Consider the following 224,025-nt stretch of genomic DNA (forward strand, 5'->3'; position numbering starts at 1 on the left):
TCAATTTTGGCTTTGCCGTGCTTTGTACGGGGTATGGCCGTCGGCGGCTGTTTCACTGCTGCAGCACTGCCTAAGCACAGCTAACCAAGTCCAGCCACGCACCCAGATGTTCCGTACCACCCTCCTCCTCCTCCTCCTTCTTCTTCTTCTCTCAGCAAGGATATGTTGAGCCTGTATCAGTTGGTTCTGTTGGTGCTGGAGCATTAAGATGAGGACATCACAGCGTTGAGGGTTCATGTTCACCCCTTGACATCTAGACTGCAAGTGCCGAGGTCTCAGAAAATTACGGTATTTATACATGCCGCAAATCAGAAGTGATGCAGAAGTGATTAGACAGTGATCAATCGAATTTAGAACTTGTTTGAGACGTCGTTTAACGGGCTTAGACAGTGCTATGTACGCGGAAAAATCCATTTCTCAGTGATAAGCCGCTAAACACACGCTATATCCCGTGATACCAACGCGTAACACCCGTCCGATGACCGTGCTCTGCCCGTGATAGACCGCCAACCTTTCGCGTCTTACCACGTCTCCCCAAGTTTTAATAACGGCCGGGACACTGATTATCACGTGTTTTTCACGTGTGTTGCACGTCTTTACCACGTGTGCCGGCCGTGGTTGTCCGCGGTCTAAAGTTTTGAGCAGTCCAAAACTTTTTGCCGCGTCCGACGCCGTTCCGATTTTCCCCTGCGTCCTGTCACGTCTGTATATTGACTGTAACACGTCTTAACTTCGACATCAACACGAACAACATCGTCTGCTTCACGGGAGAGCACTTTTTGACGGGTTTTGGCCGTGATAAAGCCGTAAAGCGCTGTGTGACCGGGCCTTAACTGCTAATCCTAGAGGTTCACACACTTTTGCCACTCACAGATATGTAATATTGGATCATTTTCCTCAATAAATAAATGACCAAGTATAATATTTTTGTCTCATTTGTTTAACTGGGTTCTCTTTTATCTACTTTTAGGACTTGTGTGAAAATCTGATGATGTTTTAGGTTATATTTATACAGAAATATAGAAAATTCTAAAGGGTTCACAAACTTTCAAGCACCACTGTATATCACCTAAAGTATGTGGACATCTGATTAATGAAAATCCCATTCCATTCCCATGGGCATTAATATTCAGCTGTTTCCTCTTTGCTGATATAATAACTCCACTGTTCTGGGAAGGCTTTCCACTAGATTTTGGAGTGTGGTTGTGGGGAATTGTGTTTATTCATCTACAAGAGCATTAGTGAGATCAGGCACTGATGTTGGGCAAGGAGGCGTGGGGTACAGCTATCATCCCAGTTCATCCCAAAAGTGTTCAGTGCTGTTGAGTTCAGGGCTCTGTGCAGGACACTCGAGTTCCACTGCACCCTTGGCAAACTAGGTTTTCGGAGCACTCGCTTTGTGCGCAGGGGCATTGTCATGCTGGAACAGGTTTGGACCTCTTAGTTCCAGGGAAATAAAATCTTAAACCTACAGCATAAAAAGACTTTCTAGACATTTATAGACATTTGTAACTTTGTGGCAAAAGTTCGAGGAAAACTCACATGGCTGCGAGGGTCAGGTGTGTACATATAGTGTAGTTCGATACTTTAGCACAAGATGGCAGCACCTTCTCCATCATCCTTACCTCTTTAAAAAGAGAAAGGGTCATTCGTAGTATCATTTAAATTCAGTTTGTTTATTTTACAGTCTTTCTTCATTTGGTTTGTATTCTGACATGTGGAATTGGGTGTAAGATATTTGTCTTATGTTATATTACATTTAGATCAATTATGACAAACCTGAGTGGTCTATGGCAGGGTCTCAGTTCCAGTCCTATGTGACCAAGAAGCATAATTTTGTCATTTCACTGGTTAAATGCCACTTGTTAAACCAAGTATAATAATAATCTGGGTATAATATTCTGGCATAATATTCGAGGTTTAATATTTCAGGAATAATATGTTGGGTGTAATATTCTGGGTACAATATCTCATCTCATCTCATTATCTCTAGCTGCTTTATCCTCTTCTACAGGGTTGCAGGCAAGCTGGAGCCTATCCCAGCTGACTACGGGCGAAAGGCGGGGTACACCCTGGACAAGTCGCCAGGTCATCACAGGGCTGACACATAGACACAGACAACCATTCACACTCACATTCACACCTACGGTCAATTTAGAGTCACCAGTTAACCTAACCTGCATGTCTTTGGACTGTGGGAGAAACCAGAGCACCCGGAGGAAACCCACGCGGACACAGGGAGAACATGCAAACTCCACACAGAAAGGCCCCTCATCAGCCGTGAGGTTCAAACCTGGCACCTTCTTGCTGTGAGACGACAGTGCTGACCACTGCACCACCGTGCTGCCCAGCTTTAATATTCTGGGTTTAATGTTCTAGGTATAATGTTCCGGGTTTAATATTCTGGGTATATTATTCCAGGTTTAATGTTTTGGGTTTAATGTTCCGGGTTTAAGGTTCCAGGTATAATGTTCCGGGTATAATGTTCCAGGTTTAGTGTTCCGGATATAATATTCCAGGCTTAATGTTCCGGGTATAATGTCCCAGGTATTATGTTCTGGGTATAATGTTCTAGGTATTATATTCTGGGTTTAATGTTCCAGGTATAATGTTCCAGGTTTAATATTATGGGTTAAATGTTATGGGTTTAATATTATGGATATAATATTATGGATTTAATATTATGGGTATTATGTTCTGGGTAGGCGGCACGGTGGTGTAGTGGTTAGCGGTGTCGCCTCACAGCAAGAAGGTCCTGGGTTCGAGCCCCGGGGCCGGCGAGGGCCCTTCTGTGTGGAGTTTGCATGTTCTCCCCGTGTCCGCGTGGGTTTCCTCCGGGTGCTCCGGTTTCCCCCACAGTCCAAAGACATGCAGGTTAGGTTAACTGGTGACTCTAAATTGACCGTAGGTGTGAATGTGAGTGTGAATGGTTGTCTGTGTCTATGTGTCAACCCTGTGATGACCTGGTGACTTGTCCAGGGTGTACCCTGCCTTTCGCCCGTAGTCAGCTGGGATAGGCTCCAGCTTGCCTGCGACCCTGTAGAAGGATAAAGCGGCTAGAGATAATGAGATGAGATGTTCTGGGTATTATGTTCCGGGTTTAATATTCTGGGTATAATGTTCCAGGTATTATGTTCTGGGTTTAATGTTCTGGGTTTAATGTTCCAGATTTAATGTTCTGGATTTAATATTCCGGGTTTAATGATCTGGGTTTAATGTTCCGGGTATAATGTTCCAGGTTTAATATTCTGGGTATAATGTTCTGGGTATTATATTTGGGTTTAATGTTCCGGGTTTAATGTTCTGGGTATTATGTTCCGGGTTTAATATTCTGGGTATAATGTTCTAGGTATTATGTTCTGGGTTTAATGTTCTAGGTTTAATGTTCCAGATTTAATATTCTGGGTTTAATGATATGGGTTTAATGTTCGGGGTTTAATGTTCCAGATTTAATATTCCGGGTTTAGTGATCTGGGTTTAATGTTCCGGGTATAATGTTCCAGGTTTAATATTCTGGGTATAATGTTCTGGGTATTATATTCGGGTTTAATGTTTCGGGTTTAATGTTCTGGGTTTAATGTTCCAGGTTTAATGTTCCGGATTTAATATTCCGGGTTTAATGATATGGGTTTAATGTTCCGGATTTAATATTCCGGGTTTAATGGTCCGGGTATAACGTTCCAGGTTTAAGATTCTGGGTATAATGTTCTGGGTATTATATTCGGGTTTAATGTTTCAGGTTTAATGTTCTGGGTATTATGTTCCGGGTTTAATATTATGGGTGTAATGTTCAAGGTTTAATATTATGGGTTTAATGTTCCGGGTTAAATATTCTGGGTTTAATATTCTGGGTTTAATGTTCCGGGTATTATGTTCCAGGTTTAATATTCTGGGTATAATGTTCTAGGTATTATGTTCTGGGTTTAATATTCCTGGCATAATGTTCCGGATATAATGTTCTGGGTATGATGTTCTGAGTATATAATCACCCTGTTTGCTCCCAGTGCTTTAAATTTGTTCAGCTCTCGTTTTATCTGCGTGTTAAAGGATGTTCCAGTAAACAAGCTTTTCTGTTGTTATCGATTTTCGGTCATCGTTGGTCAAGTGTCGGTTTCGCAGCCAAGGTCGATTGAGGTTCATTCGTCCCCAAAGCGTGCCAGATGTGTGTGTGTTCTCCAGGACGCCTCCATGGTCATGGACCAATCAGAAGCGCCGTGGGGCGGGGCCTGCAGAATGTTGCGCGGATAACGGCAATGGACAATAATAACCCCATGTGCTGAGACAGACCCGAGAGCTGCTGGACACGATCTGTTTATTCTTATTGTTCTCATTCTTACTGAATGGAGGGTCAGGCGGAAGCCGTGTGCTGCGAGTGCTGGCGACTCTGGACGCTTTTCCGGCGGGGTGCCGGCGCTCAGTGATGGAGCGCAGGCTGAGGGGGAGCGCCGGTACCTGGTGTGGGTGTAAATCGCATTCTGCGCTGTAGTGTAGTGTAGCGGGGACCGGGTTTCCTCCACAGCGCCATCACCGCGTGCAGAAGATCGCAGACACGTCGTCATGACGATCAGCCTGAACGCTGAGGGCAGAGCGACCGTTCCCCCCTGACCGCGCGTGCAGTGCGCGCGCCGTGAAACCGTAAAGCATCGCTGCGCGCGCGCCGTTCGCGATTACATCCATCCGTGCCGCTCACCTGTACCTGTACCGGGCCTACAGCTAGCAACATTAATCACAGAGCCGCCGCTGTTTCCCAGTGAGATACGAGAGGGATAGAGGTGGAGAGAGAGGGAGGGATGAGGGAGGAGAGCGCGTGTGTGTGCGCCTTAACGCTCGCGTAACTCAGTCCTGTTGAAACGCCGGTAAAACGCTCCGGTGCGAGGCAGTTTACACGCTCAATAACAGCCGCAATCAAACTGTCCACAGGTGCAAACGACCAATCATGGGTTTCAGGAGTAGGCTTTTGGGTCACTTCTGAAATGTCACTTTATCGCATCCCAAGCTGAAGGAAGTGTCCAGGAGGAAGGAGAGAGAGAGGGGAGGAGGAGGAGGGGGGGGATTCGTGACGGGATGCGAGGGTCCGGCGGCCACTCCAGAGGAACAGCGCTCCAACAGCAGGTATGACACTCTTCACTGATGTGCTACACTCACACGAGAAGGAGCTGAGATCTAATCAGCAAGAACGGATGAGTGATGACTGTCCTTTCACACCAAACCCTTATTATCTAGAATCATGCTTCAAGTGGGTTATTCATGTAGGTGTCAGAGTTACAAGTCAGACGAGTGGCTTGATGGTGTATTTCTTCTCTAGATGGCTGTGTATGAGACACTTTACCCACTTGGTGTCCATGCCCGTGCTGATTTCATGGCCCGGTCCGTCAGGGCCTGTTCTTCTTAATGAGATCCCAAGAGGAGACATCACTAAACTGTGGTCATGACTCAACCTGAGCTATGACATATTATTCATTAGCTTACCTGTCATTATTATTTTAAAATAGTGTTTCGGTTTTACAACACACTGTCCAGAGAGCACGAGGGCAAATGGGACAAACGGCTGTGCCCTTTTGACAGCGTCATGCAAGCAAATGTATATGACTTCATGTGGGCCAGGGGAAGGTGAAAAGAAGGAGGGGTAGCAGGCATGAATAGCTCTGCATTATGGCATAGAGGAGGTTCTGTGTATTCACAGCATCTTAAAAACATGGAGCGCACGCCCCGAAATATGTGCTTAACATATTCTTCCAGCCAAGACTACTAATGCTGGGAGAGACGAGGAAGCTGTAATTGTCCTCGCTGATCCTCTTCGTTAATTAGCCCTCGAGGCATGTGTGCAGGCAGCATATTGTTGAGACGTAATTAATCAAGCCAACTCGTAATTATTGTGAATTGGAAATTAAAACATGCGGAGTAACAGGGGGCTTTCAGTAAAAGGTAAATATCTTATTAACTCGGTCACTCCGTTTCAAGCCCCTCTGAGTTCAATTCTCTGCAATTTCCTCTTGTATGTCTGTGAAATTACTTGGAGACAGAAATACAACACTGGTTCTCAGAACAGCGTGCACTAGACTTATATATGTAGCCTTGACAAATGGAGTCATTTGGAGGCTGTGTTTGCTCAAAAACACATTTTGAGGTGAGGCCAGGCCAGATGATGCAGCATCACACCGAACCACAGCCTCAGGCCCGGTCAGTCTCACTGCCACAAACATGCAGCACAGCCATGGCTGCCCCGCTGTTGCTTTCCCTCTAGCCCATAATGATAGAGTCCCACATTTAATTTTAGCGAAATCTTGCCTTGCTCACCTCACCATCCCATTTGTTTCTCTCCAAAAACAGCCACTGTGTACACAACCTACACGTTCCGTCTGAAGCCAGCTGCAGTTAAGCAGGGGCCAAAATCACAGAGCAACCCAAAACACATGGCCAGCAACAACAGACACTCTGTGCACAGACAGGGTGGTTATTTTGCAATTATAGCTGTAAAAGGCCAACAAGACAATCTAAAAGAGCTGGTGCGTGTGTGTAGCCTGTGTGTCAGACTATGTCTGTGTTCACTAAATATTAAAAACTCGTCTTTCGCATCATAATGAAGTGCATTACATTGCAGGCAGTGGGAGTTCATTCAGCTCAATAAATCAGCGAAATGAGATTTTCTGTCTTTTTTTTAATAATCTTGTTTATCAAACTTGGAGTCGTGCAAACACATTTTTTTCCGTCACAAAATAACAGGTCTTCAATGATGAAAAAAACATTGATGTTTTGTGTGACCACAGTGATTGCCTTCGAAACAGAATCAGCCATGTCTCCAGGCTGGGAGGGATCTCGTCACAGTGACAATGATACTCTGAGAGTTCTATCTACATGGTTGTAGGTCATTTGAATAAGAGCAGTATTTCTACAGCGTATAGTCATGCCACTGTGGGTCATGAACTGAGAAAGAATGTCAAGATGGATGTCAAACCAGGCATGCCGTATTCATTAAAATTGATTCTTGTTGACGTGAAGGTTCATTCTTTCCTGTAACTGCACCCTGCCAGATGCCAGGCTCCTCGAACCCAATTGCAAACCACCTGGAGCTCATCTGTAAGAATCCTAGTTGAGGCTGATAGAAAAACAATTTGACCTTGGAAGGAATAATAGCAGTTGTGTCACCCAACATGATGGAGCACAGACACATTTATTTGACAAAGGCACGATCTTAGGTTGCTTCTTGAGGAATTATAGGCCTAGGAGAAGGAGAAGGGATGAGCTGTGAGTCCAGCTGTCACAAGCTCCTCCATGTGAGAAAACAAACCAGGCTGCCGCCGTCTGGCCTGGCCAGTATGGCATAGCGAACAAACGGCTGCACCTGCTTCTTCTACGCATTCGATTCACCACAAATCATTCTCTCTTGTGCTGCTCAAAACGAGAGACCTTTTTAGTCCAAGGAAAAAGAAAAGTCATAGGAGCTAACTGGTAGTCTAATGAATGCATTTTGTACTTGATTGGACAAGGCGATTAGGATGATGGAACGCTGTCATTAGCTGTTATGAATATATTCCAAACTCATTCTAGACCAACCTTGATTCTGGAGGTTCATCTGTACCCAGTGTTTACCAGAAAAGATCAAACACATTCGGAAAAGATAAGGCGAAGATGACAGCGAGACAGCGATTAAAAAGAGGTGTCACTGACAGACTGTGATGAAGGCTGAGCGTGTCTCAGAGAGTCACTTCAACCAGTCTTTCCCTGTCAGCTCCAGCCTCACTCCTGTGGCCCACTGCTGAGTTCCCCAAGCCCAAGTCCAAGCCCACACATGTCCTTGATTTGCATTGCCCTATATTTATTAGCTGGGTTATCTCCCTCCTCCTGCTCCTATCATCTATTGCAAGAGATTGCAGAGGCTTTCCCTGCTACTGGGACATCTGTATTAACGGCAGTCGATTCACAGGGAAAATTGAGATTAACTTCACCTGAGAGGTAAGAAAAAGGCGAACGAAATAAAAGAAGGGAAATCAATGTCTTAACTAAAGGAAAGCATGAATTATTAATGAGCAGCACGTAACATAATCTCAGGCATCTGTTTTCGGACTAATATCAGCACTCGGCACATAGCACACGGTAAGAGCAGTGTCACCGAGCAAGCAGTGGCTTATTGATTTTATGCTTGCATATCCGCACAGATAGAGCACTGAAACATTACCATGGTTAAATATATAATATATGTGACATATTGCACATAATTTAAATTAAAGCGCAGAGTTGAGAAGCAACAGAAATTTTGTTTGTTTTGGATACCATGCTGCAGCACATTAGATTTGAAATGAAGCCGGAGCCTTGTTTCTATCTAAATATTGAATTAAATCGCAAATTGGCAACACACAAAAACATTATGCAAATTCGAGTGTGTTTCCATCAGCTCTGGTCAGACAAAGAAAAACATCCCAGATTGGATTTAATCTTCATTTTTAAATAAATAAATAAATAAATAAATAAACCCTACAGATATAGATACCAACATATTAAAAGGTATTAATAACACAGCAATAACAATAATATTATATATTATATCACATGCCTTAAATACAATGCAGTTAGGTTACTTATGGATTTTTTAAATTCTTCAGCAATGTTCTTTTGGAGCAGTGTAAATTCATCTGCAATTTTGTGACATACCTTTTTTTTCTTCAAAAAAAAAAGGTATTACAGCTAATCATTTTAATGGTCAGCTTTAATCAAAGGCCCTGTTTTGGCTATTTAGGACGAGTGATGTTCCTCAAGTGAAGAAAACAGAACTTTGGGTCTTTTTTATACGTAGACCTCACAACACTAAAGGACTGTTGGTTGCTGTTTCCTAGCCAGCTGTGGGTCATTTCTTATTCACAGCTGCCAAGACTGAAACACATGGGAAAATGATGGCCTCCGGAAGAGCAATTAGATATGTGATTATTTTTATGGCTATGGATTTCCTAAACATTTCATAGTCGTATATATTGCACCTACTGACAGTTGTGAACAACAGTTAAGTGAGAATTCCTCTGGAATCAGGCAAATAAACCAGTGATCCAAGTTCAACTTGATCAGAATTCCATTAACATATTATAGACATGAAATAAAATACATATTTCGATACTGTCACATCCTAATCTAAATGCGATTAAAAAACAAAACTATATACTCTGTATTGGAGAAGAACTGCATAGTCATTTTGTTGAGTACCTTAGAAGCAACATGATCAACATCTCTATATATTATAACAACAATGTACATAACATGGGGCGGCACGGTGGTGTAGTGGTTAGCACTGTCGCCTCACAGCAAGAAGGTCCTGGGTTCGAGCCCAGCGGCTGACGAGGGCCTTTCTGTGTGGAGTTTGCATGTTCTCCCCGTGTCTGCGCGGGTTTCCTCCGGGTGCTCGGGTTTCCCCCACAGTCCAAAGACATGCAGGTTAGGTTAACTGGTGACTCTAAATTGACCGTAGGTGTGAATGTGAGTGTGGATGGTTGTCTGTGTCTATGTGTCAGCCCTGCGATGACCTGGCGACTTGTCCAGGGTGTACCCCGCCTTTCGCCTGTAGTCAGCTGGGATAGGCTCCAGCTTGCCTGCGACCCTGTAGAACAGGATAAGCGGCTACAGATAATGGATGGATGGATGTACATAACATCAATGACATCACCATTACGATTTCTAGTTGTGGTATCTTACAGAGAAAGAGAAACATACACCAAACCCTTTGGAATGAATGCCTTATTTATTTAGCACTTAAACATATAGTACAGCATGTATCAATAAATATGTGTGAATATATGAATATGAATATGAACTACTTCACTTCCAACAACTTCATACATATGCATTTCATACACTTAGTATATATAAATAATATACGCAGCTAAAGTACCTAAACAGCACATACGGGGATGAAAAAAAAAAAAAAAGATTGCTTCTGAAGTATAATTGTTAGGGTTTTGCTGGGATTCGAACCTGGTTCGTTGGTGTGATGATCCAGCAAACCCCCACTAGGCCACCAGGGGGATGACTCAAATGCAGAGGCGTGAGGCGGAAGTAGAAAAAGAATCAAAAAGGTTTATTTAAACTATATACACTATATACAGGGCAAAAAAAAAAAAAAACCAAAGAGTATAATCCAAAAGAAAAGCAAAGTGCAAAAATACAAAAGCTAAGAAGATCAAAAAACACAGTACAAAGGAAACTGGAGATAAACATAACAGCACAAAGACTCCGTGACAAGAGGACTGAACTCAGGGGTATAAATAGACAAACTAATTAAGGACACAGGTGAAGATAATTAGGCAATTAACACAAACACAAAACACAGGAACAGTGGCGGCCTCTAGAGGCCAAAATAAATACGACATGAAAAGGAAATAACAGCGGCCTCTAGAGGCCAAAACAGTCCTAGTCCTAACAGGACCCCCCCCTCTAGGAGCGTCTCCTGACGTTCCCAGGGCGATCCGGATGGGCCGAATGGAAGTCCCGACATAGTTCTTTATCAAGGACATCCCGAGCAGGAACCCAGCAGCGCTCCTCAGGACCATAGCCCTCCCAGTCCACCAGATATTGCAACCCGCCGCGGACCCGGCGGGAGTCAAGCAGGCGATTCACAGTGAACACAGTCTGCCCCTGGAAGATGCGGGGGGGTGGGGGGTTCCTAGGGGCAGGGGCATACGTAGACGTCAGTACGGGCCGTAACAGGGAAACATGGAAAGTGGGGTTGATCCTCAGAGTCCGGGGCAACTGGAGCCGGTAGGAGACAGGGTTCACCCTGCGCACCACCTTGAAGGGGCCAATGTAGCGAGGAGCAAGCTTGCGGTTCTCCACCCGCAGTGGAAGGTCCTTAGTGGACAGCCAAACACGCTGCCCAGGGCGGAAAGCGTGTGCAGGTCTTCTATGGCGGTTGGCCTGAGTCTGGTTGGTTCTGGAGGTCTGTATGAGGGTCTTCCTGACCTTGCTCCAGGTCTTGCGACACCGTCTCATATATTGGTTGACCGAGGGCACCCCCGCGTCCTCCTCCTGGTCCGGGAACAGAGGTGGCTGGAACCCGAATTGGCACTGGAATGGCGACAGCTTGGTGGCCGATGACTGCAGGGTGTTGTGGGCGTACTCCGCCCATGGCAGCCAGGTGCTCCACGATGTCGGGTTATCCATAGCCAGGCCTCGCAGGGTGGTTTCCAGGTCCTGGTTGAGCCTCTCCGTCTGACCATTGGACTGTGGGTGAAACCCAGAGGAGAGGCTGGCAGTGGCTCCGATGACCTTGCAGAACCCGTGCCACACTCGGGAGGAGAACTGGGGCCCTCGGTCTGAGACGATGTCCTGTGGAAGACCAAAGACTCGGAAGACATGATTGAACATAAGTTTAGCTGTTTCAAGAGCAGAGGGGAGTTTGCACAGTGGTATGAAGCGGCAGGCCTTGGAGAATCTGTCAACTAAGACCAAAATGACCGTGTTACCTTGTGATTCAGGGAGACCCGTGATAAAGTCGACTGCCACGTGGGACCAGGGACGCCGGGGAATGGTCAGAGGATGCAGGAGACCCTGGGGACGCTGTCGTGGGTTCTTGGTTCTGGTGCAAACCTCACAGGACAGGACAAATGACCTTACTTCCTTCTCCATGTTAGGCCACCAGAAGCGTCTTTTCAGGAAGTCCAGGGTCCTCCGAGCTCCCGGGTGGGCGGTGAGAGGGGAAGAGTGACCCCACTGGAGAACCTTGGCCCGGGCTTGATGTGGGACGTACAAGAGGCCTGGTGGCCCCGTCCCAGGACCGGGGTCCTGGCGTTGGGCTCGTCGGACAGCCTCCTCAATACCCCAGCGGACAGGGGCCACAATCCGGGACACAGGGATAATAGGCCCGACTTCATTCTCCCTGTTAGTGGCAGAGAACAGTCTGGACAGTGCGTCAGGTTTGGTGTTCTTGGAGCCGGGGCGGTATGAGAGGGTGAAGTCAAACCGACTGAAAAACAGGGCCCACCTAGCCTGTCGAGGGTTCAGTCTCTTGGCTTGCTGGAGGTACTCCAGGTTCTTGTGGTCAGTCCAAACCAGGAATGGATGTTGTGCTCCCTCCAGCCAGTGCCTCCACTCCTCAAGGGCCAGTTTGACCGCTAGCAGTTCTCGATCCCCCACATCGTACCGGGACTCAGCAGGACTCAGGCGGTGGGAGAAGTAAGCGCAGGGGTGCAGCTTTCCTTCCGAACGTTGAGAGAGCACCGCGCCGACACCACTGTCCGAGGCGTCCACCTCCACGATGAATGGTTGGGAGGTGTCTGGGAGAACCAGAATGGGTGCCGTGCAGAAGCGGTCCTTGAGGTCTTTGAACGCCTTTTCTGCCTGAGGAGACCAGCCATAAGATCCACCTGTCCCTTTGGTGAGGTCTGACATGGGTGCTGCCACAGAACTGAAGTTCCTGATGAACTTGCGGTAGAAGTTAGCGAATCCTAAGAACCGCTGAACCTCCTTAACGGACTTGGGAGTAGGCCAATCCCGGACGGCCAGGGTCTTGGCAGGGTCCATTTGGAGTTGGCCTGTCCGTACAATAAATCCCAGAAAGGAGACCTCGGGAACATGAAATTCGCATTTCTGGGCCTTGGCGAACAGATTGTTCTGTAGCAGCCTCTGGAGAACCTGGCGGACATGGTGGCGGTGCTCCTGCACGGTCTTGGAAAAGATAAGGATGTCGTCGAGGTAGACAAAAACGTATAGGTTAATCATGTCCCTTAAGACGTCGTTGATTAGGGCCTGAAAAACAGCTGGTGCGTTGGTGAGTCCGAAGGGCATCACCTGGTATTCGTAGTGCCCAGACGGGGTGTTAAAGGCAGTCTTCCACTCGTCTCCCTGTCGGATACGGATGAGGTGGTATGCGTTCCGTAGGTCCAACTTGGTGAAGACGGTGGCGCCTTGGAGCAGGTCGAAAGCTGTGGACATCAGCGGAAGGGGATATCGGTTGCGCACAGTGATCTTATTCAGGCCCCTGTAATCAATACATGGTCGGAGCCCCCCATCCTTCTTGCCGACAAAGAAGAAGCCGGCTCCAGCAGGTGAAGTGGAGGGTCGAATAAACCCAGAGACCAGGGCATCTTTGAGGTATTCCTCCATGGCCTTGCGTTCTGGCTGAGAGAGTGAAAACAGTCTGCCACGAGGAGGGGTAGTCCCAGGGAGCAAGTCGATGGCACAGTCGTAGGCCCGGTGCGGAGGAAGAACGGCGGCCCTGCTCTTGCTGAATACCTCCTTGAGATCCCAGTACTCTGTGGGAACTTGAGATAACTCGGTGAGATCAGGGGGCTCGGCAGGAGACACAGGAGAGCTAGAGAGCAGACAAGAGGCATGGCATGCAGGGCCCCATTCCACAACCTGGCTTGTTACCCAGTCTATGCGAGGGTTGTGGCGAGTAAGCCAAGGAAGGCCTAGAATAACTGGGAACTCAGGTGAAGGAATCAGGTGCAGGGATATTTCTTCCTTGTGACCTTGAGACTGGAGGAAAACTGGAGAAGTAACTTGGGTGACTCTTCCATCACCTAACGCTTGGCCATCGAGGGCAGACACAGACAGTGGGACTTCAAGAGGTGCAGTCGGAATATTGATGCTTTGGGCGAAGTGAATATCCATAAAGTTCCCAGCCGCCCCTGAGTCTATCAAAGCTTGACAAGAGTGGACAGACTCACCCCAGGAGATGGAGACCGGGATGTAGATTCCTTGGCCAGGGAGTCCGGGAGAGAGGGTAGGCCCCGTCACAACCCTCCCTCGGCTGGACGGGGCGGTCCTTTTCCCAGGAGTTCGGGACATGATGCTCGGAAGTGACCAGGCTTGCCACAGTAGATGCAGCACTTGTCCCTCCTTCTGCGCTCCCTCTCAGATGCGGAGAGGCGAGTACGACCCACTTGCATGGGTTCTGGACAGTCACTGAAGGAGGTAGACGGTCTCCAGGTAGAGGTAGGGAGGCTGGGGGGGCTCAAGGCTTGGTGGCGTTCTCTCATCCTGTTGTCCAGACGAATAGCATGTGAGATGAGGGTTTCGAGGTCACTTGGGCATCCAATAGAGGCCAGACCGTCCTTGATGGGGTCAGACAGACCATGGTGGAAGGCTGACACCAGGGCAGTCTCGTTCCATCCACTTACTGCTGCGAGTGTTCGGAACGAGATGGCGTAATCTGCGACGCTTCCTCCTTGCCGGATGGACATGAGCTTTCGGGCTGCGTCGGTACTGATGTCTGCCTGATCGAAGACCCGAAGCATCTCTTCAGAAAACAGCTGGAAATCAAAGCACTCAGGTCCCTGTCTTTGCCAGATAGCAGTAGCCCAGGCTCGCGCCTTACCAGCTAATAAGGTGATCACAAAGGCAATCTTGCGGCGATCCGTAGTGTAGGTGGTAGGCTGAAGCTCAAAGGTGAGTTGACACTGGGTAAGGAACTCTCGGCACTCACTGTGCTTGCCGTCATACCTCTGTGGTGCAGGAAGGCTGGGTTCACGAGGTGAAGAAGGCAGCATTGCAGGAGGCACTGGAGCAGGAGTGGGAGCTGGATCAGGAGCAGGAACTGGATCAGGAGCAGGAACTGGATCAGGAGCAGGAGATGCAGGCAGAGATGTCAGCTGTGCCAGGGTTTTCCCAATTTGCTGAAGCAGTTCCTCGTGGCGAGCGAGGGCCTCACGTTGGCTGGTGAGCGTACGTCCATGAGCGTCCATGGTCGCTCCGAAGCATGTCAAAGCTGCCATAATTCCCTGAAGGTTGGCCGGGTAGACAGTTGAAGCAGCCTCTGCTGAGTCGGTCATGACGGAGTCTTTCTGTTAGGGTTTTGCTGGGATTCGAACCTGGTTCGTTGGTGTGATGATCCAGCAAACCCCCACTAGGCCACCAGGGGGATGACTCAAATGCAGAGGCGTGAGGCGGAAGTAGAAAAAGAATCAAAAAGGTTTATTTAAACTATATACACTATATACAGGGCAAAAAAAAAAAAAAAAAAAACCAAAGAGTATAATCCAAAAGAAAAGCAAAGTGCAAAAATACAAAAGCTAAGAAGATCAAAAAACACAGTACAAAGGAAACTGGAGATAAACATAACAGCACAAAGACTCCGTGACAAGAGGACTGAACTCAGGGGTATAAATAGACAAACTAATTAAGGACACAGGTGAAGATAATTAGGCAATTAACACAAACACAAAACACAGGAACAGTGGCGGCCTCTAGAGGCCAAAATAAATACGACATGAAAAGGAAATAACAGCGGCCTCTAGAGGCCAAAACAGTCCTAGTCCTAACAATAATAGCATTTTCAAGGACTATGTACAGCATACTCTCGGTTTCTGTGCATATCCACTTATTTGGATGTTGAATTGTGCATACACATATGCACCGATCAGCCATAACATTATGAGCACTGACAGTTTAAGTGAATAATTAAATAATATTGACTGGTGTTGAGTGGTATATCAGATATATTCCATTCAGCTAGCATGATATTGAACGAATTGAAGACGAGTTCAATATCATGCTAGCTGAATGGAATATATCTGATATTCCACGAAAGAAGCCATCCATTATTATAATACATTCCTTTTGGGTGTTCAATACATCTTTCTCATCTCATCATCTCTAGCCGCTTTATCCTTCTACAGGGTCGCAGGCAAGCTGGAGCCTATCCCAGCTGACTACGGGCAAAAGGCGGGGTACACCCTGGACAAGTCGCCAGGTCATCGCAGGGCTGACACAAAGACAAACAACTATTCACACTCACATTCACACCTACGGTCAATTTAGAGTCACCAGTTAACCTAACCTGCATGTCTTTGGACTGTGGGGGAAACCGGAGCACCCGGAGGAAACCCACGCGGACACGGGGAGAACATGCAAACTCCGCACAGAAAGGCCTTCGCCGGCCACGGGGCTCAAACCCGGACCTTCTTGCTGTGAGGTGACAGTGCTAACCACTACACCATCGTGCCGCCCTCAGTGCATCTTTCTCTTTCAAAATTCTCTCAAAATCTTTCGTATTTAATGGCACAAACCTGGCAGCCATGTTCGTTTACAAATTGTCACAGTCACTCGCTAGCATGGAAGTTTTACGTGTAATATGCATCTTATGGTATTTTCAATTCACTGAGACAGTTTACTGCGGGCGCCGACAGTGAACAAAGAAATGCTTCTGCACATACGCAGCAGAAAACTCTCTCATTCAATATTCACGTCGGCTCCGACGTGTGATATCATGTTGTCTTGACAACCATGCAATATCATAAACCATATTCAATGCTCATTCTCCACTGGGTAGAGTGATGTAATACACGTAGGATAAGCGATATGATAACAATATTGCATGCTGTTGAATCAAATGAATGGAACCTGCTAGAAGGGAATAGAACACATGTTTTTATTCCATTGAAAAAGTGTCCTGTATGTATAATAATACTGATTATCTCATTACAATGGTACCTGTCAAGGGGTGGGAGCAAGAAAACAGTTGGTTCTTGAAGTTGATGTGTTGGAAGCAAGAAAAATGGGAAAGCATAAGGATCTGAGCAACTTTGACAAGAGCCAAATTGTGACGGCTAGATGACTGGGTCTGAGCATATCCAAAATAGCACAGCTTGTGGGGTGTTCCCGGTATGCAGTGGTTAGTGCCTACCAAAAGTGGTCCAAAGAAGGACAACCACAGAAGAGCTACTGTAGCACAAACTGCTGAAAAAGTCAATGCTGGCTAAAACAGAAAGGTGTCAGCATTAACTTTTTTTCAGTAGTTTTTTGCTGCAGTAGCTCTTTTATGGAATTGGACCATATGGGCTAGCCTTCGTGCCCCATGCGACTCAGTGAGCCTTCGACACCCATGACCCTGTCACCAGCTCATCGGTTGTCCTTCCTTGGACCACTTTTGATATGTACTAACCACTGCATACCGGGAACTGCATATTTCCTATTATTAGTGGTGACTCATCTATAGGGACAGGTGAGGCAGAACACCACCATATAATATCAGCCGTTCTATAAATATTCATCATCAACATTCACGTCCTCATTCAACTCTACACATAATCCAATATTTCATTGTTTTGCTTGCCTTTTTAGGTGTTGTGCATCTAGAAAGGTGTTGAATAATTATTAAAAAAATAGGAACAAATACATACACCAGCACTAATAGAGGTCACTGGGGCAAGACTCATGCTGCCCCATGCTCGCTCTGTAAACATGTTCATTGAAGGAGGAGGAGCAGGCGCAGACAGCAGAGTTAATGACAGGTTTGCCAGGGCCGGGGATTTTATACCAAATTGGGCTAGTTAAAACCACTCTGTAGCAACCAAAGATTTTGTTTTATAGCAAATACGAAGAATTTAATTCCAATTCCACAAAAAAAGGCAAAGTGAAAGTGTAGGCCATGTGTTTATGATGTATAGAACAGGGCTTTCCACTAAGGCTCATACTAGCCAGCCATGACAAATAAGTAGCCGGGGGGGGGAGTAAACACAAAATAAAGTCCTGTGCCCACAGTTCCCAGGATTAAATGTATTTTCCACAGACCATTTATTTATTCACTTTACTCAAATACAAAGTAAAATGGCAGTAAATCTTCTTTCTTTTCTTGAGTATTGCATCATGAGGCGTTCCTGGCTTGTAAATCTCTTATTTTCGGTGCATGACACATTCACGCAACTGAGCATGCTATGAATTAACAACGACAACGGTCTGCAGTGGGGCTACACAATTAAACACTCAGCGAACATTTCTCCATTTGTGTATGAAAATACACTCCAACCGCTCAGTTTGGCTTCATTTACAACCAACGGTGTCTTTTGATGCCAGCACGTAATTGAACGAGAGAAGACTGGTTTACCGGAGACAAAATAAGTGTTATCTCTGCTTCTGTTCCCTCCGACACACTACTGCCTCCGCCGAGTGCGCGCACACACACACCGCGTGTCGGGGCCGCGGATGAGTTACTCTCCCTTGATCAACGAGTCAGCGGCGAATTTGTGGTTATTATCAGTACAAACAGCGCAAATCACAACTTAAATGAGTGCAGTTCAGTTTGACATTATTGTCAGTCCGTTAGATAAACATTTAATTTTATTAAAATCGAAAATTAATATTTAGAGCCTATAGGCTACAAAAATAATAGTCATTAAAGTAGCCGGCTGGACTTAATTGTGTAGTCGGCTGTATGGCCGGCAGCCGGCGCTTGTGGAAAGCCCTGATAGAACCATTCCTGTTGTTGGAGAGCTACTGCAAAGATTGGGAGAGGAAAATAGGGAATTTTCAGAGTGGATAGTGTCCATACATCAGCAATGTGTTTCACATGCAAATGCAGAGGAAAAGAAGAAAAATGTGCGTTGGGTTTTTTGTTTTGTTTTGTTTTGTTTTGTTTTTTTCAGTGCCTGAATTTTAAAGATAGTTTCAGGTCTTTTGTGTGGTTTGAGTTGGAAATTTTGCTGAAACTTGGCAATCCTGGTTAATAATATAAGCTTTTCATTGCACAGACTGTGACAATCGGAAAACCTGCTTGTATTGAACCCAGTTAAACAAACCTATGTTTAAAATGTACATGGTTACTCAAAAATTCAGTAACTGGTAGCTTATTTGCAAATCTTGTTATATTAGTCTCTCATCTTAATATTTTTGCTTTGGTTATATCTTTAGTAATGTCATCCTGCCACAGCAAAATCTACGGTCAAGAGCTGCTGATTAATTTTTTTCTCTCGGCCTGATTAAGTCTAATTTGCTATATGCTATATTTAAAAAGAAATTGAATATCATTGCTGCAAATGGAGGTTGATAATAAATCAGAGTAAAACACAGGCTGTTTCTTTCAAAGAAAAAAAAAATCAAGAATCAAGTACAAGTTAAATGGAATTTTTAAGCCATATTGTACTACACAGCTGGACTCCAACGCAAACCAAAATAGAATAATTTGTTGCTCTCTGGGAGTTCTTAAATTTGTGTCTGAGCTTGTTATTCAAGCAGATATGGGTTGAATAGCCTAGCGAGGAAAAAGCAAAATAAGGAGATGGAATTATTGCCTGTTCAGTATTGCCGAGGAAAGGATTGTGGGAGCGATTTCTAACTAGCACATGATATTTGCTTATTGGTAATTAGAGGAACTTGGCACTGGATTTCCCCAAATCGGATCTAAAATCTGTATGTCAGGGTACGTTCAACTGCAAACTAAACACTTGCGGTTATGAAGAAATCTGGGACAGATGATAATATAAACATATATACTGTATGCTGTATATGTTAAGAAATGCATTATATTTTACCGCTACTGTAAAAAAAAGGCAGTTTTTATTTACTGGTGCATTATCTTGTAATCTCACATGCCATCAGTGAAGCAGTAGGGATGATGGACCATGCTATAACAGTGAAAGGAGAGAAAAGAAGAATTTATGAGAGATAAAGAATAAGTAAGGGAGCAAAAGAAGGGTAAAAAGTACAACTCATTGGAAGCCAGGTGAGACCTGAAAGCTGCCTTTGTGCATCGCCTGGCAGAAGAAACACTGACCTAGTCTGTGACGTGCTACACGCATACACACCCCCAAATACATACACACACGAAGGGGGTTATGAAGATGAGGGGAGAGGGTTACTTGGCAAACAGCGCAACCTCAAAACTGCAGCATGTTTTCATACCAAACACAAAGTCCAGTCTTTCCCAAGAGTAACGGACACTGCGCTTATAAAGACGATTTATTTTCCCTGTTCGCTCTGTCTTAATTTTACTTCTTAAAAGTTTAGTTATTCTCCCCCACCCTCCCTCACCGTTGGCTGTACTGGACTCTGTTTCACTGGAGCTTGGAGAGAGCTTGATGCTATCTCTGTGCAGCTCATGTTTAGCATGCTCAGGCCAAACACTAAGCCAGTGTGTGTGTCAACAGCAGAACAGTCTCAGACCACCAGTGTAAATGCACCATTTCAAATCAAGCATGGCTGTATGCTGGCACACACACGTTCTTTTGTGCCGACTGGTGGTGGCTCACTGAGTGCATGCTGGATGTAGATATGGATGTTGTAGTGAAGAACAAAGAACCTGCTGAAAAATGGATCGTTTCCTACATTTCCTGATGGAACTGCTTACTGTACTTATTGTACACATTAAATATTTGATTATGTACTCCGCTTCCTTGTGTTGCATAAGAGTGTAAAGGTTTGCTGTGTCTGATATTTTTAATTAAAATTTTCCATTCTGTTTTCTTTTCATTACATACACAATTTCCAGCATATTTAGTGTTATTTAATAAAGTATTCATAATAGCTGCAATATTACAGAAAGGGAATAATGTATTCATTTCTATGAAGCATTTGATTAGTGACAGAATGCATAAGTGTATCAGTGAGACTACATGTCCAGAAGGTTATTTAGTGATGCGTGCTGTTGATTTCTCTGCTAGGATAGCGCAGAAGGACCAAGTGAGCCATGAGGAAACTGGAGAGAGAGGAGAACATGCCCCTCATCGCTTTCATTGGACGGCAAAACGAGGACCACACACTGCTGTTACAGCGGGTTCCAGCTCGGCTGTGAGAAAAAGAAAGGGAGTGTAAAAGCCAGACAGGAGGCCAGTGAGTGCTGTAGCTCCTACTTCTTCTAATGGACCAGTGGCCGGGGGAGCTATGCCAGAGCTTGGGCCTTTTCCCCCCATGGCGTCTGCTCCTTGCTGAAGCTCCCAGCTGAGTCCTGGAGAGCTGAAGGCAAGCGAGGAAGCCCCATGCAGGCGCGCAAGAAGTATGTGCTGCTGGGTCTGTGTACGTGCTGCTGGCTGTTGCTGTTCTACTGGGGTGGCCTACACGAGCGGCTCCTGGGCCTGGTGACACGCCGGAGGGCCGAAGTGCTGCGCCCATGGCCTGACTGGCTGGACCGAACCCTTTTACCAGTGTATGCCAGCCATGCAGAGCTGCAAAATGGAGCAGGGCCTGGTGAGTCACCCACGCTGCGACGCCAGGCCTGGACCAGCATCTATAAGGATAGCCGGTGTCGAATGGAAACATGCTTTGACTTCAGTCGCTGTCGTGGACATGATGGCTTTCGTGTGTATGTATACCCACCTGAAAAGGGCGACCGTGTGTCAGAGAGCTATCGTAAAATCCTGGCCTCGGTGGCCGAGTCGAGGTATTATACATCAGACCCACATGAAGCCTGCCTGTTTGTGCTGGGCATCGACACACTGGACCGCGACCAGCTGTCAACGCAGTTTGTCCCCAATGTTGACGAACGAATCCGTGGCTTCCCACTCTGGAATGACGGACGCAACCATGTGGTATTCAATCTCTACTCAGGCACATGGCCGAACTACACAGAGGACCTGGGTTTTAACATAGGCCAGGCCATCTTGGCCAAAGCTAGCCTGAATACAGAGCACTTCCGGCCTGGCTTTGATATCTCCATTCCGTTATTCTCGAAAGAGCATCCTCAGAAGGGCGGTGAGCGTGGGTGGTTACTGCGCAACACTGTGCCGCCGAAGCGGAAATATTTACTCATGTTCAAAGGGAAACGCTACCTAACGGGTATTGGCTCTGACACGCGGAATGCACTGCATCATATCCATAATGGCAAAGACATCATATCCTTAACAACCTGCCGCCACGGCAAGGACTGGGAAAAGCACAAGGATGCTCGCTGTGACCACGACAACCAGGAATACGAGAGGTAAGTCAAGTTTGTGAGCCAGATAGCTGCTGAACGTGGAATCTGTCAGTGATTCTTTTGGCTTTGACCCAGAGCTACTGCCTGCCGAGTATAAAGTGACAAAGCATACTATCGCTTACTGTTCAAGAGGGTAGTTTACTTATGTAGGACATGTGTTGTTAGTGTGTAGGAGGTGAGTGAAATTGAACACTTTATGAAGAGCAGGTGAAAATGGGTGTATAGTGTGTTAATAAGTAGACAAATGCAGCTATTCAGGATAATAGCTTTAAATCAAAAGGTATTTAGGCAAACATCCAAAAGGTCCTACCATTTGTTCCTAAGGAAAGCCTTAGCAATCACTGTAACTACTGTAAGTGCAAATAAGGAAAAGAAACTTGAATCTATGCTGGAACTTTATAAATAGGATTGGTGACCGCTAATATTCATAAATTCTAGTGTAGATGTTCTTCTTTAGCATTACTGTTGTAGCATAAATACTGTGTCCTGTATACCGTAAGCTGCAGGCTTGAGGTAACTCTTGGAGAAATAACAACAAGAGCTGAAGTTGATGCACCTGTATGAGGCATCCATACAGACACATGTTCATTGTGTAGGTATCTTTTAACAGGGCAGTTTATTATTGAGTTACGGATGGAAGAAGCTTAAAGAGGCCAGCTCACTCTTCACAGAATCCTCAGCACCATGAAGCCATGGCCTAATGGTTAGAGAAGCAGTTTTGGGACCAAAAGGTTGCCGGTTTGATTCCCTGGACTAGCAGGAATGGCTGAAGTGTCCTTAAGCAAGGCACCTAACCCCTACTGTTCCCCAGGCTGCTCTGGGTATGTTGTATGTCTCTCTGGATAAGAGCATCTGCTAAATGCCTGTAATGTAGTGAGTCGCCATTTTTGATGCCAGCGGTACTCCAAAAACAATCCGCAACAATTCAGCGATATCCTAGGCCATAGATCTTAAACTGTAATGTGAAATTGAAGATACAGTATTTTGTCAAAATATTGATTTAAATTCTTCCAACTGATCCATTCCGTTTTTTATTCTTATTCTGTCTAATACCCAAACCGGCCTTAGCTGTCTCATGGGAGACTGCAAAAGAAAGAAAAGAAAAGTCGTATTTTGTTCAAAGCTTCCAAAGTTTGACAGGTAGATGAAGAAAATGTTCGAGGTGGGTTTTAAAGAGATCTCCAATAGTGAATTTTGCAGCAGTTTTGCTGCACAGAAAGCTAACAGAGTAACAGTCATATCCTTTCCAAACACTTTGGCCTGTATCAGGTCAAGGTTTTTTTTATAGCGCTTTTAACAATAGACACTGTCACAAAGCAGCTTTACAGAATTTTAATGACTTTAAACATGAGCTAATTTTATCACTAATCTATCCCCAATGAGCAAGCCTGTGTTTATACAGGGTCCAGTGACTATTTCTCTTCAACATGAACTCTGTCAAATGAGACACAAATACGGGAAAATAGAAGAAGAAGTGACTATTTCTGTCGGCACGGTGGTGTAGTGGTTAGCACTATTACCTCGCAGTAAGAAGGTCCTGGGTTCGAGCCCAGCGGCCGACGGGGGCCTTTCTGTGTGGAGTTTGCATGTTCTCCCCGTGTCTGCGTGGGTTTCCCCCAAAGGCATGCAGGTTAGGCTAATTGGTGACTCTAAGTTGACCGTAGGTGTGATCGGTTGTTTGTCTCGATGCGTCAGCCCTGCGATGACCTGGCGACTTGTCTAGGGTGTACCCTGCCTCTCGCCCATAGTCAGCTGGGATAGGCTCCAGCTTGCCTGCAACCCTGTAGAGGATAAGCAGTTACAGATAATGGATGGTGACTATTTCTCTTCAAAATAAAAGAAGAATATAAACAAACACAATGAATTGGATTGTGGGAAGGGTGAACCACCCCTTTAACTGATTCATGTTTCAATAGGAATCAGACATTAATAAATAGTGCTGCAAAGTGTGGTCAAAAGAGCACCACATTAATGACTGTAATGCACGTGCGTTAGTGTGATATGTAGGGAAAACTTAACAGCAACTGTTCTTTAGGTGACTAAGGATATCAGTGCAGGATGTGATTAGACTGTCAGCATGAATAATCCATCCACAGCTACACAAAGAGGGATTTTATAGCAGGGTTGCAGTGCAGAAACCCCGGAACGACAAATGCACATTTAATAGTTCTATGCTGTAAAAATTGTACATGCTGGTCTCCAGAGATGTGATATGGTCAGATGAGTCATTCTTCACTATATTTTCAACAAGTTGCCAAGTACATTTGTGACACATACAAGAAGAACAGTACAGATCTGAATGGCTGAATCCTACAGTGAGGGGGTGAGGTCGCTCTGTTATGCTGTGAAAGGCATTTTGTTCTCTCGCTTTGGGTCCACTTGTTCCCTTGAAGAGAAAAGTCACTGCAAGCCAATACAAAGTTATTCTGACTGCTCACCTTTGTACTCTGATGCAACATTTCTATCCTGATAGGCGTGGTCGCATCCAAGCCAACGTACAATGTTACTGCTAATGTTACTGCTTATATAGGGTATGAGGCCTTACCGAATGGTTTGATGAGCATGCAAAGCATGTGCCGAGGCCTCATCAGATCTCAAACCAGTTATGAGAGATGAAAGTACGGCGTGTTAGAGAGAGCTCTCGGCCATCGTCAAAACAACAACGGAGGGAATATCTTTTGGAAGAAAGGTGCTCGAGTTCAAACTCCAGTACAGTTTCAAAGATTTGTAGAATCTATGCTGAGCTCCGTTTAAGCTGTTCTGAACACCTGTAATGTTATACACTTACCAGCCACTTTACTAGGAACACCCATAGACCTGAAGTTTTATGCAGTTCTCTAATCAGCCGATCCCTTGACAGCAGCACAATGCATCAAATCATGCAGATACAAATCAAGACCTTCAGTTAATGTTCACTTCAAACATCAGAACAGGAAAAATTGTGATCTCTGACTTTCACTGTGGCATGGGTGTAGGTTTGAGCCAGATGGACTGGTTTGAGTATTTCAGAAGCTGCTGATCTCCTGGGGTTTTCACACAACAGTCTCTAGAGTTTACACAGAATGGTGCGAAAAACAAAAAAGCATCAAGTGAGTGACAGTTCTGTGGGTGGAAACGTCTTGTTAATAAGAAAGGTCAGAGGAAAATGGCCAGATTGGTTCAAGCTGCCAGGAAGGATATAGTAACTTGTAGCAACTCTTTACAACCGTGGTGAGCAGAAAAGCATCTCAGCATGCAACAGCAGAAGACCACACTGGATTCCACTCTTGCAGCCAAGAACAGGAATGTTAGAATCAAGAACAAGTTCCTATTAAAGTGGCCAGTGAGTGTACATTATCGACTTGTAACTAATTCTAAATTTAAGTATAATTATTACATTTATTTTATAATAATTATTCTAAATGATGCTAATAAGTTTATACATAATTATTCAGTTATTAGAGGTTGAGACTGAGTAACAGGAAGAGGTAAGCTGCTATTCAGGCTGTTTCTTTAACTGCTGAGAATATGTGGCAAAGTGTAACGTCTTAATAGTTCCTTCACTGTGCAGTGCCTCATGCCTGTTTGCTTTGGGTTTGTGGTGTGGACACATTTCCACAGCACAGAGTGAATGAATGAGTTCATTTATTCCACACGATGTGTTCTTAGGGTCTCTCGCCCTCGCTCTCTCTCTCTCTCTCTCTCACACACACACACACACACACACACACACACACACACACACACAGAAAATGAAGAAGTCTTATAACCGTGCTAGCTAGAAAAAGGTAAAGTGCTGTTTGGTGGTCCATGATGTGAGGACCGTTTCTGTTTCTTTTCCTTAAAAGTAATGAGAGTGGAGACATAAGCTGCTGAGCTCTAGGCAGGGAAGAGGATTTCATTTCGTGTTCACACTCAGCAGGCATAGAGAAGTGTAGCCGTGGCGTCTGAAGGAGAGGAACCAGAGAAACAAAAAACAAAAACTGTGAAGATCAGCATTGCATGAAATGAAGTCTATTAACTCATCTGCCTCCTTCTCCTGCTCTCTGTCTCTCGGTCGGGTGTTCTTATTTGATGGGGGATAGAGAAGTGGCAAAGGAAGTGTTCTTAGGAGGTACTCGCAGGTTAATGATGACCAGCATCTGCCATTGCTACAGATTAACCTGCTATCACCTCAGACCATTTACGAAAAAGGAAAGGAGCCGAGAGAGAGAGAGAGAGAGAGAGAGAGAGAGAGAGAAAAGCAGGCAGAGGCTTATCACAACCTAATGGCCTACTTCACATGCTTCTTTTTTAAGGAAAGAAAAACCTGCATTGTACTGAGAATGCAAATGAGGAAGAATGTGAGTGCAAGTTGGAGGGAAAATAGGACAAGCTGTTGGGGGACATTTCTGGGACATAGTCAGACCATCACACATGCAATGCCTTCCCAGAAGTCTCAACTATTATTCAAGATATTGTGCAGAAACACCAACGTGTGATGTCTGTGATCAAGCAGACAGTAAAAGCAGAACGTGCAATGATAAAACGATCGTCTACTTTTCAGAATACCTTCTATGGTCTCCATGACTGCTCTCGCCATGTGGAAGACTTCCTTACAGATCATTATCCCTGAACATAAAAGCTCACCAGACCGAAAGAAAAGGACTAATAAAAGCAATACACTCACATTTCATACTCTACTGTCCAAATAAAACACAACAGCAGAAAAACAGACTCATGAACTGATGTATAATGCATTGGATTGTTGAAACAAATACAGAGAAAAATACATTTAAAAATTGTATTTGGATTTAATATGGTGCAATTAACACAGTGTTTCATCAGCTTATTACTTACACCATCTTCAGAGAGAGAGAGAGAGAGAGAGTGTGTGTGGCTGGCATTCCCCAATAAAAAACATTACACCCAACTGTAATTAAGAGGGTGAGAATTTGTACCCCTAGAGAGTGCACAGTCTTGTGTGTATCAAATTCAACCAAAAAAAAAAACTAATAACAAAATGAATGCTTCAATTTAAGGTTCCCCAGAAGGATTTTTAAATTTACTTTTATTTTTTTCAGTTCTCAAAGTGGGATCCTGGGAATCTGTGAAGGGATCTGTGAAGTGTAACTAGGAGGTCTCCAATTATTACAATTTACAGTTTTGGAAATCACAACCCACCATGAACACATTTCATTCATTCCTACGTTCCTTAAATATCTACGTTGCGGGTCGCGGGTGAGCTGGAGTCAATCGCAGCTGACACTGGGTGAGAAGCGGGGTCCACCCTGGGCAGGCCACCAGTCTATCGCAGGGCTAACATCGAGAAACAGACAGCCATTCACATTCACATTCACATCTGTGGGCAGTTTAGAGCAGCCAGTTAACCTCACCAACATGTCTTTGGACCGTCAGAGGAAACCGGAGCACCCGGAGAAACCCACACAGGCACAAGGAGAACATACCGTACAAACTCCATACAGAAAGGCCTCAGTTGACTGCCAGGTTTGAACCAAGAGCCTCCTTGCTGTGAGGCGACAGAGCTAAGAACAAAGTATATATTTATTTATTATTGAGCTCTTATTGTTTTTAGCTCATTTTACTGGGTGAATAGGTTTAAACCTCAATAATTGAAAAACATATATGTCTATGAATAATAGAGTCAACCAGACTCGAATGACAAGTTTAATAAGAAGTGGAAAGTTCAAGAATAAATTGTGAAAATAAATAAACAAATAAACAAACAAAATATCTTTGTACACTTTCAAAGAATGAGCCGAAGACTTACCCGGTTTAGTGTTCATCAAATTATTTGAGTCATAAACGTCTTTTGGTGCAAAAGGTCCTGGGCTGAAAGCCTTGACTTGAGATGCATTTTCTCTTTTTAAATTACATTTAAATCTATTGTCTCTTTTTAAATTACATCCTATATTTAAGACTTACACGATAAGGATTAGGGCATGCATGTACATAAATACTGAGGAGGCAGTTATATCGAAATAGAAACGTCATTAGCAGTGCAGATTATTGCCAAATGGTTTCAACCTTGAGAAATGGCAAAGTGAAGACTGCAACCAGAGATCTTAAAGGGAAAAAAAACTGATGATAACTGGGATTATCCAGCAAAAGATGATAGGAGTTAATGAAAACGTGCATTGAGTTAATAATATAATGGTGATTTTTCTTAGTATTTAATTATACTAAACACTAATTAATTACATACATAATATAAATTAGAAACCTGAGATAGATGGACAGTTGACTACAGTATAACTGGTTTGTCTGGAGTAAGATTAACTTTCTTTTCCGTGTGAAATTAGTTTTAGGCTTTCTCAAAGCAATGTAATGAGATTTATGGAAAACATAACATTACTGTAGGAATGTAAAAGATTACTTGCTTTAACTGCTTTTTATCTGTTTGGGTTTTTGTTTTTAATAAATGAATAATTTTAGGATTTTTTTTTTTTTTGGAAAGTATATTTGGCAATGATCTCCTAGACTGATTTCTGGATGACTGGGCAGACTGTGATATCAGGTATTAAAAAGCATGAAAATGAATAATTAGTTTATATACAGAACAGCAGAAACTAGATTGCTCAAAGCCAGCTTATGCTGGTTTATTCTGGTTTATGCTGATCTGCTACTGTTTTAACTGGACAGCCAACATCATCATGCAAATGTAAGGAATGTTCTGTAATAAAAAAAAGCCACTGACAGGAGAAATATTCACCCCCTGTTTGCATTCACAGGACTCTATTCAAAATTATTACGTCCTAATAAAAATAGTACCTCATAATAATATAAAATAGCAGAATATTAAAGAGATTTCTGATGCTTCCTTGTAGGTAAATGTTCCTGTGCAGTGCATCTACTGATGATTCACAGTCTGCTTACAACATCACATTTTCAAGATGATTGCATTACTTGCAGTAAAATTGCAGCAGCAGTATACAGTAAATATTACATTTGGAACTGCTCTGCTTTACCAGATAATACAGTCTATATATTACCATATATTGTGTATTAAAATATATTGGCCATAATTTATGGATAACAAACTTTTGTAGTACTATTTAATGAGTGATTATAATGGAAATAGAAAAGCACAACAAAATATTTTTGAAAGTAATATGCTTTATATAACATAATAAATGAATATTTTAATGATGGTTTATGCAGGTAAATATATTCACCATGAATTTAAACTACAGCACTGTAATATACAGTAAGTATTAGATTTAATGCACTTTTTTAAAATAAAAATTTTATTGTCCTTCGTAATGCATTTGTGCTAATATGTTTCTATAGTAACAACTCTTGTATGGTGGGTGCACCACATAATATAAAACTAATAATAAACAGATTAAAAGAAAGAAAGAAAGAAAGAAAGAAAGAAAGAAAGAAAGAAAGAAAGAAAGAAAGAAAGAAAGGTTTTTATTTCACAAAGACAAATGTACGTACAGTATGATCATTGATATGGTTTGGTTTTCAGTTAGATGTTTATCTGACATTTATTGACTGTGTTTCAGATGTCAGCACTTTCCAGTTGCTGGGTAGCATGACAACCTGCTTTTTTTTTTTTGTCATATTAATTGAGAGACAGAAAAAAAAAAAAACAGATGCTGGTCAAGGAAAGAATGTAATGACAGGAATTTTCTTGGACGTTCCACAACATTAAATTTAACTATAAACGGTTGAATAGTGTGACGCATGGTTCATTAATAAATCACTGGCAAATCACTGCATTATAAAAGGAATATTTAACGGTCATTCTGTATTATTTTTTAAATTATTCACCTCATGTGTGTTGCACTTCAGGGTGCTCTGCCTTGCCTTGGTCTGTATCACACCACCCGGAGTTGATTATTTTCCTGTAATAGCACAACCTGTCATGCCTTACACACAACACACATGTAGATAATATTATAGGCAGGCTGGATAATGCAATAAAATGAGGTGCATGATGTAAATTTACCAATGCAAACAACAGAATGATCCAGTATAACATAGCAGTTAAACAGAGAGATCTAAATCTTTATTGAACTTATTAACTTGTTGCTGTCAGATCCTCATGGCATCTTAATGGGACTTTAAATGAGTGCCGTATTAAAGGAAGGCACACGTGAAGGGTAAAAACCATTAAGCCAACAGATAAAAGACTTACAGACAGTGCTAGCATTAACTGTAGGGGAAAAAGCAACAACAAAAACGTGGTGTGCCTGAAAGGGCCGAATTAGATATTTTCACCCTTTCTGATGAGATTGCATCTAGATTATTCTCATAAAATAAAGTCATTAATGATTAATGTTTCTCAATTTACTAAACATTTAATGATAAATATTTCTGAATTTCGAGTATATTTTCAGATTTAAGAGTATATTTTGGTTTCAATTTAAAGTAATTAAAAAATTTATGATCAAATGTACTGTACAGCCGACTTCACTATATTTTTGTTGCATATTTTTTCACACAGCCTGTGTTAAGATCACACTTCTGCAGTCCTATATAGATTATTAAACTCATGTAGAAATATAGCCTTCTCAGAGAGAAAAAAATATAGGCCACCATTATCATAAAAATCCTGCACCTTATGTAGTTGATGTGTGCATTCATCCATACTGAAGTAAAAAAAAATAACAGGATACCATTATTTTGCATTTCTTACAACCGTCACATCCATATACTCATAACCTTAGATATCTTCTAAGCAGATCGGCACAGAGTTTGCTTCATAACAAAGGGAAAGCTTTTCATATATTTTCTTTGGTCCCTTTTATGCAGCTAAATATCTCTGCTGGTACTTGGATGGGAGAGTAGCTTCGGTGAGTGCATCAGAACAAGCCTTGCTACAATTTTTTGATCACTCATAGTCATAGGCTGCATGGGGAAAAAGGTAGCATTGAAAAGCCATTTGTGTAAAAGAAATATCCTGCTGTCAATATTAGTATATACAGTACCAATCAAATGTTTGGACACACCTACTCTACTCCTTCATAGGAGTTTCTGTATTGTGACTATTTTCTACATTGTAGAACAATACTGAAGACATCAAAGCTATGAAATAACATCTGGAACATTATGGAATTATGTGGTAAACAAAAAAAAGTGTTCAAAAAAGAAAATCTGTTTCATATTTCAGATTCTTCCAAGTAGCCAGCGTTTACCGTACCTTGATGATGCTTTGCACGCTATTGGCATTATCTTAACCAGCTTCATGAGGTAGTCACCTGGAATGCTTTTCAATTAACAGGTGCCTCGTCAAAAATTAATTAGTGCAATTTCTTGCCTTCTTAATGCATTTGAGATCAACAGCAAATAATAAAAATGCAGTAAAAATTCCACAACTGTAGTAATCCATATTATGTCAAGAAGCGCTCAACTAAGTAAAGAGAAACAACATCCATCATTACTTTAAGACATGAAGTGACTTTTAATTCATAAAAATAAAGAAAACTAGATAGAACTCGACGCCAACGGCATTGATGGGGATGCCTCCACCCGGTAGACTACACACCTTATTAAGTTGTGATTTGGGGATGGACATTTGACCTCACAGTAATCTTGACCTGGTGAAATTACTTGTATTAGACCTGGAGATACTGTGTTCACAAGGTTTTCAGACAGACATTTGACCTCACAGTGACCTTGACCTTAGACCTTTTGATCTCCAAATCTAATCAGTTTATCTTTGTCCCCAAATGCACAAATGGTGAAAGTTTGGTGAAATTCCTTTGATTTGCCTTGGAGATATTGTGTTCACAAGGTTTTCGGACAGACATTTGACCTCACAGTGACCTTAGACCTCTTGATCTCAAAATCTAATCAGTTCATGTTTGTCCCAAAGCGCACAAATGGTGAAAGTTTGGTGAAATTCCTTTCATTTGCCTTGGAGATATTGTGTTCACAAGGTTCTTGGACAGACATTTGACCTCACAGTGACCTTAGATCTTTTGCCCTCAAAATCTAATCAGTTTATCTTTGTCCCCAAATCCACAAATGGTGAAAGTTTGGTGAAATTCCTTTCATTTGCCTTGGAGATATTATGTTCACAAGGTTTCGGGACGGACGCACGCACGGACGGACAACCCAAAAACATAATGCCTCATGCACCTTACGGTGGCAGAGGCATGAAAATGAATCAGAAGATGTGTCCAAACTTTTGACTGGCACTGTATATAATTCCCTACTTGCCCCTACTTTGGGTGGTCTTTTTTCCCCTCAAGCACCCCTCCCCCCCCCCTCCACCCCAGCCTGGCATCCTGACTCCTCCTTGCCATTGTCAATCTCTAGTTGTGATAGCACTACTGGAACATTGAGTTACTATAGATGTTGGGTATCAAAGCAGAGATGTATGTATAGATGTTACTGTAGATGTTGGGTATCGAAGCATCCATTGGTCCCACATCCTCCTCTCACTGGGTATCAATGCTAGTAGCATTCCAACAGTCCAGTATTCTCAACTCTTGTCCATGAGTCCAGTAGCCCATTTCTCATCAGGTTGCCCTGATTCCTTGTTAGACTGGGCGATGTCCGAGCCAGTATGACTCTTGTCTTTCAGTGATGAGGTAGGCAGGCGGTATTAAGGGCCTTGCCTATAGGCCCTCACTGGAGCACGATCGATCGATAGATCGATAGATAGTCTTTTAGCCTGAATAAAAGCATCTCATCTCATCTCATCTCATTATCTCTAGCCGCTTTATCCTGTTCTACAGGGTCGCAGGCAAGCTGGAGCCTATCCCAGCTGACTACAGGCGAAAGGCAGGGTACACCCTGGACAAGTCGCCAGGTCATCACAGGGCTGACACATAGACACAGACAACCATTCACACTCACATTCACACCTATGGTCAATTTAGAGTCACCAGTTAACCTAACCTGCATGTCTTTGGACTGTGGGGGAAACCGGAGCACCTGGAGGAAATCCACGCGGACACGGAGAGAACATGCAAACTCCGCACAGAAAGGCCCTCGCCGGCCACGGGGCTCGAACCCGGACCTTCTTGCTGTGAGGCGACAGCGCTAACCACTACACCACCGTGCCGCCCTGAATAAAAGCATTTTACAAATAAATAAATGTACATTTCTCGAAAACTAAACACAAAGATATTGTGGCGTACACTCACCAGCCACTTTAATAGTAACTTGTTGTTGATTCTAAGATTCCTATTCTTGGCTGCAGGAGTGGAACCCAATGTGGTCTTCTGCTGTTGCATGCTGAGATGCTTTTCTGCTCACCATGGTTGTAAAGAGTTGTTATGATTTGCTGTATCCTTCCTGGCAGCTCAAACCAATCTGGCCATTTTCCTCTGACCTCTCTTATCAACAAGGCGTTTCCACCCACAGAACTGTCGCTCACTCAATGTTTTTTGTTTTTCGCACCATCCTGTGTAAACTCTAGAGACTGTTGTGTGTGAAAACTCCAGGAGATCAGCAGTTTCTGAAATACTCAAACCAATCCATCTGGCACCCTCACCCATGCTACAGTGAAAGTCACAGAGATCACAATTTTCCCGTTCTGATGTTTGAAGCGAACATAAACTGAAGCTCTTGATTTGTATCTGCATGATTTGATGCATTGTGCTGCTTTCAAGAGATCGGCTGATTAGAGAACCGCATCAAACAGCAGGTGGATGGATGTTCCTAATAAAGTGGCTGGTGTGTGTGTATACACACACACACCTTTTGTACAAATGAGCTACAAATGTCACAATGTCACAGTGACCAACAAATCATGTACAATCTTGAGTAATGAATATTTAAAATATTTAACATTTCCTTTCCATAGTTTTATTTTATTTTTCTTTCAAGCTTTCAGTTTACTTCCAGTTATAAATGGAAAAAAAGCAATAGAATATAGAAACTGAATATTCTAGGTCAGATGGGAATGGTTATGAGCCTCCTTATTATTTGAGTTTCTGGAGATTTAAACTTGAACCTATGAAAAGATCAGTGAATTCCGTGCTACTTTATTGACAACAGCATTTGTGCTTTAACCGTAGTGTGCTCAACTAGTGCACTTGAGAGGTCAACAAAACACAGCATTCTGCTTACAGGACTGTATCCTTCACCACACCCCAAACCCATAATATCACAAGAGCACCACAGTCGCCCTCAGACCAGTTTGAAGTGTGTCTATTGTTGTTACCGTGTCCTAAAATGGCCTGCCAGTTGCTGTGGTCCTTGCCTGGCATGTGCTGGGTAAGGTCATATTTGAGGCACATATTCGTTGATCTTCCTGATACGGCCAAAGGAGAGCATTGGATTTCCTCACGCTTTAATGCATTCCCAGCTTTAGGACATATTTTCTTTTTTTTTTCATTTATTTGAGAAAACTACTTTCATTTCAGTCTGAAAATCATTAAATTGTGTTTTGTTTGAATCTAGATACATGGCCACTGCCCCCGACAACAACAGCATCTGAGAGCTTTTAAGGCTGACCAAAATTGCACTTAATTATTATTTATTTCAGTAGAATTGTTTATAATGTTGGCTTTTGTTGGGAGGTCCCCCCCCCCATGCACAAAATGTACCGCAATGCAGGAATCACAGTGACTGAAACTCTACTGACGTCCCCAGCAGGTCTGGAAAATTTGATTATTTCTGAAGCCTGAAGGTTGGTGAGTGTGTCTCAGCTTTGTGGGCTTACTGTTCTGTATCTCTGCGTAATAGGAGGGTATTTAGGAGTTCCAATCTTCTCTTTGTGCACTGCTAAAGGTGGGAGTGAGAGAAGCCAGAAGTGTCATGGCTGTTATTGTCAGACTCCAACAAACCAGAAAGAGTTCAAGAGCATATGAGTTCAGCACTTTGGACAAACGCCCTTTCACCCTGTTCCTGAGCTTCCTGTTATTGTGCTAGTCCCAGAGCACCAGCGCCATGCATCATTTCATCTCTTCCTTTCAGTGATATTCAGTGGCACAGAATTTGATAATTAGCTTATGAGCGGAATTGGAGTTGTATTAGATCAGGAAAAGCACTACAGCGTGCAGTTAGAGAACCGGACAGGGATAATAGTGAGAAGTCAAGACTAAACTCAAGTGTTCAGATTCTCAGAAAAAGCACTCAGTGATTAAATGTAGAAAGCATCAGATTAGATAGTATTATAGATGCTGCATAGCCACTGGATCATCCAGGATTAATCGTGAAGACATTTGTCTGTCTAACTGTTATTAGTATAAATACACAGGTGATTATAGGAAATCGCACGCACTGACTGATCGAGAAATCCAGACTATTTTTTTGATAATCACCTCGAGCGGCCCAGCAAAATGGCGGCCAACCATTTCGTCATCGTAAGTGAGGAAGAATTACAAATTATGAAAAAAAATGCTGTTCCTAAAAGTACTAAAGAGGCTACAAAGTTTAATCTAAAACCATTCAAAGGTAAGGTGGAATTGTGATTTATTTTATCCATTTCAAAACAAAATATTTTATGTCACTCGGCATAGATAAGTGACAAGTTTGCGCCGCACCGTTATTACATTTGCATGCCGCTTTTGAAGATTGAAAAAAAAAATTGTAATAATCACCTGTGTATTTATACTAAAACAATTATTCACCTCAGGCTCAGTGAATATCGGTGAATAATATCATTGACTTTGTCTTGGTTATTATTCACCAATATTAACTTCACCTTCGGTTAATAATTGTTAATTACAGGATCATAAAAAGAGAGAACATAATACTACATCCGCACTATTATTCAAAGCAGTATGTTGCATGTCCAGGCAAAAACATGTTTTTTTGTTTTGTTTGGATTTTTTTTTTTTTTTTTTCTGTTATATCTCATTCCATAATCTGCTGTGATGTTGGATAGTTTACAGTGGTGCTTGAAAGTTTGTGAACCCTTTACAATTTTCTATATTTCTGCATAAATATGACCTAAAACATAATCAGATTTTCACACAAGTCCTAAAAGTAGATAAAGAGAACCCAGTTAAACAAATGAGACAAAAATATTATACTTGGTCATTTATTTATTGAGGAAAATGATCCAATATTGCATATCTGTGAGTGGCAAAAGTATGTGAACCTTTGCTTTCAGTATCTGGTGTGACCCCCTTGTGCAGCAATAACTGCAACTAAACGTTTCCGGTAACTGTTGATCAGTCCTGCACACCGGCTTGGAGGAATTTTAGCCCATTCCTCCATACAGAACAGCTTCAACTCTGGGATGTTGGTGAGTTTCCTCACATGAACTGCTCGCTTCAGGTCCTTCCACAACATTTCGATTGGATTAAGGTCAGGACTTTGACTTGGCCATTCCAAAACATTAACTTTATTCTTCTTTAACCATTCTTTGGTAGAACGACTTGTGTGCTTAGGGTCATTGTCTTGCTGCATGACCCACCTTCTCTTGAGATTCAGTTCATGGACAGATGTCCTGACATTTTCCTTTAGAATTCACTGGTATAATTCAGAATTCATTGTTCCATCAATGTCCACAGTTCTCTCAAAGCCCTCCTGGCCCAGATGCAGCAAAACAGGCCCAAACCATGATACTACCACCACCATGTTTCACAGATGAGATAAGGTTCTTGTGCTGGAATGCAGTGCTTTCCTTTCTCCAAACATAATGCTTCTCATTTAAACCAAAAGTTCTATTTTGGTCTCATCTGTCCACAAAACATTTTTCCAATAGCCTTCTGGCTTGTCCACGTGATCTTTAGCAAACTGCAGATGAGCAGCAGTGTTCTTTTTGGAGAGCAGTGGCTTTCTCCTTGCAACCCTGCCATGCACACCTTGTTCAGTGTTCTCCTGATGGTGGACTTATGAACATTAGCCAATGTGAGAGAGGCCTTCAGTTGCTTAGAAGTTACTCTGGGGTCCTTTGTGACCTCGCCAACTATTACATGCCTTGCTCTTGGAGTGATCTTTGTTGGTCGACCACTCCTGGGGAGGGCAACAACGGTCTTGAATTTCCTCCATTTGTACACAATCTGTCTGATTGTGGATTGGTGGAGTCCAAACTCTTTAGAGATGGTTTTGTAGCCTTTTCCAGCCTGATGAGCATCAACAACGCTTTTTCTGAGGTCCTCAGAAATCTCCTTTGTTCGTTCCATGATACACTTCCACAAACGTGTTGTTTCACCTTCAAATGAACTGCTAATCCTAGAGGTTCACATACTTTTGCCACAAACAGATATATAATATTGGATCATTTTCCTCAATAAATAAATGACCAAGTATAATATTTTTGTCTCATTTGTTGAACTGGGTTCTCCTTATCTACTTTTAGGACTTGTGTGAAAATCTGATGATGTTTTAGGTTATATTCATGCAGAAATATAGAAAATTCTAAAGGGTTCACAAACTTTCAAGCACCACTGTAGCTAAAGCAAGCTAACATGATCTGTGGTGTTGTTTGAATCAATCTGTCTTTGCATGTAGTGAATATGATGTCGTTTTTTGCAGTGTATCAAGTGAAAATATCGTACATACAGAGAGGTTTATCTACTATTTCCGAGTATAAAATTACAATCAACCAAATACGATTATTAAACCTATTTTGAAAAATGATTTACGAATTTCAAGCTTGAAATAGTCTTCTTTTGGCAGATCATTTTTGCTCATTTATTTCCAGAAAGAATAAAAAATTATCTTCTAACAGAATAAGAAAATATAAATCCTGTAACTGGTAGAAATGTCTAGAAATACATTTCATAATCTTATACTTGGTTGAGGGTAATCATATAAGAAATAGTAGATTCATCTGACTATATTCAAGATATTTTCACTGGAATAAATTGCCACTTTTTTCACTAAGCCAAACCAAGTTATTTTTCCACACGAAGGTTACAGTGTCAGCTGAAAAGGTTCACCCATTTCTGTCATGGAGGCTGTAAAGCTGGTTCAGTTGGCTAGCACCGATTATATGTTGTAGCACAGATGCAACATTTATTGTACGTTTATTACCACAGACTGTAGCCTACATGAGCTGTGCTAAGCAACTGAGGAATAGCTCAACCTACTGAGCTGTTAAAGTAGGTTTCTGAATGAAATATACAGTACTGTGTAAAAAAAGTCTTAGACACTTGCAAAGAAATGCTGTAGAGCAAAGATGCCTTCAAAAATAATTAAATGTTTCTACATTTTTAAAACTATAAAGAGCAGTGAACGGTAATAAATTGAAACAAAGTCAGTATTTGGTGTGAGACGACCCTTTGCTTTAAAAAAAAATAGTAGTCTCAGGTCCAATGAGTGCAGTTTGATAAGGAAATGAGCTGTAGGTTTTCCTGAGCATCTTCCAGAACCAGCCACAGTTCTTCTGGACACTTTGACTGTCACACTCGCTTCTTCATTTTGCACCAAAACCCAGCAACCTTCATTATGTTTGTTTGGTTTTTTGTCTGAAAAGTGTCTCTTATGTACAGTAAATTGCTGTTTTCTTTACTGACATGCAAACATTTTTCTATAAAATTTAATTTTGCGCTGGAAAACTACTGTTTGGAATCTAAATTGTTTTGTACTGACTCAGTGATATAGAAATTATAAAATAAAGCTTGTACTAAAAAGAAATAGGGTGCTAAAGACTTTTGCACAATAACTGGATTTGAAATGTGAGGGGTAAATTAATTTGTGCCTAAGAAATGCGTGATAAACTTCTTAGGTTCACTTTTCAACATTGTTTGATTTGAGTCGGACTGATCTAGTCTATAAAACAGGCTCATTTTAAAGAAACACATTTTAATTTCCTGTTTTCCTGCATCATGGTTATTTCAGATGCTTGTGGTAATATTAAATATTAATATGTAAGCTAATGTTTGGTCTATACAGCCCCACAATAACCAGTTTATTAAAATGGAATAAAATGGATCACCTTAATGAATTCGCTCTGAGCAGAAACTAATATACTGAGCAACAGGAAAGAAAGAAAAAAAACATGGTACATACATATATATTTATTATATAGACATGAGTGTTTTACTGGGAAAAACACCATTCGTATTTTTCATACAAACTACATCCAGGACATTGAGTAACATATTTTCCAATAAAATGATGAATTGTTTTGATAAATTTGGGGACTTTTTGTTTGTGAATGTGTTAATATAATAAAAACAAAATCACACGTTGGCGTGAAGATATGAAGTTTATCTTCTCGTGTTGAAAAACTCGCATTTTTCATATGAAATATATCACGGATCTGAGTGACATATTTCCCGACATTTCACTCCGATGACGTCACTCCCAGTGTTTTCCCGCTGATTAGACGTGCATTGTCAAAATGGTAAACCGGTTCAAAATTAAAATAATTTTGTCAAAAATTATTTTGTTTCAAAATTAAAATTATAAAACTTTTTTTTTGTGGATGTGTCCATATAATATAAAGAACATCATTATACGGTGGAGATATACACACACACATACAGTGGTATGCAAAAGTTTGAGCACCCCTGGTCAAAATTGCTGTTACTGTGAACAGTTAAGCAAGTTGAAGATGAAATGATCTCCAAAAGGCATAAAGTTAAAGATGACTCATTCCCTTTATATTTAAAGCAAAAACACTTTTTTATTTTCATCTTTTACATTTTCAAAATGACAAAAAAAGAAAAGGGCCCAATGCAAATGTTTGGGCACCCTGCATGGTTAGTACCTAGTAACACCCCCTTTGGCAAGTATCACAGCTTGTAAACATTTTTTGTAGCCAGCTAATAATCTTTCAGTTCTTACCTGGGGGATTTTCACACATTCGTCCTTGGAAAAGTCTTCCAGTTCTACAAGTTTCTTGGGCTGTCTGGCATGCGCTGCTCTTTTGAGATCTATCCACAGATTTTCAATGATGTTTAGGTCAGGGGACTGTGAGGGCCACGGCAAAACCTTCAGCTTGTGCCTCTTGAGGTATTCCATTGTAGATTGAGGTGTGTTTTGGATCATCGTCTTATTGTAGGACCCACCCTCTTTTTAACTTCAACTTTTTTTACAGATGGTGTGATGTTTGCTTCCAGAATTTGCTGGTATTTATTCGAATCCATGCTTCCCTCGACCAATGAAATGTGCCCTGTGCCACTGACTGCAACACAACCCCAAAGCATGATCGATCCACACCCATGCTTCAGAGTTGGAGAGGGGGTTTTTTCCTGGAATTTGGCACACTGTAAAAAAAAATCCGTTGTTTTTATGGAAAAACACTGGCAGCTGTGGTTGCCAGAATAATCCTGTTAAAAATACAGTGAAATGTAAACAACATTACAGAGTAACTTGTACATTTCACTGGGATTCCATGTACAAGTAATGATAACTAAATGTAAATTTTACAGGTATTCAATGTACAATAATCAATACATAACTGTTAATTTTACAGATATTCATTGTACAATAAACAATGATTCAAAATGGTTACAAGCAATGATCTACTAGACAGATATTTTTTTTGGGGGGGGGGCTTTTTTCACCTTTATTGGATAGGACAGTGTCAAGACAGGAAACAAGCTGGAGAGAGATCGGGAAATGACCTTGGGTCGGAATCGAACCCGGGTCCCCAGATTCATGGTATGGCGCCTTAGTCGACTGAGCCACAACAGTGGCCTTTTTTTTTTTTTAACAGGGCAATGATGTAATTTTAACTATCACATTCTGTTTTAGTATTACAGTTTGTCTGTGTTTAAACTACAAAAATTTGTAAATTCAACAAAAAATATGATCAATTCAACATATTCTTACTGTTAAATTAACAGTGGTATTTGATTAGGAGTTTTACAGTATATTGATGTAAATTACACACTGCTTCATTGTTTTTGTATTTACAGTTTTTTTATGTCATGATTTTACATAAATTCACTGTTAATTCTACGGACATTTTTTACAGTGCACCCTTTTTTCTCCAAACATACCTTTGCACATTGTGGCCAAAAAGTTCTATTTTGATTTCATCAGTCCACAGGACTTGTTTCCAAAATGCATCAGGCTTATTTAGATGTTCATTTGCAAACTTCAGACGCTGAATTTTGTGGCTAGGACACAGGAAAGGTTTTCTTCTGATGACTCTTCCATGAAGGTCATATTTGTTCAGGTGTCGCTGCATAGTAGAACAGTGCACCACCACTCCAGGGTCTGCTAAATCTTTCTGAAGGTCTTTTGCAGTCAAACAGGGGTTTTTATTTGCCTTTCTAGTAATCCAGTGAGCAGTTCTTTCAGAAAGTTTTCTTCATCTTCCAGACCTCACCTTGATCTCCACTGTTTCTGTTAACTGCCATTTCTTAATAACATTACGATCTGAGGAAACAGCTACCTGAAAACACTTTGCTACGTTCTTGTAGCCTTCTCCTGCTTTGTGAGCATCAATTATTTTATTATTCAGAATGTGAGGGAGTTGCTTAGAGGAGCCCATGGCTGTTGATTTTACGGACAAGTTTGAGGAGTCAGAGAATTTATACAGCTTTGAAATCTGCATCATCTGACCTTTCCTAACGAAGAATTTGAACAAGCCACAGCTCAATAAGCTAATTAAGGTCTGGAACCTTGGTAAAAGTTACCTGAGAACACAAATGTATTGGGGTGCCCAAACTTTCATATGGTGTTCCTTTTCTTTTTTCACTCTCCAATTGTACAAAACAAAAATAATACACAAATCTTGCAGAAAACACTGAAAAGAAATGTGTCATCTTTACCTTTATGCCTTTTGGTGATCAGTTCATCTTCTGCTCACTTAACTAGTCACAGTAACAGACCTTTTCAGTAAGGGTGCCCAAACTTTAGCATGCCACTGTGTGTATATATATATATAAAATCTCATTATCTCTAGCCACTATCCTTCTACAGGGTCGCAGGCAAGCTGGAGCCTATCCCAGCTGACTACGGGCGAAAGGCGGGGTACACCCTGGACAAGTCGCCAGGTCATCACAGGGCTGACACATAGACACAGACAACCATTCACACTCACACCTACGGTCAATTTAGAGTCACCAGTTAACCTAACCTGCATGTCTTTGAACTGTGGGGGAAACCAGAGCACCCGGAGGAAACCTACGCGGACATGGGGAGAACATGCAAACTCCACACAGAAAGGCCCTCGCCGGCCACAGGGCTCGAACCCGGACCTTCTTGCTGTGAGGCGACAGCGCTAACCACTACACCACCGTGCCCCCTCTCTCTCTCTCTCTCTCTCTCTCTCTCTATATATATATATATATATATTATATATATATATATATATATATATATATATAAAACAACTTTGCAGGTTTATTTTCCTGGAAAGCTGTAGATATTTAAAGGACTACAGGCTTACAATGCAAAATGTGAAATGAACAACTGTTTGGTGATTTCTTTTTTTTTTTTAATTCAATTTAAAAAGAAAAAAAAACCACACTGCTATCATGATTTCTATATTGAGCTAAATGATCATTTTAGTCCTAATGCATGTGATCCCCGTGGACCGGGATGATGATAACGTCAGCTTTATACAGTATTAAGATTGATCACGTTTGGCTCTGTGAGTCACTGATTGGGCATTCACAGTATATGCCTCTTAATTGATTTACTGTTCCTGTGCTGAATGTAATTTAACCCTTTTTGAAGTAACAGAGTACATTTAGCTCTGGGACGTAATTGAATTCACTGATGTTTGGTTTCTGGGTTTTTTGTCCTTTAATTAGACTTACATTATACAGTACATTGCTATTGTACATTGTAACCTCTCCCTTTCACAATTTAAGCAGCCTAGAAAACCAATCCATGATTACAGTATATGGTGATTCTTCAAGCTCTGTAAGCATCCAGATCTTAACAGAGTATAGAGAATCACCACCTCACTGGTTTCCTGGTAACAGTGTCAGAGCTCTTGGTCATGTGAACTGTCCCAGTGCAGACAGGTGCTGGGCATTAAACACCAGCACAGTGACGTGCCCTAGATAAGACTGTCAACCGAACAAGTGAGAAACATATTGAACTTTATGAATTAATCATGAGAGAAGCCGTCAAACTTTTTATTTAACGATGGCCTTTACTGCACTGTTCTCACTGTGTACAAGTACAGTGCCACCTCCCCACTCATCTGCTGAGCAACACAGATTAGAATTAAAATATATCCTGTAGACCTTGACTTAATATCCTCTGTACTGCATCACTGAATAGACTTAATTATTCTCTACTCTACTCTACTCTTACCGACTTAATTTATGACCGTACAGTGTCTTGCATAAGTATTCATCCCTCTTGGTGTTTGTCCTGTTTTGTCGCATTACAAGCTGGAATTAAAATGGATTTTTGGAGGGTTAGCACCATTTGATTCACGCAACATGCCTACAGCTTTAAAGGTGAAAATTGTTGTTTTATTGTGACACAAACAATAATTAAGATGAAAAAAACAGAAATCTGGAGTGTGCATAGGTATTCATAAACCCCCACATCCCCGAGTCAATGCTTTTTAGAGCCACCTTTTGCTGCAATTCCAGCTGCAAGTCTCTTGGAGTATGTCTCTATTAGCTTAGCACATCTAGCTACTGGGATTTTTGCCCATTCCTCAAGGCAAAATTACTCCAACTCCTTCAGGTTGCGTTGGTGTACAGCAATCTTTAAGTTATGCCACAGATTCTCAATTGGATTGAGGTCTGGGCTTTGATTAGGCCATTCTGAGACATTTAAATGTTTCCCTTTAAACCACTCCAGTGGAGCTTTAGCAGTATGTTTAGGGTCATTGTCCTGATGGAGCGTGAACCTTCGTCCCAGTCTTAAACCTCTGGCTGACTCAAACAGGTTTTCCTCCAGAATTGTCCTGTATTTAGTGCCATCCATCTTTCCTTCAGTCCTGACCAGCTTTCCTGTCCCTGCAGATGAAAAATACCCCCACAGCATGATGCTGCCACCACCATGGTTCACTGTAGGAATGGTGTTCTCAGGGTTTGCGCCACACATGGCTTTTCCTGTGATGGCCAAATAGATCAGTTTTAGTCTCATTTGACCAGAGAATCTTCTTTTGTGTGTTTGGGGAGTCTGCCACATGCTGTTGGGCAAACTCCAAACGTTTTCTTAAACAATGACTTTTTTTCTGCCCACTCTTCCATAAAGCCCCACTCTGTGGAGTGTATGGCTTAAAGTGGTCCTACGGACAGATACTCCCATCTCTGCTGTGGATCTTTGCAACTCCTTCAGTGTTATCTTTGGTGTCTTTGTTGTGTCTAAGGTAAGGTAAGGTAACTTTATTTATACCCGAGGGTAGATTTGATTGCAGGTAAAAGCATACACACACAGCACAATACTAAAAGCATACACACAACACAATACTAAGGACAGAAGACAATAACAGGAGAAGGACAACAAACTAACATACAGACAGACAAATGCTCCGGACAGAATAAATCTCATCTCATCTCATTATCTGTAGCCGCTTTATCCTTCTACAGGGTCGCAGGCAAGCTGGAGCCTATCCCAGCCGACTACGGGCGAAAGGCGGGGTACACCCTGGACAAGTCGCCAGGTCATCACAGGGCTGACACATAGACACAGACAACCATTCACACTCACATTCACACCTACGGTCAATTTAGAGTCACCAGTTAACCTAACCTGCATGTCTTTGGACTGTGGGGGAAACCGGAGCACCCGGAGGAAACCCACGCGGACACGGGGAGAACATGCAAACTCCACACAGAAAGGCCCTCGCCGGCCCCGGGGCTCGAACCCAGGACCTTCTTGCTGTGAGGCGACAGCGCTAACCACTACACCACCGTGCCGCCCCAGAATGAATGAATGAATGAATAAATAAATAAATAAATAAAAAAGAGGAGAAGAAAAAAGAGGGCTGTACCTAGGTGTGGTTCAGGGCCTTAATAGCTGCTGGGACAAAACTGTTTCTATATCGCTTTGTTTTACATACAGGCATCTTAAATCTACGACCTGAGGGGAGAGGCTGGAACTCACTGTACAGTGGGTGGGATGGGTCATTTAGGATGGACCCCGCTAGTCTCAGCAGCTGCCCATTGTAGAGGGGCTCCAGGTTCAGCTGAGGCTGTCCAATTAACTTACTGTCCCACCTCACAATCTGATTGAGTTTTTATTTTTTAGGGATAGGTTACTGAACCAGGACACTAAGCTAAAAGAGATCACAGGTCAGATCAGATCACAGATCAGAGACAGAGGTCTCTGATTAATGCCCTCCTTGCCCGGTCTGTGAGTTTTGGTGGGCGGCCTTCTCTTGTCAGGTTTGTAGTGGTGCCATATTCTTTCTATTTTGCTCTAATGGATTTAATGGTGCTCCCTGGGATATATTTTATAACCCAACCCTGATCTATACTTCTCCACAACTTTGTCTCCAACATGTTTGGAGGCTCCTTGGTTTTCATGTTGCTTGCTTAGTAGTGTTGTAGAGTCAGGGTCCTTCCAGAACAGGTTGATTTTATACAGACATCATGTGACAGATCATGTGACGCTTTGATTGCACACAGGTGGATCTTAATCAACTAATTATGTGACTTATGAAGTGAATTGGTTGGAGCAGCTCTTATTTAGGGGTTTCATACGGAAGGGGGTGAATACCTATGCACACTCCAGATTTCTGTTTTTTCATCTTAATTATCGTTTGTGTCACGATAAAACAATTTTCACCTTTAAAACTGTAGGCATGTCGTGTAAATCAAATGGTGCTAACCCTCCCAAAATCCATTTTAATTCCAGCTTGTAATGCGACAAAACAGGACAAACACCAAGGGGGATGAATACTTTTACAAGACACTGTAAGAATAAAATTACACAAACCAGCCACTTCAGAAGAAACACCTTTACACCTCTTCTTTCAGCTATTTCATGCATTATCCAATCAGCCAATCACGTCACAGATGTGCAGTGTATAAACTTATGTCATTGTAGTCAAAAGATTCAGTACATGTTCATATAGAATGTTCCAAACAGGTGTGTTTTGAGTATTCCACAACTTTCACAGTTTTTTGTTGTCCCTTTCCCAGCTTTTTTGTAATGTGATGCAGGCATCAAAATCAGAATAAGTACATATTTATAAAAAGAAATAATAATAAAGTTTATCAGTTTGAACATTAAATATCTTGCCTTTCTCTTGTATTCAATTGAATATCTGTCGAAAAGGATTTTCAAATCATTGCACTGTGCTTTTATTTCCGTTTTACCCAGCATCCCAACTTTTTTGGAATCGGGGTTGTAAACAGGGTATTTTTAGACCACTACTACACACCCCAGAGTCTATTCTTCTCATGTAGCTCAGACAGGAAGTGGTCTCCCTCCTGCTGTCTAGGACTCTTCACCTCCGCTCATCATGTAGGCTGTTTGCTCCTCTCCTCTTCTCTTCACCTGAATAAGTGATGCAGAGTGTAGAACTTCCTTCTGTCCTCTCTCTCTCTCTCTCTCTCTCTCTCTCTCTCTCTCAGGGTATCAATATCTTTCTACTGATCGATCTAACACCCTGTCCATCATTCAAAACTCATGTTCATGTCCTCACTCAGATTTCTTCTTTCTTTTCTTTACCTCACTTGGTCTTTTCAGTACGTCCTTGGCCACCCTTTATACTTGTGACCATTTTCTGATTCCCCCCTTTTTCACTCACTATCTCTCTATATATATTCATTTCTCTCTCTTTCTCGCTGCAGTAATGTGATCAGGTGCACTGAGTGAGTTGTCTCTGCTCCAGTAACTGCATTAAGGCCATCTCCTCTGCTGCGCTTGCCTCTGTTGCCCATATCATACTATCAAGGCCAGGGTCACAAAGGCCAAGTCCTCTCCTGGAATGAGAGACACTCAGGCACTCAATCATTGCTTGTAATGGAGCTCTGGCCAGGGTTTCCCATCAGCACTTCCGACCTGTGCTCATTTAGCTCGAGCAGCAGTCCATAGCTCTGGTAGCCAGTGGATCTGTGTATCAGATGACCTCACCAATCTTCATGCACGCGGCCCTCCCACAGGGAGAATCCAGGCACCAGCTGAAGCCCTAATGCTTCTGCCATTCCTCTGTAGTGTTGTACCCAGATCATTTTGCCTCTGTATTGAGATTTAAGTCTGGGTGTGGTCCTGGCACACTAATCTTGCAGGAAGCTCTTGGCAGAATGCAGCATGGACACCATAAATGCCAGAGAAAACTGGACCCAAATTCCAGCTAGGGATTTCTTGATTTTTTCTTTTCATAAAGCAGTAAGTGCAGGAAAAAACTGCGTATTGATTGTCTGCAGAACACCTTAATATGAATTTGTCCCAAGGCTTTGTTTACAGTTCTTTTTTAAGTGGCTTAAAAAATTGATTAAGGTGCTGAAAAGCACAGCATCTGTGATTAGTGAAGATCAGAAGCAGTTCTCTTCCTTATTTCCTGGTTATGCTACAAATCAGGTTCAGTTTATTGCATGCTCAGACAAACTTGCAAATGAGAGTTTGTCTGATCGTGCAATAAAGCGAGCCGTGTTAAAGCTTTTGTATTTCGCTAAATTGCATTACTGCTTCTCCTCACTGCTGGTCCTCCTTCATGGCAGAAATAAAGACTGAAGGAACGGCAGCAGTGACTTTTCCTCTTCCCTACATCTCCTGCCTCTGATTAATGCAACAAACCAGTGTTGGCATCAGTCGGATTTCAATTAATTGGAGGTTCTACTTAACAAGCCAACTTGGCACGAGGCGCTGAAAACAAGTAGCGTTAGCAGGTCAAGAGAGCATGAAAGATGTGCGTAATGATGCATCTCTCACACACACAAACACAGTCAGGCACTACAGTGGAGTGATTGACAGTGGCAGGCTGTGAAAGCCTGGCCCAAACCCAGTAGCTTTCTCATCAGCAAGCCTGCCTGCCTGCCTTCACCCAAATGAAATTCTCATCCATCAGTAAAGGAAAGGGCTGAACGTCCTAACAGAGTGCACTCTTACACACAGCACTCGAACTTTAATACTTTATCGATTGGGAAATGCATGTATCAAAGCTCTCAGAGTAAAAGAAAGACTGCAGGACTGATTCGCATTACAGTTTGTCGAACAAATCCTGCATGTATTCATAAGGATGAAGAAGGGCTGATCCAGGATCAGCTCTGATAGACTGTTGTGATCAGAGTTTGCTGCACTCAGTGCACTCAATAATTTAATGCTTTGTCAGCTTGTAGCTACTGTTGCATAATGTGCGGTAAACGCTCCAGGCAAAGTGGTGTCAGTGATGTGGGGTTACATTTGACAGGAAAGTTGGACAAATTCTGTCTGTCACTCCCTCAAACATCACCCTCCCATCTCCTGTAGCTGGCCTTCCCTTTTCACAGATTTAGTAGCATTTCTGACACCACTGGCGACACAACTTCTTTGAGTTCACTGGAAAAACCTGCATGCATGCTCCCATAGTCTTTGGATAAATAATTCCATTTTATGTGCCACTGACAGGGAATTAGTCAAAATGTGTCAGTCTCTTATAGATCATCGAAACACCATCTAGTCTGATCTACGTGCCCCGATGGCATCTGTGCCCTGCAGTAGTACAATACCAAAACCTCACAGCCAACTGTTCTTTCGCCTACTCCTTGACATCAGTAGCACAAAGGGTTTCTTTCTCTCCCTCTCTCTCTCCCTCTCTCTCTCCTTTTATTTCACTTTTATGTTATGTTGTGTATTGTTCTGTTTTTTGAATTGTACACTCGCTTATGTATTCTGTTTGATATTCACTGTGTAAAACTCAGACAGAAAAGAAAAAAAGACTTGACAGAAAAGTTTAACTTGACAGATGTCGGATAGTACTGCTCGCAAACCCCCCGACTCTTGACAGCCAGTGTGAAAGGGAAGATTTGATGGCATCCTATAATTGGAAGGCTTGGTGAATTATTTTAAGATACACATGCATGAGCTTCATGACGTCATCTGGCGGAAATGAATCTGAAACAGGAATTTTCCATCTGGATTGAAGCAAAGGAGCCATTCTTTGGCAATAAATGCAGGCCTTGAGAGTGGCTAAAACAAGCGGAGTGTTTACAGCCTGAATGAAGAGTGGCATTTTGAAAATGTTACATGCAAATCGACTGCTCGGTTTTAGACCCCAGTCGTCACACTAATCCATGTCTAACTGTCTCAGAGTCTGGCCATAGCCAGTCAGTCATCACATCGAAGTGTAAAAGTCTGTTGGCCTCTTTGAGCTAGAGATGCGAGCAACGCACCTCGAGACTTGACAGCGGGCGTCGCTGCAGCAGCCAAACAGGAAATTGAATCTGGAGCTCGCAAATGACAGGCGACCCGATGGAATTTCAGAAAACAAAATGGTTCCAGGGCCTCCAGCGGGTGGAGCAGGAGGGAGCGAGAGAAAAGAATTCAGCTTATTTTCCCCTCGGAGGCATTAGCAAAGCTGTAGCGGGATAAAGATATGATGAGTGCTTACACACATTCTCACACACACACTGATGCGCTCAGTCACCTTCAACTGTCCTGAGGGCTGAGATCAGAACAGATGGCTACATTGCATTGATTTATGATCAGAATGTTTAGATACACTCTAATTAATAGGAATGAATATATTGTGAACAGTTGTTATATTGTTTAAAAAAAAAAAGTGTGTGTGTGGGGGGATTTGTTGCACATTTGTTGTGCCATAGTGCTAGAATGCATGTGAAATCGTATTTTGAAGGCTGCAGAATTGACTTGCCTGATAACTTCTGTCTTAATGTCTTCACAACTCTCTATTTTCTCCTTGTCTGTTCTCCTGTGTGTGTTTGTGTGCAAGTGAGATGGAAACGTGTTCATCTGTAACCCTAATTACACGTAAACAGACAGACAGCACGCATTCCTGTGCCAAAACGGGCTCTCAGAGGTTCATCAGTCTACAAAAGTAAACAGCACTGTTCCTCATGTTGTTCTTCAGTCCTCTTCTGATGGGATTATTTTCATTCAGTCTGTTAGTCTGAATAAAAGCATTTTACAAATAAATAAATGTAAATTTCTCGAAAACTAAACATTGTAAGATACGACGGTGTACACTCACCGGCTACTTTAATAGTAACTTGTTGTTGATTCTAAGATTGCTGTTCTTGGCTGGCAGGAGTGGAACCCAATGTGGTCTTCTACTGTTGCATGCTGAGATGCTTTTCTGCTCACCACGATTGGGTTTGTTTGGTTTTTCTTCCCCCCCCCCCGTTTCAGTTGGGCACCACCCGAACTGATGATCACATTATTAGCTTTTCTTTGGCTAATCAGACACAAGGTATGCCACCACTCTTGCCGGAGCAGTTGGGGGTTAGGTGCCTTGCTCAAGGGCACTTCAGCCAGTCCTGCTGGTCCAGGGAATCAAACCAGCGACTTTTTGGTCCCAAAGCTGCTTCTCTAACTTTCCCCCAGTTGTAAAAAGTGATTATATCTCATCTCATTATCTCTAGCCGCTTTATCCTGTTTTACAGGGTCGCAGGCAAGCTGGAGCCTATCCCAGCTGACTACGGGCGAAAGGCAGGGTACACCCTGGACAAGTCGCCAGGTCATCACAGGGCTGACACATAGACACAGACAACCATTCACACTCACATTCACACCTACGGTCAATTTAGAGTCACCAGTTAACCTAACCTGCATGTCTTTGGACTGTGGGGGAAACCGGAGCACACCCACGCGGACACGGGGAGAACATGCAAACTCCGCACAGAAAGGCCCTCGCCGGCCACGGGGCTCGAACCCAGACCTTCTTGCTGTGAGGCAACAGCGCTAACCACTAGACCACCGTGCTGCCCCAGAGTGATTATATGAGTTACTATATCCTTCCTGGCAGCTCAAACCAATCTGGCTATTTTCCTCTGACCTCTCTTATCAACCCACAGAATTGTCACTCACTCGATGTTTTTTTTTGTTGTTGTTGTTTTTCCCACCATTCTGTGTAAACTCTAGAGAACTTTGTGTGTGAAAACTCCAGGAGATCAGCAGTTTCTGAAATACTCAAACCAGTCCATCTGGCACCAACACCCATGCCACAGTGAAAGTCACAGAGATCAGAATTTTACCATTCTGATGTTTGATGTGAGCATTAACTGAAGCTCTTTATTTGTATCTGCATGATTTTATGCATTGTGCTGCTGTCAAGGGATCGGCTGATTGGAGAACCGCATCAAACAGCAGGTGCGTGTGTGTACTTAATAAAGTGGCCAGTGAGTGTATGTGGATATAAAGTGGATTTAAAGTATACCTACAGCTGGCATTATATCAGCATGCATGATATCACACTATCCTGATTTTTGTGATTTGATTTGAGAAGTGTTCAACATGTAGCCAGAAAGATGAGAAGCAGCGGTAAAAAGAACATTCGCAGTGCAAAAGGCAGCATCTGCCGGCAAAATCATAGACGTGTCTATCCAGATGAGACTAAAATTATCAGATGGCCATAGTTGTTCAGAAAAGTAGTAGGCAAAAAAAAGAGGGAAGTACGCTGTCGTTTTCCACAATAGATTTAGCATTCATATTTCCATTGGAAGATAGTCATTGACCCTTAGTTAAATTTAAAGTGAATTTAAAGTGATGAAGTAACATGATTCATTACTGTAAAGCTTAGTTTTTTGGGGGGAAATGTGTAAAACTGAAGTTATGTCTAAAGGCTTTTCTGTGCGTAGTTGATAAGAAGAAGACTATGAAGTGATGTTAATGATGAGGGTGTGTGTTTCCTAGGGGCAGAAAACATTCCTGAAAACAGGCATGTTGTGCTGTTTCTGTGCCTCTGAAACTGTGTGCTGATAGCACGAGGCTAGTTTACAGCAGCATTGATGCCTGCTCTTTGCCAGCAGCAAGCATAGCGATAAGCAGACGGCATTTTAAGTGCTGTGGCGAAGGACTCAAGCTGTTAATGTGTGTATTTGTGTACAGAAGAGGAGGAGGGAGAGAGAGAGAGAGAGAGAGAGAGAGAACAGAGGGGAAGCGAGTGAGATGTTCTGGAAATATGTCAGATGTGCACCAGGAGAGTTCCTCACGCTGAGCACTGATCCTAATTAACTCCTAATTGTGGCCTCAACAGCAACTACTGACTTCATACAGTATACAGTGTGTGTGTGTGTGTGTGTGTGTGTGTGTGTGTGTGTGTGTGTGTGTTTGGTGGTAGAGTGGGGTTTGGAGCATAGCCTCAAAGATAGCACAAAAAGTTCCTCTTCCTATTTTTGGACCCAAAAAATGTGCAGTAGACAGTACACAGTGACAACATGCAGTCTGACAACTTTTGAAAGTGTGTGTGTGTGTGTGTGTGTGTGTGTGTGTGTGTGTGTGTGTGTGTGTGTGTGAGAGAGAATCAGGTACCAGAGAGGGAGACGGATGTGACCGTGGTTGGGCGGGTGAACTCTGTAACTATGGCAATAATATTAATTCTCTCTGTTCTGCCTCTACCTGCAAAAAAGCGAACACACACACACACACGTTGCCATTAATAAAACTCCTCTCTGCATGGCTCAGTCATTATATATGGAGCTCCCTGGAGGGCTGAAATCCACTCATAAACACGGCTCCACATCACCCTGTCAGTCTGAAAAACTGCAGCCGAGCTCACAGCACACTTGCACACACACATCAACATACATATTCATGCGTTTCACAGCCACATGCTTCCGTTAAAGTTTTCCAACATATGCAGCAATACAGTAGGCCATCCTGTACACATTTTTACACACACGCACACACACACCTGTGCATTACTGTACTGGCAGAGCTGAATATGGGCTGTATGTGAGAACAAGTCCAGACTCGCTCCATTGCTCAAGGCAGTGTTGTTGAATTTACGCTGTGTATATCAGAAAAAGCATTTTTCAGGGCACAGTCATGGATTACACACAGTGGTGTTACACACACACACACACACACACACACAGAGAAAGTCCATCACTCATATATATTCTCTTGTGCATTTACAGAGATGGTGTACCAGTACCGGTCAAAAGTTTGGACATACTGACTAATTCAACTTTTTTCTCTTTATTTTTACGAATTAAAAGTCACTTCATGTCCTAAAGTAATGATGGATGTTGTTTCTCTTTACTTAGTTGAGCGCTTCTTGACATAATATGGATTACTACAGTTGTAGAATAGGGCCATTTACTGTATGTTTATTATTTACTATTTACTGTTTGATCTCAAACACATTAAGGCAGCAAGAAATCGCACTAATTAACTTTTGACGAGGCACCTGTTAATTGAAAAGCATTCCAGGTGACCTCATGAAGCTGGTTAAGATAATGCCAATAGTGTACAAAGAGTCATTAAGGGAAACGCTGGCTACTTTGAAGAGTCTAAAATATTAAACATATTTTGTTTTTTTAAGCACTTTTTTGTTTACCACATAATTCCATATATGCTCCATGTGTTATTTCGTAGTTTTGATGTCTTCAGTATTGTTCTACAATGTAGAAAATAGTCACAATACAGAAAAACCTATGAATGAGGAGGGGTGTACAAACTTTTGACTGGTACTATAGAACAACTCACTTAGAAAAAAGTTCCCTACAGCTTCTTTAGTTTGTCCTTCTGAGGAAGCCCTTTAAGGTTAAATGTAGAACCTTACAACGTGGAAGCTAGGGGTGGGCGATCTGACACTCTTATATCATGGAGGATTTCACACAGATTGCATCATTAGATAAATAAATCATTAAATAAATAAATAACAGCACTGCCCAAACGTTCCTACTCCACATGAACTAAGCAAATGCGTGATTGGTTGTAGGACAAATAGGAGGCTGTTCAGTGGATGCTCTAGGCATCTTTGCAGTGCAATTTATTTTGTAAACAGAAGACAGGATGGCGGACCAAGAATAGCGGTGAGCAGACAAACATCCTGAAAGAAGCATCAAAGCAGCAGAGATATGAATCACTTCCGGTCAGAACTTTCAAAATAAAATCAGACTGAAAGCAGGATGAAGAGATTTGGGCCTTTAGCTTCGAGTTAAAGTGACAAGCTTTGTATCCAGGCAACCATATCCACAATTAATCATGTGATCACACGTGTCCAACTAAATCTGTGGGGAGAATCGCGATTCAGATCAAGGATCTTTTTTTTTTTAAACCTCAAAAGATCGTCATACGATTCTTCAGCCAGATCGCCCACCCCTAGTAGAACCCTTTCAGAAAAAGTCCCAAACGGACGCCATTCAGAAAGCTAGAACTGTTTCTGAACTTAAAAAATAAATAAATAAACCTTAACAAATCCTTTTTTGAGTTCCCACCACTCCTCCATCTTCAGAGCACCTCTGAGAATTTGTTAGCGCTATTAGTTGTTTCACAAGATCTTAAGGCCCAGTCACATAGCCGATCACGCATAAATCACGTATAAATCACGTATAAAGTTGGCTTGTGCGTGACTGTCAGTGGAGAAATTGACCATTTTTGGGGGGTGTGCGTGGTCGAAAATCACCGATTAATTGCGCATGAACTACGTACAAATCACTTACAATCACTTACAAATCACGCACATCAGCGCATAGGGTCAAAAGAGGGACAATTTCTGGTTTTTATTGACGAACACTCCACGCATAAACTGCGCATGAACCACGTATAATCACTTTTTTGTCAGTGATTGTCAGTGGATATCAGTGAAATGTACGTGTTACTACAGCGAGACATGCGTGATATGTGCGTTATTCGTCAGTGAAAAGTCATCGACGTGCACGGTAGCGGTAAATTTCTTGCGATCAACCACTAACGGTCCACGCATATGTCGCGCATTGTCCGCGTCAGAACTACGGCAAAGGACGCACGAATTACGTTAAACGGCGCACAATCGCGCATACTTGTGCGTGATCAATATTTTTGAGCAGCTCAAAACCTGGAATCGCGCACAAACCCGATTCGTCGAACATCCACTGACAACTACTGATGCTCCACGTCAAAAAAACTTATGAATTACGCACAGCACTGATGAATCGCGCACAACTCGAAATTTATGCGCGATTCATGCGTAAATCGTAAGTTTTGGCTGTGTGACTGGGCCTTTATAAAGAAGTATAATACAAACTAATACAGACATGAAATCAACCGGAAGAAAACAGAAACAAAGCAGATGTGAAATAAAATGACAAGGAAAAAAAAAAAAAAACCTCAGTTACATTAATACAGATAGAAATACTAATACAAATACAGTAAAAGGGCGGCACAGTGGTGTAGTGGTTAGCGCTGTCGCCTCACAGCAAGAAGGTCCGGGTTCGAGCCCCGTGGCCGGCGACGGCCTTTCTGTGCGGAGTTTGCATGTTTTCCCCGTGTCCGCGTGGGTTTCCTCCGGGTGCTCCGGTTTCCCCCACAGTCCAAAGACATGCAGGTTAGGTTAACTGGTGACTCTAAATTGAGCGTAGGTGTGAATGTGAGTGTGAATGGTTGTCTGTGTCTATGTGTCAGCCCTGTGATGACCTGGCGACTTGTCCAGGGTGTACCCCGCCTTTCGCCCGTAGTCAGCTGGGATAGGCTCCAGCTTGCCTGCGACCCTGTAGAACAGGATAAAGCGGCTACAGATAATGAGATGAGAATACAGTAAAAGTGATATTATTACTATTATATGACTATGACTATTATTACTACTATGACACCATGATTTTGTGTGTGTGTGTGTGGGGGGGTTCAGTTTAACACTGCTGTCTGTAATGCATGGGCTGATAGAAACAGACTCTGAGAGAACTGACCCTTTTAGCCAGACCTTATTGATGGAATCACTGAGCTGTTTTAAGAACCACCACAGCCACATCATTACATCATGAGCTTAAAAATAATGACACATGGAGGAATTTTTCAATTTATTCTTCTTGGTTAAATTAAGGAAGTCTTAAGACAACATTTTTATTCCTTTCAGTAATTTATTCTGACTGTGAAGGTGTTGAAAGGAAGTTTTAGCAGCGTAGCTACTTCTAGTGCTAGCAAAACAAAACAAAAACAGTAAAATGGTTGGAGGAAAATTCCTGTTTTGTCCCCCCAACCTTTACCACCACATCTGTCTGATTACAATGGACAGATCAAAGGGGACGTTGTTGGGGCAGTTGTTGACTTCTTCATTAGACAAGTTTTCCATTCTTTTCTCAGGAAAATGTTGAAATTCTGGTCCTTGCTAAACACCCATATGGTACAGTTGTGGCAGATAGAGATTAGGTTTGAAAATACTGGCTCATTCTTTCAGGTGTTTCCACATATAGTCCTTTTTAGACAAACCAAACTCAGTCCTCGGAGTGTGGACTCAGTGGACCAACAGAAAAGGGACTCAGTTCTTTTTATGTTCACACTGAGTTCATTTCAAACAGGATTCAGTTCTCTTTCTGGTCCACTTCAGCTCTGATGGAGCCTCAGTCCTCTTTCTGTTCGCACGATTGTTCCTCTGGAGCTCGCAGACCTTTAGCTTTGGTTTTGGTTTTTTCAAGCATCCCAGTGCAATAGCGTGAGATCTGTCTCCGGCAAGCCTAGAGGGCTAAAATGCAAATGGTAAAAAAAGGTGAAGTGAACAAGGAGGGCTTTGTGTTCACAATGCAGAGGTGAAGCAAACTGCAATGCAGACTTGAAGTGAATTGAATTGAGACCACCTTCCCAAGTGGTCTCAGTTTAGGAGAGTTCAGTTCATTTGGAGTGTTCAGATATGTGCAGAAAATGCTGACTAATCCCTCTAAGTTTATTTTGAGGGCTGAAAAAGACCAAGTGTGAAAACACGCTTTATTTTGTATTATTATTAAGAAGAAAAAAATGATGTGATGATGATGATTTTTAATGCCTGTCATGAGAATAAATTGGGTTGCTCGAGTTGTCATGGAAGCCCTGCGATAACCTGGCAACTTGTCCAGGGTGTACCCCGCCTCTCGCCCATAGTCAGCTGGGATAGGCTCCAGCTTGCCTGTGACCCTGTAGAACAGGATAAGCGGCTACAGATAACGGATGGATGGAGTTGTCATGGATGTGAAATGGTGTCCCAAAGCCCCTGATGTCACCAGTTCTTGGTTCTAGATCAAATAGGGTTTTTCCAGCCAAGAACCAGCTCTTTCTTCAGTGCACCGATGGGAAACAGAATTAGAGACATAGAAAAAGGCTTTTTGACTCCTGGCATGTCAACATCATGGATTTCAGCACACCATTCCACTTTTTTCTCTATCTATCTCTCTATCCATCTTTCTCTCTCTCTCTCTCTCTCTCTCTCAGGCAGTGGTCATTGGAGCCTCGCTGAGCCTGGAGCTTAGAGTAACTGGCAATACAATGGCCTGCTGCTGCTCTCCATCAGAAGCCTGTCTCTGCCCCTTGAATATAATACCATTCTTCACATTCTTACAAAGGAATGTGTGTGAGAGAGAAAGAGAATGGAACCAATATGCGTGATAGATGGTCAAGGTAGAAAGCTGGCATGCAGTCAGGCTACAGTGCTGGGATCTTTCTCATTACATCAACATACACCCAGTCTATACACCCACAAAGACCTTCCTTTGATATGTGCTCTATTGGAGACATTTATCTGTTTATATGTGTTTATACCGGTGTCACTCACTCGATCTCGACAGCGCCATTCTGCATGCTCAGATGGCACGAGCACAAACACGCACAACACAAATCAATAAAAATGTATCCTGTTGACTCCTGAAACATCCTCAACTGTGGTAATCACATACCTAGGTCTTAACCGACTAAAATTATCTTTTCTCAATACAGCAGGTTATAATTAGAACTTCTGAGGTACATTTCCATAACACAAAGCTAAATCGCACACAACCACAGAGGTGACATGTAAACAATGTAAGCGTGCTGTCGTGCGAGACAGAACTGAAATAGCTCTGAAATAGCCACTGCTGAATCCTAATGGTGCCGTGCTGAGCCAAGAGCTTAATAATTCTCGGACAGAAAAGAATTTAACTGCGTTCCTATGCAGATGAATGAATGACATGAATATATCAAGGGCGTGCCTCATGTGAGAGGCAGAGCAAACTAATACATTTTGAAAGTAGCTTTAAAGCACTTATTCTGTAACACAGAGCTCTCTCTCTCTCACACACACACAGAGTAGGTGTGTCAGGCTAGACTGATTAAAGTGCAGAAACGATGTCAGCAACATAAAGCAGAGGCAGTAATAGGAATTACCTGTCATCCATTTGCTGGTGATCGATTCTTTCACGTGTTTGCTGAAGACGGGCCACTTAATCTCTCGCTTTTTCTCTCTCACTGCAGTAATGGAGGAATTACATATTTACACCCTGCTAGCTTCTTATTTTTTACCTCCTGCTCCTTGACTTTCTTTCATTCTTCACTACTCACTGTTTTTCACTTTGGGATGTCACCACTTAAATTTGCTCAGTGTTCTGTTTGGCTAAAACAAGACAAAGGAAAGACGTGACATTTGGAATAATCCTGCTCAATTTTTTTTTACATGTCTTTGTGAAGATCTTTGGTCCATGTGTCATAGCTCTGTGCTTGCTCGAGTGAAGCTGTACACTAAAATTGTGGCAGCCTTTTAGCTGAAATTATTCTGGTATAGTCGACACACAGACGGTCTGATATGGACGGTGTTTAAGTGGAGACTGGACCATCACGTCCATATGTGGGCCTTCATCAAACTATTACCGGCAAGCTGGAAGTACATAATTATATACAATGTTTTTGTATGTTATAGTATTACAATGCTCTGTGAGGTTCTCTATAAGACTCAAGGAGTCCTCATCTCAACCTCGGACGCTGTAGACTGTTCATGGTCATGTTGAAGAGTAAACACTACCAACAGATAGATACACAGCAAAATCCCCAGTGTTGAATTAACACCCAGAGTGTTGATTTAACACCCTACTGTGTTTATATAGGTCCAATTGGACACAAATTAACTCTGAAAGTGTTAATTCAACACTGAGGAATTTGCTGTATAGATAGATAGATAGATAGATAGATAGATAGATAGATAGATAGATAGATAGATAGATAGATAGATAGATAGATAGATAGATAGAGCAAGCGCTGGGGTAGGGGAGTAATATTCTGAGAAAATCTCAGAATTTCCGAGATTATAGTCAAATAAAAATTTATATATATATATATATATATATATATATATATATATATATATATATATATATATATATATAATTTTTTTTCCATCAAGGAAGCACATTGACTACAAAAACTACATTTCCTATAATGCTCAGCTCAGCTGTTTCAAAATAACTGAGATTTGGGTTAATGAGTAGAATCCACGCACTGAAAGTAATGGGAAACAGTTCTTGCGTAATAATTATACATTTATAAACAGCCAAGTCAAAAAAAGGACACAGGTAAACAAAGCAGTGTAGTTTATACATTCATCTCCCAATGCATCCAGGAAGCACAACAATGACATGCTTCCCAGCTGCAGTGCATTGTGGGAAATGTAGTTAAAAATCTTTTAGTGCTGTATTCTTTTATATTGTATGGACTTGAGTGTTTGACTGGGAAATACACCACTCGTATTTTTCATACGAGCTCCATCTGGGACATGGAGGTCCAAAACCATGCCATAAATCTTTATGTGTCACTCGTGAGGAAATCGATGAATTGTTTTGATAAATTTGGGTACTTTTTGTTTGTGAATATGTCTATACTAGTGCATCTCAAAAAATTAGAATATTGTGAAAAAGTTCAATATTTTCCATCAGTTATTTAAGAAAGTGAAAATGTTATATATTATAGACTCATTACACATAAACTAAAATGTTTCAAGCATTTTTCTATTTTAATTTTAATCAGTATGGCATACAGTACAAAAACATAAAAAACATCTCAAAATATTAGAATATTTCATTTCGAGTTTGAGTAAAACAGTATGAACACAGTGTATCTCTCGGTCTAGTTCAGTACACACAACCACAATCATGGGGAAGACTGCTGACTTGACTGTTGTCCAGAAGATGATCACTGATGCTCTCCACAAGGAGGGTAAGCCACAAAAGGTCATTGCTGAAAAGGGTGGCTGGAAAAGGTGCACAAGCAACAGGGATGGCCACAGTCTTGAGAGGATTGTCAAGAAAAGTTGATTCAAGAACTTGGGAGAGCTTCACAAGGAGTGGACTGAGGCTGGTGTCAGTGTATCAAGACCCATCACGAACAGACATCTTCAAGAAAGGGGATACAACTTTCGCATTCCTAATATCAAGCTACTCCTGAGCCAGAGACAATGTCAGAAGTGTCTTATCTGGGCTAAGGAGAGAAAGAAACGGACTGTTGCTCAGTGGTCCAAAGTCCTCTTTTCAGATGAAAGTACATTTTGCATTTAATTTGGAAATCACGGTTCTAGAGTCTGGAGGAAGAGTGGAGAGGCACAAAATCCAAGGTGTTTGAAGCCCAGTGTGAAGTTTCCACAGTCTGTGATGATTTGGGGTGCCATGTCATCTGCTGGTGTTGGTCCACTGTATTTTATCAAGTCCAAAGTCAACACAGCCATCTACCAGGAGGTTTTAGAGCACTTCATGCTTCCATCTGCTGACGAGCTTTTTGGAGATGCTGATTTCCTTTTCCAGCAGGACTTAGCACCTACCCACAGTGCCAAAACTACTACCAAATGGTTTGCTGACCATGATATTATTGTGTTTGATTGGCCAGCCAACTTGCCTGACCTGAACCCCATAGAGAATCTATAGGGTATTGTCAAGAGGAAGATGAGAAACACCCGACCCAAAAATACAGATACGCTGAAGGCCACTATCAAAGCAACCTGGGCTTCAATAACACCTCAGCAGTGCCACAGACTGATCACCTCCATGCCACACCGCATTGATACAGTAATTCATGGTAAAGGAGCCCCAACCAAGTATTGAGTGTATAAATGAATATACCTTTCAGAAGTTGGACATTTCTGTATTGTAAATCCTTTTTTTGATTGATCTTAGGGAATATTCTAATAATTTGATATACTGGATTTCTGATTTTCATGAGCTATAAGCCATAATCATCAAAATTAAAACAAAAAAGGCTTTAAATATTTCACTTTACATGTAATGAATATAGAATATATGAAAGTTTACCTTTTTGAATTAAATTATGAAAAAAAGGAACTTTTTCATGGTATTCTAATTTTTTGAGATGCACTAGTATAATACGAGAGACCTGTGCAGGTCCGAGCTCAACCTTTTACATTGACGCCAGGATTCAAACTGACATTGCAAAGTCTGTTCCTGTCCTGGACAGCGCTCTAGACCTCTTGACCACGGAGGATTACATCACAAACTGAGGTTATGTAGCGTGGCATTTACATAGTCAGTACACAGTGGCGCCACACTGCGACTGTGGAATTGCTACCTGAGACTGGCACACCAATTACATTCTTAAACACGCTCAAACTCGGTTAAATATACACATACACACAGGTGCCTCTATAGGCTTCAGCCAAAGGCTGAGCCAAGAAAGAAAATCACATGCTGGCTTGAAGACATGAAGTTTATCTTCTCGTGTTGAAAAACTTGCATTTTTCATACGAAATACATCACGGATCTGAGTGACATATTTCCTGATATTTCACTCCAATGATGTCACTCCTCGTGTTTTCCCACTGACTAGACACATGTTGTCAAAATGGCGAACTGGTTCAAAATTTAAATTCTTTTGATTCACTTGCATGTGTGTGTGTGTGTGTGTGTGTGTGTGTGTGTGTGTGTGTGTGTATATATAATATAAAGAACATGACACAGTGGCGATAAGATATGAAGTTCATTTTCTCGTGTTAAAAATATTTTCAGTCATTGGCTTTACTCATTCGTGAATATGTTCACCACTCGAAAATAAACTTCCTATCTTCGTGCAATTGTGTAATATCACCTATATATCATACAACTGAGGAGGAAATACTACATTTCCTATAAATCTCGGCTCAGCTGTAGCATTTGCAGCATGATGACGTTGATCCAACCTTGCAAATTGATATGGTTCCTTGCCAAAAAAACAAACAAAAAAAAAACACTATTTTCCGAGTTTTACTTCTCATAAAATTGTGACGTTACAATCTCAGAGAATATCCGAGTTTTTTTCTTGTAAAGTTATGACTCAAAATATTACCCCCTCTCCCAGCTCCATAATTTTTTTTATTATCTACAACCCCGATTCCAAAAAAGTTGGGACAAAGTACAAATTGTAAATAAAAACAGAATGCAATAATTTACAAATCTCAAAAACTGATATTGTATTCACAATAGAACATAGACAACATATCAAATGTCGAAAGTGAGACATTTTGAAATTTCATGCCAAATATTGGCTCATTTGAAATTTCATGACAGCAACACATCTCAAAAAAGTTGGGACAGGGGCAATAAGAGGCTGGAAAAGTTAAAGGTACACTCTAAAAAATGACACATTGTCTGAACTTAAACAACTGAGGTAACAATTTGCATCGGTCTTTTTAAGTATTCCCAACAAAGCAATTATTCATTTCCGCTGACTCTTTTTTTAAAGTATGCTAAACTTAATTTCAGTTGACTTCTAAAAGCTTAGGTAGGTTGCACGAACTTAATTTTCCAAGTGCCAACTCAATTTGTTAAGTACACTAAACCTAATATCAGGTGGGTTCTAAAAGCTTAAGCATATTGAACAAACTTAATTTCCCGAACAATGTTTTTGTATATTCTGTAGTTAAATTATTGTTTCGAGTAATTCTAACAAACTTGATTTAATATCATTTAATCCAATTTAAAATGTTACCATATATGGTACATTTTAAATTGGATTAAATGATATTAAATCGAGTTTGTTAGAATTACTCGAAACAATAATTTAACTACAGAATATACAAAAACATTGTTCGGGAAATTAAGTTTGTTCAATATGCTTAAGCTTTTAGAACCCACCTGATATTAGGTTTAGTGTACTTAACAAATTGAGTTGGCACTTGGAAAATTAAGTTTGTGCAACCTACCTAAGCTTTTAGAAGTCAACTGAAATTAAGTTTAGCATACTTTAAAAAAAGAGTCAGCGGAAATGAATAATTGCTTTGTTGGGAATACTTAAAAAGACCGATGCAAATTGTTACCTCAATTGTTTAAGTTCAGACAATGTGTCATTTTTTAGAGTGTACAAAAAAGGAACAGCTGGAGGACCAAATTGCAACTCATTAGGTCAATTGGCAATAGGTCATTAACATGGCTGGGTATAAAAAGAACATCTTGGAGTGGCAGCGGCTCTCAGAAGTAAAGATGGGAAGAGGATCACCAATCCCCCTAATTCTGCACCGACAAATAGTGGAGCAATATCAGAAAGGAGTTTGACAGTGTAAAATTAAAAAGAGTTTGAACATATCATCATCTACAGTGCATAATATCATCAAAAGATTCAGAGAATCTGGAAGAATCTCTGTGCGTAAGGGTCAAGGCCGGAAAACCATACTGGGTGCCCGTGATCTTCGGGCCCTCAGATGGCACTGCATCACATACAGGCATGCTTCTGTATTGGAAATCACAAAATGGGCTCAGGAATATTTCCAGAGAACATTATCTGTGAACACAATTCACCGTGCCATCCGCTGTTGCCAGCTAAAACTCTATAGTTCAAAGAAGAAGCCGTATCTAAACGTGATCCAGAAGCGCAGACGTCTTCTCTGGGCCAAGGCTCATTTAAAATGGACTGTGGCAAAGTGGAAAACTGTTCTGTGGTCAGACGAATCAAAATGTGAAGTTCTTTATGGAAATCAGGGATGCCGTGTCATTCGGACTAAAGAGGAGAAGGACGACCCAAGTTGTTATCAGCGCTCAGTTCAGAAGCCTGCATCTCTGATGGTATGGGGCTGCGTTAGTGCGTGTGGCATGGGCAGCTTACACATCTGGAAAGACACCATCAATGCTGAAAGGTATATCCAGGTTCTAGAGCAACATATGCTCCCATCCAGACGACGTCTCTTTCAGGGAAGACCTTGCATTTTTCAACATGACAATGCCAAACCACATACTGCATCAGTTACAGCATCATGGCTGTGTAGAAGAAGGGTCCAGGTACTGAACTGGCCAGCCTGCAGTCCAGATCTTTCACCCATAGAAAACATTTGGCGCATCATAAAACGGAAGATACGACAAAAAAAGACCCAAGACAGTTGAGCAACTAGAATCCTACATTAGACAAGAATGGGTTAACATTCCTATCCCTAAACTTGAGCAACTTGTCTCCTCAGTCCCCAGACGTTTACAGACTGTTGTAAAGAGAAAAGGGGATGTCTCACAGTGGTAAACATGGCCTTGTCCCAACTTTTTTGAGATGTGTTGTTGTCATGAAATTTAAAATCACCTAATTTTTCTCTTTAAACGATACATTTTCTCAGTTTAAACATTTGATATGTCATCTATGTTCTATTCTGAATAAAATATGGAATTTTGAAACTTCCACATCATTGCATTCCGTTTTTATTTACAATTTGTACTTTGTCCCAACTTTTTTGGAATCGGGGTTGTACAATGGCCGTTGTACTGCTGTCTTGCTTTGTAGTATTTTTAAATTGAATAGACTCTCATATTCTCTTGAGTAGTATTTTTGATCACTTAATGTAGCCAAGAACCAAAGTTTTAGGTGAACAAGCCAGTGACGTTGCAACCAGTCAACTAAAGACACTTCCAGTAGGCGATCAGCAACTCTTAATAATTTAAGGGTAGCATACCAGGAACTTCCATGAATACATGAAAAGCTCTTTAAAGGTCATTGTGATCACAGTGTTCCAAGGTTCTTAAGTGTGTGAGTACCTGAAGCTAGGATTAGCAAAAAGTGTATGAAGTTTATGATCACTCCACTGTGCAGTGTCTAAATCGCAAACTTTTGGTCAGCTGAAGTGCTTAAATTAAATTATTTGCCAGTAAGGGAAACTTTTGTAATAGACAGCACTTTTAAACATGTTGCTTTTTTATTATTGCAATATTTCTTTCCAATTTTAGATATGTATCACTGACATTGCCATCATAAACCCCCTACAGTGCCACCCTGAGCCCCCTGTTGCTAAACCCTGGTCTAAATGGAGCAGATCTCTCACAAGGAGCAAGATTGAGCTCCAGCTCTCAGCTCCATCATGTTGTCTCAGTTCACCTCAACCATCTTTGTATTTTTAATCGTTTAATGGCCCCAATGAGCCAAAGCACAATGTGCTGACTCTGAGAACTGAGTAAACCAACATCCAAAAAGCAGCACTGCCAGAAAAAAGAAATAACAAAGGACCGAAAGAGCAAGAAAAAGGCCAGCAACTGGATCAGGAGTGCTTGTGCACAGGGTGCAGACCTGCCACTATTATCACAGCTGTTCCCGTACAAAACACTTCATTGTTCTATTTGTCCATGACTAAGCCGCATTAATGAATTTGTTTGAAAGTGGATAAGCAAACAAAAGCTCGATTATGTGAGGTGTTTCGGGAAATCCGAGCATGGCGCGAGTGAATGGCTGGGTGAGATATTCATTTTGTTCAGCTACATTTTGGAGTACTTTTTTAATCAAACTCACAGCACTCCGTAGATGGTCTGAAGCCCAGGGACAAGAGGTAGGGAAAGGTTTGTTAATACTGGTCCTTCTGATGGAGATGGGACCAGAGGACCAACACATCGACAAATAAACATGAATACTGACATGAGCCACTTAGAAATGATGACAGAAATATCTATACAGTATATGCTAAAATGTTGTTCGCATCGTGCACTCGCACAGTTCCTTAGAGTGCAGATCTTGACACATGGCCTCAATTTATTTGTGCAAAACGAAGAATGAATTGAGGAGATACTCTCCGTGATGTGTAAATTTTTGTATAAATAATTCATCGGCCTTTATTTTACCAGCAAAGCATATTTCCTTTCTCATAGCTCTCCTCCAATCCTTCATTACTCATTCTATTTTACCTTCAGATGAGCCCAGCAGTGATGTATTTCCCTTTACCTGGACCCACCAGCTAAGTTTAGAAACCAGCCTTCAATACTGCAGTAGAATATATGTGGGCTAAAACAGCACTGAAGTTACAGTTTGTTCTCTGCAGTTTCATATTTCAGGTTTTCACATGCATAAATTCCTGCCTGAGCTCACAGCACTCGCACACAGTGTAAAACTTTTTCAGCATTAATACCATCAAGAAGTGGTCTAGTTGTCACTATGGATTTCTTCACTTGCCATATCAGGCTTGCAGTAATCGAGTCTGACTCGTGCCCTAATTTTAAAGGCTCGTGATTCGACTTGGACTTGAGCACTGATGACTCGGACTTGTGCATTAACTGCGTTCGGGCTCGTAAATTGGAGACGAGGACTTTGATTTTTTCTTTATTTTTTGTAACATGCCATAATAATTTGACATAAGATATTTATATCTACATTAATTTTGTACTAATTTCATGCTGTCACACCTGTGCGCCTTGGCGTGTGCATCAGATAGACTCTCGGGAGCGCTCCGGACAGCGCACGCACCAAGCAGACTCTCACGTGCACCGTAAACGACTCGTACCTTCACAGGATTAAGGCGCAATCAGTGCACCTATATAAAACCTGTGAAAACACACTTTGTGAAGTATTGAGTTGTGTTGCTGACACATTACCAAGCCTTATTTCCTGGTTTGGTTTCCTGATCCCTGATTTCCTGTTTCTCATCTTTGATTCTGCCGAGTCTACGATAGCCTGTTTGTGCCTCGCTCGACCTATTGCCTGTTTCACTGTTTTACGATTTTGCCTACTGTTCTGGATCGTTTACCTGTCTTCACTTGTATTAATAAACACACCTACTGCACTTATATTCATCTACCAACCATCTCTGACAGAATACTTCGCACTCCCTGACAAAGAGAATTCGCATTCACCTGTTCATACGTCATGTTCAGGAACAAACTAATGTTGATTGGCACTAAAACAGCCACCGTCAAATGGTGCGGTTGGAGTCTTGTTCTCGGACTCGACTCAAAATTTTTTTCATGACTTGGACTTGAACACTGGGAACTCAAGACTGGACTCGGACTCGAGGTTTAGTGACTCGACTACAACACTGTGTCACATGCTTATAAAACACACCAAGCCCTATTTCAGTGATCATAATGCAAGAACAAAAATAAGGCACAATATTACAATGTTGGTCTGTGTTGGTGTGACAGATAAACACTTGGTAAAATGCAGCATAATTGCTAAGGGTTTGGGTTTAAATGATAAAAAGGATCAAGAGGTGGGTTAGGCATGCTGCCGAGATATCCAGTCAACTCAGCTCGTCCCGTTAGCTTTAAGAACCGAGTGTTCTGGTAGTGCAATGACATTTCCATAATGACATCCAGGTTACACATCAATATTTAAGTGGAGATATAGTTTGCTGTATGACATCACTTTTGTTTGCTTTCATGCAGTGCTTTTATCAGCCGAGTCCTCGTCTGTATGAAGCCAATAGATTTGGTCAGTCTAGTATTGAATAGTTTGTTAGATTAATACTGTCCAAGGTTGAAACTAAGATCAAAATACTGTATGAGTTTTAGTGAGGTCCACATTGCAGAAAGTATACACACAATGCAGAATGTGTACTACATCAAGTGCTATTTTCTAATCTTTGCCAAGTTGTCCTTTCTTTCCTCCATAAACTGCTCTCACTCCAGTTAGACTGTTAATATTCTGGTTGACAAGCCTAAAGTAGCTGCTGATTTCTGAATGGTGTTAAATGGTACTATGCCATCAATACAATATAGTTCCAGTCCACTAATTTGATTGGTCGAGCAGCATTCCAAGCGTGCTGATATTTCAGATACGAAATGGTTACTATGGTAGTAACAGTAACAACATCATCAGTGAACATGGTAAATGATCATTTTCAGGAATATAACTTTTGACTTAAAATATGAAAGCTCGGGCGGCACGGTGGTGTAGTGGTTAGCGCTGTCGCCTCACAGCAAGAAGGTCCGGGTTCGAGCCCCGTGGCCGGCGAGGGCCTTTCTGTGCGGAGTTTGCATGTTCTCCCCGTGTCCGCGTGGGTTTCCTCCGGGTGCTCCGGTTTCCCCCACAGTCCAAAGACATGCAGGTTAGGTTAACTGGTGACTCTAAATTGAGCGTAGGTGTGAATGTGAGTGTGAATGGTTGTCTGTGTCTATGTGTCAGCCCTGTGATGACCTGGCGACTTGTCCAGGGTGTACCCCGCCTTTCGCCCGTAGTCAGCTGGGATAGGCTCCAGCTTGCCTGCGACCCTGTAGAACAGGATAAGCGGCTAGAGATAATGAGATGAGATGAGATATGAAAGCTCATCAGATGAAGATGAAAAAGAAAAAGGAAAGCCAGTTTTAAAAGGAAGCACCTTTAACAAGAATGTATAAATCAATATGAGCTAGCTAGTGTGCTAACCGATGTGTTGTAAAGTGAGTGGAGCTTCTTCAGGATCTAGTTCCGCTAGCCGGGCAAAAATAAAAACAGGACATTTGTCCAAAATTGTGTCCAAAATGTCACTCTCTCAATTTTAATTTCTTATAGAAAAATTGTATAAAAATCACATTCCAGATCATGCTGCTGTACTGAATATCAGCACGGCTGTGATTCAGTCATAGGCACGAAGTCCTCTTGTGTGATGTTGCTTAAATAATACACTATATTATATGGACACGAGTGTTTTACTGGGAAATATGCCACTTGTATTTTTCATACGAGCTCCATCCGGGACATGGAGATCCAAAACCAGGACATAAAGCTCTATATGTCACTCGTGAGGAAATCGATTAATTGTTTTGATAAATTTGGGGACTTTTTGTTTGTGAATGTGTCTACATAATAAAAAGAAAATCACACGCTGGTTTGAAGATATGAAGTTTATCTTCTCGTGTTGAAAAACTCGCATTTTTCATACGAAATACATCACGGATCTGAGTGACATTTTTATTTCTCATTCGCTTCACTCACTCGCGATATATACATTCGCCACTCAAAGATAAACTACATCTTTGCACCACTGTGTAACATCATTATATATGATAGTTATTCCATGAAATCGAGTCGTACATGAGCTGATAGCTGATGAGGCGTGTAGCGCTGAGATGGCTATAAGCCATGTACAATGACATTGAGTTGAATAATTGTTTGATTCTATCCACATTCACTGGAGAAATAGAGCATTTTTATTTTTTTGCAAATTTGACAAACAAAAACTTTATAGAAAACGTCCGACAAAATCGTTTCTGCTTAACAAACCGGCGAAATGACAGTAGCAATTTGTGAAAAATGTGACAGTAATAATTCTTGAAAAATAAAAAAAAGATATGTTCTTACCATTAAATACTTTCATTCCATATTTTGTTGCTTTTTTAAAATTATTTTTGGGGGTTTTGTTTCCAAGTAGTTTTTATTTCATCCTCAGTTCAGCAACACGCTCCACCATTTTGTTTTTGTCTACTCACAGTATATGAGCTGATAACCTAGTAGTAGAGTAGCCAATCAGAGCATGCGATTGTTCATATCCAGTGAATATGCATAGAATAATACCTTTTATCTGTAGGCAATGTATCAAAGAGAGTGAAATGCTTGCTTGTTTAAGTATGCTGAGAAGTCTCCAATTTCCATGGGATGTACTTATTTTTTCACTCGACAGTCAGTGCTGTGCCTGAAATCAGCTTTAAACCTTTTTTCTGCTGACTTGTAAATGACGTAATGAGGGAATAACACACACCTGGCCATGGAACAGCTGAGCAAAAAAGTGGAGTCGCATATGAAAGTCATGTAATTTTCAAACTGTTCACCAGATTTCACAAATAAAATAATATAGGCATATATCATCTCATCTCTAGCCGCTTTATCCTGTTCTACAGGGTCGCAGACAAGCTGGAGCCTATCCCAGCTGACTACGGGTGAAAGGCGGGGTACACCCTGGACAAGTCGCCAGGTCATCACAGGGCTGACACATGACACAGACAACCATTCACACTCACATTCACACCTACGGTCAATTTAGAGTCACCAGTTAACCTAACCTGCATGTCTTTGGACTGTGGGGGAAACCGGAGCACCCGGAGGAAACCCACGCGGACACGGGGAGAACATGCAAACTCCACACAGAAAGGCCCTCGCCGGTCACAGGGCTCGAACCCAGACCTTCTTGCTGTGAGGCGACAGCGCTAACCACTACACCACCGTGCCGCCATATATATAAGTGATGGACACCAAAATAGATATAAGATATAAAAATAGATTTTATTTCAGCCTAAACCAATCAACTAATGTTACTGCCCCTTAGTTGGTTAGCTTGTTGCTAGTTGTCTAAATAATAATAATAATAATAATAATAATAATTGATTAAAAAGTTTAAAGTGCTGTGCAAAAGTCTGTCACCTGAATTTTTAAATACAAATTTTGTTTTATACGTATATTTTGTGATTTCTGCATTATTGTGCCAGTAAAAAAAATAAAATAAAATTTAAAAAAATTAGATTTCCAAACAGAACTTTTTTAGATTGCAAAAAAAAATTTTTTTTAATTGTTAACAATATATTAAACCCAAACAAAAAAAGTAATATCCTGTTGTTATATTATTACTACTACTCTTGTAACTACACAAAACAGAGCCCTTAATATTAAATTTTGTCACATACTGTGACTAGGAATGTTTTGAAGATCAGTCACAGGGTGGTGTGATACCATGATGAACACCTTATACCACAGTAAATTAACAATGCTAAGATTTTTTTTTTATTTATTAAAGAATGACACATCTTCCTTTTCTTTTTATAGTTACATTTCACATTGTGGATTGTCTGTGATACATGGCACCGTGTCAGCTTGCATGAGAAACTCAAAAGCCTGAAGCCTTTCCTGTGTGAGGAAATTTAAATTAACTTGACACATCCATGCTCATTGCTTTCGTCACCTGAAAATCACTCGGTGCTGCTAATAATGGTTTCATATGGATAGCATAAAGATTGCTAAGAACAAATTGCACTCCAGTCTCCAACACTGAACAGTTAAAAACTTCAGAGTTATATGATAGACTTAAAGTTAAAACTATAGCGATGCTCATAGGCTACTCAAGTTACTGTTTACACTGTTAGCATGTTTTGACTCGAGTGTACAGTTACATAAGGGAAATTATTTATAAATCACATTGCCTGGTGTCACCCAGATGAGGTTCCCTTCTGAGTCCGGTTCCTCTCAAGGTTTCTTCCTTCTTCGTCTCAGAGAGTTAAATTTTAGGAATGAATTGATACAATTCAAATTTCGATTTCATATCTGGGTTTCTAGGCCGCTTTTTCACAATTTCCATTGTTAAAATCATTATACAATCAAATTGAATTGAAATGAGTCAATATCTCTTCATCGATGACTTCACAATATCAACAATTATACACATTTCCACACGTTTAATCCACTTACATGAAGCATTTACATGAGTGCATTTATATCTACCTGTGGATTGCAGAGTTAATATAGTTAATGGAAACTAAAACTAGCAGTGAAGAAAGGAATTTAATTAACTGAAATAAAAATATAAATTAAAGTAAAAAAAACCCCAAAAACTAAATAAAAACTACAGTGAATAATGCAACACAAACCAAAATGAAACAGAATTGCAGGTAAAATCAGCTTCGTTTTCATTTCAGCAGTAATGGACTAGTTTCAGAAAGTGCCAGTCATGCCGTCCACCAATTTAAAAAAAAAAAGTGCTTGCCAGGGGCAGATCCAGGAAAATGGGAAGGGAAGGCTGTCAACCCAGTAAGGCAGGGGGTCCGAGGGCCACCAGAGGCCCTCAGAAGCTCTGCAGTATTAAAATGCCTGGAGATGCGTTTTGAGCTGTCAGAGCATGTTGTAAATGAAATCTCTTCAAGAAAATTACCATATCAAAAATATGTTTTAAAAGTAGGAACTTTCAAAACCATTTTATTAGTCACTGAAAATGATATTGTCAGAGTTGCAGGTATTATAATTGTGTATTATAGTGTGTGTGTGTGTGTTTTAGAATGTATATTGTTGTTTTGTATATTTGTAAATCCCCCCTTTTTTTAATATTATAATAATGTCTGTGAAGCTGACTCATAGAAAACACACAATAATTCCAATGTACTTGTACTGCAGTGTATTTGTGCAAATGGCAATAAACTCTATTCTATTCTAAATGCGTAGAACATACTTACAACTGATATGGTAATATTTATGAAAGTTGCATTGTCATATAATGCATTACCACATGACACACTACAGTGTAGTACACTGACCACAAAACATCTTATATCAATAAATTATCACTTATTGGCCCTTTTCCACTACCCTTTTTCAGCTCACTTCAGCTCGCTTCAGCTCACTTCAGCCCGACACGGCTCGCGTTTCGACTACCAAAGAACAGCACGACTCAGCTCGCTTCAGCCCTGCTTAGCCCCTAAAACTCGCACCGTTTTGGAGTGGGGCTGAAGCGAGCCAAACCGAGCTGAGTGAGGCTGGGGGCGTGAGCAGACACTCCCCTGTGCACTGATTGGTGAGGAGGAGTGTCCTCACATGCCCACACACGCCCCTCGAGCACGCTGGGATCTGTAAACACAGTAAACCCGGAAGAAGAAGAATTACGAATTACGAGAATTTCTGGAGCCTTATGCGCCTCGCCTCATCTATACGCTCTTGCCAGTATCTGTTGGCGTTGTCGGTGACAACAAGCCACAGCACCAAGACCAGCAACACTAACGACTCCACGTCCTCCATGTTTATTGTTTACTATCCGGGTTGTGAGACTACCGCTTAGAAGCTCACTGATGTCACTGTTTGCGCTGCTTAACGACATCACGTGACGTCCACCCACTTTCGCTAACTCCACCCAATGTGTCCACCCACTTCCAGCCAGCACGGTTCAGCGCGGTTGTAGTCGAAATGCAACTCCAACAGCCCCGCTCAGCTCGACTCAGCCCAACTCAGCTCGGCACGGCTCAGCCCGACTCAGCCACGTTTGTAGTGGAAAAGCGGCATATTTTAGCAACTGCAATCTGAGCTCCTGCTCAGGACATTCAGTGTACATACCGTAAGACAGTGAATATATCCAGGGAAACCGAGGGAATGTAAGTGACCACTTAAGACAGAGCTTAATACCGAGATAACTATAAACAAAGACTGCAAGAGTTGCATGTCTATAATACAAAGTCAGTAACTGCAATCTGAGCTCCTGAGTCTAATAGACGGAGATAACTATACAATGATTGTGTGAGTTACATGTGAACAAGTCCTATAATAAGTCTTAGTTCCCAAGACTCAGGGGATTTCAAGCAGATTTTCTTCAGAGCCGTAGCAAAAATCAACATCTCTCACAGCCGCTGTTGTAAAAATCAAAGTGAGGCTCACCCCTAAACGGCACGCGTACCATGTACATACACAGGGTATAGTGAGTACAGGGACACCCTATTGAGGTTTTTCACCCATGTGACCAAGTCATGTGATGCATCGTTAGGCTGCCATTTTGGACGTCACGGCTCGAATCAGTTTGAATGCGAGGAAGGCGACAAACGAAAAACATAAAAGAAAAAGGAGCGAGATGCAGAAAACACCTTCACTATCCAGCGACGTAGGGCATTTACAGGGCGAGCAGAGGGAGAGGTATTTGGAAAAATTGAGGTTAGCAGGCTTAGAGAACGACGTTTACCTGCTTCCACCAGGATTGTTCACTGACGTACGGAACTACATGAAGCCCTCGTCTTTACCTGACTTCGACCCACATGATCTGTATACCTATGTCGTTAAAAACCCATCGCCATACACAGGTTGATCTGAAAGCGTATAAGAGTTTGGATACCTACAAATATTTTGTGTCAGGCTGGGTAACATGCCTACATCAGCGGGTCGTCCCTGGAGCCGGTGGTCGCCATCTTATTACAGCTAAGGTTTGTTCACATTTTCATTTACTTTCGGTCCTCAGGATAAAAAAAATGTTATTAAATGTCATTGAAATAACTTCTTAGTCTGTTGAGACATGGCCCGTTATAAATTTGCTGTTACCAGGCAATGACCAAGAACTGTATTATTAGGGTCGGTGTTGTAGCAGTTTACTAGCAACTAGCTGTTAGCACTAGCTAATGTCAACAACATCATAGCTGGTATGTTACTGTAGCAATGTTTACGTTCAGTCATTTGGATAACTGTTAGAACCTTTCAGTCTCAAGTTTTTCCTTTACTGTATTTACTAGTTTACTGTAATTATGATCCGGCAGCTATTTACACCGGATCCAGTGTAAATAGCTGCCGGAGCACGCTCCGGCTTGCTCCCCCTCAAATTAAGCAGCGCGCTCCAGCTTGCTCCCGGAGTGCTCCGGGAGCAAGCCGGAGCGCGCTGCTTAATTTGAGGGGGAGCAAGCCGGAGCGCGCTGCTTAATTTGAGGGGGAGCAAGCCGGAGCGCGCTCCTGAACCTTGGCCGGAGCACTCCGGGAGCAAGCCGGAGCGCGCTGCTTAATTTGAGGGGGAGCAAGCCGGAGCGCGCTCCGGCAGCTATTTACACTGGATCCGGTGTAAATAGCTGCCGGATCATAATTACAGTAAACTAGTAAATGCAGTAAAGGAAAAACTTGAAACTGAAAGGTTTTAACAGTCATCCAAATGACTGAACGTAAACATTGCTACAGTAACATACCAGCTATGATGTTGTTGACATTAGCTAGCTTGACCTTCAAAATGGCGGACACCGGGGCGTCACGTGACCCTGTGACGTCAGGTGAAAAACCTCAATTAATGAATACAAGCAGTAGCCAGACAGCCAACATGTGAGTGCATGCATTAAGCCTGCTGCACCATGTTATCATTTTGGCTTGTGAACATGCATGTTAACAATATCATAAAAATAAAAGGATGGTGCACACCCTTTACATGGAGTCTACAGTGCAGTCCGGGAATACAGTGTGTTATTATGTCAATGCATAAAGTTCCTGCGCCCTGTTAAAATCCAACAGGACTCACCCAGCTTGCTTTTCACTGCATTCGTGTCACGAGTGAAAAAACCTAAGCTCGGACCTACTATTAAATATAAATTATACCATAAACTCTTCAGCTCAATCCCACATAACGATTTATTTTGTTTATTTTTTAAACCTTATCATCTCATCTCATTATCTGTAGCCGCTTTATCCTTCTACAGGGTCGCAGGCAAGCTGGAGCCTATCCCAGCTGACTACAGGTGAAAGGCGGGGTACACCCTGGACAAGTCGCCAGGTCATCACAGGGCCGACACATGACACAGACAACCATTCACACTCACATTCACACCTACGGTCAATTTAGAGTCACCAGTTAACCTAACCTGCATGTCTTTGGACTGTGGGGGAAACCGGAGCACCCGGAGGAAACCCACGCGGACACGGGGAGAACATGCAAACTCCGCACAGAAAGGCCCTCGCCGGCCACGGGGCTCGAACCCGGACCTTCTTGCTGTGAGGCGACAGCGCTAACCACTACACCACCGTGCCGCCCTAAACCTTATCAATTAAACAAAAAAAAAAAAACACGGCAGGCATATCTTGATATCTGCAATGCAATCAAGTCACAATTCCAAGTAGTCATGTACTAAAACTATTACTTAAACTAAAACTTAAATCCACGCCAGCTTGCTGTGCAATACCTGTAAAACAAACTAACACTAAAATGAAATGAAAACTAAACTAAAACGAGATAATTTATCAACTACTTATGAACTTGTAAAACTCACTAAAACTAAACTGAAATTTAAAAAACCCTGAAAGGCAAAATAAAAATTAAAACTAATGAAAATTTCAAAACTATAACAACTCTAGTGCTGGCTTGTCTTGCAGCTGGTACTACTGTTATATAAAATGAATCAACATCTTCTGACCAATCAGGATCAAGGATTTAACTGCACTGTGGTATAAAAGGTGATATTAAACACTGGTCTCTTGGACATTTCCAGTGAAGTCGGATCACATTTCCTGGATTCTGATCAGGGAGGGTGTGAAGGGAGGCAGCAGTTTGCACACTGTTAGTGGCTCCCGAGATCAAAGCTGTGTGATTTGAAAGGCAGTGCGTGTATTTGGATTCCAAAGTGCAATGACTCCATTACAACAGCAGCATTGCCACATAAACCCAGTAACACACACACACAGCTTTTCGCCTGCTGTGATCTGTTGCTAAATTTACCACGTACTGATGTAGGCTTGTGTATTTTGGTGTATACATATTATACCTATAGTGTACACTCAGTCTCTAATTACATCATCCAGCCTTTAATATAGTCATATACAAAGTGTTATATATAGTCACTTGATGCTACGGTTGGTGTAATATGCTCAGTATGATAAACAAGCATCCTTTGGATTGTGTGCTTTTATGACGTACATTGTGTGTGTGTGTGTGTGTGTGTTTTCTTCTTACAGGAGTGTGTGTGGTATAGGAGTACGTAAGTGTGTAAAAGGATCAGTTCAGATCAGAGAGCTCAGGCCTTTTATCCTCATCCTTCTGTAATTAACAGTGAAAGAAAGAGAATAAAATAAAGAGGTTAGAACTAGGAAATACACACATTTCAGTGGAAGGATTTAGGAAGTCTGTCACACACACATGAATGTGTGTGTATGTTTAATAACAGGGAGCAAGCAGGCAGTATATGAGTACATAGTGGGAGGCATCAGTTTAGAAGCCAGGACAAATAGAACTGAACTGAGCTGAAATGTTGAACACCACACACACACACACACACAGGCTGAGGGTATAAATGCATGCAGTGATATGTGTAATAAAGGTTTGTTCTTGTACAGAAAACAAATGGGACTGCCCAGGGTGACACAGCACCATCAAATGACTCATAAACCACACAGGCTGAAGGAGGTGTGTGTGCTTGTGGTGTGTATACACGCGTATGTGCAGGTGTTTAAGACAGGGATGGAAAGACAGGTAGAAGAAAGCAGGAGAAGCTTATTTGCAACAATCCCTGCTGTAACTCACATGTGAGGGAGAGTTTAAAAAAAAGAGAAAGAAACTCAGACATACAATCAGATTAAGACGTGTGTGTGTGTGTGTGTGTGTGTGTACATGCAACACACTTTCAGCACGGCAGCAGCATTCTGACATGGCAGCTGTAGGAGTGAAGATTACACAGAAAGAGAAGAGAAGAAGGACAGAGAGAAAAAGATAGAGCGAGAGATTATATTTGTGTCACTGATGAAATCTATTTCATTTACAGTGGCGCTTGAAAGTTTGTGAACCCTTTAGAATTTTCTATATTTCTGCATAAATATGACCTAAAACATCATCAGATTTTCACACAAGTCCTAAAAGTAGATAAAGAGAACCCAGTTAAACAAATGAGACAAAAATATTATACCTGGTCATTTATTTATTGAGGAAAATGATCCAATATTACATATCTGTGAGTGGCAAAAGTATGTGAACCTCTAGGATTAGCAGTTAATTTGAAGGTGAAATTAGAGTCAGGTGTTTTCAGTCAATGGGATGACAATCAGGTGTGAGTGGGCACCCTGTTTTATTTAAAGAACAGGGATCTATCAAAGTCTGATCTTCACAACACATGTTTGTGGAAGTGTATCATGGCACGAACAAAGGAGATTTCTGAGGACCTCAGAAAAAGCGTTGTTGATGCTCATCAGGCTGGAAAAGGTTACAAAACCATTTCTAAAGAGTTTGGACTCCATCAATCCACAGTCAGGCAGATTGTGTACAAATGGAGGAAATTCAACACCACTGTTACCCTCCCCAGGAGTGGCTAACCAACAAAGATCATTCCAAGAGCAAGGGGTGTAATAGTCGGTGAGGTCACAAAGGACCCCAGGGTAACTTCTAAGCAACTGAAGGCCTCTCTCACACTGGCTAATGTTAATGTTCATGAGTCCACCATCAGGAGAACACTGAACAACAATGGTGTGCATGGCAGGGTTGCAAGGAGAAAGCCACCACTCTCCAAAAAGAACATTGCTGCTTGCCTGCAGTTTGTTAAAGATCACGTGGACAAGCCAGAAGGCTATTGGAAAAATGTTTTGTGGACAGATGAGACCAAAATAAAACTTTTTGGTTTAAATGAGAAGCGTTATGTTTGGAGAAAGGTAAACACTGCATTCCAGCATAAGAACCTTATCCCATCTGTGAAACATGGTGGTGGTAGTATCATGGTTTGGGCCTGCTTTGCTGCATCTGGGCCAGGACGGCTTGCCATCATTGATGGAACAATGAATTCTGAATTATACCAGCGAATTCTAAAGGAAAATGTCAGGACATCTGTCCATGAACTGAATCTCAAGAGAAGGTGGGTCATGCAGCAAGACAACGACCCTCAGCACACAAGTCGTTCTACCAAAGAATGGTTAAAGAAGAATAAAGTTAATGTTTTGGAATGGCCAAGTCAAAGTCCTGACCTTAATCCAATCGAAATGTTGTGGAAGGACCTGAAGCGAGCAGTTCATGTGAGGAAACCCACCAACATCCCAGAGTTGAAGCTGTTCTGTACGGAGGAATGGGCTAAAATTCCTCCAAGCCGGTGTGCAGGACTGATCAACAGTTACCGGAAACGTTTAGTTGCAGTTATTGCTGCACAAGGGGGTCACACCAGATACTGAAAGCAAAGGTTCATATACTTTTGCCACTCACAGATATGTAATATTGGATCATTTTCCTCAATAAATAAATGACCAAGTATAATATTTTTGTCTCATTTGTTTAACTGGGTTCTCTTTATCTACTTTTAGGACTTGTGTGAAAATCCGATGATGTTTTAGGTCATATTTATGCAGAAATATGGAAAATTCTAAAGGGTTCACAAACTTTCGAGCACCACTGTATAATATGAAATTTTTTCCACTATAGTGCCTGTTGTGCTGTGACTTTTCCCCTGCCTTACTTTCTCACATCCTCCGTATCGTTCTCATCTCTCTCTAAGTTCAGAGTGAATTCTACATTGTACAGAATGAAACTGACCCGTGACTTTATCCTCTGTCTCACTCCACGCAGACTGAGAGCCCTGACCTGAACTCAGTTCAGCTATGCTTCATAAACAATAAAGAGACTTTGGAGACACTGAGCCTAGTCTTCCATTTAGGCCTTTAAGAGAATAAATATTAGTGGAATATTTCTGTAAACACTGACGCGCCCTGTACTTTATATAACAAGGGTTTGGAACTAGGGCAGATGCGACACATTGGGAGAAAAACAGTTAAAGAGATGCATTCAGCACAAAAAACACAGACAAATCTCCAGACAGTTGTAGAAATTATCAAAAACAAACAATAATATAGCCAAAATATAGCCAATATGTTCTCAGTGGTTTTTAAGTCAGCACAATATTTTAAATATTTGGCAAGATCTCTTCAAACTTTGCCATGAAATATCAATAAAAGATCTGCACAGAAAATCCAGTATTTGGCTGCCTGTGCTGGAAATTGGAGGAAAACCAAAATGACCAACATCCAGCCCGTGATGAAAAAAAAAAGTCTCCACTTCCCCATCAATTATGTCGCCCGCCACAAAAAAACCCTCCTGCTTTTACAATAATATTATTTGTGCAGCTAACTTCAGATTCAAAAATCACTCATTATACCCTCTGTATTTTATTATTATTATTATTATTATTATTATTATTATTAATAATAATAATAGATAGATAGATAGATAGATAGATAGATAGATAGATAGATAGATAGATAGATAGATAGATAGAACTTCATCGTCATTGCACATTACAGGTACTCAGTAAGTAAGTGCTGTTCAGCATCAACCAGAAGTGCAGATAAGAGCATTGTGCAAAGTTAACAAAGTGCAGGTTGAATAATATGTCAAGAACCGCTCAACAATAAATAATAAAAATAAACAGTAAATTAAACAGTAAATAATAAAAATACAGTAAATAGCCCTATTCCACAACTGCAGTAATCCATATTATGTCAAGAACCGCGCAGTTAAGTAAAGAGAAAGAACATCCATCATTACTTTAAGACATGAAGTGACTTTTAATTAATAAAAATAAAGAAAAAACATTGAATTAGAGGGTGTCCAAACTTTTGACTAGTACTGAAGAGGTGGTGAATATATGCAGTCGCTTATTGAGCAGATAATAATATGAATGGTAATTGTGCTAGGTGATAATAATCTCATCTCATCTCATTATCTCTAGCCGCTTTATCCTTCTACAGGGTCGCAGGCAAGCTGGAGCCTATCCCAGCTGACTACGGGTGAGAGGCGGGGTACACCCTGGACAAGTCGCCAGGTCATCACAGGGCTGACACATAGACACAGACAACCATTCACACTCACATTCACACCTACGCTCAATTTAGAGTCACCAGTTAACCTAACCTGCATGTCTTTGGACTGTGGGGGAAACCGGAGCACCCGGAGGAAACCCACGCGGACACGGGGAGAACATGCAAACTCCGCACAGAAAGGCCCTCGCCGGCCACGGGGCTCGAACCCAGGACCTTCTTGCTGTGAGGCGACAGCGCTAACCACTACACCACCGTGCCGCCCGTGATAATAATAATAATAATAATAATAATAATAATCCATCCATTATTCATAATTATTTATCCTGTGCAGGGTCGCAGGTAAGCTGGAGCTTATCCCAGCTGACTACGGGCGAAAGGCGGGGTACACCCTGGACAAGTCGCCAGGTCATCACAGGGCTGACACATAGACACAGACAACCATTCACACTCACATTCACACCTACGGTCAATTTAGAGCCACCAGTTAACCTAACCTGCATGTCTTTGGACTGTGGGGGAAACCAGAGGAAACCCATGCAGACATGAGGAGAACATGCAAACTCCACACAGAAAGGCCCTCGTCGGCTGCTGGGCTTGAACCCAGAATCTTTTTGCTCTGCAGAAACAATGCTAACCACTACATCATCGTACCGCCCCAATAATAATAATAATAATAAAAAATTCTTTCACCTTCAAAATCCCTTTTAGAGTCACACTACGTAACCGTTACCATACTAAATATTTCTAAAGTCCTTCCTGTGACATGCAATTGAGCGGCACCAATCTCCGTTTCCATAGCCCTCAGCCTCTCACCTAGGGTTACAGTGGGGGGCTAGTCCTCTGGTAGCCACAAGAGTTTGACTCCCCACTCACATCTGTATTGCAGCGTGCCTTGCCAGACGATAATAGGTACCAGTTTCATAATGGTCTTTGGTATGACCCAACCGCCAGTAGAACTCATGATCTCCCGATCGAGAGGCGGGCACGCTAACCACTAGGCAGCTAGTACTAAATATTCATACTACTATAATTCCACACCATCAGTGACTGCAGATACTCGCTCAGAAGTTTTCACACAAATTTTCCACAACAGTGAGTCTCCACAAGAGTCTTACAGTGCAGCTTAATGAAGCGTATGAACACTAGAAAGCAAAAACCTCAACAAAAAAAAAAAGCTGCAAAGCTCTCAGCTGATTCATGTGATTCATACCTTACAGTGCCACTCATATATAATATCTGATTAGCACATGTTTTCAGGGACACCCTCAATGGCAAAATAAATCTTGTTTACCATCATGACCTCTCGCCAACTCATGCATTCCTTGCAGATCAATTTTAATGGCATAAAGACTCTTATAAGGCCACCCAGAGGACATGCTTTGTTAAGCCTGTGCCCTTGGCAGCTTGGAAGTGAGCTTTTTTTTTTTTTTAAGGTTTAAAGCTTTGAACTTGTACTGCATGTATCTTTATTTTCAGCCTTGGACCAAGTTTAAAAAAAAAAAAAAAGATTGGGCGCTGAAATAAATATCAATATGTAAAAATATTAAGTAATATAGGGCGGCACGGTGGTGTAGTGGTTAGCGCTGTCGCCTCACAGCAAGAAGGTCCTGGGTTCGAGCCCCGGGGCCGGCGAGGGCCTTTCTGTGTGGAGTTTGCATGTTCTCCCCGTGTCCGCGTGGGTTTCCTCCGGGTGCTCCGGTTTCCCCCACAGTCCAAAGACATGCAGGTTAGGTTAACTGGTGACTCTAAATTGACCGTAGGTGTGAATGTGAGTGTGAATGGTTGTCTGTATCTATGTGTCAGCCCTGTGATGACCTGGCGACTTGTCCAGGGTGTACCCCGCCTTTCGCCCGTAGTCAGCTGGGATAGGCTCCAGCTTGCCTGCGACCCTGTAGAAGGATAAAGCGGCTAGAGATAATGAGATGAGATTAAGTAATATACAGACAAATATGAAACGTTCCTTTAAATACGGTATTATTACATGATTGACGAGGTTATAGTTGTTCAGGATGTTCAGTATTTTTATTGGGTGACTGCATATCAGAATCACCGAGTCTTTCCACTTGTACTTACAGGCAGGATCAGGGGGTTTTGAAGTGTAGCTTTAAGCACAGAATATTTTTAACTCGAGTGTCTTATGCTGTCGTGTTCCTGAGCTCCACTATGCATCAGTGTACAGGGGGGGAAAAAATCCCTGATCCCTCACAAGCACCAACCAATGTGAGAGAGATTGACTGATGACCTTTGCGCTTCCGATATGGATGAAAGAAGGATCAACGGACAAATGGTGGCTGTCCATCATTAGAGACAGTCCTGGCTCAGCTGCATGTGTGAGATAGCTGCTGGAGTCTGGCTGGCAGGATCATCAATGATAATGAAATCATAGAGAAGCAGAGTGGTTGGCAGGCTGCTGCATTCAGGCGATTCATTACAAAACACTGCTGAGAAAATTCTCTCTATAAGATTTCTTACACACACAGGAGTAGTGCACTATATCAAATGTGTAACCGCTATTATATCATATGTACAGCATTTTTTCACTTCCAGCTTCCATCACCTACTCACTTTGTGCCTGATTAGGATTTAACCCCATTCTCTTATCCGCCCCTGCATTCCCAAACAGGTACTCCTTCACTTGGCTGCAACACACACGCTTTTGCTCTCTCACACTTTGACATGGCAGCTCTCCAGGCACTGACAACAGCTGAGCAGCCAGAAAATGCAGGGCAGTGATGTTACAAAGAGAGACTAGCAGCTGCCTCCAGAGAACGCTCCTCAGACCTCTCGGTGATACAGAGAAAAGCTATAATTTAGTTAGACTTAAATAATGCAGGGTTTTATTGGGAAACAGAAAAGCCGAGCCAGACAGAACAGGAGAGATCGAGAGGGGAAGTCGAGAGGCAACAAACTGGAGCAGTTCATCTGTTACTGGCAATGAAAACTGCTCATTTTGATCCAAAAAGGATTTCCTGCATATTCCTTTTAAAATGTTGACAAGCTATTCCCCAAGGAGACGCAAGCAACTGGAAAGAAGACTGTGAGGCATCTTTGTGCTACGCTGGAGTAAACATGTCCATATATGCCAGGATACACAAACAGGCCATATTACTGCCACCTACAGAACGCAAATACACAGACCTGAAGAATGAAACTGCTTCCTTGTTGATTATGACCACCTTATAGACCATATAGTTTTTTTTTTTTTTAATTCAAAGTGAATACTTAAACAAGGCACTGTAATACTGACTACAGCAGCATGGGTAACGTTGCCTTCACATGCTCCTCAAATCGTCCTATTTTTCGCAATCTATTTTGGTGTCCGTCACTTTGTACTGTATATTATACGCCTATATTATTTTATTTGTGAAATATGGTGAACAGTTTAAAAATTACATGACTTTCATATGCGATTCCACTTTTCTGCTTAGCTGTTCCATGGCCAGGTGTGTGTTATTCCATCATTACGTCATTTACAAGCCAGTAGAGAAAAGGTTTAGAGCTGATTTCAAGCGTGGCACTGACTGTCATGTGAAAAAATAAGTACATCCCATGGAAATTAGAGACTTCTCAACATACAGTATTTAAACAAGCAAGCATTTCACTCTCTTTGATGCATTGCCTACAGATAAAAGGTATTATTACATCCACATTCACTGGATATGAACAATCATACGCTCTGATTGGCTACTCTACTACTAAGTTATCAGCTCATATACCGTGAGCAGACAAAAACAAAATGGCGGCACGTGCTGCTGAACCAACCGAGGACGAAATAAAAACTCTACTTGTTTAAATTCTTCATCCTTAAGCGTTAAAATGTGTTGAATTTTTTTAGACTGTTTCAAAAGCTCAAAGAAGTTTGAAAATTACATAATTGAAATGTCCAAGGAAGAACTGAATAAATGTCGAAAGCTGTTCTATACCTCAGCATGAAAGCAAGACGGCACTTTCTACAAAAAAAAAAAAAACACTAAAGTCAATCTGTGCAGCCATCGATAGATTTTTAAGAAGTCCGCCTTAAGCAGAATGATTTTATTGGGCATTTTGTATAAAAAGTTTTTATTTATCGAATTTGCAAAAAATAAAAATGCTCCGTTTCCTAAATTCCAGTGAATGTGGAGAGAATAAAACAATTATTCCACTCAATCTTGTTGTACATGGCTTATAGCCAACTTGCTATAAGCTATCAGCTCATGTACGACTCAATTTCATGGAATAATTGTTAAATATACTCCAATAAACGACACATAAAATTGACATTTTGTAGTCATGGTCATAATTTAAATTTTTTTTTAATGTACAGAGTACTGTGCAAAAGTCTTAGACATATGTAAAGAAATGCTGTAGACCAAAAATGGCTTAAAAAATAATGAGCAGGGGCTTCAAAGTTTGGGAGAATAGCAGGGTACAAATAATTTACAGCAGGGTGCAAAATGGTAAAATGTCTGCCAGCGGCAGACATAATGCATGCAAAGCGTGCAGGGATATATAAATATATATATATATATATATATATATATATATATATATATATATATATATATATAGAGAGAGAGAGAGAGAGAGAGAGAGAGAGATATGCAAGTACGAATTTTTCATGGGGCGGGATGGTTTGGAACAGGCCATCTAAAATTGGGATAACATTTACCCGGGACGGGTATTTGAGGCGGGTCGTCTAGCTTAAGCTTGATTAGCGTTGTTACGCACGCCAGTGTTTCCCACAGAAATTTTGGAGACAATGGGGGAGGCGCGGGGGTTGTTTAAAATTGAGTGATATGTTAAATATTAAGTTATTACTGAAAAACTATTGATTAAAAAAACAGACACTAAGAAATGATCCTATAAACAACTTTACCAATATAAAAGATTACCAGGACTACAAAAATGCAGAAAAATAGGCTTTACTTATCCAAATGCACCTGTTGGTTCAAAAGTTAAAGTGCAGAGAACCTCACAGCACAACATGAAGTTACCTTAAAATATAATGTAAATGCCTCAGCTTTCATGGAAGAAAAAAAACTATTAATACTAGTGCTGTTTGCAGGCAGTCTCTCCTGAAGACTAAATTAAACAATAATTATAAACTAATAAAATAAATGGCTCAGGCTGCATAGAAGAAAAAAAACAATTTGAACAGAATCTCACAGTATGATGCTGAAACTGCCTAAACAATGGAAAATAAAATACCATTTTGGTAAAAACGTTGGCATCCATTAATTTCTTGTATTAAGTAAAAAAATATGTTGCCAGATACTGCTGACGTTTTACAGCCCAAAATATGTTCAAAACCCCCCAAAATGCACTTAAAACCGCCCAGATTGGGCGGGAAACCTCCCAATCTGGCAACACAGGCGGCAGTAATGGCTGCACTCGTGTCGAGGATGTAAACACAGTTGACGCGGCAACGGACATACATGACATAGTGGATGTAATTTACGTTCACAACTTTTTTTGCTGTCAGAAATATTTAATATTAAATTTTGTGACTCGACTGACAATAGCCGGCGGCATAACAAGCCATAGCCGGCGATTTGCCGCCGGTGACCGGCTACGTTTGAGACCACTGAATGAGATGTTTCAAGATTTAAAAAAAAATAAAATACTATAAACAGCAGTAAGGCAATATTTGGCATGAGACGAACCTTTGCTTTAAAAAAAAATAGTAGTCTCAGGTATAATGAGTACAGATTGATAAGGAAATGAGCTGTAGGTTTTACTGAGCATCTTACAGAACCAGCCACAGTTCTTCTGGACACTTTGTCACATTTTTTTTTTTAAATCTGAAAAGTGGTCTTTTATGTAATATGCTGCTCAGATACAAACTTTTTTTTCTGTAACATTTAATTTTGTGCTGGAAAACAAACGTTTGGACTCTAAAATGTTTTTGTACTGACTCGATAATGTAGAAGTCATAAAATAGAAATCTATAACAAAGTTTGTATTGAGAAAAATAAGGTACCTAAGATTTTTGTACAGTACTGTATATCAAAAAAAAAGTAAGTACATCCTTACATTTATCACACTTTCAAGTCCATGAACTTAGAATCAGGTGTTCCAGAATAGGTGGCATTGATTAGATGCTCCTGCAGGTGGAACCTGTCTTATTTAATCCTGACACCTAGGGTCTGGTGTTCTCTTTGCTAATGAAGTGTGTGGTGTAATTATGCCAAGATCTAAAGCGCTCTCTAAGGACCTCAGGAAAAAAGGTTGTGGATGTCTATGGATCTGGCAAGGAATTTAAACAGATCTCTAAATTATTAGAAATAAATCATTCCACTGTAAGGAAAATCATCTACCAGCAGTGTAGATTTCAAACCACTGCAGATTTGTCTAGGACTGGCCGCCAGCGAATTCAACCCAAGAGCAGACAGTTGGATGCTAAAAGAAGAAGTCTCCAAGAACTCCAAAATTTCATCGCTGGATCTGCAGGTCTCATCTCATTTCATTATCTCTAGCCACTTTATCCTGTTCTACAGGGTCGCAGGCAAGCTGGAGCCTATCCCAGCTGACTATGGGCGAAAGGCGGGGTACACCCTGGACAAGTCGCCAGGTCATCACAGGGCTGGATCTGCAGGTAACTCTTGCAATTGTTGGTGTGAAAGTGTATACATCTACAAATCAGAAAGAGATTGGACAAATTTGACTTGCATGGTAGGCATGCCAGGAAAAAGCCTTTGCCGTCCAAAAGGAATGTTAAAGCAAGACTACAGTTTGTCACTGAACATATAGGCAAAGACCAGAAGAAGAAGCCTTTATTTGGTCACATGTACTCAAGCACAGTGAAATTCCTCCTCTGCATTTACCCCATCTGAAGCAGTGAGCACACGCATGCACACACAAATGAGCAATGAGCTATGCTACAGCGCCTGGGGAGCAGTTGGGGGTTAGGCGCCTTGCTTAAGGGCACTTCAGCCATGAAACAGAGAGTGTGGAAAGTGCTGTTCATTCACTCAACTCTCCTCACGTTTTTTCCTACCGGTCCCAGGAATTGAACCAAGTGCACCTTTGGGCCCAAGGCTGCTTCTTTAATCTTCAGGCCATGGCTGCCCCCAGGCCTTTTGGAATAACATGTTCTGGACAGACAAATCAAAAGTAGAGTTGTTTGGCCACAATAAGAGTACACGTGTGTGACACAGACCAAAGACAGCTTTTCAGGAGAAGAACCTCATACCAACTGTGAAGCAGAGTGGTGGAAACATTATCGTTTGGGGTTGCTTTGCTGCCTCAGGGACTGGAAAGCTTGCATTTATTGATTCAACTATGAATACTGAATCATATCAAAAAGTGTTTGAAGATAATGTGAGGCCATCTGTTCAAAAGTGGAAGTTGAACCGGACGTGGACCTTTCAATAAGATAGTGATCCTAAGCACACAAGCAAATCCATCAAGGAACGGCTCAGAAAGAAGAAATGGAGGGTGATGGAATGGCTCAGTCAAAGCCCAGATTTGAATGCCATTGAAAATGTTGTGGGGAGATTTGAAAAGGGCAGTACATACAAGAAAATCCTCAAACATCTTGCAACTGAAAGAATTTTGCACGGTCAAAAATTTCACCAAGCCAATGGTCAGAGACTGGTGGACAATTACGCAAAATGCCTACAAGAAGATATTTCTGTTAAAGGGCGAAATACTAGCTTCTGAAGCCAAGGGTGCACTTACTTTCTGCACAGAAGAATATTACATCTATTGATATTTTTGTTGAATAAAAGATTGAAAGCGCTAATTTCCCTTGTTGTTTTGTTTCAGGATATCACCTTTATCTGTAGGCACTGTATCATCATCATCATCTTCTCCCTTGTCCAGCACTGTTGCCAGGTCAGGGTCCATGTGGACCCTATTGATCCACGTCATATTAGTTGAAGCATAGGTTTGTTTGGTTTTTTTTAAATAAACGCTGGATGCCCTTCCAGCCGCACCCCTCCCTGTATCAAAAGGGTGAAATGTTTGTTTAAATATGTTGAGAAAAGCCTACAATTTCCATGGAGTGTACTTATTTTTTCACATGACAATATATTTGAAATCTGTTGCTGTTGGTGGCACGGTGGTGTAGTGGTTAGTACTGTTGCCTCACAGCAAGAAGGTCCGGGTTCGAGCCCCGTGGCCGGCGAGGGCCTTTCTGTGTGGAGTTTGCATGTTCTCCCCGTGTCCGCGTGGGTTTCCTCCGGGTGCTCCGGTTTCCCCCACAGTCCAAAGACATGCAGGTTAGGTTAACTGGTGACTCTAAATTGACCGTAGGTGTGAATGTGAGTGTGAATGGTTGTCTGTGTCTATGTGTCAGCCCTGTGATGACCTGGCGACTTGTCCAGGGTGTACCCCGCCTTTCGCCCATAGTCAGCTGGGATAGGCTCCAGCTTGCCTGCGACCCTGTAGAACAGGATAAGCGGCTAGAGATAATGAGATGAGATCTGTTGCCGTTAACTCTCAATGTGAAGCTCAAAGAGCTGTCACTTCTAGTGAAGCAAGCCATTAATGGGTTGAAAAAAAATCAACCAATCAGACACATAGCAAAAACATTAAATATGACCAAAGTCAATGATTTCATGCATTTTTAAAAAGAAAGAATCCACTGGTGAGTTCAGCAACACCAAAAGGCCTGGAAGACCACAGAAGAAATCTTCTCCTGGTGAAGAAAAACCCTTTCAAAACAGTCAGCCAGATCAAGTATGCCTTACAGGAGGGAGGTGTATGTGTGTGTCAAAGTCAACACTCAAGAGAAGAATTCAACAGAGTAAATATAGAAGGTTTACCAAAAGATGTAAACCCCTGGTAAGCATCAAAAATCAGGAAGACCAGATTAGAGTTTGTTTAGGAAAAAAAATAATCCAAGTCTGTACAGTTCTGGAATAACATTCAGTGAACACAAGAGACTCACATCAAATTGTGCCAGAATGATGGGAAAAGAAAAGTATGGAGAAGGAAAGGAAGTGATTATGATCTGAAGCATACCACTTCATCTTATGGCGTGGGCATATATGGCTGCCAATGGAACGAATGTGGAGCTTGCGATTTAATGGTCTACTGATTTCAGTTGTTCTGAAAGTCAAAATATATAGAGGATATTGCACACTTGGATGAAGATATAAAGTTTATCTTCGAGTGGTGAATAGATAGATCACGAGTGGAGTGAAGCAAACAAATGAAAATATTTTCAACACAAGACGATAAATTTCATATCTCCACGCCTCCATGTAATGTTCTTTATATTATATGGACACATCCACAAAAAATACGCAAGTTAATCAAAAGAATTTTAATTTTGAACCGGTTCACCATTTTGACAACATGCATCCAGTCAGCAGGAAAACACTGGAAGTGATGTCATCGGAGTGAAATATTGGGCATTATTATACTTACAGGACACTTTTTTCATGGAATAAAAACATGTATTCTATTCCCTTCTAATGGGTTCCATTCATTAGGTTTGATATCATGCAATATTGTTAGCATATCGCTTATCCTACATGTATTACTGTATGTCGCTCCACCCAATGGAGAATGAGCGTTGAATATGGTTTACGATATTGCATGCTTGTCAAGACAACATGACGTCACACGTTGGAACTCACGCAAATATCCAATGAGAAAGTTTTCTGCTGCACATGCGCAGAAGCATTTTTTTGCTCGCTGGGAAAGAGAAAGACTAGGCTAATCCAGTGCTAGGATTCCTGTGCTGTAATTAAAAACACTCAATAAATAAACTGAAACCTGAAACTAAAGACGCATTGAACACCCAAAAGGCTACCAAAACTTCATATTAGATATTCTTCACACATATTTACAAGCAGTGGCGAACCGTTACTATTAGAGCTGGGACTTGAGCTCAGCCAAACCTTAGCTAGGCACACCAAAAAAGCAACAGGGCAAAGGATTTTGCAAAGGATTAGTGGCAGGCTGCTAGCTCGCTATGTTGTGTGTAGTTGTCAATGTTGATTTTAAAAGTAAATAAGTAAATTACACAGGGAAATGAATATTTAAGTCTGAGTGAAAAATACTGTGGCGAGTGTGTGTGGGAAAAGAGTCTGCAGACAGAAATCTTAGTTTCTCAGTCGCTAGCCTGTGTTACTTGCTCTCGATAGCACTGGCTTGACCGCTTTATTTGCATTCGCTAACACTACTGACGAACGCTACACCGGCTGGAAGGTTACTTCACTGCTGCACTGACGGCGCCGACTCATGGTTAAGCTCATGTGGGCCTTCGAGAAGGCTGTGGGCCATAAATTTTTGGTCCCTCCCACTATAAATCAAAATCTGATTGGTTAATTCATCTGTCACTGCATACATAAACATACACTGCCATGGCCTTCTGGCCCAGGAATGAAGTCCTAACCAATGAGTGAGCCAGCTCTAAACTCTTCTCAGCCTAGAGACAACAAACAAAAAAAAATCTCATTGGATAACTCGATTTTAATGTTTTCAGGACAGTAACCCTTTCATTTCTGAAGCGAATTTGATAGAAAATGAGGCCAAATTAGAATTAGAAGAGAATAATTATCATGAAATTATTAAAGAATTAAAGCAATTAAAGAATGAAAGAAATTAAATGTAATATTTGAAATGCCGATATGTTTGGACCTTCTCTGAAGGCCCAGAAGGCCCTGACGGTTCCCCTCTGTTTACAAGAGAAAAACATACCAATGGACATCAAAAAACTGGAAAAGTGTGTATGTATTATAATAACTAGGTTTTTTTTTCATGGAATATCACTACATTACATTAATGGCATTTAGCAGATGCTTTTATCCAGAGCAACGTACAACATACCCAGAGCAGCCTGGGGGTTAGGTGCCTTGCTCAAAGCACTTAAGCTATTCCTGCTGGTCCAAGGAATTGAACCAGTGACCTTATGGTCCCAAAGCAGCTTCTGTAACCATCAGATATATTCCATTTAACTAGCATGATATTGAACTCGTGTTTGACTCATTCAATATCATGCTAGCTGAATGGACTATATCTGATATACCACTCAATGCCAGCCAATATTATTTAAATATGTCACCCAGATCTGCGATGTAGTTTGTGTGAAAAATGCAAGTTTTTCAACACAAGAAGATAAACTTCACATCTTCAAGCCAACGTGTGATTTTCTTTTTATTATATTGACACATTCACAAACAAAAAGCCCCCAAATTTATCAAAACAATTCATTGGTTTCCTCACGAGTGACATATAGAGATTTACATCGCGGTTTTAGTTCGCCATGTCCTGGATGGAGCTCATATGAAAAACACAAAGTGGTGTATTTCCCAGTAAAACACTTGTGTCCATATAATATAAAGTGATACTTCACTTCCTATCAGTATTTACTCCAATGTCACCCCCCCCCCAAAAAAAAAACACACCTGGAGTGCTGGTGAAACAGGGAGAGCTTTCTAAATTGACATCTGGACCTTTATTTGGTGGACTTTTTTTTCTTCCTATAATTGTAAAGCGACTTTGGGTTTTGAGAAAGGCGCTATATAAATTATTATTATTATTATTAATCTCATCTCATTATGTCTAGCCGCTTTATCCTGTTATTATTATTATTATTATTATTATTATTATTATAATTATAAATTGACAGGTAATGTGACCGACCTTCCTTGTCCTGATTGGTTGGATGTTGATGAGTCACATCATTATTTTATTTTCTCCCATTTACAGCCTGGGCAGCCGCAGAGACCAGAGTTTCTTCTGTGAGCAAAAATTTTATCAACAGCCATCAGAATACGAGAAGTTCACCAAATATTGCAAAAACATTTAGACTTAACAAGGTCACTGATAACACTATTTAATGCAATATCTACAGTTAGCCATTGATCTGAAATTATCTCTGCACGTCAGAATCGCAGCTGATTATATTTAATTTAGAAAGCTAAAAATAACCACAGTGAAAGTGATTCATCATAAAGCCATACTCCTGAGATTTATATATGCAACCACTGAGACACTGACCTAGAAAAATGCCCCCAAATACAAATCATAAACACACCACTGAACTGCTCAGTATGCAGTGCAGCAGTGGGTCGTGCCCCAACATTACAGATTGGAGATATGCTCCATGTCCCCTTGTGTCCCATAACAGTGGTAGCGTGCTCTAGAGACATGTATTTACCCCCTGGAATGAAAAGCTAGCTCACTTCAACACTCAACCTCTGTAAATGGAAGTGCAAAAAGCCTGTTTAATAGCTAATAGAAAACAAAAGGGACAATTAAATCATGTATTTGTTCCATCACTTTTGTGTAAATGACTTCATTAAAATACACAGTGAAAGAACACACAGTGAAAGTAAGAGAGAGGAAGGAGGGAAAAGTGGGTCGGAGCTAATTTACATTCAAACATACACGTTCATTTCAGACCCATGGAACAAGCCAAGTGTAACGCGTAGCACATAATCTAAGAAAAGATCTCAGTAACACCCACATCATTGTGGTGATGGTAAAAACAGGTTTACTCTCTTAACTGGTGCTGAACTGCAGCTCAGATGAATCTTCCTTTCCATCCCGTTAGACTCTAAACCCAACACAGGTTAACCAACAACTGTCCATTAAAGGGCAAGTGTGAGGCTACTAACCCAAAAAAACCTGTGTGACACATGAGATTTTCATATTACACAGTGCACTAATCTAGTGGCACTATTTTGGTTGCATCAGTTCTTCACGGTCACCACGTTACAGTGCTAATAGATCTCTCCATTCCAGCCAGAAGAATGAATGGAAGGGATCAAACATTTAAACCAGAAGTGTCCAGGACGGGATCCTCACAGTAAAGGCTCTAATCTGGCCTACAATTTTTTTTTTTTTTAGAATATCTGTTCTTAATTAAAATGGTATAGAATGAGACTGTAATTTAATGATTTAAAAATATATATATTAGTGCTGTCAAGCGATTAAAATATTTAATCACAATTAATGTCGCGTCTGTCATAGTTAACTCGCGATTAATCGCAATTTAATCGCACATTTTTGTCACATGAAAAACCATTGTAATTCTCTTATCAGCATAAAAAAGTGAATGGGCTTGCTCACCGTTCGAACTACGGGGGTACTCGGGGGATCTGAGATCCCCTGAAACAGACATGAGATCCCTTGAAAACATGATTTGGGAAATGTTGGGGGGTCTCTAAATATTGGCAGAATGATGTTTATTGACATAGCAATCGTGTGTAACGGGAAGCATTTGCATATCCGAAGTGAGCGCCCGATGGAGATCCGCACTCTGAGACAAGCGCAAGCAACCCCCCCCAAGGGAAAAAAGGGACCCCCCGAAAATATCGGCATAGTTCGAACACTGGTTGTACCAATGTTTTTTTTTTTTTATTGCAGCGCATAACACGTCTTGTCACAGCCACTGCAAAGTGGGGCTGGAGCCGCCGATGGGAAAACGAAACCTAAGCCGAGCACCGTGGCTCTTCGGGGGAGGGCAGAGGACTCTGGCTGTGCGGGGCGTGGCATTACAGTCTAGCTGCTATCGTTTTTCTAAGCAAAGTCTCTGTTCCAAGTTCCTGGCAGTTTCAAAAGCTTATGAAAAACCTACATCATGTCACAGAGCGTTAATCTCGCGATAAAAAAAAATTATCGTCGTTAAAATTGAGTCAAGTTAACGCGTTAATAATACGACATTTTTGACAGCATATATATATATATATATATCATCTCATCTCATTATCTCTAGCCGCTTTATCCTTCTACAGGGTCGCAGGCAAGCTGGAGCCTATCCCAGCTGACTACGGGCGAAAGGCGGGGTACACCCTGGACAAGTCGCCAGGTCATCACAGGGCTGACACATAGACACAGACAACCATTCACACTCATATTCACACCTACGGTCAATTTAGAGTCACCAGTTAACCTAACCTGCATGTCTTTGGACTGTGGGGGAAACCGGAGCACCCGGAGGCGCATATATATATATATATATATATATATATATATATATATATATATATACACACACACACACACACACACACACACAGGGGCAAAAAAGTATTTAGTCAGTCACCAATTGTGCAAGTTCTCCCACTTAAAAAGATGAGAGAGGCCTGTAATTTTCATCATAGGTACACTTCAACTATGAGAGACAAAATGAGAAAAAAAATCCAGAAAGTCACATTGTCTGATTTTTAAAGAATTTATTTGCAAATTATGGTGGAAAATAAGTATTTGGTCAATAACAAAAGTTCATCTCAATACTTTGTTATATACCCTTTGTTGGCAATGACAGAGGTCAAACGTTTTCTGTAAGTCTTCACAAGGTTTTCACACACTGTTGCTGGTATTTTGGCCCATTCCTCCATGCAGACCTCCTCTAGAGCAGTGATGTTTTGGGGCTGTCGCTGGGCAACACGGACTTTCAACTCCCTCCAAAGATTTTCTATGGGGTTGAGATCTGGAGACTGGCTAGGCCACTCCAGGACCTTGAAATGCTTCTTACGAAGCCACTCCTTCGTTGCCCGGGCGGTGTGTTTGGGATCATTATCATGCTGAAAGACCCAGCCATGTTTCATCTTCAACGCCCTTGCTGATGGAAGGAGGTTTTCACTCAAAATCTCATGATACATGGCCCCATTCATTCTTTCCTTTACACGGATCAGTCATCCTGGTCCCTTTGCAGAAAAACAGCCTCAAAGCATGATGTTTCCACCCCCATGCTTCACAGTAGGTATGGTGTTCTTTGGATGCAACTCAGCATTCTTTCTCCTCCAAACACGACAAGTTGAGGTTTTACCAAAAAGTTCTATTTTGGTTTCATCCGACCATATGACATTCTCCCAATCCTCTTCTGGATCATCCAAATGCTCTCTAGCAAACTTCAGACGGGCCTGGACATGTACTGGCTTAAGCAGGGGGACACGTCTGGCACTGCAGGATTTGACTCCCTGGTGGCGTAGTGTGTTACTGATGGTAGCCTTTGTTACTTTGGTCCCAGCTCTCTGCAGGTCATTCACTAGGTTCCCCCATGTGGTTCTGGGATTTTTGCTCACCGTTCTTGTGATGATTTTGACCCCACGGGGTGAGATCTTGCGTGGAGCCCCAGATCGAGGGAGATTATCAGTGGTCTTGTACGTCTTCCATTTTCTAATAATTGCTCCCACAGTTGATTTCTTCACACCAAGCTGCTTACCTACTGCAGATTCAGTCTTCCCAGCCTGGTGCAGGTCTACAATTTTGTTTCTGGTGTCCTTTGACAGCTCTTTGGTTTTGGCCATAGTGGAGTTTGGAGTGTGACTGTTTGAGGTTGTGGACAGGTGACTTTTATACTGATAACGAGTTCAAACAGGTGCCATTAATACAGGTAACGAGTGGAGGACAGAGGAGCCTCTTAAAGAAGTTGTTACAGGTCTGTGAGAGCCAGAAATCTTGCTTGTTTGTAGGTGACCAAATACTTATTTTACTGAGGAATTTACCAATTAATTCATTAAAAATCCTACAGTGTGATTTCCTGGATTCTTTCCCCCCATTCTGTCTCTCATAGTTGAAGTGTAGCTATGATGAAAATTACAGGCCTGTCTCATCTTTTTAAGTGGGAGAACTTGCACAATTGGTGGCTGACTAAATACTTTTTTGCCCCACTGTGTGTATATATCTTATTCCACTAGGGGAAATAAACTCAGCCACTGACAAAAGCCACTTTCGGACCAAACAGTTCTTGGTACTCATTGAGAGGAACTACCCACTGGGGAGCTCCCTCAAGAACTGCATCTTCAAAGACTTTTTTTTCTGTTTGCATTCATACCACTAGTAGGAATGCTGATTGGACATAAGCTGGCCAATAATTGCTATAGCGACGTCACTAGTTTGTTTGTATATGAACGTGCATCTTGTTCACCAATGTTCTTGTGTTGCTAGTTTGCTGTTTTTACAGCAACATTCGGATTCAAACTTGTCTATTTTCTTGTGTCGCGTTTTGTTCGCATGTTTCTATAGAAATGGATCAATCCACTGTGCCGTAGAATGGGGGAGATCAGGCAGTGTTACATGCTTTAAAATAAAGTAAATTATTTATTTTACATCATAAAGAGCAAATTCATAGTTGATGATGTAAAATGGGTGGTACAGTGGTGTAGTGGTTAGCACTGTCACCTCACAGCAAGAAGGTTCTGGGTTCGAGTCCAGCGGCTGACGAGGGCCTTTCTGTGTGGAGTTTGCATGTTCTGTCTGTGTCAGGCACTCTGGTTTCAGCCACAGTTCAAAGGTTAGGCTAATTGGTGGCTCTAAATTGACCATCAGTGTGAATGGTTGTTTGTCTCTATAATTGTGCTGACTGGAGCAGCTTTCTATCACAGGTATGGATCACAACCAACATACTATTCTCAGCTCCAAACATGATTTAATCTGTTAAATATGTTTAAAAACAACAAAATAACCTGCTGGGGGAGATTTAAACATCTAAACTGACATCTCCTGCAACAAACAAACAAACCAACCAGACCAAACCAAACCAATATTTATTACCCCTTATTAGCGCCATTTACATTTTTTAATAGATTTTTTCACAAGTTTTAATAAAATAGACTGAGGGCAGGCGGCACGGTGGTGTAGTGGTTAGCACTGTTGCCTCACAGCAAGAAGGTCCGGGTTCGAGCCCCGTGGCTGGTGAGGGCCTTTCTGTGTGGAGTTTGCATGTTCTCCCCGTGTCCGCGTGGGTTTCCTCCGGGTGCTCCGGTTTCCCCCACAGTCCAAAGACATGCAGGTTAGGTTAACTGGTGACTCTAAATTGACCGTAGGTGTGAATGTGAGTGTGAATGGTTGTCTGTGTCTGTGTGTCAGCCCTGCGATGACCTGGCGACTTGTCCAGGGTGTACCCCGCCTTTCGCCCGTAGTCAGCTGGGATAGGCTCCAGCTTGCCTGCGACCCTACACAGGATAAGCGGCTATGGATGATATGTAAAGTATGTTGATCTAACATGTTAATGTGGATTATTATGTTGCATTGGCTCATGTGTTTGACCATTCACTGTACGCTTACATCACTCATGGCTCCTCTTGTGCTGGGAGAATACCTACCCTGAAGTAGGAGCTAAAAAAGTCCCTCAAAACAGCATTCTAAGAGCTATGATTGTCCTCAGTTCCTGCAGTGCAGATACACAAAAAAAGTGTAACCAGGGTTCTAACTAGGCCTTTTCAGCGTATCGGGCCGATACGCAATGTTTCCTTACAGCAACGCCCACAATATTGATGACAGGCCTGTAAAAGTTGCCACTACACAAATAAAAAGACTTCTCAATCTTGAAAATGTGTTTTTTTTTGTTTTTTTTTGTTATCCCCACATGGCAGCAACAGCACACTGCCATGTGAATGTTCTACATTCAGACAGACTCCACTCCCCATCCATATAAGTGCCCAGTGCATAGCTGCCCAAGTAGTCCCATGTAGAGATTGTCACTGATCATGCTAGTCCAGTTTACCTCCTTCCTTATGCTGTGTTCGTGGTAAAGTGCCATCTGTGTTAAGAGGCGCTTATGCACCATGTACGTAATATGTGCTGGTCCCTGGCAATTTTTTTATGTCACAACACGGTGCATTGAAACCATCAGAGTAACAGTCAGTAGGGGAAGGTATGATATAAGTTAGATCTGGATGGTCATGTATTGTAATTGAATGGTTGAAGCTGAAAATAAAGCTGACACTTGGTGAACATCAACTGGTTGTTTTATTTTTATTCAATAAATGTCACCAATGTATTTGAATATTAACTATAATAAGTCTTCAATCAAAAACAGCAACTTTTGGCAAAAAAAAAATCTCAATAATATTACCAAAAAAAGAGTGACTTTCGGGGAGGCCTGCAATTGCCAGGAAATGCACTAGAATGCATCTCCAAGCATGTAGAACCCCCGGCCATTATGACTGATGCCACTACACTCATCTTTTGGTCTAGTTAGAACCTTGGGTACCTTCCTCCAACATGTGTAAGAACTATGAAAAAGTTCCTCCAGTCTTAGGGTGACCAAACGTCCCGGTTTTACCGGGACAGTCCCGATTTGGGGTTGTGTGTCCCGAGTCCCGACAAAAGTCTGTCGGGACACGGATATGTCCCGGTTTTCGCCACTCGCGATGTTTGCGACTGAGCAGCGTGGGAATCATTAGCGGAGAAATGTCTGCATTTACTATTTTGATGAATTGACAGGAATCGCAAACTTTCCTGGTTACTGCCCCCTGGCCCTGTGGCATGGGTGTTTATTTAGCCACATTATTCCAGACAACAGAACGTGTTGCCATGCAACAATAAAATAAACATTAACTGGCGCGAATGTTCTTTGTCTAGCAGCTAGCAGCAGTAATGCCGCAGCAATTATGCCGAAAAGAAAATGTACCTTTTCCAAAGATTTACAGGGCACCTATCCCTTCCTCCGAGAGGTGCAGAACAATGCGCACGAAGCCTACTGCACACACTGTAAGTGCTTTGTTCTTGTACTGAGTTGGGTAGCCTATGTTGCAAATGCTGTGCGCTCCTGTGGGGGCTCTCCTCGGGCTGTCGCCCCTCTCCTCCTTTACTGCTGTTTTGTTTGAGTGTATATTTATGGAAACCGAGAGAGGCCCTTCATATAATCTTTTTTTATTCACCTTGTTATCCCGAGATAACGACATAATTAATTCAGGATCTCGAGAAAACAACACAACTAATTTGAGATCTCGAGAAAACAAAACCGTTATTCCGAGATCTCGAGAAAACAAAACAATTATTTCATGATCTCAGCTGGATCACTGTATCTCCGTCGGTAGAGACGAAGCCGGGCCAGTCTTCTGCGGAGGTGCCACGGACTAATTTTGAAATTATCCCTTATTAAAAGACTTAATGCAATCTCTCCCTGTGTCAACCCCTGATCAAAATATTGCCTTATTAGGTGATCGATTATTCCAGACATTCTAATGACCAAAGTCGCGTCTATACAGAATGAGAAATAGCCCCAAAGTCAGCATATCACAAGTCTCTTGGCGCACCTGAATGAACCATTTCTCAGCTGTTTACTCGAGATCATGAAATAATTGTTTTGTTTTCTCGAGATCTCGAATTAGTTGTGTTGTTTTCTCGAGATCCTGAATTAATTATGTCGTTATCTCGGGATAACAAGGTGAATAAAAAAAAAGGATTATATGAAGGGCCTCTCTCGGCTTCCGTAGTATATATTCTCAAATCACTTGTCTCTTTTTTGTTTCTGTTTAACATACCATTCTGACCATTCTGTTGAACAGCTTGTTGCACCTTCCATTAAAGTGTTCACTTTTGTACACATCTTCTTGCTTTATTCATTCAGTTGTGGGGAATGGTTAGTAAGGTTGATTCTGACCTAGGCTATGTTGAGGTCACATATCTACTTTTTAAGTTCATGCTATATTAGAGATATAGCCTACATGTGCATATGCATTCTTCTTGGTGTTCTCACAAACAGGTGAAATAAATCAGTTTAAATTTGGCCTATGGACATAGCCTGGCCTATTCTCAGCCATTACAAAATCTGTTGTCTGACCATAATTTAACTGATCTGTATACCACTATGCTACTAGATAACAAAATGCCTGTTTGTTTTATTTCATGTGAGATGTTGATAAATGTGAGCTTCAACAAAATGATAAGAGCACCTCTCTGAGTGTCACGTTTACGTAAAAAAAAAGGTGTGTGTGCACGAGCATGGTCGCGCGCGAAAGTGTCCCGGTTTCAGACTAGGGAAATCTGGTCACCCTATCCAGTCTGAAAGCATGTAAAATATGCTACCAATTATCAGCAGCTTGTGACCATAGATTTTGGTGGGACAGGATGACATTAATAACAAAATAACTTCAAATAAATTAAGTCAGGAAGGTAAAACACTTGACTTACTCTCTCAGCTACTATCGGGTTATTTTTTTTTGAGTAATAGGCAGATGAGGATCCACACAAAACTATCCAGCATACAGTCTGCTGACTCATTTTGAGCAATTTTAGACATACATTTGTTCTACAGTCTTTGAGGTAATATCATTAACCAAGGTTGCCAGGTTTTAATAAAATATCCACCACAACTACATAAAAAAAAAAAAAGAGTCACGAAATTAGCCCCATAAATTCAGGCACTTTGAAAGGGAGACACATTTTTCTTCTTCTTTAGCATTTGCTGGAGAAACAAGCTCACCATGCTGCATACCAGTTGCTTTTTGTGGAAATTTATTACATTTAATTACATTTAAATGCTCTCAAAAAAAGAAAAAAGATCTTGGCAGGTACGTAGTATTTTATAGAGTTTTATCTAGCCCACCTTGGCAGTCCTGTCATTATTCTTTCCCCAGTGGACCTCTATTAACACTTGTTGCACTTTACATTTTTGACAATAACTTTATGTAGTTAAATCGCACTGCTCCACAATTGTTCAACATCAAGAAAGGTAAACAAATCAGTGGAACATCAGCTTATCTCTGTCAAATAGTGAAGATTAATGTTTGATATAAATGCTGGGCCTCTGCTACACTGAAATTTGCTTCTGGAAACATGTCTCTTTCCAAAAGAACAATTATAGGGATTTTTAAGCAAGGGAGTGAACACTTATTGAGTCACCATCTACATTTTTAATTTGTTAATGCATTAATTTTGCAAACTATATTGATCCCCCACCCTTCAAGGTAGACTGCCTTTCAGATTTTTCAAGTTTAGGTCATAAAAAGGGGCGGCATGGTGGTGTAGTGGTTAGCGCTGTCGCCTCACAGCAAGAAGGTCCTGGGTTCGAGCCCCGGGGCCGGCGAGGGCCTTTCTGTGTGGAGTTTGCATGTTCTCCCCGTGTCCGCGTGGGTTTCCTCCGGGTGCTCCGGTTTCCCCCACAGTCCAAAGACATGCAGGTTAGGTTAACTGGTGACTCTAAATTGACCGTAGGTGTGAATGTGAGTGTGAATGGTTGTCTGTGTCAGCCCTGTGATGACCTGGCGACTTGTCCAGGGTGTACCCCGCCTTTCACCCGTAGTCAGCTGGGATAGGCTCCAGCTTGCCTGCGACCCTGTAGAAGGATAAAGCGGCTAGAGATAATGAGATGAGGTCATAAAAAGAATTTTCCCCGACACCCAATTATTTTTGTTTAGTGGACCGAAAGCTACTGAATTCGAAAATCACATACTTCCAATTTTATTAGTTTTTTTTAATAGAGCAATTAATGAATTTAGGGCCACGTGGCCCTAAATTCTCCGCTACTTTTTCTTGCTTCACCATGACGCAATACAAGATACTACGTCATGCATCACGTGGTGGGCTTTCCCCGTTTACGCAAGGCAGTATGGGATACAAATTTGAAACAGGAGAGAAAAATGGAGGACGTGAGTGTGCGAATGAAATGTGAAAGACCGACTACAGTAACAGAAAGCGAGAAGAAAAGACGTTATGTTGTGAAGGAAAGAAAACGCAAGATCAAACTAATAAATATCGGCGGTCAGCGAGCACCTCGGTGTGATCGGCTGTTCGTTTAGCGACAGAATGATGAAACTGTCAGTGCAGTCAAAGGTAAACCTGTAGATGGCAGTAATGCAACAATGGATGCTCGCTGCCGTAAAACCCAAAAAATGAAGACGACGACGAAGGTAAACCTGTGCACGCACACACGGACTTCCTCTGTCTGCCTGACTGCGCGAAGCAAGCGATTTCATGCATATTATTTGCTAGGGAATCCTCTCAAATTAAATAACTTCCCAGCCACAGAATACCCTGGTTTTTTTATAGATCTCATCTCATCTCATTATCTCTAGCCGCTTTATCCTTCTACAGGGTCGCTGGCAAGCTGGAGCCTATCCCAGCTGACTACGGGCGAAAGGCGGGGTACACCCTGGACAAGTCGCCAGGTCATCACAGGGCTGACACATAGACACAGACAACCATTCACACTCACATTCACACCTACGGTCAATTTAGAGTCACCAGTTAACCTAACCTGCATGTCTTTGGACTGTGGGGGAAACCGGAGCACCCGGAGGAAACCCACGTGGACACGGGGAGAACATGCAAACTCCACACAGAAAGGCCCTCGCCGGCCACGGGGCTCAAACCCAGGACCTTCTTGCTGTGAGGCGACAGCGCTAACCACTACACCACCGTGCCGCCCTTTTTTATAGATATTACAGAAATAAACATGTAATCACAATGACCAAATTTCAGAGGGAACTAAATTTCACCGATTTTATGAAATCGAAAGGCTGTCTACTTCTAATAAGAAGAAAGAATAATTATTTTTATAATAAATGTTTTATTTTGTCCATCCCACTTGACCACTCAGTGACTATGACATTAAAACAGATTTAGTGTGTAATTCCAGTATTATATCAATATAAACAGCATTTGTAAAGGCTAAATAAATTGTATTATGCACTCAAATTCAGACACATGTTGAGCCAACCTGGTGTTTTGGCTTTGGACACTTGCCGGGCTTTGACAGGAAGCCAGAAGGAGGCCCAAGATGGATGGCAGGGTTGTTTGTTCTTCCACTGCAGCAGTAAATAAACATGTATGAGAGGGAACAGAGATAGAGATGCTTTTATGGCAATGTGTTTGCACTCCCGCTGGAGTGGCGCTGGAGGCGAGCCATGGTCGCTGTGCCCTGTCGGCCTACAGATGAACACTGGGTTCTTTCAAGAGCAGAGCCCGTTGCCCACACAGGGTCAACCTGGTCCGAAAGCAAAATAAGGGCTCTTAGAGTCCAAGCCAGCTATCAGTGAGAATCAGATTTGTGTACGCCCAAATACGGAGCTAGTGCTCCTGGTAAGGTGGTGTTATTTCTATAAGACAGTGAGAAGGTCACTGTTCTCCAGGCAGCTAACTGGGAGTTGAGATTGATGGGCTAATTGTTGCACTTGTAGTCAAGCACACACAATTCTCATAGAAATCACCTGACAATATTAATCACAGCTCTCAGTTGGACAGAATAGATTTTCTGCTTATGTTGCACTCCTGAAAGCAGCCCATCACTCGAATGAAGATATCTTTATTATTCCCCTTTTGGGTCTGGTTGTTTCTTTGCATGTTCAGTTCTAAAGTCAGCCATATTAGTGGACATTTGCTGAAGGAAGCTTCTTGTCTGAGAAGCTCAAAATTCAAACATAATCCATCCCTTCTGTGTTCCAGTTGTCTGAATTATAGGCAGTATGATTGACAGGCAAGTAGAGATGAGTATCCTGATTGCATGGATGTTGATGATCCACATCATTTTTTTCTCCAACTGAGACGACCTTCGATCAGATATTCTGTTGACAGTTGCGAGATATGGGAAGAATTTCATATTTAATCAGAACAGATCTGTTGCTCAACCCTTGTCATCCACGCTCATTAGCTCAATCTGGGTCAGCAGTGACTTTTCTCTCCATTTCTCTTACACTAATCACTTGATGGTGGCAATCGCACAAAGGAACTGGATTCGGTTCCTTTAGCATACTCTTACAAATGCTAAAAGGTTGCCAGGGACAACAGCTTGAAGCAGGGACGATGGCCAGATCAAAACACTCTCAGTGCGGTTGTGGCTTGAGCAGTGCCAGTGCAGCTCTAATGAACTCTCTTTCTGCAGTGTGGAGAATGTTTCTGCTCATGCTTGCTCTGTGTCTGTCTCCATCTCTCTTCCTTAGGTTTGACTATCAGGAGCTGCTCCATAACTCCACCTTCTGCCTGGTTCCTCGTGGACGACGCTTGGGATCCTTTCGTTTTCTTGAGTCTTTGCAGGTATTACAGCATTAGCAAGGTTTATTTAAACTCCTCTGACCTGGTGTCAATGGTTGATGTCTCAGCAGCTGCATAGCACTTGAGGTGAAAGAAGAAGAAAAAAATGGCACAACCACCTTGTGGCAAGAAAACTCAAACATTCAGAACGGTCCAGGGGTTTCCTAGTAAAACAGTGCATTAGGCATTGGGTGGGAAACTGCAGCGCATATATTTTTAGGCTTACTGGCATTGTGTGTGAAAGGGCCGGAAGCTCACGTAGGGCGCCCTCAGCTCTGCTGAGCAGTGCTGAATGAACAAATCCACAAAAACGGTGAGTTTGGCAGCCTTAACCTCACAGTAACTCCTCCTCACAATCCCACTTTTTCTTTTTCTGTTGCTCCAAGTTCACTGTCTGCTTTGCTCCCACTTTTCCATTCACTCCTCTTTGAGCTCTTTTCTTTTGTGCCAGCCAAAGCCACATAAAGAACTAAAGAACTGGCAATTATCAGTGGATTTGCAAGTGGAAAGTTCTAGAACATCCTCTGACCCACAACCCCACCCCCCAAACACACACACACACACACACACACACACACCATCCAAACATGGCTCGTCTGATTCTTTAATATCTCTGACGCAATCACTCTCAGATCCAAACCTAAAAAATGTGCATACATGCCTGAGAATTGGCTACCAGCAGTGAAGAGCAGTGTTATTCTTCTACATCTAATCTAATTTCTTCAAGTATGAACACACAGGAAAGGTCCAGACTTTAAATAGGTTCTATCGAACTAGTTAACTACCTGGAGTTAATTTTTCCTTGTCTAAAAACAGTATTGTCTAAATCTTTCTTAGAATAAAGGCTGGGCTTCGCTGCACCAGAGGGGGCTTGTTTGATCTCTGCCGGTTCTTAAAGCTCTGCTCTCCTGCGATTTCATTAAAACAATTAACAACAGACCAAAATATATGCAAGATAAAAAGCAAACCCGAATACAAATTTCTGAATTTCAACTGAAGTTGAAAGGACTGCAACTTCAGTAAACAAGAAAAAAGAGGAAAACCAGACTGAACTTAATAAACCATGGCTCCACCCTACTACTGATCAAAGGAAGGATACTGTTTACAACCCTGATTCCAAAAAATTTGGGACAAAGTACAAATTGTAAATAAAAACGGAATGCGATGATGTGGAAGTTTCAAAATTCCATATTTTATTCAGAATAGAACATAGATGACATATCAAATGTTTAAACTGAGAAAATGTATCATTTAAAGAGAAAAATTAGGTGATTTTAAATTTCATGACAACACATCTCAAAAAAGTTGGGACAAGGCCATGTTTACCACTGTGAGACATCCCCTTTTCTCTTTACAACAGTCTGTAAACGTCTGGGGACTGAGGAGACAAGTTGCTCAAGTTTAGGGATAGGAATGTTAACCCATTCTTGTCTAATGTAGGATTCTAGTTGCTCAACTGTCTTAGGTCTTTTTTGTCGTATCTTCCGTTTTATGATGCACCAAATGTTTTCTATGGGTGAAAGATCTGGACTGCAGGCTGGCCAGTTCAGTACCCGGACCCTTCTTCTACGCAGCCATGATGCTGTAATCGATGCAGTATGTGGTTTGGCATTGTCATGTTGGAAAATGCAAGGTCTTCCCTGAAAGAGACGTCGTCTGGATGGGAGCATATGTTGCTCTAGAACCTGAATATACCTTTCAGCATTGATGGTGTCTTTCCAGATGTGTAAGCTGCCCATGCCACACGCACTAATGCAACCCCATACCATCAGAGATGCAGGCTTCTGGACTGAGCGCTGATAACAACTTGGGTCGTCCTTCTCCTCTTTAGTCCGAATGACACGGCATCCCTGATTTCCATAAAGAACTTCAAATTTTGATTCGTCTGACCACAGAACAGTTTTCCACTTTGCCACAGTCCATTTTAAATGAGCCTTGGCCCAGAGAAGACGTCTGCGCTTCTGGATTATGTTTAGATACGGCTTCTTCTTTGAACTATCGAGGTTTAGCTGGCAACGGCGGATGGCACGGTGAATTGTGTTCACAGATAATGTTCTCTGGAAATATTGCTGAGCCCATTTTGTGATTTCCAATACAGAAGCATGCCTGTATGTGAGTCAGTGCCGTCTAAGGGCCCGAAGATCACGGGCACCCGGTATGGTTTTCCGGCCTTGACCCTTACGCACAAAGATTTTTCCAGATTCTCTGAATCTTTTGATGATATTATGCACTGTAGATGATGATATGTTCAAACTCTTTTCAATTTTACACTGTCGAACTCCTTTCTGATATTGCTCCACTATTTGTTGGCGCAGAATTAGGGGGATTGGTGATCCTCTTCCCATCTTTACTTCTGAGAGCTGCTGCCACTCCAAGATGCTCTTTTTATACCCAGTCATGTTAATGACCTATTGCCAATTGACCTAATGAGTTGCAATTTGGTCCTCCAGCTGTTCCTTTTTTGTACCTTTAACTTTTCCAGCCTCTTATTGCCCCTGTCCCAACTCTTTTGAGATGTGTTGCTGTCATGAAATTTCAAATGAGCCAGTATTTGGCATGAAATTTCAAAATGTCTCACTTTCGACATTTGATATGCTGTCTATGTTCTATTGTGAATACAATATCAGTTTTTGAGATTTGTAAATTATTGCATTCCGTTTTTATTTACAATTTGTACTTTGTCCCAACTTTTTTGGAATCGGGGTTGTAATTAGCAGCCTAGGGTCCTTGATCTCAAGCATCCTTTGTGCCATTTCTTGGAGAGAACTGATAGTCGGATTGAGGCATACTTTGGTCCCTTGGGATAAGGACCTTCCTGTTCACCTGTTCCAACTCAATACGAGTTCTGTCCCTAATAGGAATTATTTTATTTAAAGTGCCCACTACATTTCTGAATCAATTTTGTTTAGCAACTATGTGAATTTTGGTGGTGCTCAATGAATTCTTCTTTCCTTTCTCCCTGTCCCCAGGCGGCCTGCATCCCAGTGTTGCTCAGCAACGGTTGGGAGTTGCCCTTCTCTGATGTCATCCAGTGGAACCAGGCAGTTATCGAGGGAGACGAGAGGTTGCTGCTTCAGGTAAACAGCATATTAACAAGTGTTGAGAGCTGTCAACTTTTAAGCCTTTTTTATTTACTTAAATTCATGTTACTGAAGGACTAAAAGTGGTCTAGTTATGCAATAAGTTCATAGCATTTCCATGTACAGCCTTTAGCTTAGCGTGTTCCCAAGATAAAATCCGTCTCTGCTCCATAAGGTGCCCTCTACAGTGCGGGCAGTGGGCATTGACCGGGTACTGGCACTGAGACAACGTACCCAGATGCTTTGGGAGGCCTACTTCTCCTCAGTGGACAAGATAGTTCTCACCACTTTAGAGGTGAGCATAAGGTGGTTTGTATGTAGGTTTTAAGCAGAGTCGATCTGGCAAGGACTGTCAGGGGAAATTAAAACAAGGATGATGATGCTCTGCATCATTAGCACCCACTTAGTGCTGTGCCTTCAGGTTAATTGCCAAACACAATGTTGGTTTTTACATAAATTGCATGAGCCAGCATTGCCCTCTGCTGGCTAAATTTAGAAATGTATGACAACATAATTTGGAAAGGCATGGAACAAACAGATATGGCTGGGGATACTGATGGGAAATAACGTACATCTTGGGGAGTTTAACCACAGTAAACTGATTCACTGGTGCTGTCTGTCAGATCATCAAGGACAGAGTGTATGCCCACATCTCAAGGAATAAGTTCATGTGGAATTCTCTGCCTGGAGGTCTTCTGGTGCTGCCTGAATACTCGATCCACCTGGCTCATTACCCTTTCTACTATCTGAACCTTGGTAAGCAGAAAGAAGGGATGTACAAGTTGTGGAACATGTCCCTTTCACAATACACATCACATGCATTTCTTTCACAACAAATGATTTGACAGAACGTTGTAGAATAAAATTTGAATGCAGTAGTGGTGTTCAAGTCTGCACAACTGCCCCAAAGTAATTTAATCAAAATCGGAACATCACCAATTAAACATTCAGAGTTCACACCAGTAACCGTGACCAAAGTCTCAGTTTTCTGTCGCAGTCTCAGTCCTCCCTATCTTCCATTAACGCAGGAGTCATGCCTGGCCAGGAATTTACTGCTGTCATCCATGCCACATCTCAGCTGGTTTCCCAGTCTCAACCAATTATGAAGCTCCTGCAGGTGGTGTCAAAGTCAAAATACTGCTCACAGGTACATCAACTGTTTCCAGGAAACAATGTTTTTTACCCTGTTGAGTGTTTTATGCCGTATACTACTCCACTGTGCTCCTTTACAGATTATCATCGTGTGGAACAGTGAGAAGCCGCCCCCTCACCGGAGTAAGTGGCCGCCCATGCCAGTGCCCCTTGTTGTCACAGATGGCAGAAGGAAAGTGAGTGTCACTACATGAGGGTATAGTCAAACTGTGGCCATATGTAAAGAGCAAACTCCCATTTTCCAAGGCTCGCTCCATGATTTACTCTGCTTTCAACAGACAAGTAGCCGTTTCCTGCCACATGCTGCGATTGAGACTGAAGCAGTGCTCAGCCTTGATGAAGACTCTGTGCTACTGACGAGTGAGGTGAGACCTTCCTTTCTATGATTAACCCAAGACCAAGAGTGTGAAAAATCCTATTCTTAAGTGTCTTGTTTTACATTTGCAAGAACAAGTCTGTGAACTCCTTGGAAATACCCAAATTTCTACATTATTTATAAATGTTTATATAAAATGTGGTATGATCATCCATATGTATATTCTACCTAAAACTAAATGTCTAAACAGATAATTGTATTTTTTGAACAACTGTATTTGTGTTGGGTAAAATATTCACAGCCAAGGTTATGAATATTCAAGCCTGGTCAGACTTGTTTAATCCTACACACACACACACACACACACACACACACACTACTGTGTGTGTTCCAGTCAAACATTTGAACACACCTAACTCAATGTTTTTTCTTCATTTTTATGGATTAAAAGTCACTTCATGTCTTAAAGTAATGATGGACGTCATTTCTCTTTACTTAGTTGAGCGAATTACTACAGTTGTGGAATAGGCCTCATCTCATTCTCTCTAGCCGCTTTATCCTGTTCTACAGGGTCGCAGGCAAGCTGGAGCCTATCCCAGCTGACTACGGGCGAAAGGCGGGGTACACCCTGGACAAGTCGCCAGGTCATCACAGGGCTGACACATAGACACAGACAACCATTCACACTCACATTCACACCTACGGTCAATTTAGAGTCACCAGTTAACCTAACCTGCATGTCTTTGGACTGTGGGGGAAACCCACGCGGACACGGGGAGAACATGCAAACTCCACACAGAAAGGCCCTCGCCGGCCACGGGGCTCAAACCCGGACCTTCTTGCTGTGAGGCGACAGTGCTAACCACTACACCACCGTGCCGCCGGAATAGGCCTATTTACTGTATTTGTGTTATTTACTGTTTGATCTCAAACGCATCAAGGCGGCCAGAAATTGCACTAATTAACTTGACGAGACACACCTTTTAATTGAAAAGCATTCCAGGTGACTACCTCATGAAGCTGGTTAAGATAATGCCTATAGTGTACAAAGCATCAGAGGGAAACGGTGGCTACTTTGAAGAATCTAAAATGTGAAACATGATTTTTTTTTTTAAATACTTTTAAACACATAATTCCATATATGGTACAGTATGTTCCATGTGTTATTTCATAGTTTTGATGTCTTCAGTATTGTTCTACAATGTAGAGAATAGTTAAAATACAGAAAATCTATAAAGTAGAAGGGGTGTACAAACTTTTGACTGGGGAGGGAGGGACGGATGAATGGACACATGAGCTACTTTGATCGTGGCATGGATGTTGGTTTGAGTATTTCAGAAACTGCTGATTTCCTGAGAGTCTCTCTCTCTCGCTCACACCTTTAGAGTTTACACAGCATGTTGCAAAACACTAAAGAACATTGAGTGAGCGACAGTTCTGCAAGTGGAAACGCCTTGTTGAGAGGTCAGAGGAAAATGCCCAGATTGGTTCGAGCTCCCAGGAAGGAGGATATAGCAGCTCGTACAACAACTCTTTCCAACTGTGGTGCGCAGAAAGCCATCACAGATAGCAGGCGTAGAACCTGATGAGGTCTTCTACTGTTATAGCGCCTCCATAGTTGAATTTACACAGATCATAATTTTCCTCCATTCTGATGTTTGATATGAACAGTAACTAAACCTATCTGCATGATTGTTTTTTTTTGCATTGTGCTGATGCCAAATGATTGGCTGATTAAGTAACTGCTTTAACGTGCAGCTGTACAGGTGTTCCTAATAAAGTGGACCGTGAGAATGGATAGATGGAAAAAGAGATAAATAATTGCATTGATTCTTTTAGGTCAACTTTGCTTTCCATGTGTGGCGGAGTTTCCCTGAGAGGATTGTTGGATATCCACCCCGAAGTCACTTCTGGGATCCAGTGAAGAATATCTGGGGTTACACCTCCAAATGGACGAATGAATACTCAATTGTGCTGACTGGAGCAGCTTTCTATCACAGGTATGGATCACAGCCAACATACTATTCTCAGCTCCAAACATGATTTAATCTGTTAAATATGTTTAAAAACAACAAAATAACCTGCTGGGGGGGATTTAAACATCTAAACTGACATCTCCTGCAACAAACAAACCAACCAGACCAAACCAAAACAATATTTCTTACCCCTTATTAGCGCCATTTACATTTTTTAATAGATTTTTTCACAAGTTTTAATAAAATAGACTGAGGGCAGGCGTAGTGGTTAGCACTGTCGCCTCACAGCAAGAAGGTCCGGGTTCGAGCCCCGTGGCCGGCGAGGGCCTTTCTGTGTGGAGTTTGCATGTTCTCCCCGTGTCCGCGTGGGTTTCCTCCGGGTGCTCCGGTTTCCCCCACAGTCCAAAGACATGCAGGTTAGGTTAACTGGTGACTCTAAATTGAGCGTAGGTGTGAATGTGAGTGTGAATGGTTGTCTGTGTCTATGTGTCAGCCCTGTGATGACCTGGCGACTTGTCCAGGGTGTACCCCGCCTTTCGCCCGTAGTCAGCTGGGATAGGCTCCAGCTTGCCTGCGACCCTGTAGAACAGGATAAAGCAGCTACAGATAATGAGATGAGACGAGACGAGACTGAGGGCACTGACAACCTGAAACGAGACCACCAATGACTGCGTAGTTCACTCCGGCCCTGTCTAGTCCAAAAGGAACGATCTAAAAGAGGGCCACCTTGCGCAATAAATGTTGCAAGCTATTTACACTTTATATAAAGCTATATACACCCTAATTGCCAGAAAGAATCCAAATTGGCAAGGAATTGACAGAGAAGCATTTTTTGTTGAACTGCTCATTAAGGCTTAATTAGTCCATTACCTCATTAATAATTGTAATTAAGCAAATCCGGGTAGAAGTTATATGCAGCCTAGATACCCCTACCTTCATGCCAGAAAGAATCAAAATTGGTGAAGTATTGAGGGAGAAGAAGCGATTTGTATAGAAACTGCTCATTAGGGCTTAAATTACTCCATACCTTCATTATTAATTACAATTATGCAAATTTGGGTAGAAGCTATATGCACCCCAGGCAGATCTACCTTCCTGCCTAAAAGAATAAAAATCAGTGAAGAAGCAATTTTCGTAAAACGTGGATGACGCTGGACGGACAACACATGATGGCATAAGCTCATTGCCTATCGGCAGGCTGAGCTAATAATAACCCTAGACGGCTAAAAATGCCACGTTGTCAGCTTTAAGGAAAGTGTTTGCTATCTAAGGTCAGACATCTACACACTTTCCACATAAAACACCACATGATCAGGGGAAAAAAGAAAGAAAACCATCAAATAAGCCTTGCAAAACAAACAGCGATATTATCCGAATGTATATTTCTGCAGTTGTTTTCTAAATTTGACAATCATAGCTCATGATAATCTCTCCTTTCTCTCACAGGTATTATCATTACCTGTTCTCGCATTATCTGCCACCTTCTTTACGGGCATTAGTGGACCGCAGCTCAAACTGTGAAGACATCCTGATGAATTTCTTAGTGTCCTCTGTGACCCACCTGCCACCTATTAAAGTGGCTCAGAGGAAGCAGTACAAAGAGATGCCAAGTCCACAAGTGAGTCATCAGTCACATGCGTCAGAGTAATAACAACACAATACACATTCAAATGTACAGGATTATACTGAACAATGGTAAAGTAGTTTTGTCACATATTCCATTTTTTTCTTCTTTTTTTTTATCCCCCCATCAGAGCACCAACATGGCCCCCTGGGCAAACCCTGAGCACTTTACCCAGAGACAAGACTGTATAAACACCTTTGCAAGCTGGTTTGGCTACATGCCCCTGGTGCACTCGCAGCTCCGTCTGGACCCTGTTCTTTTCAAGGACCACGTGTCTGTCCTGCGCAAGAAGTACAAGGATCTTGAGCGTGCTTGAGCCACATGGAGAGCATAGACATTGTCTTTCAGAGTTGCCTCAGTCCCTTTCAAAACGGATAAACTCTGCAGAGTACAAGAGTTAACCTTGAGCGGTGTTAAACGAAGAAGGACCGTTTCCACCCTACTGAATTATGCCTGGAATTTTTTGACTTGATCTTCAGTTTTGACAAATTTCAGTGGGAATGGCCTCCATGCTACGAGTTTGCACTGGCTGCCGTTTCAGTTGTGGTTTGACGTTAGCACCTAGCGAGATGCTAATAGTACCATGGACTAACACGTTATGTGCTTGTGGAGTCAGTCACAAAGCAACTTGACTCAATACATGAAGTTGTATGTACATGACCAATAAAACATTTCTGAAATGCAACGTGTACTGAACTTACACATTTAAATAAGAAATGAGCGAGAATTTTTTTTACATTTTTATTTTATATCCAAAATGACATGGAGATCTTTAACTGTACAAAAGGTTTACCCTACAAACATTATTACTGTGCCCACATCCTGAAGAAAAATGTATACATACACTTAGGCTCCATCTTCCACCTGATAAAATAGCTGCCAGGATGAAAATAAAGAGACCTCATGTAGTCTCCTGATCAGAGGGTCAGGGATTCCATGTTAGTGCCACACAGGAAACCTGTAGCTCAGGCTGGTCTCCCATCTGTCCCTGTAGCGCTTACCTGGGCTCACTCCTTACTACTTGGCATGGAACTCATAGTCCTAGATCCCTGCTAATCCAAGAGCATCATTTGTTCGGTTCTTTACAGCAAGAAGTACATATTACAAATGAGAGCTTGCTAACGAGTTCGATCTCCACCTGAATCTTCTTTCACTAATCAAGACTAAGCACAGCGGTAACAGTACCAGTGATCCTGAGCCATCCGCTGTCCTTAGAGACTGAAAGGAGTGTGGATCACAAGAACATAAAGGCAGATCTGAAGGGGTGAAAAGGGAAAGGCTTTCCAGTCATTTGCGCATTGTGAGCATGGCATTAATGTCCCATAGGAGGTTCCTCATCTGGTCCATTAGCACCTTCATCTCCTGATTCTTTTGCCTCACTTTCTGTGGAGATTTTTTGAAAAGTAGAGCAAATTAAATAAAGGTTCTGAAATATCAACCCAATGGTTTACATCATGCATGTCAATCTGCTAATGTAAACATCAAGCTACCCATTATTTTAAGGTAACAAAATATAAAGAAAATAAATATGAAATTAATTGCAAATTATATTATATATATATATATATATATATATATATATATATATATATATATATATATATATAGTACTGGATAAAGCCATCGTGGCTCATTTTGAAGACACGTTATTGGTTTGACACGCCATGCTTTTAATTATAGCCATGTAATATCAGTCGGTAAGTAAAGCAGTATTCTAATCAACTTAGTTAAGGGTATATGCAGGAATCCTGAAGTTAAACTGAATACATTTTAAAAGTCCCATGGCATGGTGGTTTGTTGATGCTTTAAACGGGCTCGTGGAGGTTTCCGGATGTTATATCCGCAGCCTTTCTCGAAATGGACCCTCGGCACGTAAATATAGCCTCCTGGGAGAAAGCCCCATTTCAGCGCTTTTCCCAGTGCGTCGTTTTGCTAATGAGAAGCAGGAGGCGGGGAAGGGTAGAGGGTGGGGGCGGGCCATGGGGGGAGGGGGAGGGGCTTGACCAAGCTGCGCGCACACATACTCGCTGCTATCAGCACCTGTAGCCACGCTGCTAAGACAAAACCCTGTTCTCCCTCGGACTCCTTTCGTAAACTCAACGTGACACAGAGAACAGAGTGTGAGAGTGTTCGGAGTGGTAGTTTACGAACGTATAATACCCTAGGCTTGAACACGCACTCCATAACCAAAGAGGATAGAAGCAGCAACTACAGCAACATATCGCTTATCCAACAGAAGACATGCATTGCGGAGCAATAGTCAAACATAAGCTCATAAGTTAGTCAATTTCCAGACTAAACTCAGTTTAACAGAGCATGCTGCATGCTCTTTAGTTTTGTAGCGCAGAGTACCTGGCTAACTGCAGGAAGCGGTTAGCTGCACAGCTAATTGCTAGGCTAACGCACCGATTTTAAAACACGGCAAAACGACCAGTTATACACTTACTTGTTCGGTGTTTGTTGCTGATGCGGCAGGGATGCTTGGTACGGACCCAGGCTTCAGTGACAGTTGATGTGCAAAACCTGCCCTGTACTGTCCCAAGTTGTGGAAACATTCCTCAGGAAAATGCTTCTGACAAACGTACACCGTCTTAGGTAGATTCGACGGCGTATTATTGAAGTAAATAAAATTAAGCCACTGCGTCTTCAGGGGCTCTCCTGTCGGCAGTAAAAACAGACTTTTTTCTGTGTTGTCACATCCATGTACAGCGCAATTTCCATGTTTCGCTCGCTTAGGTGATGCCATGTTGTTGTGTCCTCTATGGTCTCCTCACTACAACTGGGCGGGGCAATCCATACAGTGGGTGGGAATCCAGAGGGGGGGCGTGGGGATCATCTCCCTTGCTGACGTAGTAAAGGGAAGAGCTTATCAACGCGCCGTTTTGACGCGCCATTCTCAAATGTTGGGCATAGTTTGGTTTACACATTATGAAATTTCTAGCCATTGGGGTGACTTAAGAAGGTCAGAGGAACTCATTTTAACGTTAAAAAACCTCAGAAAGTGAAAATTTCATGCCATGGGACCTTTAAGACCTTTTCAAGATATTTTAAAAAGACCCATCAATGCCATATTAAACTGTAACCAGTTACATCAGCGACACACCTTCAACTTATGTTTACCATACACCAAGTCTGAGATTGCAAAACTAAACAAACAGTCTTAGCTTGTGATAACTTTTATGGACCACCGTCATATCAGTACAGCAGAATTCAGAGACGTCAGGAGGGAACAAAGCGCAAGAGAATAAATTGTGGGACGAACCCAAAGGAAGAGTTTATTAAAAGTAAGTTACATTTGTTAATTTATAATTCGTAAAGGGACCTTTGCATGACCGTGTCAAACTGAGATCAGTTAGTCAGTGGGTCCATGGGGCGCCCAATCTGCTCATTTAAGTCACCTTCGCCTGTCTCCAATAGAAAATGAACGGAACACAGAACATGACTTCGCTTGCATGCGTTTTCAGTATAATCTAACTCGCCTACACAGAAGAATCCCATAAGCACTACACACAGCTATGCAATAAAATTAATCTCGGGTAAACTTTTAGCATACAAACGCTTTGGACAAATATTTAATACCTCATAAAATGGTGATTAGGATGTCTTAATACTTTTTAAGGGGCTTAATTTTTACCATATTGACTTACTACCTTTTAATACCCTATGAACACTTTGTAGTTACTTGTATTTAACTAAGGGCCAAGATACATGTGTGTGTGTTCCGGCTGCAAGATATCACAGCTTAATATATTAGTGCACTCCTTCCAATACATTATTACACAGCTCATATGAATACTTGATTCTGATTGGTCGATTACGGCATTCTACAGTCTGTTATTTCTATCTAACAGACCATTGCTATGGACCACCTCATTAGTGAAAGCAAGAAAATCATTTTCAAAATTAAGATTACGTCAAATTATTGATTTCTTTAATAAGTAGTTGTGTAATAAACAGGATAAATGTACAGCAACTGATCATTATTGTGAAATAAACCCCTTTAGGGTGACTCAAGATCCCTCAGGGTCCTGTATCACCTTGTCTGGGTTATTTCACCATAACGACCGGCTCACGACATTATCCCTTACACATTCTTTCTATAGTGACAATTTACACAGGGACTTCATGAATAAAATGCCAAAGTAAGGAACAAAAGAAATTAAAGAATGATGTGTTGTACATTTTATCTGTTTAGAGTTACATTTCGGGGCGGCACGGTGGTGTAGTGGTTAGCGCTGTCGCCTCACAGCAAGAAGGTCCTGGGTTCGAGCCCCGGGGCCGGCGAGGGCCTTTCTGTGTGGAGTTTGCATGTTCTCCCCGTGTCCGCGTGGGTTTCCTCCGGGTGCTCTGGTTTCCCCCACAGTCCAAAGACATGCAGGTTAGGTTAACTGGTGACTCTAAATTGACCGTAGATGTGAATGTGAATGGTTGTCTGTGTCTATGTGTCAGCCCTGTGATGACCTGGCGACTTGTCCAGGGTGTACCCCGCCTTTCACCCATAGTCAGCTGGGATAGGCTCCAGCTTGCCTGCGACCCTGTAGAAGGATAAAGCGGCTAGAGATGATGAGATGAGTTACATTTCATGTTTCTGAATGTCCATGAAACAAATTCCTCATCACTTCTTGTTTTTAAAAAAAAAAAACCTAACCAAATTTTTTTTTTTAATGGAGCGTCCATCACACAAAGCCCTCTGCAAGTCATTACTATAGAAATGGTAACATTAGAACAAACAAATTATAACCCTGTGATGTGGAAGGCATACACCCGTGTGTGTGCTCTAACAGAAAATTAACCTAAACCTTTGGACCAATGACTATCAACAGCACTGTGGTATAATACAACGACAAAAACCAAGCAAAGTGAAAGGATTTTTTCTTCTTTTATCTTGACTTGCTTTCTGTAGTTTTTTGCCTCTGCCAAGGAATTTATGCTCTCGGTATGCTTTGTTTGTTTGTAAGAAGGATTGCGCAAAACCTACCGATCCAATTTCCATGAAACTCGGTGAAAAGCTGTAGCATGAGCCAAGGAAGAACCCAGTAAATTTTGGTGCAGAGCCACAAATTTAGTTTCCGTTTCGATAACATTGCACGTTCTGGGATTTGGCCTTGACAGACGTCTACACTCATCGACGTCCTACATCTTAAAATGGGAATCCAGTAGATGGCAGTAAAGTTCAATAGTGACAAAACATAACCAATGTAAAAATATGATGACTCCATATCACAATCCACATTCAAGGCCACCAGTAATGAGGGTTACTAAACAGTTTTGGAAACGCATCCAGACATACAAGTGGTTGTGGTTGCAAATTTGCATATCACAGAGTTCATTATTGTCCTTGGCAGAAGTCTGCTCTCTTTGAGTGCCCTTCTAATTTTAATAAGAGAATCTGGCACTTTTTTCTTAATGTGCTCTGAATTTCAGATTCCAATTTTGTCCAAGAATGTTTTCTTACTTGCATACTTAATGCAAAATGTTTATCATCCCTCCCTCCCCCGAGTTTATCACTGTATTAATAATATATTGGTACAAACCTCTAAAACTTCTTTTTTGTCTTGAGTCACAGCAGGACTGCAGGGCTCCACTCTCACTGGAGCCATCTCCTCTCCAACATACGGCACCAGCTGTGTAAAAACAAAAACAAACAAACATATTTTATATATATCATTATCTCTAGCCGCTTTATCCTTCTACAGTGTCGCAGGCAAGCTGGAGCCTATCCCAGCTGACTACGGGCGAAAGGCGGGGTACACCCTGGACAAGTCGCCAGGTCATCACAGGGCTGACACATAGACACAGACAACCATTCACACTCACATTCACACCTACGGTCAATTTAGAGTCACCAGTTAACCTAACCTGCATGTCTTTGGACTGTGGGGGAAACCGGAGCACCCGGAGGAAACCCACACGGACACGGGGAGAACATGCAAACTCCACACAGAAAGGCCCTCGCCGGCCACGGGGCTCGAACCCGGACCTTCTTGCTGTGAGGTGACAGCGCTAACCACTACACCACCGTGTGTGTGTGTGTATGTATATATATAGAAATTGACTCGGTGTTAATTCACTAGACTGCTGCTGCTACTACCTGCAACTGATTTCATTACGAGACAGTGTTTTATTTCTATGTGGTGAGGAAGATTGGAAAACTGGGCAAATGTTAACACAAAATGAGCCTTTACATAAATCCATTAATTACACTTGAGACACAGACGGCATGTCTCACCTCAGCAGGAGACTCCTGAAGGTCGGAGGTCATCTCTACGCAGCGCTCATAGAGCAGACGGAGTTTACGGAAGAGCAAAGTCAGCTGGCGCAGGTGCTCCTGCAGTTTCCCGAAACGGTCCTGATACGCTGCCTGACTCTGTGTCACACCGTTCGGCAACTACAAAGACGACGGACCAAAATAAATAAATAAATAAAAATAAAGACCAGACAGAGGACATTCCAAAAAACAACAGGGTATTTACTCTGCAATAAACTCTGTTTTATAACATTTAGTGTATTGATTAAACACTTTGCAAAACTGAGCAGAGGCATTCCTGCATTTTTATTTTGCAGTATGCTCAGAAGAGCAGGGCTTTATACAGTAACTAGGCACTAAGAAAAGCTGCTGCAACATGAAGATTAAGTATGGAATAATACATGACTGGGCATGTTGTCATAGGAAAATAAATCAGTGACAGGACAGAGTGACGCAGCCTGATAAGCGAGGGTCCGTTATCACTCAAACTTAAAAAAAAAAAAAAGGGGGGTATCCCTCTTATACTGGTAAAACTTGCCAGTGATGACAATGAGAGAGAGAGAGAGAGAGAGAGCGCTTCTTCTTCTTTTGACTGTTCCTGTTAGGGGTCACCACAGTGGATAATGTCCCTCCATCGCCTCCTGTCCTCCATATCTTTTTCTGTTGCACCAACCGCCCTCATGTCCTCCTTCACCACATCCATAAATCTCATCTTTGGTCTTCCTCTTTTCCTCCTATCTGGCAACTCCATCTCCAGCATGATTTTCTCAATATACCCTGGATGTCTCCTCTGTATGTGTCCAAACCATCTCAATCTCTCCTCTCTCACTTTGTCTCCAAGTTGTCCTACATGTCCTGTCCCTCCAATATACTCATTTCTAAGCCTGTCCAACTTTCACTCCCAGTGAAAATCTCAGCAGCTTCAGCTATGCTACCTCCAGTTCAGCCTCCTGTCTTTTTGTCAGTCACTGTCTCCAAATCGTACATCGCTGCTCTTACTACTGTCTTGCACACTTCCCCTTTCACTCTTGCTGGCAACCTTCCGTCACAAATCACTCCTGACACTCTCTTCCAGCCATTCCAACCTGCTTGCACTCTTCTTCACTCACCATTACTTTGTACAGTTGACCCCAGAAATCTGAACTCCCAAAAAGAAAATAAATAAAGCACACATTAATATAAAATCAGTAATTTGCCTTGAAGCTGGAACTACTATTCAGGCCATGCTTTATACCTTCTAACCAAACGAAATGAACAATTCAACAGTGCTGTGGTATTTAAAAAAAAAAAAAATTATATATATATATATATATATTATATATATATATATATATATATATATATACACACACACACACACACACACACACACACACACACACATATATATATACACACACACACACACAACCTCGATTCCAAAAAAGTTGGGACAAAGTATAAATTGTAAATAAAAACGGAATGCAATAATTTACAAATCTCAAAAACTGATATTGTATTCACAATAGAACATAGACAACATATCAAATGTCGAAAGTGAGACATTTTGAAATTTCATGCCAAATATTGGCTCATTTTAAATTTCATGACAGCAACACATCTCAAAAAAGTTGGGACAGGGGCAATAAGAGGCTGGAAAAGTTAAAGGTACAAAAAAGGAACAGCTGGAGGACCAAATTGCAACTCATTAGGTCAATTGGCAATAGGTCATTAACATGACTGGGTATAAAAAGAGCATCTTGGAGTGGCAGCGGCTCTCAGAAGTAAAGATGGGAAGAGGATCACCAATCCCCCTAATTCTGCGCCGACAAATAGTGGAGCAATATCAGAAAGGAGTTCGACAGTGTAAGCAAAGAGCTTGAACATATCATCATCTACAGTGCATAATATCATCAAAAGATTCAGAGAATCTGGAAGAATCTCTGTGCGTAAGGGTCAAGGCCGGAAAACCATACTGGGTGCCCGTGATCTTCGGGCCCTTAGACGGCACTGCATCACATACAGGCATGCTTCTGTATTGGAAATCACAAAATGGGCTCAGGAATATTTCCAGAGAACATTATCTGTGAACACAATTCACCGTGACATCCGCCGTTGCCAGCTAAAACTCTATAGTTCAAAGAAGAAGCCGTATCTAAACATGATCTAGAAGCGCAGACATCTTCTCTGGGCCAAGGCTCATTTAAAATGGACTGTGGCAAAGTGGAAAACTGTTCTGTGGTCAGACGAATCAAAATGTGAAGTTCTTTATGGAAATCAGGGACGCCGTGTCATTCGGACTAAAGAGGAGAAGAACGACCCAAGTTGTTATCAGCGCTCAGTTCAGAAGCCTGCATCTCTGATGGTATGGGGTTGCATTAGTGCGTGTGGCATGGGCAGCTTACACATCTGGAAAGGCACCATCAATGCTGAAAGGTATATCCAGGTTCTAGAGCAACATATGCTCCCATCCAGACGACGTCTCTTTCAGGGAAGACCTTGCATTTTCCAACATGACAATGCCAAACCACATACTGCATCAATTACAGCATCATGGCTGCGTAGAAGAAGGGTCCGGGTACTGAACTGGCCAGCCTGCAGTCCAGATCTTTCACCCATAGAAAACATTTGGCGCATCATAAAACGGAAGATACGACAAAAAAGACCTAAGACAGTTGAGCAACTAGAATCCTACATTAGACAAGAATGGGTTAACATTCCTATCCCTAAACTTGAGCAACTTGTCTCCTCAGTCCCCAGACGTTTACAGACTGTTGTAAAGAGAAAAGGGGATGTCTCACAGTGATAAACATGGCCTTGTCCCAACTTTTTTGAGATGTGTTGTTGTCATGAAATTTAAAATCACCTAATTTTTCTCTTTAAATGATACATTTTCTCAGTTTAAACATTTGATATGTCATCTATGTTCTATTCTGAATAAAATATGGAATTTTGAAACTTCCACATCATTGCATTCCGTTTTATTGACAATTTGTACTTTGTCCCAACTTTTTTGGAATCGGGGTTGTATACCGTATATATATATCCTCTCCTTGCAACCATGCGCAGTCTCTTTTTCCCTCCAGACAATGATTAGATGCAGCAGGTGCATCATTTGAAATAAATACTCCAAAGACGGTCACACAGCAGCAAAACAGCATCCAGTGTGACAAATATAGAAACTCTGGTTCTCACCACCTGTGTAAGTCTCTCCCTATGGTTTTACTCACGTCAGTGCATGCCTCCTGTTAGATGCTGAAGGTTTTTCCCCCTGCTTGGGACACCAGTTCATTACAGAAAACATTCTTAAATTCATAGGTTCTCATCAAGGGAGTAACTTTGATTTTGACATTGGTGGGGACACAAAAGTAATCCAAGGCAGAGCTTCCGAAAGGTGTTTTTTTTTTTCCATTAGCAATCATAATTTCATGTCATGCAGATCTTATAGGTTAATGAGGGCAGCTGTGGCCTAATGGTTAGGGAGTTGGTCTTTGGATCCCAGGGTTGCAGGTTCAAATCCCACCCTTACGTCTCCATCCATGGCTGCGTGAGATACGGGGGGTTGATGGGCGGGTAGTCACGGCTGCTGTGGGAAGTGTGCTGCTTTTACAGCAGATGGAGTGACAGCTGGGATAGCCAACCATGTAAGTTAGCAAGAAACAGGTAGCTAATCAGAGAATGATATCTACATTAGTGGGGGGATTATTAGCAGTGTCATACATTTAACCCTTTGTGTGCCATATAATCATTGCTCAGGTTAGGACGTTGGTTTTACTGATCGTGATTCCACAGTAGCGGCTGAATATTGGTAGGGACACGTCCCTAGCCAAAATTACGCCCTAGGTTCTCATCACCATCTGGGATCATCAGAGACGCAGAGGCATTATTATACCGTAAGTATGGAGTGCTACGCAGTATTACACATGCTATTTCCCTCTCTAATGTACTATGTTTAAATGTATGTGCAGGAAAACTTGCGTGAAGGAGAATTTTTATAATACAGTATTGATGAAACTAGTAGGATGGATTTTCTTCTTGAAAGCTACGTAGCCTTTTTGTTGATTATGCACTTCTATAGGGTAGAGTAACACACAAACGTACACCTGTGTGCGGGTTGTGAAAATCCCGACCCTTTAAAATGACATCCATGGCACAAAAAGATTGGAAACCCTTGTCTTAATTACACATCATCCCTGTTTGACAGGGGTTATCTTCTGTATTCATGTTGTACTGCCTCAGCAATCAATTATTTTTTTTCTTTTGATACATTTATTTTAATAATTTAAAAAAAAAAAAGCATCCAGCTGTTTTAGTGTATTGTGGATATCGTGGAGAGCCTGGCTGTCTAACAAAGCTGCAGCTATCCAGAACTCCAGCCCAAGTTCCATAATTACTCTACATTTGGCCAAGTAAACAATGCACACTATATGGCCAAAAGTTTGTGGACAACTGACCATCACATTCATATGTACTTGTTGAACATCCCAGATATTATTCCCCCTTTTGCTATTACAATGACCTCCATTCTTCTGGTGTAGGCTTTCCACTATATTTTGGGGCGTGGCTGCCTGAGGGGATTTGTGTTCATTCAGCTACAAGAACGTTAGTGAGATCAGGCACTGACGTCAAGTGAGTGACGTCAACTGACAGTTGACTTGCTAACTTTAGGACTGCAGTTGTCATGAACAGTTTTGCACTCAAGTTTCCATCGGTGAAGAGTTTATAACATCAACGAAACTGACTTCATGTTAAAACTGTTAACGTTATAATCATGTTGTCTGTTGTCGCCCAAATGAGGATGGGTTCCCTTTTGAGTCTGGTTCCTCTCGAGGTTTCTTCCTCATGTCGTCTGAGGGAGTTTTTCCTTGCCACCGTCGCCACGGGCTTGCTCATTGGGGATAGATGAGGGATAAAATTAGCTCATGTTTTAAGTCATTCAAATTCTGTAAAGCTGCTTTGCAACAATGCCTATTGTTAAAAGCACTATAGAAATAAACTTAACTTGAAGTGAGGAGATCTGGGGTGCAGTTAGTGTTCTAGTTCATCCCAAAGGTCTTGAGTGGAGTTAAGGTCAGGGCTCTGTGCAGGACACTTGAGACCTTCTACTCCAAACTTAACACGTCTTCATGGAGTTCACTTTGTGCACAGGGGCATCATCATGCTGGAACAGGTTTGGGACTCTTATACTTCTTTTCCAACTTGGCAGGTCGAAGGCCAGTTTGTAGCTGGTACCTAATCTCAAACCAGTTCTTCACATTTCTACAGCCCAAGAGCTGGCTCATAGCCAGGAAAACTGCTTTGAGAGCAGCACCGACACTTTGCTAGTCGAGAACCAAGAACTGCTTATGTCATCTCCATCTTTTTGTACGCCTTGGAATCTTGGACACTGACAGCACAGCTCCAAAGAAGAATCCAGTCAGTTGAGATGAGATGCTACAGAACCATCCTTGGCATCTCCTACCTGGACCATGTCACCAACGAAGAAGTCCGTAACACCATCTTACAGAACATCGGCAGACATGAAGACCTCACCACAGTCAAAAAGAGAAAACTCAGATGGTACAAACATGTAACCAGATCCAGCAAAGGCCTTTCCAAAGTCATCCTACAAGGCACGGTCCAGGGCTGCAGAAGAAGAGACAGACAGAGGAAGAAATGGGCCAACAATGCAGACCCAAAGAAGCTTTGTGGAGACCCAGAGAATGGCACATGACCGTGAGAGATGAAGAGAGCTGGTGTGTTTTATCAGTACAGCACCCCCACGACCACACGCGGTCATGGGACCGAGCGAGCTAGGGGCGGGATTATCATGACAAAGAAAGAAAGAAAGAACAACTTTATTAATCACACACTTGTGAAATTCCTCTCTGCATTTAACCCATCTGAAGCAGTGAACACACACATGCACGCATTGAGCACACACATATACCCAGAGCAGTGGGCAGCCATGCTAACAGCACCTGGGGAGCAGTTGGGAGTTACCGGTAGGTGCCTCGCTCAAGGGCACCTCAGCCCAAGGCCGTCCCATATTAACCTAACCACATGTCTTTAGACTGTGGGGGAAACTGGAAGAAACCCACGCAGACACGGGGAGAGCATGCAAACTCCGCACAGAAAGGCCCCCGCCGGCCGCTGGGCTCGAACCCAGAACCTTCTTGCTGTGAGGCGACTGTGTTAACCACCGTGCCACCCAACACCAGCTAAAATTGTGTTTGGATGCCACTTATTCACTTATAAAGAACATGATACAGTCTACTATTGTTGTTGTGTTTGGCACTAGCATTGTTGGGAAAGCAGAGCCATACACAGTAGGGTGCATCAGTTGCCCCCTAAAAATGAAAAGTTCCTCTGATCATGATGCATTTTTGTTTTTATGTTCCTTTTGGTAAGAAAACACACTGGGTGAAATATTTTGACAAAACTCAAAAGTTTAATGGTGGCACCAGGAGCTCAAAGTTATGGAAAAAGCTGCTATTTTGTGACTTTTATGACAAAATTTCGATCACTTTTCATGAAACATTATGGCACCTTATAGAGTATACCAAATATCTTAGATACACATTTTTAGTACATATTCTAAATATATTATCAAGCACAGTTTGAGTTTTAGCTGTTCATTGAATCATTGTTCAACTACTTTTAAACAATACAAATGTATTATGAATCACATTAATGCTTCTCAATCCCTTGCAAAGGTTCTTAACATGATCTCTGGCTCACAAGAAATCAATAAATGGAGTCCAACATTGTGATTCAAACCTTACGCGAAAACATAAAATAAGCGTTTTTTGGCAAAAAATGAACCCCATGGTGCCACCATTAGACTTTTGAATATGGTCAAAAAATTTTACAGGATGTCTTTATTGGTGAAAAGGAACACCCAAACAAAAATGCATCAGATTTTATGAAAGTGAGGGCAACTGATGCACCCTATTACACAGATGTATACAACTCCAAGCCAGCACAAGCACCAGCCCAGGACGAGCACCTAATGGAAAGGCGGTATTAGTTCTTCTTCTTCTTTTGGCTGCTCCCGATTAGGGGTCGCCACAGCGGATCTTTCGTCTCCATTGCTCCCTGTCTTCCACATCTTTCCCTACCACACCTGCCACTTTCATGTCCTCACTCACCACATCTTTAGCCTTCCTCGTTTTCATGTGCCTGGCAGCTCCATCCTCAACATTCTCCTTCCCACATGCTCTGCATCTCTTCTCAGGATGTGTTCCCGTACCATCTAAGTCTCATCTCTCTTAGCTTAAAGTGCCATTCCACCATTGGATGTATTCTTTGGCATAAAATACAATATATTTTATGACAACATGACTAGACAGAGAAATCTTTTAGCTTCAAAATGATATATCAAACATAATTTTTTGACAAGTATATTAATTTTGCAACCAAAGTCACCTACCCTTTTAATTTCCGTGCGGTAGTGAAACGTGATGTCATCGGCAGGTTCCCCTTCTTGTGTACCACGTGTCGGTCTATTTTTAGACCAGGAAACCCCCAAAGTGAGAGAGTCATTTCTCCTCGTATATGGGGGCCAAAAAAATTGCGAAAAATTTTGAGTTAATCTTTCAGTTAACTAGATTTATTGGTATTAGCTAGATTTATTGGTATTATTTTTATCGCGTTCTATCCGCCATTGCTGATATGTGCCACGTCACACAGTACACAAGAAGGGGAACCTGCCGATGACATCACGCGCGGAAATTAAAAGGGTAGGTGACTTTGGTCGCAAAATTAATATACTTGTCGTTGTCAAAAAAGTGTTTGATATTTCATTTTGAAGCTAAAAGATTTCTCTATCTAGTGATACCATTTATATATGTTGTCAAAATATATTGTATTTTATACCAAAGAATACATCCAATGGTGGAATGGCACTTTAATTCCCAAGCTCTCCACATGTGCTGTCCCTCTGATGTGCTCGTTCCTTATCCTGTCCAACCTCCCATCGCAAACCTTAACATCCTCAACTCCGCCACCTCCAACTTTGCCTCCTGTCTAATACTAAGGCAGTATTAGTTCTAATGAAGGGAAATTGTAACGTTACAGCATACAAAGGAATCCTATACATTTGTGTGCTTCAAATTTGGTGGAAAGAGTTTGGGGGAGAAACACATCGAGGTATGATGGTCAGGTCAGGTCAGGTGTCCACAGAGATTTGGATACAGTGTAGATTGAGTTCAAAGCCCATACTCAAGACCATCACTTATTGCATAAAGTCTAGTATATCAATAACAATAATGCGGATAATGCTAAATGTGGAAGACTGCCGTCCACCTGAGTAGCCCGTGTGATCTGGAAGATCTCCATGGTGCGGGTGACGATGTCCTGCACGGTGTCCTGACCGATGCGGCACAGGAACACGGGGGAGATTTCTCGGAGGGCGGCGGGGTTGGGGGGCATGGAGGCCTGCCCGGGGACCGAGGGCCCTGAACCTGCACCCATGTGGAGGCTTTGTTGCTGCTGCTGAAGCGGGACACCACCAAGAGCACCGCCTGGAGCCTTCTGAGGCAAAGAGGACATCTGCAGGAAAGAAAACCGTCCATTAGCTGGATAAGTATTACTGAATCAGGTGGACTTCCGGTTGTTGAAGCTATGAATGGACACAATGAATTAATGACCTACTGTATATACTCTGCTTATAATCTCTCCATTTTAGAGCTCTTTTAGACTTACTTTAAAACACCAAGTGGATATTAGAATCGTCCGCGAATTCCCTAAAGAATAGGATAAGGTGAAATAAAGAGAGCAACTCCTTTCTATTTCTATTCAAACGCCAGAGCAACACCAGCCTGTCGTCACTTCCGGTTTTCTGTTGTTGTTCATTGCGCCATTTTACCACCAGGAGGCAGCAGAATCCTACATACAATTTATTTATTTTTTTTTTACTTTATTTCAAAGAAACAAATTACAAGCCCTTCAAAGAAATACAGTTTGAGACTCAGCAGATTAAATCAAGAGGCATAGTACAGCGTAAACAAACAAACAGCAATAATAATGAACAAAAGGGGCACGGTGAAAGCCATTAGATTAAAAAGAAAATATAGTGGTGCTTGAAAGTTTGTGAACCGTTTAGAATTTTCTGCATAAATATGACCTAAAACCTCAGATTTTCACACAAGTCCTAAAAGTAGATAAAGAGAACCCAGTTAAACAAACGAGACAAAAATATTATACTTGGTCATTTATTTATTGAAGAAAGTGATCCAATATTACATATCTGTGAGTGGCAAAAGTATGTGAACCTTTGCTTTCAGTATCTGGTGTGACCCCCTTGTGCAGCAATAACTGCAATTAAACGTTTCCGGTAACTGTTGATCAGTCCTGCACACCGGCTTGGAGGAATTTTAGCCCATTCCTCCGTACAGAACAGCTTCAACTCTGGGATGTTGGTGGGTTTCCTCACATGAACTGCTCGCTTCAGGTCCTTCCCACAACATTTCGATTGGATTAAGGTCAGGACTTTGACTTGGCCATTCCAAAACATTAACTTTATTCTTCTTTAACCATTCTTTGGTGGAACGACTTGTGTGCTTAGGGTCGTTGTCTTGCTGCATGACCCACATTCTCTTGAGATTCAGTTCATGGACAGATGTCCTGACATTTTCTTTTAGAAGTCGCTGGTATAATTCAGAATTCATTGTTCCATCAATGATGGCAAGCCGTCCTGGTCCAGATGCAGCAAAACAGGCCCAAACCATAACACTACCACCACCATGTTTCACAGATGGGATAAGGTTCTTATGCTGGAATGCAGTGTTTTCCTTTCTCCAAACATAACACTTCTCATTTAAACCAACAAGTTCTATTTTGGTCTCATCCGTCCACAAAACATTTGTCCAATAGCCTTCTGGCTTGTCCACATAATCTTTAGTAAACTGCAGACGAGCAGCAATTTTCTTTTTGGAAAGCAGTGGCTTTCTCCTTGCAACCCTGCCATGCACACCATTGTTGTTCAGTGTTCTCCTGATGGTGGACTCATGGACATTAGCCAATGTGAGAGAGGCCTTCAGTTGCTTAGAAGTTACCCTGGGGTCCATTGTGACCTCGCCAACTATTACACGCCTTGCTCTTGGAGTGATCTTTGTTGGCCAACCACTCCTGGGGAGGGTAACGGTGGTGTTGGATTTCCTCCATTTGTACACAATCTGTCTGACTGTGGATTGGTGGAGTCCAAACTCCTTAGAGATGGTTTTGTAACCTTTTCCAGCCTGATGAGCATCAACAACACTTTTTCTGAGGTCCTCAGAAATCTCCTTTGTTCGTGTTTCAAAATCTGGTGTTTCGTTTCTCAATAACCTAAGAAACTAAGACAAATGTTTAATAATACATTTGATAATCATTCATCATTCATTCATTCATTATCTCTAGCCGCTTTATCCTTCTACAGGGTCGCAGGCAAGCTGGAGCCTATCCCAGCTGACTACGGGCGAAAGGCGGGGTACACCCTGGACAAGTCGCCAGGTCATCACAGGGCTGACACATAGACACAGACAACCATTCACACTCACATTCACACCTACGGTCAATTTAGAGTCACCGGTTAACCTAACCTGCATGTCTTTGGACTGTGGGGGAAACCGGAGCACCCGGAGGAAACCCACGCGGACACGGGGAGAACATGCAAACTCCGCACAGAAAGGCCCTCGCCAGCCCCGGGGCTCGAACCCAGGACCTTCTTGCTGTGAGGCGACAGCGCTAACCACTACACCACCGTGCCGCCCCATTTGATAATCATTTTGGCAAAAAACAAAAAGTCATTAATAAATGTAAATTTAGCAATAACAAACCTTAAGTTGTTTTCCGGGTGGCACGGTGGTGTAGTGGTTAGCGCTGTCGCCTCACAGCAAGAAGGTCCTGGGTTCGAGCCCCGTGGCCGGCGAGGGCCTTTCTGTGTGGAGTTTGCATGTTCTCCCCGTGTCCGCGTGGGTTTCCTCCGGGTGCTCCGGTTTCCCCCACAGTCCAAAGACATGCAGGTTAGGTTAACTGGTGACTCTAAATTGACCGTAGGTGTGAATGTGGGTGTGAATGGTTGTCTGTGTCTATGTGTCAGCCCTGTAATGACCTGGCGACTTGTCCAGGGTGTACCCCGCCTTTCGCCCGTAGTCAGCTGGGATAGGCTCCAGCTTGCCTCCGACCCTGTAGAAGGATAAAGCGGCTAGAGATGATGAGATGAGATGAGATGAGGATTTGGTTTGTTGTTTTTCTTTCTTTCTTTCTTTTATTTATTTATTTATTTATTTTTACTTTGAAATGACATCCATTTGATTGCACCTCAGTCCAGTAGATGGCGGTAATACACTTTGCCTGTAAACTGCCATAAAACCTGACAGAAGCAGAAAGACTACAATTATTTTGAAATTCCTATCTCTGACTTTAATTTTGTAATGCAGTCCTCTACCGGAAGTCAACATTCCGTCTATCACGTGAACGATGGAAGTTACACATGTTTGTATTTTTGCTCTTCAGGTGGTTTGAATTTTGTTAAACCAGGTACATATTGCATCTTGACTGTTTATTATTTAGGATATTATTTCCGAGTTCAGTTAAATTTTTAGTTTTTTGGTGCAAGAAAAGAATGCTATATAAGCTAACTAGCATCCTCTTAGCTATACAGAATTGAGAGAAATCCCATTTTTGAAAAGATTACTTGTATTACTGAGCAAAGATTAGACGTAATCCCATTATGTCGGTTTAAGCAGCTAGTTTTATCTCCGTGTCCTGTTTCAAGCTACTCTTTTTCCCCCTCCTGACTGATTATACTGTGTAGTAGAGGAAACAGGTGACTTAATTTAGTGTGCTGCAATAAGTGTCTTGTGAGAGTGTGTGCTAAGTGCTCTTTAGTACTGTACATATAGGAGTACACAGAGGCATGATCTGTAAAGTAGAAATCTACTCTCCTATGTTTGCAGGTGTATTGATTGAGGATGGCTGAACTTGAGAGTCTGTGTGGCTTGGAGCAGGACTCCATCCAACATGATCCAAGTCCTGACGAGGCATCAGGAGCAGATGCTTCCAGTCCTTCAGCTGAAGCGAACAGTCTGACTGCTGCACAGCAAGATGTCCTTGAGCGCTGTCTCCGTGTGCTCACTCATGCCAAAAATGACAGCCATGTTTTAGCAGCCCTTCTTCTGGTAAGGTCAAAAAAAACAAATTAAGCAAGTCAGTTTACAGAAAAGCAAAGTTCAGGGAGGTTTAGAAGCACTTCACTTCCAAACATTTTCCCTGATAAACAAATTACAAAACTCCATAAGATGGATCCATTTGCATTAAATGGCACCAAAGAAACGCCCCTTCTACAATACAGTAATCTGATATCCAGTAAAATATAAACAAACTGCGATGTGGCCCAATTCAGCTTATCACCTGAGGGGAATGCATTTAACTTCCAACAGCTGGAAACAGAAAGGTACAACACATTTGTGACACACGTCCGTTACATTCGTCATTTAGTCTCATCTCATCTCATTATCTCTAGCCGCTTTATCCTTCTACAGGGTCGCAGGCAAGCTGGAGCCTATCCCAGCTGACTACGGGCGAAAGGCGGGGTACACCCTGGACAAGTCGCCAGGTCATCACAGGGCTGACACATAGACACAGACAACCATTCACACTCACACCTACGGTCAATTTAGAGTCACCAGTTAACCTAACCTGCATGTCTTTGGACTGTGGGGGAAACCGGAGCACCCGGAGGAAACCCACGCGGACACGGGGAGAACATGCAAACTCCGCACAGAAAGGCCCTCGCCGGCCCCGGGGCTCAAACCCAGGACCTTCTTGCTGTGAGGCGACAGCGCTAACCACTACACCACCGTGCCGCCCCCGTCATTTAGTAGATGCTCTTATCCAGAACAACATACAACATACCCAGAGCGCCCTGGGGAGCAGTTGGGGGTTGGGTGCCTTGCTCAAGGGTACTTCAGCCATTCCTGCTGCTCCAGAGAATCAAACTGGCAACCTTTTGGTCCCGAAGCTGCTTCTCTAACCATTAGGTTATATTCACTATTTTGAATATTTCTCGTTAAAATGAACTCTATACTTTATTCAAACTACTGTATAACAATCTGCAGTCATCATTGTGAGTAGAATCAGTGTTAAAGGTAGCAACCACAAAAAAAAACAAAAACCACACAGCCTTTCTGGAAAATAAAGACTGATCACACTGTTTAAACAGATATGTTCCAGTACCTCCATGGTGACCTCTCAGTGGTCAGCTTTCCACATCCAGTTGCCCAAGACCAAGTGTCTTCAGTAATCAAGTCTTAAAGGCAAATCTAATTTATTTCTTAAACCTAAGATGCATTACAAATCGTCACTGACCCAACTGGATTTGTTAGGAGTCACATATTCTGACATATCCATAATGGTTCCTAGAGTAATATCTCAAAGGAGCGAAGTATGAAATATCGTAGTAGGAGATGCAGTTAGTTTAACTGAGTTTGCCACATTTACACCAAGTACAAAGAAAGAGAGAGAAAAATTAAATAATAAAATAACATGAAGATGACTAATTACAAACAAATGAAACGTAGCAGGGGAAAGGAACAGGACTTGCGTCCTGATTGCCACCTAACCCCTAAGTTCTTGAATAAGTTAGGTAGTGAACAAGTTAGGCGAAGTCCTCCCCTAAGCTAACAGGTTTTCGTCTGTTTTCTTGTTGAAAATTTCTGATGCCAAGACGTGCAGCACAGGAAATGATGAAAACATTCATGAAATCTGTTTGATTCTAATCAAGTTTCAGTCTTCAGACTAAAGCTGGGCATACACTGTGCAATTTTTTTTTTTTTTTCAATCGCGGTATTCAGCTGCTGCTCACACTGTACGAGTGAATCGCAGGGGTAAACAGCACGCAGCTTACGATTCCTGTTCTCACACTATACGATGCGATGCTCGGATGCGATGCTCAGGATTTCAAACAGGTTTGATTTTCATCCGATCGATCGGGAGGAGGTCGTGAGGTGTTAATCGCTTGTCGTTACCCCATGTATACTACACGATCCGAGATGCACGATTGAGCCAAAACTCGGCCCGATCTCCAAAATAGTCGCACGAGTGAAAATCGTGTCAAAATCGGGCCAAAAATCGCACAGTGACTACGTATACGTGCACATCCAAATCGAGCTGCTGTTGGTAATCAAGCTGAAGGTCCCAGCAGGGGTGCCAGAGAAATCCAATCCTACATGCACACAATGAAATCGGGCTATTGTGTGAGGTGCATTGTGCACCCGAGCCACAGGTGGCGCAACACGCCCCATCGTGTTGGTACACTTCCGGTTGTCGTCATGAAGAAGAGCTATTCAAGAGTGTAAACAAAGTTATCAGTTCCGTGTTCTCCATTGCGCGTTTTTCTCCCGTCCATGAATTTTAATATATTCAACTCCTTAAGCTGAATGAGCATGAACTCTGTCTCCTCATTGCTCCAGAAGTGCACGTTTCTGCTTGCCTGTGGCAGTGGGGGCGTGGTCAAGCGCCGGTCTGTGACAGGAAGGCGGAGCCAGGGAAGGTGAGTGGCAGAATCACTTCACCTGACGGTAATTAACCTGTGTTTGTGTGTCTTCCCAGTAACCGCGCCCTATTTAAGGAGGCAGAGGGAGAGCAGAGGGGAGAGCTCATCCCGGGACTAGAACACAGCTTGCGCGCGCGTGTTTTTCTCTCAAGAATAAAAGTAGGCTGTTAAACTGAAAAGTCTGACAATAAAAAGCCTATTAGTACCAGAAGCTTTGTCCTGCCGTCCTCTGTGCTCCACCCACACTTCAGAGAGCTCTACATCGCCATTTTCTCTTCTTCGTTTGTTCCTCCTGACCTCTTCTGCTGCTCGCTACTACTGTTGTCATGCCGACCGAGGCTGTTGTGTTTCCCGCTTGTGGTCTCATCACTCGTCACTTCCGGAAGTAGCTCGACAACTAGCTCGATAGGGTATACATGCACAAAGTAGCTCGGCAGAAATCGCATAAACTAGGTTGTGTAGCTCGATTCTGAGAAATCAAGTTCGGTTCAATTTCAGCCGAATTAAGGTGTATACATGGCATTTTGAACTTCGATTTCAGTCGCGCAACGGCAGAAATTCGATTCTGTCTATGTGCATGTAAACGTAGTGAGTGTCTGCCCAGCTTAATACAGAAATTCATGCAGTTCGTATTGTACACAAGTCTTCAGTATCAGTAACTTGATATGCAGATGAAATTGTTTTTCAATCGTTTTCCATCAAAGTGCGATTGGCTTTTACCCATATCTGAATATCTTCCAGTTTTTGTTGATGCTAGACTAGACTAGAACTCTGTGATGACTATAGATTAGCATCTAACTCCGTGTTCATTTTGGAACGTCCTGGCAAACTTTTTAATAAAGCAAGTCCAACAAACTCACCCACCCAAATGTTTGGTTTTATTCAGAATTGCAATACAGAAGTAAAATGTGTTCTGTTTCTCATTTCACACTGTCTTTTTCATGTAGTTTTGCTTTGAAATCATTTAAACTAGTTCTTCTGTCTAGATTACACGATTGTGTCCAGCCAATCAGCTGGATTGCGTGACCCTGCATCGAGTCTTTGAAGCAGTGGGTTTCAACCTTCCTGCACGGCTGCTGATAACGGCGATCCGAGGGAGCGAGAGCTCTGGGCTTCCCCCTGAGGAGCTGCTGTCTCTCGGGACTGCTTTGCTAGGTGCTCTAAGCACTGACCCGGACATGGTCACTCATCCCCAGCTGCTCAGTACTGTCCCTCTCCTCCTGGGCTTGCTGGAAAGTGGAGCACCGTTCAGCCAGAAGCGAGCCCAGTGCGACGCTGCAGCTTCTCAAGCCACTGAGAAGACGCGTCCCAGTGATTCATCTCATCAGACTTCAGGAAAGGAAGCACCAACAAGTCCTTCCAGGTTAGGGGATGGAGATGAGGCAGCCAAGCCTCCCACATCCACCCTGGATGAGGAAGTGGCAGCTGACTGCTATCGGGTTTTGAACTCTCTGTGTGCCCTGCCAGGAGGACCGGATCGGCTGCTGTCCCGCGGTGCTGTCCCTGCTCTGTGCAGAGCTGTGTCTCAAAAACAGACTCTCAGCTATGAGAAGGGTCTTCCGCTCCTGGCTCATCTCTTATCCAGTAGTGTTAGGCAGCGTGCATGGAGCAAACACCCAGCAGAACTGCTTTCTCTCCTTGATAGGATCTCCCAGAACTTCAGCCAGACTTCAGATCAGGAGCGTCTGGAGATGTGCACTCAGATACCGCAGTTTCTTCCCCCACCTGGAGGTGAGCTACAAACTCAAGAGCTCAGGGATGTAATCAGTCGTCTTTGGGCAACGTTGCGTCCATTGGTTCAAGGGAAACTCGGCGCAGAGCAGCTGGGCCATGTTCTTGTGCTGTCTGCTTGCCTGCTGGACTTGTGTGGCTGGGATCCAGCAGGTCCACCCAAGTTCTGCTGCTTGCTAGTGAACCGGGCCTGTGTGGAGGTGAGGATGGCACTAGAGGAGCCTCCAGGTACGAAGTTGTCTGCTCAACAGCAGCACACACTCTCTGCCTGCTACCGTATCTTGGAGTCGGCCATAGAACAAGCATGCAGCGAAGGGAACAGCACGAGTCCTGCTCAGCCGGAGATTGCCATTACCAGTTTGAGTCTGCAGCAGAGCAGGCAGGTGCTGGGAGTCTTGGAGGAAGCTTTTTCTGCCATCATTTACTACCTGCAACAGGTGAGAGAAATGTGTGTTACATCTGTGCAGTCAAAATAGGGTGAAAGTACAGCTTGGTCATATTCAACAACTGACCATATCTACAGCACACTAGTTGATATTTGAACACGATCACCTTTAGATACCGATCAGTGGTTATAAAGAGTGCTTTCACACCTCTTCGTCTGTTTGCAGAATCTGAATCGGACAGAAATTTTTACTTTTGGTTTATTTGTTATTGGTCAGAAATTAGAAGATTGGGGGGGGTGACCCAACCTTTGCTGAGTGCACATCTCATCTCATCTCATTATCTCTAGCCGCTTTATCCTGTTCTACAGGGTCGCAGGCAAGCTGGAGCCTATCCCAGCTGACTATGGGCGAAAGGCGGGGTACACCCTGGACAAGTCGCCAGGTCATCACAGGGCTGACACATAGACACAGACAACCATTCACACTCACACTCACACCTACGGTCAATTTAGAGTCACCTAACCTGCATGTCTTTGGACTGTGGGGGAAACCGGAGCACCCGGAGGAAACCCACGCGGACACGGGGAGAACATGCAAACTCCACACAGAAAGGCCCTCACCGGCCACGGGGCTCGAACCCGGACCTTCTTGCTGTGAGGCGACAGTGCTAACCACTACACCACCGTGCCGCCCTGAGTGCACATAGAAAATAAAAATTCACCGGAGAACAGGGAATACAGAACTGCACTCAGTAAATGACTAGACAGTTATACACTCACCAGCCCCTTTTTAGGAGCACCCATCCACCTGCTGTTTGATGCAGTTCTATAATCAGCCGATCCCTTGACAGCAGCACAATGCATCAAATCACGCAGATACAAATCAAGAGCTTCAGTTAATCTTCACTTAAAACATCAGAACAGGAAAAATTGTGATCTCTGTGACTTTCACTGTGGCATGGGTGTAGGTTTGAGTATTTCAGAAGCTGCTGATCTCCTGGGGTTTTCACACACAGCAGTCTCTAGAGTTTAGACAGAATAATAATAATAAGTTCAACTTATATAGCGCCTTTCAAGAAACCCAAGGACGCTTTAGAATTATAGACAAAGAAAAAAATAATAACAATAAAAAATAATAAATAAATGAATAAATAATAAAAAATAAAAGTAAAAAGTCCACCAAGTAGGAGTCAGGATGTAATTCCAGTGGTGTAGCAGCCACAGTCCCACCAAAAGGCGCATGAAAACAAGTCCCACATCTCCAGCACCGCCGCCGTGATGCCGTTAGCCACATCGCTCGAACACCACGCCGTGGATCCACAAAGCGAGCAGAGAAGCTCCGCCACGCAGAGCACTGGTGTGTCCCAAACCACCTGCACAGCCGCCATGACGCCACCGAGCAACATCGCTCGGAACATCACGCCAAGCATTAAAGCGCAGAGCGCTGGAGAACCACGAATGTTAAATGAGCAGCGAGCTCACTGCAGTCCACAGCTGGGAGCGCTGGCATCGCTCACAGCGAGCCAAGGCCTAGAGGGAACCAACACCCAAAACTGGGTCCGGAGCTACACCACAACCGGTGGACAAAACACTCAAACAAACATCAAACTACACAAACACACAGAAAAAATAAATAAAATGAAAATTGAAAGAGAGAGAACATAAAATTAAAAAAAAAAAAAAGCTCTGGTGAGAAGCGGCAGCCAGAATGCGCACGACATACTCTCAACCGGAAACGGAAACGAAAAAAAAGGTCGACAAACAAAAAACATTGAGCGAGCGACAGTTCTGTGGGTGGAAACAAACGCCTTGTTGATAAGAGAGGTCAGAGGAAAATGGCCAGATTGGTTTGAGCTGCCAGGAAGGATATAGTAACTCGTGGCAACTCTTTATAACCATGATAAGCAGAAAAGCATCTCAGCATGCAACAGCAGAAGACCACATTGGGTTCCAGTCCTGCAGCCAAGAACAGGAATCTTAGAATCAAAAACAAGTTCCTGTGAAAGTGGCAGTGAGTGTAGAAATAACTCATTTAAAACATTGTGTATTGTGTCCATTTCTTTTTTTCCCTTCAGTCCAAATCTCCAGAATATATCGCATTTAGGTTGACTAAATATTGCATGTGATGAAAGCATTTTAAGATTCTTTAAACGATTGTAACATTTCTGTACATTTGTATAGATATCTTCTGAATTAAATACACTGTAATTATACATCCACACAAACATAATTCAAGGTTATACCTAAGTAAAAAATTCACATTTCCACAGGTGGATCCAAGCCGTTATGATGACCCCTTCCTCTTTGCAACGTTCCGCTCTCTTTGTGCCTGGTTGGCTGAGGAGACGTCATGTTTAAAGGAGGAGATCATAGCCCTCTTGCCCTTCCTCATTGGTTACACCAAGCATCACCGACAAGACAAGAAAGGCAAGGGGCTGGCTGATTGGATGTCAGAGATGTCCGTCACTGATGGCTCACAAGCTGGAACATGGACAGGCGAACGTGTGCTGAGGTCAGAAATATTACTAGTGTGCGCTTTGCTTTACAGGAAGCTCAGTTTATGGTCAGATCAGGCTACATATTGAATGCATTGTTCACTATTTGTGACATTGTTTTACAATATGTAATTATTGATTTGATTTTAAAGGTGCAGATTGTAATTTAGTAAACGGTGGTGTAGTGGTTAGTGCTGTCGCCTCACAGCAAGAAGGTCCGGGTTCGAGCCCCGTGGCCGGTGAGGGCCTTTCTGTGTGGAGTTTGCATGTTCTCCCCGTGTCCGCGTGGGTTTCCTCCGGGTGCTCCGGTTTCCCCCACAGTCCAAAGACATGCAGGTTACGTTAACTGGTGACTCTAAATTGACTGTAGGTGTGAATGTGAATGGTTGTCTGTGTCTATGTGTCAGCCCTGTGATGACCTGGCGACTTGTCCAGGGTGTACCCCGCCTTTCGCCCGTAGTCAGCTGGGATAGGCTCCAGCTTGCCTGCGACCCTGTAGAACAGGATAAAGCGGCTAGAGAGATAATGAGATTTCTAAACCCGTAATAATCATATCATATTTAAGAGACTGTGATTTGCATTCTTGCCATGCAGTGGATGGGAATTTTCTTCTCATCTCATCTCATTATCTCTAGCCGCTTTATCCTGTTCTACAGGGTCGCAGGAAAGCTGGAGCCTATCCCAGCTGACTACGGGCGAGAGGCGGGGTACACCCTGGACAAGTCGCCAGGTCATCACAGGGCTGACACATAGACACAGACAACCATTCACACCTACGGTCAATTTAGAGTCACCAGTTAACCTAACCTGCATGTCTTTGGACTGTGGGGGAAACCGGAGCACCCGGAGGAAACCCACGCGGACACGGGGAGAACATGCAAACTCCGCACAGAAAGGCCCTCACCGGCCATGGGGCTCGAACCCGGACCTTCTTGCTGTGAGGCGACAGCGCTAACCACTACACCACCGTGCCGCCCGGGAATTTTCTTAATTTCTTTATTGGTTGTTTTTCTGGCCTGGAAATCACCTCTGCCTCCAACTGGAACAAAGCCATCAGAACCCTTTTTTTCTTATATATTGACTTAGAGTTTAAGTAGGTTCAGTAAAGGTTCTAAAGCTCGTTATGGTGAAGGGGAAAACTCACGAATGTTTTTATTACCTTTGCCAAGGAGGTCATATTACCGTTTGTTTGCCTTTAAGCACGATTACACAAAATCTACCCACCCGAATTCCACAAAACTTGGTGGAAGGGTGTAGCATGAGCCAAGGATGAACTTGGTACATTTTGGACTGGATCCGAGTTATGAGGTGGATCCATGAATTTATTTTCACTTTTGCGGAAGTCTGCGCTCAATAATGCCAAACATCTTAAAATCCAGTAGATGGCAGTAAAGTTCAGTAGCGACAAAACATGGCTGATGTAGAAACACGATGACTCTGTATCACATTCCACATTCCTGGCTATCAGAGGACCGCTGGTACCCGTAAATGTGGATTGTGATCTAGAAGCTTCAGCGAGGCACAACTGTATTTTGACATAATTCTAGGTTTTTTGGAGATATGTCCAAACATATAAAGTGGTTGCAGGTGCCGATTTGCATATCATAGAGTCGAGTATTGTCCTTGGTGGAGGGCTGTACTCTCCGGGTGCCCTTTATGTTGCGATTTAATTTGCAGGCAGCAGGGAGACCTAAAATGGCAAACTGCTCACGTTAAGAACGTCAGTAATGTTAGCGTTATTCTAATTTATATTGGGTTGTGTCTCTCTTTCAGATATCTCCTCCCAGCACTTTGCCACCTGTCAGCTGAGGAAGGCCCAAGAAAGGTGCTGCTCTCTCTGGATACTCCAGCTTTACTGGTGGACTTTCTTGCCCATGGCTGGGGAGTCTTGAAGACTCAGAGTGGGAGAACAGTAAGCAGAGATCCCAGTTTGGAAACGGCCTGTTCTGCCCTGCTCAACTTTGTAGTCACAGAGCCTGAGCAAGTCAGGTACACGGAGACGATACAGTTTCACATACTGAAGCTTAAATCGGTTTTAATCTTTACTCGTTGTTTCTGTGAATCGTGTGGACCAAATCTAAAACTGGTGTTCTCTGGTTCACTCAGAGTTCAGTTCATGCTGAAATTTGGAGGAAGCCTCTTTGTGATTGCTCCTGATCTGTGTTTTCTCAGGACTGATGCTTGCTTTGCCTCCCTTGACGCGTTACTGAGTGAAGCACTCCCAGTCCTCCTCCACAAGTCACGCCTGTTGGTTCTGACAGCCAATTTCTGCACTCTGGGTCTTATGATTAACAGGCTAAAACCAACTTTAACAGGTAGGTGCATTTTAAAAAAATGCAATCATAAAGGCTGTCCTTTGTTTATACTTGGACTTTTATTCACAATATCCTCATACCAGGCTTGTAGTGCTCGAGTCCGACTCGTGCCCTAATTTTAAGGACTCGTGACTCAACTTGGACTTGAGCACTGATGATTTGGACTCAGACTCGTGCATTAACTGCATTCGGACTTGTAAATTGGAGACGAGGACTCTGATTTTTTCTTTATTTTTTGTAACATGCCATAATAATTTGGCATAAGATATTTATATCTACATTAATTTTTGTACTAATCTCGCGCAAGAGTGTCACACCTGTGCACCTTGGTGCCTGCATCAGATAGATTCTCAGGAGCGCTCCGGACAGTGCACGCACCAAACGGACTCTCGCACACGTGCCGTAAATGACCCGCACCTGCACAGGATTAAGGCGCAATCAGCGTGCCGATATAAAAACTGTGAAAACACACTTACTTTGTGAAGTATTGAGTTGCGTTGCTGACACATTACTGAGCCTTATTTCCTTGTTTGGTTTCCTGATCCCTGATTTCCTGTTTCTCGTCTTTGATTCTGCCGAGTCTACGATAGCCTGTTTGTGTCTCGCTCGACCCATTGCCTGTTTCACTGTTTTATGATTTTGCCTGCCGTTCTGGATCGTTTACCTGTCATCGCTTGTATTAATAAACACACCTTCTGCACTTACATCCGTCTCCCAACCATCTCTGACAGAATACTTCACACTCCCTGACAAAGAGAAGCACATTCATCTGTTCATACGTCATGTTCAGGAACAAACTAATGTTAATGGCGCTAAAACAGCCACCGTCAAATGGTGTGGTTGGAGTCTTGCTCTCGTACGCGACTCAGATCAACAGTGGACTCGACTCGAAATTTTCTTTAGTGACTTGGACTTGACTCGTACTTGAACACTGGGGACTCGAGACTGGGCTCGGACTCGAGGTTTAGTGACTCGACTACAACACTGCCTCATACTGAACATCCTTTCAACACAGTTTTGATCAGGGGTCACCAAACTTTTTTCTCTGGGGGCCACATTGTCATTCCTGACTGTGATGGGGGGCCGGGGTCGGGTCAGCTATATAACATATAGAATTGTATGGCCAAGACAAATATGACCACCAGCAGGCCTCATTGTGTAGTAGAGATTGCTAGCCTGGCACAGCCATCCCCACTACTATATCCCCACTACTATATCCCATACTACTATATCCACACTACTATATCAACACTTGATTCCTGGCACATATTTGTTTATCTTTACTAATGGTTTGCAAAAGTAGTAATCGGGTCTTCACACTTTGTTTTAATTTGAAATACCACAGATATTCCATTTATTTATTTTCTAATAAAAATAACATCAAAGTTGTCAAGGTAAGAAACATCTGCCTATTTGAGGTGATTGACACTGGCAAAGGTGAGTGGAAAATTATAAATTGTAGGTAAGCCTGTTGATATTTTTAATAATAATTGTGTGCAGCACTTAATAAAGGTAAAATAAATAGGCCTATAAAATAAATACATTTTAAAAAAACAGTGAAATTATAATATGAGCAATAGATCAATAGATCACAGCAGTTGTGCTGTGTCCTGCACGTCATTGCTCTCATCCATGGCCAAAGCAAAAAAACTCGAATTCTGACGCTTTCTCATTCAGCTGGTCATGCACGTTGTCCCCCAAATCTTCGGTTCGGCTGGTCATAGTAAGTGCGGAGAGACTCACCGCGCTGAGCGCATCCTTCTTGTCGGGACACACCTCCTCGGCCACAGCAAGCATGCATACTTTAACAAAGTCCCCATCAGTAAACGGCTTTCCATGGGTAGCTAGTAGGTGAGCTACCTTATAGCTAGCTCAGACAGCAGCCTGGTTGATCTGGGTTTGGCGAAGGAATACATTCTGTTGTGCAGCCAGTCCGCATTTTATCCTCAGAATCCTGTCTTCTCTTGTTTGCCCTCGCAAACTAGCATACTCTTTGTGGCGGGTTTCGTAGTGACAACACAGATTATATTCTTTGAAAACCGACACTTTTCTTTACATACAAGACAAACTGCACGGTCCTTACACTGAACGAAAAAATAATCGGTGGTCCACTGTTCTTTAAAAACTCTGCACTCTCTGTCAGCTTTTCGCTTACCGCTAGCCATTTTGCTGTCCTGAACACTGACAGTTCTCTGCGCGTGCGCTGCCTGTCACTGCTTGATCGCGAGCATATGACAAAAATTCGGAAAATATGAATAGTTCATTTTATAACTAAATATCAATTTTAATTGATAAAATCAACAAAATACAAGATGCAGACATGTTATTATTTGCCAAAAAGCAATTTTAAAAAATAGGCCATGACCACTTTTGGGGATTGCCTCATAGGGCTGGTTCAAGTGGTGGGGGGCAGAAGGGCTGGGGGGCCGGTCAAAGGGGGGTGGCGGGCCGGAGTTTGATGACCCCTGGTTTTGATTTTTCAGTTTCTAGTTGTAGAAGAGTAATGTTTAATAATCACACTAACCAGTGTAACCCAGATGAGCACAGATTCCCTAATAAACATTCTAATAAATCATTGTTCGCTGAATTTTGCGTCTTTTATAGAGTTGTAACTTGGCTTTCAAGCAGTTCAATGTCTGAGTGTGTTTAAAAGTGATGTCCTTCCTAACTCTACTTGAACCACTGTAGGTTCTGGGAGCAGAACTTTGTGTGCATGGGAGAGAATCGATGGTGGGCTCAAGGAGTAGTTAAAAAAAAAAAAACTCAGATCCAATTCAGCTCCACCTGTTTAACTGTTAAAGATCTGATCTTGCCAACTTTTAACAAACCCTACTAATGCACCTTTAAAAGCACTATACATTACACATTAAGTGAGTCTGAACAGCGAGGCAGCAAACCTCCTTCATTGCATCTCCTCTTTGCAGTTGTGTTTTTAAGATACAGTACATACAGGACTTGGACATTATTTTTGAGCATGTTTGTACCAAACAGGTCTGGGGAATTCCAGTCAGCAGCGGTTCTTCTCCTCTGCCCTGCATTTCCTCCGAGGGGCGCTACAGGCGGTCGAGGGTGGGGGCCAGGCACGAGTCTCTCCTGTGTGGGCACCATGGTGGGAAGAGGTGTGTGAGCTCTGGAGGCTCAGCGTGCAGGCTCTGGGCGGCTGTGTGAAAGCACAGCCTTGGATAACCACCATCGTCAGAGAGGAGGGCTGGCTGCAGAGCGTCCTCAGCCTGCTGGAGTCCAGCTGCGGTCTTCCAGACCCCTATTCACAGGGGGCCCTGGAGGAGGCTCTGTGTGCTATCGTCCACGAGTGCCCACTTTGTCGCCAAGATATCGGTGTTTACATGAAAAGGGAAGAAGGGGACTCGCTCCACTCCATGCAAACACTGAGGAAGATTCTAATGACCTAAGCTATTGAGTAATAACTCAACTATATCATGTGTATGTGCCTGTTGGGTGAGAATTATTGATTGGCAAAATAATTTCTATATTTGTAACTTTATGATGCAAAAATTAAATAAAAAATGTTTTTGCTTCTAATGGATTTAGTTGGTTTCATTGACGTTGGTCAGTATTTGACTTGCTACTGACAGAACCTGGTCTGTACCCACTCTATTCAGAATGTTATTTCATGAAAATTAGTGTATGGTAACTGCAACAGGTTTTTATTATACTGTCACAGTTGCATACAAGGGTCTTCTTCCATCTTTATTTGTTTGTCCCCCCTGTTTTGAAAGCTTGCAGACTATTTGGAGCCAGGACCACTTCCAGCGTCAAGGAAAATCCATTCAGCTTCCTATGGTCTAAGCACAGATTTATATAGGCAAATGTGTAAAATCATATTCTATTGGAACATAGCTTTTTACATTATGTTGTTTGTCCATCCATCAGATTCTTGTTAGCAAGATGCCTCAAAAACGAGTGGTTGAATGTTTGTAGGATTTATATGGAATTATCAATAACAAGCAGATGAACAGATTAGATCGTGGAATTGATCCAAAGAGGTTCAAGGTCAAATATCTGAGAGACTTCCTCAATAGCTTCCTTTCTGTTTGTCATACAGAGATGTTCCTTTCATGGTCATGTTCAGAAACTCTTGGCCCATTTCCTGGCAATTTACAATTTTTGCCGCGTGTCTGTCCAAGTATCCATCTGTCTGGGATTCACGTTAACACAATATCTCAAGAACAAGTGGTTGAAAGTTTGTAGGATTTTATATTATGGGATTAAAATTGTTTGCCAGATGACTTTATTAGATTTTGGAAGCGATCCAAACAAGGTCAAGATCATCCATCCATCCATCCATTATATGTAACTGCTAGTACTGTACAGGGTCGCAGGCAAGCTGGAGCCTATCCCAGCTGACTATGGGCGTGAGGCGGGGTACACCCTGGACAAGTCGCCAGGTCATCACAGGGCTGACATATAGACACACAACCATTCACACTCACATTCACACCTACGGTCAATTTAGAGTCACCAGTTAACCTAACCTGCATGTCTTTGGACTGTGAGGAGAAACCGGAGCACCTGGAGGAAACCCACGCAAACATGGGGAGAACATGCAAACTCCACACAGAAAAGACCCTGTCGGCTGCTGGGCCTGAACCCAGGACCTTCTTGCTGTGAGGCGACAGCGCTAACCACTACACCACCGTGCCGCCCCAGTCAAGATCATCTTAAGGTCAAATGTCTTGCTTAGTTTTTCTTTAAAGCTTACTTCCTGTCTGAAGTACATTTCTATAATGGTATTTCAGGAATACAAATTAGTATCTAGACCTTTTAGACTTGTCATTTTAGCACCACTTTATCGCTTTCTTAACATCACAGCCTATACTGGATGCGTCGCTGCACAGCAGGGGGCTTAATTTGTTCCTCAGGAAAACAAATACGCAAATGTACAACCTTGTTGATGAAACAGGAGATCGGGACAGCTGAAGATGACCAGCTGTAATTACATTACATTAGCTCCACTAACTTTGTTGGAGGTTATGTTTTTGCTGCCATTTGTTTGGACTTCCCACCGTAACTCAAAAAGTAGCAAACGGATTTTGATAAAATTTTGAGGAATGGTGAGCCATAAACCAAGGAACAATTTATTAGATATTGATGCATATGTGGGGCGGCACGGTGGTGTAGTGGTTAGCGCTGTCACTTCACAGCAAGAAGGTCCGGGTTCGAGCCCCGTGGCCGGCGAGGGCCTTTCTGTGCGGAGTTTGCATGTTCTCCCCGTGTCCGCGTGGGTTTCCTCCGGGTGCTCCGGTTTCCCCCACAGTCCAAAGACATGCAGGTTAGGTTAACTGGTGACTCTAAATTGACCGTAGGTGTGAATGTGAGTGTGAATGGTTGTCGTCTGTGTCTATGTGTCAGCCCTGTGATGACCTGGCGACTTGTCCAGGGTGTACCCCGCCTTTCGCCCGTAGTCAGCTGGGATAGGCTCCAGCTTGCCTGCGACCCTGTAGAACAGGATAAAGCGGCTAGAGATGATGAGATGAGATGATGCATATGTATGTAGACCCAGGAATTTTTTTGTCCCCAATGTAACTTGGAAAGTAGTGAAGAACGACAACTTTATCACACATACATCTGAAGCAGTGAACACACACACACACACATACCCAGAGCAGTGGGTTGCCATGCTAACAGTGCCTGGGAAGCAGTTGGGGTTTAGTTGCCTTGCTCAAGGGCACTTCAGCCCAAGGTCGCCCCATGTTAACCTAACCGCATGTCTTTGGATTGTGGGGGAAACCTGGAAGAAACCCCCACAGACATAGGGAGAACATGCAAACTCCGCACAGATAAGCCCCCATCAGCCACTGGGCTTGAACCCCGAACCTTCTTGCTGTGAAGCGACAGTGCTAACCACTACACCACCGTGCCGCCCCATCCAAATCCACCATAGTGAGCAGATTTGGATGAAACTTGGTGTACAGCTTTAATGTCATTGAAGTGTTTTGATTTTGATGTTGATAATGATAATGTGGTGATGTGGCTTGGTGGAGGTATGCACTCGACTTAATGCCCTTCTATTTATGTAGACACTTTGTTTGAGTGTAGTAGCTTACACAGCCACTAGACGGCCCTCTTACTGCAACCATGTAAACAAATCTCGGTCATCTCGAAGTTCAAAACATCTACATGACATGTCTATAACATTTCTACTTGTATGTTTTCCAAAATATCCAGGGCCAAACAAAAGTCTAAGAATGCTTTATCTATAGGCTATTCAGAGTAATGTTTTAGAGGTGATTAGAAACCAATAGATCACATTTGTACACTGTTACACACACAGTATTGATCTAAAGACATTTAGTAACTACTGGATCCTAGGCAACTTACAATTTAGAAAGAATGTAGTACACCTATATCAGACCAGGTATAGGGTATGAACCCACAACCTTCTGAAACCACCGACTTTCATACAGCCTATTAGAGCCGACGTATTAAATACTTGTGTTAATGTAGCATGTGGTTTGGATCTAGATTCAAGGTTCAAGAGATTTATTTGTCACATACATATTTGTACATATACAACACTGCAACAACTTAGACAACTGTATATAGCAAATGTAAAGTTATATATATCAGTGTAAGAATTAAAGAAAAATGTAGTGCAACATATAATAATAATAATAATAATAATAATACAAGGAAATAAACAAGGTGCTGAGCTGCCAAAAAATACAATGTAATCTATTAAGTTTGATAGACTAATTGAGATGTATTAAATTTGATAAGAGTAATGGCAACATTTGTTCTTTTCTGATCATAAACGTGATCATACCACCAAACAATTTCCCCAAGATCATTCCCCCACCAATAAATAAATAAAATAAATATGTCACAGCTGATATCACGTTAACAAGAAATAATGTCATAAATACCTGCATTTAAAAAAAAATAAAAAGCAGGCACTAGTCAGTCCTGTAGAAGCCTGTATGATTTGGAACACAGCCCATGGTTTCAGCAGGTGTTCGTTGTGTCCCCACTTTTTCACCCCGTGTCACTCTCACCCATCCCCCGCCCCTTCCCATGTCCCGTCTCTCTTTGTGTTCATAAAAGTCCTGAGTGTCTCTTTTCTCTCCTCACACACTACACAGCTCATCCTGCAGCTCCAAATCTCTCCTCCTATCGCCACCAACTCGAGCATCTTACGAGCAATAAGCAGCATGCTGTGGAAATCCAGGACCAAGGCGGATCCCCCCTACTGCCCACAGGTAAGCAAACACCTCAGAAGCTCCTCTGAGAAGCTTACTGATAAAACTGTTCTTCAGTCTCAGATGTCTAAGAGAAGTAAAGGGATAATGACACCAAACTTAATGTTGGTCTCCTTTTTTAACTGAAGACAAATGTGATTCTATAATTACCTTCAATTTGTTTAAAAGCTATAGGTTTAGTATTGGCACTTTTAAGATAATAGCCTAATAATAAAAACAATAAAAGGCAAGATATATTTTTTTAAATGAGCTAAACAAACTCTAAAATGTGCCACCCATATTTATGATCATGCCTATTTCTGTCTGAAGACAGAACAATATTATAGAAGTATTTCATTTGCTGTTAATAAATAGGATAACCTCGGCCCTAAAATCAGAATGAGTTTCATGAATAAATAGTGAATATAGTTTAATTAAACAAAAGCATAAATGTCCCTTTAAGGTGGTCCATGCGACCCCTCCCCCGTATAGTCCACCCAGCTGTGGTGAAGCTATAAGAGAGCACATTGCACTCAGAGACAGGAACATCAGCGCATCTCTCTTTCTCTCTCTCTCACACACACACGGGTGTAGAGTACTCCTAACACACACACACCGCACACTCAGGCCCGCATGTCTGCATGGATCTAGCAGGTAAATGAGTGTGTAAACTCCTCTGATTGCCCGTTTCCGAGGATCCTGCAAGTGGACAGAGAGCCAACTTTCACCACCGACCACTTGTCCTACATCCACATGTTAGTGCACACCTACTCAGCAATGGTGAGTCACGGAGTATCCGATATATAAATAAATGCTATATAATATACAGGACCGTGCAAAAGCCTTAGCCTAATATAGACTTTGTTAAATTATAGATTTTTTATTTTATGACTTCTCAGTACAAAACATTTTAGATCTCCAAAGAATTAGTTTTCCAGTAAAACTTAAAAAAGCAGCATATTACTGTACATAAGAGACACTTTTCAGACAAAAATAAAATAAAATAAAATAAAATAATGAAGGTTGGTGGGTTTTGGTGCAAAATGAAGAAGCGAGTGTGACAGTCCAAGTGTCCAGAAGAACTGTGGCTGGTTCTGTAAGATGCTCAGTAAAACCTACAGATCATTTCCTTATAAAACTGCACTCACTGTACCTGAGACTACTATTTGACTGTGATTTTTTTTTACTATTACTCTTTACTGCTCTTTATTATATATATATATATATATATATATATATATATATATATATATATATATATATATATATATAGGCATCAAAGATGTCTAATAGATAGATAGATAGATAGATAGATAGATAGATAGATAGATAGATAGATAGATAGATAGATAGAAGGCAAAGATGTTTTGCCTTTTAAAAGGCAAAGCTTCTAGCATCATATATTCAGCATTTAGAAGGCATCTTTGATCTACAGCATTTGTTTACATGTACAGTACTGTACTTTTGCACATTCAGTTCAGTTATAATCAGTGAAAGTGCAGGTGGTGATGCACTGAATTTGCTTTATTCTCCTGCGCACATGTTCATAAAATAATCTATATTGCGTAAACACAATCATTGTGTACTGAGGACGTAAGCTGTTTTGCCAAGTTATTTTAGATTAATACACAGATGATTTACTATCAGGGTGACAAACTGGCGTTGCAATAATCTGACTTTTTAATTTGTGTATATTTGTGGACATTATTCACAATCAGAAATATTTGCAGGAGAAATGGCTTATTAAAGCGATTAATGGCGTGTTAGATTGGTTTCAAGAGGATATTTGGAAATGCAATAATAATAATAATAATAATAATAATAATAAATAGCTCATGATTTATATCACAAAATAAAGCCGTGCTCACGGATCACTTGTGCTCTGGTTACAGGATTGATTTCTCTGTCACTGGTGATTTGACTGAAAGCATCATGAGCTCCAGCTCCGTGTGGTCCAACACGGTTTCAGTTATTTAGTTAAACGCCCAAGAGAAAGACAGATGCAGTCTGTTTTTAAGAATAACCTACTTATTTCTGTTTGCAGAATTAGTCGTGTGTTCAGCCTCTTTGAATGTAAAACACTGAAACACCTGCTGCATTAAAATGGAAATGGTATAATGGTAATACAGTATTTACATCTTTTTTTTTTATCTGTAAAATGACCGGATATTTAAAAGGAGTGTGTAAATACCCACTATTATTTTTCCCCTAATATGGACCATTTTATTATTTTTTTTATTATTATTATTCGTTGAAAAAAAAATGGATGTAAATATACAACTAAACATCTAAATAGGTACCACTGCTTTATATCTCTCATGTATGTAAGCTGCATGTATGTAGATTTTACTTTATCCGCTAAAATGAAACAGTTGGAGGTTCGAGGACATTCTGTGGGGTTTTATTGGCTCTTTTATGTCTGTTTTAAACATCTTTGCAGTCAGGCATTTCCAGAGATACACAACTCACACCAATAAACACTTAAACATCTTCCGGGAACCTTTTGATAAACTAAACAGAACAAAAAGTTTAGCTGTAATGCAGCTGTTTGTTTGTTTGTTTGTTTGTTTGTTTGTTTGTTTGTTTGTTTAGGAGCGCTCGGATGGGCTCTCGGGCTCCTCACCGAGACTGTCCCAGCTCTGCTCTCTGAATCAGACTGCTTACTCTGCGGCTCCTCCGCTGTGCCACACTCCGGCCTCGGACTTCCAGCCGCCCTACTTCCCTCCTCCGTATCCTCAGGCGTCTCTCTCCTACTCGCAGGCTCAGGACTCGGGGTACCCGCACCTGGCCGACCCGTACCAGTCCATCAGCTCCCTGCATCAGCACCAGCAGGCCGCCTGGCACCCGCCGCGGAGCCGCAACCCGGAGGACGCGGGAGTGCTGCAGCAGCCGCACCGCGCGCTGAGCCTCGAGCCCCGCCGTGAATACCCCGGAGTTCCCCCGCGGCTCCTGCACGCGCTCGGTGAGGGCGCGCTGGGTGACGCGCCGCTCGGTGTGCACGCGGCTCAGCACGGCACCGACGACCTGCAGGCAAGTCTTTACACAACACGCTCGGGTCATCATCACCGCCCTGTCCGGCCCACACCATGCACAAGACCGGAAACACAAAGCCCACCCGAATCAGCAGGGGTTCGGTTCGTTCTGTAGCATCTTTACTAGTATAGGCAATCGTATGAGGCCGAGTAAAATTAAGGATTCATTTCAAAACTTTGAAATCACGAGTGAAACTGAGCCTTAATTTTACGAGGAACCATACGGTTACTTGTTTATAATATACAGAGCCAAAGTCAGACTTCCGAAGCCATTCAAGTTCGTTCACGATTTCTGAACCAATCAGGGCGCGAGACGATCTGGCACGTTTGAATCAGTTTCTAAAGCGTTCCTTGTTTTCACAAATCTCTCGCTTTTCCCTCGACGACTTTCCGTGATTCTTGAAAAGTAACATCTTTCAGGACTAATTCCGGATATTTCTCAGGTCTCAGACGCCGAGCCAATGCTGCCTGCATTACTGTAAGAGAGTCTGGTTCGTAGTTTTCCTCATTTTCTTTCCTCACACTGCGATAGCACCTTGGCTAACTCACAGCATTCAGACGCCACTAGAGAGGCGTTTATTCGTCTTTCTGCGGCCCGTTTCTTAAACACGGAAAGACAAAAATTCGTACTTTTTTTTGGTATTTTCATTTTCGCCGGCAGCTTTCAACTGGTTTATCATTTCTTCGTCAAATATAGCGAAACGCGGCATTGCTGAGTCAGCAGAGTCCGCCATTTTGCTGACCAAATTTGCTAATTTTTGTAATGAACTAGCCAATAGCGTTTCAGAAATACGGCCCGTGTTAAGGGAGAAAAGCCCTCCTTGATTGACCAATCAGAATTGAGTAATTTAGCCCTCTGTATTATAATTGCTGTAATTGGTGAGGAGCTCCAGCCTGACTTCTTTAGGATGTGTAACACTGAAAACTTACAGCTTCTGCTAACATCCCGCATGGAAAAAAACCTCAAGTGCAAGAACGATGTGGATTCTTTTATTTTTAGGTGTTCATTTTTTTCACGTGATTACATTTTATTCACGTGGTGTCACGAGCGTATTTGAGTTTCTGTCTACAATTTCAGGGGCATGTTGAAAATGCACTTTCACAAGTTTTCAGATGTGGTCACATTTTACTCCCATAATCACATATTACTGCCATAATCACATTTTACTGCCATAATCACACAGTAATACCAATAATCACACACATTACTGCCATGATCACACACATTACATCTATAATCACACACATTACTGTCATAATCACACACATTACTGCCATAATCACATTTTACTCCCATAATCACATAGTAATACCAATAATCACACACATTACTGCCATAATCACACACATTACATCTATAATCACATACATTACTGTCATAATCACACACATTACTGCCATAATCACATTTTACTCCCATAATCACACAGTAATACCAATAATCACACACATTACTGCCATAATCACACACATTACATCTATAATTACACACATTACTGTCATAATCACACACATTATGGGAGTAAAATGTGATTATGGCAGTAATGTGTGTGATTATTGGTATTACTGTGTGATTATGGGAGTAAAATGTGATTATGGTAGTAATCACACAGTAATACCAATAATTATACACATTACTGCCATAATCACATTTTACTCCCATAATCACACAGTACTACCGATAATCACACACATTACTGCCATAATCACATTTTACTCCCATAATCACACAGTAATACCAATAATCACACACATTACTGCCATAATCACATTTTATTTCCATAATTACACAGTAATACCAATAATCACACACATTACTCCCATAATCACATATTACTGCCATAATCACATTTTACTTCCATAATCACACAGTAATACCAATAATCACACACATTACTGCCATAATCACACACATTACACCTATAATTACACACATTACTGTCATAATCACACACATTATGGGAGTAAAATGTGATTATGGCAGTAATGTGTGTGATTATTGGTATTACTGTGTGATTATGGGAGTAAAATGTGATTATGGCAGTAATGTGTGTGATTATTTATATTACTGTGTGATTATGGGAGTAAAATGTGATTATGGCAGTAATCACACAGTAATACCAATAATCACACACATTACTGCCATAATCACATTTTACTCCCATAATCACACAGTAATACCAATAATCACACACAGTACTCCCATAATCACATATTACTGCCATAATCACATTTTACTTCCATAATCACACAGTAATACCAATAATCACACACATTACTGCCATAATCACACACATTACATCAATAATCACACACATTACTGTCATAATCACACACATTATGGGAGTAAAATGTGATTATGGCAGTAATGTGTGTGATTATTGGTATTACTGTGTGATTATGGGAGTAAAATGTGATTATGGCAGTAATATGTGATTATTGGTATTACTGTGTGATTATGGGAGTAAAATGTGATTATGGAAGTAATCACACAGTAATACCAATAATCACACACATTACTGCCATAATCACATTTTACTCCCATAATCACACAGTAATACCAATAATCACACACATTACTGCCATAATCACACACATTACATCTATAATCACACACATTACTGTCATAATCACACACATTATGGGAGTAAAATGTGATTATGGCAGTACTGTGTGTGATTATTGGTATTACTGTGTGATTATGGAGTAAAATGTGATTATGGCAGTAATATGTGTGATTATTGGTATTACTGTGTGATTATGGGAGTAAAATGTGATTATGGCAGTAATCACACAGTAATACCAATAATCACACACATTACTGCCATAATCACATTTTACTCCTATAATCACACAGTAATACCAATAATCACACATATTACTGCCATAATCACATTTTACTGCCATAATCACATTTTACTGCCATAATCACATTTTACTTCCATAATCACACAGTAATACCAATAATCACACACATTACACCTATAATTACACACATTACTGTCATAATCACACACATTACTGCCATAATCACATTTACTCCCATAATCACACAGTAATACCAATAATCATATATATTACTGCCATAATCACATTTAACTCCCATAATCACACAGTAATACCAATAATCACACACATTACTGCCATAATCACATTTTATTTCCATAATGACACAGTAATACCAATAATCACACACATTACTGCCATATTTTACTTCCATAATCACACAGTAATACCAATAATCACACACATTACTGCCATAATCACATTTTATTTCCATAATGACACAGTAATACCAATAATCACACACATTACTGCCATATTTTACTTCCATAATCACACAGTAATACCAATAATCACACACATTACTGCCATAATCACATTTTAATTCCATAATCACACACTAATACCAATAATTACACTACTGCCATAATCACATTTTATTTCCATAATCACACAGTAACACCAATAATCACACACATTACTGCCATAATCACACACATTACACCTATAATCACATTTTACTCTCATTATCACTTTTTACTCTCATCACATATTGCTGCCATAATTACACAAATTACTGCTATAATCACACACATTACACCTATAATCACATTTTACTCCCATAATCACTCTTTTTACTCCCACAATCACATTTTACTCCCATAATCACAGACATTACTCTCATAGAGACCATAATCACATTTTATTCTCCTAATCACACATATTACTCCCATAATCACATTTTACTCCCATAATCACATTTTACTCCCATAATCACACACATTACTCCCATAGATACCATAATGGGTGTGATTTTATTCACATAATCACACCCATTACTCCCTTAAACACATTTTATTCACATTTTATTTTATTCACAATCACACCCATTATTCCCATAATCACATTTTATTCCCATAATCACACACATTATTCCCATAATCACATAGTAATCCCACTGCCATAATCACACTTTTTATTCCCATAGTCACACACAGTAGTCCCATAATCACACACATTACTCCCGTAGATTTTATTCATATAATCACACCCATTACTCCCATAATCACATTTTATTCACATTTTTTATTCACATAATCACACCCATTACTCCCATAATCACATTTTATTCCCATAATCACACACATTGCTCCATTAATCACACACATTACTTCCATAATCACGTAGTAATCCCACTGCCATAATCACACATTTTACTCCCATAGTCACACACACAGTAGTCCCATAATCACACACATTACTCCAATAATCACACATTGCTCCCATAATCACATTTCACATTCCTACCATTTTCTAACACAAATTTTGAAAACTATAAACAACTGTGATTCCTGTAAGGCTATAGTGAAATGTGGGCTACTTTCTATTTTACGCAACAAAAGTGCACACCATTTAATTTTAATTAAACGTAGCCTATTGATTCATGCGAGACTAATTATTTATTACAGGCCTACTAATTAAATTTATCCTATTCGTGGATCAACAGCAAATAAAAAGGGGCAGAATTGAGGAATCTATTCACTATATGCACGGTTCAGTGAACATATAACAGTGTTACATACTGTGTGCTTGTAAATGATAAACACGGTGTCATGGTGTAAGAAAGTGTTAGGGCAGTTACACTGATGTCCGCAGGAAACTGTTTTCTTTCTCTTCGGTCCTGTTCATGCCAAGGGTTTGAAACTCATTTTCTCGATTCGGGGATGTTGGTGTATTTGAGCAGGTGCAGGATCAAACTGCTCTCAGTGACTTTCTGTTCGACATCTGAACACAACCAATCGATTTTCATGCAGTTGAGTTAAAAAAAAAGCTATTTTTTCCTCTGTGTGACATTATTTTAATTAATGCACAACAGGAATGTGTTTTAATTCTGCAAAATGCTCTTCATTTTTATTTGCTCCACTTGGCAAAATACAGGCTGGATAATGAATTTCTGACATTTTCACTGAGAAGCAGTTTCAAATACTCACTCATTTATGATTATAATCAAATAATTATCAAAGAAAAAATGTGTATTAAAAAGGAAATGATCACTATTGGGCAAAATGACGCACAAAATGTGGCACTATTTTAAAACAGCCAGAAGAAATGAAATAAAATAGCATATGATTACTTTTTAATTCACAATAATGAATTTCTCTCAGTTCTAAGAATATTTTTTTTTAATCTACTGTATGTCAACATAAAAGAAAATCCGAGCTTTTTCTATAGGGTAATTAACACTGAGGGATCATCCTCCAAGAATATTGCATATATAATATGAGGAATAACAGATTTATTTTCCTTATTTTGCCTAATTAGGCTAAATTAGCTTAATCTTTTTCCACACAGGCCATTACAGACTTACCAACTTTACCCAAGTATAGCTTACAGCATGTTATGTTCAGAACAAGAACTAAGCAAATTATTTTTTGTAATTAATGTATGAATGTGCATTAATAAACCACAAATAATTGGTGTGACATTGAATGTGGCAATCAAAACAATCTTTTTTTTTTTTTTTTCAACAGGGTATGGAGGAAACGTCATCCCTGGGACTCTTGGATCATTCTGTTATCAAGAAAGGTAAGAAACTATTGTTGATTGAGGATAACTAAATAGAAATCATATTCTCACACACACACACACACACACACACACACACACACACACACACACACACACACACACACACACAGAGTCCCCACCACAAACTAATTCAGCAGTGTCGTTTCATGTGAAGTCAAGAAATCATCCCATGCTCAGTTCACCCTTAAGGCAGTGATTCTTAATGAAGTGTTCATGGTCATATGAGAGAGAAAAAAGAGGGATTAGAAACCAGCTCCGGGGAGGAAGAGGAGGAGGAGGAGTGATGAAGAGTTATGAGGAATTTACAGTGTGATCTTTCCACCGAAATACCGACAAATTGGATTTTTATACCCTGGGTCATGCAGAAACTCCGGCTTTGTGCTCTCTCAGAAGTTTCCAAGCTCTGCAGCTATCTTGTATTTTACACAAATGCCATCTTAAGTCACATGTTTGCAGAACAGTTACAGCACACTCTCAGGGGTTTGGCAGATTCTCAGAGGGGATAAGTGGCTCTACAGCCCGTATGAATAAACCAAAGGTGTGCAGAGCGCTTATAGTGAGATGCACGCACGCACGCGCACACGCACACACACACACAGGGCTGCGTTTGAATAGAAGCTGCTTATGTTGGCCATCACAGCAGGACGAGACACAGAGATGTCCACAGGACACCACACAAACACCCAGAGAGATTAAATACACCAATGCTGCCTGCATGTCTCATTTGAAGTGCCTTAATAAGCAAAGACATAGAATAATGATTTCTACATAATGGGTTTTTAAACATTTTGCAGCCAGGGGATAAATGCAGGATCGATTCTAGAGGCCCCCTCAGTGCAGATTTTTTTTTTAATGATCATCGTCCATTAGTTAAATATTAGGCTTGTGATTTAAATGTGTATAATAATAATTTGGCTATTTAATAAAGCTTTTATTCCTGAACTCTCCACCAAGAGAACATGTTATGTCCAAGTTTAAAGATGCACTGCTTTGAGGTTTGGATTAAACCCATTCAATTGAAGGGACCAGTCAAACAGGTTTATTCAATAATAAATACGGTATAATAACGTTGGTAATACCCCATTCTGAGACCCGCTTCTACACTATACGTAAAATATTTTCAGTAGGATTTTTTTGTTTGGTTTTTTTGGATGGTTAATGGTTCTAACGTTTGAAAGAAGTTCAGTATTTTTGAAAAAGAAACCTTGTGTTGTAGGATTCTTCCTTTAAGAGTACTCATCCCTACAGAGGCAATACAAAGAAGCCATTTCTCTGCGCCTCATGGCATTATGTGTGAAACAAGTGATCGTTTGTAATTCATCTACTGATAAATTAATTATGCCATCCAAACCGGAGGGTTTTCGATTCTGACCAATTATTGTGTATTATTGGTGGATCAATTCTGAGTCTTAAACTCCAATGGAACATGTTAAATATATAAACCTTCAGGTTTCAAAGCTTTCTCTGTCAGAGACGGTTCCAAGGAGAACCACTTTAGAAAGTGAAGAGAGCTGAACTATCCAAAGAACCCCTGAACGTTTTGTAAGATTGGACACAGTAAACACGCTTCACCATTATAAATCAATTACTTACATTAAATGCTTTTTACATCAAAGGGTCATTACTGAAAACATGGATGAATTTCTTCTGAACGTCTTAATTCGCTGCCTGTACATTTTTATCTGTTCGTTATTATTTTTGAAATATTTGTCTTGTTTACAGTGATTGTGCATCAATGTTGGCTCCAAAAAATGCTACTGAAGTTCATTCTGAATGCCTGTTGATTTAGTTAAATGCCTGTTGATTTAGTTAAATGCCTGTTGTAACTGTGAGACGGAGTGAGAAAGATTGTAGCCTTGGCAGGATGTACAAAAAAAAAAAAAGAAAAAGAAAACACCACCATGGGCTAATTCTTTGGAAACTAATTAAGTTTTTTAAAGACATTATAAGTAATGTGCTTGCGCTCAATTTAAAAGTCCGTATGCCTCACATCCTCTTAAAATCGAGTTTAAAACCTTTAATCCTAAGTATTTCTGACAGGAATCCCTTTACTTGGATAATGTTCTCTGACAGTGTGACAAATGATTCCACAATGGCATGAAATTTTAAATCTTTTTTTTAAACTTCTTTTTAGTGAGGTTCTAGCAGTCAATACACATACTTCAGTCCAAGATATGCATAGAACCACTTGATTCCCCCCCTTTAAACTGAACATATTTAACAAAAGAAAAAAAACACATCAGGGCTCTCCCTATACATACATAATACTAAAGAAGAGTAAGACAGAGACAAAAATAATAATAATCAAATCAAATCAAGACAAGACAACACACACACACTACCAAGCTGACATAATTACATCTAAATTACTAAGACATGCTGTAGTCAGGTCCCATGTTACTAATTGGGTAAGACAAAGTTCAATCCAGCAGGGTCCACTGTGTCCAAAACTGGTTGCCATGTCTTGATAAAACCCTCGACATTGTCATGAATAGTACAAGTCAGTTTTTCCAGTGGAAGTACTCTCAGTACTTCCTTATACCAGTCGTCCAGTGCAGGGGTGTCCTTAGAGATCCAGAAATTGAGAATAGTCTTCCTTGCTATGTACAAGATTATTCCAATCAATTTAGCATTGTGGGGCGGCACGGTGGTGTAGTGGTTAGCGCTGTCGCCTCACAGCAAGAAGGTCCTGGGTTCGAGCCCCGTGGCCGGCGAGGGCCTTTCTGTGTGGAGCTTGCATGTTCTCCCCGTGTCCGCGTGGGTTTCCTCCGGGTGCTCCGGTTTCCCCCACAGTCCAAAGACATGCAGGTTAGGTTAACTGGTGACTCTAAATTGACCGTAGGTGTGAATGTGAGTGTGAATGGTTGTCTGTGTCTATGTGTCAGCCCTGTGATGACCTGGCGACTTGTCCAGGGTGTACCCCGCCTTTCGCCCGTAGTCAGCTGGGATAGGCTCCAGCTTGCCTGCGACCCTGTAGAACAGGATAAAGCGGCTACAGATAATGAGATGAGATGAGAATTTAGCATTGTGAGTGTTCCTTGCACTGTCTGCTTTAGCTGCTAAAATGCACTGAAGGGGTGACAGGTCCAAATCGTATCCCACCAAGGTGACCACTTCATTCTTCACCTCCCTCCAGAACTTTTGTATCTTTTCACATTTCCAAAACATATGTACATGTGTGCCCACTTCTATATCACATTTAGGAGAGCCCAGACCAAGACCGCCCCTCAATCGTGGTGTACAATGAAGTCTGTGTAAAATTTTAAATGGTCTCTCTCTATCAGCGTTACAGCTCAGAATAGTAAGTGTATTTTCTATGATTGTTGCCCAGACATTCTCATCTATCTGACAATCTATGTCGTTTTTAAATCATTTATAATAATTACCTATTTTATTCAGAGTTACCTTATATTGTTTTAATGCCATATTGTCAATTTGTGTCATGGTTTTAAGCTGAATCACTAATTTAGTGCAAATAAAAGCCAAAGTGCCAAAGCTGTGAATTTTATTTAAAACCATAATAACATTCAATTTCTCACTGACAAGCTAACAAATAACGTGAAAATTAAAAACGGGAAAAAACATTAAGTGATAAAGCAATCGACCGGGTGAGAAGTTAAACTAATAGAATGAAATGACATTAGCATGGCGGTAATCCTGCTGCTTGTGTCAGTCGTCCTACTTTTCATTACCTCCTTTTACATTTTTTATAACAGCATGAGAAAAACTGGAAGAAGCAGAACTCTGTGTCTCTTCTCACTGTCTCTCTCTGTCTCTCTCTCTCTAGTTCCTGTCCCATCCAAGCTGAATGGTTCTGCTCTGTCTGTCCTGTCCCTTGGTAAAGACAGTCTGGGTCTTGGTGGTGTGTCCAACCCTGCTGAGGTTTTCTGCTCAGTGCCTGGACGCCTGTCCCTCCTCAGCTCGACATCCAAGTACAAGGTGACAGTGGGGGAGGTCCAGAGGAGACTGTCTCCTCCTGAGTGTCTCAACGCCTCACTGTTAGGAGGAGTGCTGCGGAGGTGAGTGGAGAGCAGAGCGGAGGACAGAGCCAAGACATAATCAGATGTTAAACAGAAATGGAGATAGAGATAACAGCACAAGTTAGTAGTTTATACAGATTATAGTATTAAACAGCAAGAAATCTTCCAATAAATATAGAGCAAGATTATAGAACTCACTTGAACACAAATCAATGAGGAGATTTAAAATAAATATTTAATACGTCATACAACTGTAGTATAGGCCCAAAGGACACATTTTCAGTGTTACAATTTCAATATTTGCAACTCTATCCATAATTTCCTGAATTTATTAATATATTGATATTGACTTTCGAAACACCATTTTGGCCCAGCTGTGCAGAAATTCATCACATACATAATGATTTTTTTTAATGATTTAACTTTCTGATTTTTTTTTTTTTAGACATTTTGCATTCATCCAATTATTCTATCAAAAAGGCCACCAAAAAGTCATTTGCTTAATTAATGAAGGTTAATGAATGAGAAATGATTTCGCCTATAAGGTAAACAATAGGAATCCAGAAAAAAGAGATCTGGGGAAAATATGTAAGGGTATAAACTAGAAAGAGATGAACGGGTCAGTGTTGCTAATGAGAGCATGTCAGCAGTGTTAAGCGTCTCTCTGTCCCCTTCCTCAGAGCAAAGTCAAAGAACGGCGGCCGCTGCCTCCGCGAGCGTCTGGAGAAGATCGGCCTCAACCTTCCTGCCGGCCGACGCAAGGCAGCTAACGTCACACTCCTCACAGCACTAGTGGAAGGTATACACACACACACACACACACACACACACACGCATACATACATTATATATATATATATATATATATATATATAGAGAGAGAGAGAGAGAGAGAGAGAGGATATTATGCGGTTATGCGAAGTGGTAAATGCATATTTCACAAGTGAGCGAAATGAACAAGTGAAAATATTTTCAACATGAGAAGATAAACTTCATATTTTCTCACCACTGTGTAATGTTCTTTATATTTTATGGACACATCCACAAAAAATATGCAAGTTAATCAAAAGAATTTTAATTTTGAACCAGTTTGCCATTTTGTCAACGCGCCTCGAGTCAGTGGGAAAACACTGGGACTGAAGTCATCGGAGTGAAATATCAGGAATTATTATACATACAGGATACTTTTTCGATGGAATAAAAACATGTATTCTATTCCCTTCCAGCGTGTTTCATTCATTTGGTTCGATAGCATGCAATATTATTAGCATATTGTTTATCTGACATGTATTACATCACTCTACCCAATAGAGAATGAGTGTTGAATATGGTTTACAATATTGCGTGGTTGTCAAGACAACATGACGTCACACACTGGAGATGTAAAACTTCCGCACTAGCGAGTGACTGTGACAATTTGTAAACAAACATGGCTGTCAGGTTTGCTTTGTTAAATATGGAAGATTTTGAGAAAATTTTGAAAGAGGAACATGCACTGAACACCCAAAAGGAATGTGTATGTATAATAATAATATTATTGGCTGGCTGGCTTTTTTTCATTATATATCAGGTATATTCCATTCAGCTAACATGATATTGAACTCATCTTCGACTTGTTCAATATCATGGTAGCTGAATGGAACATATCTGATAGACCACTCAACGCCAAAATTATTTAAATGTGTCACTCAGGTCCGCAATGTATTTTCGTATGAAAAATGTAAGTTTTTCAACATGAGAAGATAAACTTCATACCTTCATCCCAACATATGATTTTCTTTTTATTATATCGACACATTCACAAACAAAAAGTACCCAAATTTATCAAAACAATTCACTGATTTCCTCACAAGTGAAGATATTGAAAAATATGTTACTCAGTGTCCCGGATGTAGTTTGTATGAAAAATATGAGTGGTATATTTCCCAGTAAAACGCTCGTGTCTATGTAATAAATATAAATATAAAACTTAGTAGACAGAATGAAATAAAACAATTTATAATGCACTACAACACGACACTACACTACACAGAGTAATCATTTATTCAGCCAATGCAATACCTCTTGGCTTATATTCCCAGCCAAATTCGAATCTAAAATGGTCTCTCTTTAAGGTGAGGCAGTCCACCTGGCGCGAGACTTTGGTTACGTGTGTGAGACGGAGTTCCCAGCGAGGGCCACTGCAGAGTATTTATGCAGGCAGAGTGATCCAGATCAGCTACCCACACGGCGAAGCATGCTTCTGGCCACCAAGTGAGTCCCAATTTCATCTGAACCACCATTTTTTTACATGTCCATTGCTCCCACAATGTATGAGCTGACCTAATTTATCTCCTACTTTAAACTTTTGAACATGTATGTATTTATGACATCTTTGTTAATCCAATTAAATGTAGTTTTGTAGCTTGACGATCTAAATTCGGAGTTTGCATGTTCTCCCCGTGTCCGCGTGGGTTTCCTCCGGGTGCTCTGGTTTCCCCCACAGTCCAAAGACATGCAGGTTAGGTTAACTGGTGACTCTAAATTGACCGTAGGTGTGAATGTGAGTGTGAATGGTTGTCTGTGTCTATGTGTCAGCCCTGTGATGACCTGGCGACTTGTCCAGGGTGTACCCCGCCTTTCGCCCGTAGTCAGCTGGGATAGACTCCAGCTTGCCTGCGACCCTGTAGAACAGGATAAAGCGGCTACAGATAATGGATGGATGGATGATCTAAATTCTTTCTGTTGTATCCTACTGATCCTAACATTGGAACGATCCAAATATTTTGTGCAAATCCAAGTCCAGGCCTGAGGATTCACTGCTCTGTTCCCAACACAGCTGATGCAGCTGCTTGATCATTAGCTGATGAGTGTGATCAGATATACGTATTCGGACTGAGATTTATCCTCTCCGTGACTTTGATTTACAAAATACTGTAATAATTACTGCATTCGAGAAGACACTGAAGAAAAACAGAAGTATAGTTTTTGCATTCAAAAAATGAATTATGCCAAATATTATTGTTTTTTTTTTTTTGCTTTGTGTTGCTTTCTCAAACTATTAAAATCATAGTGAGGCAATAGCACACACGTCATAAGCATGAATATTTTAAATATCAATATCTACAGTTGCAGTCAGAAGTTTACATACAGGGTCATGAATGTCAGCATTCTGAATTCTGAGGTTCTTCTTTATTCCATCCATTTTATGCAATGCATCAGTTCCACTGGCAGCAAAACAGCCCCAGAGCAAGATGCCACCACCACCATGCTTAGCAGTTGGTACAGTGTTGATATAAAATTCGCTTGACTGTAGACAGCGACACTGGTGCTCCAGCAGCTTTCAATGTTGGCTTCGGCAGGCTTGTGCCTTGGTGGTTCCTGGGTTGTTCCTGACCATCTGAACCAGTTTCCTCTCAGCTGAGGGTGACAGTTTGGGTCTTCTTCCAGCAAAGTGGCTACACCGCCCAATAACTTGTACTTACATACAATTGTATGAAGTGATGATGTTGGAAGTTGAAGTTGTTTTGAAATACCTCCAAGAGACATTCCTAGGTTGTATAAATCTATGATCCTCTTTCTCAGATCTGCACTGAGCTCCTTGGACTTTCCCATTGTACTGTATATTGGTCAATCCAATGAGTATCCAACAAACCCTTATTAGGTCAACACAGAGAAGCTACCAGCTGTAGTCAATCATGATCACAAACAGGAAGTTAAGAGGCCTTGGCAATGGCAAGTTAAAAGACATTTTGGAACTTTCAGCACCACTGAAATAATAATCTAAGTAGCTGTATATATATTTTTTGACCATTTATGCATAATTTTGACCTTGTGTTGATTTCATAAAACCCAAACTAATTTCAAACTTGTGCACCTAATTCTTGTGGGGTTTTTTTTCCATTAAATATGCATGTTGTACAGTCATTCTGCTACAGAAAAAGAACAGTTCAAAGAAATGACTGAAAGCCCAATATTGCCATAACATTCATATCCATGTATAGAAGCTTCTGACCTTAACTTTATTTACAGTTAATCACTGACATTAATTAATTAAGCACTGATATTAATCACTGATAGTGCTGTGTAGTGTAGTGTAAGCACAACAGAGCGTCCATATGTCCAGCAAAACAAAAGTTTTTATTTATTTACAGAACTTGTGCAATACAGTATTTCCACCAATACACAAGTTTAGACGTAATAACCAGTCAATAAACCCACACTTCATGATGTCGCAGGTCATGGACTTGCACGCCTCAGTGATTCTCTGATGTAAATGTTCACCATTCCTCATTTTCTCTATGTTTCCCTCCTGCGTTTTCAAAATGACATTCATTTCCTTTGTATAGGACTTTCTGGATTTGTTCTTCCTTGCTCAGATAAATCATGGTCTGTTAAAATAGAAAATACATATTAACCATATGATGCTGAACTTCAGCCACAGAAAAATAATGGCTCCAACAAGTGATTGCTGGAATTACGTCCTGTAATAATAACACTTTACGACAGGCTATTGTGTTTAATGTGTCATAAATGACGTGTTTAGTCAGAGCCCTTTTTCTGCATCAAGCAACACGCCCACTCATTTAACCAAGAAATTATATTTTAAAAATGATTTTTGATAGAATTGTACTTTTAGGTACATATATGATTGTCTGCTTTTGAATCCACAGATATTGTGTAAATTTGACCTTTTAAAAAAATCTTTGTTCGGACAGCCCTAGGGTTTATTAAACCCATCACTGCTTTGTGCACTAACCTTCATTTTCTCCTTGCCCTCAGGGAGATCTGCAAAGAGTTTGTTGACCTCATGTCCCAGGACAGGTCGCCGCTGGGTGCGAGTCGGCCCACACCGTGCCTGGAGCCCGGGGTTCAAGGCAGCCTGACCCACTTCAGCCTGCTCACCCATGGCTTCGGCACACCAGCCATCTGCGCTGCCCTCTGCGCTTTCCAGAGCTACCTGCTGGAGGCCCTCAAACTGCTGGACAAAGCTGATGGAGGTGGCAAGGGCCACCAGGAGAAAGACCTCAAACACTGCAAATGAAGCAGTGGTGCATATCCAGCAACATCTCAAAGACAGATACTGAGCGCTTCCCCAACCTTTAGGAGAGACGGAAGGAGTGTACGTGCGCGTGTGCGTGTATTTATGTGTGTGGGTGTGTGTGCTTGCTATCCGAATCTGACTCAATCAGCTGCTAGATTCAATTCAACCTCTGTGTTACCGAGCCACAGGAACTGTGAAAGGCAGCTAGAGATGGCGCACAATTCTGACGGGAGGGTTCACTGAAAAACAATGCAAATATTGTCTTTTTGTACTCCTACTGTATGTTTATTACCCATGTTATCCTTATTATTAATGTATTTCATGGTAAATGTAATATATTATTAAAACAAAATAATGGATTGTGCCTGGTTAATACCTCTGGTGTTAATTCCTTATTTGTCCTTGACATAGTACATTTTGTATTATTCAAAATATTTAGTATAATTTTTTAAAATAAGCTTTTGTTATTATATCACTGTTTTTCAAAAATGTTTTTTTTTTACTTAAATCAAATTCCAAGATATTTGTCAAGAATAAACAAGAAAAAAGCAACGCAATAGAAATACAGTACTAAATAATTCCATAGTAAAGAGGTTGAAATTATTAGTATAATTATGAACATAATTTCAGCCTCTGTACAGCACAAGCAAGTGCAAAGAAGGCTGATATCATACTGCTTATGTATCCATATCCTGGTTACATCTGGTATATTCTTTTGCATATTTCTCATTTTTTTTATAAGTGATCACAGTTGATGGAATATACAAGTTATTTTTGGTAATTATATCCTCTTCATTATTATATTGGCGTAATCCAAACCTCTGGTGTAAAAAAAGTGTCAAAATCAGATCACACCAAAGGTTGCAGAGTCTCAGCAGGTAACTGAGAAGGTAGCGCAAAACCGTCACAATTGCAAGCACAAGTAACTAATCTCAGAGTAGCTAATCCCCCTCCAGTCCTTCTCTCACTCCATCTGCCACACCACCTTTCTTCATTTGCTCAGGGGCACTACACCTCCATACCTGCCCCCCTACCAGCTCACACGCCCTGAGTGTCAATTCCCCAATCTTCTCTCTCTCTTCCCTGATACTCATAGACGCTATTCAGCATCTCTGTGCCTGCAGGCGAACATATGCTCCTCTTCCCTGCAGATTCCGGTTGTGTTCAGGGGGGATTGTTTAATGTTTATTAATCTCACCTGTCTGCAAAGGGAAGATATGCGCACACTCGCTCATAAATAAGGAAGAGTACAAAAATACATTCTCTGCAAAAGGTGAGAAAAAGCAGCACATTCAAAAATAGTCATTGACAAGCAGTGCTTGTTTTTGTCCCAGTTCCATTTCAACCCTTTGAGATGCAGGAACTGAATTCAAGCTGTTGTATAAGGTACCAGAATCGAAGCAAACAGTCTGATCAACAGACAGAAAGGTCGCTGGCTTTGAAATCAGAGATTTCAGAACTGGAGTGATCTGAGACTTCATTTTCTTGAGCACACACACTGCCCTGCTCATATTCTCAGAATCATCCTCGGGAGTTAGGAACGTAACTAAAAATGTGTTCACATTGTAAGAAGTGCATTTAGAAAGTAATTGATCATCTACAGTTGTTAGCTTTGGTAGACAAGTGGAAAGAAAGATATTCGTTATCAATATATCATCTTGTATTACGATTAAGAAAAAAAATATACAGTGGTGCTTGAAAGTTTGTGAACTCTTTAGAATTTTCTAAATTTCTACATAAATATGACCACAAACCATCAGATTTTCACACAAGTCCTAAAAGTAGATAAAGAGAACCCAGTTAAACAAATGAGACAAAAATATTATACTTGGTCATTTATTTATTGAGGAAAATGATCCAATATTACATATCTGTGAGTGGTAAAAGTATGTGATCCTTTGCTTTCAGTATCTGGTGTGACCCCCTTGTGCAGCAATAACTGCAACTAAACGTTTCCGGTAACTGTTGATCAGTCCTGCACACCAGCTTGGAGGAATTTTAGCCCATTCCTCCATACAGAACAGCTTCAACTCTGGGATGTTGGTGGGTTTCCTCACATGAACTGCTCGCTTCAGGTCCTTCCACAACATTTCCATTGGATTAAAGTCAGGACTTTGACTTGGCCATTCCAAAACATTAGTTTTATTCTTCTTTAACCATTCCTTGGTAGAACGACTTGTGTGCTCAGGGTCATTGTCTTGCTGCATGACCCACCTTCTCTTGAGATTCAGTTCATGGACAGATGTCCTGACATTTTCCTTTAGAATTCACTGGTATAATTCAGAATTCATTGTTCCATCAATGATGGCAAGCCGTCCTGGACCAGATGCAGCAAAACAGGCCCAAACCATGATACTACCACCACCATGTTTCACAGATGGGATAAGGTTCTTATGCTGGAATGCAGTGTTCTCCTTTCTCCAAACATAACGCTTCTCATTTAAACCAAAAAGTTCTATTTTGGTCTCATCCGTCCACAAAACATTTTTCCAATAACCTTCTGGCTTGTCCACGTGATCTTTAGCAAACTGCAGACGAGCAGCAACGTTCTTTTTGGAGAGCAGTGGCTTTCTCCTTGCAACCCTGCCATGCACACCATTGTTGTTCAGTGTTCTCCTGATGGTGGACTCATGGATATTGGCTAATGTGAGAGAGGCCTTCAGTTGCTTAGAAGTTACCCTGTGGTCCTTTGTGACCTCACCGACTATTACACGCCTTGCTCTTGGACTAATCGTTGTTGGCCGACCACTCTTGGGGAGGGTAACGATGGTCTTGAATGTCCTCCATTTGTACACAATCTGTCTGACTGTGGATTGGTGGAGTCCAAACTCTTTAGAGATGGTTTTGTAACCTTTTCCAACCTGATGAGCATCAACAATGCTTTTTCTGAGGTCCTCAGAAATCTCCTTTGTTCGTGCCATGATACACTTCCACAAACATGTGTTGTGAAGATCAGACTTTGATAGATCCCTGTTCTTTAAATAAAACAGGGTGCCCACTCACACCTGATTGTCATCCCATTGATTGAAAACACCTGACTCTAATTTCACCTTCAAATGAACTGCTAATCCTAGAGGTTCACATACTTTTGCCACTCACAGATATGTAATATTGGATCATTTTCCTCAATAAATAAATGACCAAGTATAATATTTTTGTCTCATTTGTTTAACTGGGTTCTCTTTATCTACTTTTAGGACTTAGGTGAAAATCTGATGATGTTTTAGGTCATATTTATGCAGTAATATAGTATATTCTAAAGGGTTCATGAACTTTCAAGCACCACTGTATATACACAATCCTACCCCTTAAGTAGAGGGCCAACCTGTCATTTCTACAATTTTCCATTAAATATTTAACAATTTTCCTTTTATCTCCTATTAATAAACTTATTAAATCTCCCTGTTTGACATGTGGCAAAAGGTTATAAGTGCTAATGGTGCTTTTTATTACTTCCTGTTAATTGTGACAATGTGCAGATAAAAACAGAAATATTGCTTTTAATGATGAAGAAAAAGGAAAAAAAAACTCCTCAAAACACAATGTACTTAACAGGCCTGAAGTTTTATTTAAACATAAAGGACATATGAGATATGCAGTACAAAAGGGTAATGATGTAAAGACGCCACAGCAGACCGTCACTTTGCCTCCACAGGAAGCTTCTCCAGGTCATGAATGCCATCCTTATCGATCAAACGAACGGTGAAAGAGGGCAAGTTCAGGATGAAGCGCTTGCCGAGCTATGAAACAGAGGCAGAATTAAATAAATAAATAATCATCACACATTAGTGCATGGGAAGGGAAAAGGCAATTAACACTGAAAAATGGCTTAAATGATTTAAGCGTTATAGAGAACTCAATTTCACTTCATTAGCTCGAGTTGCCATTCACACCATCAGAAATAGAGGTACAAGAGAACGCCGACATGAATGATGGTGGAAATGAGAAGTGGCAGAGGGGACAGTGTGAATGAGCGAGCGAGCGAGCGAGCGAGCTTACCTCTTCTATACACTTCTTCAGAAGGTCGAGTGCTTCATCACGCGTCAGATCTGCACACAGAGTAATGAGGATGTTTAGTTCCCAAATAATTCAATTTGAGGACCCCTAAATTTTGTCCCCCAAAAATAGTAGCGACACTTTGGTACTAGACCTCTGGTCTACAGAAAGTTACAACTGGTATAAGTGTTGGTACCTGGTTAAAACTGGTACTAACGGCACTGAGAGCATTGTTTGTTGCTCGTTGTGTGTGTATACCAAATCACAGTGTTGAATAACAACACAAACTTGGACACCGAAGAAACAACACAGAGCAGTTTGGCTCATTAGTGCCATTTTATTTCTCAACCTCAGGAAACGTGTGGGCGGCACGGTGGTGTAGTGGTTAGCGCTGTCGCCTCACAGCAAGAAGGTCCGGGTTTGAGCCCTGTGGCCGGCGAGGGCCTTTCTGTGTGGAGTTTGCATGTTCTCCCCATGTCCGCGTGGGTTTCCTCCGGGTGCTCCGGTTTCCCCCACAGTCCAAAGACATGCAGGTTAGGTTAACTGGTGACTCTAAGGCTACATCCACACGACAACGGCAACGAGATTTTTTTTTTTTAAATATCGCGTCCACATGGGCAACGGATCAGTAAAATTTCAGGTCCATATGGCAACGCAACGCTTGCTGAAAACGATGCAATACACATGCCACACCTCTACGTGCGTTGTAAGACGGTCCCATCGGAGACACCAGAACAATAGAAGTAGACGCATGCGCATAAACCCCTTCTTCTGTAGCATCAGCCACATAAAGTTTTGATTATTAATCAGTAGCGTAAAACGAAAGATGCGGAAAGAGGAATGAATGGGGGTAGATGGAGAGAGAGAGGAATGAACAGGGGTAGATGGAAGCCGGTACGCCAACATTCTGATATCCTCCAGAATTCTTTAATGGTCCGGAATAAATTGAATGCTACACGTTGATGGATTACTTTGTTCTTCTACGCCCTTTTTGAGGAATGTATTGTCGGACTTAAACCAACATCTGAAGAGGTGAGATAGCTCCTTTTTTTTTCCTATGTTTGCTGGCGGGATTGTTTTTGTTTTTGGAAAGCGCACGGGCGGTGCGCGGTTTGGTACTGCTTCCGCAGTGTTTGGACTAAAGACTCTGCCCTAAGGGCTATTCTCTCTCTCTCTCTCTCTCTCACTTTGCACCATTACACAATAAATATTCACAGTTAAAATATTTTGTAAGCGCATTTCATGAACCAAGTTATAGGATTTCTTGACAACTCGCATCGAGTTCGTTACACTTCTACCCGGCGTGAAGCACTGACAGTCATGTGGTTGTGACGTCATCGTAAATAAATCCGTTCTACTCATCCAGACGACTTCGCAACGGCGCCGTTGCCAGATTTTTTCACTCTGGAACCCGTTCTCAAAAGATTTCATTTTGGGGCACCCAAAACGCCGGTGCCGTGTGGACGCCAGGCCGAAATGATAAACAATTTTATCAGATTCACCTGAATCCGTTGCCGTGTGGACAGGGCCTAAATTGACCGTAGGTGTGAATGTGAGTGTGAATGGTTGTCTGTGTCTATGTGTCAGCCCTGTGATGACCTGGCGACTTGTCCAGGGTGTACCCCGCCTTTCGCCCGTAGTCAGCTGGGATAGGCTCCAGCTTGCCTGCGACCCTGTAGAACAGGATAAAGCGGCTACAGATAATGAGATGAGATGAGGAAATGTGTTATTTTTCAAAGCTGAGCCAGCACAACGACTAATGGTTTCTGATTTTCATTTCTAATCGTAAGAGGCTACACAAAGACTTTTGTTGTCTATAAATGACAGCATTTCACCGGCGAGTGGCCTAGTGGTTAGCATATCCACCTCTTGATTGGGAGATTGTGAGTTCGGCTCACGGTCGGGTCATACCAAAGACCATCATAAAAATGGTACTTACTGCTGTCTGGCAAGGCACACTGCAATACAGATGTGAGTGGGGAGTCAAACTCTCGCAGTTACCAGCGGACTAGCCCCCCACTGTAACCCTAGCTATGTAATAGGCGAGAGGCTGAGGGCTCCGGAAATGCAGATCGGCGCCGCCCTATGCACCACTTGGCGTGGGAAGGACTAATGACACCATTCAGAATAATTTGTCTATAAAATTATTATAACGGCCAAAATTACACATACAGCCACTTAGATTATTACTTCAGTGGTGCTGAAAGTTCCAAAATGTCTTAACTTGCCAAGGCCTCTTAACTCCCTGTTAGTGATCATGACTGACTCCAGCTGGTAGCTTCTCTAGGCTAAAATAAGGGTTTGTTTGACAAGTACAAGTTATTGGGAGGTGTAGCCACTTTGCGGGCAGCACTGTCGCCTCACAGCAAGAAGGTTCTGGGTTCGAGCCCAGTGGCCGGCGAGGGCCTTTCTGTATGGAGTCTGCATGGGCTTCCATCCAAAGACATGCGGTTGTCCATACGTGTGAATGTGTGTGTGAATGGTTGAGAGGAGAAAACCTTCATAATAATGCAGTAGAAGGCAATGAGAAACCACTACTGTAATTCTTCCCTAGATGTCAGAGTGGACCTGCCATCAGGCAGAACACGAAGAAGCCAAAGTTTGGAAGACCCTCAGCTGAGTGGAAATTGGTTTGGATGGTCAGGAACCACCAAGGTATAGGCCTGCCATGAACTGGAAGTTGCTGGAACACGATCTACAGTCAAGGGAATTTTGCATCATACTTGGACTGAGAGGCTGCCGTCGAAGAAAAAAGCCCCTGCTCCAATATCAACACATTCAAGCTCGACTAAAGTTTGCAGCTGATGACTTCTAGAGTAAGTGTGAGGTGTTCAACCCCAAAAACACTGCCAACTGTTAGGCATGGTTAAACAAACTGGATGGAATAATGGAGGTGGTTATGTTCAGAATTCTTCAGCATAACCTCAAACCATCAGCAAGACGGTTGAAACTTGGACACAGTTAGGTGTTCCAACATGGCAATGACCCCAGTCACATCAAAGCTGGTTGTGGAATGGATAAAGAAGGCTAACATTAAGCTTTTGGAGTGGCCTTCCCAAAGTCCTAACCTCAACCTTATCAAAAATATGTGGACTGAGCTTAAAAATCAGGTCTATACCAGGAAACCAAAAAATTTAACTGAACTCTACCAATTCTGCCATGAAGAGTGGTCAAATATCCAACCAGAATTCTGCCACAAGCTTGCTGATGGCGATCAAAAGCGTCTTTTAAAGGTGAAACTCGCTAAGGGACATTTAACCAAACATTTGTATATTTTTGTCCATATATGTATAATTTTGACCCTGTATTGATTTTAGAAAATAATTTAAACCTTGTGCAAAAAATTCTTGTTTTTCCTATTCAAGATGCACGTTGTTCTACCACAGAAAGAGATCAGTTCAAAGAAACCACTGAAAGTTCAATCTTGCCATGACACTCCGATACATGATGATTGAATATTAAAGTCTAACCACAATTGTAAGCTGGTTAACCAAACAGCTTAAAAAAAAAAATTCAATTCAAAGGCCTCTTCTATGTTGTATGATGTCAGTAGTATTCTTGACACCAAAAAATAGGATGCACTTTTACTTGGTTCTTGTTTGGGCCAGTTTGTGTATTTTGATACGCAGTAACAAGGCAAGAGACAGCAACAGAGGAGAGAGGAGTTTCACCTGGCCTGTAGTATCTGTCCATGATGGACAGGGTGAGGAAAGCTCCGTATCCGTGCGCGGCGAAGGGGGCTTTAGCCAGCGCTGACAGGTAGTCCATATAGTACAGGGCAGGCCCGTCCGTCTCATCATAACCAGCCAAAAGCAGGTTCACGTGGTACGGAGTCTACAGAGAACACAGACAGACACAGAGAGAGAGAGAGAGTTCATCATTTAAACAACAATTTAGCATCAAGAAAGAGTCAAATATATACAGACTTTCTCATTAAAGCATATGAGGTGCCTTAGATCACTGTTAAAATTAGCTCCAATGTTCTCACTACAATCTTAAAACACTGTTTTTAATTAACAAGTTCAGTCTTAAACTCAAATTTAAAAAAAAAACAAAACGAAGGAATAAAGAAGCATTATCAACATCAAAACCAGTGTCAGAGAGAGGGGAGGGTGTGAAAAAGCCAAAAATTGGAGAGAAAGCAAGGTAGGGAAAGCAAAGGAACAGGTGGGGTGGGGGTGTTAAGCGGTCTGGGGGGTCGTTGGTGTCACTGACAGTGTGACATCTGCTGGATGACAGCACCCCCGCTGCTCGGAGCGCCTCCGCACCTTTTCTTTCTCCCATCTCCAAGCCTCCCACCCTCACCCCGATACTCTGGAGCTGCGCCAGAACTCATTAAAACTTCCTTTAGTCTCTTTGCCTCATACTTGCTTTGCCATCTCCTAACTCTTTGCCTTTACACCTGCTTTACACTTCCCTTTCCCAACGCTCCAAGCTGTACTTTTAAGAAATAACCATTCCGGTGTCCGAACAGATTAGTACCTCGCCTGCTTCCTACTTCATCACGATGCAGGAAGAGACAGAGGCTGGCTTTCTGCCACCTAGACTACATCTAGAATGGAGTTCAGATGCTAGATGTTCACGGCACATCATCTTGAATCCTGCAGTCTGATTTGGGCCTTGGCTCCGACACTCTCAAGGGCATGTTTGGGAGTGTTAGAGAAACTTGGCTGTGCTCCATGCAAGCATCCCTGTAGACAGAGGGTTTAGAGCCCAGGTTGTCGAAGAGTACCAGGCAGGGGAACGACAGACCTCCCAGGAGTGCTATCTCCATCCATTCTCTCTTAACTCAACACCTGTTTCATATATACTCCACCTGAGTTCTGAGCACAACAGCAATTCTCTCACCTCACCCAAGAGAACAGACCATTAAATATTAGCGCCTAAGCATACAAATGCCCAACAGCACTCTAGGCTATACATCTTGATATGGATACTGGAGCAAAATGGCTTGGGGACAGTCAAGATAGAGATGTTTCACTTCCACCTCCCTTTTCCTGTGTGCGCGCGTGTGGAGATGTGTGGGTGTGTTCCAGCGTTCCTCCACACTCTCACAGACTGCCCAAGGCAACCTTCTCTTTCTCCGTCCTGGCGTCTTTTCTCATGTTCAACTGTGGCCGAGCCAAAGAACATCGTGTAATATGGTGCCAGTAATGACTTCTGTCTAGGGACACAATATTTCTGGAAGTCAAAAGAAGCCAAGCCAGTCTTGGAGTCATTCAGGTGCTGATTTGAAAAGTTTACAGTTGTCTATTGTCTTCTAAGCAAACCTGAACAAGAATTTTTGGAAATCTGTATACTCAAAACTCATGTATAAAAGATGTCTTAGAGCAGTTGTTGAATTCCACCAATGAATGCTGAACTTTTTGTCAAAGTCCTGAGTTAATAATATTTGGGAATTATCTTCCAAATCCATACATTTCCTCTTTTCAACATTGTGACTACTTTTTTAGTGGAAGGATTTTTGTTTTTAACGCGTTACCAGTGTACTCATCTGATCACAGACCACAAAACCCTGCGGACAAAGCTAAATGAACTCAAGATCTAGTGTTCCTCAATTGCTCTGATATATATATATTTTTTAAAGGGGAACAGAGGGCAATATATAGAGTAAATATAACAATAAAACACACATTGATGAACCTTATTCAAGACTTACAAAAGTTTTTTGTTCTAAGGTTGGAAAGTTATAGTGTTTTGAAAGTAGCTCGAGCAAACTATTTCCACAGTTTGAACAGCCCGCCATGATATTAATTTTATCCAATCAGAATGCACGTTCATTTTCTCTGCGTAACACTCATGACGTATGTATGTGCCCAGTTGTGTTGGCTCATTGAGGTTGGGAATAGCACGTGTGAAATACCTGTTTCTGCCTCTTGCGACAATTTCGCAAGTCCACGGGTGGCGCCTATCTCATTGCAGCAAATAAATTCTGCTGGACTCGTGAGCAACTCCACGTTACATTTTCCGCACGAGCACCATGCCGTGTCAGCTGCACGCAGACGCTCTGCCCCACGCTCGCCATGCCCATGGTCAGCATCAGTCTCATCCTCGCCGTCATCCGAGCTTTCTTCTCTTATTTCATCACCGGAGTCGAGAGTACCTCTCCTAGGTTCAAACTGGTACCCTTCTAAGCCATAGCCTGCTTGCAGTGTGTCTTGCGGGATCTCTTCGTATGATTCGACAGAGCTGTCGCTTTCACTTGATGCGCCCGACGCCATGATTACACGCTTATCTCCTCTATTTCGGAGAGTTCCGCTAGTGCAGTGGGTAGCGCTGACGTCACGGTCTTTTAAAAATGGCGACTCTTGTGCGGTTTAGCGTATAAAGTATTATATTTACAATTACCAAGATATTTCGTTGTTTTCTAGTACATAAATTTGATAGAATACTTAAGAATATGTTACTTTGTCACATCAGCAACCGTATATATTATATTTTGTACCCCTTTAAAGTTAGATAAAATACTCTACATAATGCTCTCAATTAGCACATGGCAAATGACTAAATTAGGTAAAAAAAAAGGGGAGGGATAGCCAAGTTATTTAAAAAGTTTTAGTATGACATTCTGCCTGACTCATTCTAAAAGCTTTTTTGTCACAGTGTAATTTATAGCTTTAAATTATATAGGCACATATTTTACTGCCCATGGTAATCACATCCATATGCGCCTGAGCCCATAGATAGAGATTAGGTTGTAATAATAAAAAAAAAAAAAATAGGCCCTGTGATGACCTGGCAACTTGTCCAGGGTGTACCCCGCCTTTCGCCCGTAGTCAGCTGGGATAGGCTCCAGCTTGCCTGCGACCCTGTAGAACAGGATAAAGCGGCTACAGATAATGAGATGAAATGAATAAAAAAATAGCCTCATTGAGGCTGTAGCGGGGCGGCACGGTGGTGTAGTGGTTAGCGCTGTCGCCTCACAGCAAGAAGGTCCGGGTTCGAGCCCCGTGGCCAGCGAGGGCCTTTCTGTGTGGAGTTTGCATGTTCTCCCCATGTCTGCGTGGGTTTCCTCCGGGTGCTCCGGTTTCCCCCACAGTCCAAAGACATGCAGGTTAGGTTAACTGGTGACTCTAAATTGAGCGTAGGTGTGAATGTGAGTGTGAATGGTTGTCTGTGTCTATGTGTCAGCCCTGTGATGACCTGGCGACTTGTCCAGGGTGTACCCCGCCTTTCGCCCGTAGTCAGCTGGGATAGGCTCCAGCTTGCCTGCGACCCTGTAGAACAGGATAAAGCGGCTAGAGATAATGAGATGAGGCTGTAGCTCATACCAGCTACCGTTGTTGTGTGCGAGTTTGAAATCCAAAACAATCCTGTAGGAGGAGTATCGATTTTCATGAAATTGCACATGATCCCTATGTAGCCGCATCCATGGAAGGTGGCGCCACCTGGTGAACAATTCTTGTTGGAATATGTCTTTAGAGTCTTCTGGGTGAGTTTCAGTGAAAATATCCAAGCAGTTTATGGACAGTAGTGTTTGGTGTGACGAGTCACCCAAAGTTTTCAAACGCCCATAAAATGTCAAATACGACAGGTGGCACCACCGTCTTGACAACTTTTACACATACCAACCTGGGGAACATTCCATAAGAGTTTGGTCAGATTTTGATCACTCCTGTAGGACGAGTAGCGATTACTGTGAAACTGCACGTGACCCCTCTGTAACCTCATCCATGGTAGCTGGCACCACCTGATGAACAACTCTTGTTGGAATGTCTTTAGAGTCTTCTGGGTGAGTTTCAGTGAAAACAACCTAGCAGTTTACGAAGAGTAGCGCTTAACGTGACGAGTCACCCAAAAATTTCAGACGCCCATAAAATCGTAAATATGACAGGTGGCGCCACCATCTTGAAACTTTTATGTACACCCACCTGTGGAACATTGTATGCGAGTTTGATCGAAATCCAATTCAATCCTATAGGAAGAGCAGCGATTTTTGTAAATTGTGGATGGATGACGACGGACGGATGACACATGATCGCATAAGTTCATCCGGCCTGGCCTACGGCTGGATGAGCCAAAAATTAAAACCTTCTTTTAAAAGAAGTATGCAAGTATTTACATGGAAAGATTAAAAGCGGTATCTCTGGGTCATCCATGTAACCCAACATCACACCACTTTTTATTGCTTCTCTCATTCTGTGGCTGAGGGAGCAGGTAGACTCCAGGAGTTCCCTGCAGACCCTGATTTTTTTTTTTTTCTTTCCTAAAGCCCGGTCCATACAGTACAATTGCAGCTACCAAGATGAAGAGTGTGTCTGCATCACATCTATCTGAAAACACTTTTCTTTCAAACCTCATTACAGTCAGGTGATAGAAAAGTATGTTCAATAATCAATCAGAGATTACTCCTGAATAAATCTGGTACGTATGAATAAGAGCACTCATTGTTCTTATCATGGCTTTAAATATGGAAATATGTCCAATTCTGATTCTAATGTCTGATAAGCAAATCAGGGTTAAACTTAAATTAAAAAAAAAAAGAAGACCAAATCCTAATTCACTAAAAATAAAAAAACAGTAAGGATAAGAAGTATTTAAGATCTGTGCAATAGGAATAAAAATTATAATTGTTTTTCACTACGCTTACTGCCTCACCACACCCAACCCGAGAGACCAGCGTGCTAAAACTAATCCTATGAGGAAAGTCTGGTAGGCAGCCAGTAAAGGCCTTTCTTTAACCATGCACTACATGTGCTGCAGCTGAAGCATGTTGATTTGGGAATGAGGCCTGACATCCCTGAGGCCTCCTGCTTCCCCCCCGGGCTCGCTCTCCCTCTGCAGCCCCTCCTGCAACAAATGCCTAATTGTTTTTTGTAATTATTTTCTCCCTTCTGCTATTGTGACAAGCAGCAACTACTCTTCCTAACAAATTAACACAAAATCCAGAAGACAACAGGGCCGGGGTGTAGACAGGCCTGTATACAGATGGGTGCATGAACACACACACACTCATGCATACAAATACACACACACAGAAACATAAATAGAAACACTCATACACAGAGGAAGGGACTGTGTGAGATGGGTAGGATCATGCTGCCGAACACACACACACACACACACACACACACTCAGGAGCACAAACGCTTGGATCACACCTCGCATTCACAATGCAGACACACAACATATTGACATGTGCCTTCAATCACCGTCAACACGAGTCTTCATTCAGTCACAGCGAGCGGTGCATAACGCAGCGCTGCCAACCCAGCATGAATTTGATTTACAGATTAGTTCAGTGTGAACAACCGAGCACCGGTCTGGGAGCAGGAAAGCAAAATACAAATCACACCTTCAGAGCAATGACAATGTAAACTTGAGAATTTTTTTTTTTATTCAATTGGATGCATTTCGACATTTAAGTACTATTAGTGCGACTGTCAATGAACCTATAACCACTCCTTATGGTTTTACAGTCAGCTGTGACATCTGTTGCAAATTTCAATGGCGCTGGAAGAATAGCAAACCAAATATATTATTTACAGCAATTACAACAAAAGAAAATTAACAAGTCGTGAGCTACTGCTCACTTATGTATGTATCCCCCCCCCACTTATATCAGAATGCAAGCAATCGAAGGAATAGGACACTCCTTATGAATGTTGACTTCAACAAATTAACAAATTAACCCTGAAGCAAGTAAGTAAAGAGCAGGTATTTGAAATAGCATCCTGGCAAACTGTCATTTTGAAAGAGCATTTTGCTTCTTGAAATAGCATCAAAATCCACCCTATATGTTTCGTAAATACATTTAGTCAGTAAACAGGAAGTCGGTGTGTGACAGACCCGAAAACGGTATACATGGTATAGAACCCCAACCTGAAGCTCGGTACCAAATATCACGCAGTTGTGATTTGTAGTCGCTGAGAAAAATGTTACAAAAATTTTGTAAATCCACACTATATGTTTCGTAAATATATTAAGTCAGTAAACAGGAAGTTGATGTGCGACAGACCTGAAAACGGTACACACGGTATTGAACCCCAAGCTGAAGTTTGATACCAAGTGGCTATGATTTGTGGCTGCTGAAAAAAAAGGGTGTTTTGGATGGACGGAAATACGGACGGAGAGAGGTAAACCAGTATACCCCCCTCCCCCGGAGCAGGTGTGTGTGTGTATATAAGATTATTTTTTTAAAAAAACACCAACAACATCCCCCACGCAACATCCCCTGAAAAATTTTAATAACATAACACGCAAAACCCTATATTCTAGTGCATTTTAGTACTTATTTTCACAAGTTATAACTTTTAAGCCTTTTTCTTTCATGTACATTAATGATTAACATGTCAAAAATATCAAATTTAATTCCCCTAGTTAATGAGTAATTTTCAGAAGTGCATTGTTCTAAATTCAGAATTTTCACTATTGGATGTCAAAACTTATATAAAGTGATGCTGTCACATCTTATGTGCAATACTGCATATGTTTAGAAAATAATAATTCAACTGATATTAAATAGTTCACACTTTCATGAAATTGAACTGATTCAATATCTCATCTCATTATCTCTAGCCGCTTTATCCTGTTCTACAGGGTCGCAGGCAAGCTGGAGCCTATCCCAGCTGACTACGGGCGAAAGGCGGGGTACACCCTGGACAAGTCGCCAGGTCATCACAGGGCTGACACATAGACACAGACAACCATTCACACTCACATTCACACCTACGCTCAATTTAGAGTCACCAGTTAACCTAACCTGCATGTCTTTGGACTGTGGGGGAAACCGGAGCACCCGGAGGAAACCCACGCGGACACGGGGAGAACATGCAAACTCCACACAGAAAGACCCTTGTCGGCCACGGGGCTCAAACCCGGACCTTTCGTGCTGTGAGGCGACAGCGCTAACCACTACACCACCGTGCCGCCCCCTTGATTCAATATCAAAACAGTTATTAATCAGATATATATTTATTGTAACAGTAAACTCATTCAGAACAGAAAAGATAAATCAGCCACATTATCTTGTAAAATTGAGCTTATTCAACACAAACTATTATCAAAAAGAATATTTTCTTATCATGCCACTTTAAAGATTAATTAAATTAATTAGATTAATTTCAAACTATTAATAATGCACTAAAACTTAACTGGTTTGAACTGTATATATATATATATATATATATATATATATATATATATATGTGTGTGTGTGTGTGTGTGTGTGTGTGTGTGTGTGTGTGTGTGTGTGTGAGAGAGAGGGTGAGTGAGTGTGTGTATGTGTGTGACATGGAATGAACTGCAAAGTTCATAGTTTTGTAAAAAGACAGTCTGCTAGGGTAAGTGAAAACCAGCTGTGAAACGGACACCACTAAATCTAGATCCTCTTCTTCTTCGGTTGTTCCACAGCCTTACAGCTGTTTTGTTTTCTCTTGTGCTTTCCCCAAATGGCTTTTTTAATGTTTTTTGCTATGCTGTGAACGGACTGTCTTGTCTTGGGTTGAGAGGCTGGATTTGGCAGTGCCTTTTCCTCTTTCATTTCCTATCGCAATAAAATCTCGTTCACATGACATGAGGTATGTATATAAGCATACAAGGTCTCGTACACACCAGCAAGCATTGCGAGACTACAAAAATGACGGCACCCTGTCGCCGAACGTAAACAAGCCGCACGATCGCACAACCGAATTTCTATGAAACGGAACGTGAAAAATCCAAAAAATAAATTTCTCCATTCGGAAAACCGGAGATTTTCAAGAGTTTTGTCAAATATCCGGATTTCCGGGTAAATCCGGAAGACTTTCACCTATATTTATTTAACGTTGAAACATTTAATTTAATTATTTTTCAAGCCATTTTTAGTCTACAGTATTTCTTTACATGTGCCGAAGACTTTTGCACAGGACAGTATCTGATGGGACGAATACTTGTGGTTCTATGAACTTCGATGTAATCTATCACAGTGCACACTAGGTGTCCTGACACTTATGCCGCTTTTCCACTACCAACGCGGCCGAGTTGGGCTGAGCCGTGCCGTGCTGAGTTGGGCTGAGTCGAGCTGAGTGGGGCTGTTGGAGTTGCATTTCGACTACAACCGCACTGAACCGTGCTGGCTGGAAGTGGGTGGACACATTGGGTGGAGTTAGCGAAAGTGGGTGGACGTCACGTGATGTCGTTAGGCGGCGCAAACAGTGACATCAGTGACCTTTTAAGCGGTAGTCTCACGACCCGAATAGTAAACAATAAACATGGAGGACATGGAGTCGTTAGTGTTGCTGGTCTTGGTGCTGTGGCTTGTTGTCACCGACAACGCCAACAGATACTGGCAAGAGTGTATAGATGAGGCGAGGCGCATAAGGCTTCAGAAATTCTCGTAATTCTTCTTCTTCCGGGTTTACAGCGTTTACAGATCCCAGCGTGCTCGCGGGGCGTGTGTGGGCATGTGAGGACACTCCTCCTCACCAATCAGTGCACAGGGGAGTGTCTCCTCACGCCCCTAGCCCCACTCGGCTCGGTTTGGCTCGCTTCAGCCCTACTCTAAAACCGGGCGAGTTTTGGGTGCTGAGTCGTGCTGCTCTGAGGTAGTCGAAACGCGAGCCGTGTCGGGCTGAAGTGAGCTGAAAAAGGGTAGTGGAAAAGGGCCATTGGCTTTTCATGCGATCAAGTGAAATCCAAAGGTGATCCAAAATCACCAAAAACACGTTAACACAAGGTGCAAACATGGCCTTATTCTTAATAAGGTACAACAATTGTTATTTTGGGTGTGCCATTTCTGCACATTTTAAATGTTTTTTGATAGAATTATTAGTTTTTAAGCAAGTTTCGATTTGTCTTTTCTCAGTATGGATATAAGTGGTAGAAACAAAACTGTACAGAAGCTTATATACACACCCGACTGCGCAGGTAATCTGCTAGGTTCTTCCTGGTGAAGTTCGCAGCAGCCGTCGGACTGAGTTCATATCCTAAAAGACACAGACTGGTTTCAACACTTGCGTATGCCTGTATACAGAGGACAACACTTACAAAAAACAAACAGTCTGTACAGCCATTAAATAACGACACAACGATCTAACACTTTAAATTCTCAGGAAATTTTCACTTTTGAGGAGGTTTACAAATTATTAAAGTCAACTGAGAATGTGAAGCCACATCAAAGATGGTACATTTATACTACCGTTCTATTTCACCACAACTAATCACCAGGGCAGGGAGAGTCACAGGCACGTGTATGTTCGCATGCTGTAATATGGCCATTGTTCCGTTTCCTTTTCTTGGCTTGTTCACTGTCAGACCTTGTGCACACTTACAGGTAACCTGTCCTCTAAAGTCCATCTTTTCATGGCAACGTGAGTGTATTTTATACCTTATGAAGCCATCTGAAACTTTATTCAACTTGCTTGAATTCACCATTAGCAAGTTATCCATCACTCCTACACTCTCCATGAGTTAGTAATAAACCGTTCTGTTGGTCAGTGAGGCGCTCACCCGTCATCTCTCAGTCTGGCTGCCTGTGGGCTTGTGTGTCATGAGCCAAACTGTACTCTCTCCCACGGAGCCTGTAAAGTTGGTTGGACTCACTGATCTCCCTCGATATATTGCCACTGGCAACAGTTGAGCTTGCTATGTTCTGGACCAATACTCCACTCAAGCTTACTGCTGCTTTGACATCAAGCCAACCAACAGGCCTGTGGCTAAATTTTACTGGCACACTGCTCACAACTGGCCTACTACGTCAGCCAGCTTGCTAAAAACACACAAGCGCTGAATACAGGTTTCCTCCACTGTCCCCTCTTCCTGAACACTACCTCATTACTTGCAATCACTTTGGTAAAAAGTGGTGGTTGGATGGCTCCAGAGTGAGCCAGAGTTTCTGCTCAGAGTCCCATCAACTAAACATAAACGACTGATTGACTTCAACCCGATCCTTGAAGGAGAACCTGTTGAATGTTCCTTATGCCCAGTTCGCACCCTGTGGCACTATCTGGACCAAATGGCAGCAACTTGATCAAGATCTCAAATGTTCACGTGACACTGATGGAAGACGTGAACAGAGATGTTGTGACCTCAGACTATAGGCAGGCTGGTGTCCAGCCCCTACTATGACATGCCACTCTACAAACAGCGCCTCCTCCTCCTCAGTGGCATTACTTATACATGTGCTGCTCCATAAAGTCTCCATGACTACGTTCAGACTGCACCCTGAAACGACCCAAATCCGATTTTTTTGCCCATATGCAACCTGTATCCGATTTGTTATTGACAATCTGAACGACACAGATCCGATTTTTTCACACGCGACCCAGGCCGCTTGGATATGTGGTCCTAATTCCGATGCATATCCGTTATTTTCACATGCGACTGCAGTCTGACCGGACAGGTCGCATTCATGCGACCTACACGTCATCAACAAGAGACAAACGTCACTATTCTGCGTTGGCTAATCCCGCCTCTTTGGTGGAAAACAACAACATTTGTACAGTTTTCAGAATTTAAATAGACTTTTATAGAATTGATCAAGCTAACGGTGGATTTGGTAGGGACCTGGATGTTAAATCATCCTGTATTACAAGATTATAAGATTGTTCTGGAAATTTCCAGTAATTTGACACCTTTGGTCTCATTAGTCTGCTGCCCACATTAATCAGATTATTGTGGGAGTTCCGCCGCCGCCGCAAAAACCACATCGCCAGGTCTCGCCTCATCTCCATGCTTTACTTGCAAACTTGAAGAGTGCGCTTTTTTTTTTGTTTACGTATTACGTAGATGTGCTTATTACGTGTCAATTTGCGCATGCGGGACACTTTTGGGTCGTTTTCCGTTCATATTGGAGATCGCATACGAGTCTCATATAATTGGTAATGTGAACGGCCTAACAAAAAAATCGGATTTCACAACAAATCGGATATGGGTCGTTTCAGGTTGCAGTCTGAACGTAGTGTAAGAAGTCTGTTGCAGCCTGGGCATCACTCAGTATCAATCATCTCTGACCCTTTTTCTAATCTGGCCTAATGGTGATAGGTTCTGAATGACATTGTGATAAATGTTATCCAGGAATTTCAACACTGCTAGTGGTTAGGTGAGGTGACTTTAAACACTAGTTACAAACAGTATATACAGCGGTCGAAATACTTTTTTCCAGTGTTCTGCAATATTGCAGAATGTCAAAATTTTGTTCTGCAATTTGGAAATATTTTCTGCAAATGCACAAGCCTCCATACTACACCCTTCTCAACTTATATTTACATCATATCTAGCTTTACAACTCATAGCATTACTGTAATTCTTTATTCTCTCGCTCTATTTTAATTTCAGTCTTCACAGATCCTTCTCTGCAGCAAAGTTATCATTCCATGATACCTCCACAGGTCTTTCATCCCCCTCGCCCTGACACTACGGGCTACTACAACTTGAAGTGTACCAACTAATTCATAAATGTACTAGTTATCACACCCACACATTATCCTTCCACACAACATACTAATAAAGGGATCACCACAATAAAAAATAGAACACAGCTGTTCTTCAAGAAACAAAACATTCATTTTCAGGTTACACGTCATGTTACATTTTGTCAAGATTTAAGTTTCTAGCTTGAACAATAGATTGTTACCCAAAATGTACTTCATTCACAGTGTTCGCATCTGCAACCTGTAGTTTTAAATGGAAAGCAAGGTTTCAGTTCTACACTCTGTTACATCTTACGATGATGCAAAGAATTGATGCCATTAAGGAATAAAACCCAACTGGCAAATGGAAAGACGTTTGGGTTCATTGTGTTTGCCTGGCTTCTAAAGTGCAAGGTCATGAACTGAACTGAGAACGACTGCAGGGGCTTCACTGCTCTAAACTAACAACAGAGAACTGGGTACAAACTAATCATGGCAGAACTGAGAGCTACAGAACTGAACCTATGAGCTTTGTCTTACAGGGCAACTGTTTTACTTTGTGCTAGTCTGCACCACAGGCAAGACAGCACTAGTAAAAAAAAAAAATAGAACATGCACACAAAACATGTATTAGGCCAAAAAAAAAAAAAAAGATAGTGTGTTTCAGGTAACATGAAATACTAAAATAAGGTCGGTAGGTAGGAAAAAGTTTTTTTTTTCTTAATTTTTTTTTATTTTGTTCGAAAAAATTAACACAAGTAAACATCTTACAAAATAGTATTTTGGCACAGAATCCTTTATACCACACATCATCATAAAATAAAAGTGTTTTAAATCTTTAAACGAATAAAAAAAAAATATCGCAAGAGTTCGAGTTATGATCTACGGAAGCGTATTGCTGCCACACTCAAAAAAAAATTGGCTTAGAATCAAGTAATTACGTGAAAAGATATTGTTAACAAAGTTATCATGTTTTTACAATATATTTATCATGTAATAACATAACATCACGTAATTTCATGATACGAAATTATCACGTTATTTCATGATATTTTCATGTAATAACGTGAAAACACCTTATCAAGAAATAACGTGAAAATAACGTCCTAGGCTAGGCTACTTCCATTAAAAGCAGACGGCCTAGCCTAGCCTACTGCAGAACTTGGGTCGAGCAAAAACATGGCTGAATCCTGAATGACTCCTATTTGTATAAATAGGGGACTACATAGGCGGCAAAATGTAGTGTTTTTCCCTGCCATGGAAGTGCACTTGTATACTGAAGAGGAAGCAATTTGCATTACAGCCTTGAATGAGGATTCAAAATGGCGCCTCGGCTCAGTTTTGCCTTCCTCCTTCAGTATACAAGTGCGCTTCCATGTTTATGCAGGAGGGCTGATAGAAGTGGCGAAACATTTTACTTTTTATCGTTTCTTTCACAACTTGAATGCGTTGAAACGAAAAATTATGACAAACTAACGCCGCTTACACTAAAATATCGAGGGAAATTTGTAATAAAAACTTTACGGTCGGCAATTTCGAGGCGGAAATTCTCGATCGGTCGGGTTACCGGAAACACTTTTTTTTTTTTTTTGGCCTTAGTGTAGCTTGGTATGAGAAAACAAAATATTCAAAAGTATCTATGAATAAAGGTAAAATACTGTTGCTGTCTTCAAAAGGGATATAATATCAGTATAAATTTTGCATGATTCAACAATACTATAACAGCGACCGTCTTCATTTTTGTCCCCCTCGCAGACGCGCGATCTGTCGCTGTTGTTAGAGTCACGCTGGCTGCTGGTTTTGCCGAGATACGACAAAATCGTCCTTGTTTTCTTGGCGTTTTTGTCGGACTCTTGCCCTGAAGAAACAATCCTCTTCTTGGGAGCCATGTTTGTTGTGCTGCATTGAATTCTGGGAGATGCATGGCGGAAACTGCCGAACACTGCCGAGGTAGTTGTCAGGTCCTCCCGGCGGGTATTAAAAGTGACGAAATCTTACATCGGAAAATGGCAACTGCCCTTATTTGGTTGTCGTCGGTATTACGTAAACATTGCTCAACTTTGACCTGGAAAACGCCGTCAGGTTCGCGCGGCGCAGGTTTCAGTTTATTTACAGCGCCGCTAGTTTGCTAAATTGAGAACCATTGAATCCTGAGCCTGATTTTTTCATTCTGCAAAATTGCAGGTTGTTTAATTTTTCTTCTGCAATCTTGAAAATCATTCTGCGAAATGCAGACTGCAGACGGGTATTTCGAACACTGAATATATATAAAATCAAAATTATGTGGACACCTGCTTATCGAACATAATATTCCAATAAATTAATACAGATTTTGTTGCAGTTAGTTTTTTTTCTCTGTCTGTACTGAAGGAGGTCGAATTGACAAAGTATGATCTAGGAATGTAGACCTCTGCCTGCCGCCTCAGAGATTCTGCCTCACGGATCGATCTGAGAGCGAGCAAACAGTCACTGACACAGACACAGCTGTTCAGAGATGTTTCTCAGTTTATTATAGAACAAACATGAGTCTATATATTCGCATTCAAGAGTGTGTTGTAGCTATGTGCTTGGATGACGATTATGATGTGATTGACAAAGCCAAGTTTTCTATGTATAATGTAAATGGGTGATGAAGCATTACATCACTGATTTAGACTACACTACTGTATGAAAGAAGAGAGACATTATGTACCATTACATCACCCATCAGGATCGTAATCTTATGAAAAGAAGAAAGACATTACTGGTCAAAGTAACCTTCATTAAGCAGAGAGCAGAATGTGCGAGCGAAGAGAAATCTCAAGGATTTAACAAACCAAAACAAGTAGCAATCAGAACAGCCTGCTCCAGTTTCAAGCATCCAGACAAATATTTTTATCAGTCCCCCCCCCTTTGCTTTTATAATGGCCTCCACTCTTCTGCGAAGGCTTTCCGCTGTACTGTATTTTAGAGCATCGCTGTGGGGACTTGAACTCGTTCAGCCACAACAGCACAAGAGGTTGGGTACTGGTGTTCAACAAAAACATGAAGTTGGTATTCCAGTTCATCTCAAAGGTGTTCAGCGGGGTTGAGGTAAGAGACCTAGACAGGCCACTTAATTTCTTCCACTCCAACCTGCTCAAGCCATATCTTCATGGAGCTTGATTTGTGCACAGGGGCTTTGTGATGCTGGAACATGTTTGGGTCTCTTAGTTACAGTGGAGGGAAATTGTAATACTCCAGCATACAAAGACATTCTAAATACTTCTGTACTTCAAACTTTGCGGCAACAGTTCGGGAAAGAACCTCCTACAGTATGGGAGTGATGGTTATGTGCCCATATACTTTTGGCCATCTAGTGTATATAACTGAGGCATAATCGCTAGGAGTCCCTGCCATTCAGACTCAACACTGACCAGGACATCTGTGAGAAACGGCCAGGCAATGATGGCTGTTCTACAATGGAACTTGCATCAAATACTACAGTGGTGCTTGAAAGTTTGTGAACCCTTTAGAATTTTCTATATTTCTGCATAAATATGACCTAAAACATCATCGGATTTTCACACAAGTCCTAAAAGTAGAGAAAGAGAACCCAGTTAAACAAATGAGACAAAAATATTATACTTGGTCATTTATTTATTGAAGAAAATGATCCAATATTACATATCTGTGAGTGGCAAAAGTATGTGAACCTTTGCTTTCAGTATCTGGTGTGACCCCCTTGTGCAGTGATAACTGCAACTAAACGTTTCCGGTAACTGTTGATCAGTCCTGTACACCGGCTTGGAGGAATTTTAGCCCATTCCTCCGTACAGAACAGCTTCAACTCTGGGATGTTGGTGGGTTTCCTCACATGAACTACTCACTTCAGGTCCTTCCACAACATTTCAATTGGATTAAGGTCAGGACTTTGACTTGGCCATTCCAAAACATTAACTTTATTCTTCATTAACCATTCTTTGGCAGAACGACTTGTGTGCTTAGGGCCGTTGTCTTGCTGCATGACCCACCTTCTCTTGAGATTCAGTTCATGGACAGATGTCCTGACATTTTCCTTTAGAATTTGCTGGTATAATTCAGAATTCATTGTTCCATCAATGATGGCAAGCCATCCTGGCCCAGATGCAGCAAAACAGGCCCAAACCATGATACTACCACCACCATGTTTCACAGATGGGATAAGGTTCTTATGCTGCAATGCAGTGTTTTCCTTTCTCCAAACATAACACTTCTCATTTAAACCAAAAAGTTCGATTTTGGTCTCATCCGTCCACAAAACATTTGTCCAATAGCCTTCTGGCTTGTCCACATGATCTTTAGCAGACTGTAGACAAGCAGCAATGTTCTTTTTGGAGAGCAGTGGCTTTCTCCTTGCAGCCCTGCCATGCACACCATTGTTGTTCAGTGTTTTCCTGATGGTGGACTCATGAACATTAACATTAGCCAATGTGAGAGAGGCCTTCAGTTGCTTAGAAGTTACCCTGGGGTCCTTTGTGACCTTGCCGACTATTACACGCCTTGCTCTTGGAGTGATCTTTGTTGGTCGACCACTCCTGGGGAGGGTAACAATGGTCTTGAGTTTCCTCCATTTGTACACAATCTGTCTGACTGTGGATTGGTGGAGTCCAAACTCTTGAGAGATGGTTTTGTAACGTTTTCCAGCCTGATGAGCATCAGTAACACTTTTTCTGAGGTCCTCAGAAATCTCCTTTGTTCGTGCCATGATACACTTCCACAAACATGTGTTGTGAAGATCAGACTTTGATAGATCCCTGTTCTTTAAATAAAACAGGGTGCCCACTCACACCTGATTGTCATCCCATTGACTGAAAACACCTGACTCTAATTTCACCTTCAAATTAACTGCTAATCCTAGAGGTTCACATACTTTTGCCACTCACAGACATGTAATATTGGATCATTTTCCTCAACACATAAATGACCAAGTATAATATTTTTGTCTCATTTGTTTAACTGGGTTCTCTTTATCTACCTTTAGGACTTGTGTGAAAATCCGATGATGTTTTAGGTCATATTTATGCAGAAATATAGAAAATTCTAAAGGGTTCACAAACTTTCAAGCACCACTGTATGTTATATAGTCACTTTCTAACTTTGTTTAAGGTCTCGACATACATTCATACAAGGTGAGCTATCCAGGTGACTCTCACGGCCCTTGGCAGTCATTCAGTTAGCAATTTATTACATGTAAAACAGGAGAAACAAGAACACAAAGTTGTTTATGTAAGTATGTGGGAACACAACAGTACGTACCATTTCTCATTTTGTAGAGCTGGACATTTTTCTGAATGTATTCTGCGAACTGTACTGTATCTCCAGCCTCCCCGACACACAGCAACAGGATTTTCTCACTCAGTTTGAACATTTTGTCGTAGTCTGAAATAAGCACATTTCATGTCAGGTCTAACTTCAATTTATTAATATATAATTATTCATAGAGACACAATGCCTTTATTATTTAAGAACGTGACCAATAATTTCTGAAACAGCACACTCATCTCCACTGCCACAAGTGGCCAATTCTGATCAAGTCTCGTGGCCAAGTCTCGAGCGAGTTGGAGGCATGTCCAGGCCAGTCACGAGTCACAGATTATCAGGAAGGAGGAAGAGCTACCATACTGAACTGCACAGCACCATATTCTTTTACATCACGTTGTATTGCACTGAATTGCAGTGTCGAATCACACAATCATGAGAGGGGTGAATCAGATCGCATTAGCAGTTGCTTCAGATGTATCGGATATGTATTGGATCATTGGCTATGCATTGAGATGTGTATCACACTGACCTCAGGGATGGGGTTGCACATTCATTCATTCATATTAATATGGACACGAGCTACAGCCGGAACATCGGGAACTACAAATGTGAAATAGTTCTCAATGTGTCACTCATGAGGAAATCGATGAATTGTTTTGATAAATTTTGGTACTTTTTGTTTGTGAATGTGTCAATATAATAAAAAGAAAACCACAAGTTGGCTTGAAGATATGTTTATCTTCTCATGCTGAAAAACTTGCATTTTTCATACGAAATACATCACAGATCTGAGTGACATATTTAAATAATATTGGCTGGTGTTGAGTGATATATCAGATATATTCCATTCAGCTAGCATGATATTAAACTGCTCTTCAGCTCGTTCAGTATCATGCTAGCTGAATGTAATATACATGATATACCATGAAAAAAAGCCAGCCAATATTATTATTATTATTAAGGGGCGGCACGGTGGTGTAGTGGTTAGCGCTGTCGCCTCACAGCAAGAAGGTCCGGGTTCGAGCCCCGTGGCCGGCGAGGGCCTTTCTGTGCGGAGTTTGCATGTTCTCCCCGTGTCCGCGTGGGTTTCCTCCGGGTGCTCCGGTTTCCCTCACAGTCCAAAGACATGCAGGCTAGGTTAACTGGTGACTCTAAATTGACTGTAGGTGTGAATGGTTGTCTGTGTCTATGTGTCAGCCCTGTGATGACCTGGTGACTTGTCCAGGGTGTACCCCGCCTTTCGCCCGTAGTCAGCTGGGATAGGCTCCAGCTTGCCTGCAACCCTGTAGAACAGGATAAAGCGGCTACAGATAATGAGATGAGACTATTATTATTATTATTATTATTATTATACACATTCCTTTCAGGTGTTCAACGTGTCTTTCTCTTTCAAAATTCTCTCAAAATCTTCCGTATTTAACGATGCAAACTTGGTGGCCATGTTTGTTTACAAATTATCATAGTCGCTCACTAATGCAGAAGTTTTATATGTAATATGTATTATAAGGCATTTTCAATTCACTGCGATAGTTTACCGCAAGCACCGCAGGTGAGCAAAGAAATGCTTCTGTATATATGTAGCAGAAAACTCTCTCACTGAATATTCGCATCAGCTCTGATGTGTGACATCATGTTGTCTTGACAACTATGCAATATCAAACCATATTCAATGCTCATTCCCCATTGGGTAGAGTGACGTAATACACGTAGGATAATCGATATGCTAACAATATTGCATGCTATCAAACCAAATGAATGAAACCCGCTAGAAGGGAATAGAATACATATTTTTTATTCCATCGAAAAAGTGTCCCATGTGTATAATAATTTCCAATATTTCACTCTCATGACGTCACTCCCAGTGTTTTTCCGCTGACTAGATGCACACTGTCAAAATGGTGAACCAGTTCAAAATTAAAATTCTTTTGATTAACCTGTTTTTTGTTTTGTTTTTTTCCTGTGGATGTGTCCATATAATATAAAAGAACATTACACGAAGGCACAAAGATATGAAGTTTATCTTCTCGTGTTGAAAAATATATCACTCGTTCACTTCACTCATTTGCGATATATACAGTTACCACTCAAAGGTAAACTTCATAATCTTCGCACAACCGTGTAATTAGATATGAATCATTGCCTTCAGTATCTGATGTGACCTCCTTGTGCAGCAATAACTGCAACTAAACATTTCCAGCAACTCTTGATGAGTCTTGCACATTAGCTTGGAAGAATTTTAGCCCATTCATTTGTGCAGAACAGCTTCATCTCTGGAATGATGGTGGGTTCTTCACATGAACTGCTCACACACCATTTCTATTGGATTAAGTTCAGGACTTTGTCTAGGCCAATCAAAAACATTAAGTTTATTCTTCTTTAACCATTCTTAGGTTGTTGTCTTGCTGCATGACCCACTTTCTCTTGAGATTCAGTTCACAGACAGATGTCCTGACATTTTCCTTTACAATTCGCTGGTATAATTCAGAATTCATTGTTCCATCAATGATGGAAAGCCACAGGCTCAAACCATGATACCACCACCACCATGTTTCACAGATGGGATAAGGTTCTCACGCTAAAATACAGTGATTTCCTTCCATCAAACATAACACTTCTCATTTAAACCAAAAAGTTCTCTTTAGGTCTCATCCATCCACAAAATTTTTCCAATAGCCTTCCGGCTTGTCCATGCGATCTTTAGCTGTAGACAGGCAGCAGTGCTCTTCTTGGAGAGCAGTAGTTTTCCCCTTGCAATCTTGCCATGTACACCAGTGTTGTTCAGCATTCTCCTGATTGTGGATTCATGATACCCTGGGCTCGTTTGTGACTTCGTGGACTATTACACGCCTTGCTCTTGGAGTTATCTTTGCTGGTCGACCACTCCTGAGGAGGGTAACAGTGATCTTGAATTTCCTCCACCTGTCTGACTGTGGATTGGTGGAGTCCAAACGCTTAGAGATGGTTCTGTAACCTTTCCAGCCTGATGCACATCAACAACTCATTTTCTGAGGCCCTCAGAAATCTCCTTTGCTCATGCAATGACACTTCAACAAGTGTGGATTGTGAAGATCAGACACTGATAGAGCCCATTTGGTAAAAACACCTGACTCTAATTTCACCTTCAAATTAACTGCTAATCCTAGAGGTTCACATACTTTTGCCACTCACTGATATATATCATCGGATCATTTTCCTCAATAAATAAATGACCAAGTATAATATTTTTTGTCTGATTTGTTTAAATACACTACCGTTCAAAAGTTTGGGGTCACCCAGACAATTTTGTGTTTTCCATGAAAAGTCACACTTTTATTTCCCACCATAAGTTGTAAAATGAATAGAAAATATAGTCAAGACATTTTTCTGGCCATTTTGAGCATTTAATCGACCCCACAAATGTGACGCTCCAGAAACTCAACCTGCTCAAAGGAAGGTCAGTTTTATAGCTTCTCTAAAGAGCTCAACTGTTTTCAGCTGTGCTAACATGATTGTACAAGGGTTTTCTAATCATCCATTAGCCTTCTGAGGCAATGAGCAAACACACTGTACCATTAGAACACTGGAGTGAGAGTTGCTGGAAATGGGCCTCTATACACCTATGGAGATATTGCACCAAAAACCACACATTTGCAGCTAGAATAGTCATTTACCACATTAGCAATGTATAGAGTGGATTTCTGATGAGTTTAAAGTGATCTTCATTGAAAAGAACAGTGCTTTTCTTTCAAAAATAAGGACATTTCAAAGTGACCCCAAACTTTTGAACGGTAGTGTAGGTTCTGGTTGTCTACTTTTAGGAATCCAGGCAAAATCTGATTTAAGTCATGTTTATGCAGAAATGTGTTTTTGTTGTTTTTTTTAAGGCAGAAACATTTAATTTCATTATTTTGAAAGTATCTTTGCATGTGCTTAAAATTTCTGAATTAATAACGTTATTAATGAATAAAGTGTTAACTGGTTAATGAGGACGAACAAGCGAACAAAGTTTCACTTTCATTTTCATCACGGATTTCGCCTACTCATCTCAGACTAGCTCCTCAATCTCACAACTATCTACAGCAACAAGACCAAATAAAACTGTAAATCGAATATATATATATATATATATATATATATATATATATATTAGTTAAGATATGCTCTTATCAGTGATAGTTGATGAACTCTCTGCTGCAAGAAATCTGGTCTGCTCACAAAAGTGCCTAGCTTACCCGCTAATCCTGACTGGCATAGACTAATTTAAATAAATTTAAAAAAAACTGCAGCAACTTGTATCATTATGATGTAGTTGTAAATAAGGGTTATACATACAGGACGACTAACTATATTAATCCCAGAATAAACCCCGAAACTATTAACTAATCGAATAATAGCGTGTCTAAGCTAATTGCTAGCACCCCTCTAACAACACAACGAAGATGCCTGGCTAGGCTAGGTTAAGCTAAGCTAAGCTAAGCTAAGCTAAGCTAATGCTCATGAGTTGTCAAATCTTTACCTTGTTTCATTTTGATGATGCTGCTGGCGGCTACATTATCAGCCGCAACCAAGACAAAGTCCGGACCCTGAATACCAATCAAATATTCCATCTTGCAAAATGAAAATAAACTATTAAATTTATCTACACCGGTACTGAATGGACACACTAAGAAATTACACAGCAAAACTTCAGCACATCGGCGCGTTCTTCTGACGTCACCGGACGTGAGGTTGACGCGCCGAGTCTTCCAGGTCACGTGATCTGCTTGCCAGCTAGTGGTGTGTATTTGTAATACAAGAGAAGATCAGAAGCCGTTATTTATCACATGTACAATTCCTCCTCTGCATTTAACCCATCTGAACACACGCATGCGCACACACACATACCCAGAGCAGTGGGCAGCAATGCTGCAGTGCCTGAGGAGCAGTTAGGGGTTAGGTGCCTTGCTCAAGGGCACTTCAGTCCAACCTCAGGCCATGGCCACACCATATTAACCTGCATGTCTTTGGACTGTTGGGGAAACCCACGCAGACACGGGAAGAACATGCAAACTCCACACATGCCCCTTTTCCACCAAATCAGTTCCAGGGCTGGTTCGGGGCCAGTGCTTAGTTTGGAACCGGGTTTTCTGTTTCCACTGACAAAGAACTGGCTCTGGGGCCAGAAAAACCGGTTCCAGGCTAGCACCAACTCTCTGCTGGGCCAGAGGAAAGAACCGCTTACGTCAGCGGGGGGGTGGAGTTGTTAAGACCAACAACAATAACAAGACCGCAAAAGATCGCCATTTTTAAGCGACAAGAAGCATCAGCTGTACAAACGCGAAGTCATCCATTATTATTATTGTTGTTGTTGCTGCTGCTTCTTCTTCCGCGTTGTTTTTGCTTCGATATTCGCGCCAAGGTTTATGCAAACGTAGCGACGTAACTGACATATACAGCGACGTAACTGACATATACAGCGACGTAATGACGTGGCTTCCCTTAGCACCACGAGCTATGGAAAAGCAAACTGGTTCTCAGCTGGCTCACAAGTTGAACGAGTTGTGAACCAGCACCAGCACTGGCTTAAAATGACAAGCCCTGGAACTGATTTGGTGGAAAAGGGGTAACAGAAAGGCCCCTGTCGGCCACTGGGCTCAAACCCAGAACCTTCTTGCTGTGAGGCAACAGTGCTAACCACTACACCACCGTGCCACCTGTACTGTATTCGCGTACTGTATTTTGAAATTTACAAAAACCAGTCAGTTTCATAAGTGAACAAAACCTTTTAAAATCAGTTTCTGCACATCTGAAAAACATTTTGGTGATAGAGGTGGCACGATGCCACTTTTTCTTTTGCGGTAACAATACTGATACTTGAGTATCCCATCCTAAAACATACTAAGCTCTTTTTTTTTTTACAGAAGCATTTCACAGTTAAACTATTTCACACCTAACAAATTATATTGTACATGATATGATGAAGTGTACATATAATAAAAATAAATCCTAACAAAAGTTTTTTAAAAAGGTCAAGTCTCTTTATACTGTATGTAAACATTTCCAGATCCAAAATATTTTTTTTCCAAATCCAGTTCAGTTCATTTTCTACAGGTTCTGATATCCACTATGTTTTATCCATTAACCAGTGCACCCTTTTTTCTGGTATCAGATCAGTCCTGATGCTTTTACTGCAAAGAATACAGACTATTAGCGCATAGGCATTGATTATCCATCTGTCCATCCATCCATCTATTGCTTGTTCAATGAAGGTCGCAGGTGAGTTGAAGCCAACCTCATCTGACATTGGGCAAGAGACGGGGTACATCCTAGGCAGGTTTCCAACCATTCACACTCTCATTCACACCTATGGGCAATTGAGAACAGCCAGTTGACCTCATCTGCATGTCTTTGGACTGTGGGAGGAAATCCACACAGACTTTGGAGAACGTGCAAAATACACAAAAAGGCCCCAGTTCACTACAAGGTTTGAACCCAGAACTTTCTTGCTGTGAGGCAACAGAGCTAACAACTGCACTACCATGCGGCCCATTGAAAAAGTTAACTATGTAAAAGGTGCTAACAAAAGTTAAAAGGGGAAATACACCAAAACATGACAGGTGCTGTTGCAAGTTATCATAGAAAGTCCAAAATATTAATTCAAAGTCAGAGCTCTCAGGCTAGATTTGATATATTCGTACATCATGTACAACCCCGATTCCAAAAAAGTTGGGACAAAGTACAAATTGTAAATAAAAACGGAATGCAATAATTTACAAATCTCAAAAACTGATATTGTATTCACAATAGAACATAGACAACATATCAAATGTCGAAAGTGAGACATTTTGAAATTTCATGCCAAATAATGGCTCATTTGAAATTTCATGACAGCAACACATCTCAAAAAAGTTGGGACAGGGGCAAAAGAGGCTGGAAAAGTTAAAGATACAAAAAAGGAACAGCTGGAGGACCAAATTGCAACTCATTAGGTTAATTGGCAATAGGTCATTAACATGACTGGGTATAAAAAGAGCATCTTGGAGTGGCAGCGGCTCTCAGAAGTAAAGATGAGAAGAGGATCACCAATCCCCCTAATTCTGCGCCGACAAATAGTGGAGCAATATCAGAAAGGAGTTTGACAGTGTAAAATTGCAGAGTTTGAACATATCATCATCTACAGTGCATAATATCATCAAAAGATTCAGAGAATCTGGAAGAATCTCTGTGCGTAAGGGTCAAGGCCGGAAAACCATACTGGGTGCCCGTGATCTTCGGGCCCTTAAACAGCACTGCATCACATACAGGCATGCTTCTGTATTGGAGATCTTAAAATGGGCTCAGGAATATTTCCAGAGAACATTATCTGTGAACACAATTCACTGTGCCATCCGCTGTTGCCAGCTAAAACTCTATAGTTCAAAGAAGAAGCCGTATCTAAACATGATCCAGAAGCACAGATGTCTTCTCTGGGCCAAGGCTCATTTAAAATGGACTGTGGCAAAGTGGAAAACTGTTCTGTGGTCAGACGAATCAAAATTTGAAGTTCTTTATGGAAATCAGGGACGCCGTGTCATTCGGACTAAAGAGGAGAAGGACGACCCAAGTTGTTATCAGCGCTCAGTTCAGAAGCCTGCATCTCTGATGGTATGGGGTTGCATTAGTGCGTGTGGCATGGGCAGCTTACACATCTGGAAAGACACCATCAATGCTGAAAGGTATATCCAGGTTCTAGAGCAACATATGCTCCCATCCAGACGACGTCTCTTTCAGGGAAGACCTTGCATTTTCCAACATGACAATGCCAAACCACATACTGCATCAATTACAGCATCATGGCTGCATAGAAGAAGGGTCCGGGTACTGAACTGACCAGCCTGCAGTCCAGATCTTTCACCCATAGAAAACATTTGGCGCATCATAAAACGGAAGATATGACAAAAAAGACCTAAGACAGTTGAGCAACTAGAATCCTACATTAGACAAGAATGGGTTAACATTCCTATCCCTAAACTTGAGCAACTTGTCTCCTCAGTCCCCAGACGTTTACAGACTGTTGTAAAGAGAAAAGGGGATGTCTCACAGTGGTAAACATGGCCTTGTCCCAACTTTTTTGAGATGTGTTGTTGTCATGAAATTTAAACTCACCTAATTTTTCTCTTTAAATGATACATTTTCTCAGTTTAAACATTTGATATGTCATCTATGTTCTATTCTGAATAAAATATGGAATTTTGAAACTTCCACATCATTGCATTCTCATCTCATCTCTCATCTCATTATCTGTAGCCGCTGTGCCACCCCCATCATGTACATATACAGTACATGATATTTTTATTGTCATCCTGTTGATATGGTGCAACATACAAAAGTCCAGGAGCATGATTCAATGACTACATGAAATGAAAAAAAGCAACAGTAATGCATTACACGCAAATATACAATAAGAAAGACAATGCATTATAATATGCCAATACATAGTACAATAGTACAATACAGTATCACATTGCAGAAAAAAATAAACAAACAAGACAACAAGAGCATCATGCAAACAATGGCTATAATTAGACATAAATGCATTTCTTAAACTAGAAGGGCACTCAGTAGAGTGCATACCTCCGCCAAGTCACATATTATCAAAATCAAAACCAATTCACTTGACCCTAGGATAAAACTCAAGCTGTCTACCAAATTTCATCAAAATACATTCACTACTTCTTGAGTTATGTTGGGAACAAACAAAAAAAATCTTGGATCCACATATATATCTGGAACCTGAATCCACATACATAGTCAGATTGGTATCAAAATCTAATCAATTGTTCCTTGGCTCATGGCCCACTTTTCCTCAAAATTTCATCAAAATCAGTTCACTACTTTTTGAGTTACGTTGGGAACAGACAAACAAACAGACATGAAAACATAACCTCCTCCAACAAAGTTGACGGAGGTAAACGTTCCTTTATCACTATTTCTTGAAAACCTAATTAGGGAGTTCTCCATTCACTTTCTTTTGCTCTCCTCCTCTGTTTTTAGTGATTCAATTTGGCATTTTTTTTTACCTAACATGCAATTATTTTTGGAAAGTTTTATTTTCATAACACTTGCGTAATGCTGAGAAGATATAAGAAGGTTAACAGATAATTATATCCTCAAAATGCATTTTGTTTACAATGTTTTAAATAGGGGTGGCACGGTGGTGTAGTGGTTAGCGCTGTCGCCTCACAGCAAGAAGGTCCTGGGTTCGAGCCCCGGGGCCGGCGAGGGCCTTTCTGTGTGGAGTTTGCATGTTCTCCCCGTGTCCGCGTGGGTTTCCTCCGGGTGCTCCGGTTTCCCCCACAGTCCAAAGACATGCAGGTTAGGTTAACTGGTGACTCTAAATTGACCGTGAGTGTGAATGGTTGTCTGTGTCTATGTGTCAGCCCTGTGATGACCTGGCGACTTGTCCAGGGTGTACCCCGCTTTTCGCCCGTAGTCAGCTGGGATAGGCTCCAGCTTGCCTGCAACCCTGTAGAAGGATAAAACGGCTAGAGGAGATGAGATGTTTTAAATAGTTGAATGCTGTTTGTTGAGTACATCTTGACTTGCCACTTAATCATCAGATTAATTTGCCCAGAGGAGACATTACAATATTTTACCAAGCAACTTACAGTAAGACATTTTCTACCAGTGAGGTTTATAAAGCCCTCTTTTTCACAGATCAACTTATAAACCTTTCACTCCGCCAACTTAATTCCCTCTCTCTATTTCATTGTACTTAATGGTCTAGTATGGATTAGTCCTCTCTGTAAAACAAGACTGATTTATTTATGAAACAATCTAAAGAATCTATGGGTATTTATTAGGTATGTGGTTTTATCCATCCATCTATTCATTATCTGTAACCCTTATCCTGTGCAAGGTCGCAGGCAAGCTGGAGCCTATCCCAGCTGACTGAGGCGGGGTACACTCTAGACAAGTTGCCAGATCATCACAGGGCTGATACATAGAGACAAACAACCATTCACACTCACATTCACACCTACGGTCAATTGGGAGCCACCAATTAGCCTAACCTGCATGTCTTTGGACTGTGGAGGAAACCAGAGCACCCAGAGGAAACCCACACAGATACGGGGAGAACATGCGAACACCACACAGAAAGAGCTCAAACCCAGAACCTTCTTGCTGTGAGGCAACAGTGCTAACCACTACACCACCATGCTGCCCCGTATGTGGTTTTACTCTAATTATAATTAATAATAGCTAAAATTAAGAATTGGAAAAATTAACACAGCTATCTGATTAATCTAATGTAAAGGGCGGCACGGTGGTGTAGTGGTTAGCACTGTCGCCTCACAGCAAGAAGGTTCCGGGTTCGAACCTCACGGCTGACAGGGGCCTTTCTGTGTGGAGTTTGCATGTTCTCCCTGTGTCTGCGTGGGCTTCCTCCGGGTGCTCCGGTTTCCCCCACAGTTTAAAGACATGCAGATTCGGTACAATGGGGCCACTGTAATTGGCACAAGCTGTTGTGGTTTCCCATGCCATGATGTATGTATATATAGAGAGATCTTCCTATGGCAAAAGCTAAATAAATAAAGGACTATACATTTTATACTTATATAAATAGAAACAATTATATTTTACAAAATGTTAACCAGGGGCGGCACGGTGGTGTAGTGGTTAGCGCTGTCGCCTCACAGCAAGAAGGTCCGGGTTCGAGCCCCGTGGCTGACGAGGGCCTTTCTGTGTGGAGTTTGCATGTTCTCCCCGTGTCCGCGTGGGTTTCCTCCGGGTGCTCCGGTTTCCCCCACAGTCCAAAGATATGCAGGTTAGGTTAACTGGTGACTCTAAATTGACCGTAGGTGTGAATGTGAGTGTGAATGGTTGTCTGTGTCAGCCCTGTGATGACCTGGCGACTTGTCCAGGGTGTACCCCGCCTTTCGCCCGTAGTCAGCTGGGATAGGCTCCAGCTTGCCTGCGACCCTGTAGAACAGGATAAAGCGGCTAGAGATAATGAGATGAGATGAGAAAATGTTAACCAAGTTAATAAGATCAGAGGAGTTACCAAATCCCCAAAGCTTCATGTTATATGTGTGCTTTAAAGGATGTACAAAGCATTACTTATTTTGCATTTTAAGACCAGTGAAAACAAATTTCTAAAGACTATAAGAGCCATTTAAAAGCATTGTTTTGCTTAAGCATCAATCCTCTATGTAATAGCACAAGCAACGACTTTTTACATTAATAGGCAAATACACTTTTTTCTACACCACATCCCTCTGCAGCTTGTTTTTCTATACACAGGTTAACACGCTAATGGAAGCAAGTCTGTATGTATCATACTCATTTTTTTTCTTTGCTTTGTCCTTCTGCCTTTCTATCTCTCCCTCTACATTTGTCACTGGTTTAGCCTGACTGCTTCGTTAGGACTCATAATTTGCATTCAGATTAATTATCTAATTAATGACAAATGTCCAGCGGCCACCCCGCACTCCAGTTCGTCAGCTCAGTGCCTGTAATTATTTTAATCATTTACTTTCATCTAGAGTGTTTCTGCCATACTTTAGTGTTTAGAGGCCATTCTTAATTACCCTGCCAAGGCACTCTTCCCCTTGTTTCATGAAAGAGAAAGACAGTGATGCGCGCGCACACACACACACACACACACAAGCACAAAGAGCCCGATGGGGATGTGATCTTGACAGCATCATGGAAGCTTCAAGCTCTGCTGGTTTTCAGCCTTGTTTCTTTTCCTTTGCTTCTCATTCACTTTCTCTCTCCCTACCTATCACCCCCAACATCCTGCTCTTGTAACTCTTTCTCTCTCCAGCTCTCACTTTCCCCCAATATCACCCCCACCACTCTCTTACTTCCTCCCTCTTCCCCTTTATCATAAGCACACACAGGAATCGCCTCCGGGCCCCAGTGCACTGACTGCTAATATACTCACACACACACACACACACACAGAGTGACACAGATCTCTTGCACTATGCTTCCCTATGCTATCTGCTCAGAAAATCTATACAACTCTGTGTATGCTTTAATGCTTTATTTAGTCAGCTGTCACGCTGTTCATATTTACATGATCTGGTTCTTGTCCATCAGCGTGTTGTGGGGTCAAATCCCACTCACTCTGCTCTCATAATCATTATACGCTGGCAGCCTTGAGCCAAATACACTCACCATAACTGTTCTGGTAAAAGTATATCAATTATAATTGGATCCCTTGAATATCTGATTCACTTGGAATGAAAGATTAATGGAAAGATTATTCGCCTATCTACTGGTGGTTTTTAGTTTGGCTGCTCTTTGAAACAGCCCTCTTTGAAACATGGCCTATATATAAGTGGTCAAAATCAACCACAAACAGCGTTAAACAATCTAACACAACACTTTCGTACTGTTTCTATACCCTGTCCCAATGGGACCAGTCAGAGTAAAAGTAGGCCCGTAGAGATAGCCTTGGGGTAGAGTTTGTTGGGCTGCGATGGGTTTTGAGCTCTGATTAAAAGCAGGGACAGGCTGGATTAATGAGATTCATGAGTTAAGTTCAAGTGTCTTTAGGAGCCTGCAAAGAGACACAAATCCGGAGATTGTGGCTTGGTGTTGATAAATGGTGTTAAAAAATACAATTAATCACTGGGAGTACTTGTGAGAGTTTGAGGTGTGTGTGTGTGTGTGTGTGTGTGTGTGTGTGTGTGTGTGTGTGTGAGAGAGAGAGAGAGAGAGAGAGAGAGGTTAATACAGTCACTACTGCCATACAGGCAAACTTTAGGCCTGCAGATGAACAGAAATGGCGGTTATCAGGGGAACAGACCGAGCTCAAGTGTTTAACCGAGCAATTTAATCATTTGCATTCTTGAAGGGAAACAGTGCCGGTGTCAGCCGCGCCGATTAATCGGTGATTTTACGGCTCAGAGGCCGGGTGCCTTTCGCTTTTGTTCCCGACTGTCGCCGTTTAGCGGCTCTTTTTCTGTCCCCCTTAAGTAGCATGAGGGCGGTGTGTGTGTGTGTGTGAGAGAGAGAGAGAGAGCAAGTGAGAGAGAGACCACTTCATCCGGACAAAAAAGCGCAAGCTAAATGCAAGTGACAGCCTCTGAAAAAATTCCTTGGAGCAGCTGTGCGGATTCGACATAGGCGGCTCCCAGCCCTCCCTCACTGCTCTTTGGGAGTGCGTTTAGCCGCCGCTGTGACCCCCGGTGCTTGGCACACGCACCTGCCGCTCCGAGGCGCGCCTTCACCGGCACAGAGATTAAGTGAGGGGCAGGGCTTTTCCGAGACCCCCATGAGATCCTGTGTTTAAAAAAAGAAACCCTTAATGCGTGAAAGAGCCTGCTTTCAACCCCTATTGTTCAGCACGTTTTTATGGGACAACATTGGCCATTATGAGGTTTAGAGATTTACATGGGGACTCCATAGACGGGGATAATCCTTTCAAGGAGTGAACGAATGAAAGTTTAAACCCGCTGTTTTCATATTTATTAGCTGGTTAAAGCGGCTGAGGCAGCTGAAGGATGGCTGACCGACAGGCCTTTACTCCTTCATCCGCTCCTCCGCAGACACAGCTGAGCTCTCAGCTTACACACTTTATACCACAACACACAGGGTAATATTACATTTTTAGGCTTCTTGAAGGTTCATGAACCCTTCTTAAAATATTAATTGAGGGTGGACATAAAATACTCTTAGGTATCACCTCTGAATTTGAAAGCCCAGTGTGAGATTAGTGTGAAAGAAACTGGTTTATTAACCTTCTGAAAATAAATTCTTATTAAAAAAATTAACAGGAAGGCAAACTCATAATTTAGTGGAGCCTGTCATAAAATAATATTCTATGGAGATACGAATAGTATAAGAAACAGTAATGGTTCCAGGGGTACAAGTTTGCTTTTATATATATATATATATATATATATATATATATATATATATATATATATATATATATATATATATATATATATATATATATATATATATATATATATATATATATATATATAAAAGCAAACTTGTACCCCTGGAACCATTACTGTTTCTTCTAGGAACCCTTAAATGATCAATGTAGATTATTTCTTTATGAAAATGGTTTCCAACCCTTTTTATTCCATTCAATTCACCTGTATTTATGCAGCATTTTTAACAATGGACATTATCACAATGCAGCTTTAGAAATATATAAATTCCATCAGCCAATATAAATTTTAAATTTATTAATTTATCTCTACTGAGTAAAATGAGCCCAGACTCCCTTTTTACACCAGATTACATCTATAGTAATTACAAATAATTTTTCTTCGATAACTATAACTACTGTATAATCAAAACATGCTGATAGTGTTAACAGAAACTTTTGAGCGTATGAGTGTCAGAGTCGTTTGTGAATTAATTATAGTGTTAATTTAAAGTTTATTGTATCAAACTGAAGTTATTCAGTGTTCAATGATGATGACTTGAATGCAAAAATGTTCTTAGAAATTGTGGCCCGAAGACTATCCCAAGAAACCCTTATATATATATATATATATATATATATATATATATATATATATATATATATATATATATATATATATATATATATATACACACAGAGGGGGCTGCAAAAGTACAGTAGGTATACAGTAAGGATTATTCCAGTATTATAATAGTGGTGTTAGGTTTCATTTAATACTCACGTTTTATGCAAACATTTTGTTTTTCATTACACCTACTTTTGCAGCCCCCTGTGTGTGTGTGTGTGTGTGTGTGTGTGTGTGTGTGTGTGTGTGTGTGTGTGTGTGTGTGTGTGTGTGTGTGTGTGTGTGTGTGTGTGTAACCACCCTCTCCTAAAAGTGCATCTATGATATCCGACTGTTATAAAAGTTCTCCTCTTTATAGTAAATAACAAATTTCAACAATTCAAAAACCACTGAACTGTTTTATGTTTGTATTTACATTTACATTATATTCATAATGTATCTACATTATAAACTATACTCATTATATATGCTGTTTAGTGCCCAAGTGTAAGATGCTGCATACAGCCAGTGCATTATTTTCTTGTGCATTATTTGTTATATTTATTTTATATCAGATTTTGTATTTATGTGTATTGTTTATATTAAGCACTGTATATGTAAGTCCTGCACTGTTGTTCAGTACACTAAAGATGCACCAATCCAATACTGAATATTGTGATGAAGAACAATGCCAAGATTGATACCAATGTGGGGACTAGGAATTTTCCTGTCATGGTTTGGCTCATCCATTTGCCCTCTTAAAGGGAAGCATTCATTGATTTTCAGTATTGCTTTATACAGGTTCTGGGTTGTGGTGTCTCCAGAGCCAATCCTGGGAACATGGGGTGCGAGATGGGAATCCACACCAGTTGAGACTCTCGTCCATCATAGGATACATACAGTAAATTCACACATTGTAGGGTACTACTTCCATGCATTAGAGTGCCATTTAGAGTCACCAGTTCACCTACTGGTATGTTTTGTGGTATGGTAGGTGGAAGGAAGCCAGACAACCTGGAGGAAACCCACACAGATATGGAGAGAACATACAAAACCCATTATCAACAGTAACCCAAGCACAGGAGTGAACAAGGGATTCTGGAGTTGTGAGTCAGTAACCCTACTCACTGCACCACTCCCTGTTGCAAATCACTAGAGTTACTCTGGTTGCCTTTACCCTATGAAACATTTCTATTTTGAAGGGAGTGGTCTCTTTCAGGATGACCCAGCCCCATCCACAGGGCATGAGCGATCACTGAATGAGTAGGAAAATGATATAAATCATATGCTACGGATTTCCTAGTTACTAGATCTTAAAACAGTTAAACAGCTCTGGGAGATTTTGACCCAACTTATTCTTCACCATGATCACACAAATGTTGTAATGTCTTATGAAAGAACGCCGTTCATCCAGAGATTTGTAGAATTGACGCCAAGCTGTACTGAAACTGTTTTGACAGCTTGTGGTGGCCAACATCTGCCAGTTTATTTATTATTTGTATTTGTCACCTGTCTGTGTTTTCCAATCTAATTTTATGTCATGAGCATGTGTTATTCACTGACTCAACACAGATCTTTCACTGAACATACAACACAAACATATGATCATTTGCGTAACTTATCAGCAGAAGAAAGAGAGGAGAGTATTCAGTGCTCTGATATCAGTATTATATAAAAACAAATGTAAAAAAAAAAGTGGAATGAGCGCATTCATAATTGTGGCTTGTTTAGTCCGTCACATGCCAACAAAGAGTCTTTTTATTAGAAAGTGGTTCTGTAAACAACCTATATTTATTGCGGGTTTAAAACCAAAATTCGAACAAAATGGGCTGGATGTGGCCTGTTGTGTTATCTTGCTCTCTCTGTAGACAGATCTCCCCATCCACTTCATCATACACTGGCCCCAGGGCTGCATACATCCCTCCATTCCCCCACCACCCCCTTTCTGTCAAAGCTGATTGTTTCTGCGCCAACAGAGTGCTAGAGGCTAGTGCACTGTCACACTGCATCAGGCAGAGAGAAGGGTGGAGAGAAAAAGAGGGATATAGAGAGAGGGATAGGTAGAGAGAGAGCGGTAGAAACAGAGAGATATAGGGATAGAAGGAAAGGGTGTGTGTGTGTGTGTGTGTGAGAGAGAGAGAGAGAGAGAGAGAGAGCTTTTTTAATCTTACAACCCAGAAGTATTTCTACTTGGTGGTGGCCTGTTCATGCACATTTGATGATGGATATGAATAATATTACCCCCCCAGTGTTGCAAAGGGCTACTAAACCAAAGATAAACATGAGGCTAGACAGGCTATCCTCAGTGCTGCCCCCTGTTGGGGACTTTACTGTGTCAGTTGGCAGAAAAAAAGTGACAACTAATCCTGTCCTGTCCTGGAGGACCCACACAGACTTATCTGTCTGTTTAAGCTTGTACAACACCTGAATATCAGCATCAGTTTGTTTATGCTGATTTGGGAGTTCAAGAAGGCAGAATACACATGAAACCTCTGGTCGTTATCCAAGATTCAATTGGTATCGCTAATCATAATGATCCCTTGGATTTTTTTTTAAATAGCTGAAATTCAAATTTATTTCTCACATATACAATCATACAGAGTACGGCATGCAGTGAGATGTTTATTGCAATGCTCCTTAAGTCATGAAGATAGTTGTGGGGGTTTTTTTTGGGGGGAGTAGTAAAAAAGAAAGGGAGCAAAATAGAATTTAATAAATAGAATTTAAAAAATGTGATGATCGAGTGCTCTGTAGAACATACATTATATATATGGGTCTGTCTCAGAAACTGGTCTCTCATTTGGGACATTATGGTCAAAAAATACATTTTCTAATTTTACTTTTTTTTTTTGCATCTACCTAACACTCAATGTTTCTTTTGTCATGTTTAATAAGAATAAAGATAGCATCTTGCTTTATCTGGCCTCCACTGTGGACATTTTTTTTTATTACAATTCAAATGCTTTTGTAAAATTGATTTACATATAAAATAACTCCATCATGAAGAATTAAAGCCCCTCCTTCACAGATGAGTGAAAATATTGAATAAATTTCCTCTTTTTGATTGCTTGGGTTAAAAATGCCAAGTTATGGTGACTGAACTGATTATTCACTTAAATATGAATAATATGATACACATACATGTCAACCTTTGGTCAATCAAACCTGTATAACCAACCTCCAAAATCCGTATTTCCCTTATAAAATCCGTATAAGATGCAAATTAAAATAATTTACCTAAAATTTGAATGATAATTAACAATGATATATCCAAGTTACTTTTTATTCAATATTAATAACAATAAACCTTCAGAATGAATACAAAGCTCCAATATTTGACAAAAACACAAAGTGTCACTCTAATGTTCTGAATTGTACTCCATGACAGCTTTTTTTAGCACTCTGCACCAATACCTCACTAGGCTGCATGTCACAGCAAGTGTCTGTGTTGATCTTGCCGGAGTGCCCATTCAGAATCTTTTCAGTCGCTAGTGAAAGTCGCTCAGGTAGAAATACGCTTTTCAAACAAAATGTTACTTCCCGGTTGGTGGGATTCTCGCAATGTGGTGTGCGCATGATCAAAAGTGGAACGAAGTCTCGCTACCACAAGATAACGCGCGATTTCATAAGACTCTTTACTGGCTGTCTGTGCTTTCTGTGGTGTACAGTACGTTTGTAAATGTTATGTGCTCTTTTATCATCGTGGGAATTGATTATAGCTCTAAATAAATATTGAAGTTTTTTTAAAGAATCCGTATGACTTTATTTGTACGCCTGTATACTACGTTTATTGAATCAAATTCGTATAAAATACGGACATTCCATATAGGTTGACATGTATGGATACATTTTGGGTATTTGATATGGCGAAATAGGACACAATGGAAAAATCAAGAACACACCGGAAAGATGAGAATAACGGCGGTGGTAAAAGAACAGCAACTGTACCGGCTGAAGGTCACGCGGGTCTCTGTTGCGGCGCGCAAGCGACGGGACATCACTACCGCACCGGACGGAGTGCAAGATGGGGCAAAATGACTGGCCGTAGATTCTATCAAAAGTTTGATCTAAATTGACGATGGTTGCAAAATATTGGCCAAAAATACACAAACACTACGAAATATGAAAGTAAGATGAAAAAGAAACATTCTATTGCCTTATACTGCAAGACTAAAACAGAATAAAACTGTTAAATCTCACCTTTTCAGTGATAACGTCCGAACAGATCACCCGCGTAACAGAAAGACCACAAATGGAAGCACGATCAACTTCTAACTGTTGGAGTGAAAAATTCTATTCTACACATGCAAATTGTGAATGTGTGCCCTTCCCCGCACACAAATAACACGCTACGGTAAAAAATAGACCACAACTCATTTTATAGCTCAGAAATTCATACAAGACCAGCTACCATTGTAACACATTCTGTAAGAAACATATTCTATACCTAACTTTCAGCTTTCGTTTTAAAAAACAAAATTGCAGATTTATAACTACATTTTTATATGGCGTAGTGATTTTAAGTTACTACTTTTGGTGAGGTAGTGACCTTGACCCTGAGGCTTTCCGTTTAGATCAAAACACATGATCGTATTGGTTTTGGGTCTGCGGAAAATGGAGTTACAACGGTGATCAAATATTTTGCATGATGTTTTATTACGGTTATGATTATTCTGTGAGCGCACCAATCCTTAGGTGTATAAAGTTACAACTTAAAATACAATTAGTGATAACTGTAGACTTTTCAGTGGACTACAACCTTTTTAAGGGAATGCGATGTAGTCAACCATTTATCATGTCCCAGATCAAGCTGCCATTTTTCCACAAATCTGCAGAATTTTTGCCAAATTCTGAATATTCACATCAAAGATTTAGTTTTATCTGTATTATTTCTTTCTTCATTTTATTTCAAATTAAAACCAACATCACCATTCAAAACCGTATAGTTTATTGACTGTGAGTATATTTAGTGGGGTACCCCCACAGTACCCAGTTCCTGAGACAGACCCATATATATATATATATATATATATATATATATATATATATATATATATATATATATATATATATATATATATATATCTTGCATGTTAATTGGCCACACATAACCCTTACAATTGCACAATAAATGAACATACTATATTTAGTTGGAGGTTAAGATGTTACTAATGTATGTTGTATGCTTTAGGACATACCTGGACATTTTTGCCACGTGCTGCATTCAGGGCTAAATAAATAAATAGACCTAGTCTGAAAAATATAATAATGATGTGCAAGTAATGGGTTCCTGTGTCATTGGTTCATAGTCATGTCACAGTCTAATGTCAATTGTTTTGAAAGATGAAATAGAAAGATTACTTTAGTCTAAATTCAGGCATTAGCCAATACGAGATAATAATATTACAGATTATGTTTCATTAATTGCTGTTGAGAAGTAAAGAGCAGTTATGTTGACTATGTGTTCACAGTATCACACTGACTGCATTATATATGGTTTTTTTTTACAACCCAGAGGACTTGTATATATAAAGCTATTCTTTTATCTCAATTTATATCCTGTACTATATTTTTTATCATTTTATACTGAATATGTTTATATTTATTTTTTATTATTTCTGAATACTTGATTATTTTTGCATTGGACTCTTGGTCTGTCTGTCTGTCTATTCGGAGCTGCAAAGCTATAGCTACCTAGAATTTAGCAGGCAATCTGTTACCGAAATGTTTTATTAAAAATGATTTATAAACTCTTTTCAGAATTAACATTTCAGCACAAGTGTGTGCAAATGTTGGGTTCTAAAAAAAGAGATGCATGGCTCCCATTTTCAGCATCACCAGGAGAAATTTGAGTCTTCTGACAGGTTAATGTCCTGGGTTCACAACCTTGTGCAATTTTATTCTCCTAAAATTTTATTTGTTTTGTTCGTCTCCGATCATTTTGAAAGAACCACCCTCTTCATCTATGACACCATTGGCCAATTGTAAGGCAATTTAGCAAGCTCAATCAAGTGGTTTGATACTCCATAATACGTGTGTGTGAGTGAGCCAATATAATCAATAAGGCCATTTGAATTGACATACTTTACTTTTTTTTTTACTTTAAAAAATTAGGACAAAAACCTAAGACCGTGTTATTTCGATGCATGTACTCTCACAAAAAAAAAAGGTCTAATTGCATCTTTCCTTGGATATTTCACTTGGATGCATGGATAAAACATATATTTAAACATAAAGAATACGAATAATAATCTTTTAAATGGCCTGGAATTAGGTTTTAAAGTTAAGCTTTAAAGGGAATCTACATACACCTTTTTTAGGTAAAAGATGCATACTAAAGGTGTACATTTAAGGGATATAACCCCAACAGCTTAGAATCCTTTTTTTTTCTGAGGGTGGAGGCCACATTGAAGGAATCCCAGAGAACACGCTACAAACACTCCCACAATGCAGTGCTGCAAGGCCACATACACTGCATCATTGGACATTAATTCACTTCAATTCAACTTGTTTTAATATATGATGAATTCAGGGTGGCACGGTGGTGTAGTGGTTAGCGCTGTTGCCTCACAGCAAGAAGGTCCGGGTTCGAGCCCCGTGGCCAGCGAGGGCCTTTCTGTGTGGAGTTTGCATGTTCTCCCCGTGTCCGCGTGGGTTTCCTCCGGGTGCTCCGGTTTCCCCCACAGTCCAAAGACATGCAGGTTAGGTTAACTGGTGACTCTAAATTGACCGTGGGTGTGAATGTGAGTGTGAATGGTTGTCTGTGTCTATGTGTCAGCCCTGTGATGACCTGGCGACTTGTCCAGGGTGTACCCCGCCTTTCGCCCGTAGTCAGCTGGGATAGGCTCCAGCTTGCCTGCGGCCCTGTAGAACAGGATAAAGCGGCTACAGATAATGAGATGAGATGAATTCAGTTATATTGGGTCAACTTTTGAATTTCTATCTTGTCTAAAGTTTCTTGCCATTAATAAACCAAATACACGTGATATGTTTCTGAAATTGTCAGTGTTCACTGTTCTGTACATCTGTTATGGAAAATGTTTTTATCATATTCTAAAGAAACATGGTTTAACCTTAAGACAATTATAATGACATTCAGTAATTTGGGACGCAGGTTTTCATTGATGTAGGCCTTTTATTTTATCTTTAATCCTTATTTATTTATTGCAAACATATTAATGGCATCAATAAATCACATTTCACTAACAGGACTTGGAAATGTTTCTCCAAATTCATCATCATCATCATCATCATCATCATCATGTTCCAGTACTGTATGAGCACAATAAACTAAGCGAAATCGACTACATCTTTAGATGTTGGTCTGAGTGACATTCTATCATTAGTTATTTTTTTACAGTAATAACAACAATTAATTTCAATATTCTTCAAACAAATAATCAATCTTTTCTAAAATTTAATATGAATAGATTAAGTAAAATATCACAGAAGAAAATGACCAATAAAGAGTTAAAGAGAAGAAAAATTAACATTAATTGCTGAAATTATATGAACACAGGACACTAAATCCAAATCTTTGTAGAGTAAATCTAAGTAACATTATATATTTCCAACCGTATCCTCCGACTTCTTAAAACACCATGTAATGCTAATGAGTGTATAATTTAATCATAGTTAAAAGTGTGTTCCACACATCCATTCATGCATCCATTATATCCTTTCATCTCTCCACTTACTGTATTTTAAGATTGTCCTGGTTAACCTGAACCATGTTGGATAATTTGAGACATCTTGAAAATTATTCAATTATAAACATGAGTCAAAATGAAGGAATACATGTTCTTTCTGTGTCCACACCAGTTTCCTCCTGGTTCTTCAGGTTCTTCCCAACTCCTAAAAACATGGCAGTAGGAACACTGTGTATGATAAATTGCTCCTAGATGTAATGGTGCCCTGCATCACATCCAGGGTGTATTCCCGTCTCAATCCCAGTGTCCTGGAATGAATTCTGCGTCCATCACAACCCTGGCCAGGATAAAGTAATAACTAAAAGTGAGTGAGAGTGTGCATGATTTGAAGTAGCCTAACTTAGTGCGTATATATGTGCATAATCATAAATATGTAGACAATACAAGTGATAAATTTATAACCTTTTGGGGGGAAAAAACTAGTCAAAGCATATTCCTGTTCCAAGATTTTTGGGGTCAACTTTTTTCCACTTATATGATTTCACATGAGATAACAAAGCATGATATTTGCATGAAGCAGTTCCAAAGGGGTGGTACAGTGGTGTAGTGATTAGCACTGTCACCTCACAGCAAGAAGGTCCTGGGTTCGAGCCCAGCGGCCGACGAGGGCCTTTCTGTGTGGAGTTTGCATGTTCTCCCCGTGTCTGCGTGGGTTTCCTCCGGGTACTCCGGTTTCCCCCAAAGACATGCAGGTTAGGTTAATTGGTGGCTTTAAATTGACTGTAGGTGTGAGTGTGTTTGTCTCTATGTGTCAGCCCTGCGATGACCTGTCCAGGGTGTACCCTGCCTCTTGCCCATAGTCAGCTGGGATAGGCTCCAACTTTCCCACGACCCTGCACAGGATAAGCAGTTACAGATAATGGATGGATGGATGGATGGATGGATGGAAGTCAGTTCCAAAGCGAAGGCTTAGTTACACATTTTGATCAGGCCAGAAAATAAATGCTGCCAAGTTGAACTGTTCTAATATACCTGAATTCACCCGACCTTACCACAATAGCACAATCACTCCTAGGTGTCACCGGTGCATTGCGTCTTGCTGATAGGAACGTTTTTGTGATGAGTCGTTGAATCTCATTGAATCTGCTGGATGTTTTTTTTACACCTGAGTGCATGTGTTTGGCTTTATTGTTTTTTTCACACCCAGCTGGGATCATCCTCACTTTTCCTCAAGATCCGTGGTGTGTGAAGACAAATATGTAGCAAGTGCTACACATCATCTCCCACACAAGACCCTGAGCCTCCAGCCTACAAACATCAAGAGATGTCCAAGTCTCTACAAATTCTTAAATGGCACACACACATCATTCATTAGGCCAAAAATCACAGTTATGCCTATGTAGGCCTAAATCTCCTGCAGGCATCAGCTTAATTCTTTAGGCTACTTGTGCAGCTTTTGGACAAAGACAAAGCAAATATGTCGATATATTTGCTAATTATAAGCTACAGGAAATGGCTGTACATTTTCAAACAAACAATGATTTGCGTAAACTACTGTATATGAGCTTGGTGTCCAAACCTGTGGATAATCCCCCATTTTCGCCAGGGGGCCATGCCTTCTGTTTACTGGGCTGAAGTGGTGCCGTGAGCCTGAGGCGGAAACCACACACACTCACACACAAAACGGAAATCCCCCAGAGACTTGGGCCAGCACCATTGTTGCCCAGCGGCCATACTTAGACCTACTCTGTGGACTTAAGTATGATTTAGCTGGTATCTGTGCAAACACACATGAAATAAAACTTCATACCAAAAGCTTTGCCAGTGTGATAAGGCACAAGATGACAAAATATTGGCAATTAATAATCAAACCATTATAAGAAAGGCTGACTTCAGGAAGCCTATATTAGGACACCAGATTAACTTGGCAGTGTTTATTTTCTGGCCTGATAAGAAAAAGTCGAAAACATGTTACTAAACCCTTTCACTTGAAGTGTCTGATGCAAATAACCTGATTTAATTCATGTCACATCATCTAAAGGGGTGTGGTCAGCATCAAACAGGAAGTTATCACTCACTCACTTTCGTTCAATTCTGGTCAGGGCTGCGGTGGATCCAGATTCTATGCTGGGAACACTGGGTGTGAGATGGATATATATATATATATATATATATATATATATATATATATATATATATATATATGGATGGCACGGTGGTGTAGTGGTTAGCGCTTTCGCCTCACAGCAAGAAGGTCCTGGGTTTGTGGCCGGCGAGGGCCTTTCTGTGTGGAGTTTGCATGTTCTCCCAGTGTCTGTGTGGGTTTCCTCTGGGTGCTCTGGTTTCCCCCACAGTCCAAAGACATGCAGGTTAGGTTAATTGGTGGCTCTAAATTGACCGTAGGTGTGAATGTGAGTGTGAATGGTTGTTTGTCTCTATGTGTCAGCCCTGCGATGACCTGGCGACTTGTCCAGGGTGTACCTCGCTTTTCGCCCATAGTCAGCTGGGATAGGCTCCAGCTTGCCTGTGACCCTGTAGAACAGGATAAGCGGCTACAGATAATGGATGTATATATATATATTGGATATAATGGATATATATATATATATATATATATATATATATATATATATATATATATATATATATATACTGGATAGGAGGCCAGTCCAGTGGAGAGCCAGTCCAGTGGAGAGCACTATGCAGACACATATTCACAAACACAGGTAGTTTATCTGAGCCAATCCACCCACTGGCATTTTTTTTGGGAGGTGGGAGGAAACCAGAGAACCCAGAGGAAACCCTTACAGATTATAGGGTGACTCCGGGAATGGATTTTATCTCTTGTCTCATTCCACTTCCACAAAAATAAATCCAGTCTCATCCCAATCCCATACAGAAGAAAAATACAATTCCTGTCCCATCCCAATCCCAGAAGAATGACTCCCATTCCATCCGGTGCCCATGTTCAATATAAAGAAAATATTATTTATTCATATTAGAACTTTATATTTATACATACAAACTGACCTAGTGTTATTATGATTTCTGTCCTGCCTGTTTCCGCTGACTTTTTTCCTAGTCACGCAATGAATAGTGAAATTGAATCCCATCCTGCAGGAATCTCACAGGAATCCTGTGACAAATAGTATTCCCAGAAAATGTCAGCCTCTAATGTGGACATGAGATGAACATACACAGAAACGAACCCAAACTAAGGATCAAACCAAGCACCCTGGAGCTGTGAGGTGGCATCATTATCCGCTGCACCACCACCAGCCGTATTAATAATTATGCTACAAATAAATCATATTTCACATATTGTAGTTACAAGTTAAAAGCCTAAACCAATGAAAATTCATTAAAATGGCTTTTGTTCAGTCTGGACAAAAGGTTAGGCCATGCTTCTTCAGAATATGATAGAAAATTTTTTTCCTACTTTGAGGATTTCAGAAACACATCATGTGTTTTATGTTTGTTTTTAGTGTTGTGACATCTTGTGAAATCCTGTGACAATGAAGTCATGGAATCTTTAAATCAGAAAGTGTTTTTATTGTCTGGTAAAATGTGTTTATTGATATTTTTAATCATTGTGAACTGGTTTAAACCATTAATCTTGACATCTACAGTCATATTCATGAAAGGACACTCCCCACATATAAAACTGTTAAATATTCATTCATTCATTCATTCACACACAAAATGCAAAGTTGATGAACTCTCATAAATTCTAAAGATATGTCTGTACACTTTTCCTTATATACACAACCCCAATTCCAAAAAAGTTGGGACACTGTATAAAAAGAGAATGCGATAATTTGCAAATCACGGAAACCCGATATTTCACTGAAAATAGTACAAAGACAACGCATAAAATGTTGAAGCTGAGAAATTTTATTGTTTTTTGAAAAATATATGCTCATTTTGAATTTGATATCAGCAACACATTTCAAAAAAGTTGGGACGGGGGCATGTTTACCACTGTGTTGCATCACCTCTACTTTTAAATGGTTGGGAACTTAGGAGACCAATTACTTTCGTTTTGAAAGAGAAATGTTGTCCCATTCTTGCCAGATATACAATTTCAATTGCTCAACAGTTCGGGGTCTCCTTTGTCGTATTTTGTGCTCCATAACATGCCAAATATTTTAAAAGGAAGACAGGTCTGGACTGCAGGCAGACCAGTTTAGCACCCAGACTCTTTTACTACAGAGCCATGCAGTTTTAATATGTGCAGAAAGCAGTTTAGCGTTGTCTTGCTGAAAGAAGGAAGGCCTTCCCTGGAAAAGATTTGGTCTGGATGGCAGCACATTGCTCTGAAACATGTTTATATCATTCAGCGTTAATGATGCCTTCCCAGATGTACAAGCTACCCATGTCATGTGCACTAATGCACCCTCATACCATCACAGATGCTGGCTTTTGAACTGTGCACTGATAACAAGCTGGATGATCCCTCTCCTCTTTAGCCTGGAGGACGTGGTGTCCATGATTTCAAAAAAGAATTTCTACTTTTGATTCGTCAGACTTCAGGACAGTTTTCCACTTTGCCTCAGTCCATCGTAAAAGAGCTCGGGCCCAGAGAAGGTGGCGGTGTTTCTGGATATTGTTTACATCTGGTTTTATCTTGCATTTGTGGATGCAGTAACGAACTGTTTTCACAGACGATGGTTTTCTGAAGTGTTCCTGAGCCCATACAGTGATTTCCACTAGAGACACGTGTCTGCTTTTAATGCAGTGTCTCCTGAGGGCCTGAAGATCACAGGCATCCAATGCCAGTTTTCAGCCTTGTCTCTTGCATACAGAGATTTCCCCAGATTCTCTGAATCTTTTAATGATATTATGGACCATAGATGATGTGATCCACAAATTCTTTGCAATTTTACATTGAGGAACATTATTCTTAAACCGTTGCACTGTTTGCCCACGCAGTCTTTCACAGAGCGGTGAACCCCTCCCCATCTTTACTTCTGAGAGACTCCGCCTCTCTGGGATGCTCTTTTTATACCCAATCATCTTACTGACCTGTTGCCAATTAACCTAATTGGGTTTTTTTAGCATTACACAACTTTTCAGTCTTTTGTTGCCCGTCACAACTTTTCTGAAACATGTTGCTGACATCAAATTCAAAATGAGCATATATTTTTCAAAAAACAATAAAATTTCTCAGTTTCAACATTTGATATGTTGTCTTTGTACTACTTTTAATAAAATATAGGGTTTCCATGATTTGCAAATCTTCATATTCTGTTTTTATTTATGTTTTACACAGTGTATATATATTCATTAAATATTTCAAAATATATATTTTGATGATGCTTAGACTTCCTACTGGATTACCTACTGGCTTGGGTAAGCGTTTTAATTTATAAACGTTTGGCCAGGCATGTAAAACACTGTGCTTGAAGATAAATCAGTGCAATGTATGACAGCAAAGCCACAAACAGAATCTGAACTACAGACATGAACAACACTGGACTGACAGTTGAGGGATGCAGGATATGATTTGGTTTAAAAGAGTCTTCTCTGCCACTGTTTTTAGTCATTTGTTTCTGCTTGGGATGCCGCAGGACTCACTTCTCTCCTGTTCTCTTTCTCTTTTTCTCTCTCTGTTGCTGTTACTGGCTAAAAGCAGCTGCAGCTGAGCCCATGCGGAGCAGCTCTTTCCTGTGAGTAAGGATGATATCAAAACTGGACTGGAGTCGATTCTGCTGTTCTTGGACACGTTCCTGCAGAGTGCGCACCCAGCGGATCAGGGCGAGCCTACGGTACATGGTCAACTGCACATGGTGCTTTTCCATCTCTTGGGCTTTGAACCGCTCTCGGTCTTCCAGGGTCCACACCGCCTCCATGAGTTCTGGCAGCTCAGAGCAGGGCTCACTCTCTGAATCTGAGGACGCTTCTTCAGCTAGGCTGGCACCTCCAAGGCTCTTATGGTGCTTCTCAGCTTTCTTGTCCTCTTCGTGTTTTTGTTTTCCCTCCAGGTTTGTGGTTGCATCACCATTTTCTGTGTTCGAACCTCCCACACAGATGCGATCCCATACAAAGTTGAGGGAGTCTCCCCCAGTCACGTCTCCGCTCTCAGTGGTGAGAGGCGAAGAGCTTTCTGACCTGTAACTGAACTCAAATTCTTCATCACTCTCATCCCAGTCTAACACCCCCTCTTCTTCTTCCTCCACCTGTTCCTGTGCTTTATTTTTCATAAGTTCTTCTGGGTCTTGCTCCTTCTCATCTTCACTCATTCTCCTCATCTCCTCATCTATTTTGCCTTCTTCTGCTCCATCAGGAGGCACCCTGCCTCCAGTATCTTCTCCGCTGTCAATCTCAGGAAGAGGTTCCAGGGGGCTCCAGCAGGGAAGGCGAGACAGGGGAGAGAGTGGTCCAGGCACGTAGTGGTTAGCAGAAGGTGGTGGAAAGCGGTTTGACAGGCCCAGAGCTCGAGGACGCATTTGGTTGCGGTTCTCGTCTCCAGTCGATCCATTTTCGTCTTGACCTAGGAAGTTGAAGTTCCCATCCTTCTCGCATGATCTCGGGCTGTTGCTGAGAATACGCAGGGTGGAGTTTGCACCTCCAGGGTAACCTCCAAAAGCAGCGTTCACAGGTCGATCTTGTTTCAGCATGTTTGTCCGAGACTGAGTTGCTCTTTAAGAAAGTAGAAAAATCCAGAATTTAGTGAGACAGCAGAAATAAAAAATAGATAGATAGATAGATAGATAGATAGATAGATAGATAGATAGATAGATAGATAGATAGATAGATAGATAGATAGATAGATAAGGTGTATTTCCACCTTAACGAGACCTGATATTGCTATAAAAAGTTATTAGACCTTGCAAAAAAAATTTCTCAATTTCAGAAAATATTCAAATGTCCTTTTGCATCAGCGATAACTGAACTAATATTTTCAGGGTATTGTCTGTCATCCTGAAGAGCCTCAGGTACAAGTCCTAATAATCCTGTGAAGGTGAATGAGGCATAATGTGAAAAAAAAAAATCAAGCAGCCATGCCATCCTATGGAAGCCCATTTCCACCACTTGAAAAAAAAAGTCACATAGGCTAGTATGTCAAAATAATGAGAACATATCTCACAATTTTGACATTATATCTCAGAATTATGAGATACTGTCATAATAAATGACTTACTATAGATAGATAGATAGATAGATAGATAGATAGATAGATAGATAGATAGATAGATAAAAGTCATAAATATGAGATAGTAAAGTCATAATTATGAGATACTAAGTCATAAATATAAGTCATAAAAATGGTATCATAAATCTGAGATACTAAGTCATAAATATGTCATAAACCAAAGATGCCAAGTCATAATTATGAGATACTAAGTCATAAATATGAGATAATAAAGTCATAATTATGAGATACTAAGTCATAAATATAAGCCATAAATCTGAGAAACCAAGTCATAAATACGAGTTAGTAAAGTCATAATTATGATATACTAAGTAATAAACATGAGATACTCAGTCATAAATATGAGATAGTAAAGCCATAAATATGTCATAAAAATATGTCATAAATCTGAGAAACCAAGTCATAAATATGAGTTAGTAAAGTGATAATTATGATCTCATCTCATTATCTCTAGCCGCTTTATCCTGTTCTACAGGGTCGCAGGCAAGCTGGAGCCTATCCCAACTGACTACGGGCGGAAGGCGGGGTACACCCTGGACAAGTCGCCAGGTCATCACAGGGCTGACACATAGACACAGACAACCATTCACACTCACATTCACACCTACGGTCAATTTAGAGCCACCAGTTAACCTAACCTGCATGTCTTTGGACTGTGGGGGAAACCGGAGCACCCGGAGGAAACCCACGCGGACACGGGGAGAACATGCAAACTCCGCACAGAAAGGCCCTCGCCGGCCACGGGGCTCGAACCCGGACCTTCTTGCTGTGAGGCGACAGCGCTAACCACTACACCACCGTGCCGCCCATAATTATGATATACTAAGTAATAAATATGAGATACTCAGTCATAAATATGAGATAGTAAAGTCATAATTGTGAGATATTAAGGCATAAATATGATATACTCAGTCATAAATATGGGAAGTCAAATGAGATGGCAAAGTCATAATTATGAGACACTAAGTCATAAATATGAGAAGATATAAATATCAGATAGTAAGTCATAATTATGGGAAACTTTCTCGTGTTTCATGATTATGAGATAGCAAGTCATAATTATGAGATAAGATCTAATTATGAGAAAATCTCATCTCATCTCATTATCTGTAGCCGCTTTATCCTGTTCTACAGGGTCACAGGCAAGCTGGAGCCTATCCCAGCTGACTACGGGCGAAAGGCGGGGTACACCCTGGACAAGTCGCCAGGTCATCACAGGGCCGACACATAGACACAGACAACCATTCACACTCACATTCACACCCACGGTCAATTTAGAGCCACCAGTTAACCTAACCTGCATGTCTTTGGACTGTGGGGGAAACCGGAGCACCCGGAGGAAACCCATGCGGACACGGGGAGAACATGCAAACTCCGCACAGAAAGGCCCTCGCCGGCCACTGGGCTCGAACCCGGACCTTCTTGCTGTGAAGCGACAGCGCTAACCACTACACCACCGTGCCGCCCATAATTATGACATACTAAGTAATAAATATGAGATAGTCATAAATATGAGATAGTAAAGTCATAATTGTGAGATATTAAGCCATAAATATGATATACTCAGTCATAAATATGAGAAGATATAAATATCAGATAGTAAGTCATAATTAAGAGAAACTTTCTCGTGTTTCATTATTATGAGATAGCAAGTCATAATTACGAGATAAGATCTAATTATGAGAAAACGATCTCATTATTATTATGGTGGCGGAAACGGGCTCCATAGCTACCACCCACATGCCTTTCAAGTACGGATTAAAAAAGTGAGTCCACTGTCATGAGCATCTGATTTAATGTGAGTCAGTGTCGCCTGTGTGAGTATTAATCCTGTATGAAACGATGGCGAAGAGAGAAATGAAGGTGTGAGGCTGTTAGTCGAGTGTGCTGTTGACTCTGACGCAGCTCAAACAGCGAATCGCACAAACATCGCGGTTTATATCGTACAACGACACAGAACGTCTAAAAACCCGTCAAAAACAGTGCTAGTCGGGATTTCAGTTACATAAGAGCAGCGTGTCGAGTCTCACCCCATCTCAGAGCTCGGGTCCTTCAGCAGAGCAGAACAGCCGCTCACTCACACCATCACCACAGACAGCACTGGGTCCATCCTCAGCCCAGACTCAACAGCATGATTGGTGATAATGTTTGTGAATGGATGGATAAAATAGCCAGTGCTGTCTTACCGTCTGTTGTGAGCGATTTGCCCTCCTCTAGCCTCTCCTCTTCAGCACTGTTAGCCTGTGGGCTCTCTCTCTCTCTCTCTCTCTCTCTTTTTTCCGGCTCTGAGGACAGGCTGCTTTAGTCTAGCATGACTCATTTCCTAAAGTGGGCAGTGGCGACCTAACTGTGCAGTAGGGGGGAAAAACATTAGCCAGAGTCAGTAATGTCTGTTATGTGCTGATAGCTAACAATATACACTATAAGGTCAAAGGTATGTACACACCTGACCATGACACATGAGCTTGGCGAACATCTCATTCCCAAAACATGGGTTTTAATATGGTCTTGGTCCCCCTTTGCTGTTATAATAACCTCATCTGTTATGTAAAGGCTTTGGAATGTGACTGTTGGGGATTTGATTTGAGCTGATGGTGACAGTTCAAACCCCAGCACCAGCAAGCTGCCACTGTTGGGCCCTTGACCAAGGCCCTTATCCCTCTCTGCTCCAGGGATGCCATATCGTGGCTGACTTTGCACTCTGACCCATCCATACATCCATTATCTGTAGCCGCTTATCCTGTTCTGCAGGGTCGCAGGCAAGCTGGAGCCTATCCCAACTGACTATGTGTGGGTTTCACACCTACGGTCAATTTAGAGCCACCAATTAACCTAACCTGCATGTCTTTGGACTGTGGGGGAAACCGGAGCACCCGGAGGAAACCCACACGGACACGGGGAGAACATGCAAACTCCACACAGACAGGCCCTTGCCGGCCGCTGAGCTCAAACCCAGGACCTTCTTGCTGTGAGGCGACAGTACTAACCACTATACCACCGTGCTGCCTATCATAACCTCATCTCTTATGCAAAGGCTTTGGAATGTGACTGTTGGGGATTTGATTTGAGTTGATGGTGACAGTTCAAACCCCAGCACCAGCAAGCTGCCACTGTTGGGCCCTTGACCAAGGCCCTTATCCCTCTCTGCTCCAGGGATGCCATATCGTGGCTGACTTTGCACTCTGACCCATCCATCCATCCATTATCTGTAGCTGCTTATCCTGTTCTGCAGGGTCGCAGGCAATCTGGAGCCTATCCCAGCTGACTATGTGTGGGTTTCACACCTACGGTCAATTTAGAGCCACCAATTAACCTAACCTGCATGTCTTTGGACTGTGGGGGAAACCGGAGCACCCGGAGGAAACCCACACGGACACGGGGAGAACATGCAAACTCCACACAGACAGGCCCTTGCCGGCCGCTGAGCTCAAACCCAGGACCTTCTTGCTGTGAGGCGACAGTACTAACCACTATACCACCGTGCTGCCTATCATAACCTCATCTCTTATGCAAAGGCTTTGGAATGTGACTGTTGGGGATTTGATTTGAGTTGATGGTGACAGTTCAAACCCCAGCACCAGCAAGCTGCCACTGTTGGGCCCTTGACCAAGGCCCTTATCCCTCTCCGCTCCAGGGATACCATATCGTGGCTGACTTTGCACTCTGACCCATCCATCCATCCATTATCTGTAGCCGCTTATCCTGTTCTACAGGGTCGCAGGCAAGCTGGAGCCTATCCCAGCTGACTATGGGCGAGAGGCGGGGTACACCCTGGACAAGTCGCCAGGTCATCGCAGGGCTGACACAGAGACACACAACCATTCACATTCACACCTACGGTCAATTTAGAGCCACCAATTAACCTAACCTGCATGTCTTTGGACTGTGGGGGAAACCGGAGCACCCAGAGAAAACCCACGCGGACACGGGGAGAACATTCAAACTCCACACAGACAGGCCCTTGCCAGCCGCTGGGCTCAAACCCAGGACCTTCTTGCTGTGAGGCGACAGTACTAACCACTATACCACCGGGCTGCCTATAATAACCTCATCTCTTATGCAAAGGCTTTGGAATGTGACTGTTGGGATTTGATTTGAGTTGATGGTGACAGTTCAAACCCCAGCACCAGCAAGCTGCCACTGTTGGGCCCTTGACCAAGGCCTTTATCCCTCTCTGCTCCAGGGATGCCATATCGTGGCTGACTTTGCACTCTGACCCATCCATCCATCCATCCATTATCTGTAGCCGCTTATCCTGTTCTACAGGGTCACAGGCAAGCTGGAGCCTATCCCAGCTGACTACAGGCGAAAGGCGGGGTACACCCTGGACAAGTCGCCAGGTCATCACAGGGCTGACACATAGACACAGACAACCATTCACACTCACATTCACACCTACAGTCAATTTAGAGCCACCAATTAACCTAACCTGCATGTCTTTGGACTGTGGGGGAAACCAGAGCACCCGGAGGAAACCCACGCAGACACAGGGAGAACATGCAAACTCCACACAGAAAGGCCCTTGCCGGCCGCTGGGCTCAAACCCAGGACCTTCTTGCTGTGAGGCGACAGTGCTAACCACTACACCACTGTGCTGCCTGCACTCTGACCCCAACTTCCTAACAATCTGGGATATACAAAGAAAAGAGTTTCACTAGGCTGTAATGTACACTCACCAGCCACTTTAATGGGAACTTGTTCTTGATTCTAAGATTCCTGTTCTTGACTGCAGGACTGGAACCCAATGTGGTCTTCTGCTGTTGCATGCTGAGATGCTTTTCTGCTCACCACGGTTGTAAAGAATTGCCACAAGTTACTATATCCTTCCTGGCAACTCGAACCAATCTGGCCATTTTCCTCTGACCTCTCTTATCAACAAGGCATTTGTTTCCACCCACAGAACTGTCACTCACTCAGTGTTTTATGTTTTCTGCACCATTCCATGTAAACTCTAGAGACTGTTGTGTGTGAAAACCCCAGGATATCAGCAGTTTCTGAAATACTCAAATCAGTCCATCTGGCACCAACACCCATGCCACAGTGAAAGTCACAGAGATCACAATTTTTCCCTTTCTGATGTTTGAAGTGAGCATTAACCGAAGGTCTTGATTTGTATCTGCATGATTTTATGTATTGTGTTGCGGTCAAGGCTGATTAGAGAACTGCATAAAACTGTAGGTGTATAAGTGTACCGAATAAAGTGGCCGGTGAGTGTATATGCGACAAATAACATCTTCTTCTTCTTCTTCTTCTTCTTTCAGCGACAAGAGCATTATTGAGATCAGGAACTGATGTTGGGTGAGGAGGCCTAGAGTGCAATCAGTATTCCAGTTCATTCTAAAGATGTTCAGTGGGGTTGATGTCAGGGCTCGGTGCAGGACACTCGAGTTCTTCCATTCCAGGTTTATCACACTATGCATTCATGGAGCTCAGTTTGTGTACAGGGGCATTGTCATGCTGGAACTGGTTTGGGCCTCTTAGTTCCAGTGAAGGGAAATTGTCATGTTACAGCGTACATAGAAATTCTTAACAATCATGTGCCTCCAAGTTTGTGGCAAAGGTTTAGGGAAGGTCCACATACTTTTGGCCATCAACTGCAGTAAATATGGACAGTGTGGCTCTGTTGCCTCCATTTCTATTGAAGTGAAACCACAATTACCACGAGTTGGCCTAGTGGTTAGCGTGTCCGCCTCTCGATCGGGACATGGCGAGTTCTACTCACGGTCGGGTCATACCAAAGACCATCATAAAAATGGTACCTCCTGCCATCTGGCAAGGCATGCTGCAATACAGGTGCAAATGGGGAGTCAAACTCTTGTGGTTACCAGAGGACTAGCTCCCCACTGTAACCCTAGCTATGTAATACGTGAGAGGAAACGGAGATCGGCGCCGCCCTATGCGCCACATGGCGTGGGAAGGACTATGACTTTGAAACCACAATTCCTCTGCCATATTGTCATACTTGGAGCCAGAGTCTGTGCAGTAGAGACGAGAGCCAAAGTCAGGTGCATTCACTCATTTGATATGCCCATCCATTGGGCTCATTGCAGAGGTCCAGTGCATCTCAGAATCTTACATCTATCTTGTAAGATTAAATAGTTTCACCTGGAGATATTGCCTTAATACACATGCAGCTAAGAAGGACATTTATCACATGGACATGAACTGGAAATTCATTCATCATACCGGTGGGGAATGCTCCAGAACTGCAGTGTGAGTAAATAACTCATTATTTGGGACGCAAGTCTTTTCCCAGCACACTCTCAACTAACTAGCCTACTTATAAAATCCATCCTAATCTTATTGGTAGTGTATGTGTTCACTGAGGAACAAATGTCTTTTGTGGAAATTTCAATAATTGACTGGCTGGATGCTGTTGATACTGAAATAATATATCTATC

General features: G+C 41.6%; 6 protein-coding genes across 8 annotated transcripts; 3 read left to right on the top strand and 3 right to left on the bottom strand.

Moving 5' to 3' along the window:
* The first annotated feature begins 5,044 nt into the window (after window positions 1-5,044).
* On the top strand, window positions 5,045-111,983 carry ext1c (exostoses (multiple) 1c). The gene is made up of 12 exons (XM_060942990.1): window positions 5,045-5,112; window positions 20,358-21,610; window positions 103,060-103,153; window positions 106,120-106,227; window positions 106,406-106,525; window positions 106,854-106,986; window positions 107,259-107,377; window positions 107,463-107,558; window positions 107,661-107,747; window positions 109,538-109,698; window positions 111,121-111,292; window positions 111,429-111,983. The coding sequence occupies exons 2-12, from the start codon at window positions 20,673-20,675 to the stop codon at window positions 111,612-111,614; spliced, it is 2,214 nt and encodes a 737-aa protein (XP_060798973.1). The 5' UTR covers window positions 5,045-5,112; window positions 20,358-20,672; the 3' UTR covers window positions 111,615-111,983.
* Window positions 111,984-112,032: 49 nt separating this feature from the next.
* zgc:114119 (Mediator of RNA polymerase II transcription subunit 30-like) lies at window positions 112,033-126,335 on the bottom strand. Its single transcript, XM_060942991.1, has 5 exons — window positions 126,210-126,335; window positions 125,811-126,056; window positions 117,528-117,686; window positions 116,833-116,922; window positions 112,033-112,681 (listed from the first exon to the last, which is right to left on the bottom strand). Exons 2-5 carry the CDS (start codon window positions 126,054-126,056, stop codon window positions 112,586-112,588), a joined length of 591 nt encoding a protein of 196 aa, XP_060798974.1. The 5' UTR covers window positions 126,210-126,335; the 3' UTR covers window positions 112,033-112,585.
* A 2,605-nt stretch (window positions 126,336-128,940) lies between these two features.
* Window positions 128,941-142,508, top strand: ncdn (neurochondrin). The gene is made up of 7 exons (XM_060942992.1): window positions 128,941-129,026; window positions 129,446-129,667; window positions 133,029-134,210; window positions 136,429-136,670; window positions 138,427-138,642; window positions 138,826-138,968; window positions 141,960-142,508. Exons 2-7 carry the CDS (start codon window positions 129,461-129,463, stop codon window positions 142,376-142,378), a joined length of 2,409 nt encoding a protein of 802 aa, XP_060798975.1. The 5' UTR covers window positions 128,941-129,026; window positions 129,446-129,460; the 3' UTR covers window positions 142,379-142,508.
* A 3,554-nt stretch (window positions 142,509-146,062) lies between these two features.
* Window positions 146,063-164,118, top strand: tfap2e (transcription factor AP-2 epsilon). Of its 2 annotated transcripts, none has more exons than XM_060942993.1 (7): window positions 146,063-146,185; window positions 148,757-149,194; window positions 154,731-154,785; window positions 158,576-158,807; window positions 159,449-159,567; window positions 160,883-161,021; window positions 163,530-164,118. In XM_060942993.1, exons 1-7 carry the CDS (start codon window positions 146,138-146,140, stop codon window positions 163,789-163,791), a joined length of 1,293 nt encoding a protein of 430 aa, XP_060798976.1. In that variant the 5' UTR covers window positions 146,063-146,137; the 3' UTR covers window positions 163,792-164,118. The 2 variants fall into 2 exon arrangements, with proteins under 2 accessions (XP_060798976.1, XP_060798977.1); XM_060942994.1 differs by lacking the exon at window positions 146,063-146,185 and adding an exon at window positions 146,713-146,944.
* Window positions 164,119-167,336: 3,218 nt separating this feature from the next.
* On the bottom strand, window positions 167,337-193,084 carry psmb2 (proteasome 20S subunit beta 2). Its single transcript, XM_060942105.1, has 6 exons — window positions 192,874-193,084; window positions 188,373-188,495; window positions 180,622-180,692; window positions 171,459-171,621; window positions 167,791-167,840; window positions 167,337-167,531 (listed from the first exon to the last, which is right to left on the bottom strand). Exons 1-6 carry the CDS (start codon window positions 192,962-192,964, stop codon window positions 167,430-167,432), a joined length of 600 nt encoding a protein of 199 aa, XP_060798088.1. The 5' UTR covers window positions 192,965-193,084; the 3' UTR covers window positions 167,337-167,429.
* Window positions 193,085-215,645: 22,561 nt separating this feature from the next.
* LOC132900071 (uncharacterized) lies at window positions 215,646-219,889 on the bottom strand. Of its 2 annotated transcripts, none has more exons than XM_060942107.1 (2): window positions 219,811-219,889; window positions 215,646-217,110 (listed from the first exon to the last, which is right to left on the bottom strand). In XM_060942107.1, exon 2 carries the CDS (start codon window positions 217,086-217,088, stop codon window positions 216,087-216,089), a length of 1,002 nt encoding a protein of 333 aa, XP_060798090.1. In that variant the 5' UTR covers window positions 217,089-217,110; window positions 219,811-219,889; the 3' UTR covers window positions 215,646-216,086. The 2 variants fall into 2 exon arrangements, with proteins under 2 accessions (XP_060798090.1, XP_060798089.1); XM_060942106.1 differs by lacking the exon at window positions 219,811-219,889 and adding an exon at window positions 219,655-219,801.
* Between the last annotated feature and the right edge of the window lie 4,136 nt (window positions 219,890-224,025).

Source organism: Neoarius graeffei, chromosome 16, assembly GCF_027579695.1.
Source record: "Neoarius graeffei isolate fNeoGra1 chromosome 16, fNeoGra1.pri, whole genome shotgun sequence".
Classification (NCBI taxonomy): domain Eukaryota; kingdom Metazoa; phylum Chordata; class Actinopteri; order Siluriformes; family Ariidae; genus Neoarius; species Neoarius graeffei.

What these genes read in the sequence shown, in the direction of transcription:
- ncdn (XM_060942992.1), top strand. Translation starts at nt 129,461, where the DNA reads ATGGCTGAACTTGAGAGTCTGTGTGGCTTGGAGCAGGACTCCATCCAA. An exon ending in ACAGGCGAACGTGTGCTGAG is followed by an intron (nt 136,671 to 138,426) that starts GTCAGAAATATT and finishes TCTCTCTTTCAG; the next exon opens with ATATCTCCTCCCAGCACTTT. An exon ending in GCTAAAACCAACTTTAACAG is followed by an intron (nt 138,969 to 141,959) that starts GTAGGTGCATTT and finishes TGTACCAAACAG; the next exon opens with GTCTGGGGAATTCCAGTCAG.
- ext1c (XM_060942990.1), top strand. Translation starts at nt 20,673, where the DNA reads ATGCAGGCGCGCAAGAAGTATGTGCTGCTGGGTCTGTGTACGTGCTGC. An exon ending in GACAACCAGGAATACGAGAG is followed by an intron (nt 21,611 to 103,059) that starts GTAAGTCAAGTT and finishes TCTCTTCCTTAG; the next exon opens with GTTTGACTATCAGGAGCTGC. An exon ending in ACGAGAGGTTGCTGCTTCAG is followed by an intron (nt 106,228 to 106,405) that starts GTAAACAGCATA and finishes CTGCTCCATAAG; the next exon opens with GTGCCCTCTACAGTGCGGGC.
- psmb2 (XM_060942105.1), bottom strand. Translation starts at nt 192,964, where the DNA reads ATGGAATATTTGATTGGTATTCAGGGTCCGGACTTTGTCTTGGTTGCG. An exon ending in GCTCTACAAAATGAGAAATG is followed by an intron (nt 180,693 to 188,372) that starts GTACGTACTGTT and finishes TGTGTCTTTTAG; the next exon opens with GATATGAACTCAGTCCGACG. An exon ending in GGACAGATACTACAGGCCAG is followed by an intron (nt 167,841 to 171,458) that starts GTGAAACTCCTC and finishes CTCTGTGTGCAG; the next exon opens with ATCTGACGCGTGATGAAGCA.
- tfap2e (XM_060942993.1), top strand. Translation starts at nt 146,138, where the DNA reads ATGCTGTGGAAATCCAGGACCAAGGCGGATCCCCCCTACTGCCCACAG. An exon ending in TTAGGAGGAGTGCTGCGGAG is followed by an intron (nt 158,808 to 159,448) that starts GTGAGTGGAGAG and finishes CCCCTTCCTCAG; the next exon opens with AGCAAAGTCAAAGAACGGCG. An exon ending in CCTCACAGCACTAGTGGAAG is followed by an intron (nt 159,568 to 160,882) that starts GTATACACACAC and finishes TCTCTCTTTAAG; the next exon opens with GTGAGGCAGTCCACCTGGCG.
- zgc:114119 (XM_060942991.1), bottom strand. Translation starts at nt 126,056, where the DNA reads ATGTCCTCTTTGCCTCAGAAGGCTCCAGGCGGTGCTCTTGGTGGTGTC. An exon ending in TTCAGGAGTCTCCTGCTGAG is followed by an intron (nt 116,923 to 117,527) that starts GTGAGACATGCC and finishes GTTTTTACACAG; the next exon opens with CTGGTGCCGTATGTTGGAGA. An exon ending in ACAAAAAAGAAGTTTTAGAG is followed by an intron (nt 112,682 to 116,832) that starts GTTTGTACCAAT and finishes AAATCTCCACAG; the next exon opens with AAAGTGAGGCAAAAGAATCA.